At 33.1% G+C, this 262,255-nt stretch overlaps 4 protein-coding genes, 2 long non-coding RNA genes, 1 other non-coding gene and 1 pseudogene across 11 annotated transcripts; 4 read left to right on the forward strand and 4 right to left on the reverse strand.

The window, feature by feature from the left end:
* Positions 1–17,430: 17,430 nt before the first annotated feature.
* LOC132728605 (sulfotransferase 1A1-like) lies at positions 17,431–24,370 on the forward strand. Its single transcript, XM_060714278.1, has 4 exons — positions 17,431–17,452; positions 21,170–21,273; positions 23,171–23,314; positions 23,895–24,370. Exons 1-4 carry the CDS (start codon positions 17,431–17,433, stop codon positions 23,961–23,963), a joined length of 339 nt encoding a protein of 112 aa, XP_060570261.1. The 3' UTR covers positions 23,964–24,370.
* A 6,800-nt stretch (positions 24,371–31,170) lies between these two features.
* On the forward strand, positions 31,171–38,421 carry LOC132728599 (uncharacterized). The gene is made up of 3 exons (XR_009625505.1): positions 31,171–31,303; positions 36,890–37,089; positions 38,227–38,421. It is a non-coding gene; the product is annotated as an uncharacterized LOC132728599 (long non-coding RNA).
* A 30,550-nt stretch (positions 38,422–68,971) lies between these two features.
* Positions 68,972–79,550, reverse strand: LOC132728612 (uncharacterized). Its single transcript, XM_060714288.1, has 7 exons — positions 79,503–79,550; positions 74,864–74,972; positions 74,216–74,457; positions 73,815–73,950; positions 71,944–72,111; positions 71,184–71,354; positions 68,972–69,942 (listed from the first exon to the last, which is right to left on the reverse strand). Exons 2-7 carry the CDS (start codon positions 74,925–74,927, stop codon positions 69,881–69,883), a joined length of 843 nt encoding a protein of 280 aa, XP_060570271.1. The 5' UTR covers positions 74,928–74,972; positions 79,503–79,550; the 3' UTR covers positions 68,972–69,880.
* A 9,030-nt stretch (positions 79,551–88,580) lies between these two features.
* On the reverse strand, positions 88,581–106,784 carry LOC132728608 (ETS domain-containing protein Elk-3-like). 5 transcript variants are annotated; one of them, XM_060714285.1, is made up of 3 exons: positions 106,491–106,784; positions 92,974–93,114; positions 88,581–90,122 (listed from the first exon to the last, which is right to left on the reverse strand). In XM_060714285.1, exon 3 carries the CDS (start codon positions 90,118–90,120, stop codon positions 89,119–89,121), a length of 1,002 nt encoding a protein of 333 aa, XP_060570268.1. In that variant the 5' UTR covers positions 90,121–90,122; positions 92,974–93,114; positions 106,491–106,784; the 3' UTR covers positions 88,581–89,118. The 5 variants fall into 5 exon arrangements, with proteins under 5 accessions (XP_060570268.1, XP_060570267.1, XP_060570265.1 ...); XM_060714284.1 differs by lacking the exon at positions 106,491–106,784 and adding an exon at positions 100,485–100,700; XM_060714282.1 differs by lacking the exon at positions 106,491–106,784 and adding an exon at positions 95,382–95,537.
* On the forward strand, positions 104,434–104,515 carry Trnas-aga (transfer RNA serine (anticodon AGA)). The gene has a single exon. It is a non-coding gene; the product is annotated as a tRNA-Ser (tRNA).
* A 3,142-nt stretch (positions 106,785–109,926) lies between the features above and the next one.
* Positions 109,927–242,676, reverse strand: LOC132728606 (inositol 1,4,5-trisphosphate receptor type 1-like). The gene is made up of 58 exons (XM_060714279.1): positions 242,638–242,676; positions 240,254–240,340; positions 233,477–233,635; positions 230,316–230,498; positions 227,698–227,844; positions 225,559–225,654; positions 225,140–225,300; positions 223,429–223,531; positions 221,902–222,062; positions 220,758–220,911; positions 218,999–219,157; positions 217,593–217,765; positions 216,992–217,111; positions 216,023–216,235; positions 215,432–215,527; positions 211,515–211,670; positions 210,728–210,875; positions 207,615–207,765; positions 206,435–206,526; positions 199,390–199,486; positions 195,699–195,750; positions 194,881–195,046; positions 194,087–194,245; positions 193,335–193,433; positions 192,615–192,752; positions 191,151–191,276; positions 188,934–189,134; positions 188,220–188,471; positions 187,464–187,589; positions 186,075–186,203; positions 185,322–185,442; positions 183,069–183,089; positions 179,295–179,318; positions 171,470–171,645; positions 170,040–170,188; positions 168,604–168,715; positions 167,239–167,283; positions 164,353–164,400; positions 154,538–154,702; positions 153,419–153,550; positions 150,390–150,576; positions 146,292–146,485; positions 145,673–145,876; positions 144,839–144,931; positions 143,788–143,883; positions 139,926–139,988; positions 134,385–134,498; positions 133,926–134,030; positions 133,364–133,556; positions 132,477–132,599; positions 127,788–127,960; positions 123,305–123,469; positions 122,730–122,925; positions 120,225–120,296; positions 117,142–117,266; positions 114,177–114,342; positions 113,415–113,575; positions 109,927–112,727 (listed from the first exon to the last, which is right to left on the reverse strand). The coding sequence occupies exons 1-58, from the start codon at positions 242,674–242,676 to the stop codon at positions 112,482–112,484; spliced, it is 7,812 nt and encodes a 2,603-aa protein (XP_060570262.1). The 3' UTR covers positions 109,927–112,481.
* LOC132728611 (uncharacterized) lies at positions 199,856–201,079 on the forward strand (annotated as a pseudogene).
* Positions 242,677–245,670: 2,994 nt separating the features above from the next.
* LOC132728614 (uncharacterized) lies at positions 245,671–247,302 on the reverse strand. Its single transcript, XR_009625508.1, has 2 exons — positions 246,304–247,302; positions 245,671–245,957 (listed from the first exon to the last, which is right to left on the reverse strand). It is a non-coding gene; the product is annotated as an uncharacterized LOC132728614 (long non-coding RNA).
* Between the last annotated feature and the right edge of the window lie 14,953 nt (positions 247,303–262,255).

The following is a 262,255-nucleotide window of genomic DNA, read 5'->3' on the forward strand; positions in this document are numbered from 1 at the left end:
TCTTTTGAGGTCTTTAGTGACACTTTCTTCTATTAATCCGAGTCACATTCATGGAAAATGGAAAATGAATAATTACTCAATTTTGAAATTTTATATAAGTTGCACCAACAACCAAAATTGAGAATCGCGCGACTATAACGATGCGAAACATGGGATTCCTGTAACCGATTTTTAGGTTGTTTGCAATTTCAAAATGTTCTCTTCTCTGTTAATATACATGTACCTATTTCATCAGATTTTGTTTGTTTTGATCACAACTTTGCGTTTTACGTACAAACACTTTACAGTTAAGTGTTTTAATGACGTTTGTAAATATTTATTTATAAACGTAAAGCATGGGATTCCTGTTTTCTATTTTTAGATTGGTTTGCACTATTAAAAAAAATGTGTTTTTCATATTTCTTTAAACAATGTCATTTTAAATTCTATTTGTAAATGATTTTTGCATTAAATATTTTAACTGTGTTTTAATTAAGCAAAGTAATTTCATTTTTCATAGATTATATTTCATCCAGCGTTATGTAACAGTGTAATGGAACAATTCAACAAAATAATCCAGTCAGCAATAATAATTCAAACAAACTACCAGAAGTACAATTTATTAGATATGATCAGAGTAGAACATATCTTTTATTTTCACCAAGAAAAATTGTGTAAGTAATAGATAGAGCATCGAAACTCGAGGCTTCCTGATTTGTTCGATGGGGCGTCCCCCTCCCCCCGAGTATTAATGAGGTTGTCGAGTGTTTTGATGTTCTTTCTCTTCTTTATCATACACATTCCCTGTTCTCACAATATGAAACCCCAGAAAAAAAGTAACCAATGAAGGAGCATCTGAATATAATATTTCTATCGCTTTCCCTTTCTCTGCCGTCACAATAAGAATTGAGCCAATTAATGGACATGCTCTGCAGTGCGGGTAACTAATTCCTGCCGTAATGATATGTTACCGTACGATAAAAGTATTAGACAAGTTTGTTTTACGAACCAATTAAAAAATGACAGCAAAGTTCACGAACAACCCTCCCAACTTACACATAGTGTAAGGGCCTTAACTTTATATTACTATTTGAGTTGACTTAAATATAAAATTGTGTTTTAAGTAGCTTTTCATATCTTGTTAATACTTTTTTGTAAAAATTTCTTTCTTTCTTCTTCTTCTTCCTCTTCTTCTTCTCCTCTTTTTTTTCTTTTTCATTTTCTTTTTTCTTTATTTATTTTTGTTTGAGATTATGATTAACATTGTGAATATTAAAACTGCCATCTGTCCTCTTATTATGCATTCTATAAGGTATATGGAATTCCAGCTATATCATATCTTATCGCTGTATTTACCACCATATTGCTACTGCGTGATTAACGCATGAAGGGCTATTTTGCATATTTTGACCTCTTTTTTTATTTGTAATGTATTTGGATTTTATGTGAGTGCTGTTTGTAATGTGTAAATAACTTTTTTGTTCACTTCACAATATTTTACTTTAAAATTCATTTTCAACGTTAGCATGAATCTGTAAGCATGCCGCTTTAAAAACTCTGGACCTATTTAGTGGTTGTTTCAATCATTTACACAATGCGAGTAAAATAATTTCCTAGTTTAATTGAATCCTTTTCATATGAATTTACACAATGTAGTTACACATAAATAAAGCATGGTAATATCAATGAAACAATTTCAAATACATATAACTATACTATAATTACATGAAAACTATAGCAACGTAGTTTAATGATCAACATTATTTTTTGTCCAAGCACATTGTAGTATTTTTCGAATTTCTGCTTAGTCTAACTTTGGTTAATGTGTATTAACTAAAAAAAAACCAACCTAGGTATAAAAGGGAGGTAATGGCTGGTGGGTGGTTTCTCTTGAATTTTCAAACTGTATTCAGCTCAGGGAGAGATTTTCAAATATATTTGCATTTAAATACAGTTTTTTACCAATAAAAAAATTCTTAAATGAAGCCAACTGATTATTCTATGAGTCTAGATAAGAAATTTGAAAATGTTTGAAGAAAATTTAATATCAAATGATAACAGAAATTCAAATTTGAACTAAGGGGAGGAGTTTATTATGTAAATAACCATGTAACCACATTGTTTGTAAACATAGCAATGTGATCACATGGGAATCCATACACTTGCAATAAGTACATCAATATATTACTTACTTGATATGATGGTTTTTCTAAGGTTTGTCAGAATAATCCACTTTGCATCAAATGAATTGTAGTTAAATATCAATAAAAGTGCATAAATCCAGTACATTTCACAATGAAAATATACAGAAATGATAAAACACTTGGCTTGTATTTCGCACTATTGTAAGTATATCAATTTCACAGACACATTATATTTTAGTTATAAATACTAGGAGTAATTTTCAATTTCGTCAAATAACGACAGAAATAGTGTCCAGTGTAGGATTGTAATAGTAGATTAGGATACAGTTTCCTTACTTTATTTAACACACAATTTTGAATTACAAAAGTTGAACAAAAAGAGTGCCCAGAAATAATCATTTCTTCAATGAAGAAATACATTGGTTCTTAGTTACGTCCTTTTACACCAATCATTGTGTCTTTACATAATTGAACAAAAGATTTTGTATCTGATTTTTATCAAAATTTATTTAGCTTTTTTGCCTTGACCTTTTTCCATTCAGGACTTTTCTTTCACTTTACACATGAGGAACAAAAACATTTTTCACATGAAAAAGTAAAGTCAGAATCAAAATCATTAGTTTCATCTGCTCTTTGTCTTATAAAAATAATACTCTAGTTAGCTGTAAGCTATATTTCCAGTTTCCTTTGACATGTGAGCATTGTCTATGACCTCATTTCTTTTTTCTAACATTGGTGACATACTTTTCCCAAATTCTAATAAGAGTGGTTAAACAGAGCTTCAATGGTTAGTTTCTGCTCTTAGTGACCAGTAAAAACTACAAAATAAACTTATCCATTTATATTGAATAACACAAATCAATGAAAATGCCAAAAAAATTACTATTTTCCTAGCACAAAAAACCCTCCTAAACTGATTTCAGACAAAGGTCATCTAAATATACAAGATGCAAAATATGTACGGTATGGAAGGTATAATAGTGTAGTTACATTTATTGTTATATCTGTAACCAAACTTAGTCTCTCTTCTCCTTAGGTAGCATTGAAGAGGTAAGTCTGGCTAACAAAGCCCTGCATGAAAGTAACATTCAGCAGGCCCGAAATAAACACATACGAATACAGTTTCTACTTCTACTTATTTATTTTTCATTTATTCGCAAACACACAAACATATTAAAAGTTATTACACTCACACTTGACATTATTCAAATATTTACATTAAAAACAATACTTCTGATGATTTATACTGAAATACTCAAATATTTTCTTTTCCACATTACTATATTTCTCCCTAATCTCCATCCTAATCTAATCTCAAACTCATCTCCCAATCAAAATCTATATAATCCAAAACTCAATCTAAAAATCCCCCTTTCTGAGAATAAACCTACTATTTATACTAAAACATAACCCGAAAAGTTCAGGTATACCCGAAGAAATGATTAGCATACTTAAATTGACTAATGTTAAATTATGTTAAATGATATTGCATAAGTAACCCGACAGAAAGTGGGTATGACCTGAAAATGTCAGAGTACCTGAAAAGATCAGGTTACCTGGAATTGTAATAAATTGGTATAACAGATTAACATGTATTAGATAATTGACCTGACCAGCTCAGGTATTGTGCTTATCAGAATGATTTATGGTAACCTGAAAATGCAATTAACATCTACAACAAATTAGTAGCACTTGTATTTATTACTGATAAAATGAAGACTCTGTTTTTAATCCAAAGTAAAATTACTCTCCATAATTTATAAACTAAAAAACTGTCACACTGCCCCCTCCCTAGTTTGAAGTCTCCTGACTCAAAAAAACAAAACAAAACAAAACTGCCACAAGCATCATAACATATTAAAACAAATGAACTTATACTAATAAACTAAAACTAAGAAACATGTCTATTAATAAACAAATTTTATCATTTGTAAAATTTTTGAAAATTGTCCTAAATATAGATTTTGTTTTTATCCAAAGATATGAATGTCTTCAAATCAAACAATCATTATTCTGTACAGTCATAACGTCTCAAATAAAGTTCAAACAACACATTTATACATAAAACAAACAATAAATCCTCTAATTGTTCACTATCCATAAATTCAAAGAACATGGTAAATTAGTATTTTTTTTCTATGAACATTTTTTTGAACTTATAGTCCATAATCCATTTTTTTTAAACACATGTTACTTTTTGAACATTTTCATTGCCATTTCGGCTTTTTGTACTTCAAAAGTTTGCACTTTTAGTAGTTGTGAGTTTAATTCCATCATTTGTCTTTGTAATCCCAACCCAAGTTGATGTTGGTACAGATTGGATTTGTCCAAGGCATCCAGCATTTGTTTTTGATGCTGGATCATTGTGTTTTCTAACTGCTTGAATCTAGTGTCTATTGATTCTTCTAGTTTCAGTATTTTAGTACAACAGCACTGATTAGGATTTTCTTCATCCATTTGTGGTGTGGATGAGAAAAGTTTTCTCTTCAGGATGTTAGGTGGTTGGGGAAGTTGATCCTGATCAGCTGCACTCTGAGTATGGTTTAAAGAAGTGAATCCTGGCAATTGAACTGCTGAGTACAGTAGATGATTGGTGAACTTCGGAAGCTCGATGTCATTGTTTGATGGGTCATCTGGTGCTGGGGACACTGATACCACACAATCCTCTGTATACGGAGTATTGTGTATAGGCATTCCACACAAATTAAGTTCCTTTTCCATTGTGTATACAGTATTCTCGACTTCACAATTTGTTTTAAAATTTTGATTTACCAAGTAATGTATGTCTTCTTCCGAAAAAGTTTCACTATTAAGTCCAAAAGTTTCGTTCTTGAAAGTTGATGTCTTGATGTACAGACTCAATCAAACCGAGTCTGCAATTCTTATGTAATTTTGTTGTGATTAATGCTTCCGAGGGATCACTTTGTTTCCAGATTTTTTAAAGTAAGATTTTCTTTTTTGAGTAATATCGAAAGAGTTGACCGAAGTCCTTTATTATGAGATTTTTTTTAAACAGTGTGCAATTAAACGTAATTCCGTATCGAACCTTAACTCACAGTTAACACATATATAACTTCCAAAATAATATGGTACGTATTTTAGAAGTGTCGTCTTAATTTTTGGAAAAATTTCTAAAATCTTCACTGCAGTTGTTACACTGAGGCATTATATTGAATATCTGACTAGTTTTTCACATTTTTTATATTGTTTATACAAACGTATATCCCCCTCACTCATGTTACAATTATTCATGGACCCATCATTTTGTGATTGCAGTTCCTTTAGAAAACAATAGGAGTCAATTGTGTCCTCCTTTAAACATACCTGTGGTTTTTACAATGTACCTGAGCATTTCAGGTAATATAGTTTCACTGAATGCATCTTATGCCTTTTCTTTTTGTTTAATAGAATGTTTACACTGGCCACCAGTCCCATATTCCCATATATTTGCAATGTTAATTAGCTTTGATAAAAATGTTGTCTGTTTCCTGTTTCTCTGACCACGTCTTAAAGATGCTGCATCAAACTTTTTTGATTTTGATTTTTATTAGATGTTGTCCTCTTAATTTGATCTCCTTTCTTTTGAAGATAATAGTTTCTTTTTGTTTAACTATTGGTAGTGAATTTTCTTCGTTATTTAGTTCATTTTGATGGCACTGACCCACTGTGGAATAGTACTGGCAGTATATTTTTTTAATTTGTCATGGTGAACTATTTTTGACTTTTTCTTGTTTTTGATTTTAAACAAAAGGTCTGAGAATTTCTTTATGACAACAAAAGGGCCCTGTCAAATGATAGGTTCTAGCTTCTTTGACCTACCAACTGTTCTAGATTTGTCAAGGCAGTAAACTAAATCTCCTACATTTAAGTATGGGTAAGAGTTCGTATTAAGATGACCGTAGGGAGTCTTATCGAACTCTTACCCATATAACTGCAAATCGGCTCTTACAACTCGATATCAGATAAAAATATACAAAGTGTCACCTCTTAAATTAAGCATAACATTATTTTTCCCCAGCAGTCACGTACAAACAAGGATGGGGTTCAATTACTTAATCTTGCATGTAAAACAATGAGTTTTCAACAATACCTAGGATGGTTAATGCAATTCATTCCTGTCATATGAAACAAAATAATGTTTTGCTTACTTTTTCTAGAAAATATAAACAATCAGCAATTAATAATTAACATTTTTCTTAGAGTTAAAATGATATCAAAAAGTTACTGTGTTCTCATTTGTCTCTGCGAGCTGAGCTCCACGTGTATTATCTATGTAATAAATTTGAATGTTTCCTCACATTGCTACAGTGTTATCAGCCTTTTTAGAAACACCTGACCTGGCTAATTAAAATATGCCAATCACAATTTTCACTATCAGCATGGTTTTCTTCATGAAAAAGCGGCCACACTAATTACTGCCGAGTAAGAGCCGATTTGCAGTTATTGTTTTTATGTACTCTTGAATCATAATTGCGTTTTTGTCTCTTCACTGCTGATTTTGTATGTGTCCTGGCCAGTTGAATATACTTGTTTAACTTAGCCTTAAGATTTTCAAAAAACATGCTCGAATAAGGATTCTCATTTGCTGGAAAACAACCATATTGTAACTGAATTGGCAGTACAACTTCTCAGCCAAACATCAAATGTTCGGTGAATATCCCGTAGAGGCAATGCTCACATGACCTATACGCAAATGTCACTTATTGCAAGTCTTCATCCCAATTGTTTGATTGTCATTATATGTATGTTGTTATCATGTTGTTATAAACTTTGATTAAACGTTGCACCATTCCATTCGCCAAGAAGGGTGAAAACTTTATGTTACGTGTTTGGTTAATTTCAAGAAGACGAAAACTTCTTGAAAAAAGCTTTCGATTTGATTAATTTGATCCTATCACTGTGTAAATTCAAAACAAATACCATACGATTTTAAAAAAAAATTCATAAACAAGTTTTCCTCGCCAACAGTCTCTGCAGTCTGGTCTTGAAGCGGGGTAGCACTCCACAAATTTCGAAAAACTGGTCACATGGCTACAAAAATATAACGATTTTGTTTTTCTGTGCATGGTAAAGGTCCAATTATATCTGTGGCAGACTCGGATCCATTGGATTTGACACTAAATAGTGTTGCGAATATGTTTCCAAGCATCTGAACGGGCAATTTTCCTGAATGAAACCATACTTGTAACAGTTTCCTATATTACTCCCGAAACATAAATTATTATGATACCTGGGAAAAATGAACACTTTATCTTTGTAATTTCCTGTCTTTTACCTTGATGCGCTTGATATTTAATTCATTGAACCACGCTTTTAATAAATCTCTTTTTGAGCAATGAGGGAGAAACCGGTTCTTCTCTTAATCGTTTAAAATCTTTGTTCTGTAACTTCCGCAAAAACTTGTCCCTTCAGAACCAAAAGTCCAGTTCACCACCAAAAACCTTACTGCGTGTGATTCAGCAGCAATTCATCCTCTCCAAGGCTTTCTATTTCCCTTCCACCCAGGAATTTATTGCGACCCAATTGGGCAATTCGTTTCAAATTTGCCGAGACTTTCCGGGGCTATGATTCACAAAAGTTTAGGGTTTAACAACCTTTTGGGCGACCCGGTAGGGGTTTTCGTTCGGAAAAAAACGACCCTTAAATAGCCAGTTAAAATTTTCCCCCTTTTTCCCCCCCCGGATCCTTTTTGTAGTCCGATGTAAGTTTTTCCCTTAAAAGAATTTGAGGGGACAATGTTCCTTTTTTTGTGTACCGGCCCAAAAAATTTTTGATCATTTTTGTCCCCCTTACGAAAAAAGAATATCACCCTGAAAAAGAAATGAAAAAAATTTAAACATTTAAAATTAAAAAATTTCCCCTCTTTTTTCCCGGAAAATTTTTTTCCTTTTTAAACAAACAGTGGAAACCCCATCATCTTTCTTTTCAAAAACCACCATTCATTTTGCCTCTTTAAAAATGTCTTGCACCCTTTACTGGTAAACTTGCTTTTTGATCATGCAATCACAGGGCTTTTTGGATCACAAGGAAAATTTGGTTAGCTGTCACTTTTAAGATGTTTTAACCCTTTTTTGTTTAATTTAATTTTAATTTAAAGAAAATGTTTCCATAATTTTAAACCCCCTTTGATTCTGATCTGTTGGAGACTTAAATGACATAATCCAACGTAAACTCGAATGATCAATCCTCACCAAAAACTGTTTACCTAAGAGATAGTGTCTAAAAGTATGCATAAAAGTCACCATCGCTAATAGCTCTCTACGAGTAACACAATATCTACGTTGAGTTTTGGACAACGATTTACTAGCGAACATTATTGGCCTCTCAACATCTGTTCCGGATGCTTCACAAAACTGCATTTGACTTAAACATCCTCCTACCCCAGTGTCACTCGCATCAACATCCAAGATAAATAAGCCTGTATTATTTGGATAGGCTAACACTTCATTACCGCAAAGAACTGATTTTAAGTCCTCAAATGATCTTTGTTGCTCTTCGCCCCAATGAAATACCTGACCGGCCCCCATCAATCTATTCATTGGTGCAGCTCGCATTGAAAATGACCTGATAAATCTTCTGTAGTAGGAGCAGAATTGAACAAAGCTCCTAACTTCTGTTAAATTTTTAGGCACAGGTCAATTTTTATGCACTCTTCTTTATTACCAGTTGGACTTACTCCATCACCACTCACAGTAAATCCTAGAAATTCAACTTATGTCCTAAAGAGGTTGCATTTCTCGGGTTTCAGTTTTAGGTTAGCATGCTTTAACTTTCCAAAAATATCCTTCAACCTGCTAACATGTTCCTCGAAACTTTTGGCAAAACAAATTATATCATCAAGATAAATTAATAATGTTTTCCACTGGAGTCCACGAAATACTACTTCCATCACACGCTGAAAGGTTGAAGGTGAGTTACAAAGTTCCATGGGTAAAGTAACATATTCATAGAGTCCATTTTTGCTTGTACAAAATGCCGTTTTGGACCTGTCCTTTTCATCAATTTCAATTTGCCAAAATCCACTAGCAAGGTCACAGGTACTAAAATACACAGCTCCATGTAATGAGTCCAAACATTCATCGATTTTTGGTAACGGGTATGCATCTTTTACAGTAATATCATTTAGTCTTCTGTAATCAATACATGCCCTAGTACTTCCGTAACGTTTCTTTACAAAACAAAGGACTGTTACTTTCCTTGATAACTCCAGATGCTTGTTGCTGTTGGATTACCTTTTCTTCTTGACCTTCAAATGCTTTCGGCACCCGTCTCGGCGGTATTTTGATTGGTTGTGCTTTTGCTGTATTGATTTGGTGCTTTATAACACTAAATCTCCCTAAGTCACTGGGACCGGTTGAAAATATTAATTTAAATTCCTCTAATAAAGAAGCAAGGGTAAGTTTTTGCGTTTGAGTAAGATTTACTTAAGAACGATTGTATAAGTCTTGTAGCGGTTTACTCCATTTTGCTATATATGCATCTAAACTGTCCATTGTTAAACTTTTTACACATGTCTGATTTAATGACGATTGTTCCTCACAGATATCACTCTCCTCAACTTCTTCTATAAAACCTAAAGTCGAACCTTCATTAATTGTAACCTTTTCCTGTGAAGTATTTATCACCCTGATAGGTATAGACTGTCCCTTTTTCAGTTGCTTAGTGTCATAAATTGAATGTCCAAATGTAATATGCTCCTGCATCCGTGAAAGATCATGTAATACTTTCAGATGGTTAAAATACCCAGTTTTAAAATCAATGGAACTGCTGTTTGCTTTACCAGGAATAATGCACTCAGAGTCTGGTGGTAAAGAAATTGTCTCTGTTCATGTAACTCTTAAAGTTTCACATCATTTCCCACGCAACTTCAAACCACTTTTGTTTAAGTTATAGTCATAATAATGCAGAAAATCCAATTAATCCATCTTCTTGAATGGCTGCGACCAGAACATTCCATTGGAAGTAATCCTTACCTATCTTAAAATCAACTGACATTATTCCGTCAACTTGCAAAAGTCCATTATCCGCGACTTCAAGTCTAAGAGAATTGTCAACTGGGTTTAACTCCGGTTTCTTTGAATTGGGAATTCTGTTATATAGAGCTGTTGAAAGTATTGTTGCACATGCACCAAGTGAAGATTTAATATCTCTGCCAAAGATTTGAAGCCTACTTTCTGTAACATAGTGAGTTGAACTTGGCTTTTTTACGGGATGTATTTCTCGAACTATTGCACCTCCCCTCATTTCATCCTTTAAGCTATTGTGAGTCTCGAGGATTGTTCTGGCTTCTTCAATGGTTTTTGGATCTTTCATGCCAATGTTTAGTGCAGCCTGTTGTTCTTGTAGGCCTTTGATAAAATGACGGACGTTAATCGATTCCCTGGTAATGTCATCAGCTGTAGGATAGCCCTTTATCACCAACTTACGTATATCTGAAACATATTCAGCCAACTTTTCTATTGGTTGAAGCTTACGGCTCTCTAATTCCGCCAAATATGAGGAACTGTTACGGTGTTCCTTATATCTGGTTTCAAGTGCCCGCATCAATTTTCCATATGATGCCGTTGTTTCCGGTGTTGTTTGATTGTAGGCGAACTCAGCTGCCTCTCCTCTCAAACTACTTTGAAGACGAAAAAGGCTTTCATCTTCATCCCAGTTACATGATTGTTGTAAAGCTATGAACGGCTTTACAAAGCTCTCCCATGAAGATTTTCCATCGAACTGAACTTGACGTGGCATCGGTTTATCATACCCTTTTCTCCTTTGTGCACTTATTCTTTCAATTTGCTCCTGACAACGGTCAATCACCATATTCCGTTCCCTTATAGATTACTGAAGAGTTCTCTCCCTTGTTTTCTCAGAAATTGTTAATTGCCGTTTTAAATCCAAAATCTGACGAACGACGAAGGTCATCCTCAACACTTTTATCATCTTGAAGATTAGGCGACCCTTCCCGATTTTCTGAAACACGCTTAGGGGGCATCTTGATGCTTTATCGATTATATAACCAATTACATATATCTGAACTTAAATCCTTGGCGATAAAAAATGAACTATCTTTTTACTGCACTTTAAGAAGTAATGCATACATCTCACACTATGATAACACACTTCACCTAACTGTTTAGCATATATATATATATATATAAAACTTCTTTTAAAAACACCAATGAATGAATTATGATTTCATATCATTTGGAGTGACTTTGCGAACTAGCAGATCTAAATCAGTCTTCAACTGATTAATTTCTTTCTTCAAATCTGCAATTGTGTTGTCCCTCTGATTAAGCTGTATACGAACAATGCTCAAACAATTCTGAAATCCAAGCTGAAAGTGTTGTACAATATTGTGTAATTCCACCATGATTTGCAATAATGTTATTTCTGTATCATTAATTAATTCTGCCATTTTCTGAATTAGCCTAAGGAAGCATTCTTAAATTTCTTATTCCATTTCTTTTTTGTAAACACTTATAATTTCACCTTTTCTCTATCTATATGATTTTTTTCATATCTATATATATTCAACTGAATTTGAAAATAACAGGAGCAACTCACAAAAGAACCCAGCACTTTTCTCTTTATAAACTCTTTCAAATATTGACACAACTTAATTAATCCCATTTTTCTGAACCAAACACAAATGGAAGATTTTGGTGCACTTTATATCCTCTAGAATGAATAGGTTTTAGAAATAATTATTCACGAAGTTGTCAAAATCCTTCTCCGTGTAAGAAATACTTGTTTTTGGATTTGCCTGGACAAAGTAACTTTGTAGTTTCTTTGGAGGAGGACTCCTTTCATAAATCTCTTTAAAAGATGTCAATTTCTTAAATTCCATGTTTTGACGTTTAATTCTCCAGAAGTGTGTTAAAGTCCAAATCCCAGTGTAACCAAACTTAGTCTCTTCTCCTTAGGTAGCATTGGAGAGGTAAGTCTGGCTAACAAAGTCCTGCATGTAAGTAACAGTCAGCAGGCCCGAAATAAACACATACGAATACAGGTTCTACTTCTACTTATTTTTCATTTCTTCATTTATTCGCAAACACACAAACATATTAAAAGTTATTACACTCAAACTTGACATTATTCAAATATTTACATTAAAAACAATACTTCTGATGAATAATACTGAAATACTCAGTTATTTTCTTTTCCACATTTCTATATTTCTCCCTAATCTCCATCCTAATCTAATCTCAAACTCATCTCCCAATCAAAATCTATATAATCCAAAACTCAATCTAAAAATCCCCTTTCTGAGAATAAACCTACTATTTATACTAAAACATAACCCGAAAAGTTCAGGTATACCCGAAGAAATGATTAGCATACTTTAATTGACTAATGTTAAATTATGTTAAATGATATTGCATAAGTAACCCGACAGAAAGTGGGCATGACCTGAAAATGTCAGAGTACCTGAAAAGATCAGGTTACCTGGAACTGTAATAAATTGGTATTACAGATTAACATGTATTAGATAATTGACCTGACCAGCTCAGGTATTGTGCTTATCAGAATGATTTATGGTAACCTGAAAATGCAATTAACATCTACAACAAATTAGTAGCACTTGTATTCATTACTGATAAAATGAAGACTCTGTTTTTAATCCAAAGTAAAATTACTCTCCATAATTTATAAACTAAAAAACTGTCACATATCATTATGTAAGTAAAAAAATTGTATCAACTTTGAAATAAGAAAACAATTTTTCACACTGTTTGTCTCAGAGAAAATCTGCTTTAATTCGATAATATATTAAAAATAAGACCTTACAAGCCCTGTCACCCCTTCTGTATTGTAGTGTTGTATGCCAATTAAACACAGAAATGTGATATTTTGTTTTATCTCTGCTGATAGCAGCATGCAATACACTTCCTAATTAAAATATACCTGAGGTATAAAATCATATACCAGAAATCATACCATATAGTAGTTGATAATGGTCAAAACAGGAAATATTACAAGAATAGATATATCTGACCGTTTGGCATCAAGGGATAAAACTGAAAGTCCTCAAACAGGAAACCTACAACTGGTGATCAGAAACTTTTCTTGTCTCTCTGAGAAAGGTAGATTTTTTTGTGTAAAAACCCATCGTCTGCTTTAGCTATTTTTAGAAACAGTACACTTAGTCAGCTTTTGCTGTACGTCTATCACTGATAAAACAATGTAGAATGCATCCGATAGTCTGATCGAATGTTGGGGGTTTAAATTAATCTGTCGTCAAACCAGTCTAACAATTTTCAATAATGCATTATGTTTTAATTATTTCGTTTACATGGAAAAAAAATCTATAGAAATATACTAAAATTTGATTTTCTTATGAAAATGACCGTTCATAGATTATCGATGAGTCACGTTGTGTTCCGAATGTAGTCATCGAATTTAGCACTGACCCGGTGGCCCTGCCATGGCCAGTGTAAATTAGTTCGGGCCAGTGAAAATTTTGAGAAAATTTAGTTAGATAGATACTTTTTATTCCTCCAATATTGAAGAGCAAAACATGTTTACAAAACCGAACAATAACAGAGCATGGCATATGTACAATAAATTACAAATCATAACATCTAAGCGAATATCATTTGTTATACAATTCTTTCAGATCGAATAAATATATGGAGATATGCTAATATCTACATTTATCTCATAGGATGACATAAAATGTATGTAACAGACTTCATTTATATAAAAACCACATCGTATTTGTATTTACTCTGCAAAAACTAGAAGTTGACTATCAAATTATAAAGTATTCAGGATACAAAAGATGTATTTAATTGCTAAAGTTTAGTTAAGCAATTCATGTATATTCATATCTTTCTTCGGTTACTTCTGTCAAAACTTTACTCGAAACGAAATAGCAAAATGATGACTAAGTTATTAGAGTATTTAAAGGTACTCTAGGAATATAACCAACTGTAAATTGATGGTGTTTAAGAAAAGACGACATTCAATGTTACAATACCTATCATACTGTTATATAATTACGATGAATTATTTCTAACCGAGGAAAACAAACAAATTATAAAAACAAAGATAGATAATGATAGTTTTTATGAGATCATATCAGTGTTTAAGACGTTATATGTTAATGTCTCACAATAATGCAATTATATATACTTGAACAACTTGTATAGGCATTTTGCAATATTATAATTTCCTAATTTATACACGATTATCTTTTGATTCTGTATCTCTTTCGTTATAAACAATTATTCCACACTTCATGACATTATAGTTATATCTCCATTGACGGGAATAATTGGAGCATATATCGAGCATTTTGTCCATACCACATTTCGACAATGACACTAGGACCATATCATCGGCTACAGTTGGGGTTGAAACATTTAGGTCATATACACAAAAGCCATATCCACACTTCTCTAATTCCTTTATCAACCCATCAATGAAGAGGAGGTAAAATAATGGCGAACTTTTCCCTCCTTGTCTAGTTCCTTGTAATACGGGAAAACTGTCTGATTTGATACCTTGATACTTAACATAGCTAGTCACTCGTTTATACATTTCGACAATGGAGATTATTGTTGTTTTGTCTACTTCACACTGCATCAGTTTGTAAAATAATCTTGAATGCCAGACATTGTCGAAGGCTTGACGTCCATCTAAATAGCACACGTACAACTTAGAAGAGTTTTCACGGGCAAACAATATGCTCTCGCGTAATACAAATGACGTCATCAAGCAACCAAGTTTCTCTTGAAAACCACCTTGTTGAGAACTAAGTTTTTCCAGTAAAGTATTTTTACATCTTGATAACAATACAAGCTCGTACAATTTCAAAATTACCGATGATAATGTTATAGCACGATAGTTATTGGGATCATCCTTCCTTTTAGTTCCTCCTTTATGTAAGGTTAAAATCACGCATTTTTTCATATCGTTTGGAATGTAGCCAAGCCTAAGCATATGTGTGAAGATATCGGCTAAAATTCTAGAAACAATGTCTTTTGAGTAAATTAAATGCTCGTACAATAAATTATCCTCACCACATGCATTTCCTACTGGCAGGGTCTGTATAGCCTCAGAAACTGTATCTGGAAACACGCGTACTGTTTTATCGGTTGTGATACGCCCTGGTGTTTCATTTACCGTCGCTGTCACTGACTGCTTCCAATATTCATCATATTCTTGGGATTCATTCATGTATACAAAGATTGGAAATACAGTCCCCACTCTTTTGAAATTTGTTCTCGGTCTCTTATCATTTTACCGTTGAAGTTTATACCTTCAGTCATTTTACTTTGACTCTTTCGTTTTCTGGAATTCACTAGTTTCCAAAATTGAGTTGAATCGATTTCTGCCGTTCTATCCAACTCGTTGTCCTGTTGAATAAGAAAATCCTCTGAGCACTTTCTCAGCATCTTGCGAAAGTCCCGTTTAGATGATTTATATTTAACGTAAAATACATTGGCGTTTCTACGTGGTCTCCCACCACGACACCATTCCTCGCGTAGCAATAGCATTTTCTTGTGTAAGGACGATAGTTCGTAATTCCAGAAGGTTTTTAAATATTCCTTAAAACGTTTCTGTGGTAACACGTGACACACACTGTTCAATAAACTAGGTGAAATCACTGTGTATGCTCGATCAATACCATCTTAATCGAAATCACAATATTCAAGTTCAATAAATTCATTGTCAGATAATAATAAAGACTGATATTAAACAATGCTATCATTAGATGCTTTCTTCCAATTAATATTATACACATTACTGCTTTAATTTGTTAGCATACTTGGTTCTACATATATATGAATAGACATGACAACAGGCCTGTGTCTCGATACATTTAGACTATTATCATCCATGATTTCACAATAAGACACAAGATCAAGCACTTCATTGGGTAAACATATATAGTCAATAAGTGTTGAAAAACGATCATCATCAGAAACATATGAACATGTGGCACCATAACATGTTGGTAACGTATTCACAGCTATCAAGTTACAATCTGTTAAAAACTTGAGCATATAACTGTGACGAGATGTTAAGCTATTCCATTGTGAAGTCGTTTCTTTAGGCGCAAAATCGTTGTCTTGAGGCCCTGCCTCGATGTTACTACACTCTGCTACTCTTGGAACAGCTGACAATCCCAGAGGAGCCTCGTTTTCAAACGACATTGTCAAAGACAAAGAGGTTTGGTTTAAAACCCGTCTCTGTCGTCTGCTCATTTTCAATAGACATAACGGTAGAGGAAGAATCGACAAATTGTACCTCTTCGGATGACACACTGTTAAAAGATTTGTAGGTTGTGGGAATATTTTCATTAGCAAGAGTATTTATATTCTCATCATAATACAGTTGTGCTTGTGGTATATTTTGAGATGCCAAAGGTGCTACAGAATATAATGAGTTTGTGTCTATAAACTTTTCTAGCTTGTTGACACGGTTTTGCAAATCAATTTCACATTTAATAATCTCACTCTGTTTTTTGCTCACAGCAATTTCAGTTTCGAGGACACTTCTACGCACACTCTGTTTACCCTCCAGAATATCGCATTTGATATTGTTCATCGTCTCTTTCACAAAGTTCATCTGTCCTGCCCGTAATTGGTCGCTGGCATGCAGGCTTTGACTCAGGAGAAGAACTTGAGCCTGTAATGACGATACAGTATCTTTGAGCAAAGCAAGTTCTGTCGAACACTGACATTTATTTTGAACAGAAGTTTTATCAGTAATTGTTAAATTACTCCTATCTGGTGTTGTGGGGTAATCATCAAGGGCAGCAACTGCTGCCGAACGCCGTCTCGATGTACTTATCATTTCCTTGAGTAAACTGTAGTCTTCGCCCTGAGTAACTGAAATTATCGTATATATATCTTGGGCTAGTTTGATTGATATCGGGTCACCATTTCCCCTAAACACTCTTCGTTTTAGTTCTGCGCTAAGTCCAAAAGGAAAATCATCATGCTCCTGTTTAAGCACTTCAAAATATTGTACACGGACACGTTCCAAGTCAGATTCTGATGATGCATACATCCTTAGCAAATGCTGAACAAATAAATCTTTTGGTATATCATGATAAAGCTTAACCAAGTTATTATACTCTTCGAGATCTAATTTGTGTGGGATATTGAAAGTATCGTACTGACTCTGTGATTGTGTTTTGCCTGTAACCGCACTAGCATATGTCTTTGTATTACCCGTATGAGCCACTTCCGTGTTCTCTTTAATGATATCAGTTCCGATTTCCCACTGTTGTTAATTGTCCCTCCATCGCTAGACGTAACCATTGTCCTTAATCCCGAAAACAGCACCGCACTCAAGCGTGATGAATACAATTGTTAGTAGGGGTGAGTGATCGTATAATCTTTCCACAGGCACTTAATTTAAGGCCGAAGGGAGCTGGTTAGTTTGGACACTATGTGACATGTTAACAGTAAATACTAAATAGAAAGTTATTCTCAATCTTCAGTTTCTATAAAATACGTTTACCTATATCAACATGTATATACACATGTACACCAAATTTCAATATGAAGCACTATTTTGCATTCAAAAAATAAATAGTTAAAAGAAGACACAACACAACAGTCGTTCACACTAACTCTGCCAAAAACTCTTTTTATTTGTAATGTATTTGGATTTTATGTGAGTGCTGTTTGTAATATGTAAATAACTTTTTTGTTCACTTCACAATATTTTACTTTAAATTCATTTTCAACATTTCCATATAAGTTAGCATGAATCTGTAAGCATGCTGCTTTAAAAACTCTGGACCTATTTAGTGGTTGTTTCAATCATTTACACAATGTGAGTAAAATAATTTCCTAGTTTAATTGAATCCTTTTCATATGAACTTATACAATGTAGTTACACATAGATAAAGCATGGTAATATCAATGAAACAATTTCAAATACATATAACTATACTATAATTACATGAAAACTATAGCAACGTAGTTTAATGATCAACATTATTTTTTGTCCAATCACATTGTAGTATTTTTCGAATTTCTGCTTAGTCTAACTTTGGGTAATGTGTATTAACTAAAAAAAACCAACCTAGGTATAAAAGGGAGGTAATGGCTGGTGGGTGGTTTCTCTTGAATTTTCAAACTGTATTCAGCTCAGGGAGAGATTTTCAAATATATTTGCAGTAAAATACAGTTTTTTACCAATGAAAAAATTCCTAAATGAAGCCAAATGATTATTCTATGAGTCTAGATTAGAAATTTGAAAATGTTTGAAGAAAATTTAATATCAAATAATAACAGAAATACAAATTTGAACTAAGGGGAGGAGTTTATTATGTAAATAACCATTTGACCACATTGTTTGTAAACATAGCAATGTGATCACATGGGAATCCATACACTTGCAATAAGTACATCAATGTATTACTTACTTGATATGATGGTTTTTCTAAGGTTTGTCAGAATAATCCTCTTTGCATCAAATGAATTGTAGTTAAATATCAATAAAAGTGCATAAATCCAGTACATTTCACAATGAAAATATACAGAAATGATAAAACTCTTGGCTTGTATTTCTCACTATTGTAAGTATATCAATTTTACAGACACATTATATTGAAGTTATAAATACTAGGAGTAATTTTCAATTTCATCAAATAAGGACAGAAATAGTGTCCAGTGTAGGATTGTAATAGTAGATTAGGATACAGTTTCCTTACTTTATTTAACACACAATTTTGAATTACATTTTCTCTAGTTGAACAAAAAGAGTGCCCAGAAATAATCATTTCTTCAATGAAGAAATACATTGGTTCTTAGTTACTTCCTTTTACACCAAGCATTGTGTCTTTACATAATTGAACAAAAGATTTTGTATCTGATTTTTATCAAAATTTATTTAGCTTTTTTGCCTTGACCTTTTTCCATTTTCACTTTACACATGAGGAACAAAAACATTTTTCACATGAAAAAGTAAAGTCAGAATCAAAATCATTAGTTTCATCTGCTCTTTGTCTTATAAAAATAATACTCTAGTTAGCTGTAAGCTATATTTCCAGTTTCCTTTGACATGTGAGCATTGTCTATGACCTCATTTCTTTTTTCTAACATTGGTGACATACTTTTCCCAAATTCTAATAAGAGTGGTTAAACAGAGCTTCAATGGTTAGTTTCTGCTCTTAGTGACCAGTAAAAACTACAAAATAAACTTATCCATTTATATTGAATAACACAAATCAATGAAAACGCCAAAAAAAAACACTATTTTCCTAGCACAAAAAGCCCTCCTAAATTGATTTTAGACAAAGGTCATCTAAATATAGAAGATGCAAAATATGTAAGGTATGGAAGGTATAATTGTGTAGTCACATTTATTGTTTTATCACTATGTAAGTAAAAAAATTGTATCAGCTTTGAAATAAGAAAACAATTTTTCACACTGTTTGTCTCAGAGAAAATCTGCTTTAATTAGATAATATATTAAAAATAAGACCTTATAAGCCCTGTCACCCCTTCTGTATTGTAGTGTTGTATGCCAATTAAACACAGAAATGTGATATTTTGTTTTATCTCTGCTGATAGCAGCATAGCAATACACTTCCTTCTGAGGTATAAAATTATATACCAGAAATCATATAGAAGTTGATAATGGTCAAAACAGGAAATATTACAAGAATAGATAAATCTGACCGTTTGGCATCAAGGGATAAAATTGAAAGTCCTCAAACAGAAAACCTACAACTGGTGATCAGAAATTAGGCTAGATTTTTTTGTGTAAAAACCCATCGTCTGCTTTAGCTATTTTTAGAAACAGTACACTTAGTCAGCTTTTGCTTGATAAGATTATAGTCTGATTGGATGTTGGGGGTTAGGTATTTCTAAATGTGAGGATACAATCAATTAATTTATTACATAGATAATACATGTGGGGCACGCAGAGACAAAAGATTACATAGTAACTTTTACTCTAAGAAAAATGTCTTTTATAAATTGCTGACTGTTTTAAACTTGATATTTTCTAGAAAAAGTAAGTAAAACATTATTTTCTTACAGTTGATAGGAATTAACTGCATTAATAATCCTTGATATCAAGAATACAATAATAACATTTTTGGCTGTAATTATGGACCCTCTCCACCTGTAAACTTAACTGACACACACAAAAATAAAAAAAAATGAACTGTTTTTCAAATGAGCAAATCAATAGGGATTTAGATGTTAGTGAATAACTTGAAGCTAATAACGGATTTGTATCAATTAATAATCTCTAATGTATTTTTCTTATATTTTCCATTTATTTAAATGATGTACACATGTCATTAACTCCATTGTTTTTACATAATTGCATCGTTTTCCTCGCTGTTTTTTATAGATATTTTATAGAAACATGATAGTCTCTAACTGTAGATAAAGGTATAAATTCTGTGACATTTCAGTAAAAAATGTGCCTGATTATATGTTGAAAGGGCCATTTAATTAGCTTATCTAAATGTGACATGTTAGAAACTTGACAATCTTGTAGAGTGAAAGGGCGGAGCTATCAGTGATATAGAGCAATGCCTTGTTTTTGGTTGAAAAAAATAATGTTGATCATTAAATATGTTAATGTTTAAGAATATGCATTAAAAAAAAAAAATTGGTCGCCTGCATGCGGCAGGCTTGACCAATTATTTTTGTTAATACATATTATTAAACACTAACCTATACATAATGGACGTATATTTTTTATCATTTCTTTTACATGGAAAAAAAATCTAGAAATATACTAAAATTTGATTTACTTATGAAAATGACCGACCATAGATTATCGACGAGTCACGATGTGTTCCGAATGTAATGACAGTCATCGAATTTAGCACTGACCCGGTGGCCCGGCCATGGCCAGTATAAAGTAGTTCGGGCCAGTGAAAATTTTGAGAAAATTTAGTTAAATATATACTAGAATAAATTCAAAACTGGAATTCGGTCCAGCAAATTCAAAATCTTATATTCATTGACTGTAATGATTAATGAACGTAAGTTTTAATAATAGCTATAATAATGAAAACTAATGTATAAGTTAATCGAAATAAAACACTTGATTTATGATTTCAGTGGATTATGGTTCCTGGTTTCAATATGTAAAAGAATGGGAGACGTATATCCTAGAACACTCCGATCACTTTATACATGTGATATTTTATGAAGAACTACACAAAGTAAGTCTGAATTTATATATGCTTACATCTTTTACTAAAATTATCTATTTATACATTAACTTATACGGTAGTGATAGAATGCGAAATGGACATTAGTTGTTTTTTTTGTTTTGTTTCTTTAAATTATGGTTTAATTGTATTGATTGATATCATGTTAAATAATGAACATGTGACATGGGATATAAAATTACAATTCAAACAATTTGGCAATATTGTTTTCATTATTGATACATGTATATTTGAAAATAACCGTATAATAATGCCACATAGTTCAGTTTGTTGTATTATATCGTTACGTATGTTAATCGTAAGTTAATAGAAACGATTCTATTTATAACCTTAACCTACATGTCCATTTCGTAAGCGAAAACTGTATTTCGTTGTCGAAAACTACGGAATGCCGTTAGGGCCATCGCCTATGAATGTATTGATCTAAAACGCGATAGTCGATAGTACGATGGTGAAAACGCGAAATCACGAAACTACGATGGTGAAAACGCGAAAGCACGATGATGAAAACGCGATAGTACGATAATGAAATCGCGACAATACGATACTACGATGATGAAAACGCGACAAACTATCGTGTTTTCACCATCGTACTGTCGCGTTTTCACCATCGTAGTTTCGTGATTTCGCGTTTTCATCATCGTACTGTCGAGTATCGCGTTTCAGTTCAAACCATTCATAGGCGATGGCCCTAACGGCATTCCGGAATGCCGTTAGGGCCATCGCCTATGAATGTGTTAATTTGAAACGCGATAGTCGATAGTACGATGGTGAAAACACGAAATCACGAAACTACGATGGTGAAAACGCGATAGTACGATGATGAAAACGCGATAGTACGATGATTAAATCACGACAGTACGATGGTGAAAACGCGATAGTACGATGATGAAAACACGATAGTACGATGATGAAAACGCGATAGTACGATGGTGAAAACGCGATAGTACGATGGTGAAAACGCGATAGTACGATGATGAAAACACGACAGTACGATGATGAAAACGCGAAATCACGAAACTACGATGGTGAAAACGCGACAGTACGATGGTGAAAACACGATAGTTTATCGCGCTTTCATCATCGTAGTATCGTACTGTCGCGTTTTCATCATCGTACTTTCGCGTTTTCATCATCGTGCTTTCGCGTTTTCACCATCGTAGTTTCGTGATTTCGCGTTTTCACCATCGTACTATCGACTATCGCGTTTCAGATCAACACATTCATAGGCAATGGCCCTAACGGCATTCCGTAGAAAACTCCATTTCGCAGACCCCAGATTATTTTCAGAAATATTGTCCGCAATGAACATGTCGTTACTTTTGTCTAATTACTTCTTCATGCCGACTTAATGCTGATTAGTCATGTTGATGTTATAAGGGAATTTGGCATTTCGGTATACAGTAAAAACCCTTTTGAAAGGTTTGTATAACTCAAATTTGAATGAATGCAACGATTTTTAACGCAGATGTCACTTAAAAACCCATCGGAAAAATGACGGTCTTTGCCTCCAGTATAAGCCAAGTGAGTTACATTTGCCACCAGTATGCAGTATGGGCAGCGTTTAACTAACGTACTTACGCCTAAGATTTGCGTAAGTTTTAATGTAAGCGTAAAGTTACGAAAATACTTACGAAAAACTTAATGTTAGTAAAACGCTGCCCTGGTGGTTAGTCTTTGCCACTTGTATAAGCCAGATGAGTAGTATTTTGTTTCTAGTATGTGTCTTGAGTGAATAACGTTTTGCAAGTATAAGTAAAGTGATGAGCATAAGCCACGTGACTAGTATAAGCCAGGCAAACTTGAACTTACTGATTTATTTTCATTTTGATATCCCGGCAATAGGTAACGGACCACAGTTAGATATTATTTATTAATTATTTTGCAGAACAACGTAGAAGAAATAAAACGATTGGCGAAATTTTTTGGACTCGAACCAAGTGAAGAACTTGTGCAGGCTATTTCTGAGAAATGTCAGTGTATAAAGATCGTAGAGAAATATATATCGGGAATTACACATTGTACCGAAAAGGTATTTATTGTTTTTAAAAAATATCAAAAGTTTACTCATGCCTAATGGTATTCTTTTGTATGTACATGTACAAAATGTATATGTATTTTTCCAATGAAATATAATTAAGGATTTGAAATAGACATAGCTTACTGTTCGAAAAACAAGAATATGTAACAAGGAAGTATATAGAGATTTCCTTCAAATACATTGTATATAAATATCTTTAGATACTATTTATTTCTCCTTATATACGCAATTATTTGCTTAATTTGACATTATGCCAATCCGAGAGAAATATTATGAGTAAAAAGATAACAAAGTTAACGTTTTGACATAATTCCTTCCAATTCTTTAATGTAATTTGCATAGACGAAAAATAAATCACATGGCCCAAGGAAATTTCTACAAATATTCATCAGGATTATTACATGTTACGTTCAAATTATTTATATTTTATTTGTCATCATTTTCTAATCAACAGTTGATCAATCACCATTTGTAAACTAGTTGTCAATCCTATGAAATATATAGTCAGTTCAGCTCATCTTTACAAAGAAAAAATGAGCATAATGTCACTTTAATAGTTTTAATATTACAGGAAAAGTTGGCGATTGGAAAAATTGGTTTACAGTGGCACAGAATGAGGAATTTGATAAACATTATTTGATAATTTGCTGCTAGTTGTGGAATGTAGTTTCTATTTACGTGACTGTAATGTACGAGTAAAAAAAGATGTGTTAAGATGTATGTACGATATACAAAGTCTTTGTCAGTATTTAATTTATTTGATATCCGGCAGTTAAAAATACATGTAAAAGTGGAAAATATGCTCATATTTTCAATGAATGTATGTCATTTCTATATGCAATGCATTGTTAATAAGATTGTTTTATATTTCTCACATACATTTCATTTAATCCTATTTTAAAATTGTATTTATATACCAAATGTATTGATTGGCCTTTACTTGAATTATAAATTGAATATTACATGCATTACAATTTTATAACTTATGTTGTTTACTTCATATATTACATATTAAGTGTTTGTGATATAAACATATGTATTACCTCATTAAAGGTGTTTTATATGTTTGCGTTTCATTTTTTATGCTTTTATAAAAATTGTTCACAATGTCTCTCTATTTCCTTGCTTATTTGAATGAAAATGTAAAAAAATCAATTTGTCTCCGATCATACTTTATTGAAGGAAACGTAACACTTGTTAATTTCCGTCTATTTTTAGAGTGGCGTCCGTGGCCGAGTGACTAGGTCGTTGAATTCTTGTGTTCTTACTTGCTAGCTCCTCACGGTTGCGTGTTCGAATCCCGACTGGGACTTTGCATTCATTCATATGAGGGAGCTATCCATGCACTTAGCTTACGGAACGTCGGTGGTTCTACTCCGGTGCCCGTTCCTGCCTGAAATTATGCAGATTTTTTAAAGGCATAATATTAGACTGTAAATGTTTTACAATGCATGATACTGTAAATTAAATTGATGAAGTGAAAATTATTGCAGAAATGCGGTTTCAAGACATAACTTGGGACATTGAATATCAAATATTTCAATATGCTTTTTGTACAATAGACCTTTTTATGATACGATTTTTCCATAGCAACGGGTTGGATGTTCACTTTTCGCATGTGAATTTTGGGTTGGGCCCCAAAACGAAAGAAATAATATTTTTAAACTTAAAAACAGAGTAACTTATTTCAATCGGAAATTTTTTTTTTTGTTTTGGGAAACTTTCCCCGAGGGCATGCTAAATTTTTATTTAAAATTTTTAAAATGATTTAAAAAAGTAAAAAATATTGGGGAAGAAAAATCTGAGGAAGGGAATTTTTTCCCTTTTTTCAAAGACAAAACCACTAAATTACCCAAAAGGGGTAAAAAAAATAAAACAAAATAGCCCTTAAAGTGTTAATAGCGCAAATAGAAAAAATAGTTATAGAATTTCTGAAAAATCATCATTAATTCCCCTTAAAAATGTAAATTATTTCTTGGGGAAACTTGAAAACTCCTTTTTTCTTTTTCCAAAAAAATGATAAAATCTTTCCTTTAAGTTTTATTTTTAAAATTTTTTTGGCTTTTCGGGGAAGGGATGCTGCTTTAAATGACTGTCTTTGATAACAGTGTGTACTTGTATTGGTTCTCCTGGATAACAATGAAACATCGCTGAACATGGGCAGCTTGTTGATGCTCAAATTTGATGCTGCACGCATTTTTTAAAAGACCGAATCCGGTGTGATATACCCAAATCCTTCAGCATTTCCCTTCGAGGGCAAAAAAGTACCATATCATTGAATTGTTGCCAGCAGTTTTGTTTCAGAGCTAACAACACGCCTGAGATCAGGACTCGAGGTTATAAAACTTTTATCTGAGTTCAGTCTCATATATCCCAGGATTTTCATTTGTCAATGAACGTTTTGTGGTTTCTGACCAATCAATTACCTGAGATCTTAGTTTGTGCTCAATTCTATTTATAACCTTTGACCCAGATGTAGCATTTATGGTGATAAACATTTATGGTGATAAACATAAGCTGAAATAAGTAATTCATTTAAACATAGGATAAAAATTAAACCATTAATTTTATTTGGCATTACTTAATCCAATATATTTATTTCAGACTAGATTATTGAAATCATGCCTGATACTGTACATATGACAATGTCAGCATCTTTTATTGAAGAATACATACATGTTTTGGAGAAAAAAATCTTAAGTCGGATGAGTAATTCAAAGCTCACGCCCGTTAAGTGTACACCATGTATAACATTTTGCACTCCGATGTCCTTGTTGTGAAAATATGGAATACAACTTGAAAATAGTAATTTCCTTATTTGTATTTTAGACCACTACTGGTACAGTGATTCTATGTTTGGTACGTGTTACAGTAAGACGGTATTATTAATCAAGTAAAAACAATTAAAGGCCCATTATGCCTCAGAAATGCTATCATATTTATTTCACAAAATGTTTTTATTTTTGATATCTTGTTACTGTTTGATATACAAATGTACTATTCACAATGCAATTTGTTGTTATGCAACATCATGTTTTTCGACGCAAAACACGCATTTACAAAAATTGCACAACATATTTTAATAATTTGAAGACTGTAAATTTTGTACATTCTACGGAAATCGGTTTTACTGCGTTTATTACTGGGTCTACCCTAGCTATTAACTGCACTTTGAAGGTGAAATAATGCGTATTATATAAAAAAGTATATTTTTTTGTAAAATGTCTGTAAAAATAGAATCCTCAATGAATGAAAGTGAAATTACACTGCCTTGTCATGCAACATCATGTTAAGAGAACTAGCATGAATTCGCTTTTGGCATTGCGATGTCGCCCCACAGCAACACGACGATGCGACTTAATTTTGGCGGGCATAGTTTTTACTCTAATATAACCTAATCTATTCAATGCAGAGTAATTTGAATCAAATACATTCGATTCAATATATCACATGTTTCTTTTGCTGTAGGCAAAGTTGAGATCTGTTTATTAGAATACTTTCCTCGTGTATAAATCTCCACACGGCTCTAATCTGTCCAATTCGAATTATCAGATGAGTGAATTTCACTACCGTCAATTTGCGTGGTTAAGTCTATTATTATTTTAGGGGGTGTCGAACGTATAGAGGTAAGATACTTTTTTAAGCGAGGTGAAAATGTACGATACGGAGTAATAGAGGTTTTTAGCATGTTGACACCCATCAGCGTGGAAATATTTTATAAAATTGCTAGAGATCGCAAATTTTGTGTGGATCATGTGGGGCTCTGACCTACACGTATTATCTCGAAACTATGGTAAAAAAGTATATTGAAGGTAAAAATTGGCTGTAGTCGATTTTGTGTCGTTGAAAAAATGATAAGATCATAACCCATATCGTGAATGTAAGTTCTACTTTCTACTTATTGAAATACTCATTATATCATGGCATAGCAAATGCTTTTGTGCAAAGATATTTATTGACGAGTTGTTGTCCAATAATCAATCTGTACGATGGGTTTTGGTACGATAAGATAACTGAACGCTGCAAAAGGTTAAAAAATTTTGACAGTTGTAATTATTACTTAAAAACCGTTATCAATCTTCTTTAATTGATCTTTAATAGGATCATGCTGAACAGTTCCGGTGTTCTCATCGTTTCTTCTTGTGGCTGACGTCATTTACCTTGCTTATACTTATAAATACTCAAATAATTTGTCACATTTATTTCAAGATTTAACTTCCCTTTGATGTTTAAAGTTTGTTATAAGATTTTTATTCACCCTGTAGACTTTCTGTTCTTTTTTTCACATCTGAAGTAAATGACTTCAAATTGTATGCAGTTTATCGAAAACGCGAAACAGAATTTTCATTTAATTCCCATTGTCTGAAACTTGAACATTTTCTTTGCATTGAATAGGTAAACTATTTATCATAATTGAATTTTTATCCTTCTTCACTTAAATGTTTTATTCCAATAAAATGTTTCTGATTCCATGAACTTAAGAAAGAAGTTCTGAGGCAGTTAGAAAAAAAAGAAAACGTCAATGGGAGTGCAATGTACTATCTAGAATGCGTTACAAGGTTGCAGAAAGACAGATTTTGCCGATGTTAGTTTTAGGACAAAACCAATGGCGTGCAAAAGAAAGAATTTGATAGTTTATATGATTTCATTTTGGATTTGAACAAACATCCAAGGCAATAGTGAACTTAGGAGCTATAATGTGTATACCCATTCGGATAATTTGCAGTTCGTATGTACAATTTCGTTGTGCTAAAAATCGACTGTGTTTCGTATATATTGTTACTAAATTTGAATACTATATATGTTAATTTTGCTAACTATGTACTTTATTGTTTAATAGAATAATAAATGTAAAGCCTCTAGTTGGGGTTCATGTTTTTATAAAAAAAAAATCTTATAAAATCAGTATAAAATCTTAATACATTATATATATGGTTTTCTCCTCAATTTCAGGCTAACTGGTGGAATGTCTTGGTGAAAATGCCCATTGATGCTAAATTTTCGTTCAACATGTTTCACATACATACGAGCTTAAGACTAAACTCTGGCAAGATGGTACACATAAAGAAAGCCACTGTGCACTGCCATGTCCAACGGATCTTTCGTTAAACAGGGCTTGTAACAAACATTCCACAATCCTTAGTATGAAGCTTTGTCAAGAACACACACACCCGCGCGCACTCTCACGCACGCACACGCACGCACACACACGCGCACACACGCACGCACACACACACAGAGAAAACACATGTCGATTTAGTGTTTCATCGTATCAGAACGGGAAGACTTTTTCTCCAGTATGAACTGTCCTAATGTTAAAATGTGTCTATTTTCGAGTGCTATATAATATTTTGGAGTGCTATATAATATTTTGAGGTGTTATATAACCATACGCATATGCTATAGGTAATTGTTCATTATTTTCACCATATATCGGTAACTAATTGCTAATGCCCAGAGAACAGACATCAGTCGGTCATGCATAACACTCATCGTAAGGGGCAAAAGTTTTGCGTACAGTTAGTTTATCGAACCAATTATCATGCGTACAGTAAGAAATACGGAAATATTGTGGGATATATGCGAATAATTCTTTACGTTCTTTTCTCTTGATTTTATAGTTTTGCTTTTTTTAGTTAACACGTTAATTAGTGCTTATACTAATCAAGTATCTGTTTCAATATATTTGTTATTGTATTCTTTTAAAATGTTTGTCAGGTTGCTGGTGGCATTTAAAGAAACAAATAACCTCAATAGCTTTCTCCTTACCATGAAATATATTCTTCATATGTATCATACTTTGGGTGCCTTTCCCTTGAAAATGTGTCAGAGTTAAATCGTTTACATAATTATATACATGCACATTTCGTTAACTGTAGTGCAGGTATTAGTTACCTGCGCTCCAGAGCATGTCCATTGATTGGCTCATTGGCGTCCGCGCCGAAGCGCGGCGCCTTTTATGTAATGAAATCAGATTTTGTGAAAGGGCGACAGCATCTTCTCGAGCCTTTTATAGATGTTCATAATAAAAGCCGATCATTCCGATCGGTGTGAGGGTGCTTGATTATTAATTAGTCGCGATACGTACAATGAATAGCGAACTGGAGAATTTCGCAATGCAAACATTTTCAAATTAAATAACCTTTTCCGTCAATAAATCGCGCTTTTCAGGGTATTTTTATTTATCATTTTGTAGTACACAGTGGATTATTATGGTATGTTATTCCGAAAGCTGTAGCTGTAAATAAAATGATGAGTTGATGACCTAAATATTCCGTAAATCTATTTATAGAGGGATGTACTCCTGTCGGTAATTGTCGGTCACTCCTGGTCTATTTTGACTACCGGCGAATAGTACCACACGTTTATTGTCCGGTCTCTCCCGGTTTTGGAGATGTTTGATATCGTTACAGAACAGAACAAATCTTTTACAGATAAATAAGCTTTTTTTTTCAAAATGAATGTTTGTCACTTAGTTTGGTTACAATAATTAATAAACACAGATCAACTATCAAAATTATTGCTTATTATTATACATAAACATACAATTCGAAAAAAAACCAACAACACAAATTGCATGTTTTATTTTATCTATATGAGATAAAAACAATAAATATGTACAATAATTGAGAAAAAATGTACATTTTTATGGCATTAATATGACACTATCAACTTTGAAACATTTTATTTAATTTGTTATTCGTGTTTAGTAAAGATGCCGAGGAATTGTTCAAAGTTACAAATCAGATTTTATGAATTATTCAATTAATTGATAATTTAAGAAATGATAAAGAAAAATACAAATATACATGTATATGGTTTAAGAATAAACAATATTATATATTGAAAGATTAACCATAATTTACTGACTTTTTCCAGTTAAGTTTTGACTTATAATCGTCTGTCATTATGACAATTGAATTTTTAAAATAATAGTTAACGTAAAAACTCAGTCAGTATTAAAATAGTGCATAAAACACAAAAAAGAAAAGAAAACAATATTCATAAAATCTGTATTTTTTATTAAAAATTATTACAATTAGTGTATAATAAACATTTTTAAAAACATTTATGCTCAACATGATCAACATGGTAATATAACAAGTGTCATATTGTTACTAAGTGTGAACAGATACCTTAAGAGGTGGTCTTCGCTAATAGCGATAACATAATAAGGGACAATTACACAAGTGTGGTGTTGATCATTTGTTACTCATATGGATTATAAATGATTGTATACATGTATATCCGTTGCTATTAATAATCACGATCATAAAGAAATAACAAGTAATATTCTAATTTCTAGCATGCCAATCAAATTTATAAATAATGAACAATGTCTTTCGTTCCTTCATTCAGAAGTAATATACAATTCTGTTAAAAACCAATGAACCATTGAACAGTTTATCATCATATATCTACTAGTTCATCTGCACCTGCTGCATTTCTTGCTTGGACGCCCTTTGATGCTTTGCATCAATGCTTTTCTTGTTTTATCTGGAACGACAAAAAATGGGATAGCGATAGAAATATCATATTCAGATCATCGTTCATTGATTACTTTTTTCTGGGCTTTCATGTTGTGACAACAGGGAACGTGTTTTTAGTTTTGCCTATGATAGAAAAGAGAAAGATTTCTTTCTCATACCAGGTACGTATATTAACGTACGTAATATACGTACCTGCTCATACACAAGTATATGACCTGCTCCGCGTGCACTTTATTATTCGAACAAAATCAAACCGACTCATACTCATGTTATTTGTCACGTACCTCTATGCATTCGACACCCCCTTGTTCAATAATGAAAAGGTCAGAAAATCGAATTTTCCCGAAGTACGGCGGAGAGTGCCGGAAATTTTTCCACTTCACACATTTAAGATCACGTGACCATTTGAGTGTTTATCAACAGCCAACATTATTTTTGGAGGGAAAGTCGTACCGAGAAGATGGAAGGACTGGTGTTCCCTGATAGGAAAGTAAGTTTGTTGATTTTTACGAATTGTGTCGATTAAATTCTTAATTTATTTTCCAGCTACCGGCCTGTGTTGTGTACCTGCTTATTTTTACAGCCAGGTACGTACATTTGCACGTGATAATTGTCTATTAGAAATGATGTGCTATTTTTAGCAGTTAGTGTTCATTTATTATGATACATATGTTATTTTAGTTGATCTTTTGAGATTTGAAAAGGGCTTTGAGAAGTCGATTTTTGATCAAGCTGGCCAGCAGCGCGACGTTCTATACATCGGCGGTTTTTGGGGAGGCTATGCCGACCCAATGTTAATACCATCTGTCAAATCTTACTGCCGCGGTAATCAGGTCAAAAAATAGTACCTTGATTTTTCTAAGCTGACTGATCACTCATCACATACTTTTACAATATGAAAATATTTTCATTCTTTAATTTCATATCAGATAATAATTCTCTGAAAAATTCTTGATTTTTGTTTGTTATTTTTTCAAAATCACTACTCCGTGACGTCATACTGCCGCGGTAATCAGGTTTATGTATACGTACGTCTGTAATAAATAGTTCTGGTATGAAAACCCTTCTACATAATAATGTTATCAATAATTTTTTAACAAAAAGCATAAATGAAAATTTATAAGTAAATGCTTTTATTAGGTGGCAAATATTCTTTATCATTTTTGATAACAATTTTCCAGTTACTACGCAGCGACCAACTGTTTATGACGGGTCATTAACTAGAACGTTGCAACACCGTAGTCTCAATATCATGCATGTTCTTTTGTTGATATAAACCATTAATAGTCCTTAATATTTTTTAAAGACAAATAATGGTAAATTGTCGCTTACATCAGAGACATGGATCGTGCTTGCGTGATAACTAAGGAAAACTAACTTATTAGTACACCCTAGGAGGCTGTACGCGGAAAACGCTCATAAACCGCCATATCATATAGCTGTAAAGTGAACAGTTAAATGACAGAAATATGTGGTCAAATATGTTTTAACAAGGAAATAATTATTTCAGAGAAAGACGCAAAGATCAGTCTTCAATCAAATGAATGATCCCGTATTGTGTAATTAGAAAGTTTATTCAATTCTAGGGCAACGCATCATAATTTGCTAGTCCATGTGTAATAAAATTCAAATTTTCAATACAGATTATGAGATACATAACAATATTAAAGAATAAGAGGCTTAAAAAACAACAACAACAAACGCATATATATATATATATATATAACATATACGAAATCCAGACAATGCATTATTACCAGTCAGTCGACACATTGCCATTTGCGCAAAAGACATCACTCCAAAGTTTAATATAATGCCAATCTATAAAATGCGAGAACCAGACACATTCAAAAGAAGAATGAAAGAAACTGTTTTAATAAACGTTCTTAAACCAGAATTGAATTCAAAATAACTTTGATATATATATAACAATAATATTATAGCTTATTATTATGTCCCTTTAAAACGTTATAAGAGTAACGTCCCTTTACACTGTTTTGACGTCGTTACCAAGCGACGTTATTAACGTCATTATCTTGAAGATCCCTTTAACGGGTGAAACCGGTTGATATTTCTCTTCAATTATTTATTACAGTTTTGTTAATAAACAATTGCAATGTAAACTGGAAAAGGCATCACTTCATTCTTTTTTTCCCGCTATTTTTATCCGTATTGTTTTAAACTTTACATTTTGGATATATATATATATATATACAAAAAATGAAAACAAGTGCCGGAAAAAAGTCACATATAAATAAAACAAAAAACACAGTCCATGAGTTAACTTATTTAATTATTTGCCAACCGGTTTCTCTTATGATCATCAGGGCAAATGTGACGTCGTCGCATAGTAACGACGACGTTTTTGTGTACACATGTGTACGCATAATCTAAAAATAGTAACGTCATTATATTGTATTAAGTTTTGGATTAAAAACATCAATAAAATAGCGTTCTTTTGATAACCTAGCTGAAACGTTTTTACTGTGAAATTTATAAAATGGGAAAATACAAAATTTCGGGTCTTTTTTAGAGCATTTATCTAAATGCTCACTTAAAGGTAATTGTCTTGTTGATGGGTCTCTTATCTGCTGAGCATGAACAGTTTTTCTGTTCCTGAGTTTGTCGCCTGTTTGGCCTATGTAAAATTCTTTGCAGCCGTTGCAAACTAAAACATATAAAACATTTTCAACAGTACAGTCCATATTTTCTTTTGTATGAAATATTTTATCCTGAAGTTTTAAAGAATATCCTTCTATTAAATAATCACAGAGGCCACACCTCTGTTCGTTGCATTTTTTAACACAGGGCATTATATTGTTTTCTTTAAATTCTGAACTTATTAAAATGCTTTTTAAATTTGGTAATTGTCTTTTGCATTTTATAATGTTGGTGTTGCTTATTATCTTTTCATTTTTTCATCATGTTTCAGAATTTCCATGTTTGTTTTAATTATGCCAAACAATTCTCTGTTTTTCGGGTTACATGTTGAAATATATGGAAGAATTTTGTTTTTTGGTTGCTCCTTAACTTGAAGTAAGGTGGTTCGGGGAATCTCTAAAGCTTTTTTAATACCAGTTTTTATAAGTTGAATTGGAAATTTTCTTTTAATTAGAGTGATGGCGAGTTCCTTAAGTCTAATCTTAAGTATTTCCTTATCAGATACAATTGCACATATTCTCCTTGCTAGCGAAAACGGGATATTTGTTTTAATGTGTTTTGGATGACACGATTTAAAATTTAGATATTGTTTAGAATCAGTACTTTTAAAATATACATCAGTGACTATATATGTTCCTTTCTTAATAACCATTACATCTAAAAACGGAAGTCTGTCTGTATTTTGTTGTTTCTTAAATTGTATATCTTTATGAAGTGAATTAAGTATTTTTTCAAAATATAATAAATCAATTAGAGATCTTTGCCAAAATATAAAACAATCATCCAAAAATCTTTTCCAGTTACATTGAATATAATTAGCAAAATCTTCACCTTTCTGTTTGTTAATTTCTGAATACAATGTTTCTTCTAAATAACCTAGTACAAGTGTTGCATATGTTGGAGCAACCTTTGTCCCCATGGCTGTACCTTTATACATATATATATACGAATGACTTACAGTTTAGCATCGGGAATTCATCAACATATCTTACGAAACTTTAATTTGAAAACGATATTTGCGGGCGCTGAAGTGATTAATGTTTATTTGAATAAATCAAATAAAAAAACTTATATGTTTGTGTTCTAAAAATAATCGGCGGCATAAGAGGAATTTCGTATTCATTTTACAACACTTGAAAAAATACTACAGAAAATGTGTTGTTGTTTTTTTGTTTTGTTTTCAACAAAAGTGTGTGTGTTTTAAGTTTATTTATACTCGGGGCCGGAATAACCATATGTCCGAGATTATAGAATCGAGGACGTCTTTTTCAAGCCGAATCTTCCTGGTAGCCCATTCTTCGTTCGTTGGTGGTAAAGGAGACGACAATACTGGCAAGGCATCAACTTCCTGACTGACGACAACAAAAACGGCATTCATTAGCGCCAAACCTCCAGAGTAAGTCACGAAAGGACAACCAATCACCTCTGGTACTTGAGATGACTTGACCTTGACCTGCCGTGTGCATTCTCCGCGACGTGCACGCCTCTGGAGGGATTTGGAGAAGTTTCAACAAAAAACTTCCAAAACACGCTATTTATAAATTATAACACCATTCATAGCACTGACGCTTCGATGTTCTCATCTATTTGCGGGAAATGGTCGACAGGGAAAACCCTACGTAATAACCGCACACCCTGTTAACAATAGATTTTCCGCAGTTATATTTCAAGCTAGTGAGGTTTAAAAAATACATGTAGAATCTATCTATTAACTACCATAAGTTGGTTGAGTGTTGGCGGTAAAAAAAGAAGATATAACTTCCTGATCAATTTTCACTTAGGTTGATTCAACTTTGAATAAGCTTTGCAGATATGTATTTTTTCAAGAAATATTTAGTTTTAATAAATATCCGAAGCCGTCAAAGTCAGCGACGAGTAATGAAATGGGAATAATTTTCTGAAACGTGATTTTATTCCAGATTTGCTTCGGAAGAAGACATCTTTCTGTCCGTAGAGCATGGATATTAATACTCATCACAAGACAGTATCTTATTGATCTCAATTATGGAACATGACATGTAAATATGTATAATTTTTATGTTCAATAAAAATGTTGCATAACTTGCAGTTTATTATCATTCAATGATATTAAAATGATATTAAGTATTTATGATGAACAGTCCTAGAATATTTTGATAAGGAACAGTCAGTTGTAAAATGTTATTGTTATCTTATAATGAACAGTCGTCATACTTTCTGGTATGTCATTTATTATTGACAGTTTAGGTTTTTCAAAATTTGCAGGATTAGCAGTCCGAATGTAGACCTCAATGAAATGTTCTGGAATATTAACAAAATGAATAGTCAACCATATTAACCATATATATGAATGGTTGAACACAACAGTATGGATAAATGACACAATGTGCATATCTTCTTATTTTGGTAATAATTGAAATAACAGCACATTTTAAGCAAAAAGAAAAGAAACTATAAGTCTGAAACATTCTGTCATAGCCTCCCCATCAGTACATTCAGTGCTTTGATTGTTTATGTACAAACTGTTTAAAATATCTCCCACGTGCTGATGTATATACATGTACGAATTTGGTGCATATACATGTATATATATAAATATATTTCCTACCTCTCTTTACACACAAATATATTTTTGTGTAATTTGTATATATACACAGTATGTTGATGTTGAAATGGGTTTATGATAGTCCAAAAAATGTTTTAAAATGTAATTTTTGCGTTGTTAGTGATAGTAGTAAAGTAATTTAGTGATACTTTAAAAGTGGTACTGAATTGTTGTTTCTCATTGCATTTCCTGTCAAAATGTTTATAGTATTGGTGTTATATTAGTTGATATGTTATGAAATTAGAAATTGGGCTGTGCTCATCCAATTGTTTTAAAATGCGATTCTGCCTGGCTTCGCGCTGCGTTTACTCGTGATTTTAAATGTTCTGAAATTGCATAATACCTAATTAAAATTATTACACCCACCTATATAACCCTAATGTGCTCTTCTTGGTCCCTTCCTATATAAAATGTCAAAAGTTTATAGATTTCTTTTTATGTATAAATTTGTGTTAGTTTAGTTGATAGGAATGTGTTTATGCTGGTCAATCTGGTCAGTCTGTGTAATCGCGCGCGTTTTTAGATATAATCGTGATGTTAGCTTGTGCCGAATTTTGATTTATACTTTTGTCATTTCTCATCATTATTATAATCATAACCATAGTGCTGTATTGTATTTGATTTGATGCTAGTGTATTTGATATGAATACTTGTCTACCCACTATGAAATTCATTCATTAACCCAATCCCCACTCCCTTTAGACTATAAGCCACTCCTTTTAATGCTATGTTTATTACAGTTAAGAGTTTAGTTTAGAAGTCTTGTACATATTATGAAACTGACCAATTAATATGTTTGTGTTTTAATACCTATATTTTTTGTACTTTTAGATCTACAGTACTTGGAAGTTGCCAGGTTCTTCTAATTGTATAATAGAATTATAATAATATATTCCAATATTTTGTGTCTGGAGACCCCTTTGAATAGAAGAGGTTGGAGGGTCCTGATTGTGGTGGATAGACGAAGATGTGGATGGCTGTGTAACATTGGCAAAGTCTATGTGTTGGAATGTGGCATGATGGAGCTATTGGTAATTTTAATATGTTACTTGATTTTAAGGATTTTGTCATAATAACTCTTTTTTGTAAACAATTTGGTATTTCGTGTTGTGTGTAAATTTGTAAAAAAATTACAGGTAGTATTGAGTATTTTACTATATTTTATTTGATTTTAATGGATTTTTCATTAAGAAAAGAACTGAGCTTAAGATGATTGTTTTAGTTACACCCATATTTTCATGATTGAGTATATATCAGATGCTGCTACTGATATATGCTCAAATATCATGCTTGACTTTAGGTCAACCATATTAAAATAAGATTGAATCATTATTATTTTAAATTTATTTTAAATAATTTTAAATTTTAAAAAAAATTATTTATTTCTGATTTAAGGGTTGTGTACATAAAATGGAATTTCTTGTATGATGTAAATTTCTGTGATGTTTGATTGTAGTGTCATATTTGCTTTTAATCAATTAATATTATCTTATCCATATTTATATGTGCTTATAAATCTTATTTGTTTTACTCACTCATAAATGTACATTGATCTTCTTAATACTTTTATATATTTTCTTTTAAACAGATTGTTTGTTTATATTGTTAAAGGATAGTCAGTTATGTCCGAAAATAGCTTATATAGCTAATGTTTATATGTTTTATGTAACCGACTATAAATAAAGATTATCTTACCTTATCTTATCTTATCAGTTGAGAATTACAGTTGATTGTCTATAGCTATATAGATTGGAAGGTCAGTGGTTCTATTCATAATGTCAAATTGCTCCTCTTTGCACTTTAATGGTGCTTATTTTCATCTGTCACGTAACTTAAAACCATTAAATACCAAATAGTTACCTGTTTAGTAGGAAAGTAATTTGTAAAGATATTGTAGATGTTAGGGGCGTCCGTTCCGAGTGGTTAAGGTCGTTGACTTCAAACCACTGGCCCCTCACCAACGTGGGTTCGAATCCCGACAGGGACTTTTGATTCTTTCATGTGAGGAAGCTATCCAGCTAGCTTACGGAATGTCAGTGGTTCTACTCAGGTGCCCATTTGTGCCTGAAATAATGCACAGAAGGGCACCCCCCCAAAAAAAAGAAGATATTGTAGATGTTAAAATTACGAGATTGGAATGTTGTTTTGTTACCCCTATGATCTTTCAGACCATGGAGTTGCATCAAATGTGATGATGGATGTGATCTTGCAGACCATGGAGTTGCATCAAATGTGATGATGAATGTGCTCTTGCAGACCATGGAGTTGCATCAAATATGATGATGGATGTGATCTTGCAGACCATGGAGTTGCACCAAATATGATGATGGCTGTGTATGTGTTGGAATGAGGCATGATGGAGCAATTGGGTATTTTACTAAACATTACTTTATTTTAAGGATTTTATCATAGTAACATTTTTGTACACAATTTGGTAATTTGTGTTGTGTAAATTGGTGAACAATTTCAGGTATCATTGAGTATTTTACTATATTTTACTTGATTTAAATGGATTTTTCATTAAGAAAAGAATTGAGTTTAAAAAGATTATTTTATTCAGTTGAGAATTACAGTTGATTGTCTATAGCTAGTTAGACTGGAAGGTCAGTGGTTCTATTCATGATGTCAGTTTGCTACTCCTTGCATTTTAATGGTATATTTTTTTTCTGCCACATAACTTTAAACCATTAAATAACAAGTTGTTGTCTGTTCAGTTGGAAAGTAATTTGTAAAAATATTGTAGATGTTAAAATTATGAGATTAAAATGTTTTTTTGTTACCCCTCTGATCTTTCAGACCGAGGAGTTGCATCAAATGTGATGATGGATGGATGTCAGAAAGTGGACAATGACAGAGTAATGAAGAACAATTGTTTCTAGTTTAGCTAAGGGTTTGTTTAAGGTATGGTCAATGTTAACATTTTGAGATTGGAATGTTGTTTTGTTAACCCAGTGACTTTTCAGTAAACCTATAGACCATGGAGTCTGAATGGCTTAAGTGGCATTAAATGTGATGATGGATAGATGTCAGAAAATGGATGGTAAAAGCACACTTGTGACAGAGTAATGAAGAACTTGACATGCATGGTGGAAGTTGATCGAGACTATCAATTCTTCGAGAGGTCCAGCGACTATATACTCGCAAGAAGGATATGGTATGGAATAGCTTTCTACACCTCTGTGCTGGCAGATTTGTAAGATTGGAAGTTGTTTCAGTGTGGAGAGAGATGAACACTTTGTATGGTCTGGTAAAATTTGCTTTTGAAGTCACAAGTAAGTCTCAATAAAGGCATTTCCATTTATAGTTTTCTAACTAGCTATGTATTGGAAAGTTGGTGGTTCTACTCTTAAAAGGTGTCTGTCTTTGTCCGAACAATGTCATTAAGGCACATTTTCTTCTATCTTAAAAGTTGGACAGTCACCAAAATTAAACATAGAATGGTATCTATTTAATGGAGAAATTGTTAAGGTTATTGTGTTACTTTTTGAGAGTGTAATGTTGTGCTATTAACCCCAGTGACATTTCAGAAAACCTTTCCGGAGTTGGCTTGATGGCTAGATTGATGTCTGAAGTTATGATGGTGGATTTATGTTGGAATGTGGATGGATGTGTGACATTGGTGAAGATTTGTCAGATTTGGAGTTGCTCCAGTGTGGAGAGAGATGGAAACAGTGTATCGATTAAAAAAACAGTGTATCGATTAAAAAACTACTTAAGAATGTCACTGGTACGTCTCATTATAATTTATAACAAGTCGGGACACAGTCCATCCTTGATATTTCGAATTGCTGTGGATTGAAAATTTACTTTTAATAATTGATGGGTTTGAATAATCAAAATACCAATATAGTGATGACAACAAATATTCAACTTTTGGTCTTATGCCAATCATACCAAAAGTGGCGTTTACAACACACTTGTTTCCATTAGTCTGTCGAAAAATGAGCAACAAAAGATGTGTACAAAATAAAGTTTTATTGGCAAATTGAAGGCATGAATATTTGCATTTTATTCTCCATTATGTAGAACATGCAGTGACATGAAAATTATGACTGTCATCTTCAAGCATTTACAGTAATAATTACACAGTGTAGAGTTTTAATCATAAATATGATGCATATTCATTATTAAAATATCTATTGTTAGTGGACATAATGCACTGATTTGAAATAGAAAAAGAAATTTTTCAGTATTCATATACAAAAACATGGTAGTATTTGCTTGTTTATTGATTTCTCTATTTCAATTGTTTACTTTCATTCTTTAATAAAAATTAGTAAATTGAATGCTTTTAACCGTCAAATAATTAAATGAATAACTGGCTTGCAGGTGATTTTCGGTAATAAAGAAATTAAAAAAAAACAAGAATAATTATCAGCATTGTTTAAATACACACACGCGGTTGTTCACAAGTTGGGACTGAGCTATTAATCCATGTATCCATCAGCAAGCCTTAAAATTATCTTTGTATTTTGGTAAGGTTTGTTATATGGAGTTTAACCTTTTCCCTTATATAAGCGTGTTTCGACGGCTTTTTGCCCCCCCCCCCCTTCTTGAGGCCTCAAACAGTGAAAAAATGCCCTATTTAGGCCCCAAATACTGTTTTTCGTTTGAGAAATGTTGTTAAAAAAAGTGACCACTTTTTCGGCGCCGTCCCCCATCCAAATATTACATCAGGGGGTTGCCAGATGGGGGATGTGCCCCCTTCTGTTTGAGGGGTTTGAAGGGGGGCGGAGTCCCCCTCATCTCCAAGAAAATTTTGGACATGTGAAAGGCTAAAAATGGCCTCAGGTCAATCTTAGAGTAACTAGTAACCGACGCTGAAAAGCCTTTTACTCTATCTCAATTCATTGATAAGTTGCAGCACTTTGAAATCAGTTTTGATGGAAAAAAGCAATGCAAAATAGTGATTTTTGGCAATTTTGAGACGTCCCCCGTTGCCATGGTAACAGGAAATTTACCATTGAGCATGCTGTTACAGAGGCTATGGTGTAGTCAACATTTGTGCCAAGTTTCATTAGTATTGAAGCATTTTTCAAAGTTTCATAGCGGTTTGAACTTGTTACAGGAGGCTTTTCAATGAAAACGTCCATTTTTCGCAATATGCTCATGGGGTAAAAGGTTAATAAAAAAAATCAAAAATGTCAAAATACAACAATTTTTCACAAAATTTCGGTGTTAGGGCATGTGTTAACAGGGAAAATCTAGTTTTTGTGTAATTCCAAGGTTTTTCATCATTTTTTGTTAACCTTTTCCCTTATATAAGCGTGTTTCGACGGCTTTTTGCCCCCCCCCCTTCTTGAGGCCTCAAACAGTGAAAAAATGCCCTATTTAGGCCCCAAATACTGTTTTTCGTTTGAGAAATGTTGTTAAAAAAAGTGACCACTTTTTCGGCGCCGTCCCCCATCCAAATATTACATCAGGGGGTTGCCAGATGGGGGATGTGCCCCCTTCTGTTTGGGGGGTTTGAAGGGGGGCGGAGTCCCCCTCATCTCCAAGAAAATTTTGGACATGTGACAGGCTAAAAATGGCCTCAGGTCGATCTTAGGGTAACTAGTAACCGACGCTGAAAAGCCTTTTACTCTATCTCAATTCATTGATAAGTTGCAGCACTTTGAAATCAGTTTTGATGGAAAAAAGCAATGCAAAATAGTGATTTTTGGCAATTTTGAGACGTCCCCCCGTTGCCATGGTAACAGGAAATTTACCATTGAGCATGCTGTTACAGAGGCTATGGTGTAGTCAACATTTGTGCCAAGTTTCATTACTATTGAAGCATTTTTTACAGTTTCATAGCAGTTTGAACTTGTTACAGGAGGCTTTTCAATGAAAACGGCCATTTTTCGCAATATGCTCATGGGGTAAAAGGTTAAAACAAATTGTGAATGTTAATCATCTGTTAAAAGGTTGGAACGATATTTTATTCAACATGTATCCAAATTTTATCTTTATAGTTAAAAACATGAGACTAATATAAATATGTTGGCACCATCTGCTTCCATAATACAAAAAAAAAATTATTTGCTTGGCCATGTGTATGGATTATGTTCCCAAAATCCTGGAAAAAAAACCTTTCAGTTGAAAATGATGTCATTCGGGCACCTATATTACTGAGTTGCATACTTGGGATCATATGTCATTATGCAAAATTAATTAACCGCTTCTGTGGTCGAGGTGTTAGAGTCAATGACTTCTAATCCAGTTACCTCTCTGGCATGGGTTTGATCCCCGGGAGATGCTTTGGTAGTTTAGCGCGGAGGAAGGAAGTCTAGTACTGGTGTAACTCTCCAGGAACGATGGTTGGAAACTACCCGCCTATATGACTGAAATACTGTTGGGAAAAGGCAAAAATGAAACAAACAAACAAAACAAAATTAGTTGACGATGACTAGTCTTTTATAAATTTTATCACTTGATAGATGAAACCTGTGGTGTTAGTGTATGTGAGATGTTATTTTAGCATCATATAAGTAAAAATATAATAAGAAAAATATTAGTAAAATGCGATACTTTACAAAGCTTTTTTAGGGCAACAATATCTTTTAAATCGAGGAACAAATGACAGCCGCATAACGAAGACAGGTATGGACAGATAACTCTGGCTAGTTTTGCTTAATTGTCTCCCTTTAAATTTAAAATAGTTTCTTTATATTTAAAAACAAAAAGCATCACACATTTGCTATCAAGGACAAGTAACTCTGCCAGGCACTTTGTTGAATTATGCCCCCCTTTCTACTTTCTTTTTAAAGGGGAGCATGCTATCTGTGGACAGGTCTTAACAGGTCTTATTATTTTGATAATTTGGTGGCTGGTAGTTTTCACTCCAGATCACGGCAATAAGCCACATTGAATTTACCTGAGCTCAATTCGGCCACTGCATTGTTCCTGGGCAGGCTGTCATGCATGTTTACCAGTACTGATTGCCTTCACTTACACAAGGAACTGATAACTTCTGTACATGCCAGAGCAGAAGTTCAGTGCGAATGACGATAGAAAGGATTTCATGATCAATCACAATGAAAGTGACCTGCACCGTCGGAATCAAAATAGGGTCGCCCGATTCATAGTCCAACAGGGGGCCCCTCTATTAAGCTAACGGACGGCTATTTTGATAATTTGTCTAATAATGCCATTTGTACTCTTTGTTGATTCACTAATTGGTCATCATTCATGTAAACCAATTCTTCTGTATTTTTCTTATAGGAGATCTGATGGCTTCATCGGAAAACATTGTAGTGTGTGTGTATGTTAATCTGACGGGACAATGATTCCATTATAAAGTAAGAAAGTTTCAATGATTTACAAAATATATTAACATTTATTCTGTGTAGAAGTTGTAACTAAATTATACTTTTTTCTATTTCCTTGTCGACTGCGTAGAACCACTGACCTTTCATAGATATATCTTTAAACTTTAATAAGTAAAGAATTTTGCAAAATATCTTTAATAATAAATTATCAGTTAAAATAATTTATTTGAATATATTAGTTGTAAAGAATGTATAATGTACAATAAGTAGCATTTCTCTTTTTAAAATATAGTTGTTAAATGATAAGAACTAGATGATATTTTCCATCAAGTTATCAAGACAAGACGGTAAGAATTGCAGTGGTTTTAGTCACTCAGCAGTGTGAAAGACGAGGCAACTACAGAACAGAGAGGTAAAATATTGAAAAGGTGTATAGTGCTGCAAATTCATAAGGTAAAATGACACCGAAGTGGTCTATGTCAGCCAACAGCAAGTTTTATATACCAAATTGTTCGTCTTGGTCTGTAGTTTCCGGAATGGATATTCATTTGGTTCAAGTCCGATGCGTAGCTTAATAATCCAAGATGGCGTCAAAGATGGCCGCCAAATCCCTAAATTTTCTAGAATATTAATATTTGCTCATATTTGTTTCCGCTTTTGTATTTCAAGTGAATTTTTTGCACTGAATATATATCATTTAAAGCGTTTTATACGAAGAGATTAATTTTATTGGAGAAAACAGATCGCTTTTTTCTTTTTTTATACGTAAATAAGCAAAATAATGCTAAACTTATGGGATTTTGCTATGATACTCTTGTCTTTGCTTAAACAGAGAAATATCTATTACTTATTTTGTTATTCCACTATTGTAATGTACTCATGAGAGTAATGCTTTAATGCATTCATATCATATCTTAAGAAATCTTTCTTTGTAATTATGCAGTAAGACATGTAAAATGAGAGGCGGTACATTAAAATAGTTTTTGAATGTAAGGTTGTAACTGGTACTTATTTGTTCTATCAATTATTTCCCCAAAGTTTGTGTTTCTGTCAAATTATAGCTTCTTTAGTGCAGTCCATGTAACTGATTAACATAATAAACCAGGAATATGATAATTTGCTTCTGGTTTTTTAATGAATTATTGTACAAATCGTACCCCACCCACTATGAATAAAAATCTAGAGAAACTCTGACCCCTCGATTATACTGATTATATGGAATGACAATATTTACGTAAGTTAATAAACAAAAGGTAATTTTCAAAGTGTGATACTATTACAGGTATCCTGTCAGATCTAAAATTATGTTCAAAAATGTGTTACCATTTAAATAAGCATGATTTTGTTGTAAGTTCACCTAAGGATTTGAAAGTACAATGTATGCAAAACAACCTCTGTTCATTTATTTATATGTTACACACCTTTTATGTCAAATGAAATGTAATTTACTTTTTTAAAGTTTTTTAAATTGACAACACAGTCATTTAAAAAGTTTGATATTTTATCTACATAGATCATTACTCTGTTGACCTTCGGTTTCAGGAAACATGCATAGTAGTCGGATAAAACATAAATTTTATATGAAAATCGTTCAGCTTGGCATTATAATTGTGTTTGTGTCATTTAAATTTCTTCTATTTGACATTTTTCGAGTTAAATTGTTTGGTTCTAGTATTTCTTTTTAAATAGTGTATAATAACCCTTTGGATAAATAGTGTATAATAACCCTTTGGGTATGTTATCTGCTTTTAAAGATTATATTTTGACCTTTGATCCCGTTAAATAAATCCATTTTATTTAGTTTCGCCAATTGTTCTCTATTTCTTGAGGACAATATGTTGTATGTCGTGAAATTGCACGAACATTTTACATTGAAGATACCATGATCACTTTCGTATGAATACATCTATGGACGTGTCTTCACTTCCTTTAAGTGTATCAGTTTATGTTAAATTGAGAATTCTGCTTAAGCCGGTGCTAGGGGGTATGGATGGTAACTTGCAATTACCACTACCGGTATGTTCCAATATGACGACACAGTGTTAATAAAATAAATCCCCGCCAAGTAAAATTCTAACAATTGTTATGGTTACATTAGACGAAATAAATAAAATACATACATGATCGTGTAAATTTGTACAACTAAGGTACAGCCTAATTACCATAACCAAAGTACTCGATGCCTTAAAGGAAGGCAGAGCAACAAGAACATCACTTACCAAGACAGAAGACGAAATTAAAACAATTAAGAACGCACAAAACGTCAAAAATGAAAGTGTTGCAGGCTCAGTTTGATTGAGCCTGTTCATGAACGGCACTGTCAAGTGCAAACTACCGTACACACCGCCTAGCGCCGAATTAAGCAGAATTCAACAATTAATCATGGTTATGGTGAACTTTTGGATTTAGAAACAACCGCAGACGCGCTTATAATGTAGTTATCATGGAACCTTCAATGTGACACGTTAGTGTCATTCCATAAAAAGCGGCGTATGGTCCCCAAGTACAAGAATATGTGTGCCCTAAACAAGAAAACAATGAGCGGAACTAAATAAAATGGAATTTTGAAAGGGGATCAGAGGTTATGAAGCCTGCATGCCACAGATAAGCTGTCATCTCCACATAAATCAGACCTGCTTATACCTAGACGTAAAAGAGTTTTTAAAGTACAATTAAATTTTAAATTTATCTTAATTACGACGACAGGACTTTGTAACATATTTACGTAATTTATAATAGCGATAGCCTTATAAAAGAGGTTATGACCCTACTATTTTAAGACATACTGCATGTTTAGTGTTCAACCCTTTTACAGTTAGACACTTCGCTTTCCTCTTTTGATTACATCTGACGGACCAAGTGGGAGACTCTATGATGGATAGTTCGTAAAGCCCTTTGGGACTGAATTGTCTTAATGTTCGTCATCTGCCTTGCTTCGTCGGGCCCTTGTAGGTGATTTTCCTGTTGCTCTGTCTTCCTTTAGGACATTGAGTACTTTTGTTATGGTCATTGGGTTTACTTTTATATGTTTCTACATGATCATTTTAGTGTTTTACTTATTTAACCTTTTGTAACCATGACAACTGTTAGAATTTCACTTGGCGGGGATTCATTTTATTTACACTGTCTCGTTTATAGGAACATGGTGGGGTTAAGAGCGAGGTTTGGTGCACCATTAACCGGTTTAAACTCCTCAGCAGTCATTATTATGCTGCTGACCGTTCCAAGGCGGCGCCCCTCTGTGTTCCTCAGATGTATGTCTATGATGTTTCATACTGTTTTGGTGACACTCTTGCTTGTGTCCCTTGTTGTTTTCTCGTCTACGGTTAGTATCTTCCCCATTACCTCTAGTTTTTATTTCTTTGATTAACCCACCCCCCGGTCTCCTGTCCCCTTCCCCTTTGTGGGCCTATTATTCTTTTCTCTGAATTCCTAATCAGTTACAAATTATTTATCATTTAATGATTAACCTGTCCGTGCTCTGTCTTTGCCCTGCCCTGTTTATGTTTGGGGTCCGCCTGGGCTCCTTGCCACTGGTTCTTGTTGCTGGGTCATATGGGGATTGCGTTCATTGAACGCTGCCTTTCCTTGTTGATCTTGTTTCACATATTGTTAAAGAAGTTTGCCAGTAATAAATACATTGCATTCATTAGAATCATCCACACGACAGCAGGCCCAGGCAAATCTAATTAATCAATATGATGTTGCATGAAGAACATGTGAACAGTTAACAACGTTATTTAAAAAAAAAATTGCATGAAGAACATGTGAACAGTTAACAACGTTATTTAAAAAAAAAAAAAACAATTTTCATAAATTTTAGTTACTATGTTATTGTTAATGATAGAAATGTTAAAATTTGAAAATATTAAGAGTTTGTTTTATTCATTTTACGTTCACTTGGATATATTTAAGATTTTACTTGATCAAATTTGAGTATTCATGTTAAGGATATCATCTAGGTAGCGGCAAATGCTATTTAATGCAACGTATAGCTTCCGGTTGTGAAATAGTAGAGAGACTTAACAGTAACTAACATGTCATTGGCATTATAATTGTAAAAAATCAGGAAAAGAGAATATCCTTTGAGAGCAATTAAACATGGCAAAGTTGATAATTCAAACTCAGTTTGATGGGGTGTGTTCATGAGAGACCATATCTCACGTCTCTTAGTACCAACTAAGTAGTATCCGATCCTCAACTATAAAAGTTTTGCAATCAATGATCCCGAAGGACCAAGTCGTCCGGTTAGCTCAATAGGTAGAGCGTTGGACTGTGAATCGGGCAACCCGTGTTTGATTCCCGGACGGGGCAGGTCACTTTCGTTATGACTCATGAAATAGTTTCTATGGTTATTCGCACTGTACCACTGCTCTGCTATGTACAAAAGTTTCAGTTCCTTGCGAAAGTTAGGGCAACTAGTACTGGTAAACTGTTTGACAGCCTGTCCAGGAACGATTCGGTGGCTGAACTGTGCTCTGGTAAATTCAATATGGTTACTGCCGTGATCCGGATTGAAAACTACCGACACCACCATCCCGAAGGACCTATTAATATAACACTGTTAACCTGCTGTTGCAGACTCGGTTTGACTGAGCCTGTTCATGGACGGTACTGGAAAGTTCATGTTACTCTACGCCCCCCCCCCCCAGCACATAGTATTACTTTTAAGTACCCGCCAGGGAAAAGATAAGCTATTTTCGTCCAATTGAAAGGCTTTCTTAATTCCTCCCATGAAGTTAACAACAAACTTGAAACAAAATGCTCAAAATCATACACAGGAGCTGTCAGTAGGACAGCGTGCTCATCTATTCTCAGTGCTTGATAGTAAAAAATGTGACATAATATTGTAAAAAAAGCTTGATACAGTGACCTCCTCTGTACACAGGTTGAGATTATGATGGTGAGCAAGTGTGCAAGGTCTCAAAGCGATATGTCGATGGGATTTTGAAATTTTGGTAATGTAAATTCAAAGTTGAAAAAAGGGGCATAATTCTGACAAAATGCTTGATAGACCTTCTCCAGTGTTCAAGTGGAGGGCATGATCATGGTAAACAAGTGTGCAAGTTTCAAAGCCATATGTCAATGGACTTTAAGATGGTACGCCGACGCTCTGGCGACTAGGATATTCATAATTCAGATACAGTCTAGCAGAAAAGTCTCTTACTGTAAACTGAATAACCTACCCATTTTAAATGTTCTAGCAAATTACATTATACATTTTAATGTATATATTATATCCGTCATCAATAATGACAAAACTCCAAATATGGTTCAATTGTAGATTATCATATGTTAAGCCAAATGCCTTAAAACAAGAGCTGCATGTCTGACAGCACGCTCGAATATTTAAAATCAACAGCCTGCATAATAAAGAAATTCTCTTATTCATAAAGTAGTATAACTCTTTGAAATAAAAAAAATGTTAGAGGGAAGTAACCTACAATAATGATCTCAAAGATGTGTTTAGCTTCAAGTGCATTACCTCAATGGTTGTGAATATTATAAATAGATATTCTTATTTCCTAATAAATGCTTAGCTTATGGGTCTTGAACAGTGACCTACAAGAATAATCAAAAACACATTTGAAGACTAACAATGAATGTTTATGGCTAAGGAGAAACAAACTTGCAAACAAATCCTTAACAAAAGGCTAGCACAAAGTCAACGCAAATACCGAATTGCAGGTCAGTAAATTCGTTCTTTATTGTGTGTATTAAACAAATAAAAGAGATATTCCAACATTTAGACACACATGCAGGGCATTTTCTATGAAAGGTAAGATGTCTCATCACTTACCAATTAAATAAAATTGTTAATCTTTTTAATATCACTATTATAATATAAAACAAAAAAGTATTTAATTTAAAGTTGACTCCCCGTTCGTAATACCCCACCCACTTTGTATATGAATTTAGATCAATAAAACACATTTATGGCATAGTTTGCTTATTCTAACTTATTCTAAATATGTGTAGATATAGTTTTAAAGCTGTGTTAAACGAAATCATGAATGTTATTCAGTTTAAACAAGAATAAAACTAATAACTTACACATATTCAGAAAAGGACACCCAGTTGGCAACATATTTTTTCTTCTTTCGTTAAAATTAGGCGATGAAAGCTAGAAAAAAAAACAATAAAGTCAAAATTTATAGCATAAGTAAGTTGAAAATAAGAAATATTATGCAAAATTTCAATTGATTTACAAAAGTGAAAAAGGAAATAAGCCAACGTAAATATACTAGAATATTTAGGTATTTGGCGGCCATCTTTGACGCCATCTTGGACATCTTAGCTTCGCATCGGGGTTGGGCAAAATGAATATCCATTCCAGAAACTACAGATCCAGACGAACATTTTGGTATATGAAACTTGCTGTTGGCTGACATAGACCACTTACCCCTCTAAATAGGCTACTAAAATGGGCTGATTTGCAGCACTAGTAATATTGTATTTATTGTGGCGGGAGGGACATAAATAAATGCCATTATGAATTATATGTTGCGGTTAGTGTTAAATTGTGAAATGAATAGAAAAGGTCATAATATAGTGAATTGCCTGGAAAGAAATGAGAATGAAAACATTGTGAAGTTTTGAGAATGGAAATAGGGAATTAAAAGTCAGTGCAGTGAAAAATGGAAAGTGTTGGTTGAAATATGAAAGAAATGAAGTAACTACAAGAGGTCAGCAATAGACATTTTTGAAAAATGGAGATGTGAAAGTGAAAAATGAATGAAAATAAATGGAAAGGGAGAGAATACATGGAGATTGGAATGGAAACAATTGAATAATAGTCAAGGAAATGGAATGAACTAGAGGAGAGTTGAATGAAATGAAATTTGACAGTGAAAACAGTTCATCATGTATGGAAAGCGAATGAATAAAAAAGAAGATAATTCGGTTGAGAAAATGTAGATGAAAAAGATATAAAAACATTTGGCTTTCTAGACAGATCAACTTTCTGTAGAAAGTTAATTTCAGGTCTCCTGGCATCCATGATTGTTGATTGTTTGCACGTCCCCATCATAGTTCTGCCATGAAGGGGAAGTGCAGATATGACAGATTTTCTACTTTATTCTTATCTAACTTTATCTCGATCTTTACAAAACTTTCTTTTCTATACAAAGTTCTCCTCACTTATTGACCAGACAAGATTATGTAGGTACTGACCATTGGCCATTGACATATACCAGTTGTGACAAACCTCTCCATCAAAATATTTGATCTGACTAGCTTTTGTAATGATATTGACCAATTTACAAGACTTTACGAACCGGTCATGGCTTTCCCAGTAGTTATTGATTGGGGAAGCTTTTTGACAAATTTACTTTAACTACTAGGCCCATGCAACATAAGGCCAAATTTTTTTCCAGTAATTGGTCAAACAGAGACATTTGGCATTTATTGAAGCTCTTTGGCGGTCGTTGAATGGTGGGAGATGTGTTAACTTGTGACTTAAACCTCAGTGTCTATTCTAGGATTTGTTAATGTGGGAGCCAAAGGGAAGTAATTGTGAACTAAATAATCTCTTTCACAGTGATCTCTCTTGTTAGTAAAGTGGTTACAGTCTGCCAAGGGAGGTAATCACTGTGAGGAGTTTGCTAAATAAAATCAATATTTTTCATTGACAACTCCTTTTTCTATAAAGTTGATAACAGCTTTTTTAGAATCTGTTCGCAGCAAAATTCTTGTTCATTATAATTCTAACTCTAACCATAACCCATAACACTAACTCTTACTCATAACGCTTTATTAATAATAATGTGTAATATGATAAAAATAGCTGCAGACATATTCTAGTTGAGTCGTCCCTGATTTGTTTCTATGAATAAAAACCCAATCTAGCTGCCTTTTTATTTTTTAAGAAAATAAAAAGATTAGCTCTGGCTTGATATAAACAACATTGAATTTTTTTACACAATTACTCTTTTACTGGCACCCCTTGTTTTTGCAAACCTATTTTTTAATTGGGGGGAAATTCACCCGTACTTTTAAATTTCTAGAATAGATACTGAATCCTACGACTTACTGTGACCAACCCTACAACGTACAGTGACTGACTTAAATCCATTCAACATTTCAGAGCTTCAAAGGTTTTGACAATCTCAACACTTCTCCCAATGCTGCCTAGTTTTAAAACAGCACACTCCCAGATTCATATTGTTTCAACGTGTAATATTTTATTATATGTCTAAATGATTTAGTAAAATATTTAGATTTAATATTCTTTAGAAAACTTACAAAGTCAGAATTAAGACAATGTTTCCATTTATGTCTTAGTTTTTATTAAGCAACAGTGTGTAATATTTAATTAATATTAGAGTAAAATAAGTAAATCAATACTATTTATTTGCCATAAAAAAAGCAAATTTTGACTCAAATTGAAAAAAGTATAATTTAAAAAAAAAATCCTGAATTCAAAAATTAAAACATACACGGATGTGTGCAGTTTTAACTACTAGCATGTCCCAAGCCATGGTAAAAGCAGAGGGGGAGAAAATAGTCTTGTATTTGAATTGTTTTATTACATTTTAAACACTATACATTTTGCCCATCGTATTCATTATGTGTAGAGTGATTTAGGTTTCTGAGCCTCGGATAAAATATTAACAACCAAGTTGTGATAATTATGTTCTTTTTACATTTGTAGATCTGACCATGGTTATTGAAGTGAATGTAATATGTCAGCAAGGAAAAGCTGTGAATTTATTTGATTCTCTTAAGAAAGACAAGTTTATTATGCAAGCAAAATTAAAAACAAACCATTCTACCAACAATATTGAACATGTTTTTTATAACAAATTTTGTTGTGTATCAACAAACACACCAAAATCATTTCATTTGAAAATGCATATAAATAAATTCGACCCACAAATGTTCATGACATGATGTTTATTCTGTTGACACCAAGTCCGTCTGCTTGCCTAGCTCATTATGGAGAGCATCATTTTCATAATCCACTCTGGTTCAATCCTCTGATATGGCATAATTTCACCATGACGATGTTATTTGGAACTCGGCAAATGTACCCCCTCATTAGCTTGGAAAAACCCATAATATTCTTTTATTCCAGAGTAAGTCTGTTGATCTCAGATACTGTGCCAACTGGTCATTTAATTGTCTCTTATTGCTGATTCTGAAATCATTTGAGGTTAGTTGTTGGGTCGTTTGTTGAGAAACTGGTTAGTTATCCAGGAAAACTCCTAATGGTGATCAACCTCCAAGATGTGACCAAGACATGTTATTGTCGTCTTAAGGTAATGCTTTCCCACCAAAACAATTCTAACGTTTGTCAATACGGAACTTTATTTTCTCAAACTCTTTAGCAATAGATTATAAACAATCACTCATCCTTTATCACTACCGGTATGTACTTAATTCTGGTTATTAATGGTTAAAAATTATTGAATACCAAAGACTGTGAAAAATCTCATTCCTGAAATGACTGATTTATTATGATATTGGCCAATGTAAAAGAATTTGGGCAAGTAAGCATTACAGTATGACTACCTTAAAGTCGGAGTTAAATCCAGAAAGATAATACAAATTTGGCACCCAGTGAAGTTCCAGGTTTTACTTTAAATGGTTCAAATAAGCAATATACTTTGTTCACTATCAACCATATATAAATGATGATTAACCTTAAAGGAACTCCACTGAGGTCCAATAGCCTTAAATAATAAATTATGAAATTCTTTCTTACATCAACTTGTACTCTTAAATTTGAAACCAAACAATAGATGATAATTATATAAATACACACATTATTAAATTGATAATCAATATTTTATGCGATTTTTGGCTGATTTGAGTGAAAAGCGTTGCAACAGTTTTCATTTTTTGGACCATTTTGCACAATAAAATTAATTATTTCTGGAAATGGAGTGACACATCTAGTTATACAAAAATTTTGAGAAAAACAATTTGGTCCTATCAAGTCGGAGTCCCTTTAATTACAAATGAAAATGTTACCAGTAAAGATGGATCTATATTCATTTCAAGGACAGCTAGATTATAGTTGTATTTTGACATAATGCCATCATATTTAAACCATCTTTTCTGTGAGTGAATTTAATATCAAGGCTAAAATTTGTAGTGTAAAAATAATCTTTGTGTACATGTTATCTTTTTCATGAACATCTTGGAATTGGAATCAATTATGACACATTATATTCTTATAAATGATATTGAAAATTATATATATCAGCATTTTTCTTACTCTTGAATTAGTATTTAAAGCTACATGCCTCCAAATGAGTCAAATTATTTCAGGACAATCAAGGTTGTAGTACAATTTTTAGAAAAGGAAAAGCATCAAGATTCATGTAATAATTTACATGTTTGCAATTAAGGACTGATTTCATGGTAATTATCGCCATATTTCTTTTGTTTTGCTTACATTGCAGCATTATGAGCTATTTTTGCATATTTTGACCTTTTTATGGTAATTTACATGAATTGTGAGTGTCTGCACTCTTTGTCCACTTAATAATATTTTACTTTGAAATACATTTTCATGGAAATTGGCATAAATCTGGAGGCAAGCTGCTTTAAGGTAGAACACCCCTAATGGGCACTATAAGGAACTGTAAAATTGACAACATAGCACAGTTATATGCCTTAAATGTCACCTGTATGCGAAATTTAAACAAAATTTACCATGTGGTTTATGAGTTATGGACATTTTTCTGAACTAAAACTTTGCCATTAGAAGGGCTTTTTTTCAGAAATGAGGAAACTCTAAATAATCCAAATATCATCATTATGAAAAATGTTTTCCTATTGCTCATTGTTAAGGAACAAATAATGACATTTAGGTAACAAATTAAACAAGCAAAATGATTGTTTTTAAACGAAATGTTTTTAATATGTATAAAAATGTAACCCTACCCCACCCATTTTTAACACTTATTTGAACATTTCCCTATGTAAAAAGCCTTACTTAAAATATCCCTAAAATTTTCCACAATGAGGGTTTTTTTCACAGTTTGCCTAAATTTTCTTAAATGCATATTGGTTGGTCTTGCAAAATATAACATACTTTTACCGTGTAGTTTTTATTTTATTAAACTTTGACAATATCTGGTATCATATTTGTTATTAAATTTGGTGTTATTTAGTAAATAAATACCTACAATAATTATATGATTAAAATGAAACACTTTTTTCTTTTATTAGGGATCTGAGAGATTAATAAAAAATGCTAAAAAGAAAAAAAAGAAAGAAAAAAAAGTTTCCCATGGAATAGAAAGCATGTATGAAAGCGCATGACACAAGTTGAACTACAAAAACTTTGTGTCATTTTAAAGTCTCCCTCACTCTAAAAATGCTCTTAAAAAGTGTTTTATCCTAAGTTATCGTCAATGAATGGTTTTTAAATGCATCCTTGTGTTTATTCAGATGTTAATGCGGAAAAAAAATAACCCTTAAATATTTTACCATCTTAGATTTGATTTGCACAGAGGCCACCATTTTATTTATTGATCAAGCATTCTTAAAGGGACTCCACTAAGATTTTTTGACATGATGGGACAGGAAATAATTTTTCAAGATAGATGTTTCATTTGATGTATGTTTATTCCATTAACTTTTGTGCAAAATTTCAGATTATTTGCTCACTTTTTTCTTCCCAATTTCAACAAATTACCCAAATCTGAAAAGCGTTACAACACTTTTCACTGAAATTAGGATATGAATATCACATAAAATACAATTTTCAATATATTTTAGAGTTATTTAATAATTATTTTTTGCATATCTTATCTTTCTTTCTGTTTTAAGGACCATAAGCTCATCTATGTAAGAAATGATATTCATAGCTTATCTTTTTAGACTTTGGAGTTCCTTCAACATATATTAATATTGTACATTTTTTGTGTGTTAAGAAATGCTGTCCAGTTTCTTAGTCTTTCTTAAACTAAGAATATTAATAAAGAACATTCTTATAATAATATTTTTTTTAATAAATATGAATATTGATAAAATATTTATGGTATGATTTATATGTCCTTTGAAAAAAGAGCATATTCTTTTTCTTCTTTGTCTTATGATAAGTTGATTGATATATTAATATTTGAGTAATGCTATAAGTAGCAAAATAACTTTAGTGACAAAGACTCAAACTCTATGAAAAAAACTTAAACTGTTTCTTCCAAAGATGGTTTTCACTATGAATTATAAATCAAATATTATATTTTACAGGACTGATGCTTGCTGAACAAGTTGTTAAATATTTGATAGAGGATCTCCATGTGAATTGATACTGTGACATTAAAAATTGTATATATATGGCAACTGATTGATACAGAGTTGTGTGCTGGGCAGTGCCGTGTGGGGGACGGGTAGAGGAGCATGTTGCTTGAAGTGTTGCAAAAATTGCTAAAAAGAACCAATTAAGACATTGTTTATGATTGGTAAAGACCATCAACTTGAGCAGTTTTTATAAAAGATTAATTAAATATTCATTATTTTATTACGTTCTTGACATTAGATCACCCTCTTTGTGTCAAATTATGTTCTACCACAGGGCAGCAGTAACATAAGCAAAATGGGGCCAATACAAAAATGAAACATTTTGATGGATTGAGAAAATGGGCTGAGTGTAAAAAGTTTGAAATGTTAGGTGTTTTTAACACATTTTTAAAAATTCATCATTTTTGCATTGTAATTTTAAGTTTATTTGAAACATAAATATTGTTTTTATTCCCTTATCGGTTTAACCTTTTACCCCATGAGCATATTGCGAAAAATGGCCATTTTCACTGAAAAGCCTCCTGTAACAAGTTCAAACTGCTATGAAAGTATGAAAAATGCTTCAATACTAATGAAACTTGGCACAAATATTGACTACACCATAGCCTCTGTAACAGCATGCTCAATGGTAAATTTCCTGTTACCATGGCAACGGGGGGACGTCTCAAAATTGCCAAAAATCACTATTTTGCATTGTTTTTTCCCATCAAAACTGATTTCAAAGTGCTGCAACTTCTCAATGAATGGAGATAGAGTAAAAGGCTTTTCAGCGTCGGTTACTAGCTACCCTAAGATCGACCTGAGGCAATTTTTAGCCTGTCACATGTCCAAAATTTTCTTGGAGATGAGGGGGACTCCGCCACCCTTCAAACCCCCCAAACAGAAGGGGGCACATCCCCCTTCTGGCAACCCCCTGATGTAATATTTGGATGGCGGACGGCGCCGAAAAAGTGGTCACTTTTTTGAACAACATTTCTCAAACGAAAAACAGTGTTTGGGGCCTAAATAGGACTTTTTTTCACTGTTTGAGGCCTCAAAAAGGAGGGGGGGGGGACAAAAGCCGTCGAAACATGCTTATATAAGGGAAAAGGTTAACAAAAAAAGATGAAAAATCTTGGAATTACTCAAAAACTAGATTTTCCATGTTAACATATGCCCCTAACACCGAAATTTGGTGAAAAATTGTTGTTTTTTGACATTTTTTATTTCTTTAATTAACCTTTTACCCCATGAGCATATTGCGAAAAATGGCCATTTTCACTGAAAAGCCTCCTGTAACAAGTTCAAACTGCTATGAAAGTCTGAAAAATGCTTCAATACTAATGAAACTTGGCACAAATATTGACTACACCATAGCCTCTGTAACAGCATGCTCAATGGTAAATTTCCTGTTACCATGGCAACGGGGGGACGTCTCAAAATTGCCAAAAATCACTATTTTGCATTGTTTTTTTCCATCAAAACTGATTTCAAAGTGCTGCAACTTCTCAATGAATGGAGATAGAGTAAAAGGCTTTTCAGCGTCGGTTACTAGCTACCCTAAGATCGACCTGAGGCCATTTTTAGCCTGTCACATGTCCAAAATTTTCTTGGAGATGAGGGGGACTCCGCCACCCTTCAAACCCCCCAAACAGAAGGGGGCACATCCCCCTTCTGGCAACCCCCTGATGTAATATTTGGATGGCGGACGGCGCCGAAAAAGTGGTCACTTTTTTGAACAACATTTCTCAAACGAAAAACAGTGTTTGGGGCCTAAATAGGACTTTTTTTCACTGTTTGAGGCCTCAAAAAGGGGGGGGGGGAGCCGTCGAAACACGCTTATATAAGGGAAAAGGTTAACCAGAGGTGACTTTGTATACCCTCTGTCCTTCTGCATGTCCGTATGTCCACCAAACTGGATCCCATGGTGATGCAAAAAGTAATGAAAATACTTTAATGAGGCTTGAAATATGGGTAAATGGCAGTCTGGAAATTATGAAGATGTCTTTTCTTCCTATGTTGAAAAATTTGGTTGCTATGGCAACAAATAGATTTAAAATATGGCAAATATAACAAAATTTGTGATTACTCAAAAGTACTGAAAACATTTTTAGTGTTTCTTCTTTATTTCTTAAGGGATCAATCCCATACTTCAAATATATTTACGTTATCATCATCCCCATCTTATGTGACAAGGTTAATAACTCTAGCACCAATATTTTCAGATTTATCTCCCCTTGAACTTAGAATTTTCCTTAAAAAGTACTATTTCTTACTGTTTCTTCTTTATTTCTGAAGGGATCAACCCCATACTTCAAATATATTTACGTTATCATCATCCACATCTTATGTGACAAGGTTCATAACTCTAGCACCAATATTGCAAGAAATTTCTTCCCATAAACTTAGAGTTTTTTACTAGAAAAATGTTATTTTTTATTATAACTTTTTTATTTTTAAAGGTATCTACCTCAAACTTCAAATACTAATATTCCTTATCATCAATTACATTTTATGTGACAATGTTTATAACTCTTGAAGCAATATTTACAGATTTATCTCTCTTTGAACTTAGGAATTTCTTTAAGAAATATAATAACTTCTTTACTTTTTAAGGTATCTACTTCAAACTTCAAATATATATTTCTTATCATTACACAAATGTTGTGTGACAAGGTCCATAACTCTAGCATGACAGGAATTTCTAGAATTATTGCCCTTGATCTTGGAATTTATGTTAACAAATATTATTTTTTTACTATAACTTAATACATAATTATAAATAATTGATTTTTCTTTCATAGTTTTGTCCTCCTTACTGCGTCCAGTATTTTATTAGTCGAGCTACGCTGTCTCCTGTGACAGCTCTTGTTATTTTTTATTATCTTCTTTATTACTTTAAATGGTATATTGTATTTTCCATTGCAATGTCATGTTGTATTTTGGGATGGAGTACTATGTTACAAGAAATAAACTTTACTTTTATATATTTGAAAATTGTTATATTTTTCACTTTTCATTTTTGATTCTATATATATTATGGTATCTACTTGAGACTTGAGATAATTGTTGTTTGTCACCACTCATATCATGTATGATAATGTTCACTAGTCTAGCATCTTTATTTCAATTAACTTATCTCCTCTTTAGTGTAAGCATTTTGCTTTTTCTTAAGTGTTATATTCTGGTTACAAACCAGGGATATTAAAAAAATTGCCCTCATTCTGTCAGTCAGTCTGTCTGGCCATCCAAAAACACTGTTTCTTAGATTATAATTAAAGAACTTGGAACTTTTTGAACAAATTTAATTTAAATAAAGAAAAGTTGGCACATTAGTTATACATATTCATCCTGAAAAAATTTGGAACTTTTGATTATCTGTTGTATAAACATAATTTCCTCATTAGTCATGGAAACTTAACACATTACCATGATACAGATTAAAACAAAGAACTCCAAAGATTGAAGTTGATTCATGTCTACCACAATGGCTAAATTGAATGGCCATGACCCTTCAAAATGTTGCTTGGGTTCTTTCCGGTAGGGGACTTTAATATTACTTGCAATACTATCAAATTGATAATTGCTTGTTATTTTTTATATTTATTTCTGTTTCCAAGAAATATTTCATCAGAACGATAACAAAATTGAATGGGCATGTAATCAGATTATTAAATATCACATTCATAACGTAAAAATGGTATTGCACAACCGTATATTTTGATGTGACGTCATTAACGTAATACAAACATAGTGAAACTTGCGGTGACTTTTTGGGGCTTTGTAATAAATAGAATATTAGATTTGTGCAATTTTATAACTGAATTTATTGAACTTGTCGAATAAAACAATATTATGCTTGCCAATGGCTCGCATGATATAATTTTATCCAACTTGTGCAATAAATTCAGTATTGTACTTACCCTCATTCAATATCCTCTGTATACATGTAGCAACCACCCTTATCGGAGACAAAATTTTGGTTGCTGCCAAGAGACATTGTCAGAGGTTACATTTATTGTAAAGTTTTGTTTTGGTAAAGAAATGATACTGTTGTTGTAAAAAGGTGATTGCAGAGGTTACATTTAATTTAAAGTCTTACTTTGGGAAAGTAATGAAAATGTTGTTGTAGAGAGGTGACTGCTCTACAGAGGTTTATTGTAAAGTCTTACTTTAGGACAAAAATGATAATGTTGTTGTAGAGAGGTGATTGTTCTGCAGAGGTAACTTTAATATCTTTCTTTGGGCAAAAAATTATGATGTTGTAGAGAGGTGTTTGCTCTGCAGAGGTTACATTTATTGTATAGACATAATTTAGGAAAGAATGTTATAAAGAGGTAAAAGTTCTACAGAGGATCATGTGCTGTAATTCCTGTCATCATTACATAGATTAATCAACTACAAAACCTTGACATTAAGTTTGGAAATGACTATACAAAGTGTTGTAAATAAATAAAATTGACACAACATGTGTGATATTTCATATTGACTCATTATTTGTCCTCAGACATGTTGTATTGATGCTTGGCTTATGGCTAATACAAATATCTTTACCTGGTGAAAGGGACTCAACTGTGTTTTGTTTTTGATATAACGGGACTGAAAATATTTTTTGTGATTATTACTAAATTTCATGTACTTCTATACCAACAACTTATGACCATTTATAAGCTTGATCAAATTTTCCAGAAAAGCTAATCTATTTGTGAAAAATGCCCCAAAAATTGAAAAGCGTTGCAATGCTTTTCACTCAAATAGGACAAAGAATGGCAAAAACATATGATTTTCAATGTATTTCTGAGTATATTATTTATTTAACTTTTGTACATATTTCTGTTTTGAGTGCCCCAGTTGATCTATGTGAGAAATTAAAATTTTATGTTTTTGGATTTTGGAGCTAAGTGATCCTTTAACTGATCCAGTTAAAAGTCATTTATTTATACATCTACTATTATTACTACATAGATTTTTAGCTTATCTGAAGAAGTTATTGTGATTGCTGGGCATTGTTCTCATTGTACAAAAAAAACTTGCCCATTATTCAAACATTTTAAAGGGTATCAACATGAAGCTGTAAACAACATTAAATGTTTGGTTAATTTACTTCATACTTCAGCCTTCTTATCATAGATAATATTCAAGTTTGGCATATTTAAAAAAAAAAAACATAACAGATTGTTGTATGATGTAAGGGAGAAAACTCTTGCACAGCTATACAAGTTTTATTTTTCAAGGGGAAACAACTCTTCTGTGCTTATCTGATACTTTCCAAAAGGAGATTACTCTCCCTTTTTACATTTTTAAAGTTTATGTAGAATTGTTGCATAACCGATTTATGGCTCTCATGTTTATTAATTTGAAAATCAACTTTTTCCGATACAATAATGTTTCATTTGAAATAAGATTGTTGAATTGTTTTATCATAATTTTATATGAAATTATTTGTTAAATAAAAGACCTAGTTGAGCAGACCAAACAAAATTAACTGTTGTTCATTAATGGTCATAAGAGTCAAGTCAATAATTTCATCTGGTTTACAATTCCGGAAAAAGTTTTGGTGGTTTGGGCCCTTCACCTGCTGGAAACTGAAAGTGGTTAGCCATCATTATAGAGACAGACCCTATTTTCACTAAGGATTAAGGATCAAGATGGGGATCAAATTGAAAAATCTCAAATATTTTCCATTGTTTATCCATATTGAATTAATATAAACTTGATAGAATTGGACTGTTTATAAATTTTGTGAATCAATTTATTGTTATTTAACGAGATATAGGCATTTTACAGTTGATACAATAATTGTTCCTGATCATAAAATTGATCCTTAATTTTTTTGATCCGATATTTGTATTTTTTATGATAACATCATCCTGAAACCGGCTTGTTTTTGTGCAAATCAGCATATTTTTTTACTTCGTTTATATACCATTTTATTCTAGGACAATACGATCAATTTAAATTTTATAAAACAATGGAAAGAAAACCAGGATTATTTGATCCTTGATCGTGAGCAAGTAGAATAAAAAATATTTTATATTGGCGAGCATAATTTTATTTTATTCACCGAGTTCAATAAATTTAGTATTAAACTTACATGAATTTAATATTCTATTTATCACATACCAAAAATAAAGACCGTTTGAAGTTTTCATTGACGCTCCTTTAGCATAATGCTAATATATTTAGCGCGTCTTAACGAAAATGACGTCAATACCATTTTTACGGAGTCGTAAAATAGGCTCTGGTATGTGATAATAAGTTTTATTACTTTTAATTAATTATTTTAGAGCATGTTGGTTGTTGATCACCTGAAGGGAGCTCTGAGTGTGAGAATATAAAAAAGTAGCAAAATGTAAACAAAGTAGTATTTTGACAGTCACTAAATGTACTAAATGGCAAAAGGCACCAGAAGTGAAGGAATTTTCAGGTAATTGAGCCAATTAGTAACTTTCACACCAAAAATACATTTTATGAGAAAGAAAATAAAAGCATTTGCGAGACATAATGGGCCTTTAATAAATGCACATACCAGGTTGTGTCACAAGGAAATCTGTCATTATTTTCTTAAATCTTTATATTATATATATATAGTGGGAAAGTAAAAATGATAGAATCCCCTGTGGTTTGCATTGCAATTTAATTCAATGATTAACATTATGAAAGGTACTTCAGCAAACTATAGCATACATGTACATTTTTTACCTTTAATCAGAGGACTTTCGAGTCAATTGTTATTGTCAGAGTAAGGAAAAGAAACAATGTTTTAAAAAGCAAAAAGAAAACGACATAACTCTGAGACGTTTAGTTTTTCAGTTTTAGCGTCTCTCTTAGTCGTTGACCTACTTTCCGTACCGTAGACACGGACTATGTTTGATCAGAAGCTACGTTAAAAGGTACTCCACTGAGGTTGTTTTGAGATGGCGAGACTGGATATTTCTTCTTCTTAGATTGATATTTCATTTGCTGAAGTTATGGAGAAATTGCTTGTGTGCAAAATTTCAGATTATTCGCTCACTCCGTTTTTCCAGATACGTTATTTTAAGCGTGAAAAATGACTCAAATCGGACCAAGAATACCATAAGATACATTGTACTTTTTAAGATTCTATTCTGAGTATTTTATTGGTCCATTTAGGTTCAAAAATTGATTTATTTAAGACATTCAAATTTTATGTATTTATGAGGAGTTCCTTTAAAACATGTGTGCGGATGATCCGCCCTTTTATAGAAACTGAGAGTGCAGATCCGGACATATCACCATTCATGTGTTATTTTATGCCAAATTGTGATCTATAACAATTCACTTTAATAATACTAAATAATTATGTACTATAAAAAAGGTGTTGCTGCCACAATAAATGTTCACATCTTTCGAACTGGCTTGATTACTGATAAGTCGACAGGCAAAAGCATTCATTCCAGTTTTTCACAGACGAATTTTGTATGATAGTTTAGCCAAATAATGCTGGTTCCCTTTTTCAAAATGCCAACCTGACTCGGATCTTTTTAAAAATGTACATCAGTGGGCATATTTAAATTAAAAATGGTTGTAAGACATATTTTCAATCATAATTGTACCGATTCAGACTTTATCGTCCTTTGGATGTTAAATATATATATACATTCGTTTATCTAAGATTACACTCTCTGTTCCTGTTTACATCTGAACTCACGTGGTAGCCATATTAGCTCCGAGGTTATTATAGAAAATAGCCGAGGACGTACTAATTGAGTACTGTACTATAAGAGAAGTATCATGCCACGGCAACTACTGAGGTGTTTTTTTTTGATTTTAAAGCATGTAACGTGCTTATCACTCCGAGTTTAAAATTATTTGCCCTAGACGTAACAAAATATAAGTATTACCTTGACTTTCATACAAAACACTTAATGGTCGTTACTTTATATTAAATGTGGACCAAATGGGACTTAAGTTATGCTCCGGAAACTGTTTTCAGTTTTAAGGTCATAGTGACCTTGACCTTTGACCTTGTGACCCCAAAATCAATAGGGGTCTTCTACTCAATATGGACAATTATCCTACGAAGTTTGAATATTGTGGGCCAAATAGTAATGCTCCGGAGGCCAAATTGCTAACGGAAGGACGGACGGACGTACTCATAAAATGGTACTTATGTGACTTTTTCTTTGATCTTTTTGGCCATTTTTATTCACACAAGGCTTAAAAAAGGACACACAAGTAAAAACGGAATGAATAGGATCAACTAGAATTTACTGTTACCCATTGTTCTCCAAGTCACACAAGTACCTCTGGGTTCGTACGGACAGACGGACGGACGTCAGGGAGTATAACATAATATGCCCGAAATTATTTCGGGCATATAAAAAGTAAATATCCATTATGTTTGGCTGATGCTGCAGGTGTGCGAATGGTGCATTAGGTGTATGGAGGCTATTCGTTGCCAAAAATCCAGCCTTGTTGATCTGAGTTGATCAGTTTGTTAACGAACAAAATACATTTGTTTTTCTTTGTATATACACTCCAATGTTGCATTCTTGGATTGAATTTGCCGATTTAACATTGTAAACATGTATTTCAACAAAATACGTTTTCTTAAACGACAAAACATTAACTGTTTTTTCTGATGTAAGCAATACCAATTGTTCATCATAACATGCGGAATACTCATTTTTGTGTATACGCCAACAAAACAGAAGTTACTTTCTCAGCTTTATCTTGTCAAACCATCATGATTCGGATCAGCATAATCCAGCTTGACACGTTTTTCAATAGGAGATAAAATAAGCTCCGCCCATTTTCCCGCCCACTACATCATCGTAGATAAACGTATTTACCCGCTCATTCTCGGTATTTACCGTCAGCGACAAGAAGAAAACAAGAACACGCACCGGCGTAGTTTCCGTTTACCACACCTTTTAGGTGTTTAGTTAATATTCATCAAACATAATTCACTTGCATAATTGTCATTCTATGCCTTTATTCAATCAACATCAGCGGACTGATCAGGATCCATGCTGTTCGCTTACGAACTATTTAACAAGACGAGAGACTGATAGCGAACAGCATGGATCCTGATCAGACTGCGCGGATGCGCAGGCTGGTCTGGATCCATGCTGGTTGCAAACCGATTATGTTGGTTTTGTCATGACGTGGCTCATATAAGTAGATATTAGTTGGTCAAACGTTTACATGCATACTGTATATAGAGAATAACATCCTACTGTCTTTTGATATCAATTTTATCAGGCGAGGCTGATATGGGCTAGAAAGGGCGAGGCTTGTAGCATGTTTTTCTATTTATCATGTAACACATAAAAACTGTCAAAATAATAAAATAATCTACTTATAAATAGCGAATTTCGTAAAAAAAGATTTTTTTAAAGAAATAATTTTTGAAAACAAATTCCTCCGCCCCTGAAACTTAGAATTTGTAAATGGCGGTCATTTTTTCTTTCGACGATACAGAATGTATGCCTAACACGATAAAATTCTTACCTTTAAGCATCGATCATCAAAATCCCTTAGAATCACATAAATTTTACTGCACTTTTTGTCTTGAATTGTCATAACAAACAGGCTTGACGATTTTCTTTGAGAACTTGTAAATGTTTACTTTATTTCGCTGGATTATTATTTAATAAGTGAACAAATTGTTTCGTTTAAACAATAAGATGCATGTTTGTGTAGCTTGTGTTTGATTGCCGATTTGACTTCTTGTTTGATTGAAATGATTAACGTGAACTTTTGAATTTGACAATTCAAGACAAAAAGTGCACACACGCACCAACACGCACGCACGCGCACACGCACGCGCGCGCGCACAAACACACACTCATTCCGCTTGGATTTGGTAAGTAGTGTAATCCCTCTGAGATTTGGATATCACCTTGCCCCTTATCAGTGTAATTTATATAAAACCTAGTACATATGTAGCGGCCTCCTACATTGTTAACTTTTTGGACACTTGAAATAACTTGCTTTTGGAGGGGGATTGGAAATACAAGTTAAAATATATGATTACCAGGCTTTACTGTCTTATTGAATGTTAAAATATCATTATCGTCCGTTTAGGACTACAGATACAACAAAAGATGGCGTCACAAACATGTTTTAAATGATCATATAATTACAACATGACAAAAAACTTCAGATGTATTTTCTTTATTGTAATAAGAAATGTCTAGCACATACAAGTTCAATAACAGTCAATTCAATAACACACATAAAAAGTATCATTTTATAGAAATATCAGTGGAGACCAAGAATCGATCAAAACATACAAGTCAAATCATTCAAAATCACTGCTAACTGAACCCCTGCCTTCGTCACTGTCTTCATTATCAACAAATGTATTCATGAAACTGTCCAGTAAATCATCTTCAGTTATTCGAGAATTGAGTTTATCTTTATTCAATATACGTCTAAGCTCGCTCAAGTTAATATTAGTGTCTTCAGCATAATTCTCAAAAATATTCTGTTCTTATTCACATTCACTATTATAGCAGTCACTGTCATCTTCAAACGCACTTTCATCGTCTTCTGAATATGTCATTTCAGTATCGTAGAGAATACCTTCATTCAGTTTATCGTTCATGGTAAAAGTTTCGTGTTTGTTTCTAGTTTTACTAACAATAAATGCCATATTCATATCAGGGACATCACCAGAGTCTATGCTGTTATCGTTTATGTCTTCATCATCACCTCGTGTTCTTTCTGGATGTTCCGACACAAATATTGATACATCTTCACAATCAACTTCTCTTGTTCTAACTGGTAGGTACTCAACACTACCCTCGAATTCGTAAATGTCGTTATTTTGTATAGAATCATCCAGGAATCTTTGTAAAAGTTCTTTCTTGCTTATTGCTTCAATGGCAATGTTTTGTACTTCAGATATTTCATCGATAACAGTTATATTTTTGTTATAGAAATCTTTCTTCACGGTGTTGGTTTTAATGTTGTTGCAGAGATTTGCTTCAAATTTTTGATCAACTTTTAATTCATGTTTTGAATTCAATGTTCTTAAACGTTTTAGTTTTGTCGCAGCTCTTTTTATCATTGTCATCTTTGATTTCATTGTGTCCATGTTCTTCGTGTCAAAACCTAAATTTTTCAAGTTTTCAATAATATCTGTATGGCTCCGTTGTCTTGTCTTTCTGCTATATGTTTTAGTTATATGTTAGTTTGTTTTATACAATTAAAACAAATTTGATGTCTAAATTAAGTTTGTTTCTTAATTTATACTCTCGGTGTTATGGTATATGAACAAGAAGGAATAATTGGTCACGTGGCGACACACTTTGTAATTAACTCTTTCTTTCAATTAGATAATAATTTTTTTTTCTTCGCGTGATTAGTAATTGGTAGAAATGGCGTACTTATTCATTAGTCAATTAGTAATTATTACATTTTGATTCACTAATTTTATAATTGGTAGAGGTGTCTCTTTTTAATCACGATTATATAATTATTTTCTGCAGGAAATCATATTTTACGAAGTTATAGATATATATATATGGTTCTGTTCTTTTTATAAGTAAGTATACCATTCACATATTTTTTCAAGTTCATATAAAGAAATATACATTTTACTACAAATTTACACAAACATCTCAAGTTGCTTTCATTGTCAGAAGAAATAATAGTTACAAAAGAGAAGCATTTAGAGAGGTATAATAAAGTAAACTTAAACAAAAATTTAGAATTATGCTTATAAAAATTGTTAAAGTAGAAAAGTAATCCAGAGCAGGATAATAATTATAAATTTTTAAAATATAAAAAAAATCATTATTTATATCTATGTAGAATGTTAAATAATAAACTTCAGTCAGTAGCGTCCATTTTCTGTTATGGATATTGACTCAGCAATTCTGCGATAAATTATACTCTGAAACTTTAATCATATAACGGAAGGAGAGGGCCAGTGTTTGCTTGTCATTTAATTATTGACGTAGTAAATACAAAATATAGCATAATTCACATGTATATACATATGCATACGACTTGGAAGTCACATTTACTGGCCATGCACAGGTTAATCTACTAATTTACTTAAATACACTCTGATTCTATAATATTTACATATACAGTAGAGTCGTACTTGGACAAAAGTAATCGTGATTTCTTTTCTAAATTATGTTAAGAAGGGTGAAAAGTATCAGACATTCCTCGCTTTTAAATTCATAAACATGAATATATGCGAGAATATGTTATATGCATACGCGGATCCTGAGTTGTATGGAGTAGGGGCTCATGACCCCTCCCCACCCGCTGGGATTTTATAGGTAAGTATATGTAACCCCTCTCAGATTTTTTTTGATATTTACTTGCGTCTTTTAGTAAAATTCATACAAAAAACTAGTAGTGAAAATAAAACAAAATTTGAATCTTGATACCTTAGGAAAACTAGTAAAATGTCAAACCACCTTAACCACTTGGCCACCGCTCTCCTGCCCCATTTAGGGGCCATTCCCCTCGGCTTCAGTCAGGACATCGGCAGCTGAATCGTAGAATGCGTTAGCTTAACTCGCCAGCGACGAAGGTGTAGTTTGGTTTCCATACAAACATAGAGCCCGGATCTTAATTGGTCAACGTGAACTTGGTAAAAAGTTCACCCAAGCTCGAAATCTTTTGACGATGCACTGTGTCTTCTCTACGACGTACACGTACCGAGGGGAAAAGATTAGTAAATTAATAAATTAAGATCATTTTATATTGGAAGAACACATTATGTTAAAGCTGGTTACAATTTATAAGATGTGAAATAAATAATTTTATTCAGGTCTAATTAAATGTAAACAATAAACTTCAAGGTTTGCTTAATACACATCATTAATGGATCAAATCTTATCAATCTCTAGAAACGTTTTCGTTTTCTGAGTCTAAAAAACAGTATGAAATCCATATTTTATTCATGTTGCCTCATCTTTTTAAGTTTCGACTTAAAAAAACGTAATCTATGTAGGTTGATGACTTCAAACCACTTGCCCCTCAACGCTGTGGGTTCGCATCCCGACAGGGACTTTGTATTCTTTCACGTGAGTAAGCTATACGTCGGTGACTTTACTCAAGTGGCCGTTCGAGCCTGAAAAAAGCACGGACGGGCACCTGAGGACTTCCTCCACCAGTAAAACTGGAAGGTCGCCAAATGACCTATGACATTAAATCCAAAATAAAAAAGATCTCTATTTCGCATAGCTGTAATGCTCGCATCTTTTGTCTGTCTCTTATCAATGTGTACGTCGCCTCTCGCAAGTGTACGTTTCATACATTATCACATATGATTTTTCATCAGTAATCCATTCAAAATCTTGATTTTTTTTAAATGTTTAGGTTTTGATCAATCGCTATCGTTTTTTATATGTATACAACTTAGACTTTAAATAAATCCCAGGATAGATAAATGAAAACAAAGAATTATAAAAAGGAGAAGACAAGAAAATGACGCATTAAGAACACGCTTTTTTATTTCTATTATTTTTTTATTCATTTTATTTTTACAAAAAGCATAATGAAGTATTTAATCAAAAGTTAATCGAGTGCATAGATAAATAGTTAAAAAACTATATACATGTATAAATAAATTACAACACATGAATATACGATAACACAGATAATAATGTTAACTTTCTGCATGTATGTCTGCACCATCATGATCCTGACTTTGTGGCGGCTGTAGGTCTAGACAGCCTTTTGACATATTGATTTTGCTGCAGTTATTTTCGACATTTAAAAGATACTTCTTATTTAAAATGTATATATATATATAACTAAACAATGCTGACATCATTTCAAATACTACAGGCTTTAAAGAGATTCCACAGAGGTGCATTAAATAAAAAAAGATGATAGGTTTTAAAGTGTACGAACCGTTGACCCATTCAAACCTAAAATATCGTGATTTAACGATTAATGTGATGGGCTAGTTTTAAACAAGCTTAAAGTCATGGGCCAATGAGCATTGCTGTATGATTCTTGGTTCACTAGAGCTCCTGGAAATGGTCATATTGCCAAAAAAATGAGCAAAGCAAAGTTATAAATGTCTTTTTATCACACATATTGACGTGGAAGGAGATTGAAAAATACATGATTTGCCATTTGATACAAACTGTTTTATGTTTTCTATCCTTTGTTAGATCTAGCTCAATGCAACTCCTTTTAATATACGCAATAATAAAAAAAAATCAATTTCATTTGATAATTAAACATTGTACAATCATAGCCAATACAACATAGCATCATTTTAAATACATTTCTAAAGTTAAATAGTTTGATAAAGATAATTTGTAGCATATTTTGTACAATACAGTTGCTACAGCTGTAACAGGTTCTTGAGAAGGACCAAAAAGATCAATCGTCAATGTTTTTCGCTCATAAGGCTTTCATACGATGGTGGCGCACTGGGGTCCAAAATGGGTGCTGAAACAATTTCATAAAATAAGTTAATACCGTAAATACCAGTGTTTTTTTGTCCAATTTCAATAACGTCCTTTTTATCATTAACACACAAAATGTTGACTGTCAGACCTAACCAAATTATGAACTATAGAATGAATATAAACCCTTCATTGTATTCTGTCATCGGAGTTTTATGTTAGGACTTCATTTTTGTGTCGCCTGTTACAAACTACTGGTGCAATTTCATCCATATTTTACAGGAATGATTAGTTCTTAGTTAAGTTGAGCATATCGTCGGTATTTTCGAATCAATGATTTTCCAAGTTATGGCCCTTTAATTATTTTTTTAAAGTTTTGTTCGGACTACTTATACTACGGCAATACACTTACTCTAACACTACTATGCAAATAAAATGAAAGTATACAAGATAGATCGGTACCTAAAGTATACTTAAGCATATTAATTAAATGGGGTTTCCGGTTGAATTAATTTTGGTTGAGTAATGGCCCTTGAATAAAAACGTGTTTTGGCCTTTTAATTATTTTTGTGTCTTCTGCAACACAGTATCTGAAACATGCACTTGGCTACCATCAGGCAATACATGTGATCACTGATCGCTTCTGCTAAATTAGGTTGAAGACACACCTTAAACAATATATCACCAGATATATTGACAGGGAAACGAATGAATGATTCCTTGAAATATGTGTTAATAAAATAATCATGACCTGATCTTCTTTCAATAAATGAATACATAAGGCGTCAATCGTCTGCTTATTTGAGATTTACTGTCATGTTCTATCGTCAGAAATCGGGTGTCAATCGGGTGTCGGTATACTAGTAGTTGTAATATGTCAACATGCAGTACCGCCTCCGTGGTCAAGGGGTTAGAGTCGATGATTTCTAATTCAGGTACCTCTCTGGCGTGGGTTCGATCCCCGGGAGATGCTTTGGTAGTTTAGCGCGGAGGAAGGTCGTCTAGTACTGATGTAACTCTCCAGGAACGATGGTTAGGAAACTACCCGCCTATATGACTGAAATACTGTTGGGAAAAGGCGTAAAATAAAACAAACAAACAAACAAACAAATATCAACATGCAGTATAAGAATTTGTATGCAAGCTTTACATGTGTGATATTTGTCTTTAGCAAAACGTACATCACTGAGATTTGGAGTCTACGAACAGTAGGATTTTAAAACTTTCAGTGATACGTTTTTTATATACATTTTTTATGTAATATATGAAATAATGTTACTTTACCGTTATTATCATTCTGTCCTGGGTCTATCTGCTGGGACAACACGGTCGGGTTATCAGGTTCTAGTCCTTGTTGTGCTGGATATGAACTTTGTATAAGCTCTAGGTTATAATGCATATGCTCCATGGACTGATGAGTGAGTGGTTGTGTTGGATTATTCGCTTGATTTTGATCTAGAGTAAAAACAGAAGCATAGTTGTTTTATTTCATAGTTATGATATAGGACATTTCATATAATTATATCTGTTTTTGTCTTCTATTGTGTGTACAAAGTTAAAACGTGTTTTCCAGGAAGGACAAAAAATATTATAATAAAAAACAAGCAACTGACACTTTGTATGAAAGTTACCCCGGAGACTGAAATTTTTGTTATCTTAATATAATTTAAACCACACATGTAAGTATTTTTATTTGACAGTTATAAAAAGCCTGTAAAGTATATGCTCCACTGAGGTCCCAAAACCTAATACATAACATTTGAATTTCTTGCACAAATCAGCTGAAGATAATTAAGTATTAAAACTGAAATCGTATTTTAATGCTATTCTTGGTCCGATTTGATTAAAAATCATTGCAACGTTTAGCAAATTAAGATTATTTTTTGTGCGAGAGATCTGACATTTTGCACGTAAGTTATTGGCCAAGATGCTTGACCTGCATCAAATGGAACATTAATCTTGAAAACTTGTTTCCAGTCTGCCATGTAAAAAACCCTCAGTGGAGTCCCTATAAAGAGTTTTTGATAAAATTAAGGCCTCGAACCTGCTTGCATAATAACAGCTCCTCGTGATACCATTTTTCGTCTCTTTAAACGGCAGATGACGAACACACAGCAACAAATAAAGACGAATAACACAGTAAAAATTATACTTAAAGTGGTTACTATGCGGAGAGTGTCGCGTATGTCTTTATCCTTTCCTTCTGCTGGAACTGAAACAAAACCGACAATAATAATTGAATCATTACAAGTATCCAGTATTTTTTGATATTGTATTATAATAAATAAATAAAGTATGTTTGAATTTACATGTTTCTGAAATAATCACATGTAGCAGTGACGTATTGAACTCATTTGCATAATGTAAATATCATATCTTTTCGTAAGCGATTCATTTTTAATTTCTGTGATAAAGATTTTAAATATTATAATTCACTCAATACTCTTATAATCACAATAAAATAATAGAGCTCAAATCCTGTTCATCGGCCAAAACAATTTTAGTTGTATAAATGTATGTGATAGAATATTATGTCCTCGGAGTCTAAATAATAACTTTTTCCTTGGTTTTATGCACACACAAAAACGATACGTTTGCTTTTTAGCAATGTTTTCTTTAAAATAAAATCAAGTCTGTCAAAAACCGTTTAAATATGTACAATAAGCTACAAAGTAGCGCGCAAAACTACGAATTAAGGAATGTGAAGCTCTTCATTAAAATTACGGTCATTTCATAGTGAAATTTCACTACAAACAGTCGCATAATGCTGTCGAACTATAATTAACGTAAGAAAGAATCTCATTATCTCCATTTCGATGAAATAGAACAACCAGCATCATCACGATTTTCACAACGATCATCGGGCGGCATATGGATGAACCTCATAATGATAGAAGTTGTCATGCTGCTGCCCCTCATAATGATGAAGTTCGCAATGTTTTTGCGCCTCATCTCGATGAAGGTTTTCATGCTGCTGGTCCTCATAATGATGAAGGTCGTCATGCTGCTGGTCCTCATAATGATGAAAGACGTCATGCTGTTGCTCCTCATTATAATGAAGATCGTCATGCCGCTGCTTCTAATATCGACAAAGGTCGTCATGCCGCTGCTCTAATATCGACAAAGGTCGTCATGCCGCTGCTTCTAATATCGACAAAGGTCTTCATGACGCTGCTTCTAATATTGACGAGGGTCGTAATGTTGCTGTCCCTCATCATGATGAAGGTTTACATGTTTCTGCCCCTTATAATGATGCAGGTCGTCATGCAGCTGCTCCTCTTTATGATGAAAGACGTCATTTTCCTACTCCTCATAATGAAGAAAGTCTTCATGCCGCTGCTCCATATATCGATGAAGGTCGTCATGCCACTGCTCCTCATCTCGATGAAGGTTTTCATGCTGTTGCTCCTCATAATGATGAAGATCGTTATGCTGCTACTACTCATATCGACGAAGGTCGTCATGCTGCTTCTCCTCATCTCGATGAAGGTGTTTATGCTGCTGCTCATCATAATGATGAAGGTCGTCATGCCGCTGCTCCCGATAATGATGAAGGTCGTCATGCAGTTGCTCTGCATTATGATGAAGATCGTCATGCCGCTGTCCCCATCTCGATGAAGGTTTTTATGCTGCTGCCCCTTAATGATGAAGGTCGTCATGTTGCTTCTTCTCATAATGATGAAGATATGCTGTCGTGCTCTATATATGATGATACTCGTCATTATGTGCTGCCGCTGCTCCTGAAGTGTACCTACTCTCTGTGTATTTGATCTTGAAATATAGCGTTAAAAATGGCAGATATAGATAAACAAGCGATAACCAGTAGAAAAGGATGGTATGTTAAGTGTTCATAATATCTACAAAAATGCGAACAGAAGAGTATTTTATTTGAGTTTTTTAAGCAGTCGTACCTACCATCTTTCAGTTCTACGCGTAGTTTGATGATATCGGATGTGTGAAGGGAAGATTTTCTGATCCCAACAAAAATAGTGTTAACATACTGACCAGTACACCATACGTCTTTTGATACATTCTTGCATGACATGTTCACCTGAAAGAATTGGAAAGGAATTTGTGCTCCTGGCATCTGTAAGACAAGCTCATTTTGCTACGATAAATATACATTTTAATTTTAATAGAACTGTTTGTGTAGCAACCAGATCAAATAAAGTCTAACCCAATAAATCGTGCACTTATTATCTACACATATATTCATTTTATTACATTCTAGAGTATTTTCCATACCATAGCATTATATTTAATATGCGAATAGCTACTGTAACAAGTAATTTAAATATACAAAGCAAAATTAATACCTCTGGGTCAATTTTATTTACAGAACCTTTGTAGTACTCCACCGATGTATCACAATCCAGCCGAATGTCATCCACATACATGTATATACAAAAGTATTGATTGTTTGAGCTTTTAGTGAACCCAACGTAACAAGGGTTGTCGCTTAATTCATCTTTACCATAATTAACCACCTTCATGGTTCTTAGGCCATCCAAAGTGTATTTCTCACCACATGTTGTACTAATAACTTTTAGAGAGTGACCTGGAAAAGAAGTAAAAGAACTGCTTAAATACTTTCTTATAAAAAGGTTTCAAAATGAAAGATGCATGTCTCCAGATGAGCCAAAGTATTGAAAGGAAATCAAACATCAGAAAGAGTACTCATATTATAACCAGTTAATAATTAACATGTTATGTGCGATTAATGACTGATTCCTCAGTACCGCCATATTTCTATTACGTGACTAACGCAGTAAATCTACTTTTGCATATTTTGATTTTTTTTTATATTTTGTTACATACGTGGATTGTAAGTGCTGTTTGTAAAGCGAAAATTAATTTCCATGTTCACTTTACAATATTTTACTTTATAATACATTTTCAGAATTTTCATGAAAATTAGCATGAATATGTGGGCAGCTTCATGTATATGCAGTATTTAAACATACCTGTATAAATTTCATTTAATATATTGAATAAAACCATCCATATCGCTGCAAGTTTACTTGACATGACTGCTGATGTACCGTAGTATGAGATACTAATGTCTGCTCAACACTGAAAGTACACAATTAAATGTATTGGATAACGACTAAAATGTACATGCAAACTATATGTATAAAACATAACCAAAAATCATCAGTGTTGTGTCAAAATAAAAAAAATAACCTCTTGAAATATGAACTAAAAACAAATCGTCTGAGGCTGATGTTTTAGAGCAGAGTTATGAAGGCGCCATCCTCTAGCCTTGTGTTCAGGCTTTGATATTTTTGCTTATTTATAACATACCCGCTATTCCATACTCGTTCGTGTTTTTGATTTGTCAAACAGAAGCACATAAAAATCGACACACTGGAACCCAGACTAGCCTACCTCTACCATTGACAGACTTTGCCAGGTTTGCTTGGTGTGGAAATAGAGTGCTACTATGCTTCCTTCATGTGTAAGCATACAGCAGTTAGGAAAGGAGCCTATAGATAACGTTGATTTTCCATGACCCTTCTGTGCGTATATAACAATATACGGATGATAATGTTTATTTATATAATATGTAGAATTATACGATAAAATATAATATGTAGAATTATACGATAAAATATTATTAAACTACAAAATCCAACTTACTTCCCTTATCTCTGAAACACAACACAGAAAAAAATATCTTATTGAATAATTACATCAATACCATCCGTCTATTTAAACCGTACATTATGTAATCCTTTATTAATGCAAATGTAGTATGAGTCAGAGTTCATTATAAACAATTAAATAATCAAAATACAATCACAGATGTATTTAATAAAATATTATAATATCTTATTGCTAGAGATTATAGTATAAAACAACTCACTAGCAGTATCATGTGCATATAAAACCTATACATATCGAAACGTGTTGGTTATCATTGGAAATCGATTGGAAATATGGCATTGTCTGCTACTGTTTAGGAACATAATTTCTAAACACCATATCCAGCATCATGATAGTCCTGTATGTATTATATTATTTTAACAAAAACAAAAAAAAACTAAGGACTTTGTTAAAGGACTCGTCTGAGATTTGGGATTAGAATTCCGAAGCGTGTGTATCATTTGATCTTGACTTAAAACTTGTGTGTGAATTTTCAAATCAATACCTCACTTCGTTTTTTCAACATAATCATTTCTATTGTGCAAAATATGCCCCCCCCCCCCCCCCCCCAGCCTTTAACACATATCCACTCAATTGGGCTTGATTCGCACATACATTCGACATTCATTTTAATTCAGAGATTAGTTGTTGTTTTTTCTTATCCTTTGCTGATTTTCTTTTTTTATGTGCTTCACTTGATATATGTAACAATTTCAAATGTTATGTTTTTAAAACTTTTAAACTCAATGGATCTCTTTTAAAACATAAAACATTTCTTTCCATGACGATTTTAATACGACACATTTTCATGGTTGAATAAGATGTATGTAATAACATGACAAAGATAACATGTATGGAAATAAAAATAGGTGATCTACATATAACATGTTAGAATTTTTGTTTAGTACCATTATACAATATTGGGCATATATAATTCGGCTTAACAAAAAAGATGTTTGTTCCCAGTGACATGGTTTTAAATAATAGGGTAGGTAGGTAGCCATTTTTTAAATATGTTTTTTTATATATCAAATGTATGCGACGGAAATATGAATATGCGGCACAAAGTTTATTATGCAGCGTCAAACACAAAATGAGGCCTGTTTTTCCTAAAAAAGTTTAGGGTCGGTGGTCAAAAAATAGGGTACGTAGGGACACCGGAAACAAATATTTTTCTTTAAATATGGAAGAACATGCCAATTAAGTGAGAGCTATTTATGTTTAATGCAACCTATATTCTTATTTTACATTCGGTAGATTATACAATGTAACTCATCGTTAAGCTAGTACACGAATTGCAGTGTAACAAAATCAAGTTTTGAAGAAAGAATTTTCTCAAATTATATCTATAAAAAAATCCACAAATTATATCAAATAATATATCTACAGGATATTTCATTTTATAATACGTATGTACAATTGATATTCATAATCATAGCGACAAACCAAAAACATCACGATAATATTGGCAATAAATTAAAGTAAAATCCTTTGATGCGCAGATAAAATATTTAAAAACATGTTAAAAAGTTAATGAGGTCTTTTAAACACGGTTGCATAAATGATTTCTCAATATTTTTCACGGAATAAATAAAACCAAGGGGCAGGACGTGAAGTGGTTGCACACTTGGTTCAAGCGAGCGAATTGGTTGCAAACTTGACAAAATGGCAAATACGGCGAAATTTTTTGAAACGGGTGAACGAATTTTTGCCAGGCAAGTGGGTTTCTTTATTATTTTGAAGTTCATTAGTATGTCTATTCCATAATGCAATATATATGCCACACTCGGTTAAAGGTTTCAGCATCCTAGATTCTGTTTTAACGAAGTTATTGAAAATATAAACTGATCATCTATATATTTTGAAATTTGACAGGTTACTGTTATGGTTGGTTTTTCTCCTAATTTAGTCGAATTTGTAAGTTTTGAATTGCATTTAACAATAACAAAATATGTTTCTGTCAATGTTGTACAAATGGTTTAGTTCGCAAGTCCGAAGATAACGTTCAATACACAAAAATATCTTGTTCAAGTACGTTTTGGTTGCAGACTTATATATCAAGCATTTTTGGTTGCAAACTTTTGTGTCAATAATATGGCATGCATATTTTTAGCGAGGAATAACTAATCTTTTTTTTTAAATAATTATCAATAATATGGCAATTGTACCCATTCATCTAATAAGAAATATATATACAACTTGTGCATGCGTGCAGATATATCCTAACACAGGGTCTTTCAAATAGATATATAACACAATATGCTAAATTGAAGTTCAGTTGTGTTTATCTTCATCATTTTTTCTCTTCGATATACTTTTTTTCTTTTTACAAAGTCTTATGGCTTTTTTTTATATCTTGGCATGACTAACTGTAAAGAAAAAGAAAAAATAGCAACAAACAGCTTTCATTATTGTTCGTTTTTTGCGATTTGAAATAAATTTGATTATATAGTTGATAAAATCTATATTAACATTGACACAAGGGCATTAGTCACATGTTTCTTTAAATTTTTCCTTAATCATTATTTACCATTCGAAACATCTTCCAAATTTCCTAACTCTAACCTAACAATGACTTTAAGTAGTTTTGTCACGTATCAGTCAATGTAAATAACCAATCATGTATCAGTTATATTATGATCTAATAATCAAAATCATCTTTAGGATACCAATTGACATATGATATACTGTACATCAAATCCGAAATATTGTAAACAAGCATGTCATTGTACCTATTGGTTTCTAAAAAATATTTTAAGTACATTACTTATTGTCTAAACAACTGCTGATCTTTACATACGAAACAAACAAATTAACATTTCATGTGCTTTTGATAAACTTTGGAAATTTCGCCGAGTAAAATCGTATACATGTGTGCACATGTCCTTATGTTTATGATGAAAATAATTCACTTACATACAACCATACTCTCACATACGTTTGTTTTGTATGTAGTTTTCTTTTTATATTTTACATATGATGACATATTTTAGAATTGAAGTATCAAAAAAAAATCTATCTGCTTTTATTTTGTTTGCAGGCTTTTACTGATGATTATAGTATTGAACTAAGACCCAAATTATTTGAAACATAATGTGCATAATTGTTGTAAAAGAAGAAAGTATAAATAACATTTATAACAAAAACAAGTAACACAACATAAATGTCAAAAATTGCCATTGAAAATTACTTCTACACTCCTTTTGTAAAGTTTTACTGTGGATTTCAATCACAGGGACCCAGCACAGTGTTGGGATAGTGTAAAAAAGTATTTTTAAAAAAAAATATATATATATTGTATATATAATATATAGACTATATATTATATATAAAGTATTTTTTTTTCTAGAATTACTTTTTTACACTATCCCAACACTGTGCCTGGTCCCTTTGATTTCAATAGAATAAAATAAGTTTGCAACCAAAAATGCTTGAAGTATAAGTCTGCAACCAAAACGTACTTGAACAAGATATTTTTGTGTATTGAACGTTATCTTCGGACTTGCGAACTAAACCACTTGTACAGCATTGACAGAAACATATTTTGTTATTGTTAAATGCAGTTCAAAACCAACAATAACAGTCACATGTCAAATTTCCAAATATATAGATGATCAGTTTATATCTTCAATAACTTCGTTAAAACAGAATCTAGGATGCTGAAACCTTTAACCGAGTGTGGTATATATATTGCATTATGGAATAGACATACTAATGAACTTCAAAATAACAAAGAAACCCACTTGCCTGGCAAAAATTCGTTCACCCGTTTCAAAAAATTTCGCCGTGTTCGCCATTTTGTCAAGTTTGCAACCAATTCGCTGGCTTGAACCAAGTTTGAAACCACTTCACGTCCTGCCCCTTGAAAACATTCTAGATAATGAAAAAGCTTATGCCACAACTTTAATTCAACTACGCGAGTTTGTGTACATGATTAAGATAAACTGATTACATTACATGTAATATTATTCCATGCCAAATCCAAATTGAGTCATTTACGGCGTTATTTGCATAATTATCGTTTCACAATAAAAGGGAAGTAAACGTGTATTGAAGCGTTGTTGAATATTGTATGCATGATATCTGAACTTGAAATTTTATCAGCTTTTTTTAAAATTACATCATTAATAGGAAATCAAGATAAACATACATGTATTTGTTTCTGTTTCCAAGAGCTATACTTTTCTCTTATCCAATATTAAACAGAGAGAAAAGGTCGTTTTAAAAAGTATAACTATGTTAATTTGAGAAGTCAAACAAGATATTAAAACGATTTTTGGTCGCATTAGAAACACACTTTGTTTCTTTTTTTGTATGTGAGCGAGACTCAGCGAGTAAGCCCGATACATAATCATCTAATTATAACATGACAAAAAACTCTAGATGTTTTTTCTTTATTGTAATAGATTTTTATAGCACATAGAAGTTCAATAACAAATCAAATCAACAACACACATTAAGAACGTATAAATGTTACAGAAATATCAATGAATACCAAGAATCGATCAAAACATGCAAGTCAAATCATTCAAAATCACTGCTAACTGAACCCCTGCCTTCGTCACTGTCTTCATTATCAACAAATGTTTTCATGAAACTATCTAGTAAATCATCTTCGGTTATTTGAGAATTGAGTTTATCATCACCTAATATACGTTTAAGCTCGTTCAGGCTTATATAAGTGTCTTCAGCACAATTCTCAATGATATTCCGTTCTAATTCACATTCACTATTATAGCAGTCACTGTCATCTTCAAACGCACTTTCATCATCTTCTGAATATGTCATTTCAGTATCGTAGAGAATACCTTCATTCATTTTATCGTTCTGGGTAAAGGTTGATTGTTTGTTTCTAGTTTTACCAACAATAAATGCCGTATTCATATCGTGAAGATCACCAGCATCTATGCTGTAATCGTTGTTGTCTTCACCATCACCTCGTGTTCTTTCCGGAAGTCCCGACTCAAATATTGATATATCTTCACAACCAACTCCTCTTGTTCTAACTGGTAGGTACTCAACACTACCCTCGAATCCGACAGTGTCGTTATTTTGTAAAGAATCATCCAGGTATCTTTGTAAAAGTTCTTTTTTGCCTATTGCTTCAATGGCAATGTTTTGTTCTTTAGATATTTCATCGATAACAGTTATATTTTTGTTATAGAAATCTTTCTTCACAGTGTTTGTATTGATGTTGTCGGAGAGATTTGTTTCAGTTTTTTGATCAGTTTTTAATTCATGTTTTGATATCAATGCTCTGAAACGTTTTAGTTTTGTCGCAGCTCTTTTTATCGTTGTCATCTTTGATTTCATTGTGTCCATGTTATTCGTCTCAAAATTGAATTTTTCAAGTTTGCAGTAATATATGTTATCCTCCTGTGTCTGGTATTTCTGCAATATGTTTTAGTTATATGTTAGTTTGTTTTATACAATCAAAACAAATTTGATGTCGAAATTAAGTTTGTTTCTTAATTTATACTATCGGTGTTATGGTATATGAACAAGAAGGAATACTTGGTCACGTGGCGACACACTTTGTAATAAACACTTTCTTTCAATTAGATAATTCTTCGCGTGATTAGTAATTGGTAGAAATGGCGTACTTATTCATCAGTCAATTAGTAATTGTTACATTTTGATTCACTAATTTTATAATTGGTACACGTGTCTTTTTCTAATCACGATTAATTATTTCCTGCAGGAAATCATATTTTACGAAATTAAGACTATATACATGTAAACCAGTTATAGATATATATGGTTCTGTTCTTTTTATAAGTAAATTTATAAAAATCATTTTCATTCACATTCTTTTTTTCAAGTTCGTATAAATATATACATTTTACTACAAATTTACACAAACATCTCAACTTGTTTTCATTGTCAGAAGAAATAATGGTTACACAAGAGAAGCATTTAGAGAGGTATAATAAAATAAACTTAAACAAAAAAATTAGCATTATGCTTATAAAGATTGTAAAAGTAGATAACTAATATAGAGTAATAAAAAGTTCATATATAAAGAAAGAAAAGAAAAGAAACGTTTCTATGTAGAATGTAAATAATAAACTTCAGTCAGTAGCGTTGTAAATGTGCTCCATTTGCTGTTATGGGCATCGACCTTGCATTTCATTTCAGCAATTCCATTCCGCATTCTTCTGTAAATTACACTTTGAAGCTTAAAACATATAACGGAATGAGAGGGGGTCAGATTTGTAAATGTAATTGTCAGATAGTAATCTATAAACATTGGCGCTGTAAATACGAAAATAGTATAATTCACATGTATTCGTATGCTTACCCACTTGGAAGTCACATTTACTACTATTTTCACTTTAAATAAACTTGCTCTTTTTAAGTGAAGTTTACACCTAAACTAGTAGTGAACCTTAGGAAACTAGTGAAATTCAAAACCCCCTTAACCTTAGGCCACCGCTCTCCTGTCACATTTAGGGACCACTCCCCTCGGCTTCAGTCAGGACTTTGGCAGCTTAATCGTAGATTGCGCTGACTTCACTCGCCAGCGACGAGGGGGTAGTTTGGTTTTTAAGACCTGTCCAATGTGTACAAAACAGCGCTTGGATCTTAACCAGTCAACGTGAACTTGGTGATAAAAATCTGCCAAGCTCCAAATATTCTGCCGACGCCCTGTATCTTCTGTACCCAGGGAATAAGAGGAGTAAAATAATAAATGACTTGCTCACATATTGGTAGAACACATTATGTAAAATCAGTAATTTCATTAGTTACGTTTTATAAGATTAAAATAAATAAATCTATTTCACGCCTAATTTAATATAACCTATGAACTTCAAGGTTTTGCTTTATATACATCACCAATTCACTACTGGATCAAATCTTATCAATTCTAGCCACGTTTTCATTTTCCGAGACCAAATTCATACTTTCTTCATATGTAGCATCGTTTTCTTGTTGTTTTTTCTTCCGGCTAAAAATACCTTAATCTATGTAATCCATATTAAAGTCGAGGTAACTCTGTATATCGTCGTTGATTTTTTTTAGAAGTTATCTCTCTTACACCCTCTTCTGCAACATAGTAGAATGGAAGATGGAACTCAACAATGACTGAAAACCTTATATAGACTTTACCAATTTTATACTGTATAGGTATATATATCCCGGCTATGAATCCCTTAGAATATTTCACCTATATTTCGCATAGCTTTAATGCTCGCATCTTATGTCCGTCTCTTACGTGTACTCGTACACAGCTTAAAAAGTCAATATTGGACGAGCCTATTGGCTCGTCCAATATGACTTTTTAAGCTGTGTACTCGTCCAAGCATATTCCCGTATTGTTAGTAAAATGTATAATAACTATAATTATAGTCCGATTTGACATTTTTCAGTTTGAAGGTTATATTTTTATACCCTTGCACATCAACATTTGTGAAGAGAGTTAACGAGTTAGAGACTGTCCGTCAGTTCGAGCGTAAAGCTGTGTTATTTTCTTCTCTAAAACCGCTCAACCAATGACCGGCGTTATGGACATGAAGGCTACTTTTACTTATCATCAGGAATTCTACTTTTACACAAGATGACCTTAGCTTGATGTATTGACTTTCGCTGAAATTGGCTTTAATGCGCTATAACTTTCTTATTATTAATGGATGTAATGTATTCATATTTGGACATAATAAACGTTTTGGAAATACTTTAAAACAAGCCGAACTAGAAAAATTCTACTTAGTTTGTGTGCTTACAAGACATTCAATTTTGCCGTGCTTGGCGACCTTTAAGCTCATTTTGACTAGTTCACTAAGTGTGTTAAAGTGACAGGCATTACACACATAATTTTAGGTCGTGCAGTACAATGTAAAGTTTTAAAAAAAACATTTAAAACTCACGCCACTTGTTTTTCTTCATGGCAATTTATGTCGACCATTCACATGCTCAAACATAATTTTGAAGTTAAAAGGAAGTCAAATTTTCTTTGTCAAATTTTCTTTGGACTTAAACTAAATCCAAAAATGTTTTATTTGCTAATTATATGCGCAGACGACACTTGGGATGTGGAACTACAAGCGTCTGAAATGCCATAAAATCCAAATAAATTGTAAATTTGTCAATCTCAGTCTATGTCAAATATATATCAATAAAACATAATATACGCCGTTTTGAAAAACAGGGGCCGTATTCATAACTGTCACTTTCACACACTTAGTGAAATAGTCAAAATGAGCTTAAAGGTCGCCAAGCACGGCAAAATTGAAGTTTGAATATGATTTTCTTTTCAAACAGGGTATTTTAAGTGCTAGTGAAAAATGAAACTTGAAAGTTTATAGGGCGGGGGATATACGGAAGTTAGGCGAAATAAATACGTTTGCGAACAATGACGGGGAAAATATTCACGTGGAATGATTGACGAGTAACGTGGTTGAAATAAGCACGTGAAACTTGTTTAAACATTGCACGCTGTGAAATAATTGAAGATTTACACACATAAATGTATAATACTAATATTTCAATACGCTAACCATAAAGAAAAATAAACACCATGTGCGTTCTTTTATTCAACATTTTATTCTTCTGAGACATATAAGGTAACATTTGAGCCGTGTCACGACAAAACCAACATAGTGCGTTTGCGACCAGCATGGATCCAGACCAGCCTGCGCATCCGTGCAGTTTGATCAGGATCCATGCTGTTCGCTATCAGTTTCTCTACTTGTTATAGGGTTTGTAAGCGAACAGCATGGATCCTTATCAGACTGCGCGGATGGATGCGAAGGCTGGTCTGGATCCATGCTGGTCGCAAACGCATTACGTTGGTTTTGTCCAGACGCGGCTCATTTGTATCTTAAAACAAAATTGATTTTATCTACACCTATACTTCAAATAACAAATTAAGTACTCACAATCTGGTGTTTTACTTATTGACAAATTAGTGACTAAATAATAAACTGAAGAAATGTTCATCTTACAATTAATTCAGTAAATACCGCTGAAGTTAAGTCGAAACTATATGAATTTTGAAATAATGTTTGAGTTAACTATCAGGGTGTGTGTATGTATCCAAATTAAACTTATCCGAACTGGAAAGCCTCAGGTACAAAGATATAATGACTTAACTTTGTTGCGTGAAAATATTTAGACTTATTTAAACGAAATATTTGTAAGTTCAATAAAATAATTAATGTCTTAGTTGATTTGTAAACATGCAATTTTTGTAACATCAAAACAAGAAAAATCTGGCATCAAAAACAGACGCAAGTCATGACAATAAAAATGTACAGGTCAAAATTAACAATCACATACTGATCAATCTCAGAACAATTTTAAAATTGCACTTTTATGTAACAGGGCGGGACAAAATGCATTAACTTAATACAAACAATAAAGATATAAAGTTTGGCAATAAACATTCAGAATTGCTTCATTAAAAGTCAAATCTATTTTAAATTGGTAAAATCACGAGGAAATTGAAATACCTTTTAACATGATGAAATGAGTTTTTTTTTATAAAAGACAAGCTAGAAAATTGCCTAGTTAAAATAATTTCTTCAAAACCAATTTACATCTATTAATAACATTTCTATTTTTAATCAATATATTTAATCATTTACCATGGATATAATGATATTTTAACATATAAAATTTGCCTACAACCTTATTTTTGTATATATATACATGTACGGTCTTCATCAAATCATGAGTTATCTGTAAGAAATAAGAAGTGACTTCCATTGTCATACAGATTCCTTTTTTATCTTAAGATAAACATTTTTACATTAATACTGCTTTATAAGAGTAGCTAAAATGCATTTAAATGAAACATACTACTGTATGATAACTGTCACATTAAGTTTACATCACTGGACTCATCTTTTAGGTTCATACCACCAGATGATAACTGACATATTTTTAGTTTATATCACTGTATGATAACTGTCATATTTTTAATTTATATCACTGGATGATAACTGCCGCATTTTCGATTATACCACTGGATGATAACTGCCACATTTTCGATTATACCACTGGAAAATAACTGCTATATTTTAGTTTATACCACTTGATGGTAACTCTCAGACGTTAAGTTTATACCACTGGATGATAACTGCCACATTTTAGTTTATACCACTGGATGGTAACTCTCAGATGTTAAGTTTATATCACTGTATGATAACTGTCATATTTTTAATTTATATCACTGGATGATAACTGCCGCATTTTCGATTATACCACTGGATGATAACTGACACATTTTCGATTATACCACTGGAAAATAACTGCTATATTTTAGTTTATACCACTTGATGGTAACTCTCAGACGTTAAGTTTATACCACTGGATGATAACTGCCGCATTTTAGATTATATCACTGGATGATAAGTGCCACATTTTCGATTATACCACTGGAAAATAACTGCTATATTTTAGTTTATACCACTTGATGGTAACTCTCAGACGTTAAGTTTATACCACTGGATGATAACTGCCACATTTTAGTTTATACCACTGGATGGTAACTCTCAGATGTTAAGTTTATATCACTGGATGATAACTGTCATATTTTATATTTATATCACTAGGTGATAACTGACAGATATATTTTTATACCAGTAGATGATAACTCTCATATTTTACTCTATATCACTGAATGATAACTGTCACACTTTTTAGTTTCAATATTTACAGACATAATAGCTAAATTAACATGCTTGACGAAAATAAATTATGTTTTATGAAATGAGCCGTGTCATGACAAAACCAACATAATGGGTTTGCGACCAGCATGGATCCAGACCAGCCTGTGCATCCGCGCAGTCTGATCAGGATCCATGCTGTTCGCTTATAAACTCTATTACAAGTAGAGAAACTGATAGCGAACAGCATGGATCCTGATCAGACATATGTCTTCTTATATCATCTTAGTTTTAATATCTTCTAGATTAGATTTATTTATAAACATTACATTTACATGATAATTGTCAAATAATAAATTGTACGGATTGAGTAGGAAGCGTGAAAAGCTTTTTAAGAAACTCTCTCCGTTGATTTCTTCTAGTTTGGTCGTGAATTAACTGATTGGCAACTGACAAAAACTGTTATGTTACATTTACAGTTGCTAAGGAAACTGAGAACAAAAATGTTCAATGTATTATATAACATTATACATTATAAGAAACACAAAGTATACATGCATAAATCAAAATATACAATATATAATGAACAGAGAAAACTTTAATACATTAACATAAATAAATAGAATGTTACACTGGGGTGAGAGAAGTAAAATTTAAAAGTGGACCGTATTTTTTTTACATGGTATATAAATACAGAGTTTGCTCTATTTTGTTCTATTTAGCAATGTTTTGATTTTTGTTTTTAGCCAAGGGAAAATAATTATATAATCTCATATGTTTAACAAATTGTCCTAACACTACCTAATACAGAAAAGAAAATCTTGACTTGCTCTTCTTTAAATTTTATCTTAAATAACAATTATTTTATTAAAAATAATTCAAAAAACTTTTTAACAAGGAATTCTGTATAAAGCTGTCATATTATGGAAAGAAAGAACTTAGAAAATACAACGCTAGTCTTAATGACCCAAGTGTAACATTTCAACACGCGTGTAACATTTTAACACTACTGGCATGCGAGCAGTTCCCGTACAAAAATCGTAGTTACTTAAACATTATTTTTTATTACGCTCACTCACCAAAATTTGAATGTTACACATCAATATTCAGCTCGTCACACAAATCATGGAAATTCCATCATGTTCTAAACATAGAATAACCCTTAGTTATGAGGCCTCATATGGGGTACCGAAATTATCCATTATTTTGTATGAAGAGAAGTAGTTCCCGTACATAAAATTTAACCCATTATAATTATACAATTTTATTATATCGGACCTATTTTTTATTTATAATTGTTGAACAGACCATTTTCTAAGAGATAAATAGATGTAATTCAGGAAATAGAAAGCAGACTAAACGCGTGTATCTATTACCCGGTACCGTTACCCCCAACACATTCACATGCGATGGCATGCTTGTATGCATGATATTTTACGCATCAAAGCCATAAAATTATTTTATATAGTAATATTGGTCAAAATTCTGATAATTAAACAAGTTTTCATCACATTGCCTTCTTACCTGTAAACAAGTGGTATTAGTGGAAAACCCTTTAACATGCCTCACGTGTAAGTATATTTGCGCATGCGCGCAAGGACGGAAATCCCCCAGATAAAACAAGGTCACGTTTTGACAACGCACAGGTGAAAGTGATTTAAAATGAGACTTATTATACGTACTGCCGAACTGACACTTAGATTTTGTCTCGTTTATGTATCTGCTTGATTTGAAATGAATTTTTGAAGAATGCATGTAAAAATCAAGCGTTTAAATGAAAAATACGGGTACTGCTTCTGTACGGGAACTGCTCGCATGCCAGTAGTGTAACATTTCAACACGAGAAACTGGTCCCAGTAAAAAATAATACATCAACAAATTATATCACAAAAATATTCACATTGGATTTCAGTTTGATTGTAAACATGTATATAAGGCACGCGCTAAATGTAAGTGATTCATCTCAATTAAATTCATCATATGTCAATCAATCAATCAGCTGTCGATAAATTTCGCTTCCTAGTTAAAATATAGTTAATAGGACGTAATTTTATTTGCCCCGAGATTGTCAGACCCTCTAGAAAATGTACTTATAATTATTTTATGACTCATGAATCCATTCAACTCGATTAAATCTCAGCACTAATCTATCATAAGCAAACATCACCGGTATCTGGCCAGAATATATAACAGAGTCTATACACCGTTCAAAGTTTCATCTAGCAACCCCTTACTTAGCCGGTGAGATAATCAATGAATGAGAAAACATGATTCTTAATATGACAATCTGCAATTCGCGCCAGACCCGCATATTGCTCAGTCACATGTAACTGTCTTCTCTATAAACAAAAATCTGACTTCAAATTAACACGTGTTGCACAACCATTTAATGACAAACCATCTTCCTTTGAATATTGCTTATTCCCCCAAGATGGCCATCCGTGAAAAACCTTCTTGTTAACCACCAAATTTACTTTTTCAATCATAAATTGTTTACATATTTTCAAGAAGACATTTAATATCTCCAAACCAGATCTTATCCGCATCTATTTCACCGCATATTTCATTATGTTCCCTGCATTTTTTTCAGTTATTTATCTGATAAAAATTTAGGCCAATGTAAAAAATAATGTGCTTCCGACAATGGCCAGCAACAAATATTCATTCATCTACTAGTCTTTCTTTTGGTAAGTTCCTGTAATCATCACATCCGAAAATAAAAAAAATAGGTGTCTTTAAAACATAAATTTTCATATCGAACCCCACAAATAATATCTTAACATAGTCATTCATAAAAGACAAATTCAATATTGATATTTCATTTAACACAACGCACTTTCTTTCAAAAAGTACACTTTCAAAAAATACGCGTTGTGTTTATTTTGATTTTGGCAAATGTAACACCAAATAATGCCGCTACAGGATCTTTTATAAAGAACAAAATATCGTTACAATATTGTCTTTCATAAAACCGGTATTTTATGTGTCGGCGAGGAAACGACTGGGGATGATTTGCCTTCAATAGCATTAAAATTTGGAAGTGGTAACTGACCACCGACTATAGGAAACTGAAAAGCGGAAGTGGATGACGTTAAACGTGGACTCAGCGTTGCTATGGGACTGAGGGAACTCCAAAAGTGAAGAGGTATCGGCGTTCTTGGAACTCCTACCATTGGACTTGCTATGACAAATGGATTGCTATGCATTGTGGCGAATTGTGGCGGAAGAAGTTTGGGACTCAGTAGCGGATGGGTCGTGGCTGTAGTGATTGTCGTCTGCACGGATGGATTTACATTTAACATCAACGGATTCGGTTTCGGTTTCGTTGACGTCTTGCTGTTTTCGTGTCTATGTAAGGCATTTTGTGAGTGGCTGACAGTTGCGTTTGAAGACACCAAAACAGAAGAGGACATTGCTGATGATGACGTCATCATCGTCAAATGTCCATTGTGTGATCGCATAGAAATTTTAGGAACATTTTGTTCTTTATAGGTCATTTCGTTATAATACTGAGAGACATTTTCCCTTTCGGGTGATTCTTCTTCTTTCTTTATAAATCCAAGTGTCGCGTTTTCAGCAGACGACTTTATGTTGGCTGAGTTATAAGACGCTAAATGTGGAAATACTTGTTGACCAAATTCCTGCGCCAATGTCTCCATTTTTTGCTTAAACGGGACTTTAGTTTCCATTTTCACAATTTCAGGAAATGAGACAAATTTATACATGAACTTCTGTCCCATGACTTTTTTGATAATATTCTTATCATAATAGTACCTCAATGCCCGACTAAGTTTGTCATAATTCATATTAAGCTTGTTCTTCCGGCGACCCCAGAGGTTTGCAACTTCCTCCGGGTTGAGAAGTTTGAATTCACCTTCATTGTTTGTCCACTGAATAATGTCCTTGTGTTTGTTACTAACCAATAAGTCCAGAAGGAACTGCCACAATGTTATATTAGAATCCATAACTGAAAAGTAAAGACAATAATCGTATGAGATAACAAAAATACAAAACTTTGGATTAAATCATTAATGTAATAAGACCTTATCTTGTTTAGTGTTTGTAATGGATTCACCCTACAGTTCATTCGAGGATTTTAGCATTAAAATACAAAAAATAAGCTTCCAACAGTATCGAGCCTGGTCAGACTTCCCGTAGTACAGACTGGCCTGGCTCTGTCCCGGTGGCAAAGGCTTATCATTTCTGGTATAAATATAGCGCTGGGTAAACATTATGTGAGCCGCGCCATGACAAAACCAACATTATGCGTTTGCATATCAGGATCCATGCTGTTTGCTATCGTAATAGGGTTTGTAAGCGAACAGCATAGATCCTGATCAGACTGCGCGGATGCGCTGGCTGGTCTGGATCCATGCTGGTCGCAAACGCATTATGTTGGTTTTGTCATGACACGGCTCACGTATTTAAATCTTACAAATACTTTCTACATGTACAAAGAGAAAAAGAAACAAGAGACAAATAATATGTTTAAGAGCATTTAGTATATTTTATAAACCTTACATATAGTTACATAGTAAAACTAGTATTTGTAAATGTGACAAAACTAAGTCAATATAAAGTTTATTAAAGATTTCTATTTTTGCTATCCCTTAAGGCTTTTCTAAATCTAAGTTATTCATTTTTGTATCACTCGATGTGAAATGAAACAAGTTAAAATGTATGTCGTATGTAAGTAAACGAGATGGCGACACTGTTGGAAAAATACATATTTTTTTTGAAAATATAAATATGTTTGAACTTTTGGCAATACTATCTTTGCTTCTTTAGCTTGATTTTTGTATAACTAAAGAAGTGCATATCACTGTTCGTTGCAGTGAAATGAACAGCTGTGCATTCTCTCCTATTAACCTATTTACATTACATGACATAACGCTTTCGTATAAACAAACGTATACTTTAAAAGTTATGAGATAAATTACGTATGCTTGTTCGTGTCTGAAATCAGCTTGTACCAGAAATAACGTGCGCAGTGGCAATGGCAACGTTTTCTTCTTCTTCTAAATTTCAAGTGCTATAGTCACTCATTTGTTTTAAACAATACGATTGTAAATTATCTCCCTTGAAGCTAATGAATCGGATGAATGGCATAACGCGGCGTGTGGTAATCATTAACTATTCGGTTCGAATCTTAAAGAGAAAAAAGCTATGTCTAATGACTGTCATTTACAGTAAAATTATGTCGTTTCCAAAACTTCATTCTACATTATCGAAAAAGTTGTAGCATTAAAATTGACCCGCGCCATGACAAAACCAACATAATGCATTTGCGACCAGCATGGATCCAGACCAGCCTGTGCATCCGCGCAGTCTGATCAGGATCCATGCTGTTCGCTTACAAACCCTATAACAAGTAGAAAAAGTGATAGCGAACAGCATGGATCCTGATCAGACTGCGCGGATGCGCAGGCTGGCCTGGATCCATGCTGGTCGCAAACCCATTATGTCGGTTTTGTACTGTTTACAAACTTTAATACTGTTATTTTAATAAAATTCTTATAGTTGAACAATGATTTTCTGCATGTGCCGTTCAATCATAAGGAAATATACTTATATATTTTTATCAAACATATATTTCAAAATTATTTTCTTTCAAAATTCAAACAAAATTTTGTAAACTGCGTGAAACAGATATAGTTTTATACACTTTAATGTTGATAACTAATTAATGTTCGTAAATAAATCAATAATAATCTGTTTAGACTGGTGACAAATTACAACCTTAAACATAAATACGATATTACTACGATTTAATACTATCAGAAATAAATAAATTAAGCAATTACTACCCCTAAACCACAGGCACGAGTATCGGACCTGGGAAGAAAAAATATGACCAGATTGATAAAAAAATCTGTGTTCATCTTAAAAATGTCAACAACAAAAAATGTAAATAATGACCTACTTTAAAAATATACTATAAGTTATAGTATATTTTTAAAGGGGGTCATTATTTACATTTTTTTGTTTGTTTTTTTTTTGACATTTTTAAGATGAACACAGATTTTTTTATCAATCTGGTCATATTTTTTCTTCCCAGGTCCGATACTCGTGCCTGTGCCCTAAACCAATGGCGTCAGCTAAAAAACAAAATGCGTGTCAGTTAATTTCATTTATTACAACAATTAAAATAGCTCATTGGTCAACATGTATCATAATTTGACTGTAATCGATATACATGAGCTTTAAACTTGGAAAACCACAAAAAAACAAGTTTCAATAAAAAATACAAATTCCCGTTAAAAAGATCGGAAAATCTGCGGATTTCAAAATAGTTTTTTAAGTTTCGCTTTTGACAAGTTAGTGTAAAAACAATTGGGCTCCCGGGTGACAACCTCCCTCGTTTTCATGTTATGGCCTTATTGTGTATGATTAATGAAGTTGAAAAAAGAAAATAAGCATATTCGTACAAAGTAAAGATTTGAACCATGTTCCTGTTACAGTCTAATCTATTCCGAATCTCATTCAGCTACCTCACCAAGGTTCATCATAAAAACGTTTTTACCCCTTTAAAAACTCGCATTTATTTTTCAATCTCCTGTAAGATCTTTATTTGGTAACTGCACATTTTACAATGACGGTAATTCCAAGACAAACTCATGGCATAAGCTATGGAAAATGTTTGAAACTATATCCTGTTTCCAATTAGATACCAAGAAAAGAACATAATTAAAACCTACCACAGTAACTTGGCTTGGACACAAGAACAATGGCATTTGTCACGGGCATACGCTTTTGTACAACAAGATTTCTTTTTATTGCTAATTCTGATAAAATCGAGATATAAAAATTGTACTTACGTTTTGGAGCGTTATCTCGTGGTGCAACCTTAAACGTTCCCTCCAAATGCTGCTCATAATCAGGTGCCGACGCATGTGCCGACGAATCCAACAGAGCTCCCGGCGGTGAATTTGTGGCAACTCGGCAGTATGCTAGAGAGTCTGTAATAAATGGATAGAATATAAATCGATGACATTTACAGTAGGGTGGGGGACTTAGTCCGTCGGCACCCGGGGGTAGAGGAATCATCCTTCCAAGCGTAAGATGACGTCACTATAGGAAATGTGTTGTTTTTCCCCAGATTTTCACATTAAAAGAAACTTATGTTTATCGCAAAGAAATGACCCACTAATAAACATTATTAATTTTAGTCCACATTTTTCCACACACTTATTCCCTTTTCACAAGGGTGAAACATTGGCTCAAACTTCTGTACATGAAACTGTATATAACAATTTACGCACACAAGAAACGGTAACGTAAACAAAGGATTTTTATACGTATTTTCATTACACCGTCCAGACAAAATACTCCCAAAGTTACACTCGTAGCAGTACGACAGCTGAGCAGAATTACTACGTGCGTAAAAAACAAGTCGAAAATAGCAACTCTGCGCTGCATTCCCATTGCGTTATACATACACATGTAATTGCTAATGCGGCATTCTCATTGGTTGCTGCTAATCAAAAATTGTGAGAATCTGGGAATAAGATCTAAAAAAGAATTTTCTAACCGATAAGCCTCGCGGGGGCATTTGAGTAGAGAAACATTTGTACAAAGATTTTAATGCAGCACTTGTATGTCAAATTACTTTCACTAGTAAATGTTTACATAGGTTAATATTTATCAAGATACCGTCAAGAATTTCAGAAGTAACACGAACGTTCGTCTGTATGTCTTTATTTTAACGTTTGTAACGTAAATACTATTAGCACATTAATGAAGAGATCATTTTTAACGAAACTTTTATTTTTTGACACGTTTCTTTTTTGGGTCGTCTGACATTGTCAATAGATAGGTTTTTCTGTCTGTCTGTATATATGTCTGTATGTCCTTTATTTTCTCTCTCTCTGGTCTGTCTATGTGGCTGGCTGTCTCTGCTTGTCCCTCTCAATTTCTGTCCGTCCGTGTATCTCTCTTCACAAGAAACTTCCTTAAATTTATTTCTAGAACATTTTAAAAAGCGCGAAAAAGAAATCAACATTTTATTTCGTACAGTTTTTCAGTTAACACCTACCCGAAAAAATGTCGTTCAACAATATGTCAAAAAACCTGTACATTCAACTCTACATTACTAACAGAACTAAAAATAGACTGTAAATTTCAAACTATTTTGGTATTTTTCCCAAAATGAAATTTAATTCCCCCTTTCCCGTCAATAAACTTGCTGAAATATTAAAAAAAAAGACAAATAGACTAGGAGCGTAGCATTTATTCAATAAACACAACTGACTGCTTAACCCGGAAAAGAACCCGGAACAAAAATAAAGATTAAGGAAAGAGGAAGCTAGTCTGATTGGTGCGTATTCATTTTGACCTCTTTATCTACAATATTACATGCTGCGGCAAGTTAGTTTCACTTACAATTACGAAATATTTCTAAAATAACTCAATAAACATAGCTTGTCCATATATTGATATAAATGAATACAATTCGCATATCTGAATTCAATTACCTCACTTATGCTAATCAGTTTGAATTTTTAAATAAACATGGTTTAATTCAAATGCATCATAATAAATGTTATTGAAATTAATTTATCAAAACCATTTCATAATATAAATAAATACTAGTTACATTTGCATTTTAAAATATGAATGACTGCAGAAAATAACCATTACACAACATTTTCATGAAGCTTGATCAAAGTGTCTTAATATTAAAATTACTCATAACCATTTAGTATTGCCCGTTGCTTTGTTGTTGTATAGGAAACGACCAAATCTTGGCATGACAGTTGTAAGTATAAGGTTTAGTCAAGGCCTGCTTATCCCCTGTCCAATCTTAAAGCTGCACGCCTCCAGATGAGCCAAAATATTTGAAGACATTTAATCTTTAGAAAAATGTATTAAGATCTTAAGAAAAGTAAAAATATTCAATATTTAATTAATTATTGACATGTTATGTGCGATTAATAACTAATTTTGCAGTATCAATCACTATAATTCTACTGCGTTACTAACGCAGTAAGGGGTATTTATGTATTTTTGACCACTTTTTGGAACTTTACGTGGATTGTAAGTGCCGTTTACAATGTATAAATTTTTTTCTTTGTTCACTTCACAATATTTTACATTTAAACACATTTTCAAATTTTTTATGAAAATTAGCATGAATCTGGAGGTATGCTGCTCAGAAGAATTAAATGCTACATACGTGTGCATTTACGGCTGAATCATGTCAGTGGAATAAAATAAACTATCTTACCTAAAACATCATCATTTAAATTCATAATGTATGTGATAACCTGTTGAGTACACTCTGTATATGAAAAGTTTAATGGTAGTAACATCTTTGTTTTGGTTATATACAAAAAAACGTATAATCGTTCCCAGAAAACACCCCCGTAAACAAATCCATTTATTTCCGTTACATAGAATAAGTGGACACCCTTGACATTGCGGAAAAAATATTTTCACTGATCGTATTTCAAACTGTATTACAGCTAATTTTATCTATCATAAAGAACATAATCATATTTTAATGAATAGTCATGAAAGAAAATCAGTTAACTTAAATGATAATGAACTTATAGAAAATCAACTTTTTAACTAGTGTAAATTTGTATAAACAGGGACAGGTAACCTAGCCTACAAACATAAACAGGTTACCGGAATATGTAACCAGGTAAATAAAAAGAGACTGGTAACCAAGTAAATAGACAGGGCCAGGTAACCTTGCTTACAAACAAGGACAGATTACCTAACACAGGCATGTCACCTATAGCATACAGACATAAAACAGCTTGGCATCATCAAATTATACTCTATTATTTATATTATTAAAAAAGATTTATTGTGATAAAAGCAGTAGACTTCGGGTATTTCCGTAAGCTCCCGCCAAACACATTAAGCTTACAAGAAGCAGACAAGATAAGATTTGACAAATAAACTGGTACCGCCTACGTCAATAGTGTACGTAAATTCCGGGTGGTATGGAACATTACAGAAACAAACTTGACAAAACCCTAGTGACAGATATTTCTTTGTATAATACGTCCCGGTAGCAGCGTGGAATTTCCACAGTAATCAACAATCATGCTTTATTTACATTATTTTGAGTGTTTCGTACTTGACACTCGTCCCGGCAGACATGAAAACAGCTGTTCAAGTTATGCAAGATGCCTAAACGGTAGCTTTATTGTATATCTACTGGAGACAAAGACAACGTTGTTGATGAGCCCGTTTTAAACAGCAAATCACATAACAGTCTTGATGTCTCCTCAAAGCTTGAGTGAGATGAATCCTTATAGCTTAAAGTGTTAACACTAGATGACGAAAACCTCTTAAAGAAAGCGTCATACTAAAACAAGAGCACTGGAGATTAAATCTGTGAATTCTAAGTATTCAATATAAATCTAAACAATGAAGTATCACAAGAGTATGTCCTACCTTTAGAATATACACATATCACATACTAGTAAATTGTTCTAAGAAAAATCGCTAAACTAACTGTATGACGGGATCCTTATAAAATGTTTTCGTCAGTTTCAACGATTGATAATGTGAAACATGGAAGTTTTGAAATACAAATGTACTATAAAGTTACAATTTTTTTAATGTGTAACAAAGCTAAAATAAAACAACATAAGGATGCTAAAGGTCTCAATTTGACGCATTTTACTCGGTCAGTATATAATAGATGTTGACAAAAGCAAGCGATCCTGATAAAATGGAAAAAAATATGATTCAAATCATTAAAAAAAACATCCCTAAGGGACATCCTAATTTTCTGCAGATTATACTTTAAGTCACTTTTATATTGTTGAAGTAGTATAATTATGTAATGTAAGTCATTTATGGCAGAGTGAGACACAACACGCCACTCCACGCAACATTTCATGCTAGCACCAAAGGTAAAACCACCGAGCAAACTGGACAACTTCCCCACAATTGTTTATGGTGGACACACATAGTGGTGTTAAAGGAGCTAGCGATTTTAAAATGCTACATTAACAAATTGCCCACGGACCACTCAAACCCAACCCACCATTACAAGACCCTACGCCTCTAAAACTTCAGAGCATAATTATGTTACCATGTTGATATTATTTGTAACAATTCATCTAGATTTGGCGTTATCTTAAACACATTTGAAAATTCCGTAGCCTTCATTTCTAGATTCTTATAAAATTCTTTAGTTCCGTATCAAATAACTGACTGATTACTCATGGAACTCCACAGAAGCATGTCACGATCTTGAACGCGTTCTCTGGTGCAAGTCGTCTGCATGGTTACCATTTTATGAAAAATGCTTTCTTATCTAACCAGGGCACGTTGTGCGCTCATGTTTTTGAGATCCCGTTAAACATGTGATTATTTTAGGGGAGAAAAAATAAATAAATTCAACTTTAGCGTGACGTATATAAATTAATGTAAACATATTTAAACACTGTAAATTAAGGTTGTCAACAAAAGCACAGCCATAATAATAATAAATAATAGTTTCTATGATGATCTCAGATTAACAATCTAGATATAATTATTGCATAATGTGTAAGATAATATTAAAATGAGTGTAACAATAAACCGTTACTAATGGTAAAAAACAAACATAATAATACTAGGCTCAAATAATATTGTTATTTTATCAGCAAATAGCATTGAAAAAAAAATGGCATACAATTTTGTAACGGATTAATTCTTCGGATAAACTATTAACTTACTGCTAACAACACGTATAGAAAATGTACCTGTGAGCATATTTTTTTTATTTACTGCACGATATTTCTTCACAAAACATACGTTAAAGATCCTGTAACACATTTTTTTCATGGTTTTATTTCATAAATATGATGCTCAAGTTAAGATTTGTCAGTATTGTAAGTTATAATAAGCATTATTTACAAAGATATTACCCAATTTAACATTTCATGTAAATAAAGGGAGGTAATTAGAAATTCATTTTCTATAAATTCTAAGTCAATTTTTCCAATAAGAAATGTATGCATGTAATTTATTGATTAAATATAATGTGCACAAAAATTTGCAGTACACATTTTACATATTCTTCGATGTTTGAAAATTGTTTTATTTGCATAATTATATACATATATATAACCTATTGTCATAGGTCTGCGCTATCCAAATTCAGGTGTGGTGTTGCGCCGCTAAGAATTGAAACTGGGCGTTATACTAACATGCCAGTAGCTGAAAGAGTATGTCCATTTTGTGAAGAGTTTATTGAGACAGAAATGCATGTTTTATTACAGTGCCCGCTATATAATCAAATACGTGATGTCATTTATGAAAAAGCTCAATCTGTAGACAATAGTTTTTATGATATGTCTGATAATGATAAATTTGTATTCATGTTCTCTCACCCAGACATGGTTAGAATCCTCGCAAAATCCTGCTGTGATATATTAAAAATTAGAAATAATATTTTGTATAGTAAAAATTTTAAACTGTAATAATATTTAGTAATTGCAACAATTTTATTATATGACATACAATTTAAAATGTACAGATGAAATATTTCCAGTGTTTGACGTTTTAATGTTGGCTAGCATGTTATTTGGAGTCACTCAAAAGTACTATGTCACCATTTGGCTATCATTTATACAAACATGATTTTAATATTTTTACGCTGTCTAACACTGGTAATGTTTAATCTTAATATTGGTTTTACCATGTATGATAGTAATAATATTTAGTAATTGCAACAATTATATTGCATGACATACAATTTAAAATTGTACAGATGAAATATTTCCAGTGTTTGACGTTTTAATGTTAGCTAGCATGTTATTTAGTGTCACTCAAAAGTACTATGTTACCATTTGGCTATCATTTGTACAAACATGATTTTAATATTTTAAGCTGTCTAACACTGGTAATGTTTAATCTTAATATTGTTTTTACTATGTATGCTATAGTGTTTTAGATGTTTAGTCTCTTATAATTCTTATAGAATGGCTATATACATGTATTTTATATTATATTGTATATAGATGAGACTGGAATAAATAAATAAATAATATATAATTGTTTGCAAGTGTGGTATTCACACAGTAACAATATCGATCACAAAACATACAGGATCTTTAAAACCTCGGACTGGCTTGTAATTATAATTTTTCAAAATTATTCTAAGTAAATAATGTTTATTAGTTGATTAAGAAACAATATTGATGAATGCGACAAAATTTGTCATCAAAAAGGAAAGTTACAATAATAAACAAAGTGGTATTTTGACTTCCATACAAAATACTTAATCGCTGTAACTGTAGTAATTGCAAAAACGACACAAAATAAAACTGCTATGTGGCCATTGTGTAATGTTCAACTGTTTCAGCATAAACAAGAAACCGAACAAGAAACAAAGAGTAAAACGCTGTAGATAAATAAGTAACATTTTAAAAAATCTTAGTAGATAACTGTACATAAATTACATTCTTATAGATGAAATATTGATGGAATAAAATTCGTATTTTCATTTTCCGTATTTTCACTGTAAAAAATTTTTTTTTCACAGTAATAAAGCACATTTTCCGTATTTTACAGGTGTCTTGCCGGACTACTTTCTTATAAATTCAGCCTCAAAATTAAAAGTGAATTCTTTCAAATCATTAGGTTAAAAAAAAAACAGGAAAAAGTATATAATAAACAGAAAATTCAAGTTTTTCTTGTGGTATGAAAATTATCATATTTCACTCGTGCGAACTTGCACCCGTGAAATATTCATTTACATACCAATCGATGAAAATAAATCCTTTAGTAATAGAAAAAAAACTTGAATATCCTTTATTTTTCAAATTATCATATAGAACTGACTTCTGTTAAAAACCAAGACGTTGGCGTGTGCCAGATAGTTAAGCTAGTAACGTGTTACAATTATATTTATTAAAATATCTCGCAATTTTAATCTTTATTTTCGTATCACATGTCGATATTTGAGCCGTGTCATAACAAAACCAACAAAATGGGTTTGCGACCAGCATGGATCCATCCCAGCCTGCGCATCCGCGCAGTTTGATCAGGATCCATGCTGTTCGCTTATCAACTCTATTACAAGTGGAGAAACTGACAGCGAATAGAATGGATTCTGATCAGACTGCGCGGATGCGCAGGCTGGTCTGGATCCATGCTGGTCGCAAACCCATTATGTTGGTTTTGTCATGACACGGCTCATTTTATTTCAGGAGAATATGTTTAAAGTAAATTGTTATGAGTGATTTGTAAAGATATTGAGAAATGAAAGATATCCGATAAAACAGTATACATGTAAATAGATAACACTTCGGCGTTCCATTACATAATTATCTTTCTTCAGTGTAAAAAGGTTAAAACCAAAGTAAAACAATCTCACCTTCCATTGCATACTTTTCCTTTAACAGATATGATGAAAATCCTTGAAGAACCTCTTTCTAAAACATGTATATATGATGCCAACAAAATTATCAAATATGGATTTTGATTCTCATTGTTATTTCAACTATTTTACAATGTTTTCAAAGTCTTTTTTATCAGAAACAAATACACAAATCGGCCCGTTAATCTCTATCAACACGATGACATCGCATTCCGATCATCTTACTGTATTTAAGATGGTAAATTTCGCCATAAAATTCAGGAAGTTTAGCGACAATTAAGGTTAAAGTTAGAAAGTTATACCACTATAGCCTTTAGGCACTGCGTTAATACTGTCATATATATAAATAAGACGAGCATTCGCATAGTAGTGAATGATAGTCAACTTCGATAGATCAGTATTTATATACCTTGCCAATTAAAGTTGTTAATATGTTTCCATTAAGAAAACGTAAAGGGTTTGACAACGGAGTAAACATTTTATTTACAGTATATGTTATTCTGAGCAAAAATGTGTATCTGAAAGTCAACATGAGCAACATGAATCACCAGGTTTTCTGCCAGTACTGTCGTCGAATAAGATTTATATATCAATTTAATAATATGATTTATTCTTTAAAACAGTAATAGTAGTAGTTACAAAAATGGAAAAATTATTAGAAAAAAACTTTAACCTATGTTGTGTCAAATGAACGCATTTTAAGTTTTTTTATGTCAAGCATTCGTGTTCTATACTACACGATATATCATTATATGGAACACAATTGGAATGCTCCTGGTAAAGCATGTTCAGTTAACAAGAGCATGCAATTTGAGTAATTAAAATAATATTTAGCAATGCTATATGCCAAACACCGGTATCTTAGCGCTGGGTAAAGTACTTTTGCAGTTTTATTCTATTCTTTTTCAAAGTCTATTGACCTATAATTTATTTGAATTATCTTATGTAGAGGGGTACTAGGTAATGTCACATGCTGGGTTATGTAACTTTACTCAAAATGTCTTTTCCTCAATTAGTCTGTATACTTATGGTCCAAAAGAGCTAATCTTTACGCATGCGGTTTGAATTAGAAGACTACACAAATAAAAAGATTACATAACAACTTCTTTTTCAAATTTAGCTTCAATATCACACGTTCATTTGAGTTTCTTTCAAATTGTCTAGTTAAGCAAAATAAAGGGAGATAACAAACAAATAAACTCTGTTATCAAGACTGAGTATTTTCCCTTTTAAATACAGCTGCGTTCTTTGTATAATTATAATAACTATCAACATATCCGGCACATAGTTTCAATTTCTATCAATGATTTTTTGAAATTCATTTTGACTAGTTGTATTTGACCTTGACCCTAGGAAGCCCAAAACTGCGCTTCTCGCATAGTCTCATTATGGTTTACAAGTCTGCCAAGAAAGCAAAGCATTTTTCAAGCGGTAGTAATAGAATGCGAAATGGACTCCATTTCGCGAAATGAACTTTTCGACTACGAAATGGACATTTGTCTCTTTAATTTTGGTTTAAGTGTACTATTTAATATCTTTTTTAATAATGAACAAGTGATATATGACATATAATTACGATTTAAACAATTTTGTTAATATTTTTTTCATTATTTATGCTTTTACATTTGAAAATAATCGTATAATAATGCCACATAGTTCAGTGTTTAATACATGGTCTTTCAAATAGAAAGATTCTGTTTTATATTATATCATATGTTTAACCTGGGACAAAAATATTTTTGTCGTCCCAGAATAAACGTAAGTGAATAGAAAAGATACCCTTTGTGACATGTCAGTTACACCATAATTTGTAAAGCAAATGTCCATTCCGTAAGCAAAAACTCCATTTCGTGGCCGAAAACTCCATTTCGTAGAGGCCAGATTATTTTCAGAAATATGACTATAAAATAGGAAAATAGTAATTTTAACTGGTTCAATCTGTAGTTTTATGTCATATGTTAAACATAAATTAATAAAAATAGTATTACTCATCATGGTTAAACAAACAAATGTCCATTTCGTAGGCGGTAAGTTCATTTCGCGAAATGGAGTCCATTTCGCATTCTATTACAACCCTTTTTCAAGACAGGATAATCCAATAACTTGGAAGATAGAGGCGTCCTTTGTGATACCAAGTTACAAATACAATCAATTAGTTATAATAAACAAGATTGAAAAAAATCGAACTAGAGCAAAATAAAACGAATATCAAATAGAAATTAAAATGGTTAGGTAAAATAATAATCGAGCCGCGTCACGACAAAACCGACATAGTGGGTTTGCGACCATCATGGATCCGCGCAGTCTGATCAGGATCCATGATGTTCGATATCAGTTTCTCTACACGCTATGAATATATCTTTGTGCTTCTTCAAAAGTTACTTGTTCAAATAAATGAAAGACAAACAACGTATTTAACACAAACATCCGATTAAAAATTTGGATCCGGACATCAAAATAGAGATGTGTAGAAAACATTGCAATTTTTGCTCATGAAAGGATATTTGTGGAGTAAACGAACGTGACCATCGTCGATTATGGACTAAATGAACGTGACTATACTAATTGGTGGGGTTAACGAACTTGACCATTATAATCGATAGTCTACTTCCTGTTTTCGCAAGAAAAGTAAAAGGTTAAAACATATAGCCACCCCACAGTGAATGCAAGTAAAACACAATTGTATCGGTTGAAGTATTTTGTTAATGCACTGTAAATATGCACGGCATAATAATAATAAAAATGCTGAGTTAGCTGTGACTTTAATATACGATAGGACCCTCACCTGACGTCGGGAAAATATTTCTCCGCTCAATGAAGTCCAACATATTTTATTTAAAAAAAAATAATTTTTTATTAGCATGTAAGAATGAAAATACATATAAATAGTTCTTGCGTTGTTGAATAGTAATGCATAGGTTATCGAAAAAATTGCTTTGAAATAAATCACATGCATATGGATTCAAACTCGATTGGAACACTTCGACAATTATTGATAATCATATCGGACTTAATAAAAAATCGAAAAGTTGCAAATTTACTCGAACTGTTCATTAGTATACACTGGGATATTTAATTGCATTCTATGTCCAAGTTATACAATTGATACAGTTCAGGGGGTTTAAGGAGTCTGTATTGACAGAACATATAAATTCGCACTCTCAGATTGCATGACTCTGTAAGCAAAAATTGAACATTAAAATTTCCCCTTTTAAAACACATTTTATATTTTCTTTCTGATGATATGAAAACTTTATTTTACAAAGGTATACTTCTCCTAATATTTGACTTTTGCTGTGAAAAAAATCAACACTAAAAAATACACGTTACAAAATTTAATTGCAAAACTAATATTTAAAAAATAAAATGAATTAGCATGCCTCCAGATTCATGCTAATTTTCATGTAGAATTGAAAATGTATTTAAAATTGAAATCTCATGAAGTGGACAAAGAAAGTAATTTCTACATTTCAAACGTCTTAAGTTTATATATAGCCTAATACACGTAAACTACTAGATGCAAAAATAGTCCTTATTGAGTGAGTCACGCAGTAGAAATATGGTGGTACATACTGCAAAATCAGTCATAAGGTGATAAATACAGCAAAATCAGTAATTAATCGCACATAACAAGTAAATTATTACTTGAATCTTTATATTTTTTCTCACTATTATTAAAATCTTAGATCTTAAAGTACATTTTTCTCAAGTGTGATTGGCTTGAAATATTTTGGCTCATCTCCAGACATGCACTTTAAGCTTACCGACGGTGGATTTGTTTAATGACTTAATTAACTTACTTTTTTAAAGGCCATATATGAAAATAAGAAGTTTTTTTTATTTTTCATTTACTTTTGTATAGTTATACATAATGATACTATTATCTTTAATTTATATTAGCTCAAAATAGTAGTCGTTATTGAAAAACAAACATGGTAGTATAACAGTTGTCGTGGCCGAGTGGTTAAGGCGATGGACTAGAAATCCATTGGGATCTTCCCGCGCAGGTTCGAATCCTGCCGACAACGACCTTTTTTCATTTTAAATGCCGTTACAGTGTAAATTTTCTTCCTTTTTATAGTAGTTACAAGTGAAGTAATGTTAAACTTAAAAAAAAAAAAAAAAAAAGATATTTTAAAACCATATCTTGTCTATCATTTAAATAACATTTATTCCAATAATAAATATTTATTATCGCTGAACTATTGTATTGGTGTACTTACGAGGTTCTTTTTTTTTCATTTGTTCATTTTAAACCTTGATAATTTCGGGAATTATGCTTATGGTCCGGCAGAAAAAGTAAAATATTTATACTTATGTGTTATCTACAGTTACTATGGCAACGTCGGGTGACGTCGAGCGGGGCAACTTCGTTAAATTGGGTAAACGATCACATATTTACCTGTTTCTAAAGAGATAAAAAATTGTTTTCCGACATCAAAAGTTGACCAAATTGCACGTGATTATTTAGCGCACTTTGAAGCAGCATACCTCCGGGTTCATGTTAATTTTCATGAAAATTTTGAAAATGTATTTTTTAAGTAAAATATTATGAAGTGAATAATAAGAGAATAATTTACACATTGCCAACGCCACTTAGAACCCAAGTACATAAGCAAAAAGAGATCAAAATATGCAAAAATACCCCTTAGTCACGCAGTAAAAATATGGTGATAAATGTTGCAAAATCAGTCATTAATCGCACATAACATGTCAATTATAAACTGAATATCAAATCGTTTTACTTTTTTTTAATCTTAGGACATTTTTCTCAAGTTTGATTTTCTTTAAATATTTTGACTCATCTGGGGGCATGCCGCTTTGACATAACGAGTATGCATCCATGGGTTACAAAGTGATACTGAATACATGTAGTCAAGTTTTATGACAAATGTCATAATTTACAAACAATATACTATTTTCAACCTTTATATTAACGCATTTACTTGACAAATATAAAATTTTCGATTTGTGTGATCGTCATTTGATAACGTCAACCATCCTCTGAAACGTCAATCTGCTATATTAAGAAGTTGCATATTTTATTCTTAACTACGAAAATTGAAAATAGCACTGTCGAAAATAATATATAGCTACATGAACCAAACATAGAAAACTCTAAAATTTATCAATAGTTAACTTGTATGAGTCAATCTTCGTATAAGCCTTTTTGTCTAGAAACAAGAATAGATTAGAATTCTTTTTTTACTGAATACCATATTTGCAGTATGGCCGAGCTCGGGTTTACTAGATTTCAAGTCGGAAATCTCAAAGTGTGAACCTCATCACCTATAGAAACTTTAAACCTGTCATTTGTTCTTAACATATTGGCCATCAACAACAAGTCAAACTAGAATCTAGTAAAATCTATATATCTATATAGAACTTAATGATCAACTCAAGGACTATTCAAATTAAGATAACCTAATATTCTCTTAACCTGGACACTGTTTGTTACAGTATAGAGATACATTTCAATTACAGAAATCACTGGTATACCGGTACTATGCCTTCACTCACTGGGTACATTTTAAGCTGATAATGGTTCTACATAATTATCCTGGCTCGAGCACAAGTACTAGTTAACACCCTCCTCCGGTTCAGAACAAAACTAAATGAAATCAACATGAACAAAACGATGATGAAAATGATCTTGCAAACTTCGAATGGATCCGTTGTTTCTGACTCATAGCGGACTAGTGTATGTACATGTATAACGAACATAGGTTAAAACTGCCCACATACATGTACCTGAACGATGTGTATATTCATTAACACCAGAGTCGCAAAAGAAAAATCAACAAGTTTCGAAAAAAAAAACCTCTCAAATCTGACACATTCCTGCTGAAGTGAAATTACACAAACTTTCGGTTTTAGGATATCAACATGCAATGCATGACTAGCGTTATATAGCTTTACCTCATTATAGTAATATTTAATTATATTGCTAATTATCAGAAATCTACACAACTAGAAATGATTTACAACATATTTGCCACTTACTGTTGTCAAGATATCTTTTCTCTGTCCAGTATAGAGTAGTATATATTTAACAAAGATAAACAATAAACAGATGAATAATCAAGCACGTTTTGTTCATCTTTTCATGTGACCTAGATCTATGTACATTGTGAAATAAGAATAATCTAATTTGTTTCGTCTTGGGTAACACATAAAACTGTCCACTTTCTAATTATCGATGAGCCATAATCTTAAATCGTTAATCCATTATTACTTGGCACAAATAATTAGGAAAAAAATGGTTATTTTTGTTGGCACTCCCGGAAGTTCTTTATTTACACTGGGGAAATACCTAAACTACGTCACTGTAACGTCACTCATTCGACTTCCTTATTAAGAAACGACACTCCCGCAAAGCGTGAGAAAAAAAATTGGTACAACCAATCAAATTTCGATACTTGTTTTACGCGCCAAAAGCGATCGATGTGTTTTTTTAAGTTGTGTGTTAGTAAAACATGACCAGATAGACTTGTGTTCCATATTTAGATCTACTTTCAATTTCAAAACTAATCTTTGGTTATGCTAAATAAAAAATCAATAAGATTTAGAACTAGATCTACAATGTAGATCTATCTCTTGAGATCTTTGTTACGGTGTTCCGTTAGGGCCACCGCGACAACACAACTCTAAACGAAGAAATATTTTCAGTCACCATTTCGTGTGATAGATCTGTGTGTGTCGCGATGGCTCTAACATGACACCGTATTTTGTAGATCTATTCTGTATGTTCATACATAATCAATATAGATCTAATATCAAAATTATCAGAAATGTATGGCCCATAAAATGGTTAAATTTGTATTGAAATTTGATTATCTTAAAAATTTTGGTTTCGTGTAAATAGAGCTAGGAAGCTAAAAGCTGCAGAACTGTGATTTTTTTAAACGATTTATTATCTTGATAATGACCATGCATTTGACAGCATCTGCTGTCCAATCGTGTGAACGTGTCTATGGATCCATAGCCAAAATGTCCGAGACTTCACGCACCTGACGTAACTTTTAGCCTTACGGTCCTGGGTTTGAATGAAGTTCCATTAAAAAGCATTAAAGTATTCAAAGCAAAAAAATAAAACTCATTTACAAATGGCACACTTCTGCAACATAACCAAAGTTCTGATGATAATCATATTTCAGTTGAATGTAAACGTCCCTGTAGTCAATCGAACAATTTATTTAAAAAAAGTGCTGACTGAATAGCTAACACACCATGATCAAAGAGATGCTATTTGTATATAAATTACTGGAGTGGGTGGAAATGACCTGTAATGATATGTCTGATAAACAAGCCGACGTGTTGGGCTGTATTGTCTATCCTACACTATTTAAAAAAATATTTTAAACAAGAGCACCGAATGAAAACTGGTTTGAATGACCAAGAAATCTTTCAATTAGACAAGAGACCCATTCGAAACATTATCCTTAAAATACTAAATGGCCGCCGTCAGAGTCGAGGAATTTTTACCCTAGGTGCACGATTCCCTAGATAAAAGATTCATAAAACTTTGTAATGCTATATGCCAAATATATATATAAGCCCTTAGCATGTTTAAACAAGAGCCCGGTTTTAATCGGTTGATGCTCCGGACACAGGAAAGTACTGTAAGTACACCTCTTGTAGTTTCAGTGTTATGTCCCTGGACAAAGTTGAAAGTGAGATAGTTCCAGAATTAGGCAAGGCAGAATTAAGTACTATTCTTTGCACTGGACTTTTAATAAATAAGACAAAGATTCTTGTTGATACCTCTTATGCTTTCTGAGTTATGTCCCAGACAATGTTTAAAATGTAAGAATGAACAAAGGGCAATAACTCCAAAATAAGCCAAGGCACAGTAACAGTTCTTGTCCAATGCACATCTACCCATTAAGATCTATGTACCTACAAAGTTTCATGTTGATATCTCCTAAAGTTTTAGAGTTATTTCCCCGGACAAATTTTTTCTAAAAGGGGACATAATTCCAAAATGGGGCAAAACAGAGTCATGGTTCTTTTGCACTGCAATTCTACCCAATGAGATCTATCTATCTACAAAGTTTCATGCTGATATCTCTTATAATCTTAGAGTTATGTTCCGGACAAAATCCAAAGTGTAAAAATAAACAAAAGGGCAATAACTCCAAAATAAGGCAAAGCAGAGTTACAGTTCTTACGCACTGCAAATCTACTCATTGAGATCTATCAACCTACAAAGTTTCATGTTGATATCTCCTATAGTTTTAGAGTTATGTCCCGGACAAGATTTTTCTAAAAGGGGAGATAATTCAAATATGGGGCTTATCAGAGTTATGGTTCTTTTGCACTGCACTTCTACCCAATGAGATCTATCTACATACAAAGTTTCATGTTGATATCTCCTATAGTTTTAGTTATTTCCCCGGACAAAATTTTTCTAAAAGGGGAGATAATTCCAAAATGGGGCTTATCAGAGTTATGGTTCTTTTGCACTGCACTTCTACCCAATGAGATCTACCTACAAAATTTCATGCTGATATCTCTTATAACCTTAGAGTTATGTTCCGGACAATGTTCAAAGTGTAAAAAAAAACAAAGGGCAATAACTCCAAAATTAGGCAAAGCAAAGTTACAGTTTTTACGCACTGCAAATCTACTCATTGAGATCTATCTACCTACAAAGTTTCATGTTGATATCTCTTATAATCTTAGAGTTATGTTCAGGACAAAGTTCAAAGTGTAAAAAGGAACAAAGGGCAATAACCCAAAAATTAGGCAAGGCAGAGTTATGGTTTTTGTGCACTGCACAGCTACTCATTGAGATCTAACTACCTACAAAGTTTCATGTTGATATCTCTTATACTTTTAGAGTTATGTCCCGGACAATATTTTTCTAAAAGGGTAGATAATTCAAAAACGGTGCAAAGTAGAGTTATGGTTCTTTGACACTCCACTCCACCTCAATGCCCTCTACCACTGTGTGAAGTTTAAACAAATTATCTCCAAGGGTTTTAAAGTTATGCTCCGGACAAGGCAACAGACGGACAGACAGACAAGGTGGCGACTATATGCTCTCCCTTCGGTAAGCATGCGACAAACAGGGCAGGGTAAATATTGAGCTCGGGTGATAATTGATACCACTTTTGAAGAAGACTGCTAATTGATAATACATTGTGTGTTTGTTTGTTAATCCTTGCCACCGGAAAGAGACCATATATGCAACATATTTTGGCTTTTATAGTAAACAAATTCGTTAATAATGACTCAAATTCGTTAATAATGACTAAGAGCCTCATTACGACTGTAAACATTTTCCCTCGAGCTAGATATTCCGGTCGGTACCGGCAGCTAGTGTAAGATCCTTATAATCTGCAAAGAGTGAAATTTTAACTCATATTACAAAATATACATATCCCTGTCAACATTACTAAATCATGGAGTCAACAACAACAAACAAAGATTTAAATAATTTTTAACATACATCTTTATTTCAAATAATCATCCTTTAGCACCTGCTATATTTATGTTTACGTAAATATATATATATTTATCATTATTACATGTACATCATAACAATTTCAAATAAACAACAGAAAACATATAATATAAAAGATGAAAAGACAAAGCAACAGATCAGATCAGAGTTATATGAGAGAAGAACACGAGACAATTTAGCACTACACATATATTGCAACATTTATATAGATTCAAGGTATATGGAAAAAAGATTCATTATAAAAGGTAATAATTATATACATGTATAAATACTATATTTCTGATATGCCATTCTGCGTAGTGATTCATACCACTGTGTCTGTAAGTTTACAGTTTACCTCTCACACAACTAATCATTTAGAGGAACAGTAGTATTTTAAAATGTTTTTTGAGGGGGGAGGGGTCACAAAGACAGTGTAAATGTCACAAAATGATATTCCAGGGTTATTAGTTATGGAAAATATCTGGCGCCCCTTTATGCAATTATTTCATGCACTAATCCACAAGTTAGTAGAGTCCCAGACCTTCCATATAATATCTGGATAGCTTCATCACTAGAAGGAACCCCCTCCCCTCCCAAGGATTTCAACCTGCAGTGGTAAAGAGGTCCCTAATGCAAGATTTAATTCTTAAGTTAATTGTAAAAAACAGTTATTCTAGATATAATTATAATATATATATATATATATATATGAAATGACAGTTATGGTACACAATGGGTACATTTCTGTTCCAGAGGAATGATTATAAAAATCCTAATTAAAAAATCAGACCACTAAACATCACTCAATTGTAATAATAGTAAATACCATTCATTAATACATTGCAATACATTAATTATTATCAATATAAAATTTCATTAATGTAAAAAAAGCAATAAACTCAATATATATTTCTATGCCTGGGTATAAATAATATGTTTTACACATTAATCAAAATAATAATACAACTTGGAATATTCCCTTGAAATGTGTCCTAAGGAAATGGATGCCACCACATTCCAATGTTTTGTCAGACTACCGAGGGACCTTGTGACAAATAGGCAAGGGCTTATCTGCTCCACCATGTTCAGGCTGGCCTGAAGTACTTGCAGGCTGGCCTGAGGTACGAGCAGGCTGGCCTGGCTCTATACTAGTGGCACAGCCTCATCAGGGGGTAATAAGTAATAAGTTCCAGCACAGATAAGGATGTAACTTATATATTACCACCTTAGTGTCATAATGGGTAACCTCCTATTAATTCATATACATGTGTAATAAAATAATTAAGTCGGTGATCTTTTCATAACAATTTTTTTTTTATATATTTCAAAAAAAAAAAAAAATTCATTCATGAATCACAAACCTTAGAGTAAAATGATAATTTTTGTTATCACTATTCCTTGAGCAGTCATTCACCACTACATTATGGCACTTTAGTGCAGGTACTAACTTGCTATATGAGAGGACTATTTTCTCAAGAGGACTATTTTCTCGTACATTCTATATCAAATATGAACCAACATTTGAAAAGAAAAAAAAATCCTATACAAATGGCGTGCACTTTTTCAACATCCTCATGAAATTTAGTTTTGTGAAATGTCAAAAACTCATTATTACTGTAAATCAACGAAGTACTTGTAAAATTAACATACTGAAATTGACAAAACAGTACAGAATCTGGTCTGCATGGACGGAAGTGAAGGCTGGCCTCATTTAAAACTGGTGGCATATACATTTCAATGATTTGTACATATTATTGTTTGTATTTTGCTTGTATTGGACACAATATTTTAATGACAGTCTTCTTTCTTTAGTTTACTAAGAGCACTGCCATATTCAAAGTAATAAAGATTAAAGGAACATGTTATTTTTATTTTCAGTTTTTAGCATTCTGAAACATTTTTTTTTACATTTCACATACATACATACCTCGGCAATATTGACCTCCACACTTGTTAATGAACTCAAATTCACCTTCCTAAAAAAATTCATCTACACATTTTTTAGCGTTTTTGAATTTTTTAATATAAAAATCTATCAATAACTCAAAATTACACCACTGATCACTTATATTATCAAACATAATAATACCACCCCCCCCCCCCACCAAAAAAAACCTTGCAAGTTTAATGTATCTTAAATGAAACTATTATAGTATATTATACTGTAAAAGATACTGATCAATACATTATAATAATGAAGCATTTTTTTTGGCACACAAATCTAGTTTTGTTTCCTTCTTAATCTTTTAAAATGAAGATGATCATGGTGAGATAATATGGAAGCTGCTTTAAGGGTGAAATGTCTCCCTTACAAAATGTTAAGGGGCCACTTCTTTCCCCTTTTTTTATCATGATTTTTTTTTTTCTGATGTAACTAAATATGCTATAACTCTCAATGTCTACAGTCATGAAATTCCATATTAAAAAGAATAAACTAAGGATGTATTAAAGAGCTGTTGCTTCTGAAATGAAAAAAAAAATGATACAATGTACATGTATGACGGTGATCCCTCGAAATATTATAAATGTTATTATGTCATATATCACACATTTTGCATCATGGTTGGCATGGTAGCTGCTGAATGAAGGAAACCTTTCCTCTGCTTCTGTTTTCTTTGCTCCGTCATTTGTTCTTTCAGGTCATTAAGCTGGTGTGACAACAACTGGACTAATTCATTGGTACAGTTAAGCTGCGTCTGTAACGTACGTAAATCGTTCTGTTCCCCCTCATTTTCCTCCGCTGCCAGAGACATTGCACGCATTCTCGGGAACCAGTCCAAATTCTTCTCCTAAAATACATGTCATCTATAGTATCTTTAAATTTCCTATGTAATGAAATATGAATAGATATGGTATAAACTTTTAGTCCTCTTCCATGTAATAATTACTTTTAAGAGCTGTCAGACGAGCAGCATGTTCCACTTTTTTCGTTGTTGGATAGTTAACTGGCTGCCAGGAAATAATGTAGTCAGCAATGAACTATAAACGAAAAACTTGACCAAAAAGGATTACCAACACTGCTGTCACCACAGCCAGGTGAGTGAAGACAATAGCTCAAATTTTTCTTTAAAAAAGTGGAGCTGATTAACACACCTTCATATCTTTATCAGTTAATAAAACTATCAAATATGATAACACATGTATGGTCATTTGATGTTTAAAATCAATGGTCAATATTTATTTTAACAGTCTTTTAATGAATGCTTTTTTTGCGTATTATAAGTTGCCAAGTCACTGTTGACTTTAATGAAATATACTGAAGGAATAAGATCTCCGATGCCCTTCTGTACATGATTTAAGACGCTGATTAACACATGACAAAACTTACAATTCTATGTTTTTTCCTGTTCTCAAAGACACAGAAGTAAATAATTAAATCATTTTAGGTCATTGACCTTTTTCATCATTCAGTCATTAAACACAATAATAAAATAAGTGAAAATTAATTTTTCAAGTGAAAAAGATGACAACTTTACCTTCACCATTTCTGAGACATAACTCTCGGGGCCAGTGAACTCTGTGGATTTCTTCACTTTAACAAGAACAATAAAGTTCAGATAGTGCCACATATTGTGTTCTATCTTAATATGCTCCTCAAAAGAAACAGATTTATTGTCAAAGGCACTTCTTGGTAATCCTGAAAATTGAAACAGAAAACATTTCATGTACATAGCAGAATCTATTTACAAACCTATATATCATACAATAAAACCCCATTCAGAAGTGTCCAGTATCCCCTTTGAGCAAATTGTGGTTCTGCATTTGTTTTAATACCCAAAAATTAGTAGACTGGTTTTCTTCTTACTCAAAATCTAGACACCACTCTAGATATACTAGATGCTGTGATTGAACAAACTATACCTATTGTATGCTAGATCAGAGATCATATATTCCACTTGTCTGCTGGTAGACAAGTAGAATATAAGAGAACTGGATGCAGGACAAGTAGAAAAATGTTACATTGGATTTAGAAGCTACTCATCCTGTAGGACGAGTGACTCTGAAAATATTTTTTGATGCATGCAGATGGTTCTTTTCCTCAGATAAAAGATAAGTACATGACACTAAAGGGATACAAAACCAGAAATGGTATGAGGCATGTGATACAAATACAGTGACCTTGAACAGTATGTCAGAGAGACAATCATTAAAATCTTACACATGTTGATGATTCATAAACATTTGTACAGTCAAGTTACATACATGTACTTCAAATGATTTTATGACATTGTACTCACCACATATGAAGCATGTGTTCCGAAGAATTTCATCTTTAGTTTGTTTCTCACTTCTCAGATCAGCAAATGTGTCGATGATAACACCAAAGATAAGATTCAAGATGATAATGATAACTATGAAGAAGAACAACAAGTCATACACAAATCTGGCTACAAATAGCGGCTCCTGTGAACAGAGAAAATACAAATAAAGGTTTCAATGGCAACATATAGCGGCTCCTGTGAACAGAAAAAAAATACAAATAAAGTTTTCATAGACAACGAATAGCGGCTCCTGTCAACAGAAAAACTATGAATAAAGGTTTCATAGGCAACAAATAGCGGCTCCTGTGAACAGAACAAGAGCTGTCACACAAGTGACTTTTGCCCCCAAAAAAGGTTTCTTAAGCATGCAGGTATCATGAAAAGAAAAGAGAATGAAAGTAACTAACTGCTTGATATTGTTCTTGTGAAATAAAGTGCTATTTATAGCAAACTTAACACCTTGAGACAAAGGTCTTGGATGCGACACATCATCTTGATGTGGTAGACATTTATGCAAGGTTATTTAACAAGAGGGCCATGATGGCCCTGAGGTCGCTCACCTGTATATAGCCCCCCCCCCCCCCCCAACCCCCCCCCCCCAACATTGCAGGGCCAATTTTAACCTAAGGGCTTTTATTTGCACAAACTTGGTAGACACCCATAAGAAGATGTTTCATGCTAAACATCTAAGCTCTAGCTCATTGGGCTTTTTAAAAGAAGATTTTTTTAAAGTTTTTACGATACACATATAGTTAAAAACAATGACACCCCTGGGGCCGGGCAAGTTTTGACCCCAGGGCTTTATTTGAACAAACTTTGTAGGCACTTACTAGAAGATGTTTCATGCTTAATATCTAAACTCTAGCTATTTGGGTTTTTTCAAAGAAGATTTTAAGTTTTTGCTATACACATATAAAGAAAATCAATGACCCCCGGGGCAGGGCCAATTTTGACCCCAGGTCTTTTATTTGAACAAACTTTGTAGACACTCACTAAAAGATGTTTCATGCTTAATATCTTAACTCTAGCTATTTGGGTTTTTTCAAAGAAGATTTTTTAAGTTTTTGCTATACACATATAAGGAAAATCAATGACCCCCGGGGCGGTGCCAATTTTGACCCCAGGGCTTTTATTTGAACAAACTTTGTAGACACCCATTAGAACATGTTTCATGCTAAATATCTTAGCTCTAGCTCTTTGGGTTCTTTAAAAGAAGATTTTTTAAGATTTTACTATATGCATATAAGGAAAATCAATGACCCCCTGGGGCAGGGCCAATTTTGACCCCAGGGCTTTTATTTGAACAAACTTTGTAGACACTCACTAGAAGATGTTTCATGCTTAATATCTAAACTCTAGCTATATGGGTTTTTTCAAAGAAGATTTTTTAAGTTTTTGCTATACACATATTAGGAAAATCAATGACCCCCGGGGCGGGGCCAATTTTGACCCCAGGGCTTTTATTTGAACAAACTTTATAGACACCCATTAGAACATGTTTCATGCTAAATATCTAAGCTCTAGCTCTTTGGGTTTTTTCAAAGAAGATTTTTTAAGTTTTTGCTATACACATATAAGGAAAATCAATGACCCCCGGGGCGGGGCCAATTTTGACCCCAGGGCTTTTATTTGAACAAACTTTGTAGACACCCATTAGAACATGTTTCATGCTAAATATCTTAGCTCTAGCTCTTTGGGTTCTTTAAAAGAAGATTTTTTAAGTTTTTACTATATGCATATAGGGAAAATAAATGACCCCCTGGGGCGGGCCCAATTTTGACCCCAGGGCTTTTATTTGAACAAACTTGGTAGACACTCACTAGAAGATGTTTCATGCCAAATATCTAAGCTCTAGCTCTTTGGGTTTTTTAAAAGAAGATATTTAAAGTTTTTTCTTTTGGTTGCCATGGCAACCAGAGTTCTGCATGGAATTAAATTCTTTGAACAATTTTTAAAGGTGACCACCAAAGGAACATTCTTGTGAAGTTTGGATGAATTTGGCCAAGCGGTTTATGAGGAGATATCATTTAAAGTAAAAGTTTACGGCCGGACGCCAGACGAAAAGCGATCACAAAAGCTCACCATGTCACTTTGTGACAGGTGAGCTAAAAATCCTTCAATGCATGACAAAGTTACAGTCCGGACACGAATGAAGAGGGGACGTATAGACAGGCAGACAGACATACATCCTCAAAAGTTGGTATTTAAGTGGCTACTCTTTTGTTCTCTCTATTGTTCTTTTTGCCACATGAGAGAAAAAGTAGCCACATAAGAACTTCAAAGGAAATTTACTGTTACATATTGTTCCCATAGCCACCTAAGTATCTATATGTTTGTACGGACAGATAGACAGACAGATAGATGGACAGTGCGATTTTAATATGCCGCCCTTTGGGGGGCATAAAAATTACAAAGGATTTATGGGCTTCAAATAGTGGTTCCTGCGAACAGAAAAAATACAAATGAATGTTTCAATGGCAACAAAATAGCAGTTCTTGTGTACAGAAAAATTACGAATGAAGGTTTTATATGCTATGAACAAATCTGGCTCCTGTAACAGGAATAAGTATGACTACAAGATAATATGAGCCGCCAACATAATGGGTTTGCGACCAGCATGGATCCAGACCAGCCTGCTCAGGATCCATGCTGTTCGCTTACCAACCCTACTACAAATAGAGAAACTGATAGCAAACAGCATGGATCCTGATCAGACTGCACTGATGCACAGGCTGGTATGGATCCATGCTGGTCGCAAACGCTTTATGTTGGTTTTGTCATTAACTTATATACAAATCTTAGCAGAAAAAGTGTCACTTAATTGTTCTACGAATTACTATCACATATGTTTTATAATACTTAATTTCAGATTTTGTCCATCAAAATCTATCAGGAAGGTTTTAACAAAGTAATTGTGGCATGTTATGCAATTGAAACTTACATCTGAACTTGGTTTTCTTAACACATCACCAATCCCACCTCCATTACGGAGTCCCTGATTTAATGTAGTCAATATACACATGACCAATGAATCACATGCTCTCTGTCGTTCAGGCTCTGCACCCTCTGTAATAACAAACAAACTTGCTTCAGTTCTATAATGATATTATCCTTACTGTTTAAAGGGGCCTTCAGCTTTCATTTTGTTTGTTGGCAAAACAATGCTTTGTTGTTTCAAACTAAGAATTTCAGTAATTTTATCTTGAAAATGTGCATCATATCACTGTTAAACTTTTATCAAAACAGTGTCCGAGAGCTACATGTATTTATAACGCCTCAGTGAAATTCTTTCCTAAAAAAAACTAGAAATGTGTCATCATGCCACGGATGCCCCCGCATGCAGCCAAAATTTCAGATGTTATAATATTTAGTTCCAAATTTGTTTGCACAAATTATTGTTTTCATTTTAAGTTCAAAGCCCTTAAAACTTTTCAATGTTAACACAAACCATTTTCATACAATGTTCAAGGCACTGAAATTATTCAGTCTTAACCTTTTGAAAATAGCATATTTCATATTTGTAGCCAAAATAATGGCTACATACATTTCCACAAAAGTATGAGTGCTGAAACTGAAAGTTCAAAATTTTTCCAATATTCAAGAAAGATAAGTTTGTCCAAAATCATTGAACCACGACCAAATTCAAACTTAAACTGCCTATTGCTAAGATGTATCTGTATTATTTTAAAAGTGAAAGAAACATAACTCTGCTAAAAAATCATCGAACCATGACCAAATTCCAACTTGACCTGCCCATTCCTTTGACATATCCCTATGTCAAATTTGAGTTGAATATTTAACACTGTTGGGTAGATAATGAACAGAAACTGTAAATTTCATATTATTTTCAAAGTGAAAAGGGCATTACTCTGCCAAAAATTATTGAACCATGACCAAATTCGAACTTGACCTGGGCATTCCAAAAAAATATCCATATGTCAAATTTGAGTTGAATGTGTTGTACGGTTGGGGAGATAATAAACAGAAACTGAAAATTTCATATTATTTTCAAAGTAAAAGGAGCATAACTCTGCCAAAAATCATCGAACCATAACCAAATTCAAACTTGACCTGTATTTTCTCATGACATACCCATATGTCAAATTTGAGTTGAATGTGTTGTACCGTTGGGGAGATAATGAACGGAAACTGAAAATTTCATATTATTTTCAAAGTAAAAGGGGCATAACTCTGCCAAAAATCGTTGAACCATGACCAAATTCGAACTTGACCTGTATTTTCTCATGACATATCCATATGTCAAATTTGAGTTGAATGTGTTGCACTGTTGGGGAGATAATGAACGGAAACTGAAAATTTCATATTATTTTCAAAGTAAAAGGGGCATAACTCTGCCAAAAATCATCAAACCATGACCAAATTCGAACTTGACCTGTATTTTCTCATGACATATCCATATGTCAAATTTGAGTTGAATATGTGCAACCGTTACTAAGATAATGAACGGAAACTGATGATGACGGAATGACAGAATGACGGAATGACGGAAGGACGGAATGACGGAAGGACGGAACAGGGTAACACTATATGCCCCGGCCATTACATGGCGGGGGCATAAAAAAAGATCAGGAAACAAGTCGTCCCTTTTACTAATTTAGATATAGAGAGCGGACTGGTACGTAGAATAGCGGTATCAAGGGGTTTCCTTTTTTATGTATTTTATCATCCGGTAAATTTCATTTTGAGTTGAGTTTTATTATGAAATTTCTGTTTCTGATTAACCTGCTGAATTTTTGTAATGGACTTGTCCTGTCCTAAATTTCAGACAGTCAATATGAAGATAATTTTTCAGTATCAAAATACAGAAATTTGCAACCACTAGTTTAAACATCCTTGATGTTCAAAGTGATGTGGCTCTATACTGCTAGTGTGGCTAATCTATTTTACACTAGAAATGTGTCATCATGCCACGGATGCCCCCGCATGCAGCCAAAATTTCAGATGTTATAATATTTAGTTCCAAATTTGTTTGCACAAATAATTTTTTTCATTTTAAGTTCAAAGCCCTTAAAACTTTTCAATGTTAACACAAACCATTTTCATACAATGTTCAAGGCACTGAAATTATTCAGTCTAAACCTTTTGAAAAGAGCATATTTCATATTTGTAGCCAAAATAATGGGCATTGGCTACATACATTTCAGTGCTGAAACTGAAAGTTCAAAATTTTTACAACATTCAAGAAAGATAAGTTTGTCCAAAATCATTGAACCAAGACCAAATTCAAACTTAAACTGCTTATTCCTAAGATGTATCTATATTATTTTCAAAGTGAAAGGGACATAACTCTGCCAAAAAGTCATCGAACAAGCATGACCAAATTCAAACTTGACCTGCCCATTCCTTTGACATATCCATATGTCAAATTTGAGTAGTTGGGTAGATAATGAACAGAAACTGTAAATTTCATATTATTTTCAAAGTGAAAGGGGCATTACTCTGCCAAAAATCATTGAAGCATGACCAAATTCCAACTTGGCCTGGGCATTCCAAAAATATATCCATATGTCAAATTTGAGTTGAATGTGTTGTACCATTGGGGAGATAATAAACAGAAACTGAAAATTTCATATTATTTTCAAAGTGAAAGGGGCATAACTCTGCCAAAAATCATCGAACCATGACCAAATTCGAACTTGACCTGTATTTTCTCATGACATATCCATATGTCAAATTTGAGTTGAATGTGTGCAACCCTTACTAAGATAATGAACGGAAACTGATGATGACGGAATGACAGAATGACGGAATGACGGAAGGACAGAATGACGGAATGACGGAAGGACGGAAGGACGGAACAGGGTAACACTATATGCCCCGGCCATTACATGGCGGGGGCATAATAAAGCAGGTGAAGGTATCTATTAAGTGGTTTCTACATCAACTAAATACGTTTAGAAAGAAACAGAGTTAGCCAAATATGAACAATTATGGATTGAATTTTTTCTTCACAGAAGAAATGTTATTTTTTTATAAATATCAATAAACAATATGTATATTTACCTGCATCCTCTACAAAATGGCTAACAGCAGTATCTGTACAAGTATCATTGGAGCAAGTGTCTTCTGTAATATCTGTCAAGAAATGAAAAATAACAGTCTTGTTATATTTGATTTTCAAATTTAACAGAACAGAACAGAGTTTATATCATTATTTTTGGCTGAGGCCTCAGCACTATAAAGGTGATATGGAGATTTTCCAGGATTACTGGTAAATCAGACAATAACTGGTGCCACTAAGCATGACTATACAGGCAAAAAAGGAACCAGAATGTGAATAAGGTATCGTCAAATAACAAGAGCCACTGCCGGGGGTGTTAGCACACTCTATTTTTTCCTATTTCTAAAGTCGACACATCTGAGGGAGGACATTGTAGTAAACAATACTCCTATTAAACATAATTTTCTCTAAAAAAAATGTATATATTAGGCCCTTGCCATTAAGGGCATTTAAAGGTGCAAGTCACATTTGAATTAATAATCATGTCAGTTTGGTTATAAGTGTTCTTTTATGCAATAATAAATAAAATCCATAAATAAACAACAAAGTTATAAATATAACAATAAAAAGAAAATTTCCATGATTTGACCTTGATGGAAAATATCAATTGAAAGGTAGTCGTATCAGAATAATTCAAAATGTCAGTTTTATCATATATGTTCTTTATTCAAGTATTAGTAAAATTTGTAAATAAATAAATGAAATCACTTTCATATGAGGGTTACAAAAAAAGTCTATTTTCTTCACATACTTTGGAATCATTTTCCTTTTTTGGTGTATGCTGTTAGAAAACATGAAGGAAGCAGCATGCCCTTACAAAATTGAACTTTCACTTCTAAATATGACCTTTACTATCTCAGCCAAGTTGCAGTCTCAAAACTTAATTGATAATTATTAATAAATGACCAAAATATATTTGGGACACTCAAAACAGACAAATCAATGGATATAAACATGTGCATCAACTTCAGTCCAGTTTATTAACAAGGTAGTCATAGAAAACTAAGCTAAGGAAGTTCTTGTAAGGCTTTAATGCAAGCTTACTACCAGAATAAAAGGTATCATGTAGGAGACAAGAGCCACGGCCAGGCGGGAACCATGCTGGCCTTTTTCTTACTTTTTAAGTCAAACACATTGAAGAAAAATATTGCAGCACAGAATACTCCTAGAAAACGTAATTGTCTTGAACATAATATAATTCAAATTTCATATTTGACCTTGGCAGTCAAGGTCATTCTAAGGTCAAGGTCACATTTGAATTAATCATCATGTCTTATGTGTTCTTTAGTCCAAATATAAAGAATATCTGTAGTTACAGCAATTTCATTGAATTTAAGATAATTTGACCTTGAAGGTAAAGTTCATATCAGAATAATTCAACATGTCAGTTTAGTCATATGTTTTTTGTCCAAGCATAAATTCTATCTGTAAATAAATAACAAACAAAAGACAATTTCAGTAAATTTCAATTATTGACCTTGACGGTCAACATCAAGGTCATAATTCAACATCTTGATTTTGTCATAAGTGTTATTTTGTCTTAGTATAAATCAAATCCATAAATAAAAAACAAAGAAATGGCCAATGGTTGCAAAATTCATTAACATGACTAAATTCAAGGTCAAGGACTTTTACAAGTCAAAGTCATATTGAGTTAAATCTTAATTGTCCTTGAGGTAGATGTGCTCAAGTATGAAGACATTCTATTCCTAAATAACAAAGTTAACCAAATACATATAGCAAAAAAGCAAGCAAAAATCAATTATATGACAAATAAGATCAAGGTCATAGTGAAGGTCATAGATATAATCAATTTAGTCTCCATAAAGTTCTTGTTTTAACAATTGTTGTGTCCAAGTACAAAGACAATCCATTTAATTAATAACAAAGTTAGAGTCAAGTATAGCAAAATCCACCAAAAGCTCAAAAGTCAGGGTCATTTATAAGTGAAGGCCAAGTTCAGTCTAGTCAACTTGAAGATTTTCTCCAAAGGATTGTTGTGTCAAAGTATGAAGGCAATCCATTGAGAAATAAAAAAAATAAAAATTATGACCAGCGTTTTCTGATGACAACAACAACAGCAACGTAAGTGACATTATGACAGTGGAAATAAATGAATCATCAAAACATAATTTCGGATCTTTTCACTTTCCTGAAACTATAAGAAATGCTTGTCATCTAAACAAACTTATTTTGTTCAGATCCAAGGAAACAACAATTATCACATGGGGGATGGTTATTTTCCTTTGTAACTGAGAGAAGTTTTTTTAGAATATGTGTATTACATAATAATATTTGATTATAAGTGAGGGAGATGTTTTGGGAGACATCAAGGGGGATGGTTCGGAAGACAGTGTGGGGGATTGGGTCGGAAGACAAACAGTGATGGTTTGTAAATATCAGAGGTTATCTAAGAGTTAAGATATTGACCACTTACTCAATGAAGCTCCTTTTTTTTTGTAACAATCATTATGACAGTTGCAGAAAATTAAATCAAGCTCACTTACTTTTTGGAATAGGACTGGATGGTAAAAGTTCCACTTCCATCAAAAAATCATTTTGGAAGAATATATATCCGAGTATAGAAAACATGTAAACAAGAATGACGGCTAAAACTGTGGTCAGGACAATGGAGCGTCCATTTCTTGTCACAGATTTTATCACATTTATCAATGTATCTTCTCTGTATATCACATCAAGTAACTGAAAATATAAAACACATTTGAGCCGCCCTATGATAAAACCAACAGCATTTCAGACTGATTTTGCAGTACATGTATTTTATTATCATCTTACTGTGTTACTAATGTAGTAAAGGCTGTTGACCTCTTTTTGGTAATTTTCTTGGATTGTAAGTGCTTATTGCAAAATGTAAATTACTTTATTCATTCACCTCAAGATATTTTACTTTAAAAAAAAACATTTCCAAAATGTCCATGAAAATTAACATGAATCTTGAGGCGTGCTGCTTTAGATGGGCCGTAAACATCAGACAAACAAACAAAACACCTCTTTTCTTTAATAGTTAAGGTATTGAAGTATTTCATGATAAAAAAAAAGTGTCATGCTTGCCCTCACTTACCAGTAAACTGTAGAAGAACTCATGAACACACAATCCCAGCACACACAATATTAGATGTGTAACATGATAAACAAAACCGAAATCTGTGATCACAAGTCGCCATGGTTTGTTAAACGTTCCTCTGTTTCCCATCATACTTATCAAGAATATACCTTTATTTATAACCTGTAAAATTATTAATAAGATTGCATCATGCATGAGTTTGAATCCTGAACATATTTTATGGTATGAATAAATTCTGCTATTTGCCTTTTATTGCTTATAATATGGTTTATATTGAGGACTTTATATGATATGGAGGAGTTTATATGATAGTTACTTGAACAATCACAGTATACAATGAAGAGTGACTCATAAGGTTAATAACTGCCTGCCAGTATAAACCTCAATAAGTTGAAGTCAAAGGGACTTAAAAAACTTATAGACATTGACTTTTGTATCGGTCTTTATTCTATAAGAAATTTCAGCCATAAAAGTTTAACAAGAGGGCCATGATGGCCCTGAGGTCGCTCACCTGTATATAGGCCCCCCCAACCCCCCCCCCCCCCCCAACGTTGCAGAGCCAATTTAACCCAAGGGCTTTTATTTGCACAAACTTGGTAGACACCCATAAGAAGATGTTTCATGCTAAACATTTAAGCTCTAGCTCATTGGGCTTTTTAAAAGAAGATTTTTTTAAAATTTTTACTATACACATATAGTTAAAAACAATGACACCCCTGGGGCCGGGCAAGTTTTGACCCCAGGGCTTTTATTTATTTCAACTCTAGCTATTTGGGTTTTTTCAAAGAAGATTTAAAGTTTTTGCTAAACACATATAAAGAAAATCAATGACCCCGGGGCGGGGCCAAATTTTGACCCCTGGGCTTGTATTTGAACAAACTTAGTAGACACCTATTAGAACATGTTTGATGCTCAATATCTTGGCCATAGCTCTTTGAGTTTTTTAAAAGAAGATTTTTTAAGTTTTTACTATATGCATATAGGGAAAATCAATGACCCCCGGGGCGGGGCCAATTTTCACCCCCAGGTTTTTTATTTGAACAAACTTGGTAGACACCCATTAGAACATGTTTCATGCTAAATATCTTAGCTCTAGCTCTTTGGGTTCTTTAAAAGAAGATTTTTAAGTTTTTACTATATGCATATAGGGAAAATCAATGACCCCCAGGGCGGGGCCAATTTTGACCCAGGGCTTTTATTTGAACAAACTTGGTAGACACACACTAGAAGATGTTTCATGCCAAATATCTAAGCTCTAGCTCTTTGAGTTCTTTAAAAGAAGATTTTTAAGTTTTTACTATATGCATATAGGGAAAATCAATGACCCCCGGGGCGGGGCCAATTTTCACCCTAGGGCTTTTATTTGAACAAACTTGGTAGACACCCATTAGAACATGTTTTCATGCTAAATATCTTAGCTCTAGCTCTTTGGGTTCTTTAAAAGAAGATTTTTTAAGTTTTTACTATATGCATATAGGGAAAATCAATGACCCCCCGGGGCGGGGCCAATTTTGACCCCAGGGCTTTTATTTGAACAAACTTGGTAGACACTCACTAGAAGATGTTTTCATGCCAAATATCTAAGCTCTAGCTCTTTGAGTTCTTTAAAAGAAGATTTTTTAAGTTTTTACTATATGCATATAGGGAAAATCAATGACCCCCGGGGCGGGGCCAATTTTGACCCCAGGGCTTTTATTTGAACAAACTTGGTAGACACCCATTAGAACAGGTTTCATGCTAAATATCTTAGCTCTAGCTCTTTGGGTTCTTTAAAAGAAGATTTTTTAAGTTTTTACTATATGCATATAGGGAAAATCAATGACCCCCCGGGGCGGGGCCAATTTTGACCCCAGGGCTTTTATTTGAACAAACTTGGTAGACACTCACTAGAAGATGTTTCATGCCAAATATCTAAGCTCTAGCTCTTATGGTTTTTTAAAAGAAGATATTTAAAGTTTTTTCTTTCGGTTGCCATGGCAACCAGAGTTTTTGCATGGAATTAAATTCTTTGAACAATTTTTAAAGGTGACCACCAAAGGAACATTCCTGTGAAGTTTGGATGAAATTGGCTCAGTGGTTTATGAGGAGATGTCATTTAAAGTAAAAGTTTACGGACGGACGGACGGACGGACGACGGACGGACGACGGACGGACGGACGCCGGACGAAAAGCGATCACAAAAGCTCACCCTGTCACTTTGTGACAGGTGAGCTAAAAATGACTAACAAAAGGCATAACAAAAGGAAAGCTCAATAAATTTTTAAAAGCATTTTTACCTGATTGGCATCAAACTGTTATGGTTTTTGCAGAAAGCCTATAGATCATGGTGAATATCAATAAAGAAAGTGAAGATTTTGACTCATAGAAAGATTTAAATATGGGGAATTTTATTTAAATCCACACATAGAAAAACTCAGCCAATTGAAGTTTGACACATAGAAATTCTACTGTACATATAGATCTATATTACTGATGAAAGTGATAACAAATACACAACAAGAGGGCCATGATGGCCCTGAGGTCGCTCACCTGTATAAAGCCCCCCAACCCCCCATGGGTCAATTTTTACCCAAGGGCTTTTATTTGTTTATTTGAACAGACTTGGTAGACACCCATAAGAAGATGTTTCATACTAAACATCTAAGTTCTAGCTCATTGGGTTTTTTAAAAGAAGATTTTTAAAGTTTTTACTATACACATATAGTTAAAAACAATGACACCCCTGGGGCAGGGCCAGTTTTGACCCCCGGGCTTTTATTTGAACAAACTTTGTAGATATTTACTTAAAGATGTTTCATGCTTAATATCTAAACTCTAGCTATTTGGGTTTTTTCAGAAGATTTTTAAGTTTTGCTATACAAGGAAAATCAATGACCCCCCCCCCCCCCCCCCCCCGGGCGGGGCCAGTTTTGACCCCAGGGCTTTTATTTGAACATACTTGGTAGACACCCATTAGAACATGTTTCATGCTAAATATCTTAGCTCTAGCTCTTTGAGTTCTTTAAAAGAAGATTTTTTAAGTTTTTACTATATGCATATAGGGAAAATCAATGACCCCCTGGGGCGGGGCCAATTTTGACCCCAGCGCTTTTATTTGAACAAACTTGGTAGACACCCATTAGAACATGTTTCATGCTAAATATCTTAGCTCTAGCTCTTTGAGTTCTTTAAAAGAAGATTTTTTAAGTTTTTACTATATGCATATAGGGAAAATCAATGACCCCCTGGGGCGGGGCCAATTTTGACCCCAGCGCTTTTATTTGAACAAACTTGGTAGACACTCACTAGAAGATGTTTCATGCTAAATATCTTAGCTCTAGCTCCTTGGGTTCTTTAAAAGAAGATTTTTTAAGTTTTTACTATATGCATATAGGGAAAATCTATGACCCCCTGGGGCGGGGTCAATTTTGACCCCAGGGCTTTTATTTGAACATACTTGGTAGACATTCACTAGAAGATGTTTCATGCCAAATATCTAAGCTCTAGCTCTTATGGTTCTTTAAAAGAAGATTTTTTAAGTTTTTACTATATGCATATAGGGAAAATCAATGACCCCCCAGGGTGGGGCCAATTTTGACCACAGGGCTTTAATTTGAACAAACTTGGTAGACACTCACTAGAAGATGTTTCATGCTTAATATCTTAGCTCTAGCTCTTTGGGTTCTTTAAAAGAAGATTTTTTAAGTTTTTACTATATGCATATAGGGAAAATCAATGACCCCCCAGGGTGGAGCCAATTTTGACCACAGGGCTTTAATTTGAACAAACTTGGTAGACATTCACTAGAAGATGTTTCATGCCAAATATCTAAGCTCTAGCTCTTACGGTTCTTAAAAAGAAGCTTTTATAAGTTTTTACTATATGCATATAGGGAAAATCAATGACCCCCCCCGGGGCGGGGCCAATTTTGACCCAAGGGCTTTTATTTGAACAAACTTGGTAGACACTCACTAGAAGATGTTTCATGCCAAATATCTTAGCTCTAGCTCTTTGGGTTCTTTAAAAGAAGATTTTTTAAGATTTTACTATATGCATATAGGGAAAATCAATGACCCCCTGGGGCGGGGCCAATTTTGACCCCAGGGCTTTTATTTGAACAAACTTGGTAGACACTCACTAGAAGATGTTTCATGCCAAATATCTAAGCTCTAGCTCTTAGGGTTGTTTAAAAGAAGATATTTAAAGATTTTTCTTTCGGTTGCCATGGCAACCAGAGTTCTGCATGGAATTAAATTCTTTGAACAATTTTTAAAGGTGACCACCAAAGGAACATTCCTGTGAAGTTTGGATGAAATTGGCTCAGTGGTTTATGAGGAGATGTCATTTAAAGCAAAAGTTTACGGACGGACGCCGGACGAAAAGCGATCACAAAAGCTCACCCTGTCACTTTGTGACAGGTGAGCTAAAAAAAACCAAACAAATTATGCAAACAATATTTAAGACATTACACCATATACAGTGGCAACTATAATTTACGTACATTTAGAACTCCTAGCAACCAGAGCGTAGGTTCAACACCTACAGAGAAGATCATACGTAGGATAAATGACGCTATCAATGTGATGATGCTAGACGGTGTTGCTATGGTGATCACAAGAGCTAGGGATGCCAACATGGCCGTCCACACAAGGCCAGACAGGCGTGAATCTAACTCTGTAACATATAAAAATATTATATTTAACAAATGTATTATAATTTCATTCCATTGCTAAATAAACAAGCAATTATCATAGTATTGCAAGCAATCCATAAGTCCCCTACCGGATAGAACCCCATCAGCATTCTGTAGAGCCATTGGCCATTCACTAATGTGTAAATTTTTCTCTATTTTAAGTAAATTTGTTGGAAATGTTCTTTAAAAGTGATCACAGGAAAAAGTTTTTATGAACAGACAGACAGACGGACTGAAGGACACTCTAAAGTTAATATTTGAAACATCCCTGTTACCAAAATATAACATTTAAAAAGCAAAATTCTTAAAGAGGAGATAACTCTGGAATTAAAGATGCAATTTCATAAAAAGTTTCAGCTCTTTTTGACTAATCACAAATATTGTTATATTTGCCATGTTTTAAGCCTATTTGTTGCCAAAGCAACCAATATTTTTTCAAAATAGGAAGAACAGATAAGACATGCATAATCTCAAGACTGACATCTACCCATATGTCAAGTTTCAAAAAAATATTTCCAGTACTTTTTGAGTTATCACTGGATTCAGTTTATGTGTAAAATTTGCCATATTTTCAGTCTATGTGTTGCCATAGCAACCAGAATTTTCAACATAGGAAGAAAAGAAAAAGACGTGTATAATCTCCAGACTGCCATCTACACATATTACAAGTTTCATAAAAATATTTCTATTACTTTTTGCGTTAACACGGGATCCAGTTTATGTGTAAAAATTGCCATATTTTCAGTCTATTTGTTGCCATAGCAACCAGAATTTTCAACATAGGAAGAAAAGAAAAAGACGTGCATAATCTCCATACTGCCATCTATCCATATATCAAGTTTCATAAAAATATTTCCAGTACTTTTTGCGTTATCACTGGATCCAGTTTATGTGTAAAATTTGCCATATTTTCAGCCTATTTGTTGCCATAGCAACCAGAATTTTCAACATAGGAAGAAAAGAAAAAGACGTGCATAATCTCCATACTGCCATCTATCCATATATCAAGTTTCATAAAAATATTTTCAGTACTTTTCAAGTTATCGCGGGATCCAGTTTTGTGGACGGACGGACTGACAGACAGACGGACAGACAGACGGACGGACAGACAGACGGACGGAGGGTAAACCTAAAGTCCCCTCCGGTAAACCGGTAGGGGACTAAAAACAAATCTCCTACAATTCTTAAATTATAGTATGTGGCAAACTAGGTTTATGGGATACATGTATTTATTTCCCCAATAAATTGCCTATAATAGTGGCATATTTTCATACTTTTTCATATTTCATCAAGGTCAAATGTGCTATATTTTTAGTAACGAGTTTTACAAACCTATAATTTAGGAAACTCTTCCTATTGAGAAGACAAACATTTCACATTAAGTGTCGCTCTGACCTTGACCTAATGATCTCAAAATTAATAGGGGTAAACTACTGGATATGTGGAATGTCCCTACTAAATTAAAAAACTTGGGGATATTCCAAGTTATTGAGTGGACAAGAATTTTTTGGTGCCATTGTGACCTTGACCTTTGATGTACTGACCTAAAATGATAAGAGTCATCTACTGTCAGAAGCAATATCCCTACCAAGTCTAGAAGATACAGAAGAGTGCATTTTACTTCATATTTAGAACAGTACATAAACTTCATATCCAGAAATGAATACATCAAAATTCCCTACCTAGAATAGAGTGCATTTTTACTATCCAGAAAAGAGTATGTACATCAAATTCTTTTCTAAACTTGAATACAGCAATTTTGTAACTTGAAAAGAATACAGTCTAACTTGCCCATGCGACCACGTGTATTAAGCGACTTTTGTCTGAAACGACCACTTTAAATTCCCCTCGATCATTTTCTCTCTATATCTTTAATGTATTAAGCGACTTTTGCTCAACGCGACCAGCGACCGCTAATTAGTCACCTAATTGACATCAATCTTTTCATTAAACGACCACTTTTATACCTGTCAAGTAATTGTGTTTTTAGAGAACGCCACCTCGTTATGTCACAAGTGTCAGCAATCAAAACACAACAATAAACGTGTGAAAAACTCTATTTCCCATACCGTTTTAGCGTATGCAAATGAAGTTAAGTATACGCGTGACGTGTATTATCCAATAATATCGGATAAACAATGCAACGCTCCGCCCATACTGAGATGGTGTATACGCTTCGCTTGTTGACATTTAGACTGCATTGAATTGACCTTGAAATTGATCAGCCATAAAATTAATCGTAACAAATAGATGTAGTTTGTTTATTTCAAATGAAAAAATGCACAACAGAAACATCTTCACTAATAGGGTTTTCGTGTTGGAGACAAGGAAAAACAACGGAGAAGTTAAAAAATTCTGGAAAAAATGTCAAACATGTACGTAATGGATCAAAGCTGTTTTGTCAATAAATATCAGAACGTTATTTTTACATTTGCATCCGTTTAGATTATCGGAGCGTAGTTATTCAACATTTATATAAAAATGAAGTTGAAAAACAATCCCATCGAATAAAAAAGATGTCATTTATAAATTTTGACTTTTATATCATGCTGACTGTCTTAAGAGACCGTTTCATTAAGCGACCGTTTTTGGTGTTTCCCTTGCCCGGTCGCTTAATACACGTTTGACTGTATAACTACACCTATCTGGGAAAAAGTACATCAGTTTCCTATGTAGATAAGTTTCATACCAAGATTATAGTATATCTATTTCCTATCAAGAAAGTAGCATATCAGTTTTCCTATCTTGGACAGCGTACATCTACTCCCTATTTAGAATAGGGGACATCAGTTTCTTATCTAGATTTGAGTACAACAGTTTTCCTATCTGGGATAACATACATCTACTCCATATCTAGAATGGAAGACAACAGTTTCCTATCTAGATAAAAGTACATCAGTTAAGTATCTAGATTGGAGTTTACTTCCTTAATTTGAGTACATCAGTTTCCTTATCTGGGGTAGAGTACATCTATTCCATATCTAGAGTGGGGGGACATCAGTTTCCTATCTAGAATATTTGATATATTTTAGAGTATTTATACTGTCCTTTATACAATAATGTCAATTATCAAAATGTGTAAGTCTTAAAGCATAAATATTTATCCAGTAAAGTTATCACATTGTTGGGGGGATAGGGTGATAAAGTTGGATTGGCAATCACACAAAACATTTTCAGAAAACATGACAACTGTAACATTCAAAACAAACTGATACTGTCAGTGTATTAGTTCCGGTATTATTGAGGGAACATTGTTTTCCGATTAACTAGCTGAAAATTTCCTTATATCATAATTAATGATGACAACAGGAAAGTAATAAATTAAGCATTTCATCTTAACAATTTTAAAATATGGTTTTAAATACTTGAACTCTTAGCTTGCTGATAGCAACATATTCTAACCATGTGACCAGTGCAGACTTAGAGATCAGCCGGTACATCCACCATCTGCACTATGCAGTCAGTACATTTAGTACAATGAAGTTTTTCCCTAAAAATGATGAATGGTTTGTTTTACAATAAAAGATGGACACAAGTCCATTTAAGACTAGAAATGTGTCATCATGCCACGGATGCCCCCGCATGCAGCCAAAATTTCAGATGTTATAATATTTAGTTCCAAATTTGTTTGCACAAATAATTTTTTTCATTTTAAGTTCAAAGCCCTTAAAACTATTCAATGTTAACACAAACCATTTTCATACAATGTTCAATGCACTGAAATTATTCAGGCTTAACCTTTCAAAAATAGCATATTGCATATTTGTAGCCAAAATAATGGCTACATACATTTCCACAAAAGTATGAGTGCTGAAACTGAAAGTTCAAAATTTTTCCAACATTGAGGAAAGATAAGTTTGTCTAAAATCATTGAACCACCACCAAATTCAAACTTAAACTGCTTATTCCTAAGATGTATCTATATTATTTTCAAAGTGAAAGGGACATAAAATTATTGGACCATGACCAAATTTGAACTTGACCTGCGCATTCCTTTGACGTATACATATGTCAAGTTTGAGTTGAATGTGTTGTACTGTTGGGGAGATAATGAACGGAAACTGAAAATTTCATATTGTTTTCAAAGTAAAAGGGGCATAACTCTGCCAAAATTCATCGAACCATGACCAAATTCGAAGTTGACCTGTATTTTCTCATGACATATTCATATGTCAAGTTTGAGTTGAATGTGTTGTATCGTTGGGGAGATAATGAACTGAAACTGAAAATTTCATATTATTTTCAATGTTAAAGGGGCATAACTCTGCCAAAAATCATCGAACCATGACCAAATTCGAACTTGACCTGTATTTTCTCATGATATATCCATATGTCAAATTTGAGTTGAATGTTTGCAACTATTCTTAAGATAATGAACAGAAACTGATGATGACGGAATGACAGAAGGACGGAACATGGTAACACTTTATGCCCCGGCCATTACATGGCGGGGGCATAAAAACTAAAGTGGTAAGTGTTAATATTTTTATACATTACCTCTTTTGCTATCTTCAAATGGGTAGAATAAAGCTACAAGCAGGTTGATCAGTACAGCGAAGTTGAAGGCAATATTTCCCCAGAATGACATATGACTGCTGAACCACGAAAGGTATGGATTGGCTAAAAAGTCAAATATATAAGAATATATATAAATAAGTAAAACCTTTCTATGTACAATGTAGACTAGACTTGGAAAACAATAGCCTTTCTGGACATTACTGGTTTTCTAAAAACAAGTCCCTTATGCTCTATGATAATTCAGTGCTCCTTAGCGCAAAGTATTCTGTTATTTGTTCTTTAAACAAATTTATTACATGCTTTTCGGTGGTTTATAGAAATATATCAGTGATATAAAACTGGTAATTTCACCGAAACAGTGAAATTACCACTTTGATAATTTCACCGTTTTGAATTTAAGCCCCTTACGTTGTTTCAGTGAAATACCAGCGTGCACAGTACTGGGTACCAACTTAATGATGTGACGTCGTAAATGACGTCACGTTGTATTATTATTTGGCGCGCTTTTCATACAGTATTAGATTTAATGTCTTTTTAAACGTTTATTTGCATATAATAAAAAGAAAATTTGTTTAGTTTAATGTAAGATCAAAATATATTTATCCTCGTGAACCCCAAAAGTTCATAATTCACTCGTGAAATATACCTTTTGGTGCTCACTCGGTGAATTATGTTCCGATCTTACACTGCACTAAACAAATATCCTCTATGTTATTGTTTGTACAGAATTATTGTGTATGAACAACTCATTATGAAAATGTGTCAGTAGTTTACTAAGTCTTTTTTCTAAGAATCTTCAGTACATTATACCATTACTATATTAGGTGGGCAAAATGAACATATAAGTTAAAAACATTTCCTTTTACCTCTTAGATCCCTCTGCCAGATCATTTCATTATACATGTCTTCTACTCTCTCAAAGAAGTCGGAGACCTTGCTACCTTGTTCATCTCTCTCTGCAGTGTTAAACACGTGATGTTTGGTCTCGTCCGTCAGAAAACCGCAGATCTCAGGGATTGGGAACACTATCTTCTCCATTGTTCTATCATGTCGTACAATCTAAACAATGAAATATAAAATGATAATAAACTTTACTTATTAAGAATGGTTATAAAAGTCCTAATCTTAGAGGAAGATTAGATAATATTGTCCAATTTTTGTTTCTTTTTGGGTGTTGAATTGTTCAGTTTTCAAAAACCTACCTTATAGCAGTGGCATGACCGAGTGGTCATCAAACAATAATCTACTGATCTCAAGCTGGTCGGTTCAAACTCTGTCAGGGGCAAACCGTTATTTCCTTCAGCAAGAAACTAAACTTAATTGTTCAATACTGGTTGGTTCCAGGAACGGACTCTAGAGTGTGTCTATAAGCTTTATAGCTTCCTACATCATCATACTAAAATGAATTCTGTATAAACTGAAACCTACCTCAATCTGTGCTGTATGTTTAGCATAGAATTCCAGTGCCTGATCACCATACAGATCTCCACATGGCTTCAACAGGTTTGCTAAATCTTTGTTATGTTGAGATAACTGAAATAACAAGAGCATTTATTAAACCAATCTTATGCTGTAACAAGTTGAAGAGTATCATTATCCCCTTCTGCCCATCAAATTTTGATTCATGGAGCTTTAATACAAGAGCAGATTACGAGATCAAAATATATATTCCACTTTTCATTAAGTCAATTATTATTTGTTTAAGATATCACATTAACAGCACACAACCAACAACATTAAATTACAGGTCAAAGATACATTTAATCATTTTTAACAAGTACTTCCTAAGGTTTTATTAAACATTTAATACATAAATTCAGTCAAAGAACCCACATGTGTTGATGAATGGAACCTTTGTGAGTTCTAGAAATAATGTTTACAGCTTACCTGTTTAGCCAGGATAAAGATGTTATGACCGACAGCTTTGGGAGAAGCTTCTCTATCTTCATCCTCTTCTTCAACAGCATCCTCGGACTGGAACGCTCTTTTACCAACATCAACCTGTGATATACCATACATTCATTTATTCAACTTGTGTGGTATATCATTTTATAATGTATGAAATCTGTGGTATATAATTCTGTAATGTATTGAAATCTGTGGTATATAATTCTATAAAGTATTGAAATCTGTGGTATATCATTTTATAATGTATTGAAATCTGTGGTATATCATTTAAAATCTGTGGTATATCATTTTGTAATGTATGTAATTCTTTAATGTATGAAATCTGTGGTATATCATTTTATAATGTATTGAAATCTGTGGTATATCATTTTGTAATGTATGTAATTCTTTAATGTATGAAATCTGTGGTATATCATTTTATAATGTATTGAAATCTGTGGTATATCATTTTGTAATGTATGTAATTCTTTAATGTATGAAATCTGTGGTATATAATTCTATGATGTATTGAAATCTGTAGTATATCATTTTGTAATGCATGAAATCTGTGGTATATAATTCTTTAATGCATGAAATCTGTGGTATATCATTTCATAGTGCATGAAATCTGAGATTTATTATTTTATAGTGTATGAAACTTGTGTATAACTTATATTTATTAATAATGTATGCGAAGTGAGGAATTTCATTTCAATAATGTTTGCAAACTGTGGTTTGTAATATACTAATGCACACAATGTGTGGTATAAAAAATTGCCTAATAAGTACACACACTATAATATATCAAAAACTATGAAAGTTGTGTAAATTGCTTGTCTCCAGTACAGTGTAACTTCCGAAAACCGAACACCCATGGGACTTGTCAAAAAATTCGGATTTCAGAGGTTTCCGGAATTCAGAGGTTTATGATAATGTGGACAAGACTAAGCCACTTAATATCACTAAATGTCAAGGAAGATGTGTCCATTACTGTATTATCATATATAATAGTCTTTTAATCAAGATAAAGATGTGCATGAAAAGAATACATTTTTATTTTACCTGCAAATGCTTTTGAATTTCTATCAGTTTGTAGAAATGTTGTTAATTGCATAAACTTACATATCGTCCGATGCTAGTTAATTAATAATATTACATAAAATGCAATAAAACCCTTAAGACATTTGATGCATACATTGTCCAATTAATTGTCATTTAATCCGCTAATAAACACTCCATATTAACTGACCGCCGTAAATTACTTTGATTAACCGCAACACTTCAAACATACCATTTCACAGTTTGTGATTTTAACGCATGTCAAATTACACGATCACCGCTTATTAGTAAACAATCGATAGGGAGATTAAATCTTCCTGCAGGGTAAAATTCTCATATTACAATGTATTTCACACCTTTGGATATTTCCGGTTTTTGGAGGTAAAATTGCATTGATTTGACTCTAATTTTACGAAAATATCGTTCGGAATTCAGAATTTAGAAGTTCCGGAATTCAGAAGTATTATATTTATAGAAAATAGAAGGGAAAAAATCGGGACCGAAAAAAATGTTCGGTTTTTAGAAGTTTCCGGATTTCAGAAGTTCCGGAATTCGGAAGTTACACTGTATATGATAAACTTTGTAATAATTTATGAAGCCCATGGTATATTATAATATTTTTATTGCTTTATTCAGAAATGATAACTTGTCCAAAAATTTTACTTCCTGCATTACTGATGGTTTTGCAATGAAAGGTGTGTACTGCATAATATTTTAAATAAAAGGATGAACAATCTATATTATGATATTTTAAGGTTGGACTAGATTTTTTAAAAGTCCATAGTTTCAGTGTTGATTCTTGTGCTTGCAAAAAACAAAATATATATCAATTCCAAAGTAAACATGAAGGAATGCTCATTATTTTCAAAGCCTAATAAATTAAAACCTTTGTAATTTGTAAGAATAACAAATTCAAAAACAATACTCAGTAATACAACAGCATCTTAAAGATGACTGATAAAAACTTAATATTAACATGCAATATGAAAAATAGGAAACAAGAGTGCCATTGTCATAAAATATGCCCATCCCAAATGCTAAGTATCAAGACAGTGAACATTTACATTAAAATCTCTTAATTCACAGTCAATTAATGGTTAATATTCACATTTTAATCTTTGATCTGACCTTTGACCTATGTCTGTGACCTTTGCCACAGGACCTGGATTTTATTCACTACACTGCATCACACGATGCCGCTCAATGTTGAACATTTGTGGCAAGTTATATAACAATATTCTACGTGTTTTCCTGTGACCTTGAAATTTGACCAAGGGAATTGTTTCATGTATTAAAGACTACTTCTGATAATGGTGAACATTTGTTTCAAGTATTACTAATATTCCTCCATGCATGTAGAAAATATGCTTAAACTTTACAAAATCTTTACATGTAATCATCTCTGTAACCTTGACATTGCATATACTGACATGAATTATAGAAATAATTCGTCATTGCCAGGCTACAAAATTGTCAAGAGACACATTTCCATATTTTTTACCTTAACTTTGACCTCTAAATATGTCAATGACCTTGGCCAATTTTTGTGTATGACACTGGCTAACAATGGTTTACATGTTGTGACAAGTTATATTAGAATTTCTCAAAGAGAGCTTTGCTCCAAACAAGCATTTTCCTTTGACTTTTAAGTGTGACCTTGACTTTGAGAACAGGATTATATGTGTGATTACTTCTTTTCAAATTATAATTTTAATATATTACTTCTCAAATGTAATGCTTAAATCCCTCCATGCCTGTAGAAGGCATGCTCTGTATAAAACTGGATGCTGCCTTATAATCACATTTACCACCACATGTGACATTAATATTCATACAACCCTTTTTTTGTCATACAGGCTTTCAAACAAAGATATACATGTATGTTGATAAAATATTCTATGTCAAAGGGCTCTCATTTTTATGTTTTTATAAAGATTTCTGAGTTTTTTAATACACAAAGACTTACATAATAAAACATTATAGAAAACTTTTTTTTATACATGCAGTATTTGTGTATTTGCTATAAATATTCTATATATCAATGCATCAAATGTAGCTACCATTCTACAACAAGTATACCTGTAAGATTCTTAGCAATGCTTTTATTATGTTATGTGATGACAAAATGCAATAGGTTAAGCTTGAGCAAACTGCCAAGCCTGCTTGTTTTCACCTTTACACTAACATGTACAAGTTTGACCTTTACACTTAAAAGTTTGACCTTTATAAAATTGCTGTATTGTCTGTGATATACTATCTTAATAGCGAGCTCGACGAGCTGGCCCCAAGGGCCTGCTCGAAAAGCGAGCTTTACGGTAACGCAAGTACCTGCTAAGTGATGGTTTTGAAAACTTTCCTCCGAGTACCGAATTGGACACATCGCAACTTTTCGAATTTATAGATAACGATAAAAACTGAGGAATTTTGACTGAAAACGGATGTGTAGACTGGTCACCCGGGCACGTCTATGGGAACCATAATTGGACAGAGAACCAGAATAACGGAAGCTGTATGAAAATTGAAGGCGCCATTTTGTGTGAAAAAATCTGATAAATAAAAACAATTTTTTGTCGAATTTTGTTGTGAAAACTATCTAGAATGAAAGAAAATGATCTAACTAAGAAAATGAATCCGAACACCAATATCTTTTATTCAGTCGTTAACGCTGTACAGACGTTTAAAGTATTGTTTACGTGACGTCACAATGTAGCGCCAAACAGCACGTGCAAAACAATCAAATCAAATACGCTATTTTAATGTCGCAAACGTTTTAAGTTTTACATTTATTTCACTTTTAATAATCTTTATTTCGCTTGAAAAATTATAGAGTGAAATTAAATAAACAAAGTTTTATCAACGTTTTCAAAACTCGTTATTTATTTAACGACAGAGGCGGAGCCATATTTAACACAGTATGTGTGACGTCACACGCACTCGTCACTGCATTTGAAATAAAAATGAGCGATTATTTCATACTATTTCACGTTAAAAGTACATCGAGCTCGCTTTGAGGCTTTGCCTTTTTCATATTAGTAAAGCCATGTATTTAATTTTTTTTAAATCCTGGGCTTGGGATAAAAACCATGACAAGACAATTGCCTGAACAAATGAATCTCTGGAAATAAACTGAACAACAATCATCAGAATAAATTGCCATGGTTACAATGATGAACTATAAAAAAAATCAAGAGCAACAAAAATCTAGATGCCTGATAGTAATTGTTAAAGTTCTTTTACAAGCCTAAGTTCTAACAAAAGAAATACTACTTTACTACTACTTTTTTTATCTTATAATGTAAAAAAAATTAACTCATTACTTCTCCTATCGTAAAATAAAAGTTTAAAACAATATATATATATATACCGGTATACTATATAGACAGAAATTTGATTTCTCTATAAAAACCTATCATCAGGTGATGAACATCAAGATGTCCAAACAATGGTCACAAAACACAATTTATAATTACCGTTCCGTTAATGTATTTAACATGCAACCTAAATACATTTCTTTTTAAGTCTATAGCTTAACTATGTCTTAGTATTCCTAGTAAATTATACAATTCATTTTTTTTTTTGAAAGTGCATTTTCATGCTACAATCTTAAACATACTCATGTGTATTAATGCTGGGCATTGATCTAGCAAAAAGAAAATGAGCCGCGTCACGACAAAACCAACATAATGGGTTTGCGACCAGCATGGATCCAGACCAGCATCCGCGCAGTCTGATCAGGATCCATGCTGTTTCTCTATCAGTTTCTTTACTTGTTATAGGGTCTGTAAGCGAACAGCATGGATCCTGATCAGACTGCGCGGATGCGCAGGCTGGTCTGGATCCATATTGGTTGCAAACACATTATGTTGGTTTTGTCGTGACACTGCTCAAATTAGTTATAACATTTAAGCAGGGCTTCAATGGCTGCCATTATGTAAACTGCCATAAAAAATGCATGTATAAGACACATGTACAAGACACAATCCTAAGTTATGTAAACTAAAAAAATAGAACAGTTTATTACACTTCTACAAGTCTTACCATAATTAGAATATTGTAAGAAACAAAAAAACAAAAAAAACAAAAATAACAGACTATTTTATAAGACGAGTATGCTAACAAGAATGTTCAATAATAGAAACAAAAATATAACTCATTAGGTTCAGGAAAAATGTCAACAATTGAGAGCTCTTTATTAAGAAATACTTTTATAAATCAATGAGAAGAAAGAGTCTAACTAATAGTGCATCTTGACTGTACACTTGTACATGATTTCAATATTAAAATTGTTTTGTTTTTTCTTTGAAGCCCCGCATAAATAAGACCTTATTTCAAACAAACACAAAACTAAAAGACAAAACAACAACAAAAAACAATTAAATATTTTTTTTCTCTAACAGACAATTTTTTTTTATCTAAACTGAATCAATTATGCAAATGTATAGCAATGCTGTAACAACAAAATCATGCTTTGCGCATTCGGACCTGATCGAAAACTATATCGCCCTCTGCCAAAGCCTGTTTGAAAGTTCCTGTCATTTGTTCCACCTATTAGCAAAGCAATAAGTTAGTATAAAAGTTTTAGTCATGAAGGATAAAGTACATTTTACTTTAACAAATGAAGATGTTGTATTGTACAGGTATGAAGAAACCACAATTGATAAGATCCTTACTCTGACCTTTCATTTTAATAACAATAGATTTAACCATTTAAATTCTTTTTGTATCCACTAATCTGATAATTAGAATTAGACAAGTCAGGGATCTACATGTATGTATTACAAGGGACGGGTTAGTTAAAGTTAGAGACTTTTATCTTCTTAGCCGTGTTATAGAATAGTGAAATATAACTCATATTACCCACTGTATATCATATCATTGTAACATACCAGAGTTTTACATCAAAGATTTCAAAATCTAATATTTACATCAATGTTCATCTTTTATCACTATAGAATACACCTCTTTTATCACTCATAAATGATTTTATCAAATTTTACCCCATGTTACACTCAAAATAAAAATATCTGAATATTTCACCCCAGTGAGATAAAAATGATAATAACTCTAATTATGTAATTCAGGGCTCAGTTTATTTCTGTATTTACTCTGAGTTAAAATAAAGAGAGAAATTAAAAAGAGTCTTGTGCTGTATCTATTACTGTAAGTTTTAAACTTATCACATATGTATATAACATTGAAAGCAAAAGTACTGTTAAACTGTTATTGTAATGTTTAAATAAAGCTTCAAAGCAAATAACAATAAACATCACAATTTTCAAATAGCCAAATGTCTGTTACATGTAAAAACTTCTCTTATTATGCAAGTAATCTTACAGTTTGTTATGCTGAGAATGAATTCTCTCAATTGTCTAAGAAAAATAAATGAGCAATTTTTTTCCCTTTTAAAGTAGCCTTCAGCTTTTCTAAAGGTTAATTATGTTATTTTTAAATAAACTATTATATGTAATTGTCAAATCAAAAGAATAAATGTGTACAATGAAATTTGCCGTCTATAAAATACATAAACAAGAAGGAAACCCCCTGATACCTCTAATCTAACAGTTTCGCTCTCTATATGTAAATAAGTAAAGCGAGGCGATTCATTACCCAATCTTCTATTTTTAGAAACAAACATCACTGGCACCATAACAATAGCTCTCGGGACATTATTTATAACAAGAGGGCCAGTTTAAACCCCAGGGCTTTTATTTGAACAAACTTGGAAGACACCCATTAGAAGATGTTTCTTGATGTTAAGTTTTTACTACACACATATAATAAAAAACAATATTCTCTGCACCCCATCCCCCCCCCGGGGCGTCCGTGGCCGAGTGGTTAAGGTCGTTGACTTCAAACCACTTGCCCCTCACCGCTGTGGGTTCGAATCCTACAGAGACTTTGGATTCTTTCATGTGAGGAAGCTATCCAGCTCGCTTACGGAACGTCGGTGGTTCTAATCAGGTGCCCGTTCGTGCCTGAAATAATGCACGGAAGGGCACTGGAGGTCTTCCTCCACCAGTAAAGCTGGAACGTCGGGATATGACCTATACTGTGTCGATGTGACGTAAAACCCAAAACAAACAAACAAAAAACCTTTCCCCCCCCCCCCCCCCCGGCAGAGCCAATTTACCCAAGGGCTTTTATTTGAACAAACTTGGTAGACACCCACAAGAAGATGTTTCATGTTAAACATCTTACCTCTAGCTCATTGGGTTTTTTAAAAGAAGATTTTTTAAGTTTTTACTATACACATATAATTAAAAACAATGACACCTTTGGGGCGGGGCCAGTTTTGACCCCAGGGCTTTTATTTGAACAAACTTTGTAGACACTTACTAGAAGATGTTTCTTGCTTAATATCTAAACTCTCGCTATTTGGGTTTTTTCAAAGAAGATTTTTAAGTTTTTGCCATACACATTTAAGGAAAATCAATGACCCCCGGGGCGGGGCCAATTTTGACCCCAGGGCTTTTATTTGAACAAACTTTGTAGACACTCACTAAAAGATGTTTCATGCTTAATATCTAAACTCTAGCTATTTGGGTTTTTTCAAAGAAGATTTTTTAAGTTTTTGCTATAAACATATAAGGAAAATCAATGACTCCCGGGGCGGGGCCAATTTTGACCCAAGGGCTTTTATTTGAACAAACTTTGTAGACACCCATAAGAACATGTTTCATGCTAAATATCTTAGCTCCAGCTCTTTGAGTTCTTTAAAAGAAGATTTTTTTGTTTTTACTATTATGCATATAGGGAAAATCAATGACCCCCTGGGGCAGGGCCAATTTTGACCCCAGGGCTTTTATTTGAACAAACTTGGTAGACACTCATTAGAAGATGTTTCATGCCAAATATCTAAGCTCTAGCTCTTTGGGTTTTTTAAAAGAAGATATTTTAAGTTTTTTCTTTCGGTTGCAATGGTTACCAGAGTTCTGCATGGAATTTAATTCTTTGAACAATTTTTAAAGGTGACCACCAAAGGAACATTCCTGTGAAGTTTGGATGAAATCGGCTTAGTGCTTTATGAGGAGATGTCATTTCAAGTAAAAGTTTACGGACGGATGGATAGACGACGGACGGACGCCAGACGAAAAGCGAATCACAAAAGCTCACCCTGTCACTTTGTGACAGGTGAGCTAAAAAGGCCGAACAGTGATACTAAGCTCTTTTCAAAGATAAAATTACTGAAATACTAAGTTTGAAACAACACAGAATTGTTTTTCCAACAAAAAATAAATTCTGAAGGCTGCTTTAACATGCTTGATCCAAAATTGATTTGCCTTTGCCCTGAGTTTAGCCTGAACAGGGTTATATACCTTCATTTGCTAAATGTTTGTATTTTGTTATTGAAATTTTTGAACTTTGAAACACAGAGGAAGCCACTAAAGGAGAGGAAATGAAAAGAAAAGTACATAACAGATTTGAATTAACAGAAACTAAATACTAAAGTATTTCTGTAAATGAATGAAATAAAATGTGATATAATCCCTTCTCAAATTATATCTTTCGTCATTTCTTCATTTTTAAAGCATTATCAAAAAATCCTTAGAAATCCTATTTTATTAAAGTAAGGTTTCAAGTAATGTTATATAACCTTTTTAAGTGTGGGTGTATACAATAAATGTTATATGAGTTTTTCAAACTAATGTTTATATAATTTTATATGAACTTTTTCAAACTAAGGGTTATGTTTTTAGTTATAGAGATTTTTGATAGCGTATATGGCCCTATATAAATGGTTATTTGTATATCGACTTTGGTTATATTGCAAATAACCATTTATAAACGGTCATATAACTTACTTCTCAAGAATCTTTATAACAAACATATTACACTGCAAACTTCCTTTATTTAGAGAAATAAAGAAATTATATAATAAATCTACTGCAGCCTTATATATAGATTATATAAACATTATAATTATTTAATGCAAAGGACGTTACAAACGTGCAGTAATATAAAATGTTATATGAACTATTTTTAAAAAGTATGGTTACTATAATGTTAAATGAAATATGTTTCATAGAAAAGGTTAAACATATATTTATGAACTTTTTAAAAGTAGAGGTCTGTCTAATGCTATAAGAACATTTTAAACAGTAAGGGTCATATGTAGTATTGTATAATGCTATATACAGCTTATTTAAAACAAGGGGCTATATAATGTTATATGAATCTTTTAAAAGAGATCTGTACCATGATATGAAATTTGTTTTTTAAAGTAAGGGGCATATGAGCTTTGTTTCAATGTAAAGATTTTATATAACGATATGTGTATTATTTTATAAATGAGGGGATCATAAACACTTGTATATATAACATGAAGTTGAAGAAATAAACATACAAGTTGTTGGGGACTCATGCTGACTAAAATTCTCTCTGCATTCTCGCTGTCATGTCGACTCTCCATGATTGCTAACAATAGCTTGGAGGCATTATTCTGAAGAAAAACAAAAAAACAAAAATAACCAAAGATTGTATAATGAAAGGTATGTGAAATAATTTTGATACATAAACATGTATTGCAAATATAATTTACAGATTTAATATTGTAAACAAGGCAATCCTGTTGTTGATCAGCACTCCATGGTCAAATGGAAATAGGATGGTTAAATGTGTCCAAATAATGTAAACAGGATGGTAAAATATACTTAAAAGGAATAAATATTTTCTTTTGGAGAGAGCAAAAATGGTGACTCAGGAGTCACTAGATACAGGGGGTCATTAGCCACAATCCCTTCATTTTGTCAATAAATATGTTTCCTTTCAGGTAAACAGTATGATTGTATAATAAGTTGGTATGATTGAATAATAAGAAACAAAGTTCATAATCATTACTACTTGCATATAAACAAAATTGTGATTGACTTAACAAAATAAAATTAAACTAAAATAAAGTACATGAAACCGTTTTTTACAATATTTTTTTTTTCAACTTTAAAATAATCAAATATTAGGGTCGTTAAACACATCTCACAGGGAGTCGCTACAGACGCAATATGTTTCGAGAGGGATATTACAGAATCTCACTACAAATAATGAGTCGTCAAACATCGAAAAATATTTTCTGAGTCTCTCATCCTGCATGACAAGTAGCTTTTTAATCCAATGTACAGGCAACATTTTCCTACTCATACTGCATTGAGTTCTCTTCAATTCTACTCTTAATTACTAGCAGACAAGTGGGATTTTCGATCTCTGGTAGTTAAGACAGTCCCCACCATATATCTAACATATAATGTATGCAACATTAATTCAGTACAAAAAGATGATTAATTTTTTTTCATTCAGATTTGTGCCAACAACATAAGCGTGCAGTCTGATCAGGATCCATGCTGGTCGCAAATGCACTTTGTTGGTTTTGTCATGGTGCGGCAAAAATGTATATTGCTTACCTTAAGTTCGAGAACAAGATCCATACTAATCTCGCTAAGGACTAAGGCTATGATGATATCTATTCCATTACTCTCATGCATGGCTATTGCATTCTGGGAAAATAATATATCGTATATACGTAATGTCATTAGTATTTTGAAATCATATCATCATATTTTATGGTTACGAGAAATGTACAGGCATGTGGACTAAATATTGAGTTGAACAATGATAAATGAGGCAATATTGTTGCAATAAAAAACCTGCCCTTACAATTGCAAAATTGTAATAAGAACTAGGATTTCCAATAAATATACATTTTAATTACACGTTGAAATGGTGAATACTATGGTACATGTAATATAAAACTTAACTCTTTAACAAGAACTCTCTGATAGAAAGCGCGCTTGACTATTCTCAGTGCTCGACAATTCAAAAAGGGGCATAACTCTGTAAGAAAGTAACTCCGAGTTAGGTGACCTGCACCCATCTTTATAGATAATCACAGAGAATAAGTGTGTGCAGTTTCAACACACTGCATCAAAGTGTGATAGGGACACCAACCATGGGGTGAGTACAACAGCTCTCCCACTTCTTCGAAAAGACGAGCTATAAATGAGTTAACTATTTCAATGACTACATAGAAATATAAATCAGTCAAGGAACAACAATCATCCCATATACATGTATAGTGTGTAAATGAATAAAGAGAAATAGTCAAACTTATACATACTAGTTTTTTTATGTTTTTTTTTGTTTTTTTAATTTGATAGGATATAATTACTATTAAGCAGATTTGATTGAATTGATTGCTATCAAAATTTACAAAATAAATAAAAAATATTTGAACATACTTGATTTTCGTGACAAGGTCCCTGACAGTACTCAGTGAGTGTTGTGAGAGTCTGGTTGATTAAGCCTCGGTTTGATTCATTAATGTACAACCCCAACAGGCCTAGTTTGCCTGTTGTACTTCCACATATACAGTCAAGAAACTGTAAAGTCTGTGTAACCAGATTGTACTTGTTCTTGTTTGCTGGCTGCTCACGAAGGTAATTCTATAGAATGTAAGACATATTTATTATTTCATATAAAAAAAAGGAGAAAAATACTTCATCCAGAAAAAAGCAAACATTCTAGCTACATCTCTTCTCCCTCTTACAATAGTCTAATTTTTAGTGTTTTTGAATAAATTGTTGTTGGCCATAATAACAGATAAGTCATTGTAATATGAAGAGAGAAAAAATTGGCTTTTTGAAAATCTTTGTACAGTATTGGTAATGGTAGGGAGAGAAGTTTTGTTTCCGTTTTTCTCTTGAGGGACTGAAGGTTATGTTGCACCAACACAGTATAGGTCATATGGCAACTTTGTAACTTTACTTATGAAGTAAGACATCAGATGGCCTTCCATGTATTATCTTAAACTCAAAATAACAATCAAGGACAAAACAATTGAGAACATGACACCGATACCTGTAAATCCCTGTTATGATTTTCACAGAGAAGTTGTAAGAATCTAAGGATTGGTTCCATAATAGCTATCTGGCTGGGCAACTTCTTCTCATCCTTCTCACGATTAGCCTTGTCAGCTAGAGCATCCTCCACTGTATGTGGAGCTCCATCTTCATCCTGGCTGTTACTACGCAACACCATCCCCTCTGGTTCTTCTGTTATATATTAACATAATAGTGTATTTAATTTTTAAACAAAACAAGAGCCATGTCAACATGGCCATCCCCAGCCGAATGTGTTTGCTCATTGGAAGAATGTATATGTAGTACAGCAGAATAATTCCATTTTAAGAGGTCTTTTGGTAATGAAAACTGATGGCTATAGTGATTACAGATTTGAAACCTATGTGAATACTGATGGCTGAAAATAACAAAGGGCAATAACTGAAAAATAATGCAGGGTAGGTTATCATTCTTGTGTGCTGCATCCCTCCTCAGTAAAATCTATCCACCTATGAAGTTTCAAGTTGATACCTCAATACTTTTTGAGAAAAAAATTGAATTGAAAAATTAAGTATGAACAATAACAAAGGGCAATAACTCAAAAATTATAAAAGGTAGAGTTATCATTCTTGTGCACTGCACACTTTCTGAGTTAGATCTATGCAACTATGAAGTTTCATGTTGATATCTCAAAGGCCTTTTGAGTTATGCTCTGGACATAAATTAATTTTGAAAAATAACAAAGGGCAATAACTAAAAAACTATGCAGGGTAGAGTTATCATTCTTGTGCACTGCACTCCTCCTTAATGAGATCCATCCACCTATGAATTTCAAGTTGATACCTCAAATACTTTTTTGAGATAAGCTCCGGACAAAATAGTATGAAAAAGAACAAAGGGCAATAACTCAAAAATTGTATAGGGAAGAGTTATCATTCTTGTGCACAGCATTCCTCCTTAATAAAATCTATCCACCTATGACATTTCATGTTGACATCTCAAACACTTGTGAGTTATGCTCCACTCGGGTGAAAAATTAGGTATGAAAAATAACAAAGGGCAATAACTCTAAAATTATAAAAGGTAGAGTTATCATTCTTGTGCACTTCACACCTCCTGAGTGAGATCTATGCACCTATGAAGTTTCATTTTGATATCTCAAAGGCCTTTTGAGTTATGCTCTGGACAAAAATTAATTTTGAAAAATAACAAAGGGCAATAACTCAAAAATTATGCAGGGTAGAGTTATCATTCTTGTGCACTGCACTCCTCCTCAATGAGATCCATCCACCTATGAAGTTTCAAGTTGATACCTCAAATACTTTTTGAGATAAGCTCTGGACAAAATAGCATGAAAAAGAACAAAGGGCAATAACTCAACAAGGGTGCCATAGTCACAAAATACGCCCGTTTACGAAAGCTTTAGATGGAGATGGGGGCATTATGGATAAGTGTTATCTAGCAAGCAATTTTTTATTCTTAGCACTGTGTTGTTAAATGAACCTTAAAACAAATCAGTAGGGAAGATATGCACAGGATGTGTGACCTTGACCTTGGTCGCAGGGACCTGAATTTTATGCACGACACTCAGCCTCACAATGATGAACATTTTTGCCAAATTATATTGAAATCCCTCTATGCATGTAGAAGTTTTGCTCCAGACAAGCGTTTTTCTATGAGCTCTAACTGTGACCTTCACCTTTGACCTAGAGACTTGGTTCATGTGCAGGGCACTACGTCTCATGGTGGTGAACAATTCTATAAAGTAACATTAAAATTCCTCCATGCATGTAGAAAATATGCTCCGGACAACATCTGGATATTTAATCATCTCCAGTGACCTTGACCTTGCAAATATTAACCTAAATTAAATGTGTCACACCTGTAGTCATGATAGTTACCATTTGTGCTACAATCCATCAATAAATGATGACTAAATGGTCCCTATACACATCTTCAAATTTTTATCTGAACTTTGACCTCTATGTGTAACCTAGCTTGACTTTGGTCGCAGGGATCTGAATTTTGCGTGCGACACTCAGCCTCACAATGGTGAACATTTGTGCTAAGTTATATTGAAATCCCCCTATGAATGTAGAAGTTTTGCTCCGGACAAGCGTTTTTCAATGAGCTTTAAGTGTGACCTTGACCTGGAGACCTGGATCATGCATGGAGCAATACATATCATGGTGGTGAACATTTCCATAAAGTATTATAAAAATTCTTCCATACATGTAGGAGATATGCTCCAGACAAAATCTGGATATTTCACCATCTTTAGTGACCTTGACCTTGCATATATTGACCTAAAGTACATGTGTCACAGCCGTAGTCATGATAATGACCATTTGTGTTACAATCCCTCAATAAATGATGATTAAATCGTCCCTATACACATCTTCATATTTTTATCTAAACTTTGACCTCTATGTGTAACCTTGACTTTGGTCGCAGGGATCTGAATTTTGCGTGCGACACTCAGCCTCACAATGGTGAACATTTGTGCCAAGTTATATTGAAATCCCTCTATGCATGTGGAAGTTTTGCTCCGGACAAGGGTTTTTCAATGAGCTCTAAGTGTGACCTTGACCTTTGACCTAGAGACCTAGTTCATGTGCGTGACATGGCTTCTCAAAATGGTGAACATTTCTATGAAATTTCATTAAAATCCCTCCATGCGTGTAGGAGATATGCTCCGGACAAAATCTGGATATTTCATCATCTTTAGTGACCTTGACCTTGTATATATTGACCTAAATTATATGTATCACAGCCATAGTCTTGATAATGACCATTTGTGTTACAATCCCTCAATAAATGATGACTAAATGGTCTATTATACACATCTTCATATTTTTATCTGAACTTTGACCTCTATGTGTGACCTTGACCTTGGCCGCAAGGACCTGAATCTTGCGCGCGACACTCCGCCTCACAATGGTGAACATTTGTGCCAAGTAATATTGAAATCCCTCTATACATGTGGGAAGTTTTGCTCCGGACAAGCATTTTTCAATGAGCTCTAAGTGTGACCTTGACCTTTGACCTAGAGACCTGGTTCATGTGCGCGACACTGCTCCTCATAGTGGCGAACATTTCTATGAAGTTTCATTAAAATCCCTCCATACATGTAGGAGATATGCTCCGGACAAAATTGGACGCCGCCCGCCCGCCAGGGGCGTCCCATAATACGTCCAGTTTTTCAAACGGGCGTATAAAAATTGTATAGGGAAGAGTTATCATTCTTGTGCACAACATTCCTTCTCAATAAGATCTATCCACCTATGACATTTCATGTCGATATGTCAAACACTTTTTGAGTTATGCTCCGCTCAGGTGAAAAATTAAGTATGAAAAATAACAAAGGGCAATAACTCAAAAATTAAGAAAGGTAGAGTTATCATTCTTGTGCACTGCACACCTCCTGAGTGAGATCTATGCACCTATGAAGTTTCATGTTGATATCTCATAGGCTTTTGGAGTTATGCTCTGGACAAAAATCAATTTTGAAAAATAACAAAGGGCAATAACTCAAAAATTATGCAGGGTAGAGTTATCATTCTTGTGCACTGCACTCCTCCTCAATGAGGTCTATCCACCTATGAAGTTTCAAGTTGATTACTCAAATACTTTTTAGAGATATGCTCCCGACAAAAATGTCGGACGGAAGGACGGGGGATAACAAAACAAATAAACCATATGCAATCAGGTTCTATGCTTTTAATGAATACAAAATGTATATACATTTACCACAATATGGTGACTGATTAATAAATGCCATGCCATAATTACGCTCCTTTCATAATACTCTAAGTTGTGTTTTTGTATTTTAGTGACAATGAGCAAAAAAACAAAAACAAAAAAACGTGCAATACCTTAATGACTTGGAAAAGTAGCAATTAAAACCTTTATTTTAAGGTAACTGATGGTTTAATGATATGTTACTGCAAGTATTTATTGTTATAATAACTTGTCTGTAAGTACACTTAGATAAGGAAAGACCCCAAAACTTTAGTATTCAAAATCAAAATTTAAGGCTGACATGTATATTTCACTCATTTGAGTTTTTACAAGAGAAAACAAACTTCAGTTTTTATAATCAGTGGTAAAGACAAACCTCTATGCCTTCCAAGTATTCCTGTAGGGTGTTTACTGTCTTCTACCTTCTTCTCAGTCAGTACCTCAGCTGTGCTTACCATGATTGTATTCTTGATCTCAGTTTGAGCTTCAAACATGTAGCCGTAAAACACACGGAAAAACACCTCAGAGTCCTTATCACTTTTTAACCTTGCACATAGTGATTGCTGAAAAAAAAATTTCTTTTGAGGTGCAATAATTTTAAGTCAAACAAAATGACTTAAATCCAGTAGTAATAATCATAATAATAATAATAGTGACTTACTGGCTTAATTGAGTAAGTTACTGGCTCAGTTGATTAAATTACTGGCTCAGTTGAGTAAATTACTGGATCAGTTGAGGAAATTACTGGCTCAGTTGAGGAAATTACTGGCTCAGTTGAGGACATTACTGGCTCAGTTGAGGAAATTTAGTGACTCAGTAGAGGTAATTACTGACTCAGTTGAGGTAATTACTGGCTCAATTGAGGAAATTACTGGCTCAGTTGAGGAAATTACTGGCTCAGTTGAGGAAATCATTGGCTCAGTTGAGGAAATAACTGACTCAGTTGAGGAAATTACTGACTCAGTTGAGATAATTACTGACTCAGTTGAGGTAATTACTGGCTCAATGGAGGAAATTACTGGCTCAGTTGAGGAAATTACTGGCTCAGTTGAGGAAATCATTGGCTCAGTTGAGGAAATAACTGGCTCAGTTGATGAAATTACTGGCTCAGTTGAGGAAATCATTAGCTCAGTTGAGGAAATTATTGACTCAGTTGAGGTAATTACTGACTCAATTGAGGTAATTACTGGCTCAATTGAGGAAATTACTGGCTCAGTTGAGGAAATTACTGGCTCAGTTGAGGAAATCATTGGCTCAGTTGAGGAAATTACTGACTCAGTTGAGGTAATAACTGGCTCAATTGAGGAAATAACTGGCTCAGTTGATGAAATTACTGCAGGGTTCATACAGATCTCCAATGCCAAAATTCAAGGACTTTTTAAGCACTATTTAAGCATGTTTTCCCATTTTTCAAGCACATTTGTTGCACATATACCGACACAATTTTCAATCGAAGATGGGTAGTTTATTTGCCATTTTTTGTTGAATACACATTTTCTGACCACAATTTTAAGGAATTTATAGAAGAACAAGAAAGGGTCATCAAATACAGATTAGTTCAAAACAACTGCAATTTGCCCACTTACTGTTACCTTGAGTAAACATTTTATTGATTTTGATACTAAATTGGATCATTTTCTTTTTACTTTGTTAATTTTTATCGAAACTATGTTATTCTGTGTTTCAAATTTTCAAGCACATTTTCAGCATATTTAAGCACTTTTTAAGCACTTTTAAAGAGAGTAATCAAATTCAAGGACTTTTAAGCACTTTTTTTCATTTTTAAGCACTTTTTAAGAAAGGGACTCAAATTTAAGCACTTTTTAAGACTGTACGAACCCTGTACTGGCTCAGTTGAGGAAATCATTGGCTCAGTTGAGGAAATTATTGACTCAGTTGAGGTAATTACTTACTCAATTGAGGTAATTATTGGCTTAATTGAGGAAATAACTGGCTCAGATGAGGAAATTACAGACTCAGTTGAGGAAATCATTGGCTCAGTTGAGGAAATTACTGACTCAGTTGAGGAAATTACTGACTCAGTTGAGGTAATTACTGACTCAGTTGATGAAATTACTGGCTCAGTTGAGGAAATCATTGGCTCAGTTGAGGAAATTATTGACTCAGTTGAGGTAATTACTGACTCAATTGAGGTAATTACTGGCTCAATTGAGGAAATAACTGGCTCAGTTGATGAAATTACTGGCTCAGTTGAGGAAATCATTGGCTCAGTTGAGGAAATTATTGACTCAGTTGAGGTAATTACTGACTCAATTGAGGTAATTATTGGCTCAATTGAGGAAATAACTGGCTCAGATGAGGAAATTACTGACTCAGTTGAGGAAATCATTGGCTCAGTTGAGGAAATTACTGACTCAGTTGAGGAAATTACTGACTCAGTTGAGGTAATTACTGACTCAGTTGATGAAATTACTGGCTCAGTTGAGGAAATCATTGGCTCAGTTGAGGAAATTATTGACTCAGTTGAGGTAATTACTGACTCAATTGAGGTAATTACTGGCTCAATTGAGGAAATAACTGGCTCAGATGAGGAAATTACTGACTCAGTTGAGGAAATCATTGGCTCAGTTGAGGAAATTACTGACTCAGTTGAGGAAATTACTGACTCAGTTGATGAAATTACTGGCTCAATTGAGGAAATTACTGGCTCAGTTGAGGAAATTACTGACTCAGTTGAGGAAGTACCTAAAGTTTACCCCTTTTGTTAATTTTGGACACATTTAAGGTTCCTGATTAGAATAACTTGTCTTCAGCCATCCAGGATAGCAAAAGGTTAGAGAAGGAGACTTGTAATCTCGATATGGATTAGATTCTGATGCAGGGTCAAACAGTAGCTGCAATTCTAATGCTTCAACCCATAAAAAGGCAACCCTTCAGCCACAAGGTACTAAACATATACAAAATAAACTTTCATTTTGACAATAAAAGCACTGAAATTTGTTTTTGACAATATAAATGAATGGGTAATGACTAAGAAAGGTTAAAGGTCTTGACATATCCTATAAATCGTAAATGAAAATATTGTTTCTGAAGTTATGAACCTTGTCACATGATGTGGTTGCATGGTAATAAGAAACATATATTTGAAGTTAAGTGTGGATGCTGACGCTAAGGTGAGAAGAATAGCACTTCGTAAACTTTGTGTAAGTCAAGTTAAAAATTAAATACAAATAAAATTTTTCAATAAAGACGGGGCTTGAATATTCAAGTGAAAAGTGTTTAAACAAAAATTTCATACCCTACATGTCCAAATGGTTAGATCTGATGGTAGCCTTATAATTGATAAAATTCTATAATAAAGCCTCCATTCATATAACAAAGTCTTTGGTGAGTATAGGACTCTGACAGATAGTAATCTAGAACAATTAAAAGGGCTAAACTAACCTGTATAACAGTATTGCCACCTTCAAGCAAGGCTATACCCAACTCTAGAGTCTCTCTAAAAATCTTGTAATTTGTGTTTTTGATTACAAGATCTACAATCAAATCAGATGCCCCAGCTTTGTTCAAATGACACTGAAAGAGAATTTTTTTTATCAAAGTTGGCAATTGTCTTATTAACTACAATCAAAGTTTGGCAATCGTCCTATTAACTACAATTATTATGAAAAACTTTCAGAATTTGCATCCTATATAACTTTATTCAAGTAAATATGTAGCATATAATCTTTCTTATAGACTGGAATTGTCCTCGGATCAATGACCGGTTGATCCATACCCTAACAAAAACACTAGCGGACTTTGGCCCAAAACCTGGACACTGAACGCTATTGAACTACAAGAGGATCAATCAACTTTAATTAGCAAGAAAGAAAATTTATTGTTAATGGCAGTTATTTTGAAGGAATGGTTGGATTTATTTTTCTAATAAGTATTTTTTCCTGTGTAATGCACTTTAGGCTTTTGACCTCCCATTGATCTTTGTAAATTTCCATCACAAAATTTTGATCATCCTATAAACCATACAACATTTCTTTTCCCTTTGTTACTATTGTGCATTTCAATGGTAAGCTAATATATTGCCAAGGTTGTTTGGTCATCAAGATAAGTCTCTCAAAGGGTCATATAACTTTGCAATTTTCTCTGTAAATCTGAATCCTCATTGCATTTTTCCAATGGCCTCAGTCACAAAATACAAGAAGCCAGCTGGCCTCTTCCAGTGAATAAGAAGACTACAGAATCTGTTATGTACAAATATATTCTCAGTACCCAATCTACAATGAACTTGGTCAAATAATACACAGGTCAAATCTACTTTTGTTGCTCTGCACATTATCACTTTATTGAAATACACACTGAAACTTTAAACTTGCCTTGGATGTTTGGTATAAACAATAAAGTGATTTGGTATAAACAACCCGTAAGTTCTACTTACAAAACTTTTACTGACTCTGAATGAAACAACAATATACTGACAATATGCCAGAATAAAGTTTATGTTGTATTTCCATCTATTATATTTTACTTCGGCGGTGGAAGGGGTGGAGGGCAACTAACTCTCACCTGAACTTCATGAATCTTCATCTCGGACCTCTGTGGTATAGTGTCTGATGTCCTATCATCTCTGTTAGAACCTCGCAGAGATATCGATGCCATCGAGACATCCTGACGATTCAAATTATGTTTCCCATAGTAACGAGTCAACAAACTCTGTCGCAGTGCCTCTCCCTGAAATAATAATCATGGTCAGTATATTGACATAGTCAACACAGAACTTTTCCAAGTTCAACTAAGAAGTGTCAACAAACAATAACACATGCACTTCTGAGAGGTTGGTGAACCCACTTCATAAGCATTCTTTTGAAAAATAACAATTCTTTACAAATACATTAATATACAGTACATGTTAAATCTCAAAATATATGGTAGTATTTGAAATACATGCATCAATCCACATATAGGAAAAAATTACATCTTTCTCTGTTGTCAATATAATTCACATCATCAGTATTTTACAAAAGTACTCAATATCTTTAAACATTTACTGAAATAAAATTGAATGAAGGAAGAAAATTTAAAAGATCAATAAAATAAATGATGAACAAACCAATAAACAATATATATGACTCAATTTACAAAACTAATACATTGTACAACATTTAAACAAAAAGGTGTTTGGTATTAAAACACATTTGTCTCAGCCCCATCATGACAAAACCAACATAATGCTTTTGCGACCAACACGGATCCAGACCTGCCTGCACATCCGCACAGTCTGATCAGGATCCATGCTGTTCACTTACCAACTCTATTACAAGTAGAGAAACTGATAGCGAACAGCATGGATCCTGATCAGACTGCGCAGATGCACATGCTGGTCTGGATCCATGCTGGTCGCAAACGCACTATGTTGGTTTTGTTGTGACGCGGCTCATTTGCTGTCAACAAAGATTCTTGTTTTGATAAGTAAATATAAAAATTATCAAGCCATTGTCAAACAGGTAGAACATTAGATATATTAAACTTGCCAATTTAGTTTAACTTTGTATGGATAGACAAACAGACAGACAGACTGACATTTCAATTATTATAAACCCTGGGGTATAAAAATGTGAAATTAAACACCCATACTATCATATCATGGCTAAAGGAGGAAAAGGATTAGAATATTTTCTACTTCCAACTTTTTGAAGGATCATTAAACAAACCTTACATGAAAGATTAGGGAGACAAGGATAGACCTTTAGTTTACATTATACAACAACATTAGCTAGATGGACAAAATGAATAAGTGCGGTCACAATACTGTAAAATCTGGTATTCAAATATAAGCATATCTGATTTTAACATTTTTCAGCCATTAATAGACAAGCATGCAGTTCCTTGAATAATAGGAAATCTACAACTTTCAACTCAAATGCTATGCAATTTGCATATTAATTAATGTAAGTTATTACATGAATCTGATAATGTTTCAACTAACTTTTCATTTACAAATAGCCAGGAAGAAATGGCATTAGACCAAATGTTATGAGCCAATTGCATCTTAAAAAGTAAATTTATTTTTATGCAATTCAAGAATTTGAAAAATACAGTTAAACCTGTGATAAAGGCCATCCAAATGAGAAACCTTACATGTCCTTTAAAGACAAGTGGTCTTTATTTGGAGTTTGTCATATTTTTTATCAATGAAGGTGTGCCAAAGAGTGGCATTTGTTTACAATATGGTCTTTATACAGAGGTGATGGCTGACTGTATAATGATTGAACCATATGAGCCGCGTCATGACAAAACCAACATAATGGGTTTGCCACAAGCATGGATCCAGACCAGCCTGCGCATCCGCGCAGTCTGATCAGGATCCATGCTATTTGCTTACAGACCCTATAACAAGTAAAGAAACTGATAGCGAACAGCATGGATCCTGATCAGACTGTGTGGATGCGCAGGCTGGTCTGGATCCATGCTGGTCTCAAACCTACTATGTTGGTTTTGTTGTGACGCGGCTCAATTATGTTTGTTGACCTGTGACTTATTGCTCACTGTCAGGTAACTTAAATCTGCTTGCAATAATATGTAGCACTGGTTTTTAAAACAAGAGGGCCATGATGGCCCTAGATCGCTCACCTGACTTATCAAACTCATCCAAACAATTACCTAGACAAGCATCATGACAGGTGAGTCAAAAATGTGGCCACTACAGTATTAACAAGGATTATCCATATTTCAGCAGTGCGACCTAGTTTTTTACCCAGGTGACACATATTCAAACTTGACCTAGAAATCATCAAAACAAACTTTCAGACCAATTTCCAGGATACTTGGATCAAAACAGTAGCAACTAGAGTGTTAACAAGATTTTTCTATTTTTAGCTCCGGTGACCTAGTTTCACATGCGATTTTGAACTCATCCAAGCAATTACCTAGACAAGCATCCTGACCAAGTTTGATGATAATTGAGTCGAAAATGTGACCACTAGAATGTTAACAAGGTTTTTCCATATTTGGGCGGTGTGACCTAGTTTTTCATCCAAGATGACCCATGTTCGATCTTGACTTAGAAATCATCAAAACAAACTTTCAGACCAATGAACGGAATATTTGGATTACAACAGTAGCCACTAGAGTGTTAACAAGATTTTTCTATTTTTAGCTCCTGTGACCTAGTTTTTCATCCGAGATGTCCCATGTTCGATTTATTCCCAGCAATGACCTAGACAAGTTTCCTGACCAAGTTTAATGACAATTGAGTCAAAATTGTGACCACTAGAGTGTTAACAAGGTTTTTACTATTTTTAGCTCTGGTTACCTACTTTTTCATCCGAGATGACCCATGTTCGAACTCATCCGAGCTATCACCTAGACAAGCATCTTGATGAAGTTTGATGATGATTGATACAAAAATGTGACCGCTAGAGTGTTAACAAGGTTTTTTCTATTTTTAGCTCCGGTGACCTACTTTTTCATCGGAGATGACCCATGTTTCAAAATCATCCGAGCTGTCACCTAGACAAACATCTTGACAAAGTTTGATGATGACTGATGCAAAAATGTGACCACTAGAGTGTTAACAAGGTTTTTCTATTTCTAGCTCCGGTGACCTACTTTTTCATCCGAGATGACCCATGTTCAAACTCATCCGAGCTATCACCTAGACAAGCATCTTGACCAAGTTTGATGATGATTGATGCAAAAATGTGACCGCTAGAGTGTTTACAAGGTTTTTCTATTTTTAGCTCCGGTGACCTACTTTTACATCCGAGATGACCCATGTTCGAACTCATCCAAGCTATCAACTAGATAAGCATCCTGACCAAGTTTGATGATGATTGATGCAAAAATGTGACCGCTAGAGTGTTAACAAGGTTTTTCTATTTATAGCTCCGGTGACCTAGTTTTTCATCCGAGATGACCCATATTCGAACTCATCCGAGCTATTATCTAAACAAGCATCCTGACAAAGTTTGATGATGATTGGGTCAAAAATGTGACCACTAGAGTGTTCACAAGGGTTTTTCTATTTTTAGCTCCTGTGACCTAGTTTTTCATCAGAGATGACCCATGTTCGAACTCATCCAAGCCATTGACTAGACAAGCAATCTGACCAAGTTTGATGAAGATTGGTTCAAAAATGTGACCACTAGAGTGTTCACAAGGTTTTTTCTATTTTTAGCTCCGGTGACCTACTTTTTCATCCGAGATGACCCATGTTCGAACTCATCCGAGCTATCACCTAGACAAACATCCTGACCAAGTTTGATGATGATTGGGTCAAAAATGTGACCTCTAGAGTGTTCACAAGGTTTTTCTATTTTTAGCTCTTGTGACCTAGTTTTTCATCCAAGATGAGCCATGTTCGAACTCATCCGAGCTTTCAACTAGATAAGCATCCTGACCAAGTTTGACGATGATTGAGGTAAAAAAGCGACCGCTAGAGTGTTCACAAGCAATTGTGGATATACGACGGACGGACGGACGGACGGACGACGGACATTCAACGATCCTAAAGCTCACCCTGAGCAAGCTCAGGTGAGCTAAAAAAATAAATTACATGATAAATCCTATATAATACAATTTCTTTCAAAGGCATTTAAGGGTAAAGAATACATGATTAAAAATACAAACAACAATAAATCAAAAATACTCTGAAATACAAAACAAATAAAAAATAAACAGTAGAACTTCTATGTGTTGAAATTTGATTTGTCAATTTTCTTGCTGTGTCTTAATAAAAAGAAAATCCAGATTTTTCCCCTTATATATTCATTATAAAAACCTGTATAATGAGTAAATTTCTTTATGTGTTTAAGTGTTTGATGTGTAGAAGATATAACATGGTCTGTTATAGGGTAATTTTGAGTACATTTAATAAGTCAAAACCCTATGATTTGTTATTATATCTTTTGTAAAATCCAGTGAAGTTATCACCCTTTGTTACGTCATTTTCTAATACGCCATCTAATAAACTTAAACAACTAAAAATTTTGTCAGTTAATTCAGACTGAAACACTGTAGTCATAGTCCCCTGTTCTTGCAGTTTTTAAGCAAGTGACCTTCAACCTCAACTTATCGAAGTTCTACTGTATATTCACCTATAAATTCTCAGTACAAAACATGAACTACATTAATAATGTAGCTCAGATAAGGCCAACGGCATTCAATCAGACAAAATATTTTATATCACATCTACAAGAAATTAATTGCAAAACAGAAAGCAACAACAACTATTATATTCAAACTATAAGGCACACAATTTATTATAATACTTCATAGACTTTAAGAGAAATAGCTTGCTCATTTCTGACTTGAGGAAAGAAAAAATATAAGAAAAACATGTTTCAAAAAACTACAACATATTTTAAATATCATACCATTCCATCTGCATATAAGAGGGAGTATAAGAAAAACATGCTAAGGTTAGTGAAGACTATAATATACCAATCATGCAGGACAGTCCATGTTTATATAGGCCTATCTACAGGGAATGCCATTACAACAAGTATTACATTGACAGAAAATTATCACTGTAAAAATCTTTACTGACTAGGGACTGTAAATTATATCTGTAAAAATCTTTAAAGGGAGAGCAAATTTTAAGTGCTGCAAATTCTTTACTGACTTAATGACCTGTAAAAGTCAAAATTTAGTAGGGCTATAAAAATCCTTACTGAGAAAAGACAGCAAAAACCATCCCTGTAAAAATCTTAAAGTACTATAGGCTGTAAAAATCTTTACTTTAAGCAGGGCTATAAAATTCTTTTTCATCGGAGATGACCCATGTTCAAAATCATCCGAGCTGTCACCTAGACAAACATCTTGACAAAGTTTGATGATGACTGATGCAAAAATGTGACCACTAGAGTGTTAACAAGGTTTTTCTATTTCTAGCTCCGGTGACCTACTTTTTCATCCGAGATGACCCATGTTCAAACTCATCCGAGCTATCACCTAGACAAGCATCTTGACCAAGTTTGATGATGATTGATGCAAAAATGTGACCGCTAGAGTGTTTACAAGGTTTTTCTATTTTTAGCTCCGGTGACCTACTTTTACATCCGAGATGACCCATGTTCGAACTCATCCAAGCTATCAACTAGATAAGCATCCTGACCAAGTTTGATGATGATTGATGCAAAAATGTGACCGCTAGAGTGTTAACAAGGTTTTTCTATTTATAGCTCCGGTGACCTAGTTTTTCATCCGAGATGACCCATATTCGAACTCATCCGAGCTATTATCTAAACAAGCATCCTGACAAAGTTTGATGATGATTGGGTCAAAAATGTGACCACTAGAGTGTTCACAAGGGTTTTCTATTTTTAGCTCCTGTGACCTAGTTTTTCATCAGAGATGACCCATGTTCGAACTCATCCAAGCCATTGACTAGACAAGCAATCTGACCAAGTTTGATGAAGATTGGTTCAAAAATGTGACCACTAGAGTGTTCACAAGGTTTTTCTATTTTTAGCTCCGGTGACCTACTTTTTCATCCGAGATGACCCATGTTCGAACTCATCCGAGCTATCACCTAGACAAACATCCTGACCAAGTTTGATGATGATTGGGTCAAAAATGTGACCTCTAGAGTGTTCACAAGGTTTTTCTATTTTTAGCTCTTGTGACCTAGTTTTTCATCCGAGATGAGCCATGTTCGAACTCATCCGAGCTTTCAACTAGATAAGCATCCTGACCAAGTTTGATGATGATTGAGGCAAAAATGAGACCACTAGAGTGTTCACAAGCAATTGTGGACGTACGACGGACGACGGACGGACGGACGACGGACATTCACCGATCCTAAAAGCTCACCCTGAGCAAGCTCAGGTGAGCTAAAAAAATAAATTACATGATAAATCCTATATAATACAATTTCTTTCAAAGGCATTTAAGGGTAAAGAATACATGATTAAAAATACAAACAACAATAAATCAAAAATACTCTGAAATACAAAACAAATAAAAAATAAACAGTAGAACTTCTATGTGTTGAAATTTGATTTGTCAATTTTCTTGCTGTGTCTTAATAAAAAGAAAATCCAGATTTTTTCCCCTTATATATTCATTATAAAAACCTGTATAATGAGTAAATTTCTTTATGTGTTTAAGTGTTTGATGTGTAGAAGATATAACATGGTCTGTTATAGGGTAATTTTGAGTACATTTAATAAGTCAAAACCCTATGATTTGTTATTATATCTTTTGTAAAATCCAGTGAAGTTATCACCCTTTGTTACGTCATTTCTAATACGCCATCTAATAAACTTAAACAACTAAAAATTTTGTCAGTTAATTCAGACTGAAACACTGTAGTCATAGTCCCCTGTTCTTGCAGTTTTTAAGCAAGTGACCTTCAACCTCAACTTATCGAAGTTCTACTGTATATTCACCTATAAATTCTCAGTACAAAACATGAACTACATTAATAATGTAGCTCAGATAAGGCCAACGGCATTCAATCAGACAAAATATTTTATATCACATCTACAAGAAATTAATTGCAAAAAAGAAAGCAACAACAACTATTATATTCAAACTATAAGGCACACAATTTATTATAATACTTCATAGACTTTAAGAGAAATAGCTTGCTCATTTCTGACTTGAGGAAAGAAAAATATAAGAAAAACATGTTTCAAAAAACTACAACATATTTTAATATCATACCATTCCATCTGCATATAAGAGGGAGTATAAGAAAAACATGCTAAGGTTAGTGAAGACTATAATATACCAATCATGCAGGACAGTCCATGTTTATATAGGCCTATCTACAGGGAATGCCATTACAACAAGTATTACATTGACAGAAAATTATCACTGTAAAAATCTTTACTGACTAGGGACTGTAAATTATATCTGTAAAAATCTTTAAAGGGAGAGCAAATTTTAAGTGCTGCAAATTCTTTACTGACTTAATGACCTGTAAAAGTCAAAATTTAGTAGGGCTATAAAAATCCTTACTGAGAAAAGACAGCAAAAACCATCCCTGTAAAAATCTTAAAGTACTATAGGCTGTAAAAATCTTTACTTTAAGCAGGGCTATAAAATTCTTTTACAGAGTAGAGACAGCAAATAATTGCTGCAAAAAACCAATACTGAGTAGTGACAACAAATCATTAACTTTTTACTGAGTTGGGAAAACAAATGATTAACTTTTTACTGAGTTGGGAAAACAAATTACTAACTTTTTACTGAGTTGGGAAAACAAATCATTAACTTTTTACTGAGTTGGGAAAACAAATCATTAACTTTTTACTGAGTTGGGAAAACAAATAATCACTGTAAAGCATACTTGCTGTAAAAGCTTTATTGAGTTGGATTAGCAAATTCTCATTGTAAAGTCATTATTGTGTGGGCTGTAAAATCTTTTCCTAGTTTGTAATATTTTGGCTTTTTGGTTACAAATTTTATATAATTAATGGATAGATAGATATATGCAATCTTATGTGTATTATTAAAGTCTATTATTAATTGTCAATAATTAAGTGTTTTCATTAAGGCCTTATTGTTGGGCTTTAGACTGTCATATTAGCCTGTGGCCTCAGGTTAAAATGACAGTCTTCTGCCCAATAACACGAACATTATGAAAACACTTAATTTATATTAGCATTATATCAATAATGTTCCCACTATAATTAAATATTGAAGAAAACTTTATAATGGCAATAAAACACACCTGAATTAAAACAAAAAGAACTTCATTTTAATTTTGCCATAGCAATCTAAAGGAAAAACTAGAATAAAATTGCTTCATGAAAAATACTTGTGAAAATATACACCTTATCATGCACACACAAGAACTGAATTCCAGTGATCTGTTAAGTTTATCAATTAAATTATAATCTACTTTACTTAAAGAAATTTAGCAAAAAGTAATACCATATTATCACTCTGGGAGGAACTTTTACATGTAACCTCAGTCTTACTTTGATCAATTTCAAAATTCAATTACATTTCAAACTATTGTTAATTATAACATTATCATTGATAAATAAAAGGATAATATATTGCACTTAAATACGTGCTGTTTTTATTTTTCGATATTATATCAGAATAATTCATAGAACAATTCTACTGACCTGTAGCATGAATGTGCATGATACAAATAAAAAATTGCCACCAAACTAATCTATAAGCAAAATGCAAAGCAGAATCAACAATGCAGATCTGTAAGTTAAATCTTTACCATTGTTTTCATGTTTGATAATTATTACGCATACAAAGAATGCATTAAGTTTTATACATTATTTGTGATACATTGTAAGATCAATTGGCAGACGCTGAAGCTTATCTGGTGGATCCTGTCAAGTTATGAGTGTGCAGGCAGGACATACCACTAACTATCCAGTAAAGTTTAAGGCTATAACATTTCACCAATTAGCATTGTCAGTATGGACCCATTACTATGTAATATTACCTCTGTATCATCAACTGTACATGAAAATTTCCCAACCCTAAACCTGCTGAATTTCTTAAATCGACCAATCCAGTTTCAATATTTGGAACTGACCATTATCAATGGTGGGGATATCAAGACAAAATGTAGAAGTAAGTCAGCATGGATGTTCCAGTTGGTCTTGCTCTAGACTGGTACCGAAGGTTAATTGTTTCACCATTCAGCAAGTGTTTCACCATTCAGCAAAGGTTGAGTCGCAGCTTGGCCGGCCGATTGGTTAATGCGTAGGACTAGTAATCTAAGGATTGCTGACCGCGTGGGTTCAAACCCTATCAGGGAGAAGCCATTGTTTCCTTGAGCAAGAAACTTTACATTCATTGCTTAGTGCTGGTTGATTCCAGGAACAGCCTCAAGAGTGTTTCAATAAGCTAATATCATCAAACTTTCAACAAAATCGAACTAAAATAAATTTGTATAAACTAAAGGTTTCACCATCCAGCACTAAAGGTTTCACCATCCAGCATTAAAGGTTTCACCATCCAGCAAGATATTAAGGGTTTAGTATTGACGTCTAGGACAATATAGATTTCATGCAGTTTTGAACACCCAAATTGTCTTAAGAAATATTTCATAGAACTAAATCATAATGATTTCATTGGGCTTCAAACATTTCGTATTCCTTTTTTTCCATAAATCTCATTGGGACATGTCAATGTTAGTTTATATGTATTGAAAAATGTAATCTGTTAAATATACCGTAAGCACAAAAAATATGTCATTAGTGAAATGCTTGGTTTGTTACCAAAATATCAATATTAATTAAACATAATCAGAATTTACTTTTACATGTGGAACAATTTTGATCTCTAAAATACTGGGACAATTATGTTCACTGACTATTGACAAAATATATGATACAAAATGCAGATTACAGGATTCATGCAGTGTGACAATACAAAGCGATGCGACATTTGACTCTTACCCTATGATGATCATCAAGTTCTTTTTTCGTGAGAGTTTTAATATCCACCTTCATAAGCATAGCATGATAATAAGTGATAATAAATGATAATAGAATGATAATAAAGATGTAAAATAATGAGTTTGATAGTATATATATACATGTATATTAGTGCAAGGGTCAGTCAACCACTTCAAAACATTGTTTTTTCCATATCAAATCTTATAAAAATGAAAGGGAGATATTTATTATGACACAATGTTTTCTATAGAATTTTATGCATGAAAGGGTAGGCAATGATTTCCTATGGAAAGCATCTAAATACTATGGAAACTCACTCAGATTAACAGATCTTTAAGCTTCTATTATATCTAATAGTAAAACATTTTAAGTGCAAGGGATACTATTACCTCAAACACACTGAATTTTATAATAAAACCTCAATACAAAATGGAGGGTTCATTTCAAATTCACATATTAAAGGAAGGCAATCACTTCAAATCCAAACATTTCAAAGTAGAACCTTTTATATATAAAGGAGACAATTTCTTATCATTAGCAGATAATCCTAAATGTCTAGGGGTTTAAAACACCTGAATTCCTACCGTCCCTAGGTGCTGAATGATTTCAAACATAATAGCATAACAACTCTATACATATCAATTTGCCAATTTTGTTTTCAAATGATTTGATAAATCTTTAAAAGTATAAAACTTATAAGGATCAATGTAATCCAGGAACTGATGATTAATTGATAAATGAAGTCCTAAAGTCTTAAATAATGAGTGTCATATGATATTTTTGCACTCATGATGAGCTATGAAATTCAGTGTTAATTGGTGAAAAATATGTGAAGGACCCATTATCTCAATTGCAAAAGAGAAGCTACTTTATTTCATAAATGTACATTAACTGATCAAAATTTGTTAATTTCCTATCATTTCCAGATTAATAGACTGTCAGCCCCTTCCATTATAAATGACACTGACAACAATTCAATAATTTTTGTGCTTTTCTACATTTTCTTACTGACATATCTTTTCAAAATTACTGGCCAAGCTTTTTTACATCAAAATTAAGCTTTATATATATTAAATGTTAATGTTCCTTTTGTGTCATATATACAAAAGTTTAAGGTTGATCATTTGAATACATTGCATGCCAAATTTGTTATAACGTAGGATATGAAGATGAAGTAAGTTCCAGGAATCAAAACAACATTCTAAATGAGCCGCGCCACGACAAAACCAACATAATGGGTTTGCGACCAACATGGATCCAGACCAGCCTGCCCATCCGCGCAGTCTGATCAGGATCCATGCTGTTCGCTATCAGTTTCTCTACTGGTTTCTCTAAGGTTTGTAAGCAAACAGCATGGATCCTGCAATCAGACTGCGCGGATGTGCAGGCTGGTCTGAATCCATGCTGGTCACAAACCCATTATGTTGGTTTTGTCGTGAACCGGCTCAAATAATTTAAGAGTGGCCTCAACCTTTGAGTAAAGTTTTCATCCTCTAGAGAATAATGTATACATGTAAAGAGTCAATTACATTACATACATAGGGATACATTTTACCAGTATATCTGAAGATATATAAATACAATCATAGTGAACATTTCAGGATTATGTATTAAGCATAGTCATTAGCAGAGAATTTCCACAACTTTGCAAAAGCAGAAAAAAATACATGAATTTGCATTAAATTGCGGGATTCACACACAATTATTCTTAAAAAGTGTCAATATCTAAATATTGTAACAATAATTTTGTTCACAACACTCCAAACACTGTCTTTCAGGTTTGAAAATATTGAACAATCGAGATAATTAAGAAGAAGATGTTTGAGGCTGACATTAAGGTATATAACACTGGGTGTAGAATCTAGAACACTGACGGGACATTTAAAGCGACGTCAAAACCTGTTAAAAGCCCAACTTTGAATTATTTTAGATTATAATGATTGAAAGCTCCTTCAACAACTGTAGGAGAATGACACAGTCAAATCTTTGTTTCATTAGTAATTTGTTGAGTTACTAAGATTGGAGAAATATTTGTACAAGACTTTGGTGGTAAAATCTGAGAAAATTCAATCCAACACCTGAATTTTCAAAAAAAAAGACTAATTTAAAATCAAATTTATCTGATCATGAAAAAAACATAAAAATATTGTTAAAACAGAAGCTGTATAATCAGGAATATAATATGTACTCTACCCCCTTTCCTTCCGTATAAAATCTTTATCTGACATTAAAAAAGAAGTCCCTGAGTGCACTGTAAGTAAATGAGTCCCCACTTCAAAACATTTACGATCAAGAGATAAGCGTGAACGATGACAATATGGATAATAAAGTCATCAAGTAGCTCTGTTTCTACTTCATCATAAACAACATAAATCATTTACTTTCCTCCCCGATGACTTATCTCTTTAGAAAAAAGTGGGTAACAATTGAATATAATATTGAAACAAAGGTTTGACTATGTCATGTCTATAGGCTACATTTGATTCTTATTTCTAGCAGAAGTGCATCTACAACGATAAGAATTTTAAAAAATTGAGAATTTGTTCTTTCTTAAAACAGGAAACTTTATTCATAATTTCTAGAGCAGCCAAAACTTCAAAAATTAAAAATCTATATTTAAAATGGCCCTTTAAAAAAAAAAAATGGGAATAATAGATGACAATTTTAGTCTGGAGATATGATAAACCTATGATGTGAATCAAGTTTTAGCCTATATTATACCCATGTTTGAATCTCATTTTATTTAACATTTTGTCTCCCATATAAATGTTTCAAACATGTGTATATTAATACAGTTAACAGTGTAACCAGCAACAATTAAATATGTTGTATTAATAATGTAACGTGGGTAACTAAAAACATGTTTATTTTTGTAACAATGCCTACCCTTTTTCTGGCCTCTGCATGTATATGCAATTCTTTCTTAGCTGGCTGAAATTCAGTGTACATGCACTTTGAAATATTAAGCTTACTGCTTACACTCATTATAACAATTTTTTAATTTCTTTAACAACACAAATGTATATTTTTTATGATTTTTTTCCAAATATTAAAAAAAAAAAAAAAAAAAAAATTCAATCAAGCTGCTGGAACATAAATTTTCTGTTTTCTATGTCATAACAAATTTCATGTACAAGGATTTTAATAAAACATATTGCTATAGATAACAGTTAATACACATCTTTTTACCATTGATGCTAAAAAAAAACTAATAAATAAAAAATAATAAACTAATTTAATTCATTTACTGTCGAAAAAACTACAGTTTAAAAAAAAAGAAACTATTCTTTAAAGTTTCAACCTATACCTAAACATAATTTCATTGGTTTATATAAAACAATAGAATTCTAAATATTTCCTACACAAAGCCCACAAGAATTAAACTAAATCCCACTTGAGAGTTGACAATCATAAAATTATAAACAGTTAATTGGAAAATTCATCTGAACAAGTGCTCTTGACGTCTCTAACGGTGTAAAATGACTCAAATTGTTACCTCTCTAGTGCCTATTATACTTTTATGACATCATACTCATAAGTGGGACTTCAAATCTCAACGACAAGAATTACTTTTCAAGGACGATGATGAGCTGCGGTTTTTGTTAGGATGAAATATGTTATGACGTAGAGCAATTACCCCGACCACTTAGTGTATGACGTTATTAAAATTCTAAGAATAAGTTTTAGAATTAGAATTGTCTTGTTTAATCAAATCCCATCACAACCCTATGACATCCAGTACGTTAATAACATGATTGAAATAAAATGAAGATGTTTTGATTATAACATTTACCATCCTAACTTTATTTGTAAAAGAGATGGCATTGTTATAACTTTCACTTTAAACCAAAATTGTTAGTAAAACAGATTTTCAAAATTAAAACCCAGAAAACTGTGAAAATAATAGGGAAGAGCTGATTCAGAATGCAAACCCTCCTTGTCAAAATCCACCCCCCTCTTTGTCACCCAACAAAATAAAAAAGGTAAAAACCTGCAAAAATTAACTTCCTAACCCCTGTTAGTTCAAAGGCCTCAGTTAAAAAAAAATAGTTCATATCAAAATGAATTAAATTGTTTTCTTAAATTATGTGTTCCAAAGATAATTATAATAAAGCCACACCAATCTGTTTATATAAACACACTAAATAGTGGATAGAAAAAAATAATGGGAAAAAAACATTTCATATATTTCAGCTTATAACTGCCGAACACATTCACTAATTTCAGAATGTTTTTCATAATTGTGTTTACCTTGTCGCCATAGTCATTTTCAAGCTTCATCATCTTCTTAAGCGTCTCTAGGACCTGGATGCATAGTTTTTCCTGCTTTTCTTCTAAAAGCTTCTCTGTGTGCCGGATTAGCCTGGAATATTTGAAAAATAATTTATAGTAAATGTTTTTATCAATCATCACGTTATTTATCTAGTATTGCAGACAAATTCATTCTCTACAGACATTATGTAAAGGACTTGTCCTTTCAACAGAACCTGTACATCCTTCAATGTATTTCCATGCACATTGGTAAATAAATAAAGCTGTAAGATAAAAGATACACAAATATTGATATTTGTTATATAAAATTTTGCTAATTAGCAAAAGTGAAAAACTCTATTTAAAGCACAAATGACCTTGACCTAAGTGACCTCTTACTATACTAAAAGGTAAAACAAATTCATGGTAATATGTTCCTCTCAAATATGAAAGACATTTGGTTGATAAACAAAAACTGTATAAAAGAATGTGTAACAAGCATAATCAAGCATTGTAAAGGGAGATAATTCAGAAAATAAGTAATGTTGAGTTATATTTCTTTGCTCCTCCACTCACAAGCTCTATTCAATGAGATATCACAGTTTATGCATTAGGACAAACAGCATTAAACTTAACTTAATAAATAAAACTTAAGGGAGGTAATCAAAACATTAAACAAGGTAGAATTATGGTTCTTAGACATGATCCTTCCACTCACTGAGTGAAATTTATATTAATAGATCTACTTTGATACTTTTTTATATGACTGTATGTGTTAAGATGTGTTTTTTCTTCTTATTAGAGTCTAACTTAGCAATTGGCTTACTTTTCATAGGATGAAAAAGTAGGGGCAAAAACTCAAGAACTTTTTCTTTGATCTTTAGATGGTTTTTTCCACATAAACCAATTCAAATTACCAGTTCAACTAATGGTTTATGCCTGGAATGAAGCTCCTAAATGTATATTACACTGATGGAATGATCCTACATGTCTCTCTGGCAAAGCTAAAAGACATAATCACATTGCATTACTCTGACATAGCCTAATTACCATTTTCCCTGCCATGACAGAGAACAAGGGCGCAAAGTTTTAATCCATTCCCCTTTTGGAGATATTTACTTGTATGCTAAAACTTGACCAAAGTGTGATGCCGACACCAGCGTGAGTGGAATACTGTATGTGTAGCAATATTCGGCAGTCAACTCCGCGAATTCAAAATAGCTTGAATATTTCTATAGACCCCCAAAATGGACCTTTCTGCAAAAATTCGCTCCTCAGCGAATTTAAATACACATACAGTAGCTCTTCCTTTTCTAGTTAAGCTTAAAAAAATCATTCTGCAGTAGTGTTTAAATCTGCCCACTTAGAAATTGTAGGATTGCAATACAGTAAGATATAACAAATATCTATCTAACTGTGTAGGATGTAACATTTACCTAGAAATAAATCCACCACTTTCACATTTCTTGCGCTCTTCAGTTCCTGCAGCAAACAGCAAATCTGGCTGATGCAAAACATCTACCAAGACAGACAACTCTGCTTGAACCAGGGGAGCTAATTGGTCTTCCAGTAACACTACTATGTCCTGAAATATTTAGTTGAAAAAATACTTACAGCCATGCATACAAACTTTACTAATACTCTATGCTTATAAACACAATACAAAAATCATTTCAATAAAAATTTAGAACAAAAGTGAGATTGTTTTTTTAAGTAACTTTGACATTAAAAACTGCATGCCTCCAGATGAGCAAATATATTTCAAGATAAATCAAACTTGTGGAAAAAGTACTAGAATTTTAAGACAAGAGATGTCTGTAGGACAGCAACTCTCGACTATTCTTAGTGCTTGATAGTAAAAAAAGCCTTGATTAAAAAGTAAAATTTTCTCAGTAAAGAAAAAAGGTAAATTTTTTCTTTAAATCCATATAACAGTTATAGGCATTGGAAAGAGCCCTATTATGCTGTCAAAGAAGAGTATAAAATTTCAACAAAGTTTCAAAGCCATATGTCAATGAACTTTGAAAATATTTGAGGTATTACAAAAACTTTATCGTAAATTCTAAGTCGAAAAGGGGCATAATTCTGTCAAATTGCTTGATAGAGTTACCGCCTCCTGTCTACAGGTTGGGATCATGATGGTGAACAAGTGTACAAAGTTTCAAAGCCATATGTCAATGGACTTTGAAAATATTTGAGGTATTACAAAAACTTTAACGTAAATTCTAAGTCGAAAAATAGGAAAAATTCTGTCAAAATGCTTGATAGAGTTACCGCCTCCTGTCTACAGGTTGGGGTCATGATGGTGAACAAGTGTGCAAAGTTTCAAAGCCATATGTCAATGGACTTTGAAAATATTTGAGGTATTACAAACACTTTTAACGTAAATTCTAAGTCGAAAAATAGGAAAAATTCAGTCAAAATGCTTGATAGAGTTACCTCCTCCTGTCTACAGGTTGGGGTCATGATGGTGAACAAGTGTGCAAAGTTTCAAAGCCATATGTCAATGGACTTTGAACATATTTGAGGTATTATAAAAACTTTAACATAAGTGGTTACGCCAACGCCGACGCTCGGGTAACTACAATAGCTCTACTTATTCTTATCGAATAGTCGAGCTAAAAAGTAAAAAGATACAAGATTCAAGTAATAATTTACAAGTTATATGCGATAAATGACTGATTTTGTATTAAGGGATATTTTTGCATATTTTGACCTCTTTTGGAAATTTACGTGGAGTGCAAGTGCAGTCAACAAAGAGTAAATTACTTTCGTTGTTCACTTCACAGTATTATACAATTTAATAAAATTTCAAAATTTTCATGAAAATTAGCATGAAGCAGTAGGAATGCTGCTTGAAACACACCTGAAGACCCTCTATAATATTTTTGTAATCACGTGATACACACGCCACTGACTCGCGTTTCTGTCGCTGACCACTCAACCATTTAGCCGTGTGCTTTTTCATCATGTTGGATTTTTCAAACATGGAGTGAACCTGTGTGTCAAGGTCAGACGGTATGGCAATCCCACGATTCTTTGCTGAAATATAACAATAAAATATCTAGTTATATTCTGACTTCATCTTTCTCATTTATATCTATATTACTTCCTACAAATTATATTTTTACTTCTATATTATTATTTAAATCATGTTTTAACACTAGAAAAAAAAACTACTTTAATTCGAAATTATAACATGAAAGATTAACTTTATAAATATCTATTATGTCACAAATGCTAAATAAAAAGAACTTATATAAAACTGTTACTTTATTTTATGTATGGAAAGCAGAGAAGTAAAACTTACAGCCCATTAAAGATATACAATGGTTTACTAAACTGAACTTAATCATAAAAAGCAAGAACTGAATTTTAAATCTATTACAAAATTTAGTGTCACTTTAAATGCCCTATGCTACCATACTGTATATTTATGCTATTAATTTAGCTAACATATGCTTTAAATTTCTGAATATCTAAAATTTATAACCAAAAAAAAATCAGCTGAATATGCATATCTAAAAATAATCGCAAACAGCTAAATGCATTATGATAAAATTGACCCCATTCACCTATTTGAAACTTCTTGATATTTAAACTTTCAGCATAAAAAAAACTAAAATCTAAATTTGCTCTAAATTAAAACACCTGTGTTGACACGCAAACAATTTTACTTAAGAACAAAGATTTAAAAGGTGAATTAAAAAAAAATGAAATTGGTGTTAAAATTTCTCTTTCTTTATGATCTAGAACTTTTGTTGAAAGAAAAGAATTCTGTTTTCCAAATACTTGACTTAAAATAATATTCCAGTAAAGCCAGATGTCATCTGGGAATAAGCGAAAGGAAGTAATTTGGGATGCAGTAGATTTTTCTAAGTGCAAGTGTTCTTGATCCTTTGTGCATACCTAGAATACCATTACAATGTGTACACCTTAAAATCAGAAATTTTTAACATTTTGACGTTTCAAAACCTACAATTTCAAAATAATTTTCTTTATTTTTCCTTTTCTTTAAAAAAACAAATGAAACCATCATTCAATAAATTATAAACATGATCCCTGGAATCAATGATGTCAGTAACCAATTTGCCAAAAAGGTTTACTTATTAACTCAGTTCAGGAAGGGGAGGATACTCAAGAAATAGTCTTAACACAGTTGTCTAACTTGAAACAGTCATGACCTTCTGCTCTTGTCAGAAAAAAATTGTAAAGTGGCATTTCATTGCTATTTGATAAAGCTGAAAAATATTGAATGTGCCAAGAAAGGTAAATCAAACATTCATAAACACAAGTGCCTTAAGGGGAGGTAAATGGAAATAAAAGGAATATCACAAAGTTATGTAACTTGCAAGGATTCAGGTCTTATTTTGATCAGTAAGTATGCTAATATTTTAGCCACTGGTATTAATACAACCTGAATCAGTAAACCATACCTTTCTTAAAGTGCATAAAATCTTTAATGTGCATAAAGGAAATAAGAAGAGGCAAAGTTTCGTCACTTATACCAGGATAAGTATTTAGTAAGCAAGTCAAGGATTGTAAAGAAATCATTGAGTATATCACATGAAACTAAAAGATATCAATAGTTCTTTTTCTCAAATGTATCAAACTTCTTAAAATTGGATTAACCTTATGTATCTTTTAATGTTAAAATAGGGGTAAATGGGGGAAAAGGGGAAATATCTGGGAAGAAAAAAATAGATGCATCTAGGAAAAAAATAGATGCCTCAGCAATATTGTTTGCCAAGTCTATGGACTTTGTATTTTTAATTAGGTGTGTAAATAATGTAGCCATTCTTACAGACATAACTTAACATATAAATTATCCAACTTGCTGGGGTAGGTTAACTTTGTTAGGACATACAAAGCAAAACTTCAATTACTACATGCCTGGGGCATATAAAAACACAATTGTATTTCCTTATTTTTTCTCACAAATATCTGTTTATTAAATATATATGAAAAAAACCCTAACCCTGTGAAATAAATCATTTGAAAATAGTGTAAAAAGCAGTGCAGTCAGTCATCACAATTAATACCTGCAAATCGTATCAAATCATAATCTCCTGCATAAAATATAGTAAAGTAAAATTTATGGCCCTTAATTAACAAATACATGCAAGGGAAATGTATGGAAAAAAACAATCACCCTAAATAGTTATACAAATATTTGATATGTTAACTGTAACAACTGCACATTTAGAACAAAAATGTAACTAAAGTTGATTTTAATAAAATAAAGGGTTGTGGCCCTTGTGCCCATTCTGAACCCCACTTTGGTGCTAAGATACTTTACATTCAGTACTAAAATAAACAAAGTAAGACTGTAAAATATATCTTATATTTTAAACCATGAAAAATTCTGATATCTTTAGTGAGTGCTCTTCCAAAATAAAATAAGGAAAAAAGTAATTCATGGTTGTTGCCCTTTACTTATTTTCAAAGCTTGGTTATCTCCCTTTTTTATGTACTATATATAAATTGTAGTCACAAAGGTGGTGAAATCAAAGAGTGTACTTACTAGCTAATTCAGCTTTAGCAAAAATATATGAAGATGATTTAAAAATATGGTAAAACAGAACTCACAAAAAAAGAAAACAAGCATTAGGTTCACAAATTACAGAAATGAGCTTTTCACATTTTTATGTTACAAATACTTCTATGACTAACTTTTAATAAGCTATTGAAATTATTACATTAATGGACCAACTAAATTGCAGATAATTCTTCCATAAATGATTTTATAGAATTAAAATATAATATTTTATATTCAAATTTAATTTTAAAACTGTCAAAGGCAATAGAAGTATGAAAAGAACATTTCTATAAATGTATGCAATACATGAACTTAACACTAATATAAACAACAGAATACTAGATATCACAGAACAAGATAAATTCAAGAAATATCCATTATTTCTTACAGCAGCACACTTCCCAGACAATGAACAAATAAAAAAAGCTATATCTAAAACACTCAATGAATAACAAAATTAAAGTGTTCAAGGCAGGTTAGACTATTGCAGGGTAAATAGCTTTAAAATTTAACTATCTTTTCCTATATTTATTTATTTGTGTTTTACTATTTTGTGCTGCAAAAATTGTTGTTGTTGTTTTTTTTTAAATTAAATTAAAAATTTTATAATTAATTTGCAGTTGAAATTAAGACATTTATTGTCCCAGAAAATCATGAGCTGCACCAAGGATTTTAACTTAAAGAAGAGATTATTGGACAGAATACCTGTCCACTTTTCTTGACCTTGAAGGTCATAGATGTATATTGCACTTCAAATAAAGATAGATGAAAGAATGTTATTTGCTGTGCTCACTCTAGCTATTATTTTTAACCCCTTCATCCATACACTTGTATATATTAACTTTCTTGCATTTTAATATAGATCTGTCCATTTTACAACATTAGGAAATCATAATGATTACAAATAGCTAAAATTAATAATCACACCACATGAACAGCTGGTCTGTCCATATGATAGTGAGTGGCAATTTAGCTGCCTTTCTCAAAGCAAACACTGAAAGGGTTAAAAATAAGACTTTTAAAATCAACATAATCTTAAAAAGCACTAGGGTTACACAAATTGATAAACATCACTTATACAGGAAACTGAACATTCTGCAACAACTTTCTAGCATAAAAAACAAAATATGAATCTTTACCTTCAATGAAGATAATTGTAAAGCTGATTCTATCATAAGATGTACATGTATATATGAGCAGCTCCATGATAAAACCAACGTAGTGCGTTTGCGACCAGCATGGATCCAGACCAGCCTGCTCATCCGCGCAGTCTGATCAGGATCAATGCTGTTCGCTATCAGTTTCTCTACTTGTAATAGGGTTGGTAAGCGAACAGCGTGGATCAGATCGGATGCACAGGCTGGTCTGGATCCATGCTGGTCACAAACACACTATGTTGGTTTTGTTGTGACGCGGCTCATATTGTTATTCTTTTAATAGTTTTGTTCTTTTTCTCTGTTTGGTAGGCTTTATAAGCCCACATCAGTCACATGTACTTAAAAAGTGCAGTAGAAGAGACTGCACCCTTACTGACAACAGTCATAAACAACTATTTGAATTTAATTTGCACATTTAATAAAAGTGACTTTCAAAAAAATAGGGATGAGGTCTTTTATTAAATTTCCTATAAGGTAACAATGAATTTATTGTCTCCACTCCTTTAATTTCTACTTCTTTTTAATATCAACTTTGCAAATAGTTATATGATACCCCACGATGGTTATGCATGTATATAAATTCCTAAACAATAAGGCCTTACTGTGGTGACAGAGTGACTTTTACAAAAATCATTACATGTGATTTTTATTTGTATATCAAGTATACATTATGGGAAATTTTTGTTAAACATGCAAGGACAAAGCCATGCATGTCATCTGTAACAAATAAGAAAGATGGCAGACTTAGACGGATACTACTATTAAATTTTATAACATATCAGATCATTACCAAATTTTGTTTTGTAAGCAATAATTATGATAGTATAATGAATATACCTTTAGAAATACATAATTTTAGACAACTTTTTACACAGCTTGATACAAAACATACATGTTTCAATTATTTCTTGCACTACTTGTTTCCTGCATATATTTTGTAGTGCAGCTAGTGTTTTTTGCATTTTTTTCTAGTGCAGATTTTTGAATATATTTTGTCGTGCACAATTTTCAGAACAATTTTATTTCTAATCAGTACAGTATAATTATCATGATTAATGTGTTGCACAAATTATGTGTAACTTATACATGTATATTCATTGAAGGTAAAGGTTCAAACCAAACTATCATAAAAGCATTTTAAAATCTATCTCACCCTCAAATTGTATAGCTATAAAACACAACATGCTTGTAAAGCAAGAATTCATAGTGTTCATGCATAGACAAGTCAAATTCCTGCTAACAAATTCATACACCATCTTATAATTTACAGTCTAATCAAAGGACAGATAAACAACTAGAGATTGTTTAACTATCTCAGAACAATTACTTAATTATCTGATAACAATTAATTAATTGGCTATCTGAAAACAAATAACTGGGTAACTAAAAACAATAAACTGACCTTCTAAATACATTTAACTGGCTAAAATAATTGACTGGCTTTCTAAAAACAATTAAATTGCTATCTTTATTACATCATAAAGTTTGAAAGCCTTGATAAAAAAAAATAAAGAAAAAAGACCTTCAGTATTAAAGGATCATTTTGAGATAGGGTATCCCATCTCTAGATTGTATGTTATAATACTACTGATATCTTATTTGAAGATAAAATAATTAACTTACCAATTACATATCATGTTATGCATTACAGGATGCAAATATTAATTCTACCTTTCAGGCTTATTTGCTAAACTTCAATTCTGCTCCCAACAGAGCATCAACCTTTGGATTACTTGAATCCAATTGATAGATCCCTACTCTGACCTTTTATTTGAATAACAATCGATTTAACCGCAAACTCGGACATTTTGTTCTTTCGGTGAAAAAAATTTGTGGTGATACATATATATATTGTATTCCACTAATCTGATAATTAGAATTAAGACAGATTAGGGATCTATGTCATAAGAATGTGTAGGGAAGTTCCAAGTCTACTAAACAAACTTTCTAAAAAAACTTTGTTTTTCTTAAGAATTTAAAAGTCTATAGGCTTAAAGTGAATACTAGTAATTATTTTAATAATAACTCAAACTATCATGCACATTTTACTTTGTAAAGATTGACTTCATATACATAGCAATATCATAAAACAAATCATCAAACATAAATTCAAAAATTGCATTCAAATGTTAAGCATTCACTAAAACAAACAAAAAAGTGTGAAACTTAAGACAAATTCATTGTCAAGTGCTTAGCAATTTCAAACAACATTTGGGACGTGGAAAGTGCAATTCTCACTAGAATTTTAATACATTTTTTATCTGTTTTCATTCAAACTTGATAGGATCAAGTCTTAAGATGATGTCTCAAGGATAGAAAGACGGACAGACAAACAACAACCAATGGTCACAATAAGGTAAGCTTTACATCCAGAAAATTTTAACATTCACTGCATTCTCGGGTAAAAATGCATTATAGAGATGTTGGCAGTGTGCCAAATGATAGTTGCAGCATATTCTATTCTGTTGGACAGTATGAACATTATCATTAACTCATTGCTTAATTTTGATAGGGCTTTTAGGTAGATATGACTATAATGTACAAAGTTTCTACGTAAGCTCTAATGGCTACTCTAAAAAACCTCTGAAAACTGCTCCAAAACATCTCTAGCTAAAGCATGGAGATCAAAAGAACTTTAAACTTCCTTAGAAAAGAAAAATTTCCCTGCTAAATTCATACAATGGATTTTTCTTTTTGAAACTGCAATTGCAAGAGTTTCATAAAAAATTTACTACACTGAAGCAGTCTTAAATAAACATAGCAGAATGCGCAAAATGATGTTGCTTTACACTGGAACAATAATGGCCTGTTGCCATTAATGATTATAAAAGGCAGTAACTCATATTGTAAATATCATACTGACATAGTTTGCATTATCAAGGGAGTTGCCATTATCACGGGAAGTAAGACAAAGAGTTGCCATCATCAAGGGAAGTAACATAGAGATTAACCATTATCAAGGGAGTTGCCATTATGGAAGGTAACATGAAGAGTTACCATTATGAAAGGAAGTAACATAAAGAGTTACCATTATCAAGGGAAGTAACATAAAGAGTTCCAATTATCAAGGGAAATAACTTAAAGACTTTCCATTATCATGGGAAGTAACATAAGGCGTTGCAATTATCAAGGAAAGTAACATAAAGAGTTTCAATTATCAATTTAGGGAAATAACTTAAAAGAGTCCCCATTATCAAGGGAAATAACTTAAAGACTTTCCAGTATCAAGGGAAGTAACATAAAAAGTTGCCATTATCAAGGGAAGTAACAAAGAGTTGCCTTTATCAAGGGAAGTAACATAAAGAGTTACCATTACCAAGGGAAGTAACATAAAGAGTTGCTGTTATCAAGAGAAGTAACTTAAAGAATTACAATTATCAAGGGAAGTAACATAAAGAGTTACCATTATCAAAGGAAGTAAATTAAAAGAGTCCCCATTATCAAGGGAATTTACTTATAGAGTTGCTATTTTCATGGGAAGATACATAAAGAGTTGACATTATCAAGGGAAGTAACATAAAGAGTTACCATTATCAAAAGAAGTCACATAAAGAGTTGCCATTATCAAAGGAAATAACTTAAAGAGTTATCATTATTAAGGGAAGTTACTTAAAGAGTTGCCATTATCAAGGGAAGTAACTTAAAAGTCCCCATTATCAAGTGAATTAACTTATAGAGTTGCCAATTTCATGGGAAGTTACATAAAGAGTTGCCATTATCAAGGGAAAGAACTCACAGAGATGCCATTATCAAGTGTATTGGTACTATGAAAGAAAGTAACTCACACAGTTTGAAAAAGATCTTAAGAATGACATTTTTATAGCACTTAGTGACTTTGACGTACAAAAGGCAGCGGTGACACTCAATGCAATCTGAATACATGCAAATTTTCTTTTCTCTTTTTGCGTGGACAAAATACTTGAAGCTCGGAATGTATGTTTGCTGCCAGTGCCATTTAGGAAACAGAAATATAGAAAATCTAAACAATACTTAACCTAAGAAATACTGTTTGGTAGTATCTATGTAAAAACAGCAGTAAAAAATTATCATTTAGCAAGGCAAATAACAAACTTGAATATATAAGGTCTCTAACTTAACTTGCTTGCAATGTAAGTAAGCTAAATGTTTGAGAGAACCATCATAAAACATGTACTCTATTACCTTAGACCAAAATCTAAACTCATCAAGAGGCTGTTGTTTCATAACACATGATTGGGGATGATGAGCAATTTAAAGACAGTTTGTGCATCTATTAGTATTCATAAAGAAATACCAATCCTTTGCTATTGATAGATCCCTACTTTGACCTTTTATTTGAATAACAATACATTTAACCAAAGGCATTGACATGTGCTCTTTTGTTAACAAATATGTTATGGTAAAATTCTGATAATTAGAATACGATAGATCAGGGAAAGGATAGTTTTGTCAGGTTTTCTTTTTTGGCTAAAATAGATTGTTTGTAAATCTCAACAAATAACATTTCCCCCAAAAAATAACTATAAGGGAAGGTAAATACCCTTTGTTGAGAATGTGTTGATTATGGGATTGACATTTATTCCAAGACAAAATAGGAAAGTTTTTGTAAAACACAAATGCCCCCAGCCTAGATACTGTCAGTAAAACGTTTTCAAAACATTTACCCATTCCATGGCATTTTGTAATTGTGAAAAATTTAAGTTGGCAAGTCACTGCTATTTGATGAAGTATAAAATATTCAACTTACAAATATAAAAATTTATCAAATAAAATATGAATGAATAACCTTGACTTTGAACCAAGTGGCCAAACTTAAAGGACCAACTGAATATGTTCCTTCTAAACATGAGAAATTGGTAAACAAAATAATACAAAGGCTGTTTAACAAAAAAGTATAAAAAATCCTATTTTAAGGACATGTGACATTGACCTTGTGACTCTCATCACAGGACCATATCCAAGGCATGTTCCTTCCAAATATGAAAAACATCATCAATAGATAAAGGCTGTAAGATTCAGCAAATAGCTAAAGAAAATGTTAAGACATCTATAATTGGCACCCATGACCATTCAATCTAAAGGTCAAGAAGACAGACAATGCAAGTTATATTCCTACCAAATATGACAGACATCTGTCAATAAAAAAGGCTGTATTGTATTGTAGTGAACTTTACCCAACTGACCCCTTACTCCTTCCTAAGGTAGAAGACTTCTCAATTTATATTCCTACCAAAAATAAAAGACATCTGTCAAAACAAAAAGTGTTACAAATGTGTAAATTTTGTTGTTTGTTTGTTTTGGGTTTTACGTCACATCGACAGAGTATAGGTCATATCGCAACGTTTCAGCTTTACTGGTGGAGGAAGACCTCAGGTGCCCTTCCGTGCATTATTTCAGGCACGATCGGGCACCTGAGTATTCCGTAAGCTAGCTGGATAGCTTCCTCACATGAAAGAATCAAAAGTCCCTGTCGGGATTCGAACCCACAGTGGTGAGGACAAATGTGTAAAAATATATTTTTGGTATTGGTGACCTTGACCTTGGACTACATGACCTCTAACTAGACCCAAAAGAAGAGGACTTATCTAGGCAAGTCAGTATTAAACATGAAAGACGTCAACTTAAAATGAATGAAAATGTATAAATTCAATTTGATAACAGTGACCTTCACCCAAGTGGCCCCCTTACTCCACAAAAAGGACCATTGAAGGATTCTACCTTAAACAAATATGGAAGATATTTGAAAATCTATGAAGTAATTAGGAGAAAGTCAATATAAATCTAGCTTGCCTGAATAGGTTAACCAATTACAAGGCCCTATTTTCAAAGTGTTAAAGAGGGAAATAACTGGGAAATATGGATTGCACAGCCATATAACTTGGCAAAAGCTTATATTTTGTATTGATAAGTAAGTATGGATATATTATGAAGCCATTTGTACAGGTAGAACTTTAGATATATCCAATTTGCCAACTTAGATTAATCATATTCTAAGTGGTGAAAAGGGCAATAACATGGGAAAAAATGTAAGCCATAGTTACATAACTTTCTTAGATCATGTACTTTGTATTGATTTAGTGTGTAAATTATGAAGCCAAATTGCTAATTTAACCTTTTACAGATGGACGGACAGACGAAAAGTTCAATTACCATATGCCCAGAGGCATATAAAGGGCACAGTCATTGTTATATAGCTATTAATAATGATGCTATTTTAAGCACTAGATAAACTAGTCTGCTATCCGGTGAAATGTATACCCCATCGCCACCTTTAACTATATGAACTTAACGTCTGAAGCCAAATCAAAGGGTATTTACTATATGTAAAAATATTATTCAACTGAAGGTAAATTTGAACTAACCCTGCATTTCATGATTTAATATCTTTGCACATAATTATAATCCATTGCCTAATCTCATTCCTAAATTTAGTTATCAACCTTTTTTCTTATTTTTCATAAAAGAGACTTTGACCCTAGGGGGCCCAAACACAATCCAAAGAAAGTCCTTCACATTACCTTTTTATATACCAAGTTTGATTACTATATCTCATTTGTAATGGAAACCATTTTCCTAATTTTTGGTAACAGGGGGCCCCCAAAAGCAATCTCAAGTGAAGTCCCCACACATGCCAGGTTTTTACCAAGGTTAAGGTGATTGGCTTCAAACCACTTGCCTTTCACTGCTGTAGGTTCGAGCTGCACAAGCGTCTTTGAATTCTTACATATGAGAAAGCTATCCAGCTAGCTTACGGAATGTTCGTGGTTCTACTGAGGCCCTTTTTCACCAGTCAAGCTGGAGAGTTGTATATGACCAAAACTGTCTTGGTACAAAGTAAAACCCAATTAAAGAAAAATATTTATACCAAGTTTGATTACAAGTTTTCTTTCTTTAATTATCATCAGGAAATGATAAAAATCATCAACAATAAAACAGACCAACCAACAGACAAACACACTCACTTCTATATACCCTATGTACCCCTGCCCTAGAAAAAACTTTGTTTGTGGGTGTGTGCTAGAAACCAGCACACTGAGTATTGGTCTGGAGTTTTTTTGCAAAACACTTTTCAGCATAATTAATATGAAAAAGCTTTGAAAAACAAATGACTTTGAAAACATTGATGTCAACAAAACTACATTGTTTTGCAAAAAAACTTATACAAATTAGTCAAACAAACCATCCAATCCAATATTTATCTTCGTAAATATGCAGGCAAGTGGAAAAAACACTTTAAAGAGACCATATTTTCTCATAAAGGTAAACTTGCTCGAAAAATAAATCAAGTTTTAAATGTGAATTTTATAATCACAAGAAGAATAATATCAGAATACAACCCAAACCATATCTGAATTTTCCTGGACCTGTTCAACGCTGATCATATATATATATACACTTATAGGGATATTTCACTGTTTGCCTTCTATAAGAATACAGTCTGGTTAGACTATATACACAATATTCAGCCTCTGTCTGGGTCTGTACTGGTAATAAACTCTTTACAATTTCAGTTACCGAATAGTTACCGGTCAAAATTTACAAAAACTAATGTTACTAACTTTAATTTAGTAATTCTATGCAAAAAATATATCTAATTTTGCCATTCCAACCAAGTAACAGTCTTCTGTATACATTGAACCAAACCTTTACATTGTATTAGTGTAGCTTAACAAAATATAAACTCTTTTTCTATGGCATGACAAGGTCAAGTTATAGCGTAGTTTCTGGACAATTAACATAGCAACTTTTAAGGTAAAAATAGGACAAAAACATTGCACTCTAAAACTCACTTGGATCAAACTGAGTAGCAGCTGTAAGAAAAAGTAAAACATAAAAAAGTACAAAATTTGCTTCGTTTCCATTAGCATGCCGGCCAAATACTTTATCTCACAAAGAAATGTGATGCTCTTACATTCAATAGCTTTGTCAATTTTTACACACAGCGTGACGGACAATTTCAGAAATATATCAATCCTCCGGTCCCCCACACCCCTCCCCATCCAGGCAAGTAACGACGACATAAAAGAAAATCTATAACAAATTATCTGAATTCAAACTTTAAAGCAATGATTCATTTATGCAGATCGATCTTTAATCAAATAACTGTTACATACAATCTTCTTTTTTTCCTTTTCCATTTTTTGTCTCATGAAGAAAGGACTTCTTTTGTTTTACTGAAGCAAAATGAGTATCTTGCAAAGGTGGAGGTTACCCAACGTAGAGTTTCAATATTGCTAAGTAAATAAGGATTTCAATCGAAACTTTTTTTACGTATTGAACAGTATTAATTTTATTCATAGGGAAACTCATGAAGAAGATAAAAGCTGTCAGCAAGGTTTTCATTTGCCAGTACATGTCTAATAATTATGCTGTAACGCTGTAAAACGGCCATAAAAATAAAAATGATTTCATCACATTATTATAATTACATTGTAGTTTACAATGCGCATTTCAATGCTGACTAAAATAACCAAGGAGAAAGTGTGACGAACAAGATGGCCAATCCACAAGATATTTTTGTATCATGTTTACTTATAGCATCATTCAAGGAACATTATAAATTTGTCTGTAAATTTCCATCAGAAAAAGAAAGGAAAGTCAGTTCTTCCCATTTGAATAGCAATTGTTCTTTTTCCTAGAGGACATAATTATTGTGTAATATTTATACTATGAATACATAAGTTGAGTTGACTAAAATAAGTAAAGGATATTTTTAAAAACATGTTCAAAGGAAGAAACTTGGTTTTTTTTTATTATTATTATTATCAATTGAAAATCTTTCAAAAAGTCACAAGAAATGATTTCCTTGTGTGAGCTATACCAAATATATCAGTTAGCCACCCTGGTAAAAATACAATTCAAAGAGATTATATGAACTCCACCAGTTCAGATAAGCACATGTCATGCCTTTCTTATTACAACAGAAGGCATTGTAAATATACATGTATAGAAATAATGACTGTTGTCAAGTTATAAAACATTGCCACTACTATCATGCTATTAGGAAAGCTATGTCATCTAAATTATTACAGAAGCAAAACCTAAAATGCTTTTTTTTCCCTTTATAAACTTTTCCCCATACTAGCATTCCCTTTTTTAGCTTTAATTCTTAGCCTCTTGCTTGCTGCACCTGAATATACCCATGCCACTAGTGCAGACCAAGATCAGCTGTCACATCCATGCCATCTGATATGGTCTACACCATTTCTTATTCAGTTAGAACTTATTTTGAAATTTTCCCTCAAAATGATGAATGGCATTGTCCAGATTGAAAGATGGACAAGTCCATTTAAGATATTTAGCAAAGTAAGGGTTAACGCTAATTTACAGACCAAAAAACTAATTTATTACTTTAATAGCATCTTTTATCAATACTATAAACTTTGAACTTTTTGTAAAAACTGAATATCTTATATATTTCATTTCATGAGTTCTGGGAACATAATTGACATTAATAAGTCATCGAATTTAGCACTGGCCCTGTGGACCATGGCCGGTGTAAATTAGTTTGGGCCAGTGTAAATTTTAAGAAAATTAAGTTAATCTATATAGTACATGTAGAATAAATTCAAAACATGAATTCGGGCCAGTAAATACAAAAATTTTAAATTTATTGGCTGCAATAAAAACCTTGAATACATTTTAAAATCTCTCAATATTGAACAAAGATACATACATTGTAAAAGATATCGTAAATACATTAAACAATTAAAAAAAATATGAACAAAACTTTTTACCAAACACAATATCTATGATAAGGCATCACCAGACCATCATTGAGAGATTTTAAAGATGTACTAGTATATATTCATGATAATCTTGTTGTCATAGTAACCAAACAAAACAACTATGTGACCACAGTAGTGTAATAATCTATTTTAATGAGTTTTGTGGACGTTAAGAAAGTGGTAACATAAAAATAGCGATAAAAAGAATGTTATAAATTGATAAAAATAAAATGACTACATTAAGAACTAAAATGTATTGTTCTATATAAGCTATACAATATATGAGAATAATATTAACATGGTAACATAACCTACCTATATTTGACAATGTTTTAATGCAGTCCTGTACGCTCAAATTTTGTGGTCCAGTAAGCCATGAACAGTGAGATAACCTGAATGCCCCTTGTAATAACTTAACAAACATCGGCTGTCTCGACTGAAAAGAACCATTTAACAAAATATATATTTGCCTGTTATTTTTAGTCTTATTTTTTGCCACTAGTAGTAGTATTTAGCAAATTCTGTAGCCTTAAAAACTGAAAAGTTTTAATAATTGTACACATTTTATTAAGCTGTGCTGACCTTTCCCCTGATAAATTTATGTAACAGACCTTTTGTTCTTTCAACAGTAGTTCCGTAACAAAAAAGCTTTAAATACCAAAATTTTAACATTTTTTTTTTAAATACCAGTATGTTAAACTACTGCAGTCATCTATTACATTATGGTCAGAGTGGAAAAATGTACAATCTGGCCTTCTACTGTGTACCTGGCATATAGGTTTTTACCCCCTTGCCAAAAGTGGCAGCCCTTTTAGGGGTCAATATTCTATATAATGTAATTGACAAAATTGCAAAAAAAAAATCATTTTAAACAGCCGACTTAGGTAAATTATCAAATTCTTTTATAAATATGAAAGATTATTATAGCATCAATATGTAAAAGATTTTTTATCAATTTTTCTTTAAAATGACAGAATTCTGAGAGATTTTTATCTTAGGCCAGCAATATATAAGCCTGGAAATGGAGACCAGGGGAGGTAATAATTCATATATAAAAAGCATCTATACCTGTATAGTAGTGCTCTGGTCAGAGAAAGGCGAGTTGAAGAATGTAGATATAACGCTCATCACTGTGATTGTAACATAGTTCTCAAGGGCTGTATCAGCATGCTTACGATCATTGGTGGCATTTGACACCTGTAATGTAAAATATCTCAGTCATTGTAATTAACAAAATTTTATACTGTAATCTTATTTAAAAATATGCTTATCATTTGGTAAAATATTTTAATAACAGAAATTAATTGCAATCTATAAAAGTCTTAGTGAAAATGTCAAACCTGACTATATAGAATGAATATACTATGTATAATGTATGGGAAGCTGCATTCCGTATTACAGGTCAAGTACAGTTTGTCCTTTCTAGAAAAAAACCTGCCAGTTGCTTTACTGATACTATATGTTCATATTGTGACCATCTATAGTGTGTAGAGTTTTAATCATAACATATCTACTTTGTATGATGTCAAAACATGTTTATTTTATATTTACAAAGAGATGATATGTAATACTTTCTATTATCAAATTTGAGTGAATATATCTTTAAAACCATTTCCAAAAACTTTGTATTTGCCTTACCTTGTAAATTTTAAACATATCCATTGATAATTATAGTAATTTTAAGATCAAAATTTTCAAAAAATCAGCTATCAATACAATTAATGTACATAGATGTGAAGGCTGAAATTACTGCTATATTATACATTCACTTTGATATGCAATCAAAGTGTTTATTCAATGGAACCAAATTCCTAGGAGAACTGAACACGAGTTATATTGAATATGGTGAATATTGTCCACTTTTAGTTTAGATCTGACATTATTACAAAATATTGTTTCTCACTAAGTTAATCATTATCATTCATGAAGCACCAAATTTTCATGATTTTCCAGGATTACTGTCTTGTACCTTAACCCTTTCCATATTAAATATCTTCAATGGACTTTTCCACAAAACCAATAATCATTTTCAGGAATAATTTAAAAATAAGTACTTATAGATTAACAAACAGTGCAGAAAAGGATCAGAAGAGGTGCACAGGTGTGCACTGATTGCATGGGTAAAATCTGTACGCTAAGGGTTAAAGAAAAATCCACATTTTGTATCATTATCTCATCACTAAGACAGAAATGACATCACATTACTCTTGACTATCATGGACATTTTGTGTTACATTTACATCATTATTTTGGTTAAACAGGCTCCTGCAAGCTTGCCTGATAACAGTTTCAATTGAAAACAAGTTTAAAGTTTCATCTGGGACTCAAACTTATAGCTGAAAGAGGCAAGTATCAGGAAATCAATAGACTTTAACTGTTATAGGAGCAACTAATATGAAACTAATCTAAGCTATCATGTCATTAAAAGGACATGTAAAATAGATATTAAAAACTCACAAAAGCCATATCAAGAAGAAAGTTTTCAAACAATGTCCACATATGACTACTGGTATAAATCTCCTTCATTTCTACCTCTGTGTCTATATAACAATGGTTGAGAAAGTTGATGTAGGCAGACTTTACCTGAAAAATAATCATAACACAATCATTTTTTTGTTTTTTTTGTTTTTGTTTTGGGTTTTACGTCACATCGACACAGTATAGGTCATATCGCGACGTTCCAGCTTTACAATCATAAAAGCTTTTCAATCCTTAAAAGATAAAATGTACAAACTTCTTTTCTCCAATGAAATATATTACGGTATCATCAATATAACCTTTAATGAGGAATTCATTCTTTGATAAGCAAACTAAACAAGAGATGTCTATAACACAGCATGCTCAACTTTTCTCAGTGCTTGACAAAAACAGGGGCATAACTTTGTAAAAAGTTAACTTAGAGTTATGGTACCTGTGCCAATCATGTTTGATAATCGCAGTGGAACAAGTATGTTAAGGGTTTCAACTATTCCCTTTAGTATTTCTGAGATAACAAGTAAACATACATGCAAAAACTTAACAAATGTCTGAAGGCAATGCTGAAACCTGGTTGAGTAAAACAGTCCCTCATTCTTTAGTCGAGCTAATAAAATTGAGTCATCAATTCTTCCTTCTTCTTTTCCTTTTCATTTGTACTAACGGCCTAACCTGATAGCCTTTTTTTAAGGGTATTACTGTATTTTAGAATTCTAAACATAATAAACATCAATGCACCTCTGGAATACAATCTTTATGTGTCACCACTCTAACAATGTCATCTAACGGTAGTAGAGAATGACACTTTATCTCTGTGTATACATTCTTGCCCTCGGTACACAGTGCCAGCAGCTGCACGAGATTGATGTGATAGTTAAGGACACTATTATCATCATTCCTCAACTCTTCTGACTGCATCAAAGACACAAGATTTTGGAACGACAGTCGGTCATTGTAGAACAGAAGAACTTCTTCACCAACATTCACTAACTGTCAAATAATAGAAATAGAAATATAGTTTCATGAATATCTCAACAATATTTTTAGCATCAATTGCATTGAATTATATACAATCTAAACCATTGAGAACTTTAGAGTACAAATGAGTTAATTACTTATGTAATAATTTTGTTTTAAATTTTTTTAACAATCTTTTACATTTATTGAGCAAGGGAAGTAACTACATTTTTCACTTTAATGTTTTTTGTACAACAGTTGTTTCCCTTCATATTTTCATACACTAGCACTATATGACATTTTTCAAGATCTTAAATTTGACACATATTTTAGCTAACCCTTTGTGTAGCCATCAACCTTCAAGGAAAGAACAGCTTGCCCCTGACTGGATTTGAACCCACACCACTGACAATCCTTAGATTACTAGTCCTAATCATTAACCATACGATAATTTTGACCTATGACATATCTATCCTACTGGTGAAGTTATATTACCTCTGCCATGACCATATCCTGTGTTTTCCTGATATACTGTCCCTCTGCCTTCACTACAGTCTGTAGGAATTTCAGATACTGTACATGTCTACCGTTAGTTTCTATAGCATGTACAAAATGTTGTATAACATTATCTGTTATCTCATTGGCTAACATTGCATTGTCCCTGAAGATTGCCGTGCAAGTCTGTGTCTCCAAAATCTACAATATACATAGTAATATTTATCCCCATTAGCACACAAATTTTTCGTTTAGATGAGTCTTCAGTCCTGCTAAAATTTAATACAAATGAAATGTTTGTCTCTAGCAATCTTTGATCATGACAACTCAAGAATGCTTTAATTTCAGATATAAAATACCATTGACCCCTAACTATCCATAACATAATTTCCCAGCATATTAAAACCTATTAATACACTTGTTACTATATATAGTAACAAAATTGCCTATGATTTCAACTGATTATGAGTGTCACGTGACCTATTATGAGTTTGCGGCCCGGGGCCGAGAACTAGTTATCAGTCCTCAGAACATGTGCACGTGCACAAACTGTAAACAATGACGTCATATTTTTACGTCATCAAACAGTTAACTGGTAAAAAGTGAAAGTAAGGATTGTCAGCACGAATCGCTTTAATTTTTTAATTATGAGAGCTTAAGCGTATTTAGTGCAAACACATTTTTTGGTTACTATTGAAATTTGAAGAAATAAAATCGAACAAATTCCATTCCGAAAAAAAATGAAAATAAAACTTGCTGTTCTAGATTCTACTGCTTTGGAACACACAAACAGTAAACATCTCAAGTACAGAAAGTAGTTAGAAGAGTAGACAAGAATTTTGAAACGAAAGAACTTTGTTGTTGGTTTTTTTTTTTTTTTTTTTTTTTTTTTTTTTTTTTTTTTTTTTTAAATGCTTACTGTTAGATCTACCGAAGTGTATTAAAGACATTAATACACGTCAGAGTAGGGCAGAAGGTGATAATCGGCCCGCAAAATGAATAATGGACCCGAGGGCTATGGGGGGGGTGCCGAGGGCCATATTTCCATCAGGGACGATTATCACCTTCCGGCCCTACTCTGCCGTGTATTAACCTCTTATCAGGAGCTTTTTGACTTTTAATTAACAATTAAGTTTTTATATTACAAAATACAGCGCTAATATCACGGTAACTAGGATTAAACACATAACATCTTTACCTACAGTTCACTGCTTATCTTATTAGTTCTGCTAGGTTTTTACCACATCAAATAAAATTTGTTAAATATTACAGTGTCTACTGTGTTTTAGCAAAAAACTGTCTTTAATTACTTATATAGCCTATTTACAATGTACCTTAAACACTCAGGGTGATATTCTGTGACCACTTTTATGTTACTGTTTGTTAGCTGATATTCATCAATTAAATCATTTTATTTCATGCTTTCCAGTGTTTTATTGTAATATACCAGATGATTATATTCTGATAAACCACTAGTGAAATTTATAAAATATAATTTTTCACTGTAGCCGACATATCTGAATTGCGGATGAAGAAAATTTAACTTAAATGGAATAACAGCCAGAAATAAATCCGGTTGATACGTAATTTTGCTTCTTTAGGAAAAGAAATTCTGTAATAGAACTTATTTTTCATTCGATGATGTTTTGACGTCATGAATTTGATGACGTCACAAAGGGAATGCGGCGACGTTACGCGGTAAAAGTGCAGTAAAAAATACTTAAAAAATCACTAAAAAAGCATGAAATAAAAAGAAAAATTTATTTTGTTTTTACATATAAGGTTGAAGATATATTTCATTCGTGAACAACACAGCTATTATAATTTCACTTCGGGTGGCTATACGCCACTCGGTGAAATATTTGCAATTCTGGTGTTTCGACTCAGTGAAATTATATTTCAATCTTACATGCAAAACAAACAAATATCCTCTATATAATTTTCATTCTGAACAATGAAATATGAAAAAATGTACAATGTAAAAGACCTGAAATTGTGTGTGATACATGGCCATTAACAGCTGCTTAAAGTGAGGCAATGCAGATTAATGTCTTTTTCAAAATAAATTAGCAACTTTCATAAAAGATTTCAATCCAGAACATCTTGATCCCAAAACAAATGAGCTACTACTGGACAACTGGTCCCCAATTTGTAAAATAGCTATCAAATTGCTCATTTCAATGTTTATTTCGTAGAACATAACATTTCTGTACATACCCCAGAAGTGAGGAACAGTTCCAGACTTTGATGAAGCAAAGCTTGATTTTGTTGATTCTCCAGACAAAATGATTGTAGAAATTTGTGAGCTAATTTCATCAGCTCCATCATCCTGATGTCAGAATGCTGAAATAATACAGAATATGCTTATATTATAAAATATTAAGACAGGTTAAATTACCTTATATAAATGGTTACATTGCAAACAGAATTTATATACGGCCATATAACCTGTCAGAAATATTCATAACAAATCCATAATACAGTAAGTATCTTATTTTGTTTTTTTAAAAAGTGAAGTTCCTTCATAAATTGCCAACAGTATTGTATTAATTGCCATTTATATAAATCTATATAAACATTGTAATTATCCAATGAAAAGCAATGTTACAAACATGCAGTATTATAAAATCAAATACATGTATAATGATGTCTGTTTTCATTATCAGAGTACAAAAATCCATATCAAATCCATACTGTACTAGACGCTACATAGTTCTGTCAAACTACTATAAATTGGTAAAAAGGTTATATACATTGTTGAGTACAATACTGATACTGACTGGACTTGTATACAGCTGCAAAAACAAAAATGATTCGACTTGTTTCTTGGCAAATATATCTTTGACAGCTGTGAACTCGTCCAATAGAATTTAGTATTGTATTTAACAATGTATAATAACAACAAAATATGACACTAAATCATCATGTTAGTTCATTAAAAGTTTAAGTGCATAGAAAAGTTAAAAAATTTAAAGCACTTTTATAAGTTCAAGCTAAAATGTTTATACTACTGAAGAACACCGCTGCTGCAGTCAACAATAAATTCTTATTTCAACCACAGAAAGAACGTGACTATATAGCATTATAAATTCATTACTAAAGAGACTTGACTGAGACTTTTTGACAAGACACAACTAGAAATATTTTTCCGAGATTTATATGAGCCGTGCCATGACAAAACCAACATAATGGGTTTGCGACCAGCATGGATCCAGACCAGCCTGCGCATCTGCGCAGTCTGATCAGGATCCATGCTGTTCGCTTACAAACTATATTACAAGTAGAGATACTGACAGCGAACAGCATGGATCCTGATCAGACTGTGCGAAGCGCAGGTTGGTCTGGATCCATGCTGGTCGCAAACCCATTATGTTGGTTTTGTCATGACGCGGCTCATATATACTATTTGCTTTCTCAGTTTTTCCAGAATAATCATTTTTACCTAAAAATGAAAAGGATTTAAATGCTTCCAACTCAAATATGTCTATTAATGGTACTAAATATTTATTCTTCAATTTAATTCTGAGTATATTTTTTTCATATTTTCCATTTTATACCATCATTGACATATGTAATATAGTATTTTAAATTGCATGTATGTTTTTAGGCCTTTGGACCTCAGTTGCGCTCCTTTCATACCTAAAGAAAACAACAAAGGATCAAACATGAGTATTAATTTACCTTATCATAAGGTATCTGTAGCAGTTCAAGGACTACAGAGTAAGCACTCATATTTCTCAAAAGTCTCTGCTCATGTTTGCGTGCCTTCACACCTTCTGATGTATTATGTACACATAGACTTGTCAACCTTATCAATATCTGCAAATAAAGTCATCTTTAATCAAGCTTTCAAATTTATAAGACTCAATATAATTTTTTCTATGTTAAAACATTCAACAACTCTTGATTAAATCTGATTTTTTTATAATTGTAATTTGGCCAAAGGAATATCATCTGGACATTATTTGAATTAATATTAAGGTATGCAAAAGATATTGTTTTCTGTTTTACCTGAAATTTATTATCTAAGATTACAATGTATGGTGGCATGGCAGAGTGGTAAACGCTTCAGAGAAGTAATTAAAGGATCGCTAGCCATGTGGGTTCAAAGCCCATCAGGGGCAATCCAATGTTTCTTTAAAGAAGAGATTTTACAGACACAATCAAACCGAGTCTGCAATTTTCATGTAATTTTGTTATGATTAATGCTTCCGAGGGATTACTCTTTCTAGAGATATTTCACTCATTTCTCAGTACTGGTTGATTGGTTCCAGGAACGGATTTGTTAGTGTACTGGTAACCTAATAGCTTCCTATACAATTGAACTAAAATAAATTCTGTATAAACTAAAGTGTAAGCAATATTTTATACATATAGATGCAAGATTGTAAATATATGTACCCTCTTAATAATCCTGTAATTTTCTGCATGTTTTTTGTCAATAGGTGGTCCCAAATCCAGATCAATAGCTGAACCTTTCTCTGATGTAAAAGGTTTCTTCTAGAAAACAAAATAATCAACAAAGTGATTTTATAATACATATTTCAACAAAATAACCAGTAGCAAATATACCTATAAAAAGAGTACAATATCTTTGATAGTTTTCAAAATATTTTATTGAAAAACAATTTAAACAAAAATACCAAGTTAAAAAGAGACATAATATCGCCTCTAGGACAATGCACTTGTTTCATATAACGGTGAATTATCATAATAATCATTAATTCTAAGCGTTGTGTTAATACCTTGCATAATTCTTTTAATCCTCCTTTATCAATAAGCAATTTTGACTAAAATTCTAAGTTAAAAAAAGGGGCATAACTCCAAAATATATAGATTACAGAATATTGTTGTTCTCCGATTTACATCTGTACCTTGTCATGATTATTTAGTATTCAAGTTTTGTGTTGATGTCTTTAAAAGCTTTTCTTAGTAATGAGCTACATTGCATTACATAACATTACACAACAACAACAACAACGTTGATAACCAAGCAAACATAATAGCTTGGACTCTTTTTGCAAAAGCTGTTAAGCTATAAATTATAATACTACATCAAAGCTTAATTGTTTAATTGTGGAAACATCAATATATATATATATAGAAGTGTAAAGTCTAAAATTATATAAATAATACAACAAAGAACAAATTACATTCTTTTTATCTCCTGACTTTTTCTTTTTAGAGTCGTCTCCCTTCTTTTCCTTATATACCCAGAGTTCTGACTTTTCAACAAGGTTCCGTAACTCATCCAGATCTGTTTTAATCTGGTTGTAATTTTCTACATCACTGTCTGTCACCAGTAATTGTACCTGCAATATTTTATCTTGTTTTGAAAACAAAAATGGATAAACAATTAACAAGGGACAAATTCTGATAAGAAGCAAAGGCTTGTCCCTTGACACAATTGTCTCAACAGGTCGCTTGAGATGTTTGCCTTGGTACAATGCTTGCTGTCTGTAACATTAAACAGAATCATGAAGAAATTTTCAACCAATCAGGTAAGGTTAACTAAATATTCTTAATCTTATCTTCTACATAATCATTTATAAATAAGGCAGATGTATGTGACTAGTTCCATGATAAAGTTAGTTTTTATAACCTAATAAAAGTATAGGACTGTGAATCCAGCAATCCGGGTTTGATTCCCAAACAGTGCAGGTCACTTTGATTGTGATTGATAATGAAATCATTTCTTGGGTCATTCCCACTGTACCTCTGCTCTGGTATGTACAGAAGTTCAGTTCCTTGTGAAAGTGGAGGCAACTAGAACTGGTAAACTGCTTGACATCCTGCCCAGGAACGATGAGGTTGGTAAACTGTGCTATGGTAAATTAAATGTGGCTTACTGTCCTGATCCGGGGTGAAAACTACCTACACCACCATCACCTAATAATAGTCTATATATCATAACTATCAATATTATAATATCACACAAGAGTTTTACCTGTTTGAAGGCTTGTAGAACCTCTCTCCTCTGACTGAAATGTCGGAAGAGAAGTTGTAGAGCACCGGAGACAAGTGCCGGGTAATTATGCATGACAAGGTTGAGCAATACACGTAGAAACATCTTCCCTCCCTGATCATCTAGGTCAAGTTCAGCTGTCTCAGCACTGTAACATGACAACATACATATAAACAATTATTTCAAATCCAATACTTGCTTCAATAACTTAAAACTTCTTTTTCCAGTTCAGGTAATACAATAAAAGAGAGATGAACTTTTATTTGGGTCATGATCAGTTTTATTCTACTGACAGCCAGCTGAAGCAAGTTTTAACTAAATACACACATTCAGATGACTGCTGTTAATACAACTATTTTAAAATGACAGCTAAGTACACTAGGTATACTTTCAACAAAAAGAACAGATTATTAACATTTTGGTTTTGTTTAAAACAACTGTAAAGCATATTTTTGCACATTATTAATCATAAAAATTTGTCCATATTATTTTTAGCTCCAAGCAAATGCATAATCACTTATTATGATGTAAATACAATAAAAATTATGCTTTTAAACACAATATAATTTGCAGAATTGCAGTTATGGCCGTTTGAAGTCATTTCAAAGATGAATATCAATATTAACCCGCAGCCCTCTGATTCTACCCATCATGGTCTGCACAGATCACTATTCAGTTGGTACATAATTTTCCCAGAATGTTACATGGTTTTGTCCAGTTTGAAAAATAAGCAAGATTTATTAAGGTATTAGGGTGGTATTAAGGGTAAATTGGAAAAATCTTCTTTTTTTGTATCTTACCTTCCACCAAAAATATCCTCAGCCTGCTGCCCTATACTCTCCAAATCTAAACCTGCAATAGAACAAATATTGTTAGCCCTGATTCATCAATGAACAGGTATTATATTTCATGTTAAACTAACTTAATTGTTACTAGATAAAGTAGATAAATACAATTTTTTTTTTTACTTGATTTCATATTGCAAAAATATCATTTTCTCACTTTAATAAAATAAATGACAATTACATTAAATGATCATAATTATATGTAATATTCATCATGGTATATTGAGTAAATAAAGTCAATGGTAAATCAAGTATTGATATTGATGAATGACATGGTGTTTTTAGAAATGAAATTCATTTTATTTTTTCGAAATAAAATTTTACTAAAATGAAACACTACTGTTTAATACATGTAGCATTATAAATATATATTCCATGCATTTCTATAAAACAAACTAGGCAGTCTAAAGGACAGCAATATTCCCCTGTTGCAGTGAAAATGTTTGTGGATTTTTTCACCCTGAACAGGCAGAAAGAGGCCATTCCTTAAAAAAAATCCTCAAAAAACCCTTACTACATTGCAGCAGGGGATCAATAATGACAGGCTGTTATTAAATAACAAAAAATCAAAATTCTATTCTATAAAGCATGCTCATGGGAATTCAAACTATAACATAAGTTAATGAGTACACAGGCATAAATGAAATCACACGTAAGTTGTAATAAGATATTTCCAGGTTAATTGGAGGAGCATTATTTCAGGCAATAAGGGGCACACTAGTAGTACCATCAACCTTCAACAAGCAAGCTGGAAAGATTTTTTCATACGGAAGAATACAATGAGCAAGTTATCTGAAGTCATCAAGCAGCCTTAAACACTCATGATGCCTGTCAGAAGTCACAATGCTAGCAGAAGAGCTCAAACTTATGTTAGGCAAAAAGGAGATGTAGGTAGATCCATCAAATCTCAATAATTGTTTAGCTGAATAAGTGTAAAATCTTCCCAAGAAATAAAACAGTAGTTACCAACTGTTTGTGACAAAACCAACTACTAATATGAATCTGACAGCAGTGTAAAAATAAATAAATGAATCAACATATTATTATGAAATTAAATCAAAATACTTATTGCAAAACTACACTGTTATACAAAAATGAAAAAAAATATACAAATGAAAATGGTAGCCTACCTAATTAAAAGCATATTTTGGAAAATAAAAGAACAAACAAACAAATAAATGCCAAAAGTAATGAATACATTTATGCAAAGAATAAAGTTTCAAAAAAAAGTAAAATAAGTAATATTAAAAATATGATTGCCCCCACCTCTCCCCTTAATAATGCTATGTACAGGATAGTGTGGTATTAAAATTTAGCCCAGTAACATTAAACTATATGGGTAATGGAATGGTAAAATACATTGTGCACATTAACTATGCTCAATATCCTCAATATCACTTTAACTTTGACTTCAATATCACTGTCAGCTTGACCTCAATATCACTTTCACCTTGACCTCAATATCACTTTCACCTTGACCTCAATGACATTTACACCTTGACTTTAATGTCACTTTCACCTTGACCTCAATGTCACTTTCACCTTGACCTCAATGCCACTTACACCTTGACCTTAATGTCACTTTCACCTTGACCTCAATGCCACTTACACCTTGACCTTAATGTCACTTACACCTTGACCTTAATATCACTTTCACCTTGACCTCAATGCCACTTACACCTTGACCTTAATGTCACTTTCACCTCGACCTCAATGCCACTTACACCTTGACCTTAATGTCACTTTCACCTCGACCTCAATGCCACTTACACCTTGACCTTAATGTCACTTTCACCTCGACCTCAATGCCACTTACACCTTGACCTTAATGTCACTTTCACCTCGACCTCAATGCCACTTACACCTTGACCTTAATGTCACTTTCACCTTGACCTCAATATCACTTTCACTTTGACTTTTGAGTATCAGATCAGAAAGATAGATGGACATTGTTTCACCCTATCCCTACATTTTTATGTACCCATTCACTATTATTCTTAATTAGCATTCATTTTTTAAGAACATCTGACATTCTTAAAAAATAGCTTTTGATGAGTAGGGTAACAAAATTTATCTATGAATTTATGGCAACTGTGATAATAGGATTTTTAAACAAAACAACCTATGGGTAGCTGGCAAGACATATTCTGATTAAGTATACAGTTTGTTTTTCTCTCTTAGGAGTACTGTGTAGGGGCATAATAGGATTTTTAAACAAAACAACTTATCATTATGGGTTCTTAGCAAGACATATTCTGATTAAGTATACAGTTTGTTTCTCTCTGGGGATTTTTGGGTAGGGGCATAACTCAAAGTGCATTTGTGACACCAGCCTTATAATGTGTACATAAAACAACATTTATACACAAGACACATTTTTTTTGTGCAAATCTCACGAGAGCGATACCGACTGTGTATATCCCGCTGTACTTTAAACACAGTCAGGATAACGGATATTCTATAGTCCAGTCGCACTGACATGATAAACTGAAACATGGTCACAATGGTTGGTTAGTTCAAGCTTATGATTACATCAATCAGTAAGAAATGCTAAGTCAATGCTAACTGACTAACTAATATGTTTCTGTAGTGTACTAATGAAATACTTTTAATCAAGAAAATTAAAACTCTGATGTTTCTTCTCTGTGACTGTGTTGATGATGTCATTTTTTTTTTTTTTTTTTTTGCCACTATCAAAGGACACCTGCTATGTCCTCATTTTATTAATTATGTTTCTATGACAACAGTTTAGTAAATCAATTAGCATTGACAACAGATGCATGTAGCTCTGGCAGGTATAACTGTCAACAGTGATGAAATTCCCACAGCTGATATTACAATATTTTATCATTATTATTAATAACAGAGTTCCTTCCTACTGAGATACAAACATATTAATACCTTAACATTTTTTTTTTTTAATTTTTATATAAGAATGAATGTACTTAATAAATGAGGCTGGACAAATTTTTCCTCTCGAACTTGCATCTTCATAAATCAAATGAATCCTGTTTGTTTTTAATTTGAAATTCAATAACCAGTAACATTTCAGGAATTTCATCACAATGAAAACAATAATACTTTAATTTGAAGATCTTCAGTTGGTAGAAAACATTTACACACCATGCAAGTTATCATAATTTAGCTTCGCCCCTGTGAGCCCCCTCCCCTCTGCACATGATGAACAACATAAGATTAGGATATGATATGATTGCTGCATATTTCAGAGGTTCATTTTGTACCCTGAGCATACATGCTTCTTATACTGGTTCAGTCGATCTTCAAACAAAAGTTCATTATCTAAAGTTCAACAAGGAACATAAACATATAATCTCAATACATTCAAGTATAACATGATTTTTTGAAAAAATTTGTAACATTTTTGATTTCCTTCCAATCTAACTTTAAGTAAGCTACGAACGTTCTTTCAAACCTTAATAGCAAAAAACTTTTTTCTATTACATGTACAGTAACTGATTGAGTGAGAAATATTTGTTCCTTGCAACTTTAGTATAAAATATAGATATATTCAATCATTATAAAAATGCTCAAACAAGCTTTTTTCTTTTTTTTTTCAAAAAAAAAAGAAAAAAAAAGCTTAAACAAGCTCAAAAACTGCATTCATTTGATTTCAATTGAATATTACCATCAGTATCTCTTGGAGCATTATTCTCGTCAAATTCTCGTTTGAAGATTGAAAGCAAACATGTGATTCTATAATCTAGTCTCACATCCAAAATAAACTGAAATTGGGCAAAACGAAATAGTAATAATGCGGCCATGTTTAAACAAAACAAAAGATAGAATTCATATATATTACAGTGCTTTTTAATGCCAAAGGTAAGACTAAAAATTTTCAGCCAAATACTCTTTTTCCAGAATGTATATGTCTTTTTCCTCCTGCAAGAACAAATTACTCATCAAGTTATCTGGTCAGTCATTTTCTACTACCAAAATTATTGACTTATTTACAGTAAGAGAGAGGTAGTCTCTGTAAACTAAATGAGGAATTCAGAATTGAAATTCATGATTTTCCATATCCCCTTAATCCTCCTCTTCATCAGGATTCCAGCTCTGTAACCCATACCCTGCCCCACTCTCCTCCCTAACATAATAGGGATTATCCAGAATCTCGTATTCGATAATCCTTCTTAAACACATCATCTAGCGGGTGGGTAGGTGCAGTTTAATCCGGTAAAGTAAAGTACGGAATTTAGACATACTAAGATACTCTTCAAAGGAGGCGAATCATTATCCGGGAACTTTCCGAAACAGTGACCTTCAAAAACGCACCGAAAAAGTTAAAATAAAAAGAATAAAATAATGCCAAAAAGTAAAACCAAGAAAAGGAGCGGGACAGATGCGAATGAGAATAGGCCTAAACGCAGCAGACAATCCCAAGGCGGTTTGGTGGAAACACCGGTTAACAGTGCCAGTCAGGGAGGCGGCGATGTAGAAGCGCGGGAATCACCATTACAAGGTACCCGGCCGTATGTTTCATTTCCATCGCCACCCTCATTAGATTATCAACCCTTTGATTCAGTAATGGTTCATAACTCGCCAACTCAACTATCAAATCCTGTAAACATTGATGAAAAATTTTCATAGTTTAGGAAGTACTATTCCTGAAAAAATAAAAGAAAAAATTTGGGCTGGAGAATTTACCGACCTGGCACTTCTTCTAAAGTCATCCCGCCAGCTTCAAGAGTATTCTGAAGAGGGTCAAATTGGGGAACTGCAATTTAGAAACGGGAGGTTATGCGTCACAAAGCCAAGGGGGTCAATTTTCAAAATGTCTATTGAACAATGGACATCGGCATTCATCGTTTTTATTGGCATTTACCTGGAAAGGTTTCCCAACAGATCCCAGGAGCTGTTAAAATACCTCCGCGGATGTACGCTTAGCAGCAACAAGATCAGACTCCTGGTGGAAATATGATGAACAATTCCGCCAGGTCCAATCAAACAACCCATCTAGGTCTTGGGGCACCATTGATTTAGAACTTTGGTTGCTCTATGTAAATGGTCAATCACCTAGAGTACCTGATTTTGCAGGTCAAACCAGGAGTACTGCCTATAATAGTAAAACAACATCTCAAATTACGGGCACCCCTGCAGTTAAGTTTAATAAACAACGTACCTCCAGTCCTAAGTCATTTTCATGTAATTACTTCAATTCTGGTAGTCATTGTCCTTTTACTCCTTGTAGGTACAGTCATGTCTGCAGGCTATGCGGAGGAAAACATGCACAGACAGTATGCCACACTGGTCAATAGTACCTCACCTCTTTATCAGATCGGCAATACACCATTAAATATCACTGAATTACTAAAAAGCTTTGAAACTTTACCCATTTAGTGCAGCAAAAGACCTTATCACAGGCATATCAAAAGGTTTTCCCTTACAATACGAGGGCCCCCGGGTACACAGAGACTCTCCAAAATTTTACGCAGTGCCAGGGAACTCCCAGGGGTCCTGCATACAAAAATAATTAAAGAAATACAAGTCGGTAGGGTAGCAGGCCCATTTTCTCAGAATCCCATTTCCAACATTACAAATTTCTCCCATTGGTTTAGTTCCCAAAAAAGGCGGTGACTACCGTCTAATTCACCACCTGTCTTATCCAGAAATAGATCTATTAATGACTATATTGATGAAGATCATTGCTCTGTGTCGTACTCAACAATTGATCAAGCGGCAGATATGGTTGCCAGATTAGGTCAGGGTGCCCTACTTAGCAAATCTGATGTAAAAGTCAGCATTTTCGCCTTCTCCCCATTTCCCCAGCAGACTTTGATCTGCTTGGTTTTAAAGTAATGGTCAGAGAAAAAGGTAAACCAGTTACTTACTATTTTTTATGACAAAAATGCTTCCCTTTGGGTCTTCAATTAGCTGTGCCCTCTGGGGAAAATTTGCTTCCTTTTTACATTGGGTGGTAGTTGCCAATAGTCATAACTCAAACATCTTGCATTATCTAGATGACTTCCTATTTGGTGAGTCATCTAATCATATTCAACCTGGACATACATTGCAATCTTTTGAAAATACTTGTAAAAAATTTGGTATACCAATTGCGCTTGACAAAAACATGTGCTCCATCTACATGTTTGGTTTACCTGGGGGTTGAATTTGATACTGTACAGATGTCAATGCGGTTACCTAATGACAAGCTCGTAGATCTTAGACAAAAAATTATCATAGCAATAAAAATGCTAAAAAAATTTCCCTCAAGGACATGCAGTCCCTACTAGGATCTTTTGAATTTTGCCTGCAGAGTTATTGCCCCAGGGCGAGCATTCTGCAGAAGGCTAATTGATGCAACCATAGGTGTAATAAAACCTCATCATAAGATAAAGGGTTTCTGCCAATATGCGTAAAGACCTAGGTCTTTGGTTACATTTCCTCCAGTCATACAATGGAATAACCTTGATATCTGACCCTATTTGGCTTTTCAGACAACACCCTTGAAATATATACCGGACAGTTCAGGTGGTGTTACAGGAGGGTATGGTATCTATTTTGCAGGCCATTGGTCACAGGGCTCATGGCCTTCACATTGGGTTATAGGAGGACTCACTAGAGACATGACTCTGTTAGAGTTTTTTCCAGTTTGTGGCAGCCATTGTTACTTGGTCAAATTCTTTTCGTAATAAGAAAATATTATTCCACATTAGATAATCAAGCTGTGATACATATCATTTCATCTCAAACATGTAAATCCGAGAGAATTATGAATCTAGTTAGACATCTAGTTTTGGTTATGCTAACTCACAATATCTCTATTAAAGCCACTTATATCCCTTCTAAAAAAACGTCATAGCAGATGCACTTTTCTCGTTCCACAGTGGGCCAGATTCAGACAGGCAGCGCCAGAGCAGACTGGCAACCCACACAGATTCCATCCCACCTGTGGAACATCTAGATAGTCTTGCACAGCTATTAATTTCTAATTCAGTGGCTGCATCTACCCGTAAAACCTATGCAACAAGCATTCAAAAGTTATTCAACTTTAGAAATAACTATCAATTACCAGACACTTGGCCAGTCCCTATTAAAGATTTACTTCTTTTTATTGCTTATTACGCCCAGCAAGGTCTGTCCGCCTCTTCAATTTCTACTTATATGTCGGGAATCGGTTATGCCCATAAAGTGGGTAGTCTAACAGACCCCACAAAAATCCTTCTTAGTGATTAAGGCAATTGAGGGCCTACGCCGCCTAAAAGGGAGGCATGTTAATGATTTAAGGGCTCCTATTACACTTACCTTACTTGATAAAATGATTTACAGTCTAAAATATATATGTAGCAACAAATATGAACAAGTCATGTTCACTGCAGCTTTCTCCTTGGCATTCTTTGGTTTGCTAAGAGTCAGTGAGTTCACAGTACCCAGCACTATATCGTCTAACCATAAACAGTTGTTTAGTTAGTGATGTTCATCTATCTAATAACACAGTCTTTTTGAAAATTAGATGGTCAAAAACTGATCAGCTAGGTCTATCGGTCACATTACAAATTAAAGCTAATGGTGGGATCCATTGTCCAGTTAACAGTCTATCAAAGTACCTTAAGAACCGTCCCCATGCAGCCGACAGGGATAATCTGTTTATCCACTTCAATACCAAGCCCCTGACAAAGTATCAATTTTGTTCATCAGGAGGGGGGAACCCGGGGGGTAAAATTTTTGAAGGGAAAAAGGATTGGGTGTTTAATTTTTGGGAGGAACCAAAACCTTTTTCCTGTAAAACTTTAAAACCCCATAAAATTTTAGGGGTTTTTCCCCCAATTTTCCCCTTTTTTAAAAAAAAAGAGGGTTTTTTAATTTTTGGCCCCCAAAAATGCAACCTTTTGGTTTTTGCGGAAGAAATTTTAAGAAAAGAAAAAAAAAGTGAATATGCCAATTTTAAAAATTTTTTTTTAAAATGAGGCCAAAACCATTAAAATTTTTAACCCCATATTGCTTGGGGGGATTTTAACCCCAAAATTCCATACTGTTTTTGGGAAAAAACCAATTTTGGTCCCAAAACCCCCGGTTTAAAAATTTTCCCCTTTTCTTTTTTCAAAACAATTTTACAGGGTTACGGTACTGTCTGGCTCTTTCTCCTGGCCTGACTTGCTTGAAAGCATGCAGGTTCATTGTATGTATTAGTTTTATGTATTATGGTGGGGTGCACTCCAGGGTTACGTTGGCACCCCCCTCCACCTCTACGTATGGAGGGGAGGCCCAGGGCAGGGCTACGTCCGGGACCCTCGTTGCTCAGGAGTCAGATGTAATCTTGGCAGCCCGCTAACACCTGTCCACTTAAGCGTGTTCAACTTTTGGGACTGACACCAGGTTGTAAACCTGGGTCACTGACTTGCCAGTGTAACAAGGCAGTTAGTAGTCTCCCCCCGGGACTGGATAAAATTTATGGGTTTTGCCCGTCTGCAGCCATAATTTCCGCCACAAGGTTATGAAGTACCTTAATAAAAGTATAATTGTCAAATTATCATGTTGTTTATCTGTTATTAGTTCTGGTCGCACACATAAGTGACTATGTGATGCCAAGTGTAAAATCAGTTATTGTAAACAGAGAGTAATATTCAAGTTCTCTTCAGAAGAGAAATAAAGATTGTGATAGCAGGGTGTCCGTAGTATTATAAAGGATGTATGTGATTTAAAAGGACCTCATCACTATTTTTCCTTTTATGTGAAAAAAAAGCACTGTAATATGAAACAAAAAGATAATCCATGGCCTTGAGGACAAATAAAAATAAAATTCAACTTAAAATGTAAAGGAGTCCTTTTAACAATAAAATAAAATTGTATTTTTCTCATATTAACTATTTTTATTTACAAGTATATTATGCCCATGTTAACAGTTATTTCAAAATGTTTCACAATAACAAACTCAATGAAATTCTAGACATATTTCTCAGACTTAATTCAACATTTCATTTAATTTTAATTAGACAATAAGTGCACATGTAAAGATGTTCCTTATGTCAAAATACCTCAGTGAAGTACCTTTAAAACCAATCTTACATTAACCCACACTTTTAGATATATTAGAGCATAATATACTTTTTTAATTTACCTGGGAATAAGGATTTTGCTGTTATTTCCATCATTATGTTCATTGTAAATCATATAACTAACAATGAAGGAATTAGGGCTCAAGCTACCTTGTTTAGTAAATAAAAAAAAACCTGTCTTCCTGGGTAGCAAGTGCTTACTACCTACCTTTCTCTAGTCCTGATTTCAAATGTTGGTAAAAACACAACTTTTGCATGTATTATTCAATAATACAATACAATCATTATACCTCACACAATTTATTTACTATAGAGCCATATGTTATGTCAGAAAACAATCTGTATTGTCACATGACATTACTAAATCACATGACATTACCAAACGACCTTCTCATGCAAATACCAGGTGCTTGGTTTCAGTTATAACTTATTAAATTCGAAATGTCTATCTTAAATATTGGTATGGTTGGTATAACAAGATATAAATATCACAATATGGATGATAGAACAAAACATTCACCCTTGACAAGATAATGTGAACTTGGGTGTTTTTTTGGTGAACATTTCCTTCTATCTCCGACTGTAGAAAGGGATATTTATATAGTGACAATTTATAACTCTATGTTATTTGTCTCTGGGTACTTATTGTACATTTAGGTTCTCATTTTTTACCAAACAGTGACCTACTTTTGGCTCAAAATTCATCACTATGGCTAATACTCAGTGAAAATTGCACGGAGGTAAATTATCACCACTTTGTGCTTCAAAATTTACCCTTTAAGGGCATGACTGATGACATGTCTGGGGTCAGTACTCAATAGGGAAAGCTGCTTTTATGTGCCTCTACAGGCAGATGAAACCTTATTTAGCATAAACTACTTCACTTGACTTAACTCTATGGCATATTCCTTTTATAATGCACATCATATATATTATTGTATCATAATAAAAACCTTGTATCTTTAACCCATTCTTTACTTATAATATCAACTTTAAAAATTATTTTCCTTTTCATTTTCATCCCTACAAATGGTAAATAATACAAGAGAGTGTGCTAGACTAGTTCTCAATGTTAAGAGTTATATGGGCAATGAGCAGTAACCTCCTATTATGACAAACAAGTGTGTGAAGTTCCAAGCCATTCCCTTCAGTAGTTTTGGAGATACCAACTTGTGGGTAAAAACTTAACCAAAGTGTGTCACCCTCGCCAGGATAACAACAAAAGCTCTCTGTATTCTTCTAAAAGTGGAGCAAAAAAATATCAAAATTACTTATTTTTGTTACATATCTTCACATTGTTTAAACATAAACCCCAACTTTCATACTTACTGATATAGTAGGAATGTTGAAGTTAAAAATTCAAAACCTATAATCATCTCCTTTAGGTCAGAAAATAAAGCTGAAACTTCAAATTATTTTCGTATATTTTTTCTTGACATTATTATTTTAAATACTGCAAATTTAATTATATATCAATATTTAAAAAAATAATTGTACATGTACCAAAGAAATGACAAGATTAACCTAGCCAGAAGACAATGTTAGTCTTTAAATATTACATTTCTCTTTTTCCTCTTATATAATTCAGAAAACTTAACCTGTATTTATAATCCTCAATTTACAAGTACAGTATTAAGTGAACAAAGCACAAAATGCTTATATTTTGTACATAATTACCTTCAAAATTTCTATAATTCTAAGTTTTGTATCCATCACCATTGTATCAGTGTCCTCTGTTCTTCTCTTTGTAGGCAAATCATCAGCAGGGTCTTGAAAATAGCAACAAAAATAAACCGTACAAGCCTAATAGGGTAAGAACTATTTCTTATAAAACTTAAACAAGAGCCGGTTGAACCGGGTGATGCTCCCCCAATAGGTTTTGGACACAGGAAGGTATACCTCTTGTAGTGTCAGAGTTATGTCACAGACAAAGTTCAAAGTGTAAAAACAACACAAATGTTGTGCATGACACATTGTCTCAATATGGTGATCATTTCTGTGAAATAGTTGTAAAATCCGACTTCAAATAACAAAGTTATGGGCCGGACATGATTTTGCTGCAAGGTCATGCTGTGACCTTGACCTTCAAGGTAGCGACCCAAATGTTGCGCGTGACACGTCGTCTCAATATGGTGATCATTTCTGTGAAATAGTTTTAAAATCCGACTTCAAATAATGAAGTTATGGACCGGACACAATTTTGCTGCAAGGTCATGCTGTGACCTTGACCTTCAAGGTAGCCACCCAAATGTTGCACGCGACACGTAGTCTCAATATGGTGATCATCTCTGTGAGACAGTTTTAAAATCCGACTTCAAATAACAAAGTTATGGGCCGGACACAAATTCCGGACGTACGTACAGACGGATGGACTGACGGACGGACAACCCAACGACTATATGCTCTCCCGAAATTTTTCGGGGAGCATAAAAAACAGAATAATCTATAATGTTCTCATGATCTCATGGTTGATTCCCAATAGTTGATACAAAAAATGTCTCTGTTATGTAACACACATAGATATTGTATGTAAACAGAGTAAAATCTTCCAGAATGAAATATTATAATGAAGGGTTTTTAATGTTTAGCAACAAATTGTGTGCTTCACTCACTGAATATATTGTACCTTAGATCCCACAATGAGACTGATCATTTATTGTTGCTGTTACCTATATTATATTTGTCTACACAAGTACCCTTTACGACATTTAGTATTTTTTAAATGGTCTTTATGATAGTTATCATGTAATAATTCATTTGTTTTTTTGCACAAGATAATTCATTTTGTTTTTTAATACAAGAGATTCCAGCTGAGCTCATATAGAAACTTGTGAATATAACTTTAAATGTAACTAACCCTCTGCTGTGACTGCCAGCTTGTTGACAGGTAAACCTCCCATATGTTCTGGTACATAGTCAAGTATAGACAACAGTGTCTTTGTTAGTCGTAACAAATCACTGAATGTGTAGAAACCAAAGTAGATCAATTCTCTAGCTAAATTCACAACCTGTAAAACAATAAAAGTACTTCTTCTTACAGTAAGTATCATCAAAAATAACAAGATATGTTTGTAAAACATGTATGCCCCCTATCAGCAGCCAATTATTCATGTGATAAGGTAATTATGCATGACTTCTGACCCAGTGATCAAACAATTAATAAGGGTTATCAAGTATCTACTGGTCATGACCTTGACCATTGACCCCTTGACCCAAAACTCAATAGGGGTCATCTGCTGGTCAAGACAAATCATCATACAAAGTTTGAAGTTCCTAGGCCTAAGCGTTTTTACTTAATTGATCAGAAACCGTTTTTACCTACAAGGTCAATGTGACCTTGACCTTTGACCCCTTGTCCCCAAAATCAATAGGGGTCATTTGCTGGTCATGACTAATCACCATGCCAAGTTTGAAGTTCCTAGGCCTAAGGGTTCTTTTATTATTGATCAAAAACCGTTTTAACATACAAGGTCAATGTGACCTTGACCTTTGACCCCAAAATCAATAGGGGTCATCTGCTGATCATGACCAATCACTATGCCAAGTTTGAAGTTCCTAGGCCGAAGTGTTCTTTAGTTATTGATCAGAAACCGTTTTTACTTACAAGGTCAATGTGACCTTGACCTTTGACCCCTTGATCCCAAAATCGAAAGGGGTAATCTGCTGGTCATGAAAAATCACCATACCAAGTTTGAAGTTCCTAGGCCTAAGCGTTCTTAAGTTATTGATCAGAAACCGTTTTTACTTACAAGGTCGATGTGACCTTGACCTTTGACCCCTTGACCCAAAACTCAGTAGGGGTCATCTGCTGGTCACCACCAATCATCATACAAAGTTTGAAGTTCCTAGGCCTAAGTGTTTTTAGTTAATTGATCGGAAACCGTTTTTACCTACAAGGTCAATGTTACATGACCTTTGACCCCTTGACCCTAAAAACAATAGGTCATCTGCTGGTCATGACCAATCACCATACCAAGTTTGAAGTTCCTAGGCCTAAGGGTTCTTAAGTTATTGATCGGAAAGCATTTTTACCTACAAGGTCAATGTGACCTTTCCCTTTGACCCCTTAACCCCAAAATCAGTAGGGGTCATCTGCTGGTCATGACCAATCACCATACCAAGTTTGAAGTTCCTAGGCCTAAGGGTTCTTTAGTTATTGATCGGAAACTGCTTTTACCTAAGAGGTCAATGTGACCTTGACCTTTGACCCCTTGACCCCAAAATCAATAGGGGTCATCTACTGATCATGACCAATCACCATACCAAGTTTGAAGTTCCTAGGCCTAAGGGTTCGTTAGTTATTGATCCGAAACTGTTTTTACCTAAGAGGTCAATGTGACCTTGACCTTTGACCCCTTGACCCCAAAATCAATAGGGGTCATCTACTGATCATGACCAATCACCATATCAAGTTTGTAGTCCCTAGGCCTAAGGGTTCTTTCGTTATTGATCGGAAACCGTTTTTACCTACAAGGTCAATGTGACCTTGACCTTTGACCCCTTAACTCCAAAATCAATAGGGGTCATCTACTGATCATGACCAATCACCATATCAAGTTTGAAGTCCCTAGGCCTAAGGGTTCTTTCGTTATTGATCGGAAACCGTTTTTACCTACAAGGTCAATGTGACCTTGACCTTTGACCACTTAACCCCAAAATCAATAGGGTTCATCTGCTGGTCATAACCAATCACCATACCAAGTTTGAAGTTCCTAGGCCTAAGGGTTCTTTTGTTATTGATCGGAAACCGTTTTTACCCAAGAGGTCAATGTGACCTTGACCTTTGACCCCTTGACCCCAAAATCGTTAGGGGTCATCTACTGATCATGACCAATCACCATACCAAGTTTGAAGTTCCTAGGCCTTAAGGTTCTTTACTTATTGATCGGAAACCGTTTTTGCTTACAAGGTCAATGTGACCTTGACCTTTGACCCCTTGACCCCAAAATCAATAGGGGTCATCTACTGATCATGACAAATCACCATACCAAGTTTGAAGTTCCTAGGCCTTAAGGTTCTTTAGTTATTGATCGGAAACCATTTTTGCTTACAAGGTCAATGTGACCTTGACCTTTGACCCCTTGACCCCAAAATCAATAGGGTTCATCTACTTGTCATGACCAATCACCATACCAAGTTTGAAGTTCCTAGGCCTAAGGGACCGACGGACCGACAAGTGCAAAGCAATATACCCCCTTTTTTTGAAAAGGGGGCATAATAATATTGGTATGATGGTATTATCTTTGAAAAAATCTGGTCAGATTATATGTACACAAATTCGTAATTCATATCTGTTGACAGTTATCAATGTCAGTAAACATTCATAAAAACAATTAGATGTATGTTTACACTTGGCTTTAGCGATGTTTTTTTTTCACATGCTATCTAATATCAATCTCACATCTGCTGATTTTTTGTTTGGGTCTAACATCACACCAACACAGTATAGGTCATATGGTGACTTTCCAGCTTTACTGGTTGAAGAATACCTCAGGTACCCCTCTGTACATTATTACAGACACAAACTGGCATCTGAGTAGAACCAACAACATTTTGTAAGCTAGCTGGATAGCTTTCTCACATGAAAGAATCCAAAGATGCCAGCACAGCTTGAACCTACAGTTACAAGAGACAAGTGATTTGAAGTCAACAACCTTAACCACTCTGTCACAGATGCCCCCTCACATTTTTTCATCCACAAATACACAAAAGGACCTTATAACAAGTAATATTTCAATTTAACCCTCAACATTACTTAAATGGATATACCCAGCTTCCATTTTGAGACTATCAATGATAAATTTGGGCAATTCAAGATAAAAACTTTAATTAAGTCAGACTCTAGTCAGACAGCACCAATTTTCAGGCTTGATGGGCATCTAATGGTTGCAAAAATTGATCCACTTTCTCTTCCATCAGGCCATGGGTTAAACCATGTAGAAGAATGGTTTTTGTCACTAAAGATCTCACCTCATATGTTAGTTTATTCTGTTCCCTATCAGCAAATGACCCATCCTGACTAACTTCCGTAAGGTAATCCTCCACAAACATTATTGTCTGAGCAAATGCTGGCTTCACACGCTCCTTTTCTGGATCCTTACCAATGTTGGATTCATAACTTAAAGCAGATGACACGATCATTAAAATATAAGTAAAATATCACCATGGTTAAAATGGAAAAATTTACTAAACTACCCATATTCAAGTATATGACATTATTTTCAGTCAGTCTGATGGTAGCAACAGATTCTACCCATGCAACAAGTGGTTCCAAGATCAGCAATCACGTAAGGTTTTATCTATACCATGATATTTTTGTATAATAATCTTCACTATTTTACTTGAAAATATATAGAGGATATTGAATGAGTGCAAGTTCAATACTGAATTTATTGCACAATTTGAATAAAATTATACGAATTATTACACAAATCTAATATTCTATTCATCACATACCTAAAATAAAGACCGTTTAATGTAAAATAAGAGTCATTTTTCATTGATGTGCCTATAGTATAACACTGACATTTAGGGCATCTTTACACTATGTTTGTATAACGCTAATGACGTCAAGTCAATAAATATATGCACGGACGTTCAATATCATTTTTATGGAGTCGCAAAATCAACGCGGATGTGTGATAAATAAAGTTTTGTTACATAGGGTACACATACTATGTTTTATTCATTAATACTTTTACATTCCAGTTACAAAAACACACACCAAAGGGGAACATATAATGAGTCTGATACATACTCTTCAATTGCAATTTGAGCAGGTATTTCCTTCCAGAGTCTGGCATATTTCACAGGTTTAACCGTCTCTTGTGGCTCCCTATCAACGTGCATGTGTAACATCAGACGACAGAAGGAGGCACGTAACTCAAATGGTAGCTTCTCATCTGACATACATCTACAAACACAAAAATAATGTTAACAATCTGGAAGAAGGGTGATCCCTCCGAAGCATTAATCACAACAAAATTACATGAAAATTGCAGACTCGCTTTGATTGAGTCTGTACATGAGGGATAATAAAAAAGTGCAACATCCCTCATGCCCCCTGTCAGCGGCTTGAGTGGTACTCAATTTTCAACACTTGAAAGTGCTGGAATCAATGACCGCGCAACAGGTCATATTTTCTTTGAAAAATAACTAAAGAGAAAAATAACTTATCATAAATAGTAATGGTAATTCAGATTACAGAATGAGCATTTGACATAACATTTAATTCTGAAAAAAAACTAGAACTATCACTAAATGTGATTAATACCCCCACAAGACTGCTTCGGAAATGAGGATGTTACTAGTAACAGAATACCTTGTAAAAGAATTGAAATATAGAGTTATGGTTGTGGGCAATTAAAGATAGTTGTGGTTCTTGTATGTTGCATTTCCTTTCAATGTGGTTGGCCATTGATGAAGTTTAATTGAATTACTCTGTAATAAGTCCAGAAAGACAAAGAAAAGGAACAAAGGGCAAAAACTCTATAAATACTGAAGATAGAGTAATAGTTCTTGTGCACTGCACTTCCTCTTATTGTGCTTGACCATTGTATGAAGTTATTTTGAATTCCAACCAGTACGTTTTAAGTTATGCTCCGGATAAGGAAAAGTATAAAAGGGCAGTAACTGTATTTTGTCAAAATGGAGTTATGGCTCTTGTGCACTGCACTTCCTTTTAATGTCCTTGACAACTGTATGAAATTGTACTGAATTCCAAACAGTAGTTTTCAAGTTATGCTCTGGAAAAGGAAAAGTAACAAAGGGCAATAACTCTGTAATTAGTCAAGATGGAGTTATGGTTCTTGTGCACTGCACTTCCCCTTATTGTGCTTGACCATTGTATGAAGTTGTTTTGAATCCCAACCAGTAGTTTTCAAGTCATGCTTTGGACAAGGAAAATTAACAAAGGGCAGTAACTCTGTAATAAGTCAAGATGGAGTTACGGTTCTTGTGCACTGCACTTCCTCTCAATGTGCTTGACCATGGTATGAAGTTATAATGAATTTCAACAATTAGTCTTCAAGTTATGGTCCGGAAAAAAGAAAGCAATGGAAAAGTAACAAAGTGCAATAACTCTGTAATTAGTCAAGATGGAGTTATGGTTCTTGTGCACTGCACTTCCTCTTAGGCCAATTTTTTTTTATATTTTGGTTTACTGATTTTTTCCAAAAAAAGGTAGGGTCGGCGGCGGCAAAAAAAAAAAAAAAGTTTTCATAACTATAAATGTGGTGCATACATATACATAGTACTTACTAGAGCAATGAAATTAAATACATCGCCGATTGTCTATTCCAAAGATTGTTTAAATACAAAAAAAAAACTTTTGCTCATATTGCCATTGTTTAAAAACACACATGAAATCTACACACAATGACTTTTGACAAGTGGCAAGCGAGCTCTTCAAAAGAATCTGTCATTCTTTGATGTTTACACACTGCTGTGTAATCTGAATCATCAAAGGTGCCGAAAATCAGCTGACTGGCACTCATTTCTTTATAGATCAGATGTTAAAAAAAAGTGTCAAGAAAAGATTACACAAAGTCATGTTCAATTTTGCCCATTGAGAAAATATTTTTATCGGATAAAAAGCAGGTCAATTTTTGACATAAAAATCTATTAAAAGTAAGTGCGGGCATTTTTTTATTTTGTTTGTTTGAAAACCTGTATTCAATCTGCTTTTAAAGACTAATTTTTTTTTGTTAAATCTGAAAATACTGATCTTGTCAATTGCAGCAGATTTCTCTCGCTCTGTCCTTGAATGTAATTGCTTACGTAATTTGGCGTGTTTTTTTTTTACATTTTTACGCATTTCGACCTTCAATGCATTGATGATATATGATCAAAGCCTAATTATAATTCTGTGAGAATGGCTTGACCCCATTTAACAGACATTCTTTCATAATACACCAAATTCAATAAACACTTTCCCCAACTAGCAGACGACAGGCTATTCTCGAGTAAAGATAACCGGTTGCGTATCTCACTGTATAAATCGTATGTAAAATAGTCTGGCATATGGTAGGTTTAACAGTTAATTAAAATACTTACCGCGACATTTCTTTGACAAGTCGTTATTAGCAGCGTATTTCAAGACAACACAGAATTTTTTTGGGGGCAGATTTTTTTTTTTTTTTTCATTTTCCCAAAATACAGAGTCGGCGGGTCAGTAAACCGACATATCAAAAAATAATGGCCTTATTGTGCTTGACAATTGTATGAAGTTGTTTTGAATTCCAACCAGTAGTTTTCAAGTCATGCTCTGGACAAGGAAAAGTAACAAAGGGCAGTAACTCTGTAATAAGTCAAGATGGAGTTATGGTTCTTGTGCACTGCACTTCCTCTCATGGACCATTGTATGAAGTTATAATGAATTCCAACAATTAGTCTTCAAGTTATGGTCGGGACAAAAGAAAGCAAAGGAAAAGTAACAAAGGGCAATAACTCTGTAATTACTTTAGATAGAGTTATGGTTCTTGTGCACTGCACTTCCCCTTATTGTGTTTGACAATTGTATGAAGTTGTTTTGAATTCCAACCAGTAGTGTTCGAGTTATGCCCCGGACAAGGAAAAGTAACAAAGGGCAATAACTCTGTAATTAATCAAGATGGACTTATGGTTGTTGTGCACTGCACTTCCTCTCAATGTGCTTGACCATTGTATGTAGTTATATTGAATTCCAACAATTAGTCTTCAAGTTATAGTCCGGACAAAAAAAAAAGCAATGGAAAAGTAACAAAGGGCAATAACTCTGTAATTACTTTAGATAGAGTTATGGTTCTTGTGCACTGCACTTCCCCTTATTGTGTTTGACAATTTTATGAAGTTGTTTTGAATTCCAACCAGTAGTTTTCAAGTTATGCCCCGGACAAGGAAAAGTAACAAAGGGAAATAACTCTGTAATTAGTCAAGATAGAGTTATGTTTCTTGTGCACTGCACTTCCTCTCAATGTGCTTGACCATTGTATGTAGTTATATTGAATTCCAACTATTAGTCTTCAAGTTATGCTCCGGACAAGGTAAATGCAACAGACAAAAAAAAAAGCAATGGAAAAGCAACAAAAGGGCAATAACTCTGTAATAACTTTAGATAGAGTTATTGTTCTTGTGCACTGCACTTCCCCTTATTGTGTTTGACAATTGTATGAAGTTGTTTTGAATTCCAACCGGTAGTTTTCAAGTTATGCCCCGGACAAGGAAAAGTAACAAAGGGCAATAACTCTGTAATTAGTCAAGATAGAGTTATGGTTCTTGTGCACTGCACTTCCTCTCAATGTGCTTGACCATTGTGTGTAGTTATATTGAACTCCAACCATTAGTCTTCAAGTTATGCTCCGGACAAGGAAAATGCAACGGACGTCTGGACCGACCGACCGCCCGACCGACCAACCGACCACCGGGTGACTCCTATTTACCCCCCCAAACTTCGTTTTTGGGGGTATAAAAAGAACTTTGTTTCTGACTGATCATATTGTCTGAATGGTAAGAACAAGCCATGTATTCATTCAAATAAATATGGTTAAAGCGCAAAGTAACACTGCAAAAAAAATTTAACATTGATGGCAATAAGACACTCAATCTTAAAAAAAAATTAATTGTAAAACTTTAAGTAATAAAATATCGAAGGCCTTGTTTCCTACCTGAATGAATATTTAAGTAAAGATATATTACCTGAGAATGAGATCAATGTCAAGGTCCTTGGAAAGTTCATTTATAGCCAGGTACTGTCTATCTAGACACATGTGTGAGAACAGGTTTAACTGGTGTCTGAAATATTTGAATATATAGATATAATACTACAATTATCTCAACAAAACCCATTTGGCATATCAATGACTTTGACAGTTTGTTGCATACCAAAATCCAATTTGTTGTCATAATAACAGTAACTTTTATCTTCAGCAATAAATAGATTTTAAAGTATGTTTTACAAGAGACACTGACCACTATTCCACAAAGACATGGTGAAATACTGTAAACTCGCTTAAATTCTTGGGTATACAATATACATGGTTTTTGTAAAATAAGAATTTGATGGTTTTTATGGATTCTTAAATTTGTGAATTGCTATTTTAGCAAAATCGAAAAATGCAAATAACATAATAAAAATAATTGTACAGTAGATGAAATAAGATTTTGTTGGATTCTAAATTCTTGGATTGACCTATCCACAAAAATTAGTGCCCCATGAATAATAATGATTATACAGTACTCGTCATATATATTGGGACAATCAATTATATATCATCTAAGAAATTATACCTGTAATATTTGAGTACAGCTTTATCTCTACTGGAAGGATCTTCTGCTGCATTTGTTGCTAGTGTTCTTATCTCCTCTTGTTGTAGTTCTCCGTTATCTTCCTTCCATATCACGACCACGTCTTCCTCCTCCTCTAATGTGTAGTACGGCTCCACGATACCATCATCGGGGTTCTCATCTTCCATCTCTACCTCTGTCTGCGTCTTTATCACTCTGGTGTTTACAGTTATATAGAGCTTATATCTATGTTAAATCTATGACTAGTATCAAAGAAATACAGCTGTAGTATGCAGCACTGATGGTCTCATAAAATCATAGTGACCGATCTTTCAGCTCGCAAACATTTTAGCAGCATAAGCTGAAGTCCTTTCAATGTTTGGAGCTGACAGGGAGGTCACTATAATGCCAAGAGGTTTGAATTACTATGCTGCTATTTCTTACATTATAAGGCACTTTACAAGGACATAATAGTAAATGTTCAACAAGAAAGGAAATCATATTGTTTAAATAACAAAAGTTTCTAGTAAAATGCACTGAAAACTGTTGATATTGTGCCTTTTCTAAAACATTCCTTGAAGTTACATGCCGCTAAATTTTAATGATCTGACAAAAACATCAAAGTATTGATCAAGTATTTTTCTTTTCTTTCATTTCAGCCACAGAGTAAAGCTTTTGACCATCTTGAAACTTATCTTATTTAGCTTCCTCACTTAAAATTTAAATTTAAACTTGAGTAAATTTCTATTTAAATTTAAACTGGAGTTGATTTATATATTCAAACTTATATCACTCAGAATTACACATCCCTGGCTAAACTGTGATTATCAATTCTAACAGTTTTGCCATGGAAGCCCCTCATGTATCAATAAATCATATTTTACATATTAATTACACATCACACAAACATATACTTTGACATGATTAACAGTCAAATAACAGACTTGTAAGATGTGACATTGTGTTATGTACCTGGTATCTATAAGAATGTCTTTATTTTCTTCACTAAGTAAACATTTACAGATTAGTTCCTGGGTAACTGGAATGGCAACTTTATTGGATACACACAGGTCCGACAAGTAATCCAAAAACCTGAAATAAAATATAGAATTCTAGTTATCTAGATGAAACCTTAGTGACTATATCAAATGGTAAGACATTGGATATTTGTTAGACCACTTTGTTGAATCTTTAATCACTCAATCAGAAACAGAGGTAGTTAAATTGTTAATTTTGATCATTGCTGTGCAATAGTATAAAGCCCAATACACACATTAACAATCTCAATGCATTACATCAGACATTGGATGTGCACCTGATAAGAACCACAAGCGTTCTGTCAGCAAGTTTCCTCACATAAAAGAAGTCAAAGTCCCTGGCAGGATTTGAACCCACAGCACTGAGGGGCAAGTGGTTTGAAGTCAATGACCTTAACCACTTGGCCACTGATGACTATAACCTCAGAGCTCTTATGAATTGGTAATATATATGCTGGCTAATATTGCTCAATACTACTGAAATAAACAAGTTATTATAATTACCGTTACAAAAATTATAAACGACAAATACCCACCTTGGCTCTTTATTTTTTCTGACCAGTTTAACAAATGTTTCTATTTCTGATGCAGTGATATGTTTCTCCAACAACTTCCTGTTGTTGTGTAATAACGCTGTGATTGTATCTTCCGCTAACACGTCGTAGCCTATCTGTCTCTGCATGAACGGGAAATTCTTCGCAATATATTCCTAGAATACAAACAAAATATATTAGACAAATCTCAAATACAAAATAGTGATTCAAAAAAAAATATAATTCTGTATACTGGTGCCTCATATTTCCGTGGTACTTAACTGTTTTACACAGACAACAAAAGTTAAGAGGATAAAATTCTGGAAAACACAGTGAATATTGTAGGATAGACATGTCAATTGCATCATAGTTTATTCCATTTAATGTTTACATGTAAGCAATTATGTATACAACATTGTAATTAACACCCATCTGCTGCCTTGTGAGTAAATTTGTGTTCTCATATTTCCAAGGCAATTACATTTTAACAGCTTCAAAAGCAAAACCAATAGTAAACTTTATTTATTAGTAAACCTATACCTAGGCTCGTCTGAAAGGGGCGATTTTCTCTTTGGCATTTATCAAATACCTCAATGGTTGTTTAACAAAGAAGATTTTCTTTAAAGGTATGAAATATAAAAGAAAAATGGTGAAATAATAAACTTTGCTCTGAATCTGAATAAAATAATTTTTTTTTAGCTCTATATTTAACATTTCGATAAAAATACAATAAAATAGTAAAAGTAAAACTACTGGCAGGTTCATGAAGTTTAGGAGGCACTTTAGACTGTTTAAGCCTAATACCTTGGAAATATGGGTACCACGGAAATATGAGGCAGCAGTATATCATCAGTAAAACAGAATTGGAACTTATTACATGTGTGTAACATCACAGGTGCCTGACGTGTAATATCCCCTTCATAACTTCTTATATCTGTAATAAATGTGTTCAGGTAGGGTAGAGGGATGTGTGTTAGACATCAGGCACCTGTTTGTCACATCATCATAAGACAATTTCCTTTTATAAATGAAAAATTCTTTTAGAATGAAGGTTTTAGATCTATATTTGCAATCATCAATTTTTCGGATTACCTTTTATTGATACATTTAAATAGAAATACACATTTATTCTTTGGATTGCTTTTTACTGATACATGGAAAGAGAAAGCAGAAACACGTTGAAATTTCAATTAATGTTTTGCTCTTATTTTAAATCTAAATTCTGTTTAAAACATCTTAAAATTGTCACAAATCAGAAATAAACCTAAACGTAATTTGACAACAAACGTAATTTGACAACAATCATTATAATGTCATGTGTTACCATGGCAATAATTCATTTACCTGCACTAGAAAATGCTATTTATAGTCTATAGATGCAAACTTTTCACAATAATAATCAAACATACCTGATTTTTCCTATAATCTTGCTGAGACAACTTCAATATTCTATAACACAGTTTACAGATCTGCCTGTAGGGGGCGTGTCTCTGGTCCATTATATCCTCCATCCGTAATGCTGGACCATCCCCGTGATCATTAAACGGTGCTTGCAGTATTTTGAAAACCTAGTCAAGAAAAAAAAACAGCTTTTTTGTTTATCGGCATGTTTATTCAATTCTTCTATAATTAAAAGTTCACATACTTTTTTTCAAATTCTTAATCCTGAGAAGTACCAGAAAATGTTTATAAAAATTTCACTATGAATTTTACAATATCAAAAGTATGCACATAATTTAAAAGATATCTAAAAGTCCACTTGCCCTTTCTTGAAATAAACAAGAGCGATCAGTAATCACATGTGTCGCCTCATAATGGCCAATTTCATGTTGGGACAAATTCTGTGACAGACGGACAGACAGACGGACAGTGCACAACTAGACTTGGTACTGATCAATCATGTAAAGTTTGGATAAAATTGCACCAGTAGCTTATGAGGAGTAGTCCGGACAAGCTTTTGCGTATCTGGCAACACACAGAAAAAGAAACCTTTTTATCAAAGGGCCATAACTCAGCCAAAAATCATTCAACCGGAAAACCCGTGCAATATGCGCAAGGACTTGAGCTACAGATCAATCCTGTAAAGTTTCATTGAAATTGCATAAGTGGTATAAGAGAACTAGTCCGGACAAACATTAAAAATAAAAATTATTAAAGGGCCATAACTCTGACAAAAATCATTGAACCGGAAAATGCTGACAATATGCACAACTAAACTTGGTACTGATCATTCCTGTAAAGTTTGGATGAAATTGCACCAGTAGTTTATGAGGAGTAGTCCGGACAAGCTATTGTGTATCTGGCAACACACAGAAAAAAACACCTTTTTATCAAAGGGCCATAACTCGGCCAAAAATCATTCAACCGGAAAACCCTTGCAATATGCGCAAGGACTTGAGCTACAGATCAATCCTGTAAAGTTTCATTGAAATTGCATTAGTGGTATAAGAGAAGTAGTCCGGACAAACTTTAAAATTAAAAATTATTAAAGGGCCATAACTCTGACAAAAATCATTGAACCGGAAAATGCTGACAATATGCACAACTAGACTTGATACTGATCATTCCTGTAAAGTTTGGATGAAATTGCACCAGTAGTTTATGAGGGGTAGTCCGGAAAAGTTTTGTGACGGATGGACGGACAGACGGACGGACAGACAGACAGACGGACAGACAGACAACGGAGAAGTGATCCCTATATGTCGCCACTACTCTGTAGAGGCGACACAATAAAAAGGACATAAATTTAATAATTAAATCAGCACAGGTATCTATGTACATTGTATCAACATGCAGTCTATAAAACAAAATGCCTAATAATTATTCTAAACTTGAGTATAAATTATATTTTAATAAATCGATCACTTATCACAGTTTAATACAGTTTTTATAAAGAAAAATCCACTAATACAATGCACTGTATAAGAACATACAAATAAATTAAAATTTTGCATATTTGCAAATGAACTAAAGTACTTTTTTCTCTTCCTTCAAGGTATAGCTGGACAGCTTCCTCCCATAAAGGAATCCAAGTCTGTGGTGAGACTTGAACCCACAGCAGTGAAAGGCTAGTGGTTTTAATTCAATGACCTTAACCACTCGACCACAGGACAACCCAAAACTAAAGTACTATAATTATTAAAATTTTTATTGTTGAAAATGCTGTACCTGTTTTATTATGTTTTGTTCTCTAAGCAGTTTCTGCCTCTCCCTACAGTCATTTGGATTGATCATTTCTACATGTAGGGGATCTGTGCCAGTGTCTGAAGATTCCTGGTTACACACAAAATATATCAGGTCTGACAGCAGCTTTGTTACATTCCTGAAATTAATATTGTAAATTACATTCCTCCATTATAACCTGGTTTAAGGTGAGATATATATATATATATGAAATAAACATTTTTCCATTAAAAAGTTGTATATTTTCTGAAATCTAATAAAATTTCTCTGTTATAAAGAGTATCTAAGCAACATCTATAAATTTTACATTATATCATATTAATACAGATGATCAGGTCAACCTTTTATTTTATGATGAACTTAACTACAAATATCACAATTACACTATAAAGTTTATATATAAGAACTTTCCAGCTTAATAGCTTAAGTAGGACTTCAAAGGCTCTCTGTATATTATTTCAGACGTAGGTCAATGAGTAGAAAGTTATCTCATATGACAGAATTCATAATTCATAGTTTAAGCTGTGAGGTAAGTCATCAACCTTAACCATTCAGTCATGGAGGTCAAGGGCAGGTCTCCTTTCTTGACAAATCCTACACATTAATTTGTCATACAAAACAATATTCACAATATAGTTTTTTAATCTTAAAATTCTATCAATAGAATTAATGATAAATTTCCATGCTGTTTCTACTTAAAAGTGGCATGGCACGGACAAACTGCTTGTACTGGTTACTAATCAGCCCAATTTATATAAAAGTAATTTTATACACATTAGTGAAAGCTAATTAAGATATGCTTTTAAAACAATGATTTTCTGTTCTTTTTTGTGTTGGTTTTAAAAAGCATCAACACAGTATAGGTCATATGGTGATTTTCCAGCCTAACTGACGGAGGAAAACCTCAGGTGCCCCTCTTTGTGCATTATCTCAAACACTAATGGGCACCCTAGTAGAACCACTGACATTCCATAAACTACCTTTCTCACATGAATGAATTTGAAGACGCTGGTGCAGTTAGAACCTACAGTGGTGAGAGGCAATTAATACAACCTCATTTTTACCAGTCAAAGGTAACCACAGACCTAGCATGGGCAGCAGTTACAGCTGGCTAGTACGTTACTACTACCTTTTCTCATTCTGTGTAATAGATCCTTTCTCCAGCTTGCTGGCTATTTCCCCAGCCACTTTACTTGCATCATTAGCAAAGTCCAGGTCCCTGACTTCACTTGGAGGTACGGGTACTATGTTAAAGGCCTCTTTGTCCTCCTTTATCTGTGCACAACCAACCTATAGTAAAATACATTAACACTTTCTATGACTTTATATTGGCTGATTATGTAGAATATTCTGCTCTACTCACACCAGATTGAATAGGAAGAGATAAATGTACCTTGTTAGGAAACATATCAAACTACACTCTCATTAACAAGCACAGTAATAAATGTCAAAGGTTAAGATATAAATTATACCAACTGTAACTGTAAGGAGTAGCTTTGGAGTACAGTAAACTTCACTTATAGTGAACACGGTTATAGCGAACTTCCGGTTATAGGGAACAATTTATTTTGGCCCGAATTTTGCCCTTCTTTATTTAAAATAAAAACTATACGGTTATAGCGAACACAGTTATAAGGAATTATCGTATATAAGGAACTCATTTCCTAGTCCCAATTTAGTTAAAAGTACAGAAAATTACACTTTTATAACGAACTCCAAAATACTGGCTACCCGTAAATAGATCCCGCATTTTCAACATTCGTTTTCATTGGCATGGATTAAAATTGGCCGAATGTACCGTTTATTGTTGTATGTACTTCCATACATGTAGTAAAATGAATTTGTATAGTTTTCTATTTAGGATATTTTTAGCATGAGCTCTTTTCACGAAGATAAAACGGTTATTCCTTTTATTCAAGTATTTCTTTTCTTCAATAGTTTGCCCGAGTAAAATAATTATAATAATTTATAATTGGTTTTCAACATAATCATGCTTACTTGCAAGCATGATCCATTGCAAACTGCAAAGTAAGCTTGATTTAAATGAAAACAGCCATATCTAATTTCATTAGTTAAAGTCACCCTTAAAATATAATACAAGATATTCAATATAAAAGATAGGAAAAATCGAAAATCTTGTTTATTCTCAATCATGGAAAGAAAACGAAAAGAGTTTAGAAACAAAATAATATATTTTATGAGAAATTGAGATAGGGAGTAAAACTTAAACTGAAATAGCAAAGGATTTTCAAATTCCAAAAAAGTACAATCAAATGCTCTCCAAAATGGCGGACGATGGTAAACAATCAGTTCGTTATATGTAAATCTGTTCGCTATAAAATTTCCTGATACCAGGAACTAATTCGCTATATGCTTACAAGGAACTCCGGATATAAGGAACAGATTTTGAATGTCCCTATGAGTTCGTTATAAGCGGAGTATACTGTACTACTATTTAACTGTAATGGTAAAGAATCAGTTATGAATGTATTTAAATTTGCATGCATTCAGTTCAGACAATTAAGTATTCAAGAGAATTATTTATCCAGTTTTCAAGAAAATTAGTTAATTTAGTATTCAAGAGAATTATTTCCCCAGTATTCAAGAGAATAGATTTTTTATTATCAACTTTTACTTAAAAGCCCTACAAGATTACCTTATTTTTCTCAGGCCTATCTTCATCTTTATCAATGGCTAAACATGATGTACTGTGAACCCATGTCCCTGTACATAGATGATGTAGACGTGCATAGGAATTCCTGAAAACAAGCCCGAAAATTATATATTCACACCATACCATTATAATCTATGCTTGCTAAAATTACCTCACCAGAAGATCTTTAGCTGAAGAACATGTATTTGTCATCAATTTATTGAAATATTGATTTTTTTATCACTTTTTTTCGTTTATTTATGTATTTATTTATCATTTTTATTTTTTTTTTTTGGGGGGGGGAGGGGGTTGGGGAAGGTGTGCGGTCATTTTGAATTAAAACAATGTTATCGAGTGGTGGGTGGTGATATTAAAATTAAATAATGTAATCAATCTGTTTCTAAATGTCAAATTACAGGACATCTTATTATTGCATTTATGGAAAAAACTAGAAATGTGTCATCATGCTACTGATGCCCCCGCATGCAGCCAAAATTTCAGATGGTGCATTAATTATTTTTTTCATTTTAAGTTCAAAGCCCTTAAAACTTTTCAATCTTAACACAAACCATTTCCATACAATGTTCAAGGCACTGAAATTATTCAGCCTTAACCTTTTAAAAATAGCATATTGCATATTTGTAGCCAAAATAATGGCTAAAAGAATGAGTGCTGAAACTGAAAGTTCAAAATTTTTCCAACATTCAGGAAAGATAAGTTTGTCTAAAATCATTGAACAACGACCAAATTCCAACTTAAACTGCTTATTCCTAAGATGTATCTATATTATTTTCAAAGTGAAATGGACATAACTCTGCCAAAAAATCATCAAACCATGACCAAATTCCAACTTGACCTGCCCATTCCATTGACATATCCATATGTCAAATTAAAGTTGAATATGTAACACTGTTGGGTAAATAATGAACAGAAACTGTAAATTTCACATTATTTTCAAAGTGAAAGGGGCATTACTCTGCCAAAAATCATTGAACTATGACCAAATTCGAACTTGGCCTGGGCATTCCAAAAACATATCCATATGTCAAATTTGAGTTGAATGTGTTGTACCATTGGGGAGATAATAAACGGAAACTAAAAATTTCATACTACTTTCAAAGTGATAGGGGCATAACTCTGCCAAAAATCATTGAACCATGACCAAATTTGAACTTGACCTGCGCATTCCTTTGACGCATCCATGTGTCACGTTTGAGTTGAATGTGTTGTACCTTGAGGGAGATAATGAACGGAAACTGAAAATTTCATATTATTTTCAAAGTAAAAGGGGCATAACTCTGCCAAAAATCATCAAACCATGACCAAATTCGACCTTGACCTGTATTTTCTCATGACATATCCATATGTCAAGTTTGAGTTGAATGTGTTGTACCGTTGGGGAGATAATGAACGGAAACTGAAAATTTCATATTATTTTCAAAGTAAAAGGGGCATAACTCTGCCAAAAATCATCGAACCATGACCAAATTCAAACTTGACCTGTATTTTCTCATGACATATCCATATGTCAAATTTGGGTTGAATGTGTCCAACCGTTCTTAAGATAATGAACGGAAACTGATGATGATGGAATGACAGAATGACGGAAGGACGGAAGGACGGAATGACGGAACAGGGTAACACTATATGCCCCGGCCATTACATGGCGGGGGCATAAAAACACCAGCAAATAACGTCTAGGAAAAAACATTACCTTGGAACAAGGGTGTCACTTCTAGTCATTGTGGTGGGGTCTAGCTCCCACAACGTGGCTATATCATGCCCATGTGGTACAGATACTAGGCAGTATACATTAGCGATAGGAGAGCCTCGCAACTTCTGTCTGGTTGGATCTATTCTTGGATCATTGTCAATCTAAAACAAAAATATATTACAATTCTCAACAATCACATACAATATTTCCTTTTGTCCTTTTTTTAATAAATTAGAATTTCACTACATGAAAATTCTACTTTTGTTGTGTTTTAAATGAAGTAAGATGTGTTTGATTTTTATATTAAGCAATATAACACAATAACTTTGACATATCTGAATTTCTTGTTACACTACCAACAACTATATTGCAATAAGACATTGAAGTTCTTCTAAAGAAAGAACAGGGGGATAAATTACCTCTGCAGCCAGATATTGTCCTGAAGCAAGGTGTTTGAACCGAAAAAGACTGTTCCAGTGACCAGCCCCTCCTTTACATGGATCATGTTGCACAACCTGTAAATGAAAACCAGAAATGAGCTGCGTCACGACAAAACCAACATAGAGCATTTGCGACCAGCATGGATCCAGACCAGCCTGCGCATCCGCGCAGTCTGATCAGGATCCATGCTTTTTCGCTTACCAACTCTATTACAAGTAGAGAAACTGACAGCGAACAGCATGGATCCTGATCAGACTGCGCGTATGCGCAGGCTGGTCTGGATCCATGCTGGTCGCTTACCAACTATGTTGGTTTTGTCTAACATGGCTCATTTGTCCTTATGAATAAATAGAAGGAAATATCAAAGGATAATTAGGAAATTTATTGATCTAGGTACCAATTTAATGAAAACATATTTCATACTCATGAAAATGACAGATGAATGACTCAGTTTATATAAAGAAATATTCCTCAGTTACATTATTATGGTGTTTTTTTCCTTCTAAGAAATTCACCTTCTATACTAGAGATATTTTTTTTATAAAAAAAGCTTCCAAAAAAACTCAATAAAGTAATTCTGTTGGGTTGTATATCAAATCTAACTTTTATAAAAATATTGTATGTTAATTTCTAATTGTATATATAACTCAGGATGACCATACTTCTGTATTTTTTATGTAATCTCATGGATACAAATGGTTTCTGTTAAAGGTGACTGCCTCTCAACAACGAGATTGCAGGCACAGGGCTCACGCTGTCGGTCGCCATAGTCGCCATTTGCGATTATTTTATAAGATTGGCGATTATTTTTGCATTTTGGCTACAAAATCTGGCGATTTTTTTTTACTTCCAACAGTGTTTATATAAGGTGTAAAAAACGATAATGAATGCAGTAGACCCAATTAACACCAGCGGGGTGCATTTAATTGAGTGTCAACTTTTTACCGGTCACGTGCTGCTAACTATATTGCCCGAGGTGATAAAATACATGCGAGATGTATTATTGTATAAGTACTTTAAAGATATTGTCCAGCATTTATAATAGCCATCAAATATCTGTCAATTAGCCACAAAAATCGTTTTAAAATTGATAAACTATATATTGACTTACCCAAAATTTACCGTGGATTCCAGTAATTGCAAATTTTGTTTTTTTTTGTTTTAAGCTACTTGACTAAATCGCCAGTGGAAAACAATGGTAAAATATTTAAAAAGTATTAAATTCCAAACAACTATTTGCACAACAACCAAAATTGTGAATATTTCTTCAGAAAACAGGAAAAATCCGATTGTCACATATTTTCGCGACACCGATAATTTTGATATTTCTTTAAAGGTGAAATAAGCTATGTTCTGTTTAAAAATCTTTACTACTATGGCAGAAAATTTGTATTACATTGGTGATGATGATATTTTTCAGTAAATTATTCAGAAAAAAGGTTGCATTCTGTGAATGAGTTTGCAAACTTGTGTTATTCTATAGGCTAATATGACCTAGATCTACTCCAGTTCTGTGTGAAATGTGGAAATTGACAGTGGTTATAGCTGACAAAATTTGATTAGAACAAACAAAAAAAGTTGTCTGATAACAGCATTATGTAAAGTTATAATGAATCTTTAATATTATTGTTATACAGTAATTATACTAATTATAACTTTTTTACTCTGTTCTATAATAACAATTAAAGTTGTGGTTCTATTTAAAAAAAGGTAGTTATCAATATACACAAATGTATCAGTTTATTTGAGAATCCTTATAAAAATGTAATGTTTATTTAATCAACTGCTTATGTTGTTAATCGCTAATTCGTGAATAGTCTGCTGAACTTTTGGCTATTATTTTTTTAAGTTATAATTATTGACTATTATTTTATTTGAGCCAGTGTGAGCCCTGCAGGCATAAATCAAGGCACTAATATAATTTGGTCACTTCCTCATTAGAGTATATTGATATGACCAATGTTAGATTTCATTAAGTTACAAATCTAGCCAGATAAATTTGATCTAAAGTTCTTACACCAATGTCCCAATTTCAAACTCAAATAATTGAATTTCAGCAAATTAAGTTAGTAAGGCAAATTGTCTACACAAATTCTTTTAATCTTTTAAAAAATTACCTCAATTTCCCACAATGCCTTTGAGCTAGTAGCAGACGTAGCTGACAATCTCTGCGTGGTCCTGAGAAAAACATGCTGCTGTTTTTTATATTCGTCTGCTGTGAGAAACTTCTGCTCTTCAGCATGGAACAGTCGTACAACATCTCCCTGAGGGGGAAAAAATCACATCAACATAGATATTGTTTCTTATTTATACTGACAAATGGAGAAACTTGGTTGGGGGGGGGGAAGGGTCTGGAACGCAAACTTTATCAAATAAAGATTGAAATTGATTTAAATGAAATATCACCAGTAAAGATATCAAATTAAATTAGCATCACAAAATTCCAAGACTGATTCTACTAGTGTTTATTATACTGTTAAAAGGAAAATTTAAAAAAAAATGAATTATTCATTTAAGTTAAATTATGTAAAATCACAGTAAAGTTTTAAAACTTGTCATAGCATAGTCTCAATAAACAAATTAGTGGCTATACAAGATGGCCAATACTTTCCCAGGCTTTTCGTTGTATACCTAAAACATGTGTTTGTACATGCACTGTTTCATAAGTTGCACATAAAGTATGCAAAAAAGGTGGGGCGAAAATAAACAACAAGATCTATGGTATTTCCATAAAATCCCTTTTTTTACAAAATACCTTTCAGGCTTCACTGGTATAGTAATCATCTAATTAAAATGTTTTACATAGGGTGTGAACAAAACAAACAGGAAAAAGGCCACTGCATACAGGTAAACATGATTCTTTTATCTACCCACTATTATGACATTCAAAATTCTTACTGAATCTTACAAATTGAATATGCTATTAACCCTTAGCATGCTATATATCTGAAATATACTTGTCCAGAATGAATCCAGCTTTCATTCTGGACAAAACCATTTATCATTTTTAGGGAAAATTCAAAAATATTGGTGAAATATGCAGACTATAATGAGAGTTATCTTGAAATATGCAGACTATAATGAGAGTTATCTTGAAATATGCAGACTATAATGAGAGTTATCTTGAAATATGCAGACTATAATGAGAGTTATCTTGAAATATGCAGACTATAATGAGAGTTATCTTGAAATATGCAGACTATAATGAGAGTTATCTTGAAATATGCAGACTATAATGAGAGTTATCTTGAAATATGCAGACTATAATGAGAGTTATCTTGAAATATGCAGACTATAATGAGAGTTATCTTGAAATATGCAGACTATAATGAGAGTTATCTTGGTCTGCACTGATGTCATGGTAACAATCAATTGCAGGCTAAAGCTTAAATACAATGTTTATTGTAAGTGAAAAATAAGTACCATTTTGATCCCTTGACAGTGAAAAATAAGTACCATTTTGATCCCTTGACAGTGAAAAATAAGTACCATTTTGATCCCTGGACAGTGAAAAATAAGTACCATTTTGATCCCTGGACAGTGAAAAATAAGTACCATTTTGATCCCTTGACAGTGAAAAATAAGTACCATTTTGATCCCTTGACAGTGAAAAATAAGTACCATTTTGATCCCTTGACAGTGAAAAATAAGTACCATTTTGATCCCTTGACAGTGAAAAATAAGTACCATTTTGATCCCTTGACAGTGAAAAATAAGTACCATTTTGATCCCTTGACAGTGAAAAATAAGTACCATTTTGATCCCTTGACAGTGAAAAACAAGTAACATTTTGATACCTAGACAGTTTACAGAGGCCATTTCAACACTAAGAAATTTACTGCTTCTTCACAACATCAATAAGCTTTTAAATGTATTGCTGTTGTTGCATTGAAACTTTCAAATGTTTGCCTGCAGATATTTCCACTACATTGATGATTAATGATACTACTTATAAAACTATCACTTACTACTTACTACATGCCAATAATACAGACTTGTAAATATAACTTGCGAATCAATAAGTAACCACTGACTACTTTATATCTGGTTCATTTAATCCTAAAATTGTCACAAGACAGTATTGTCGCGACTGTTTCATTGTTCTGAGATTTTATCAGATATTTACAGTCTTCAAGGGACCTACAATAACATTAGTTCTGTGATTTAAATTCATTCATTTTGTCTGGCTTTCTCTTAGCTAAAACAATCCTTTAACAAGCATCAACAAGCCTGCATATATATTATTGTCTATCTTCCATTGTTTGCAACTGTTTCATATCAATTGAACATCATGATAAAAATCTTTAGTAGTAATTTTTTTTTCTATATCTTTTAACAGCTGAATAAAATCCATAATAAGTACATGTACTAGTATTTTCCCCTAAAAATAATATACTTTCCCCTGAAATGCCCTGTGCACTGTTATCAGCTGGTTGATATATTTAATTGACTGAAAGACAGAAAACTGTCCATATAGATAGTTTCTGCTATGCACCATGCATGTTAAATTGAATTGAAATTGAAAATTTTATCAAATGTGTGAATTCTTAGTTGTTGGAATTTGATTTCAAGTTTCCCCTTTGCTGATTTATTGTGCTATATTTTCCCCTTTCAAGAGCCACAAGTTTTTTTGAAAATTGAAAAAAAAAATCTCTGGTTAGTCAGCTGTCAGCATAGAGCCTGGTCAGATTATGTATAATTGTTTATAATTGTGCCGCTTGAATATAGAACTTACTCCTTTAAGAACATCTTCCATGTTGTCTTTGAAGTCCATAAAGAGCACCATCTTCCAGCTGGTGTTACAACTGACAGAGTTGACCTCTTTGCACTCTGGGTTGTCAGGGAGGTCATAGTTACTAGCATGCAGGGGCTGCTCTGCATTCACCGGGTTTAATATCACCTTGTCACCAACAACAACCTGTAAACAATATCATAGTGTGTCTGACAATGAGTCAACTGTATTTTATCTCAAGTATGAAACAGTTTTCATAAAAAATAATCACAAATGTTTATTTTTACTTATTATATTTATAAAGTAAAACTAATGTATTAAAACCAGTATCCTGACAAAATGCAGATAAAAAATCCTGCTTGAGGTGGTCAACTATCACAGGTTGTTTGAAATATAAACTTTTAAAATAATTTGCTAAGATATTCTGACAGCTTTACAGTAAAAACCAAGAGCTGTCAGTAGGCCAGAGTGCTTGACTCTTCTCAGAGCTTGATAGTAAAACAAAAAGCCAGGATAAAGAATAAATTAAGTTCAAAATGGACGATAATTCTATTAGAAATCCATGCTAGAGTGATGGGCCTTGGATAGTGACCTCCTATTATTCTCTCAAATATGTGTTTAAAATTTCAAACTTTTCCCTTTGTAAGCTTAATAGATACCTTAACTTGCATGCAAAAACTTAACAAAAGTGTGACAATGACGCTGGCACCAACACCAATGCTGATGCCTGCAGGGTGAGTACAATAGCTCTCCATATTCTTTGGATGGTCAAGCTAAAAATCACTAAGAAGTTATTTTGAGAAGGTTTCCAGGAAAAAAGGTTGACATTATTTTTCATTCATATTTACTATATTATCTTGAGATATGAAGCAAATAAACACTTCCTGGTCTAGATTTTCTAAAATTCAGTTCATAGTATCAATCTTATCAAGATTGTTAATCTGTTGATTGTGTGAAACCACAATTTGTGATTTGAGATGTTCAAAGGAAAGAAAAAATGCTGCATGACCACATTACTGCACCAATTGAAATATGATTTCCTATATTTTATATACCATTTTTTTAATTAGTTATGACAATTTTTGACAGGTCATATGGCCAGGATAAAACAAAATTTTGTTATAAAACCTTACATATGTTTATACTATACAATGTAATAAGGACTGTTTGTAATGTCACTTTAAATCGTATAATTGTGAAGTTTATATAAACTACATATTGTAATCTATGTGCATGTATATACACTGCTTCTGTCACCTTACCAGATAATTTCATTTCTTTCTCGAATAAAGGAAGTTTGCTGTATCATAAATTCATTATAAAGATTCTTGGCAGTTATATGGCCTTATATAAATGATTATTTGCAATCAAACCTGTCAAAAATCTTTATGACTAATATTATAATACTGCATGTTTGTTTGTTTTTTCATTTGATAATCATGGTGTTTATATAATCTATTCTATCACTCCACGTGATTTTGTCACTATAGACAAAGAAGGAAAAAAAACTATGTTAAACTGCCAATAAACACAGGTTAGGGACTACTTGTATATGCAGCTTTAATGTTTTCACCCTCGATTATATAGTTTACAAAGCCTTTTAAAGCAACAATAAAAATTTTCATACAATACCGAAATAATATCTCACATACACTAACGCCACATATTTGATCCATATCAGTTAATAAATATTTTGACACAACGGCGCCAATCCGTAAGCAGCCTAATGACGTCATCGTAAGTAAACAACTCATTCATAAACAAGCTGACGTTATTTCATACATACAAGAATGATAAATGGGACACTGATGTAAACATAATACAACGTAAGTTTTTATTGTTGAAAACCTGATAAAATAACGTTTTTTCTTATTATTTATTTTGTTGTTTAATAATTTCTATATCTTTGCAACAGTACGGTGCGAAAATCGAACAGCGTTATACGAAAATTGGTACCAGAAGTTATTTCCGCTTGAAAAAATAACATTAGTGATCTCCCTTATTTTATCGTGAAAGAATCGAAATAACATCGGCCTGAGAGGTGTATATCGGCTATTTAACACCTGTTTTGTCGTTTTGATGCGAAAAAATTAACCACTCAGGCCTACGGCCTTCGTGGTCAATTCCTAGGCATCAAAACTCCAAACCGGTGTTAAATAGCCGATATACACCTCTCAGGCCGATATTATTTCTTAATTCACATGGCTTCAGTTGATTTATAAATCAATTTAATTTTTTCTCTAATAAGGAAAGTTTCCAGTTATAAAGATTCTTAACAGGTTGCATGGCTGTATATAAATGTTAACTAGCAACTGAAATGCAAGCAACCACTTATATAAAACCATATAACAGGTAAAAAATCTTCATAATATAACTAATAACAAGAAATGTCGAACAACACATATGCCCCCCTTTCTAGCCCTGGACTCAGATTATTGGTAATTTTGTTATAGAAACTTGCCATAAATGGAAACATGGAAGTGTTCGGAAAAAAGAAACATAATGAAGACTTTGTGATAAATAGTTTTCAAGATAATGAGACATTTAAGGCCCCTGTGACCTTGACCTTTGAACTAGTGACCCATACTCAATAGGGATCATCTACTAGTTATGACCAATCAATATGTGAAATATGTAGACCTTGTGATGAATACTTTTCAAGATAATTAGCAGAAATCATTCTCACATTTAAGGCCCTTGTGACCTTGACCTTTGCCTAGTGACCCCAAAATCAATAGGGGTCATCTACTAGTTATGAACAATCACTATGTGAAATATGATGACTTTGTGATGAATACTTTTCGAGCTTATCAGCGGAAACCATTTTGACATTTAAGGCCCCTGTGTCAGACCTTGACTTTTGACCTAGTGACCCAAAAATCATTTAGGTCATCTACTAGTTATGACCAATCACTACGTGAATTATGAAGACTTTGTGATAAGAAGTTTTCAAGATAATCAGCGGAAACCATGTGGTCTACTGAAGGACTGTGAGACCGATAGACAGACCAACTGAAAGACAGACAGACAGACCGACATTAGCAAATCAATAAATCCCCTCTTCTTTGAAGGAGGCATAATGATAATAGGCTGTTAAAACTCTTCATTTAATAAGAAACTACATTACAATGGCTCCTAAAACTGTCTACACTATAATAACTTACTTTATCTCCTGGCTGTCTTAGCTTGTAGAATGGTACAATGTAGAACCAGGACCCCTCATTGCCGGAACCATCTAGAGATACCCGCATAGCATTTCTCTCCAGTTGAGCTGGTAATCTCTTGTTTACTGTCAGATATTTGTTACTCTTCAGATGAAGAAGCTGGCAAAAAATAAAATCATAACAATATTAAAGGCCCATTAAAACATATTATTCTTTACTATTATTTTTATAAACTATCAAAAGCCTGTTATTTTGGGTGTTTCCAAAAACATATTATGTAGAGGTGTAACGATTCATTGATGCATCGCAATCTGCCCTGTCCTCCATATATGTATCATTATGAAATTACGAATTCCAATTTATTGCAATGCAATACATATTTCACCTCCAGATATAATACACTAACAATATCTTCCAGGAATATAATGACAAACGTATTTTTTGAAAGACTGGAGAAAAAATAATAGCATGGATGAAAAAAATGAACAAGCGCGACTATTATCATATCATCGTTGTCATCTCGTTTCCCCATGTCCGCAATCATTTAACGGTAACTAACCAAGTTTTATCAATTCTATATAAATGGGCTGGTGTTGTTTGAACTTGTTTATAATAAAAAAAAATAATAAGAGATCTATGCGTTTTCAACAAACATGAATTTGTAATTTTATTTAGTCGCACTTGATGTCGGATTAAAATAGTGATGATGACAACATTCCCATGTGATATTCGTCACGTATTTATACTTTCATTTCCGTTGACATCATTTTCCCGTAAAAAAACAAAACAAAAAAACAGAAAACTGTGATGACTGTAGACTACAAAATATTTAGGAGAAACTATAGTTAATCCTCCCTGATCATACAATTCAGAGTTTTGGGAACATTGTAGTTTGTTGGGAACCAACAGACAGTGTTGTATAATGTTGAAGACCGGACGTCGAGTGTTTGCAAAATTTGCAAACTCAAAATAAAATACTCTGGGGTTGAGCACAAATCTTTCGAGAAAAATGAGAGAGTAACTGATTAACTGTTATTTTCACAGTTGTTGACCTAACTGTAAATCACTTGTTACTATTTTTTCACAAGAAATTTTTTTAGTGGTGTATTGTAAGACTGAAATTTTTAAACTGTCATATTTACAGTAGAGGTCTTTAGTGTTAGACTAGTGTATATCAATTTGCTGTTATGGTATAATTAACAATACCTTTATTCCTTAAGTAATCAGAAAAGTAAATTGTTGAAAGATCAAAATCAGAAACCAAGTTAAAGAGTTTATTTTTTGTTATTGTAATAATTCTATATTATATTCGTAATTATGCTGTAAACAAATGGCCAAATTTTATGTACTAAGTCTGAAAGTTAGTATTGTGATACGTATCGCATCGCAACATAAGAATCGCAATATGCATCGCATTTTTTTAAAGTATGCAATACATATCGTGAATCGCATCGTTTAGAAAAACAAGTATCGTGATATGTATCGTTACAGAAAAAAATGGCAATGCACAGCCCTAATATTATGGAGATATATAATCATCAAGTCTTTGCTTTTTTTTCCATTTTTTTAGCAATTAGCACCATAGCGATTTTGTGTTTTGTATGCATACATATTTGCCCTCTCTAGCTTCTACAGGAAGAAGAATTCATTAACTTCTAAGGCTTAATAAGTACCTTTAACATTTAAACAATGTCAATATTTTCAGAAAATACCACACTCCAATCTTCAATTATTTATTTATTAGTAAAATCTTTCTCTATGCAGTAATATTGATGGAATTATACAATTATTCTATATTTTCAAAAGGCATCCTGTCATAATTTAAAGTTGCTCTAATAAACATACATAATTAACATCTAGTAAAGTTATCCCTTACCATGCCAGATATCTAAAATGGACTTTCAATCTAGACAAAAACATTCATCATTTTAAATATGTACCAATAGAATAGTAAACAGTGCAGACCATGATCAAACTGGAAATACCTAGAGCTGTCATTGATTCATTGTTAGAGCTGTTATTGACGATACATCAATATCAGATTACCAGTATATCACCGATACACCGATATAGCGATATTTAGTACTCAAATTTCTTGTATTACTTGTTTAAATGAATTTAGTATAATGTATGTTCTGTTCATACAAATATGTTGTGTCCTGTTTATAAATTTCCTTTGAATGATTTTTACCTAAAGCTGCGGTCTCACTTACTCCCGGCAGAGCCCAGGACCTTCCCGGTAAGTTACCGGGATGATGCGGGACGATCCGGGGTGAAATTATTGTTGCAGTCTCACTTACCCCGGCAGCACTACGGTAGTTCCCAACTAACCACCTAGGATGCGCTTCGGATCATCCAGGCAGAGCCCAGGTGAAGCTACGGTTCATGCCGGTGCTTCCCCGGTTGTTCCTGGATGACGCCGGAAGAGCCCCGGTTGACCCAGGCAGAGCCCCTGTTGATCCAGGCAGAGCCAAGGACGATCCAGGCAGAGCCCCGGTAGAACCCCAGTGGATTGAAAATGCCCGAAAATGATAACATTGATACATAATTATTATTCCGGAATAGTAATTCATGATGATTTTCTGAAAAATCCTTATGCCATACTGGATAGAAGGGAAATGGGAAAGGTTTTAATTAGGGATGTCATTCGGAGTCCGGATATCCGAACGTTCGGATAACGATTCAGTGTCCGGAGCCGATTTTCTGATCCGTATGTTCGTATAAAATATTTTAAAATATTGAGAAAATGTGATAAATACATGCATTGAGATAATCTAAGACATGGTGTTGACACCATATTGTATATTGTACCTTACTTTGACAATACACATCATAATCTCTGCAGACCACAAAAAATCAATAATTACTATAATAATTACAAGTCAATTATGACACATGTTGTTAATCAAATTTAAGTTTTGTAAGATTCAAGATGGATATTCTAAGTCCCGTGCGACTGTCATCGGCAACGATGTTACATTTTTTATGTCCAAATTTAAATATTTAATTAGGTTATTATTTTTATATATATTTCGGCTTACCGACCCGTCGACTCCTTATTTGAGACAATGAAAAATCTGCAGAAATAAAATAAGCAAATAAAGAAATGCACTTACGAATTATATGTTAATTATCACAGCTTTTATTGAAATTGATACGAAAATTATCCGACAAAATAACTTTCTCCTTTAGTATTAATCAAACATGTGCATTTTTTTTTAAACATTTTTTTTCACATTTCTTTTTTCACTTATGAACACTTAAAATGTGTGTAATTCATGTAAGTTTCGGCACTTTCTTTAAAGATTCGAATCAAACAGCCAGGGCTACATGATGGTAAACATCAAAGATTGGCAGATTCTTTTGAAAAGCCGGCTAAAGGTCATCGTGTGTAAATTGTATGCTTGTTATTGAAAAATGGAAACATTATATTTAATTTTTACGGGTATTATTTTGTTTTCACAAATGTGAGCGAATTTTATTGCGTATTATAGCGCTAATTGAGGAATTCAGACAATCGGCGGCGAATTTCGTTTTCATTTCATTTGAAATCGTAAGTACCATGCACACGCACTAAATTTATTGATAACAGCTAGTCGTATTCTATATAGAAGAAATAAAATTTATATCGGAAAATTTTTGATATGTATCATTCAATTAAAAAGGAAGAAAAAACGATCGAAATACTACACTTTGAAAAAGGTCGCGAAAAAATGGTTACGCCATATCAGACATCTAAGAATATAACAACGATCCGAACATCCTGATGCATCCGCATGTTTGATTCGGATATCCGGATGGCCGTTTCGGCTCCAGATGACATCCCTAGTTTTAATACAAACAAGTGCAATCATCGCAAATGGTCGTTATTCTTTTGAAATGATCCGGTCTTTGCCGGGGCTCTACCGGGATCAACCGTACCTCTACCTGTATCCTCCGGGGCTCTGCCTGTAGTTACCAGGGCTCTGCTGGCATATACAGGGGCTCTACCGTAGCTCTAGCGTAGCTTTCCAGCTAAATCATACCCCGGATCATCCACGGTTTGTGCCGGCAGAGCTACGGTGCTTCCCAGTATAACTCCGGTCGTTCCCGGCAGAGCTAAGGATGAAGCCGGCAAAGCTATACCTTCCCGGATCATCCCGGACCACCCCAGTGATATTAAATATTTTATTCCATCCGGGGTCGAATGCCGGATGTTCCCGGATCATCCCGGACGTTGCCGGCAGAGTTACAGATGTACTCCGGTTGTTTCCGGTCGTACCCGGATCACCCCGGATGTCTACCGGGGCTTGACGGGATGTAAGTGAGACTGTAGCTTAACCATTTTTTGTCATCACTGGCATGAAATATGTCCATTATGTAACAACAGCTTAGTGTTACACAATTGCCCACCTGCTTTTGTGTATGTTTTAGGTAAATTTTCATAATTCATAGACATTAAAATAATCAATCAAAATTATCGATTTTTAAAAATGTATATTGATTATTGATCGACAGAAAAATATCAAGGATGCACTGCTATCGGTTTAATCAATGACCGTTCTAGAAATACCGGTTGAGCTTGGTCTGCACTGGTTTCATGGGCAGCATCAGTTGCCGCTAGCCGGCTAAGGGTTTCAAGTCAGAACCCTTTGATGATAACAAAATAAAACTCTAATAATAAAACTTTAATATTTTGTGATCCCTGATGTTTGTTCAGTTCTCTCATTATGGAAGATATTGCTTTATACAGTTATCTTTGTAGAATCTCACTATGTCAGACATGCTAACTTTGATTTTTTTTTAAGTAAAGATGTTTTTATGTAAAAATGTTATAAAATTTGAAAATAAGCTAAGTTGACAAGAATTACTGCTACCTATGTTTATGGCATACATCTGTCTCTTTTATCTTAATCAAAACACAGATATTGATAACTACATAAATACAGAAATTTTATATTGATAACTACATAAATACAAAAAATTTATTCCCACAAACATATAATGGATGTTGTCAGAAACCTCTATGCTCAGAAATCAATCCAAAGAAGATTATTTAAAAATGTCTTAGCTTATTGTTCATGTTGCAATAAGAAAAAATCAATTTCAAAGTTTTCCCTGGAGTTCTACTAAAATACAGCTAAGAGACAATTTAATTATCTCACTCCATTTGTGATACTGAATTGCCTAGATCTGACTTTAATAGTGAGGATTCAAAATTGTTAAATGTTAACATTCAGCAGCCACAGTGCTTAGTATTTCTCTCTGTATTTGGGAAACACTTTGAGTGTACCTGTAGGAGGGAGAATTTCCGTGTTATTTTTCTGTTGTATTTTCATGTCACTTTCCTTTGTAAGGAGAATTTCAGGCAATTTTTGCTGCACATACATACAATAGTAACAATACTCAAACATGCTCTTAATTAATATAATTAAATTTTGCAAAAGCAAATTTTAAAAGGATAATGTTAAGGGTAACCTGCTTTTGGCACAGGTAGAAAAAAAAATTTCTAAAAAAAATAGGGAAAATATATATTAACTATTTTAGAAGGGAATGGTGAGTATTTTCGGCACTAAACTTCATGAATTGAGGGTTCTGGCAGCCTACTAAATAGTGTCTGCCTTAATCCTTAGATTATTACAGATGAGCAGATTTTCATGAAAAAATATACTACTATCGTAGCCTAAGCATTTGAAAGAACTGAAATGGCAGTGAATAATATTCTCTATAACAAAATTGCATGTTTGGAACTTTGTCTGATGTTTTAATACTTATAGCTGTTCATTATAGCAAGATTTATTATCATTCCAAGAAAATGTGCTTAATTCAAAGAGCAAAAACTATCCCACATATGTAAGTGGGGCAAACCAAAGATTTTGTGTTACTATAAAATAAGCTTGTTGGTAAATGTTGTGAGTTATGATTACACTTCGATCGTTATAGATATTTCTAAAAATCTAGTAGTCTACTTTTTCACATATTTCTGCAGACATTTTATGAATCTTTCAACACAAGCAGGTGTCATAGGGTGAGGGGAAAATGTGCAGTCTGATTGGGCATGAACCCGGGACCCTTAGAATACCATTCCGTGGCTCTATCGACTGAGTTCTTCCGCCACTTACATATCTTCTCCACTAAATAGTGAACAGTTCTGAACCGTGACACAGGTATGAAAAAATAGATAATCTTTTATTAAAAAGACCCAAAGATCCTGGGTAATTTATACAATGAATTCAATACAATTTTTATTGGTTTTGGGTGTGCTTTTTTTCCACATAGACACATAACATTGTACACATAATTATGGTGATCATTTAGATTTTATTGTAGTCAGTGTAGAACTGAAGAGTTTGCCCAGTATCACAGTATTTCTGACTAAATAATTATGTTATGACAGTCACAACTAGCTGGTTCTCAGCAATTTCCTTATAATATAGTATATGAATTTAATTTAGGGACTATTCCATTATTATCAACAATCACTGTAAAGCTATGGATGTCTCTATTAAATGCACAAACGTGCATGAATGTAAAAATACATTGTATTAATTTTTAGTAAGTACAAAATTAATGTACTTTGAAAACTGGCTTGGTAACTCGGAAAGCCAAGACCAACACAATTTTTATAAAATTGTGCAAGCTTAACCAACCACTATTCTGTTGGCTGCATATACAAAGTTATGAACTTTTAGAATATTGAAATTATATACGCTACAGTACAAAATGTATCACTGTACTTATTCAAATTTAAAGAAACACAGAAATTTTAAGCTAGGTCAAAGATAGCAGAATTAATACCTGTATAACACAGCCATATTGGACATCTTTACCAAGTTCTTTCTGATTCTCTTTTTCATTCTGTTTCTTTTCTTGTTCTGCTGCATGCTGAAAATATAAAATATACCTTCTAAATGTTGTTTAGTATTTTCACACTAATTTCTTCATGTGATTCAATTGTTTCATGAAAATGGATAGACGCTAACCAAAGGCAATGGAGAGTGGGGTAGGTAACTGTAGAGCAAGACTCCTAATCTGGCGGTATAGTCATTAAAATAACACCAGAGTTGAGATTCTTTTTTTTCTTTAAATCTTTCAAAAGTTAACCTGCAGAAACCAATTGTCTATGGATGGACACACCGTCATGCGACTGAAATGGGATAAAGGGCCATTTTATTTGTTATTTTCTTTTATTTTATAGATGGCCATTGCCTCCTTCTTGTATTGTAGTTCTATTTTATTCTCTTTGTGCAGACGGACAATGCCATACCATATTACGTTCTGAAGTTTCTTCAGGTGTATAAAAAGGGCCATAACTCTGTCCATGTAAGAGTTATGGGCCTTGAATAGTGACATCCGATTATGCTCTCAAATAATTATGTGTGTGAAGCTTCCACTCATTCTCTATAACCAAGTTGCAAAACCAACACAAAAACTGAACTAAACTGTGACACTGACACCCAGGGGTGAACCCCATTCTTTAGCTAAAATGTCAGCAGTACTTGTATTGTGAGTATTTCTTGCATAAACATAATATTAACATTCTCTACTTTTTTTATTTGTTACTCATCTGGTAACATATTATAATTAATCTTAGTATTAAAGCTGAGATTATTTTTTTAATATTGTTCACTGGATATAACTTATTTGCTATATTTCTTTTTGATTCTGGGGAAAGACAGAAAATAACACCTTTGTATTATACTGGTAGTTTTTTTTTTATAATTATCTCATCAGGTGTTATCAGAAAAAATAATGACTAAAACTGTCCTTTTTTTGCTAATCATTTCACAAAACATAAGTATAATTTGAATTGTGACAAGCAATTTAAGTGCTAGAAGATAATTTTAATCCCTTGTCATTTAAATAATATATGTTTAAGCAAATCAAATGACCTTTTGAATATTATGTTTGCTCAACATCTCAAATCATATCATTAATTAACAATGCATACACACTTTCAAAAATTGAAGAATAATTGGCTAATTTCTTGATTAGGTTCAAACTACAAAATTTTAAGGTTTTTTTTCTTGCAATGATTGTTTTGTTTTACAGTTTAAATCATAGGGTGCTGAAACAGGAAAGATGATTTTGGCATAACTGGGGTGTTAGAAACAAAGGAACACAAAGGCTCAAAACCACTTCTTCTGCTGATCAAGCTAAGTCTCAGTCTCATCATGCAAAGACTCCAATAATTCAAACCCATTTAGTCGCCTCTTACCGTGGCTGCAATTATTATGCCTCAAATATTAAAGGCAGCCTCTCAGCCACAAAGGACAATTCTTGCATTCAATCGAAAGTGATACAGAATCATAAATACACATATGGTTAGAACTCCTAATTTATAATCCCTAATTACTGAATAAACTCCCATTGAGGACACTCAGCGTTTTATTAATTTTGAGACTATATGTATTTATTACAATTTAGAAAACAATTATTTTAGCTTCATAATGACTGAAGAAACATGATATAGCTTATTTGACTAATGGCGAAGGATTATTACGTGTCTTTAGTCTATCCCAACAGGGACAATTGATTCCCTCATATGAAGAAGCTATTCAACTAGCTAAATCAAACAGATTTGCCCGGACCTCTGGAGAACGACTTACGTTCTGTAAGCTAGCTGGATAGCTTCAGCATTTGATCACATGAAATTAAGAATCCAAAGTCCCAATGGGATTCAAACTACAGAGGATGGGGCAAGTGGTTTGGAGTCAATGCAGTTAACCACTCAGCTCCAGACATCCCATGCAGCCAGATCTAAATTTCAAGCATATAAAGTTTTTTTATACAAAGTCAGTATTATCATCACTTAGCAAACTTTAATATCTCAATTCCATCTTCTGAAATTGCAAATTTATGGCAAAGTGGCTTTTGCCTAGGCATTGAATTATTGGAAATATTTCAACAAGAAAATAAATTTATCAGTTAGGTTAAATGTTTAGTAAGAAATATATATATATTTTTAACACAGCTGGTAACATTATATCATATCATACAGGTAAGATAATTTCCAGGTAAGATAAACTGGCAGCGGTTTTCTTTCAGATTTGAATCTTATATTTTAGTTAAATTTCTCATTGCATAACTGTAATATTTGCTATTTATATGTAAAAAAACCTGAAAACTAACTGAAACAATAATATATCTTAATAATTTAGCATTTGATTAGACTTATTTACACTTCCCATACTTTGTTTCAATGAACCTGTCCCACACATACTTATTACATCTCAAATGGACTTGTCTGAATTACTCAGAAATATCTAAAATGACCTCAATGTCCCACACTTACTTAAATATCTGAAATGGACTTGTCCCACACTTGCAATTGTCAAAGGTTGTAACTTATAGCTATGAATATACATCACACTGTATTCATCCGTTACAAACAATACAAAGATTTCAGATATTTATTTAGTATAATTATCATCATCATGAGAATTTTTTTTGATCATAGTTCTGAAATAGTACAACTATTATAAATATGTAACCTAAATTATGCTGGCTTGATCTCCATTAAAAAATATAAAACTTTATTTTCCACAGCAAAAACACTATCACATGAGATGGCACCATCATCAAGTATTTTATCATTTTTTGTAGTCAATTAGGAAAGCGGGTAATTAGAAATTCCATCAAGAGCTGTTATTATCACTGCAAGTGTTTACAGAAACTCTTGGCAACATCTCTAATTCTATGTTTATACAATGATAAAACAAAGTTTATTAAAAGCATCTCTCAAGCAAATATGCATTCATAAAGATTTATAGAAAATTGATTTTTATTGCCACCTTGTAAATAAACCTCAAACAGTTGTAAACACTTATTGCTTATGAGGAAGAAATTTGTCTCAAATTTGTTCAAAAGGGCATTAATATTTTATTAATATTTTATACTTGATTTATGTCTTAGACCTATTTTAGTCATTCAAAACTGAGAAACTGCATTTTGGTCGAATCTTTAAGTAATTTTAAGATTTAAACTAGGGGTGTCATCGATTCAATCGATATCGGTGTATCAACGATCTTTGTTATCCCATTCGATATCGATTCCATTTTTTAAATATCGGATATCGAATGCACATATATTTCTAGCTAAAGAGACTTCAGCGAACAGGTTTTATAGAACTGATAGACCTGTTTACTGTCGCAAAACGTCAATATAAAAGCGACATATTAAGTTATGAAAGCCAGAAACATTTTTTTTTTCTAAAATGAAAACGGAAATCAATGCCAAAGATACCTCCCAGTGTCTCTAACGAATGCTGCCTAATTTCGTTGTAATCTCGCACGTCTGCTAAGTGGATGTCAAGACCCCTCAATTCAGATTTTAAAAAGGGAAAATACCAAGAAAAATTTGTCAGTGTTTCTTTGTAAAAATTATGATTACAAAATGTTAAACTTTAATAAATATTCAGGTTCTAAACACTATAATTTGCCAATTAAACTCGGCTTAATTGGAACGGCAAGGAAGGGATTTAGCATGATCAGTAACTACGTAATAGCAACAACAACAACAAAAGTAAAATGGAAAAGGCTTTAAACTTTATAGTTACTAGTCATTAATTTTCATTTATAGCTGTATGATAAAAAAGAAACAAATTATTCGGTTTTCATAGTTTATCTTTTTTGCATTTGTCTTAATATAACTGCTTTGTCAGTGTCCTTAAGCTACAGTCTCACTGACATCCCGGCAGAGCCCCGGCAGAGCCCCGGTAGACGTCCGGGGTGATCCGGGAACGACCGGGGTACGACCGGGAACAACCGGGGTACATCCGTAACTCTGCCGGTAACGTCCTGGATGATCCGGGATGATCCGGGAACATCCGGCATTCGATCCCGGATGGAATAAAATATTTAATATCACCGGGGTGGTCCGGGATGATCCGGGAAGGTATAGCTTTGCCGGCATCATCCTTAGCTCTGCCGGGAACGACCGGGGTGATACCGGGAAAGCACCGTAGCTCTGCCGGCACGAACCGGGGATGGTCCGGGGTATGATATAGCCGGTAGAGCTACGGTAGAGCCCCGGTTTATGCCGGCAGAGCCCCGGTAACTACAGGCAGAGCCCCGGAGAATAAAGGTAGAGCTACGGTTGATCCCGGTAGAGCCCCGGTAGAGCCCCGGCAAAGCCCGGATCATTTCAAAAAAATAAGGACAATTTGTGATGATTGAAATTGTTTGTATTAAAAGCCTTCCCATTTCCCTTCTATCCAGTATGGCATAAGGATTTTTCAGAAAATCATCATGAATTACTATTCTGGAACAATAGATATTATATTAAATAAAAATTATGTATCAAAGTTATCATTTTCGGGCGTTTTCAATCCACCGGGGTTCTACCGGGGCTCTGCCTGGATCGTCCTGGGCTCTGCCGGGGCTCTGCCGGTGTCGACCTGGGCTCTGCCTGGGTCAACCGGGGCTCTTCCGGCGTCATCCGGGAACGACCGTGGAAGCACCGGCATGAACCGTAGCTTCACCTGGGCTCTGCCTGGATGATCCGGAGCGCATCCTGGGTTGTTACTAGGGAACTACCGTAGTGCTGCCGGGGTTAGTGTGACCGCAACAATAATTTCATCCCGGATCGTCCCGGATCATCCCGGTAAGTTACCGGGATGGTCCTGGGCTCTGCCGGGAGTCAGTGAGACCGAGGCTTTAGGAAACATTAATTTAAAAAGACTTGAAAGCTAAAATTTAGCCTGGCAATCGATATATCGCTGTATCGCCGATAATTCATTACCGATATATCGATACAAAAATCCTACCCGGGTGTAAAAAGTCCATGCTTTTCCAGGGATTTCCATGGAAAATAAAAGGCTGGAGTATTGGAACAAAATTTTCCAGCCTTTTCCAGCCTGAAGCTGAGAACAAATGGGCTGGAAAAACAGGGAAAAAACATGGAATATTTTCCATGCTGCATGGAATATTTTCCATGTTTTCCATGGAAAAACATGGACTTTATTCCATGCTTTTCCATGTACATGGAGTATTGGAACAAAAGTATGGATTTTTTTCCAGGGTATTCCATGTGTTTGCCAACCATAGAGGCTGGACTTTTTACCATGGTAAATAGTCCAGCCTTGATGGAAAAACATGGAAAAAAATCCAGCCTAATTCCAGCATCCCTGAATGTTCTTAAAATGTAAAATTCTCTGACGGAATTCAGCACAGGAATGTTTGGGGTGAAATTTTTATTAGTTTAACATGATCACATATTTCTTTCACAAAATTTAATACATATCCTTTAGTCCAAATACAGAACAGAACATCCTACATTCACTATAGCACAAACAGTTTTTTTACTAGCTGCAGGTTTGGTAGGTTCTGGTTGTCTTATAAATTTAAGCAATTATTTTGCTCTTAATCTGTCAATGAGAAACCTTTTTTAATCTTAAATTTGTTTCAAGTGTTTCTGATTATTTAAATTACTATTTCTTTTATTGATGTCCATTTTCAGTCCTCTGCCTGTGTTTCCTAGAACTTCTTGTGGTTGTGCTCACCTTTAAAGATAAAATTCATAATAAATTTAACACAGATGTGGTAATGACTTATGTTTTATTGCATATAAATATTATGCAGTTATATTTCGTATCTTTTAATAACATCAAATCTAATGTTTCAACAGTATTTACTATTTAATATTCACTTATAATGCTTATGCATATTCAAAAATACTAAAGCAATGCAGTATATCTTATTTCAAAGTGCACAAGTGTTTAAGAATTTCTCTCACAGTACATGTATAAGAATTAAGTAAATTTGTGACAATATTTATCACCCAGTATGTATTTTTTCAAGAAAAGACATGGAATAAAAAAGTACACGTATTGAGATTTAAAAATATACCTTTTCAGGATTAATACTGCACATCATTATTAAACACTGTTGGTAATTCTCTCAGTCAACACTTATGTCCAAGCCTGCAAGTTATGTAATTGTATAATGTAAAATGTAATCATTGAAAACACAACACATACATGTAAATAACAAATGATTATCATATGATGACCCTGTTCAGCTGTACAAAACTACTGATTGTACCATTTAGTCCTATTTAATCAAATTGATTTAATTTGTTTTTTTTTGTAGGAAATGAAAAAGATCTACTAACAATTGTCATTTTAACAATATACATTATAAAGAAATCATTGAATAATTTATATTTTACAGATTATACATGTATAGATTAAAAACAATTGTCAGAAAAACAAATGCATGAAGTTGAAAATATAAAAACAACCTTGATCTCTTGTTACAAATGTTGATAGTTTGATATATAACCTGTTTCTGCATTGATGTAACTTAAAGGTTTATAAATACCTGATTCTGTTGTATATCTCTTTGTCCCAGGTGATTCTAATTACTTAAACACTTTAAAGTCTTAAACAAAACAATATCTCCAAAACTGCTAAAATATCAAGTACAACCTCTATAATTTGCACTCATTGCTGGCCCAGATATCTTAGAATTCAAAATTTACAACAGTTACTGGACAGGTCTATCATTATGTAAAGCAGGGTTAATCTACTCATCATTTTAACTTTTATTCTTTGAGCCTAAAAGAAAATATCAAATAGCTAATAGATATATAGATTTTAAAGATCATTACAAATTTTTGTACAAAAAAGATTGCAATGTCCTTCTAGACACATTCTGCATGAAATTTATAATTTTATCTCTCCCCAAAATAATCACATGGAACAGCCTGATCTGAAATGACCAGTGGAGTAAATTAGTCATGCACAGATGGTGAGAAAATGCTGGTCAATGAGTTTTATCAGAGCTCTGATCTGTGTAGCGTAAAATCTCAGTGGATGTAGTATTTATTTTCCTAAATATTGGTCAATTTAATGTAGAATATAAATATATGAGGATTTTAAGCTCTTTTGTTGATTTATTTATTTATTGTTATCCAAAAACATGAATTCTTACAATTTAAAAAATGGCAAGCAATGCAATCCCATCTTGATTATTATAGTGTCTGAATGATTTAATCACAGACTTTAATTAATTTATAGTTAAACTTAAAGCCTGTAATTAAATGGATATTATTTCATTGTTCATAACTTCATGTAGATTTATTTAAATGATAATATGTATTTTGAACAATCAATTCATTTATGTCTTTGAGCATAGACATTTTTTCTGAGATACCCTTTTTCAACTACATAAAAAGTATAAAGTGTCAAATTTCAAAAGTAACTTGCATTAAAATAAATGATGATTGTATATTTTTCTTCGTAAATTTACAATATTGTGCTGAATATATAAAGTAAGATTTCTTGTTGTAATTTTTACAAGTTTTTTCCAGCGTACTTAGAGAAAGTTTAACACATTTCCAGCATCAAAAAAATCTAAGTTCCTCTTTCCATGCTACAAGGAAGTAAAGTCCATGGTTTTCCAGGCTTTTACCACAAATGTCCAGCCAATTTCCAGCCTATTCCAGCAATGCTGGAAATGGCTGGACAAAAAAAGTCCACATAGCATGGAAAAAATACCAATTTTCCATGAATTTCCATGAAATTCCATGCTTTTCCATAGTTTTCCAGGGTTTACCAGCCTCTCTTCCAGGCTTACCCTGGAAAATCTACACCCGGGTTATCGATGACACCTCTAATTTAAACACATTTAAATCAGTTCTAATTTTTATGATGATTTTTTTTACATTATCTTGTATACAGGTCAGAAAAATGAACAGATAAACCTGTTTAATAAAATTTTTATCAAGCCTGAATATGAATTAATATCTGCACTAAAATGCAACATAATTGGATTTTGAAAATGCTTTATAGATTTCCTTTACAATGCTCAGCATCAATATATATAGTTAAATGGTTTGATCATGATGTAAGCAAGCCAGTGCCTAAGTTTGATGCAAACTAATAAACTGGTGACTGTTGCCTGCTCCATCTTATTATACATTGTATTACAGTATTTTTTTTAACACAACTCCTTTTTAAGCTGCATGTCTCCAGACAAGTCAAAATATTTCAAGAAAATCAAACTTGATGAAAGGTGTTTTAAAGAAAAGTAAAAAGATTCAAGATTCAAGTAATAATTTAACATGTTATATGTGATTAATGACTGATTTTGTAGTGCATATCATCTTATTTCTACTGTGTGGCTAATGCAGTAAGGCCTATCTTTGCATAATTTTGGTATTTACTAATTTACTTGGATCGAAAGTGCCTTTAACTCTAATACACTTTAATATTTTCATGTAAATCTAAAGAAGTAATAGAAAGAGCACCGAAACACGAGGCTATCTGATTTGTACGAGGGGGCGTAGTATTAATCAGATTGCCGAGTGTTTTGGTGTTCTTTCTCTTTTGTATCATAGTCAAACATAAAAGCACGTTCCCTGTTGTCACAATATGAAACCCTGGCAAAAATGAACCAATGAACGGACATCTGAATATGACATTTTTGTCGCTTTCCCTTTCTCTGCCATCACAATATGTAAATTAAACCCCAGCAAAAATGAGCCAATCAATGGGCACGCTCTGGAGTGCGGGTAACTTATACCCGCACTCCAGTTAACGCACTGTGCATGTATATGTATACGATTTAACTCGGACACATTTTCAACAGAAAGGTCTCCAAACTATGATACAATGAATACAGAGAGCATGCTGCTTTAAAATAACAATGGATTTAATAGATAATGTTCTTTTAACCATTATATTGTTACCTTCGACCATGATTCCCAAATGTCCTAATTACATGTAATTATTAAATCTTAAATGTCTTATTTATTTCAGGTGTACAGTCATGATAAATATAATCAAATTTTACATGTTATAATGTAAACAACAATTATATTTAACACTTTGCACCCTTTAACTAAATTAAAATACCCTACAAAGATTTTGTCATCAGCAAAATTCTGGATTATACTTTTAATAACAACTTATTTAATCATGTCTAATCTACTATTTTCTTTTCATTATATTCTGAAAGAAATATCTATTGGAAACTGGGTAAATAAACCAGAACAAGAAAAAACAAAAATGTTATTGACAGTATACTGATATTGGTCCATTGTATCAGGACAATCAGACAAAATACTGGTTCATTTGTATCAGTATTATCAGTCTTATCTAATCAAGCTTGGCATCAAGTACAACACTGTACTAAGAACATAGTGAACAAGCAATAATGCCCATCCTGAGACTTTTGTTCATAATCCCGGAAACAACTGACCATCTTAAATTCTAAAATTGTTTGCTTGTTTGCAGGTACATGACCTTAATGCCCCTGTAATATCTAACTTCTTTGCTCACCGTTCGAATGGGGAAAAAAAAAACACATTTATATTGAAATTCTTCAATTTGTGAGGACTAAATGGTCAATATATAGAGGTAATTTTTACAGTGAAAATACGTAAAATGAAAATACACATTTTATTTTATCAATATTTCTCAATATTTCATTTAAAAGTATTTAATAAACTCTGATATTTTCATTTCCTTAAATTTAACCGTTCATCTCTACATGTGACCTTCACCTTGGCCACAGAGACCTGAATTTTGTGCTTAAATACTTTGCTTTATAATGTTGAACATTTGTGCCAAGATATATAGCTATCCTTAAATGCATGCATGTAAAAGTTTCACTATGAACTCCGACCTCTAAGTGTGACCTTGACCTTAGACCTAGACTACATCTCATTATTGTTAACATTTGTCTATTTATATGTACCTGAATTATGCTAGTAATACTCATTTTATAATTGTGACATTTTTGATATAATCCTAATTCAAGACTACAAAATTGTCTATAGTAATTGTTACACAAATTTTCATATTTCTCATCTGACCTTAGATCTCTATGTGTGACATGACCGACCTGAATTTTGCCTGCAACACTCGGCCTCACAATAATGGTAAACATTTGTGCCAAGCTATATATCAAAACACCTCATTGCAAGTTTTGCTCCAGACAAGCATTTTGCTTTGACCTCTAAGTGTGACACTGACTCTTGACCTAAAGGAGACACCATGGCATCGATGTCTCATATTATTATCAAGTACAGGTAAAATCTGTCCATGCATGTAAATGAAATGCTCAAGGCAAAAGTGGATGTAATGAGAAAGCCCGCCAGGGACAACTTTCCATGAAGGCAACATACAACATATACCTGTTTTTTAAACAGACATATAAACAAGAGCTGTTGGTAGCTAGGACAGCATGCCAGACTATTCCAAGTGCTTCATAGAAAAAAAAAAAAAGAGCCTGAATAATGTAGAATTTTCTTAATTCAAAAAGGGGCTATTATTCTGTTAAAATTCACTTTAGAGTTTGTAGTTTCAACCCATTCCCTTCAGTAGTTTGAGAAGAACCACATTGGACTTGCATTCAAAAACTTCACCAAAGTGTGACACGCCGATGCCTGAGACAGTGAGTACAAAAAATCTCCCTATTCTTCGAATAGTCTATTTAGAAATTATTGAATACTTCATTTGGTAGTTAACTGTGAATAAGACTCCAAACCTTTTTGAGAAAAATATAGTAAAACAACTAGACCATACTGTCAACATTTGACAAAAAAAGTTTTCACTGTCTTGCAACATGAAACTAGAAATGTGTCCATAGGACACGGGTGCCCCCACCGCGCCACTGTTCTGTCAATCTTTTTACTAAGTCAAGGGAAATAACTCTACAAATACTGGATAAATCCACAAGCGAAACCCCAGGTGCAAATCTAAAATATGCTGAGCAACCTGCCCATAAGGTTTAATGACAATGTCAAATCCTTTTTGAGAAACATGCGACACAAGTTGAAAATTGCAAAAAAAATCTAAGTCAAGGGCAATAACTCTGAAAATACTAAAAATATCCAGATGAAAATACCTAGGTGCACAACTGCACATGCTGATCAACATTCCTGTAAAGTTTCATGACTCTAGGTCAAATACTTTTTAAGTTATGTGCGACACAAGTTGAAAATTGCAAAATTTTACTAAGTCAAGGGCAATAACTCTGAAAATACTAAAAATATCCAGACGAAAATACCCAGGTGCACAACTACACATGCTGATCAACATTCCTGTAAAGTTTCATGACTCTAGGTCAAATACTTTTTGAGTTACATGCGACACAAGTTGAAAATTGCAAAATTTTACTAAGTCAAGGGCAATAACTCTGAAAATACTAAAAATATCCAGACGAAAATACCCAGGTGCACAACAACACATGCTGATCAACATTCCTGTAAAGTTTCATGACTCTAGGTCAAATACTTTTTGAGTTACGTGCGACACAAAAGTGAACGGACGGACAGACGGAAAACAGACGGCTGTTCTCACAGGACAGTAATTATGTGGCTACTCTATTGTTCTTTTTAGCCACGCAAAAGAAAATAGCCACATAAAAGCATTACGGAATGAATGACATCAAAGAGAACCTATTGTCCCTCTAGCCACATAATTACTCTCCTGTGAGTGCGGACGGACGGACAAGGGTAAATCTAAATGCCCGCCACTTACGTGGGGGCACAAAAAGTTTGATTGCCAGGATCAATTGCATTACTCAAGACAATTAATTATTTTAACCTTAGTTATGGCATCAAATCATTCCCATCATCTCTAACTAATATTGGCCTGGGAGATTTATTTCACTAAATTATTAACAGTCTCTTCATCTCATATAACTAAATGTATTTGATTTCCTCTGTTTTGACTTTGAAACTGTCCAATTTAGTTAATTTAGATTAACAGTTGACTATGAAACTCGCCATTCTAAGTTAAGTAGAAATAACAGTTGACTCTGTAACTGTCCATTGACTCCATTCTAACTTAAGTTTTGTTTGTTTGTTTCATTTTACGCCTTTTCTCAACAGTATTTCAGTCCTATAGGCGGGTAGTTTCCTAACCATCATTCCTGGAGAGTTACACCAGTACTAGACTGCAACCTTCCTCTACCAAAGCATCTCCCGGGGATCGAACCCACGCCAGAGAGGTAACTGGATTAGAAGTCATGGACTCTAACCCCTCGACCACGGAGGCGGTCCTAAGTTAAGTAGATCAACAGTTGACTCTGAAACTGTCTATTCTCAGTTAAGTATAGATCAACAGATTTCAATATCAAAATACAGAAATTCAGCAAATCAACAAGTAATTAGTCTGGTCATACAGACTACACAAATTTCTGCTTTGTCCGTATAATAACACTGATATACAAATAACATGATAATGATGAGTTAATTGGTTACATTGTTCTGGTGCCTGATAGACTATTAATATAGTTGGCTGACATTTCCTTGTTGATATGCCTCATGTTTTATTCTCTTATATACACTGACTGGCCACAGTTATCTTGTACCCATCAGAAAAACTCATAAATAACATATAATATTCATGCATTTCCACTACTGTAGCTTCATCATTCTGTTCAAAGCATCCAACATGATCAAGGTTAATACTGTAAATGAGGTTTGATAGCAATAAAAAGTACAGGCTGAAGAATTTGCATTTATCCTTAAGACCTTAACTTAAGATGCTTAACCCTTGTCTTGCTAAAATGTTGATCTGTTTTTAATTTAGAACTGTTCATTGTGGGTCATTTATCTGTCAATATAGATTCTGATCAGACTGGCACTTAAGCACAGAATAGCTAAACATTCTAATGGTGGCACAATAGCAGGTTTGTCAAAATCCTGATAATGATGATTTCACAGGTACAAAAGGTTAAATAATGACATGTTGCTTAGAATATATTTTGTTATTTCTATTTTATGTAAATGGTGTCAAGTCACACCAAGACTGTTAAGGTCATTATGATATTTGACTAGGACTTAAAATTCCAGTCCTTTCCTGGAGAAGGAACGCCTGGTGTCCGGGCTTTATGCAAAAGTGTCTGTGGCATAAATAAAAAAAAAAAATGACTTAAAATCTGAAGGAAAAACATTCTGCAATTTACAAATAAACATAAGTCACTTAAAAACTAAATACATATATATTGCATATTGCACACAATTCCCAAATAGCTGAAGCCAAAGTAATTTCCTTTCTTCCTGTTCTAGAATATATGAAAATAGAAATTTGTCTTAAATCGTTATTGAAATTCCTTCAACAATAAAAAGAAATAGAGAGCTAAAGCCAATTCAATTTAAGTCATAATGTCAGTAATTAATGATTAAATTGACATTAAGTTATACCAAGATCATTGCAACTTGTAAGGAATGATGTCAGCAGCATAACTATACACGTCAGCTATTACTTTTAAGATTCTAAAAATATGACAAAAAAAATTTCATTTACTTAACAACCTCTACTCTCTTGAGTTTAAGTGCTTGGATTTCTTTTGAAGTTTTTCATATAACTTCATCAAGTGTCATCAAGATGATCCAATATTTAATCGGGGGCTGTTTGAGATTATTTTTAAGAAAAATTGCTTCTGACCCATGCATGACTGTGGCCAAATTAATGTTTACCGACTTAAACGTAGGAAAAATTAGAAAATTTAGAAAATAAGTTTCTTCTACCAAGTCATCATGTTGACCATTTTGTGTGCAAAAACCTACTTTGTTAATGTGACCACCCACCAAACACAAGACCGGATAAAGTGAACAGACAAATTGGCTATTTCTGTGAACAAGAACATTCGTTTTTTTCTTTCAAGTTAAGACTGACCTTGCACCCTTTAAGCCTAAACCCTTGGTTTTGGCAAGTGAACATTTAATTGGCTTATAAGCAAAAACAATTTTGCATACAAAGTATTTATGTAGTTATTTTTAAAATCTGAAAGAAACAAGAGCCGGTTGTACCGGTGACATCCCCAAGTAGCATTTTGGACCACCAGAAAAGTATACCTATTGTAGTGTCAGAGTTAATGGTCCCAGGACAAAGTTCAAAGTGTAAAAATGAAACAAAGTGGCAATAATTCCAAAAATTAGGCCAAGGCTTGTAGTTACGGTTCTTGAACACTGCACATCTACTCAATGAGATTCTCATTCTATCCTACAAAGTTTTCATGTTTGATACCTTTTGTTACACCGCTTTGTTTCAAAGGTTACTGTTCCCCGGCGACAAAGAATAGGGAGAGGAAGCCGACAAAGCGGGTGACTTTAATATGCTCACCCTTTCAAAACCTTAAAAAAGGTGTTGACCTTGACCTTTAAGTTGGGACATAGTTAAATTGACATAGTTTTTGACATGAAGGGCACAAAAATTTTACCTTTTTTGAGTAATAACAAGATGTTAGTTATGTGATTCAAAGTCCCTTGTTTTTTATAATTTCCTGTAACCATAGCAACCAAGTTTTTTTTCACTGAAGAAAAATTAGATGCCATGCATAATCTCCATATGTTTTAAAAGTTTCATGTATTTCAACATTTGAGCTATGCAGAAGCTAGATTTCTTCGAACAGATGAATGGACAGATGGGCAGGTGAAAAAAATTAAAATAATGTGCATAAAACTCCATTGTGCCCTCTATTCACATTATGTTTTGAGTTATTGCAGGGTCAATTTTTCTGGGTTTAAAACAAAACCAAATTTTGACCGAAAGACATATGGAATGGACAGATAAAAACAAGAGCTGTCCAGAGAAGACAGCATGTTTTCACTGATTTAATACTGTATATAGCGATGCATGTGACCATGTCAGATAAAAAGTTAAACTTCACATTATCATGTCCCAAATTATGTTTACCACCCATCCACTGGATGAAGATGTTGACTCTGATTAATTTAGGGACACAACTATCAATTACACTGTTTAGGGGTTAAAATTCATAATCATTGATTTTTTGGATGTAAAAGTCATGACGCATTAATATCTTTAAGCTGGAGATCCTGATTTCTTGTCCAAATGTTACAATCCAACCTATTCAACAGACCAATTATTAAATTTTAAAAACCATTCCTTGATACATGTATACAGAATATGTTCATCCAGGCGAGCAAGAACCATCAATGCATTTTTATGAAGAGAGAGAGAAAGTTTTGAAGAGGTGCGTTGTGAGATTAAGAACCTGAACTTTGACCGTACAAACCTTAGGCCTTGCTGAGGCAAAACATCACCCTCAATGGTGTAACACCATCTGCGCTACGACATCTGATGCAAAAAAAATTAAACCCATTCTATGAGATATGAACCATGTTATGGGGCGCAGACCAGAACACCAGACAGACAACTATGCCAGCTTTCTAGCCTAAGAAGAAAACTTGCCCGGTTCATGGTCAGCTCAGTCTGGTGCGTGAGTGTGCGAGAGCGCGAGTTGCAAGTACTTTGAAAAAAATTTGAAAATTTTCGCGCGCGTTAAATGTAATGAAGTGAATTTCTTCTTCTAATTAAAAAAGATGGAGAAGTTGGCAGGTGTGTGTGAGATGAGTGTGTAGCTGGAATATGTCCCTAGTTTAAGAGAACTTGCTTTTTTTCGGGCGTGTGTAGGCTCAATAAGATTTCTAACATTTTCCAAAACCCCAAACCAGGAAGTGTAATTATCAGCTCAGAATTTTACAAACAGTTAGATATGAAGAGAATCCAATATCCTACACCTGCCCCCAGATTCTTCAATAAATGATCTCAACACTTTTTACATTTCAACTATTAATTATGGACTTAAATGATTTAAATAATCTGACTCCCTAGTAAAATTTATCTGCAACTAAACAGGCATTGCTCTTGTCGATTTTCTAAAGAATTACAACAATCTTTCTTTTATGTTTTTGGTTTGAAATCTAGTTCTCCAAATATCATATTTTACTATTTTTTAAATAAATTTATTTTTAATTTTCTAGAATTTTAAATGTGCCTTTCACAAAAACTTTAACGTGTTAAAACACGTATAAACAAGTAACCTGTGTATCTCCTTGTCGGTTATTTATATGAATTTCATCTACCCACTTCAGCGTTGTGAAGCTGCGTTGGTTACCATATTTACATTATTACAATTTTTTAGATTTTTTTGTTATTGTTTTTTGCTGGTATTTAGCAGAAAATAAAACCAAAATTGAATCTAGTGCCCCACTGTGAAATTAACCCTAAAGACTGGACAGGTTGTATAGATTCCTGAAGTCTAAACAATTTATATACAACTTGCTCAGCATGCGATAATTAACAGCAGACACATTATGGCCTTATAGCAAAGCAGAGGAATCTATTTGGCCCTAGAGCACAGCAGAAAGATTCTATGGCTTTAAAGCACAGCAGATTTAATTTTATGCGCTCCTTAAAAGCACAGCAGATAATTTATGGCCTTAAACAGCACAGCAGATAATTTTATGGCCTTAGGAGCACACGCAGAGGAATTATGGCTTTAAAGCAGACAAGAAAAATTTAATGGCCTTAGAGCAATAGTAGAGGATTTATGGCCTTAAAGCAAAGCAGACAGGATTATGGCCTTAAAGCAAAAGCAGAGGATTTTATTGGCCTTATAGCCACAGCAGAAGGATTCATTGCCTTTAAAGCCACAGCAGAGGATTTATTGCGCCTTAAAGGCACAGCAGAGTGATTTTACGGTTTGTTTAAAGCAAAGCAGTAGGATTATTGGTTACAGCACAGCAGAGGATTTATGGCCATAAAGTACAGTAGAAGATTCATGGCCTGAAATGCACAAGCAGAGGATTTTATTTTGGCCTTAAAAGTACAGTCAATGTATTTTATGGCCTTTAAAAGCACCAGACAGAGGCAATTCATGGCCTTAAAGCACAGCAGGAAGATTTCATGCGCCTTAAAGCAAATGCAGAGTTGATAAAATTATGAGCCTTAAAGCGCAAGCAGAGGAATTTTACGGCCACTTATAATAAAGTCACTTAATTCTTTCTATTTAAAAGTTTTTTAAATTAAAAAAAAAAAAAATTCTTTATTATAAAATCTTAAAATTAAATATAAAAATGCCAATATTCGACATCAGCGTTGTTTGCTTAATTGTTCGTTGTATTTAATTTCAACAAAAATACAGCTTATTAGTCTCAAACTGTGTGACTTGGTTGGTGCCCGCACAACTGAAAACTCCCTTCTGGAAACTAAATGCAACTGTTAGGAAATTCCGACTTCTAACATCACAGATGGGAGATCAGACAGGATAACATTAGGATTAGGCTCATTTTTCATATTACTGCATTTGTAAACTGCAACTATTCGCTATAACATTTTTATGGATTGTGATTTATCACATTAACAAATGTTTTTTTCTGTACCAATTCAATTTTTATACTATTTATCTATTATTAATGCTAATTAATATTTTATATAGCACCAATGTCAAGCCACTCCCGCAAGTAACACACAGAAAATATATTTAAATAAAAATAAAAATACAAAATAAAAAAAAAAAAATTACATTTTCAACCCATTCTTTCAAACCATCACACACTAAATCTTTCATGCTCAGATTGAATTATTTTTTTTAACAGTATACATCTAAATCTGGTGGTTTAATATTTTTATATATCTCATACAACATCTTTTATAAAAATCTAACATCTTTCCAGAGAATATAAGAACATTGGAACAAAAAATGTTAATTCAACTGGAAAAAATATTAAAAAAAAAAAAAAAAAAAAAATATCTTGATTTTCCGACAAAAGACTTTCGGTAACTCTGCCAACTATTTTCCTTCATCAAAACCTTATGTTTTTTAAAAGGATTCCGTTCGTAAAATAATAATTAAAAAAAATAAAAAAAAAAAATATAAAAAATTTAAAAAAAAAAACACACATTAAATTAACAAATTATCTTGTTGTGAGCATGCCAACCTCATCCTATCTACTACTAGTTCTCAAACTTTGTGACACAAAAAAAAAAACTTTTGTCGTTTCTAATTTCATTGCTATACTTCATTCTTTCCTTGTTCGGTTGCGGCCCCCACCCGCCCCCCCCCCCCTAAAGTATCCCGATTGGTGTTTCTTCACATTACCCTTTTTACAATATTAGAACTGGTATAGAACAAGTACATTGCAGGTGAGGACACCACACTCTGCACCACTAACAGACAAACACAATTGATTATCAGATTTCATATGTTTTTTAAAATCTCACACTAAACAAAAGTTTTTTAAATAATAAAATAAAACGAGGCGTGCGCGCGGAATAAATAAAGGGAAGTGGGCAGGAAACTAGTTACCTGCGCCTGAATCATATATGATGGAATTGTCAATTCAGTAGTGACTATTCAAATTTTGTAACAAATTTTTTTTTCTTCAATATGAGCCCTGCATTCAGACTTTTGTAACCCAACAGTATTTTGTTGATGGCTACCTATCACCACTTAGCTTTGCTACCCTTAACAGTACCTTCATTACGGTTTCCTTTTGCCACCCGTAAAAAGCGCACACCCCTTCGCTTAATTCTATTCTTTCCTTTTTTTTTGGCTTGCCCCTCAGCCAGCTTCCACTCAGCCTGTCTGTGTCCCTAACTCATTTAAACATCAGTAAATAAAAATTCTTTGATGGAATGCATCATCTCCGGTCTCTCTTCTACCATTCCGTCATCCCGCTCTCATACGTGATTTAATTAATCACCCCTTTCGTTTTTAGGTTTCTTTTTTTTAATTGCCTTTTTTTTTTGAAATTAAAGAACTCATTTTGGCTATTTTTTTTTCTTCCTTTTGCTCAGGGTTGTTCATTTCAGTAAATTTTTAAAACAATTTTCATCATATTGAATCAATATCTCTCTTTAAAAAAATATTGACAGGTTATATATGGGAATAGGAGGTGTTAAAAATTATATCACTGTTATATGCCACAGTTAGGCATGCCACATAGTAATAATTTCTCTTTGCTTTGTTTCCACATCAATTAAAAACTGTATCTTTAGTTGAGAATTGAATTATGACTATAAAAGGAAAAATAACTTTCACAGCATCTTGGCAAAAAAACTGTTTCATTTATAACAGAGGTTTAATGAGCGATTCTATTTCTAAATTTCCCTTTGCTTGATGAACGTTTTTAATAAATTAAATGTTTGTATTTACCTGTTAAATAAAGGAAGGTAGGCTTGGTCCCAATTTGATAGACAATACATAGGTACATATAGTTTTTAAATTCAGTTATTTATTTCAGCTTTTAAACGGAAATAAATGACTTTTTTATATGCAACATGGTTACCTGTGTATATGATAGCATTTAAGTTGATAATTAATTTTCTTTTGAGCGCGTTTTTTTTTTTCTACTTTTTTTATTTTTTTTTTTTTTCTTTTTATTTTTTTTATATCAATTATCTGCAAAGCGTATGTTAAAGCTTGCCATTAGCTTGACCCGTTGGGTCCTCCTCGCCTACCCCGAGCATCAAGTCTAGACCTCTGAGCTACATTTTCATCCGACCCGGATGTTGGAAAGTTTACATGTGCCCCACCTGCCACACAAAATTTTGACCTTCTGTTGACGCAGAACCGAGGTAGAGCAACCAGTCTTATACTTCATTATGCGCGTTAAGGCCGCTATGACATCATGCGGCCATAAATGCTGCCTTTTTTTTAGTCGCAACTTGAGGGGATGTAGGGGGGGGGGATGGGGGAGAAAACACCTCCTTCATCTATTTTTTGCTATATTGCTAATATGGCAATTACCAAAAACCAAAAAATGAGCTTCAAGAAACTTAATTTAATTAAAAGAAAATAAAATCATTACCAATACAGATCGAATCCCCTTTAAGTGAAACATGTAAAATTTATACCATGCCCTTTCACACCCTGCCACATCTTTAAATGATGTTTTCTTTTCTTTTTTAAACTCACCCCAAATATAATAAATTTTTTTTTTCATCAGCATAAAATTTATTGGCTTTACACCATTTTGTTAATTGTACCAGTCTTACTGCACATAATAAAATAACAAAAACACTTATAGGTGAAAAACTTTGCTGTTAGTCTACTAGAATGAAAATTCTTCCTGGTGCCAGACTGAAAATAACATGGAAAAGGGAACAAAAGGTTGAGAAATTCTCTTATTCTGCAACTGATTATAATAAGACAGCTGCTCCTATTTTACAGAACAATTACATAATTATGTCAGCTTAAAACCTCTAAGGTAATTGATTTGTTTATTGTGGATGATTGCCAATTATATTCATCTGAGAAACAAAATATTCTCCTGCCATTTCAATCACTTGCACAGTAATCAACAAAGTAAAATTTTCTTTTACCAAAAAAAAATATAATTTTCCCGTTTCTTATCACATTAATTTTCATAATTTTTTAAAGTTTAAAATTGATTTCCCCTAAAGAGAGCTTTCAAAGAAGCTTCCCCTTTAGCAACGTCCATAAGATCCCCCCCCCCCCCCCAAATGGATTTCGGTACCTGTCTTAAAAAACTAAGGATGGTGCAAGATCACTCCAAGAGGGTGATAGAAAACTGTCCCATCAAAAATTGATAGATCTATACAGTTTGCTAGCAAGCAAACAATCACAGTTTAATTTCTAATGATGAAGATTCAACTCAAGTATTATTTAACCTGACTTGTACTTAGAAATATCAGTTTGAAATTTTAGAGTAAAATATATATAAAAAGTTAAATTGGCTATTATAACATTTAATAGCATGAGTCATTTAGAAAGTGTAACAATATTACACCCCCTCCTTTACTTATAATGTATGTGTCATAAAATATCTATACAAATTCTAGAGTTATCATATTAATTTTTATATGTTTATATAACATAACTGACTGCATGAGAAAAGGCACTATCAATTAAGAGATAGGCTTTAGTAAAACCCGTAAGATTTAATCAAAAAAGGTTTTACTGTGCAACTATATTATTCAAGATAAGCAGTTTGCAAACAAAAGATTGAATAAATACAGAGATAACCCCAGTAAAAAAAAATAGTATGATCATCTAATATGATATCTTTTCACATGTTTTCCAATTAATGTTGTTTTAAACTCAAGGTGTAAACATTGTTACAGGTTCAAAGGTATATAAACTCACTACCCAACCTCTACATAAATATTTATATATAGTTAACTAATGGAACAAAAGAGGGCATAACCTAATAACCTGCCAGTCCTCATATAAACTGATACAAATATTTTCATTATCTTCCTCAATTAAGAATACAACATTATTTCTGGCCAGTAAATCTTGTCCTCACATTACAGTATCACTGATACAATGTATAACATTATAAATAAAATTCAAAAGCAATTTTTTTTCTGAATATGTCTTGAAAAACTTATTAATGATTCAACAAAACAGTAATTTTGTCTTTTTGTTTACTTTTGAAATATCATGATTAAAGATATATTATCACATAAACCGCGGCACAGGTGTGTAACAAAGCCATTTAGTAAAAACGATATAACACTAGTGTAATAACACTTTGACGTGACGTCATGTGTGTTATATATAAACACAGCGTTATGTTAGCGTAATACTATAGGCGTGTCAATGAAAAATGACTCTTTTTGACAGTTTGCCGTTCTTGTTTCATATAATATATATATGTGATAAATAGAGTATTATATTAGTGTGGATTCAATACTAAATTTATTGAACTTTATTGAATAAAACAATATTTTGCTCGCCTAAGAGGCTGACATAATATGATTTTAATCAACTTGTTCAACAAATTTAATACTAAATAAGTACTAGTTTGCACTTTTACCCCAACAATTTATATATATTTATATATTCAGTTGGTATAAAACCACTAATTTTGTATATCAAATCCCCCCCCCCCACCAACAAAGGTGCCCATGGGACATTTTATAGTGGATAAATGAGCTCAACCAATTAAATGACAGAGAAATCAATGGTTTTTTAGCTTTTTCATGCAGATATCTAACCAATATTGTTAATTTTATAGCATATCTCCCAAACTCTTGATGAAAGTATATGCTTTAAATCCCAATGC

The sequence above is a fragment of the Ruditapes philippinarum genome, unplaced genomic scaffold (assembly GCF_026571515.1).
Source record: "Ruditapes philippinarum isolate M1 unplaced genomic scaffold, ASM2657151v2 ctg1435_1_1_1_1, whole genome shotgun sequence".
Classification (NCBI taxonomy): Eukaryota; Metazoa; Mollusca; class Bivalvia; order Venerida; family Veneridae; genus Ruditapes; species Ruditapes philippinarum.

Coding starts and splice junctions, on each gene's coding strand:
- LOC132728605 (XM_060714278.1), top strand. CDS start 17,431: ATGAATACAATTGTTAGTAGGG. Junction 17,453..21,169: donor GAATACAATTGTTAGTAGGG/GTGAGTGATCGT, acceptor TTATGATTTCAG/TGGATTATGGTTCCTGGTTT. Junction 21,274..23,170: donor TTTATGAAGAACTACACAAA/GTAAGTCTGAAT, acceptor ATTATTTTGCAG/AACAACGTAGAAGAAATAAA.
- LOC132728612 (XM_060714288.1), bottom strand. CDS start 74,927: ATGTCAAGTAAACTTGCAGCGATATGGATGGTTTTATTCAATATATTA. Junction 71,355..71,943: donor AGCTGTTATTATGCAAGCAG/GTTCGAGGCCTT, acceptor TTTTTACTCTAG/ATCAAAATCAAGCGAATAAT. Junction 69,943..71,183: donor AGGACAGAATGATAATAACG/GTAAAGTAACAT, acceptor AAATTGTTTCAG/CACCCATTTTGGACCCCAGT.
- LOC132728608 (XM_060714281.1), bottom strand. CDS start 93,202: ATGATTCCTCTACCCCCGGGTGCCGACGGACTAAGTCCCCCACCCTAC. Junction 90,123..92,973: donor ACGAGATAACGCTCCAAAAC/GTAAGTACAATT, acceptor TTTACTTTTCAG/TTATGGATTCTAATATAACA.
- LOC132728606 (XM_060714279.1), bottom strand. CDS start 242,676: ATGTGTGGGACAGGTTCATTGAAACAAAGTATGGGAAGT. Junction 194,246..194,880: donor TTCTACAAGCCTTCAAACAG/GTAAAACTCTTG, acceptor AAAATATTGCAG/GTACAATTACTGGTGACAGA. Junction 193,434..194,086: donor AGTCAGGAGATAAAAAGAAT/GTAATTTGTTCT, acceptor TTTGTTTTCTAG/AAGAAACCTTTTACATCAGA.